General features: G+C 52.7%; 13 protein-coding genes across 30 annotated transcripts; 6 read left to right on the top strand and 7 right to left on the bottom strand.

Moving 5' to 3' along the window:
- Positions 1–924: 924 nt before the first annotated feature.
- DENND6B (DENN domain containing 6B) lies at positions 925–14,067 on the bottom strand. Of its 2 annotated transcripts, XM_081248261.1 has the most exons (20): positions 13,852–14,067; positions 8,844–8,882; positions 8,730–8,772; positions 8,010–8,122; positions 7,488–7,568; positions 6,819–6,924; positions 6,618–6,697; positions 6,469–6,531; positions 6,145–6,200; positions 5,441–5,563; positions 5,263–5,358; positions 5,065–5,159; positions 4,886–4,951; positions 4,688–4,752; positions 4,504–4,593; positions 4,357–4,410; positions 3,914–4,023; positions 3,706–3,808; positions 3,488–3,562; positions 925–3,406 (listed from the first exon to the last, which is right to left on the bottom strand). In XM_081248261.1, exons 1-20 carry the CDS (start codon positions 14,011–14,013, stop codon positions 3,284–3,286), a joined length of 1,743 nt encoding a protein of 580 aa, XP_081104387.1. In that variant the 5' UTR covers positions 14,014–14,067; the 3' UTR covers positions 925–3,283. The 2 variants fall into 2 exon arrangements, with proteins under 2 accessions (XP_081104387.1, XP_081104388.1); XM_081248262.1 differs by lacking the exon at positions 8,730–8,772 and having other exon boundaries at positions 7,488–7,530.
- Positions 14,068–25,371: 11,304 nt separating this feature from the next.
- On the top strand, positions 25,372–110,390 carry PPP6R2 (protein phosphatase 6 regulatory subunit 2). Of its 9 annotated transcripts, none has more exons than XM_081247939.1 (25): positions 25,372–25,583; positions 42,068–42,194; positions 69,497–69,604; positions 70,714–70,956; positions 78,182–78,368; positions 83,468–83,605; positions 84,797–84,862; positions 86,569–86,681; positions 86,991–87,104; positions 88,196–88,322; positions 89,186–89,338; positions 100,390–100,593; positions 101,936–102,000; positions 103,595–103,710; positions 105,128–105,213; positions 105,410–105,490; positions 105,831–105,928; positions 106,264–106,321; positions 106,394–106,509; positions 106,626–106,687; positions 107,128–107,296; positions 107,383–107,471; positions 108,072–108,234; positions 109,905–110,141; positions 110,214–110,390. In XM_081247939.1, exons 3-25 carry the CDS (start codon positions 69,540–69,542, stop codon positions 110,263–110,265), a joined length of 2,802 nt encoding a protein of 933 aa, XP_081104065.1. In that variant the 5' UTR covers positions 25,372–25,583; positions 42,068–42,194; positions 69,497–69,539; the 3' UTR covers positions 110,266–110,390. The 9 variants fall into 9 exon arrangements, with proteins under 9 accessions (XP_081104065.1, XP_081104064.1, XP_081104061.1 ...); XM_081247938.1 differs by having other exon boundaries at positions 107,125–107,296; XM_081247935.1 differs by having other exon boundaries at positions 106,626–106,789; positions 107,125–107,269.
- Positions 32,835–33,848, bottom strand: LOC308625425 (ATP synthase subunit g, mitochondrial-like). The gene has a single exon (XM_081249555.1). It carries the CDS (start codon positions 33,822–33,824, stop codon positions 33,513–33,515), a length of 312 nt encoding a protein of 103 aa, XP_081105681.1. The 5' UTR covers positions 33,825–33,848; the 3' UTR covers positions 32,835–33,512.
- Positions 110,391–111,898: 1,508 nt separating the features above from the next.
- SBF1 (SET binding factor 1) lies at positions 111,899–140,193 on the bottom strand. 3 transcript variants are annotated; one of them, XM_081247930.1, is made up of 41 exons: positions 139,987–140,193; positions 133,142–133,227; positions 132,577–132,714; positions 132,197–132,355; positions 132,001–132,111; positions 131,267–131,372; positions 131,020–131,152; positions 130,822–130,930; positions 130,602–130,715; positions 130,394–130,471; positions 130,041–130,154; positions 129,840–129,968; positions 129,656–129,754; positions 129,352–129,556; positions 129,159–129,271; positions 128,157–128,306; positions 127,772–127,840; positions 127,538–127,696; positions 127,200–127,465; positions 126,942–127,114; positions 126,791–126,864; positions 126,521–126,716; positions 126,142–126,269; positions 125,339–125,517; positions 125,082–125,218; positions 124,765–124,972; positions 124,450–124,646; positions 124,198–124,335; positions 121,528–121,605; positions 121,103–121,275; positions 120,847–121,026; positions 120,229–120,330; positions 119,970–120,155; positions 119,774–119,900; positions 119,558–119,688; positions 119,258–119,488; positions 113,715–113,822; positions 113,408–113,619; positions 112,623–112,710; positions 112,420–112,551; positions 111,899–112,329 (listed from the first exon to the last, which is right to left on the bottom strand). In XM_081247930.1, the coding sequence occupies exons 1-41, from the start codon at positions 140,039–140,041 to the stop codon at positions 112,231–112,233; spliced, it is 5,670 nt and encodes a 1,889-aa protein (XP_081104056.1). In that variant the 5' UTR covers positions 140,042–140,193; the 3' UTR covers positions 111,899–112,230. The 3 variants fall into 3 exon arrangements, with proteins under 3 accessions (XP_081104056.1, XP_081104055.1, XP_081104057.1); XM_081247929.1 differs by having other exon boundaries at positions 127,200–127,696; XM_081247931.1 differs by lacking the exon at positions 121,528–121,605.
- Positions 140,194–144,592: 4,399 nt separating this feature from the next.
- ADM2 (adrenomedullin 2) lies at positions 144,593–148,596 on the top strand. Its single transcript, XM_081249595.1, has 2 exons — positions 144,593–144,901; positions 145,467–148,596. The coding sequence occupies exons 1-2, from the start codon at positions 144,792–144,794 to the stop codon at positions 145,783–145,785; spliced, it is 429 nt and encodes a 142-aa protein (XP_081105721.1). The 5' UTR covers positions 144,593–144,791; the 3' UTR covers positions 145,786–148,596.
- A 292-nt stretch (positions 148,597–148,888) lies between these two features.
- MIOX (myo-inositol oxygenase) lies at positions 148,889–151,334 on the top strand (the record flags this gene model as incomplete). Its single annotated transcript, XM_081249521.1, is given in 11 exon segments — positions 148,889–148,976; positions 148,979–149,019; positions 149,464–149,544; positions 149,753–149,833; positions 149,910–150,072; positions 150,225–150,292; positions 150,416–150,525; positions 150,603–150,670; positions 150,758–150,807; positions 150,922–151,034; positions 151,113–151,334. Coding segments are annotated over 11 exon segments (972 nt in total). The 3' UTR covers positions 151,222–151,334.
- A 9,374-nt stretch (positions 151,335–160,708) lies between these two features.
- On the bottom strand, positions 160,709–165,603 carry LMF2 (lipase maturation factor 2). Its single transcript, XM_081248036.1, has 14 exons — positions 165,441–165,603; positions 164,633–164,886; positions 164,451–164,479; positions 164,099–164,313; positions 163,846–164,024; positions 163,237–163,378; positions 162,938–163,072; positions 162,762–162,867; positions 162,592–162,688; positions 162,327–162,509; positions 162,023–162,191; positions 161,734–161,845; positions 161,566–161,662; positions 160,709–161,477 (listed from the first exon to the last, which is right to left on the bottom strand). The coding sequence occupies exons 1-14, from the start codon at positions 165,532–165,534 to the stop codon at positions 161,187–161,189; spliced, it is 2,103 nt and encodes a 700-aa protein (XP_081104162.1). The 5' UTR covers positions 165,535–165,603; the 3' UTR covers positions 160,709–161,186.
- Positions 165,604–165,720: 117 nt separating this feature from the next.
- Positions 165,721–175,510, top strand: NCAPH2 (non-SMC condensin II complex subunit H2). Of its 3 annotated transcripts, none has more exons than XM_081248038.1 (20): positions 165,721–165,960; positions 168,596–168,697; positions 171,005–171,060; positions 171,143–171,227; positions 171,305–171,373; positions 171,473–171,552; positions 171,634–171,767; positions 171,853–171,936; positions 172,411–172,541; positions 173,305–173,376; positions 173,578–173,644; positions 173,787–173,894; positions 173,986–174,039; positions 174,190–174,264; positions 174,345–174,434; positions 174,524–174,592; positions 174,690–174,745; positions 174,824–174,925; positions 175,020–175,169; positions 175,235–175,510. In XM_081248038.1, exons 1-20 carry the CDS (start codon positions 165,853–165,855, stop codon positions 175,373–175,375), a joined length of 1,833 nt encoding a protein of 610 aa, XP_081104164.1. In that variant the 5' UTR covers positions 165,721–165,852; the 3' UTR covers positions 175,376–175,510. The 3 variants fall into 3 exon arrangements, with proteins under 3 accessions (XP_081104164.1, XP_081104163.1, XP_081104165.1); XM_081248037.1 differs by having other exon boundaries at positions 174,521–174,592; XM_081248039.1 differs by lacking the exons at positions 173,578–173,644; positions 174,524–174,592; positions 174,690–174,745; ... (1 more) ...; positions 175,020–175,169; positions 175,235–175,510.
- A 78-nt stretch (positions 175,511–175,588) lies between these two features.
- SCO2 (synthesis of cytochrome C oxidase 2) lies at positions 175,589–177,646 on the bottom strand. The gene is made up of 2 exons (XM_081248040.1): positions 177,297–177,646; positions 175,589–176,485 (listed from the first exon to the last, which is right to left on the bottom strand). Exon 2 carries the CDS (start codon positions 176,471–176,473, stop codon positions 175,673–175,675), a length of 801 nt encoding a protein of 266 aa, XP_081104166.1. The 5' UTR covers positions 176,474–176,485; positions 177,297–177,646; the 3' UTR covers positions 175,589–175,672.
- A 2,421-nt stretch (positions 177,647–180,067) lies between these two features.
- CIMAP1B (ciliary microtubule associated protein 1B) lies at positions 180,068–183,056 on the bottom strand. Of its 3 annotated transcripts, none has more exons than XM_081248939.1 (7): positions 182,959–183,056; positions 182,435–182,575; positions 182,150–182,353; positions 181,780–181,884; positions 181,573–181,694; positions 181,338–181,481; positions 180,068–181,195 (listed from the first exon to the last, which is right to left on the bottom strand). In XM_081248939.1, exons 1-7 carry the CDS (start codon positions 183,038–183,040, stop codon positions 181,115–181,117), a joined length of 879 nt encoding a protein of 292 aa, XP_081105065.1. In that variant the 5' UTR covers positions 183,041–183,056; the 3' UTR covers positions 180,068–181,114. The 3 variants fall into 3 exon arrangements, with proteins under 3 accessions (XP_081105065.1, XP_081105066.1, XP_081105064.1); XM_081248940.1 differs by having other exon boundaries at positions 181,578–181,694; XM_081248938.1 differs by having other exon boundaries at positions 182,150–182,575.
- A 4,932-nt stretch (positions 183,057–187,988) lies between these two features.
- On the top strand, positions 187,989–189,648 carry LOC308625744 (uncharacterized protein; the record flags this gene model as incomplete). Its single annotated transcript, XM_081250233.1, has 2 exons — positions 187,989–189,042; positions 189,494–189,648. The coding sequence occupies 2 exons, from the start codon at positions 187,989–187,991 to the stop codon at positions 189,646–189,648; spliced, it is 1,209 nt and encodes a 402-aa protein (XP_081106359.1).
- On the top strand, positions 189,593–191,635 carry KLHDC7B (kelch domain containing 7B). Its single transcript, XM_081248145.1, has one exon. It carries the CDS (start codon positions 189,759–189,761, stop codon positions 191,574–191,576), a length of 1,818 nt encoding a protein of 605 aa, XP_081104271.1. The 5' UTR covers positions 189,593–189,758; the 3' UTR covers positions 191,577–191,635.
- An 867-nt stretch (positions 191,636–192,502) lies between these two features.
- On the bottom strand, positions 192,503–217,204 carry SYCE3 (synaptonemal complex central element protein 3). Of its 3 annotated transcripts, none has more exons than XM_081248147.1 (3): positions 217,115–217,204; positions 210,330–210,438; positions 192,503–193,136 (listed from the first exon to the last, which is right to left on the bottom strand). In XM_081248147.1, the coding sequence occupies exons 2-3, from the start codon at positions 210,436–210,438 to the stop codon at positions 192,937–192,939; spliced, it is 309 nt and encodes a 102-aa protein (XP_081104273.1). In that variant the 5' UTR covers positions 217,115–217,204; the 3' UTR covers positions 192,503–192,936. The 3 variants fall into 3 exon arrangements, with proteins under 3 accessions (XP_081104273.1, XP_081104274.1, XP_081104272.1); XM_081248148.1 differs by lacking the exon at positions 217,115–217,204 and adding an exon at positions 216,510–216,629; XM_081248146.1 differs by lacking the exon at positions 217,115–217,204 and adding an exon at positions 214,357–214,443.
- Between the last annotated feature and the right edge of the window lie 1,356 nt (positions 217,205–218,560).

The following is a 218,560-nucleotide window of genomic DNA, read 5'->3' as shown; positions in this document are numbered from 1 at the left end:
GTTCGCGCCAGAGGAGCCCAAGTCTAGGCTCTAGGGGAGAACGCCTGCAAAGACCGAGGTCCCCGGCACCCCGACCCTCCGACTGGGGAACATGCCGGCCACACCCCTAGCCTTTGGGCGCTTGGTGGCTGCTGGGCCTTGTCCCCCAACCTCCAAGGGGAAGAGGACGACTGCCCTGAGTCCCCTTGCAACCCGTCCTTGGCCTCCAGCGCCCTCTTTCCCCCGCCTCCCTCCCACCTCCCTCCACCCACTCCCAGGACCCGTCAACCCCTGCTGAAGGGCTTGGAGGTGGGTGGTGAGACCGAGCCTCTCCCTGGGGCGTCCAGCTCTGGACTAGAGCTTGCCCCACTTCTGGCCGCTCCAGCCCCCATCAGCCCCTGGTCCTGATGCCCCTGGCCGCTCCCACCACAACTTGAGCAGAGTTGGGGACCCCTATGGGGCCAGCTCTCCTGTGGGTCCTGCTCCCCTCAGGACAGTCTGCAGTCACAAGCCCTGCTGTGCTGAGCAGCAGCTGGGGACCCAGGGAGGATGTGGGGCCATTCCCCAGCCCTAACCTGTACTCCCACACTGGGACCCCCCCTTCCTTGGGCACCTGCCCTCCACCCAGACGTTCCGTTCCCGGCAGATAGCCCACTCGCTCCTGCCCACCCCACCCAACCCAGGCCTGGGACCTGCCCCCGATGCTCAGGAACGCCCTGCTCAGATGAAGCCACTGGAGAGGGTCAACTCACTAGTTCTTTGTGCTACCCCCCCACCACCAAGCAGCCAGGCCACACCTTCACCCCTTTAGCCCTGAACCCATCCACAGCAAGGCCCACCCAACCTCCCACCAAGAGGACCCTAAAGTTACCAGGCTCTGATAGGGATGCCAACTTTTTATCAGAAAAGGAAGTTAAAAGATAAGTATTGTGTCACAGAAGGACATTTTAATACCAAAGATGTGGGAAGTCCACCATCGCAGACTAAAACGGAGTCTTTAAATAGAGTGCAGGAAGCTTGGGGGTAAAGACTGTCCTTCCTGTCCTTGCATCAGCCCACTGCCCTCCCACCCCATCCCAGCCACCACAGCAGGCCCACACACAATCCCCAAAAGCAGGCGGCTTCACATACTGGCCGCCGACCACAGCGCCCTCTTGGACCACTGGTTCCTGCCTGTCCAGGCCCTCCTGTCCACGGGGCTCTGGTCAGTGGTGGGTCTGCCTCTTTTGATCCTCCTGCCCCTTCCTCCCTCCTCACTGCCTGTCCCCAGCCTGGTGGGGGGACAGAGGCTCAGCCCAGCCGGAGCTGACCTGATCCTGAGAGGGAACCCGGGGGCTTATGGGGGAGACGATGGAGTTGGCAGGACTCCACCCCCAGCCCCCACCCGCAGGCTGCGCTGTGCTCAGAGGCCTTGTCTGGGCAGGGGGGTCAGGCTGTGAGGACGAGGCCCCTCCACACAGCCCCAGGCCCTCCAGGGGAGGGACCTCCTCCCACCTCTACCCTTCAGCTTTGGATTCCACCCTGGGCAGTGTGGCCCACTCTGCCAGGCGTCCCTCCCCCAACATCCCCCTGCACCAGTGTTCCTGAGGACAAGCCCCGCTGTGAGGGGCTGCGGCGTGGACTCAAGCAGAGACCTTGAGGGAGGATGCAAGGATTCAGGGGACTCTGGTTGTGCCTTCCTGGGTTGATGGAGGCAAAAGTCCCTGAGGGCTTTGCGGAGGCCCCCTTGCAGCTGCTCCCCTGCAGCCCTCCATCACCTGCAGTCACCCTCAGAAAGCCAAGGGAGGGGACTGTGCAATATGCTGAGGCACACCCCTCAAGGCCCGTGGGCCACCCCTCCAGGCCAGACAGCAGGGCAGGCTGTCCAAAGCGGCACTGGGGCCACAAAGTCCTTCCTCAGTTGAGGGCCTCCAGCTCGTCTCTCCCTCTGCTGCCTCGATTCTGTCCTCTGACTGCGGTCACACACCAGGCTGAGCTCAGCTGTCTGCAGGCTGGGGACGCGCCGGGCTGTCCTAGGCAGCGGTCAGGGCCGGACAAGTCGACACTGGCAGTTCTGAGGCCAGCGCCTGCTGTCATCTGGTGGCTCCACCGAACCCCACTTGGGAGGAGCGGCTGCGTCAGTGCTCCATCCCAGGGCACAGACTGCGGGGAATCAGGAGAGAAGGGAAAGCCCCCCCACTTGGCCTGCCTCCCGCACCATGTCGCTCAGCCAGGACTCAGCTCAGGTTGCCGCCAAGGCCCACGCGGGCATCTATGAAGCCTTGTGCCTCAGGTGAGGCATCTGGGGTTGGAGACGGTGAGACTCACCCAAAGGCCTGCAGCTCTGGGTCCGCGCCTCTCCCCCTGCCCTGCCCCCCACCAGCTGCCAGTGCTGCCACTCTGCGCTGAGCTGTGACGGTGCTGATGACAGCACCGCTGATTGCTTGGCCCGGTGCTCCAAGGTGTCACATGGGGGCGTGGATCCCTTCTGAGGGACTTTCACTCCTTGCCGAGGAGCTTGGTGCCCCAAGGCCGCAGTGGCTGTGAAGGGCTCTGGCTGCAGAGGCCTGGTCAGTCTAGAGTCCAAGCCCCTCGCTGCCTGTGGGGCTGCATGGACACATGGGCGACTCGAGGGCCTGCCAGCCGCCGAGCAGCAGCGCAGGGCAGAGTGAACGGAGAAGGTGCCCAGTGGGGTGTCCCTGGACTGGAACAAAGACAATGCCCTGGACCCGCCTGGCAGCCACGCGGGTCCTGGCGGCATCCCAGCGAACCACAGGGCATAGCTCTTCTCCGGGCAAAGCGGCTTCTCCCCTCCCAAGCGATGACCACAGGCGAGGTTCCCCCCTCAGCCCCCAGGCAAGACAGGCGGGGGGGCGGGCTGTGTGAAGAGAGGGGTCTGCCTGTCAGCCGCCTCCTTCCGTCCTGAGCTGGGCAGCCTGGTGGGTCTAAAGGATGCATCAGATGCAACGCCTGGGCCTGCAGGGCTTGGGCAGATGGGCTCCTGGAGGGGTGCATGGCCTTGGCCCAGATCAGATCAGCAGGGCTCACAGCCTGCCCCCCACCCCTGCCTAAGACCCTGGAGAGGGCAGGTGGGGCCCAGGGGGAGGGGAGGCTCTGCCAGCACGTGATCCGCCAACAGTCAGGGGCCAGGCTGTAGTTCCAAATGCCACCTTGTCTGCTGGGATGATGGTGGTGCCAGGTGGGGGGCCAGGGCCAGGGGCAGCCGGGAGCTTGGGTGGGGGAGCTCGTGCTTGACTCGGGGGTGGGAAGCTCGGCCAGACCCAGGCCCCGAGGGGCAGCCAGGCCCTGGGCCAGGGGCCCCGTCCTAGGGAGGGCACAGGACGACCTGCAGGTCCTTGGGCAGGGAGCCGATGACTGTCTCGATGTACAGCCGCGCCCGCTTCAGCGTCGCCTCCTTCACGGGGAGCTGGTGGCCCTGTGCCCGAACCTGCAGGGGCAGCAGTGGTCAGGGGCAGGCGACCTTCACATCTGGCTGGCCGAGGTGGGGCAGGGCTGGGAGGCATCTCACCAGCCTCTCCCGAAGTTTCAGGACCAGATCCACAACCTCCACCTCGGACTTGTCCTTCATCCAGATCTCGATGTTCTGTGGGGTCGAGATGAGGCCATCCATCGCCAAGGCCCTCGCCCAGCTCTGGGCCTGTGTCCGCCCCTCCCTGCACTCTCCTCCAGCCCCTGTTCGGGGCTTGCACCCCTGTGCGCTCTCCCACAGCCAAGCGCCCCCCTCACCGCCTCACAGATGGCCTCGAGGTGCAGGGCCTCCAGCTTCTGGGCCATCTCTTTGTGCCGCTGTCGGTACCAGCCATCAAAATGAGGGGACTTGAAAAACCGCCTGTGGGGGGCAAGGGGCAGCAGCTGTAGGCTGACCCTGTGTGTTGAGGGATGGGCACGGCCACCAGCAGCAGGAGCCCCAGGATCCTACCTACTGTCCACCTACCTGTAGAGGCCCAGCCAGTCGCCCTTGATGAGGCAGGTGAGCTGGGGCCCTGAGTGCTCCAGGCTACGCAGGAAGTCGTCCTGGCGGAAGGGGTGGATCTGGGGAGGGGTCTGAGACAGGGGCTGGGTGAGCCTGGGTGCTGGGTGGGGGGCATGGCCTCGCAGGCCCTGCACCTTGGCTGGTCAGGACCTTCCCCAGGGCACTTGGCAGATGGCCCCCTTGTGTGTCCCCCAGCCCCCACCCTGCAGTGACAGATCCCAGGGTGACCCTTCCCAGAGAAGAGGGCCTCGAACCCCTCCCCCATCTGTGTGGCCCGAATTTCTCTTCCCTGTGAGGGCCACCTGCAGGTGTGGGGACGGGCTGGCCCCAGGGGCTCCTGCACACACACGACACTGACACCCCCACCACCACCACCATCCTCCCAGGCCCTCCCTGGACCACACCTTCCAGGGCGTGATGCTCTTCTGCAGGGGCATGAGGCTGGCCATGTAGTGCTCCTGGGGAGGACGGGGAGTGAGTCTGGAGTCTGGGCCACAGCCTGCTGCCTGCCCCTCCAGTCTGGCCCCCTCCTCCCCGCCGCTGGGCCTCACCAGAGGGATGATGAAGCTCTGTGTGAGTTCCAGGAGGTGCCGCCTCAGCACTGCAGTCTGCATGTCCGACGGCCGCTTCTTCTGCAGGCCCTGGGGGGCGAGGGCTGAGCCACAGCAGGCCGGCTGCGCCCCCTTCACACACCGAGCCCAGCTTCTCTGCCCCCGGAGCACCCCCCAGCGGTACCTTAAGCAGTCGTCTGAGCAGGGCCTTGTCTCGGTGGAGGTAGGTCGTGTACGCAGTGTAGAGGCCTGGGGAGGGCAGAATGGCAGTGTGCTCCCCTCTGGGGCGGGGCACCCCCTTCAGCTGTGCCAGCACATCTGCCCGCCCCACCCCTCCCCAAGGCGTGTCTCTGGGTCCTGGGAGGAGAAGAGGGGCACAGACCTGGCTTGGTGTCCAGGGTCTTCAGCCTTGAGGGCTTTTTCAGTTTGACCTGCTTGGGAAGGTCCCCTACGAGACACGCCCCATGGCCGGGCCTCAGGGTCTCAGTTCTGCCTCTGCAGGCTCAGACCCGGCGAGACCCCGCATTCCCAGGACCCTTGGGCGGAGGCTGGGGGCCTCACCTGGCATCTTGGGCTCCCCGATGCGGAGGACGTGGGGCCAGTGCTGGAGTGTTTTGATAAAGAAAGGGTTTGTGACTCCCAGGACCACGCTTGGTCTAGAGAGAGAGAGAGAGAGAGGGAGGGAGGGAGGAGAGACAGACGCAGGCGGAGGGCGCAGGGCGGGCGGGCAGGCGGACAGGTGGGCCGGGCGGCACTTACGGGGCCTGCGTGCGCGTCGTGAACTCCTTGAACTCACTATCGTGGACGGTGAAGTAGGGGCGGTAGTCGCAGCAGAACTTGAGGGGCTGCAGGCAGCTGTGGGGAGGGATCCGCAGGGACAGTCAGTTCGCAGGGCTGGTCCAGGGCCCCCGGACCCTCGCGTTGCTGCCCCACCCACCTGGTCAAGGCCAGCACCATCTCTGAGGACACAGCGGGCGAGGGCGCCAGGACCAGCAGGGGCTCCCCGAGGAGCATGAGCTCCCACAGCAGCTGCACGTGGGCCAGCACGGGCCGGAAGCACCTGGGCCGGCGGGGGCATTGGGGAGGCCGGGTGGGAGGCTTCCCAGCCCTTGCCCACCTGCCCCCACCCAGGCCCAGGCAGGCCCTGTCTGGGTGAAGGCTGGGCCTCACTCCAGAGGGAAGCCAGCGGTGAGGCCTTGTGAAGACGCCGAGGACGTGTCCAGGGCACTCCCCCGCCTGCCCCGGTTCTCACCCTCCACCTGTGCTGCCTGGCCTCGCACCCCCGCCATGCCTGAAACCGGCAGCCCTGGCTCCCGCTGGGCCCAGCACAGGGCCAGAGGGTCTCCAAAGGTGGGGTCCTCTTCTGGCCCCCCAGAGAGGGCACCTCTGGCAGCATCTCCCACCACAGCTGCTCCCTTCCCTGCACCTGCCTGCCAGGACCTGACTTCCTGCCCACGGTGCTCACTTCCTCTGGGGGCAGACATCGGGGCACCGGGCTCCTCTTCTGTGTGACTCTCCCTCTCAGAATGGGCTGGGGGCTAACTCCTGATGGCCCCCAGCGCCCCCCGCCCCGATGGGCCTGAGCCCCGTGGGATCACTCATCACCTACCGGGGCAGCAGGTGGTGGCCTGCCGGGCTCACCTGAACAGGTCCAGCTCATGGACACTGGTGAGGATGACCGGGGCTGGTAGCAGGTTCTGAGAGGAAGGGTGGGTGGGGTCAGGCCGAGGGGGAGGATGGCGCCTCACAAGCCCCGAGCAGCACCGGTCGTCCCGGGAGAGTCCCGGGGGCCGCAGTCCCTACCCACATGCCTCCCTGCGCCCCACAGCCCTGCACGGAGACGCAGGCCCCTGTGTCTGGGGTCTGGCCAACCCCCAGGGCCCACAGCAGGGGAGACCCAGGCAGGTGGGAGGGTTGAGGATTGAGGCAGGTATGGGGCCACCAGCCTGGGAGCAGGGCGCCCACCTTGTGGCTGCACTGCTTTGGAGGACCGGATTCAGGCTTGTCTGCGCTGGATGGGATGTGCACCTATGGATGAAGGAAGCAGCTGCCAGTGGGTCAGGTGGCGTGTCGACATGCACTGGGGCCATCCCACCCCAGCCAGCCGCCCTCACCTGGAGGACGACTCCCATGACAGGCAGGTTCAAGGTCTGCCCCGGCACAGGGGCCGGCCACTGGTCAACCTCACTGCAGACTGCGAACACAGGTGGCCAGCGTCAGAAGCCTGTCCTGGAGGAAGCTGCCCACCGGAGCCACCAGGAGCTACAGCTGTGATGACGATGAGGCAGCTCTGGCAGCGCCTGCCGGCCACTCACCCGCTTCCAGGCAGGGCGCCAGCTTGTCGAAGTACTCGGGGGCGACCAGGCTCAGCAGCGCCTGGAACAGCCGGACGAAGGGCAGGCGGGACACCAGCACCAGAGACTGCAGGGCCCGGGGCCGGTGAGATGTCGCCCCAGCCCCTTGGGACCATGCGGGGGACCCCCTGAGGCCCGGCTCATCCAGGGTCGCCCAGGGCAGGGTGTCCCACCGACTTCCCAGGAATGGCCTGACGTGGGACTCCAGGCTATTAGAAAACCCCAGGTGCAGCAGGGCAGGGCTGGACCCCAGGCCTTCACAGGGAAATGCACGTGGCCAGGATCCTGGGATAGTCTCCCCGGGGCTCAAGCAGCTTTTGCTTTTGGTGTCTGAGTTCAAGACTGAAGTCGTCCTAATCTTGAAAGTGTGACGAGGGCCCCCCTCCTCCCTCAGCGAGGAGCAGGGAGGCCAGAGCCCGGCTGGACGAGGGAGGGGCAGCAGAGCCTGTTCCCCAGAGGCCGCCCCCGCCCCCAGGTGGCACGGTGGCCCCCGCCCAGGGCCAAGTGGCTAGGGCTACGGCGGGGTGGGTGCTCCTGGAGGCTCAGGACCCCCCCAGACCATCAGCCTCTCCCAATGGCTGCTGGCCCCCAACTCTCAGCGGGGCCACCCCAGAGCAACCAGCTGCTCACCTTCTGGAAGTAGCCCCTCTTCACAGAGCTGTCCTTCACCTGCCTGAAGTACACGTAGCCAAAGTAGTGTGCGGGCTCCCTCTGGAAGGAGGGGTATCGGCCAGGCCACGGCCACTGCTCACGCTCCCTCCCACCTCCTCGGACCCCCACGCAGGCTGCTGTGTGCTCTCCCCAGACCGGGGTCTGCCTGGGAGTCACAGCCCGGACGGCAGGCAACGGCTCTGCAGGGACGTCTCCGCAGACACAGTGGTGAGTGGTTCAGGGGCCCTAGAGCACCGGCCTCTGCACACCGAGCCACGCCCTGGCGCACACGTGGAGCACAGGAAAAGCCCCAGGGACCCTGGCAAGTGCTCAGAAGCGCTGGCCCACCCCCAGTCGAGGCTGGGGTGCCGGGCTTGGCCTGCGGCAGTTGGAGACCCTGCTGGCTGGGGCTGGCCAGGCGCCTTGAAGGGGCCGCTCACACCCGCCTGACCCTGGCCTGCAGGGGGAGGGGAGGAGCGGGGGAGAGGCAGCCCAGCTCACCTGCAGAGACACAGGGGCCCCACTGTCACAGTGCCTGTCATCCGTGTGCCAGGGGCGCCTCTGCCCTCCACACTGACGAATGCGGAAGCTGAACTGAGTATCCCCGAGGCAGCCTGGGGAACAGGTGGTCCCCTCACGCTGTGTCCAGGTTGGGCTGGAGCCTCTCCTGCCAGCATGTGGGGCGGGGGGCCAGGGAGGGGGCGAAGCCCCTGTCGGGCTGCAAATGCCTCAGAAAAGCCCAGCCCTCGGCTCTGTGTCTCCCGACAGAGGTCCCCGTGTCCTAGATTCCTGCACCTAAGGGTTTAAACTCAGCACACAGAGCACAGCCACAGCCCCGCAGCGTGTGCACTGTGGGCAAGCACAGGCTGGGGGTCGTGTGTGGCCCGGGCGTAGCTTGCCCGGGGTGGAAAACCAGGCCGACACGGACACCCGAGCCCTGGAGAGGAGCAGAGGCCAGGACCCAGCTCCTGGTGACCCCTCTGCTGGGGTGAAGGAGACCAGACCCCACTGCCCAGAGACTCCTCTTTCCGCGGGAACCGGGGAAACTGGCTGCTGCGGCCTGGGGCTCTGGCTGTCTCCCTGGAGCGGGAAGGGGGACCGGTGCTTACAGGCTGTGCAGGCCTGGCCGCAGGGGCTCCTGGGCAGCCTCATCTCCCTCCTTCTTCTTCTCCCCACAGCCCCAGAGAGACACCCAGACCGGGGCGAGGCGGGGTGGCCTACCTGAGTGGGAGTCGGGAAAGGACAGGTAGCAGATGCTGCTTTTCTGAAACACAGGAAAGCCAGTGAGGGCCTGCTCCCCGGGTGAGGTCTGCTCCTGAGAGGGCTGGGACCCACCTCCTTGTCCGTGAGCTGGAAGTCGCTGGGGTACACCAGCTGCGGGGGACACAGAGCACTCGGTGACATGGGCTTGGCAGGCTTGGTGCTGGGCTGCAGGTGTGCCCCCCCTCCACCCCAGCACTGTCAGACCCTCTGGCTCTCCCCCACCTCTGGCTCCCTGCTGACCCCTCCTCCTCTCTTCAGGGCTCCAGCCCTCTGCCCTGCTTCCCCAGGCCCCCCTCGGCCTGAGGCCACTCCTGGCCTCCATCCTTCCCTTTTCTCGCACAACCGGGTGAGCTCCTGGACTCCCTTCATCACACCCCTTGCCCTCAAGGCCACTCACCCAGACTGGGCCTCCCTGCCCCCATGTCCCGACAGTCTGTCCCCATAGCCTCCTCTCTCGCCTAGAGCGGCTGCAGGGCCCTGCCTGCTGGCCCCCACCTCCTGTACCCTCTCAGCGCTCCGAACCCAACCCCACCCAGCCAGAGGGTCTTAGGCTCTGCGGCTGCCCTGGGCCTGCTCTCCCAGACGGCCTGGCCAGCCTCCCCATCCCATCTTAACTCAGATGCTGCCTGACACTGGCACCCCTGCCTCTGAGCATCTTCACTCCAACCCCTGCTAGTCAGGGGTCCGGGAGCTTCTGGCCTGCTCGCCGCTTGGAGTGTGACCCCTGGAGTACCCGGGACCCTGGAGTGTACAGTGAGCGTGACCAGCTGGACAGGCTCTACCTGGGAGACAGGCCACACTCTGGGGGAGCCAGTAGCCCTGTACACAGGCAAATGGCTAGAATGGATTTCTTTGCAGGAAACGAAAAAGGCAGGGAACCTCCAGAGCCCTCACTCCCTGGAGGCCCCCAAGTGTTTCCTGGGGACCTGGTGCGCCTTGGGCATCGCTGCTGCCCTGGCCCGTGCTCAGATGCAGCAGGACGGCTCTCCCAGGAAGCGGCTATGCTGGGAGCCAGGAGATGAGGGCCTGCAGGCGTGGCCCCCTCCTTACTCTGTCGGCCAAACTCCCATGCGGAGGAGGACTTGGGTTTTGGCTGACATGAAGCTTCTTCTGAGGTGTGCCCTGAACCCCCAGATGGTAAGGTACTGTGCCCTGGGACTCGCACTACTGTAATAATGTAGCTTCTGTCTTGGTTTGCTCTGGGCCTATTCTGTCTCCACCGCTGCCACCAAGTGTCCTAAGGACAGGGACTGTGTCCCAGGTACTTCTGCCTCCCAGCCCCCGGCAGGGAGTAGACCCTCACCAAATAGTGTACAGTCACACCTCGTTTTATCACACTTTGCTTTATTGTGCTTCACGGATGTTGCATTTTTTACAAAATCAAGGTTTGTAGCAAGCCTATAGGTGCCATTTTTCCAACAACACTTGCTCACTTTGCATCTCTGCATCATATTCTCGTAATTTTCACAATATCTCAAACCTTTTCATTATTATATTTGTTACAAGGTATCTACATTGTTTTTTAAGATATAATGGTATTTCTTGCATACTTAATAGACTACAGTCGAGTGTAACCATAACTTTTATATGCACTGGGAAACCAACAAATCTGTGTGACTTGCTTTACTGCAGTGCTCTGGAACCGAACCTGCAACATCTCCAAGGTGTGCCTGTATTTGTGGAGTGTGTGAAAACATGTCTCCAAAGAATACTGGAACAGGTGGGGCATGTGGAAATCTCAAGATGTCAGCTAAGGAGGCACCAAGAAGGAAGGGCCAAGAGGAGGGAGGGGAGCCAGCCAAACAGTATTTGTCTGTGGGGCGGACCCACAGAGGTACCTTGAGATGGCTCCAAGAGAGGTGGGGCCACAGGACCACTCGGGCCCCTGCGTGTCCTTGTTGGGAAGGGCAGAGGAAAGGCGGGTGCCTGGCAGCTGGGGCAGGGCCACGATGGGCCCTCGGTGCTGAGGTCAGGGTTCTGAATCTGGCCTGCAGTCACAGGAGTTTTGTAGCATCTGAGCAGGCTCCACAGCCGTGCCCAGGGCTCCAAGCTCACTGTCCACAGGCTGGGAGCAGAGCCGGAGGGACGGCCCTGCCTGACTGAGGAGAGGAAGGGAGCCGACCCTCAGGGAGGGGCAGAGAGTGGGGGTCTGCCGCACGACGCACCCTGTCCCCTGGAACCACAGGGGGCTCGTCCTTTCCACGGGAGCCAGTCTGCAGGGGCTGCAGCTCCTGTAACCCAGTCGCCCCTGAGGAAGACAGATGCAGCGAGCCTTGCCTTGCTGGAGAAGGTACCTCTAGGAAAGTGCTTCTTGAAGGGTGGTGTGGGTACCCTAGGCTCCCAGAGGCCGAAGCTGCCTTTTTCACTCTCTTCTCACTGTGTGCAGTGTGGCTTCCAGAGGCTGTGACACAGGCCATAAAGGGGAACTGACTGAAGCTGACATGAAGATACAGCTGCCTTCTATTTGGCCTTTAAAAAGGGACGTAAAAGTGTCAAATAATGCCAATCTCCTCACTGAATTTGTTTTTGAAAATATGGTTGTTTTTGTGGAAATATATATATATGTATTTTTAAATAAATAAATAAATATTTATTTATTTATGGCTGCGTTGGGTCTTTGCTGCTGCGTGCGGGCTTTTCTCGAGTTGCGGCGAGTGGGGGCTACTCTTCGTTGCGGTGCACAGGCTTCTCATTGCGGTGGCTTCTCTTGTTTACACATGGTATCCGTTGTTTTTTAAAATGGATTAATAAGCATTTTTAATTTTTCTGTTTTAACTTCTAGTATAGGAAACCTCGATAGATACGACCCACATAAAAAGCCCCTTGGGGCCCTCAGTACTTTTGAAGACTAAAAGGGTCCTGAGACTGGGCAGTGCAGGAGCTGCAGCTGGGAGGACGCGGACACCTGGGGGAGGAGGGACCCTCTGGGCCCCGGGCCACGGTTCACTGCATGGGCTTCTCGGGTCAGCAGGGACGCCGAGAGGAGAGTTTCCAAGGGCTGAGGCAGCAGAGCCAGGCCCTTTGCTCAGCTGATGTGCACAGCCTTGCCCACTCTCCCCTCATGTCTGATCCCTGCCTCGCCTGCAGGCTCCAGTGCACCCATGTGGGTGGGACCCCCTCAACATACCCTATGCACTCTAGGGGGTCCTGAACCACTTACTCTCTGCGTCTCTAGCACAGAACGTGAACTCCTGGTGGGCAGAGCCCTGTCATCGCATTCAGCTCTGTGTCCATGTGTCCAGCACCAGTACCGTGGGGCCTGGCTGGTGGCAGTTGCCCAATACTTGATTTATTGAATGAGTGAATGGTTGGCTCCTTGCCTTTGCTTTCGCTGGCTTTTTGGGGGGAGGGGTTACCTGAAAGAGCCCCTTCTCCCCTGCCCGGGTGCCTCCTTCTCATCCTCCAAGATATGGCCAAACCCCCATTCCTTCCTCTGAGCTGCGTCTGTCCATGGAGTCTCCGTGATCCATGAGCTCCTGGAAGGCAGTCCCTGGATCTTCCATCATGTCCCAGTGCCAAGCACAGCGCCAGAGCCTCTGTGGTGCTCAGCCAGGCCAAGCCTGGAATAAGCGAGCGCAGGGCAGATGCTCCATGAGTGATTGTGGACTCAGCTGAAATGACCCCTGATCTTTCCCATGATTTCCAGGGGGGAGAAGAAAGATAAGATGCAAACCTGACGAGCGTCGTGTGGTTGCACTGCCTGATTCCTGCACAGACTTGATGATTAGGAGGGGCCGTGGGTCCCCCCAACACCCCCTCCCTGAGCTGTACAGCCTCAGCAAAGCTCAGAAGCCCAAGCACATGGAGCCTTTAACAGTTCTTGCCTGAATGGTTAAGTCCTAGAAAATTATACATGAGAATGCCTTAAGGAAACAGTAGCCTCTCTCGTGATTTTATTGGGAACAATTTGGGCACCAGCAGGAATGTGGGCTCTGTGACGTTAGGCAAATCACCTCACCTCTCTGTGCTCAGGTCCCTGCGTCAAGTTAATTTGGTGTGCCACGTGGGGACAGGTGTGGTGGAATGGGGTCTCCACAGTGAGCTGGGCAGTGTCAGCCCTTGCTGTTTGTTAGGACTTGGGCTTCCCACAGCCTCATGGAGTTCAGCAAGGCCTTGGAAAACACCCTCTCCCCCTGACGCTGGCTTTCCAACGATGGCTGATCAGCCTCATCTCAGCCAACTGCAGTCACGGATGCGCCACCTCCTGGGTTCTCAGAAAGTTCCTTCTGACAGAGTGCTGAAGCGTACCTCCCAGCCTCCCCTGCCCTGGTCAGCTCCATGGTCTACATCATGGCCTTCAGGGCCTGGAGAAGACCGTCCCCCGAGGCCTGCATTACTACAGAAGGCCTTCCTCCCTGAGTCTGTCATGTTTTCATCTACACCCACGCAGGTGGGGGTAGGGAAGAGCCTTGCAGGTAGTGGGGACACCCCAGGCTTGGGGGGCTGGGGGCAGTCCGTGAACAGAAAGATGGCTCTTGGGTCTGGTTGTGACCCGCAAGGGGTCTGGATCAGACTCTAAGTGAACAAGGAGGTTTCCAAAGATTTAAGCAAGAGAGCCACAAATATTGGACTTGGGGGTACAGTAGTAGTGGTAATGAATCTGACAGCCCTGCTGTAGGTGGAGCTGTCAGCCTTGTTCCCGGATGGGATGTGGGGTGGAGGGAGGGAAGGAGTCAAGGGTGACCCCTGGGATTCTGGCTGGACTAAATGAGGGGAGAAGGTATAATAGTGTGGGAAAGGCGGGGGCGAGGAAGGGAGAGGAGACAGCTTTTTACTGGGAGAAAAATCAAGAGTACCACTTTGGGTATCCGAGGTACAGGGCTCTTCGCTCCTCCACCCCAAAGGGCGGTCTTGGCAACTTAACTTTTTTTCTTCTGCTTGGGAGCGCACCTTTCAGGAAGTGACAGGTGCAGGGTTTCTGAGGAGGAAGAGGCCACCTGGGGGGGTCTGTCTGCCTGAGGGTACCTCACCTGCGGAGGGATTCCCGCCGCCCCTCGGCGATGCCTGAGCTACACTAGCCGGCGGCGACAGAGCAGGACCCGCCCTCCCCGGCCTCCCCCCGGCCCGCTGCCCCCCTCACCTCCAGCGCCTGGCCCAGCTCCAGGTCGAAGGTGACCACACACACGCACTCCAGCCAGGCCGAGAAGCGTGCCCAGGGTGCCCCCGGAGCCCGCGCTCCGCAGGACGGCGCTCCGAAGCGGCCGCGAGCCCGGTGGGGCCCGCCGCCCGACCCCTGGTCCATGGCCCCTGCTACTGAGAACGGCCGCGCGTTGCCGGGGGAACGGCCCGAGGCGTTGCCGGGGGAACGGACTGGAGGCGGTGGCCTGGGAGCGCCCGGACAGCTCCGCGGAGCAGTCGAGCGGCCGTCTCGGACCAGAACGGCCCGGACGCGGCCTCGCACGCCCCTGGCGGCCGGAGGACCGCCGTGCGGCGGAGCAGTGTCCAGCCCACCAAAGAGAAGGGACCGCGCGGGCCAGAGCGGCCCCAAGCCTGGAGGAGGGACTTCCAGCGGGGCGTGTGAGCCCGAGGGAAGACGGGTTAAGGCGGGGTCGCGGTTCCCGGGGACACGGTGAGGACGGGCGAAGTCGAGACTGGCGGGTATCTTACCCGGCCAGGTTTCCTAACCGGATTTCGTCGTTACGAGCTCCCATTCTACCAACTATCACACACAGATTCCAGCGATTCTGGGAGTCCCTTGAGTTTTCTCCTTGGGGTCGCCTCCGGGTATGGGGTCCTGCAGAGAGCTGTCACGTCCGGGGTTCGTGTCTGACCACTGGGGCATCTTTGTTTCCAATGGCCTGGTCGTCAGTGCGTGCAGACCCGCCCGCGCCAGTCCCCTCCTCGCCTCTTGCGTCCAGCGCTCTTCCAGATATTTCCGGGCCCCCTCTTGGGCTGCCTTGCACACTGTCCCAGACCTGTCTGTCGAAACCAGACACAGCGTGTAACACACATAATTCGAGCCACCTGTGCCGTTTTATTTTCTGCTGCGGCGGCGAAGTGTGGCGGGGGGGGGCAGCCCCTCTCCCTCTTTGACGTCGCATCTGCCTGCAGCATTCCTCTTGTCAGAGCCAGGCACCAGCCCTTGCTCCTCGAAACGTGGCCGCAGAGTCTCCCCCACCACCCAGCATCACACAGCCGATCATGGAAGGGCGACTTTGGAGCTGAGACAATAACTTAACTGACACGCTACATATATTTTACTTTTTTTTTTTTTAAACTAAAGCTCCCCACTCCAAAGTTAGGCTAGGGTAGGCTAGGTTGGAGTAACAACCCTCAAGTCTTAAGCAGGTTTTTCACTGTGCATGGACTGGTGGGAGAGTCAGGTGGCTCTCCTTGACTTACCTCTGGAACACATGGCCTCCTAGGTCATTGGCAGTGGAAAAGGGTTTAATGGAGGCCTGCTAGCTATTAATTGAGTTGGCCGACAAGTGATATCTACAGCATTTCTGCCTACAGTCCATAGGCCAAAATGAGTCAGAGAAGGCAATGTGATAAGGGAATAAGACAGAGAAACTGGTAGTTGCCACACTACTGGCTTTGAAGATGGAGGAAGGGACCATGAACCAAGGAATGCAGGCAGCCTCCAGAAGCTAGAACAGGCAAGGAAACGATTCTCCCCTAGAGCCTCCAGAAGGAATGCAGTTCTGCTGACACATTGATTTAAGCCCCATAAGACTCATTTCAGATTTCTGACTTCCAGAGCTGTAAGATAATAAGTGTGCATTGTTTTAAGCCATTAAGTTTGTGGTAATTGTTACAGCAGCCCTAGGACGCTAATACATACAATATGCTGCCTATTCTATCTGGTTTCTTGCACTTATCATAATATTTTTTTATTATTTTATTTATTTATTTATTTTGCGGTACGCGGGCCTCTCACTGCTGTGGCCTCTCCCGTTGCGGAGCACAGGCTCCAGACGCGCAGGCCCAGCGGCCATGGCTCACGGGCCCAGCTGCTCCGCGGCATGTGGGATCCTCCCAGACCAGGGCACGAACCCGTGTCCCCTGCACCGGCAGGCGGACTCTCAACCACTGTGCCACCAGGGAAGCCCCAGCATAATATTTTTGAAGTTTATCCATGTTGCTGTATGTATCAGTAGTTTGTTCCTTTATATGAATAGTAGTTCATTGTCTGGATACATGACATTTTCTTTAACCTTTCACAGTGGAATTATTTAAAGAAACCTCACTTGAAGATGGAGCCAGGACAGGTCGTTAGGGGGTTCTGTCATGCCCACCATGTCTCCTCAATGACCAGAAACAGGGAGACAGGTGGCTCTACTCTCTCTTCAACAGGAAGAAGAAATCCCTCCGGACCAAGGACATCCCAGCCAATCAGAGGCTGTCACAGCCCAAACAATGGGAAGCCTCCAGGCTCCTCCAGTGGACTCCAGTTAGCACAGTACCTCCCAACTGACCCCTTTTCCTTATAAAAGCAAACTCCCTTTTCGTGTTTTTTGGATTTACTTGCAGTCTGCCATAGTTTCCACATCATGAATTACAGTTCCTCTGGCTATTCCTGAATAAACTTGCTTTTGCTGGTGAAACAACTGGCTATTATGTTATTAGAGTCAACACACCAATTGATGTTTGGAACGTTTCCAGTTTTTGCCTGTAATAATGCTGCTATGTTCATTCCTGTACAAGTCTTTTTGTGGACACCTGTTTTAACTTCTCTTGGGTGAATACCTAGGAGTGAAAGTATTGGGCTGTATGTTCAATTTATGTTTAACTTTATAAGAAACTGTCAAACTATTTTCCAAAGTAGCTTTACAATTTGACGTTACCACCAGCAATGTATGAAGGTTCCAGTTTTTCCACATCCTCACCAGCATTTGAGGTTGTCAGCCTTTTTAATTGTAGCCATCCAAGGGGTTGTGTAGTGACATGTGGGTTAATTTAGAATTTCCCTAATGATGACTGATGTTGAGCATCTTTTTTAAAAAAAATATTAATTATTTGGCTGCACCAGGTCTTAGTTGCAGTACGCAGGATCTTTGTTGCGGCATGTGGGCTCTTAGTTGTGGCATGCGGGCTCTTAGTTGCGGCATGCGAACTCTTAGTTGCGGCATGCCTGTGGGATCTAGTTCCCTGACCAGGGATCAAACCCAGGCCCCCGGCATTGGCAACGCAGAGTGTTAACCACTGGACCACCAGAGAAGTCCCTTGAGCACTTTTCATGTGCCCATAAGTCATTTGTATTACCTTCTTTGGTGAAATGTTTATTTAAATCTTTTGCCTCTTTTTAAATTGGGTCGTTCATCTTGTGGGTTGTAAGGTTTTAAAAAATATATATATTCTAGAATCAAGTCCTTTATCAATATACGATTTAAAATTTTTTTCCTGGTTTGTGGCTTGTCTTCTATTTTTCTTAATGGCATCTTTTGAAGAGCAAAGGTTTTTTATTTTGATGAAGTCTAAGTTATGAATATTTTTCTTTTTGGTAGTATGTTTATGGTCTCATATCTATCGAATCTTTTCCTAACCCAAATAATTTCTCCTATGTTCTTTCTAGAAGTATTTCACCTCTCAGATTTAGGGCTGTGATCCATTTTGAACTAATTTTGGTGTATGGTGTGAAGTAAGGGTTTAACTTTTTTTTTTTTTTGGAATGTGGATAACCAATTTTTCCAGTATCATTTTTTAAAAAGATATTTCTTGGGGGAATTCCCTGGTGGTGCAGTGGTTAAGACTCCATGCTCCCAATGCAGGGGGGCCTGGTTCAATCTCCAGTCAGGGAACTAGATCCCACATGCATGCTGCAACTAAGAGTTCACATGCCACAACTAAGGAGCCCACCTGTCACAACTAAGACCCAGTGCAACCAAATAAATAAATAATTTTAAAAAATCGTTGTAAGTCAAAGACTGTCTCTTAAAAAAAAAAAAAGATACTGCTTGGGAGTTCCCTGGTGGACTAGTGGTTAGGAGTCTGGGCTTTCACTGCCGCAGTCTGGGTTCAATCCCTGTTCAGGGAAATGAGAATCCACAAGCCGTGCAGCGTGGTCAAAAAAAAAAAAAAAAAAAGATATTGCTTCCCTATTGAATTGACTTAGCACCTTTACAAAAAAACAATTGATCTTTTTTTTTTTTTTTTTTTTTTTTTTTTTGTGGTACGCAGGCGTCTCACTGCTGTGGCCTCTCCCGTTGCGGAGCACAGGCTCCCGGACGCGCAGGCCCAGCGGCCATGGCTCACGGGCCCAGCTGCTCCGCGGCATGTGGGATCCTCCCAGACCGGGGCACGAACCCGTGTCCCCTGCATCGGCAGGTGGACTCTCAACCACTGTGCCACCAGGGAAGCCCCAACTGATCATATTTTTGAGGTGTTTTTTTTTTGCTACTCTGTTCTATTGATATACATGCCTATCCTTATGCCAATTCTATTCTGTCTTGATTATTCTAGCTTTATAGTACATTTTGAATTCAAGAAGTGTGAGTCGGTCCTCGAGCCCCGCCCCCACGGGGCCGCCTGCCAGTTTGAACCGCAGCCTCGCCTGCGGAGGGCGATGAGGCTGGCGCCAAGGGCCGGCGATGCGCCGCAGGAGGTGGCGCGGTAGCGCGACATGGAGGGGCTGGCCTAGCTGGGGCCCGTGGCCCTGCATTGTCTGGCTGCAACGCGGGTCCTGCGCACGCTGCGGGGCCGCAGCCACCGGGCGGTGAGCGCCCGAGGGGCCGGGAGGCGAGCCGGGGCCCCCAGGCGGGTGTGGGCATCGTGTCCGCAGCAAGTGTCCCCGAGGCCGCGCTCGGGCCATGATCACTCGGTGAAGCTGCGCTGCGACACCACAGCCGACTTCTTCCCGCGCTCTGAGGACCTGTGCGCGCTGCAAGACTCAGTGCCTCTGCCCGCCTTCCGTGCTTCCCTGCGGGAGGGCCTGCTGGACTTAACGCCGACCGCCTCCGTGGGGTGGACTGGGCGCCGCACCTGAGCACCCTCTGCCCCTGATCTGTATCCAGAGCTTCTTCCAGCCACGGCTGGACGAGACAGGTTGTGACAGAAATAAAGTTTACAGGAGTCGTGTTCCTGCGATAAGAAATAAAGGGCTTCCCTGGTGGCCCAGTGGTTGAGAGTCCGCCTGCGGAGGCAGGGGATACGGGTTCGTGCCCCAGTCCGGGAAGATCCCACATGCCGCAGAGCGGCTGGGCCCGTGAGCCATGGACGCTGAGCCTGCACGTCCGGAGCCTGTGCTCCGCAACGGGAGAGGCCACAACAGTGAGAGGCCCACGTACCGCAAAAAAAAAAAAAAAAGAAAGAAAGAGGCGACCTTCTAGTTGTGTGAAGCTCTTAAATGCTGTGTAAGTGCGTCGGTGCGCTAAGGAACCTGGAGCTAAATGGGCTAGTTCTGAGAGAGAGAGAGACTTAACTATGTTAACAAAGGGATTGAATAAATCGTCCACTTTGGTGCACATGTATCTTGAGAATTGTCCACTTGGAGATGGAGGTTTAGAAATTATTTGTCAAGGTGTAAAGAACTCTATCACTCCTAAGACAGTAAACTTCACGGGATGTAATCTGACATGGCAGGGAGCAGATCACATGGCCAAGATCTTGAAGTATCAGACTACCAGAAGGCATGAAGAAACCTGGGCTGAGAGTCTTTGTTCCAGGAGTCCTGATCTTGACTGTATGGCTGGTTTGAGGGGCATCACTCTGAACTGCGACACGCTCATTGGTGACCTGGGTGCAAGTGCTTTTGCAGAATCTCTTAGTGAGGATTTGTGGCTTAGAGCACTTGACCTGCAGCAGTGTGGCCTCACCAGTGAAGGAGCAAAGGCTCTACTAAAGGCCCTTGAAACCAACAGAACTCTGCTTGTTCTGGATATAAGACAAAGTCCACTTGTACCAGTGGATAACTTCTCCATCAGTGAAGGAACCCTCCAAAGCTGCTAGACAGAAAAAGAGAAATATAATTTGGGGAAGTGGTCGAAAAGGAAAAGCTAATATTAGAATTGATGTCCGGTGGAGCCCCAGAATAGAAGCAAGATGAATATTCCATTCCACATTGGCAACACCAAAGTAGATGATGCTTTAGAAAAAAGATTTCTCAACAAAGCTCTTGAACTCAATACGATCTCCCTGAAAGGGCATAGAGAACAGCAAAACATCCACAGCTATGCCAAGCTGTTGAAACTTAACCTTAATTCTGACTTGAACTGGAAGCTTTTAAAAAATCTTCTCTTGCTTTTCTACCAAATTCTAGCTACTGTTGTCTTTGCTGCTACTTTTTCTGCCTAGATCTCATATTCAGAGCCGCCTGTGGGTTTAATTATATGCAAATGGAAGGTTATTGTTTTTAGAGACACACAGACACACAGCAGGGAGGGTGGGTGGGGCCCTCGAGGTGTTGAATTTTGATCCATTGCAAGATGACAGCAGTGGGGTCTTCTGAATTCTTTCTTTATACGGTTATTCTCATAAAGCGATAAAAGTGACTTACTATATGTTTATATAGCAAGGTCTGTTTTTAATACCAAATAGTTTATATCTCTATGCATTTATATCTCTGTGCCTTTATATTTCTAATAATACGGTTCTTTTTGGTGTATTTTGAGACTTTGAGAATTTGTTAGCATCCTTGACCTTGTGCATTAGAGTGTTACGTTCTCAACAGTTGTGTGCCTCCCCTTCCCCCTCCCCCTCACTTTTTAAGCTGCTTCACAAGATTTGGAAGCTCCCTGATTCACTTTTACTTTCCTTTCAGTGGGTAGAAGAACGGTTGGTTGGTTGGTTGGTTTTGTTTTTCAGTTATGCTGTTAAACTAAAAATCTGTGTTAAACTCCCTTACTGTTTCTTCACGTGACTGTTCTCTTTCTGGTGTTTGACCAGTGATGCTGTGAGTTCGGGAAGATCTTTGCTGAAGAGTCTCTTCCCCTATTGTTCATCCATTGTCAGTGTTTTATGTTGACCATGTGAAGGACATTAAAGTCCTAAAACATCTAAAAAAAAAAGTGTGAGTCCTCTAATTTTCAAAACTGTTTTGGCTACCTCAATCCCTTGCATTTCTGTGTAAATTTTAGTATTAGCTTGTCAGTTTCTATTAAAAAAAAAGACCACCTGTTGAAAAATTCACCGATATTGCACTGAATCTATTGATCAGGTTTGGGGAGAATTGCCATCTTGGCAATACTGAGTCTTTCTTTTTATTTTAAGGAATTTTTAAAAACTAAATTTATTTATTTATTTATTTATTTATTTATTATTTATTTATTTTTGGCTGCTTTGGGTCTTTGTTGCTGCGCGTGGGCTTTCTCTAGTTGCGGCGAGCGGGGCCTACTCTTTGTTGTGGTGCGTGGGCTTCTCATTGCAGTGGCTTCACTTGTTGCAGAGCACGGGCTCTCGGCGTGCAGGCTTCAGTAGCTGTAGCTCGTGGGCTCTAGAGCACAGGCTCAGTAGTTATGGCGCACGGGCTTAGTTGCTCCGCAGCATGTGGGTTCTTCTCGGACCAGGGCTCAAGTCCGTGTCCCCTGCATTGGCAGGCGGATTCTTGACCACTGTGCCACCAGGGAAGCCCAATATTGAGTCTTTTAATCCATGAACATAGCATGTCTCTCCATTTATTTAGGTCTTGTCTAATTCTTCTCAGCAGTGTTTTGTAGTTTTTATTGCATGGGAGTTGCAAGATCACCCCCAGATTTGATGATTTGTAGAAGGGCTCATAGGACTCAGCATAGAGTCATTTTCATGGCCATGATTTATTACAGGAAAAGGATACAAGGTAAAATCAGCAAAGGGAAAAGGCTCATGGGGCTAAGTTTGGGGGAGACCAGGTGCCAGCTACCACGGTCATCATGTAGCTACACAGGACAAACTTAATTGTCCCAGGGAGTTGTGACAATGGGTGTGAAATGTTGCCAACCAGATAAGTTCATCAGAAACTCAGCGCCCACAGTTTTATTGGGAACTTATATTTATTTCCTAAGGCTGCTGTAACAAACTGATACAAACCTGGAGACTTCAAACAACAGAAATTTGTTCTCTCACAGTTCAGGAGGCCAGAAGCCTGAAATCAAGGTGTCAGCCTGGTTGGTTCCTTACAGAGGCTCCAAGGGACAATCCATTTCAGGCCTCTATGCTACCTTCTGGTTGCTGCCAGCAATCCTTGTAGGTTTATCACTCCAATTTCTGTCTCTGTCTTTACATCGCTTTCTTCCCTGTGTCGTCTCTCCTTTTCTGAGAAGGATACTTGTCATTGGATTTAAGACCCACGCTGATCCAGGATGATCTGTCTTGAGATCTTAACTTAATAACATCTGCAAAGACCCTTTTTCCAATTCACAGGTTTGGGGTAGATGTATATCTTTCGGGTGGGGCCACTGTTCAGTCCAGTGCAGGGCTGGCCAGATAGGCAGTCTCTGTCTGGTGCCTAACAAAATTCCAGGCACCCGGAAAGAAAGCAGATTTCAACATAAGTCATATTGTCTGGCTCAAAGAGCCACTCTGATCATTTCCAGGGATGGTGGGAACCTTCCCAAAATCCAGGTTCTCAGATGCCAGTCAAGGGCTAACTGTGTAAGCAGGGGTTTTATTTGTTTGTTTGTTTTTGTTTTGTTTTTTGGTAACTTGTTAGCCTGCTGCACTGACTCTTTTCTGTATGCACTTCTTTTGTTATATTTATTCCTAAGTATTTTATTCATTTTGATGCAGTTGTAAATGGAATCTTTTTCTTTTCTTTTCCTTTCCTTTTGGCCACACCGTGTGGCACGTGGGACTTTAGTTCCCTGACCAGAGATTGAATCCAGGCCCTCGGCAGTGAAAGTGCCGAGTCCTAACCATTGGACGGCCAGGGAATTCCCTGGAATTTTTTTCTTAATTCCATTTTCAGATTGTTTGTTTCTAATTATAGAAATACAACTGTTGTTTGTATATCGATATTGTATCCTGTGACCTTGTTAAACTAGTTTATTGTTTCTAGCAGATTTTTTTGATAGATCCCTTAGGATTTTCTAAATAGATGATCATGTTATCTGTGAATAAAGACAATTTTGCTTCTTCCTTTTAATCTGTATGACTTTAATTTTTTTCTTGCCTTATTGCACTGACTAGAACCTTTAGTGCAATGTAGAATCATTTCAAATATTTCTTCCGTTTCTTTCTTCTTGTTCTGATATTCCCATTATGTGTATGTTACACCTTTTGTAGAACAAAAGTCCTTGGATGTTCTGTTTTTTTTCAGTCTTTGTTCTGTTTGCCTTTCAGTTTTTGAAGATTCTATTGCGATATCCTCCAGTTCAGAGATTCTTTCCTTAGTGTTATCCAGTCTGCTAATAAGCCCATCAAAGGCAGTCTTCATATCTGCTACGGCGTTTTTTATGTCTAGCATTTCTTTTTGGTTCTTTCTTAGCATTTCCATCTCTCCGCTTGCATTACCCATCTGTTCTTACATGTCGTCTACTTTATCCATGAGAGCCCTCAGCATATTAAACATAATGGTTTTAAATTCCCAGTCTGATAATTCCAACATCTCTGCCCTATCTGGTTCTGAACCTTGCTCTGTCTCTTCAAATTGTGTTTTTTACCCTTTAATTGTGTAATTTGCTTTGTAATTTTTTCCTGATAGCCAGACATGATGTACTGGGTGAAAGGAACTGCTATAAGTAGGTCTTAATAATGTGGAGGTGAGGTGTGGGAGAGGGGAAGCCTTCTATGGTCCTGTGATCAGGCCTCAGTTCTTTTACTCAGCCTGTGCCTCTGGACTGTGAACTTCACAAGTGTTTCTCAGTCATTTTTCTCCCCTTGGTTGGGACAGGCTGCCCAGAGGAGGCTGGAGCTGGGCATTTCCCTTCCCCTGGTCAGTTAGGCTCTGACAACACCCCAGCAGGTCAGGCTCTGGTTAACAAGTTTTCCTTGAGAGCAGCCTTGTTAAGGAGAGCAGAGTGCTCTGTCGCATTAGGAAATGGTTCCTTCCCTCCCCCTGCAGAAAGCTTGAGGGGACTTTGCTCTTATATTTACTTGGGAACCTGCTCATGTTCCAGGGGTAAATCTCACAGTATTGTGTGGGCTCCCTTATGACTGGGTCCCCCACAGTTTTTTTTTTTTTTTTTTTTTGGTACACGGGCCTCTCACTGCTGTGGCCTCTCCCACTGCGGAGCACAGGCTCCGGACGCGCAGGCCCAGCCGCTCCGCGGCATGTGGGATCCTCCTGGACCGAGGCACGAACCTGCGTCCCCTGCATCGGCAGGCGGACTCCCAACCACTGCGCCACCAGGGAAGCCCTAGACTTCTTTTCACTGGGTGCTCTGCTGACTGCAACAAGCTGGCCTCCAGCAAGTGTGGCAGGATAGAAGCCGGGAGCCTGCTGGGAGGCTGCTGCTGTGAGTCAGGTGAGAGAAACCTGGACCAGGGCTGCAGGAGGAGAGCTGGCTGTAGTTAGAAGTTGAGGGACGTGTGGATGAACCAAGGATGGGGTGGGAGAGGGGAGGAGCCCTGGCTGACCCCAGAAGAACATCACGATCAGGATGAGGGTTGCAGGCACGCACAGCCGGACAACCAGTGGGAGCATCTCAAGCACTGGGACTCCTAGCCCTGAGCCCCTGTTCTGCAGCTCTACCCACCGCACCTCCAGCCTTGGGGGTGGGGTCTGCGCTTGCAGGGCTTGTAATCTATTCGCGGTTGAGAGCTTGACGCTTTTTTAATTCCCACTTCCTGAAAGTTCATCCTACAGAACTTGCCAGAAACCTGCCCTGCCGTTTGCCTGGGGAAGACGTCCAGGGGAAGATGTCTCCGCAGGAGCCAGACGTGGGGAAGCGGGCGCCTGCCACCCGCTGAGCAGCTCCGGAGCAAACCTTCTCCCGCAATGTCTCCCGCTCCCTCTGCCGCCAAGGCTCAGCATGGCCAGGGGTCAGATCCGTTTCCGCCACGGACCACGTGCATTGGAAGCCGAGAGGCAGTAAGGGGATGACTGGCAAGAGCGTTAGATGTTCCTTACGTGTTCCATTTCTTTTTCCACGTCTCCCATGGTTCACGCTGCCACCTGAAATAACAATTCGCATTTTAGAGATCAGTTTGATTGAGTCAAACAACTTCGACAAATGCCAAATGCACATATTTTAATGTGCAAAATACTACGAGAACCTGGGGGGCACCTGGAAAAACCAGGGGTCTGGTGGCTGCTGCTCCGACGCTCCCAGTCCGGGTAGTAGTGAGGACGGAGAGCTGACCACTGCTCACTGTTGCTCTGGCCTTGTCCACGCCATGTGCCCAAGGAGTTCAGGAGACACCCAGCTGCCCCAGTCGCAGAGGCCTTCAGCCTTAGAGTAAGGCTCCCAGGGAGCAGGGATACCCCTGCCCCAGATGTGTGACCCTCAAATCGTTTCAGGCCTCCGGAGGGGTTGTTCTGTTGCTGACGTTGTGTTAGAAAATGTATCACCGCAAACGCATTATCCCATCAAAACTTACTTACGCTCTTGCAGAAATTTTGCGATACCTCAGAGGGACCAGCGGAGGAAGCCTCGCCCGCCCCACGCCGCGAGGCCCCGTCCAACAGAGGTCCCGCCCACCTAGAGGCCCCGCCACGCTGCGAGCGCGAGGCCCCGCACGAGGCCCCGCCCCCGCACGAGGCCCCGCCCCCGGCGTGCGCGCGCCCGGCCGCCGCCACCGCCATTTTGGAGTGACCGGAGCGCCGCCCGCGGCCCGAGCCGGTCCCGAGCCGCCGGCCCGCCGCGCTGAGTCTGTAGGCGCCGTGTCCGTGGGCGCCTCGCCCGGCCGGGCCCATGTGCGCGCGGCCCGCCCCAGGCCGCCCGGGCTTCGCCTCCGCCCGCGCCCTGGCCTCCACCCGGGCCTCCGAGGAGCCGCCGCGACGCCCGGCCCGCGGGGCAGGTGAGTGCGGCCGCGTCTCAGAGCCGGCGGTACTAGCTGGCCGGGCCCGGAGGGGCCACCCCGTCAGTGTCCTCATGTCGGCGTCCACCCGCTGCCTGTCGCTGCCCCCTCAGTGTCCACCCCTTTGTCAGCGTCCACGCCCCGCCCGTCGCTGCCGCCGTGATGCTCGCCTTGTCAGTGCCCACCCTTGTCAGCGTCCCCCAGGTTAGTGTCCACCAGATCAGTTTCCCCCATATCAGTGCCCGCCCCGTCAGTGTCCTCTACAACGGCGTCCACCCCTGACAGTGACGTCGTGTCAGTGTCCACCACCAGTGTCTCCCTTGACGGCCCACCCGCACCAGTGACCTCCCATCAGTGTCCACCGCACCACTCCGGTAGTGTCCCATGTCAGTGCCCTCCCGCCTCCTTTATCCCCTCAGAGTCCCCCAAAGCGGTGTTCACCCCCACCTGTGGTGCCCTTCCAGTCAGCGTCTCCCACATCAGTGACCCCCCAAGTGCCCTCCTCCCTGCCAGTAACCTCCCCCTAATGTCCTTCCTCCCCCTGTGCTGCCGATGCCCCCAACATCAGTGCCCCCCAGGCGAGATCCCCCATCAGTCCTCCCAAGATTGTCGGTGTCCCCACTCCCCTCCTCACTGCTTCCTCCCTCACACCGCTCTGTTAGGGACCCTTCCCGTCAGTGCCCTGACCCACCTGCCAGTGCTCCCCCTCGCAGTGCCCTCTCCAGGGCTGGTCTCCTGCCAGTCGATGTGGGACTCTACCCTCCCCACTGCCCGCTGTCATCAGTCCCCTTATCCACTCACTGGCTCCTCTCCCTGCTACTGTCCCCTTTCCATTACCATGTGGGCTCATGTGTCTCCAGTCACCTACCCCCATTCTGTCACCTCCTTACCCCTCGCAGCCCCATTTCTTCCTTCATCTCCATCACCTCTTCCCTTCACACCTGTCACCTTCCCCCATGTACTTTACGGGCCCATTGAATGTCCTCCCACCATCACTGTGACATCTTCCGCACACCCCCACTTCTGCTTTGTGTCCTTACAGCCTAACTACCTGCATCGTCCGCCCACTTGTTACTGACCGCTCCCACTTTGGTACTGATCCCCTGCCCTGTCACCACCAGCTCGTTCAGTCTGTCACTTCCGCTTAGTTCCTGCATTTCACTGTACCCCCTCCCCCATTTTGTCCCTGTACCCACCTGTCTTGTCCTTAGGGCCTTTTCCAGCCTCTTACTCTTTCACCCACCTGTCACCTCCCCCATGGCCTCTTCCTGCCATGCCCTTGGCCTCTCAGTGCCCAGGCCCTCACTGGCACTCTCAGCTGTTCACCTTTTCTTCATGTCCCTTCCTTTCTGGCTTCTCTTCCCTTTTGGCATCTCAAACTGTCACGTCAGCTAAGCTCTGGAAGGCAAGAAGCAGCTGGCTATGAGAAGAGTGGGGGACAGAGACTTCTAGACCGAGGGGGCAGCACATGCAAAGGCCCTGAGGTGGACCTCCAGGAACCTAGATAAGACTGATATGTGGCCAGGGTAACGGGGAGACACAAGAGCCTTGGTTAGGGCATTGGCCTTCCAGTCATGCTGTTCCTTGCAGGCTGTTGAGTCTGAGTTTGAGGGACCCAGGCTGGAGATTGAGCTGGGGAGGGCCATCAACACATGAATAAGAGGGGGAGAGACAAGGCATTGGGAGTGAGTGTGTTTGTGGTTTAGACCTTGGTGATGACTGAGGGAGTAATTTTGGAGGTAGAGCTATTGGGACGCGCTGATGGATTAGGAGAGGGGTGTGAGGGGAAGGGAGGACTCGGGATGATTTCTAGGCTTATTGATGGCATACATGGGTGGACTGGGGCACTTTGGATGGGTGGATGGGGAAGCTGGGGGGGGTGGTGGCAGTTGCAGGGGAGTTGTTTTAGGTTGGAGGCGGAAAGTAAGGCTTTCTTGTGGCTGAAAGTAGTGGGAGAAGTCTGACAAGTTAAAGGGTAGTTAGGGAGAAAGAATCTTGCAGAAGAATCTGGAGCCCAGAGGAGAGGTCAGGCTGCAGGTATATGACCTCAGCACAGGATAATGTTTGAAGCCTAGGAAATGGCTATTTATTTGCACACACACGCAGTAGAACACTTCGATCATTTATTGTGTGCTGCTGTCTTACATGCTTAATATGAATTATTTAATCCTCATAGGAACCCTAGGGTATAGGAACTATTATTTTCCTGTTTTATAGATGAAGAAACTAAGATATACAACAAACAGGTGATAGAGCCAGGATTTGCATCCCAGGCTGGCTGATTAAAGCCTCTCTTCCCCCCCTTTTTTTTTGGTTAAGGAAAAGGCTAACTTTTAAAGTACTGTTTTTACATTTTTGAATAATAACGGTAATCGATTATGTTTTAGGCACTTTGGTGTTCGTGCATGTATGTGTTCCAATAAAACTTCATTTAGAAAAACAAGCCCAGCCACTTTTTAAAGTACCTCATTAAAAAAAATAAAGTGCCTCATTTAATCTTTTTTACTTTTTTTTTTTTTTTTTCGGTATGCGGGCCTCTCACTGTTGTGGCCTCTCCCGTTGCAGAGCACAGGCTCCAGATGCGCAGGCTCAGCGGCCATGGCTCACAGGCCCAGCCGCTCCGCGGCATGTGGGATCTTCCCGGACCGGGGCATGAACCCGTGTCCCCTGCATCAGCAGGTGGACTCAACCACTGCGCCACCAGGGAAGTCCACTTTTTTTTTTTTTTTTTTTTGCTCGCACCGCGCCTTGTGGTATCTTAGTTCCCTGACCAGGGATTGAACCTGGGTCCACGGCAGTGAAAGTCCAAGTCTTAACCACCGGACAGCCAGGAAATTCCTGATTTTTTTTTTTTTTAACAAAATGCTTTACCTTTTGTTAGCTTTGTATTTTCATGAGACATAACATTTTGACATAAAGTGAGTACGTGACTTGTGCAGAATTTACTATAGACCAGAGAGTGAAAACCAGTGCTAAATTCTATATTTTGACATCTAACCCAGTAATCATTTAATTCTTTTTTTTTTTTTGGCCATGCCATGCGGCATGTGGGATCTTAGTTCCCCGACCAGGGATCGAACCTGTGCCTGCTGCATTGGAAGCCCGGAGCCTTAACCACTGGACCACCAGAGAAGTCCATTTAATTCGTAAAAACAAGTTAATGAGGTCGTTACTCTTAATATTCCTGTTAATATTCATGTGAGAACACTGAGGCACAAACAAGTAATGTACCCAAGGGTAGCGGTAAATAAATGAGAGAGCCAGGACTCAACTCATGTGGTCATACTCCAGTGGGTGGTTATGCACATGGTAATCTGAACTCAGCATAAAATTCAGAGGACACCAAAATGTGTATCATTCTCACCCTGTCCATCAGCTATCCTCTTCCTCTTGGAAATCATGTCATGTCCATATACAGCAAGCAGCTCTCTTTTTAACACAGAATGTGCAATCTTTTATTTCTTTAAAAATATTCCACCATTTAAAAATTATTGAAGAATATTTTACACCCAGTGCAAAGTACAGATCCTAAGTATATAAGTTTGATGAATTTTAACAAATGTATACACCCGTGTATCCATCACTCATGTAAAGATATAGAACATTTCTGTCATCCCTAAAAGTTTTTCTTTGTGTCCCTTTTCAGGTATTAAAGCTATCCTTCAAAATCGCAAGGCAACATTTGTTCTGATTTCTGTTTTTACAGATTAATTTTGCACATCCTTGAACGTCATGTAAATGGAGTCATAAAGTATATGCTCTTTTGTGTCTGTCTTCTTTTGCTCAGATAATGTTTTTGAAATTTATTGATTTTGATGCCTGTCTATAGTTTTATAGTTTGAGTAGTATTCCTTTGTGTGAAAATATTTTTCTTATTGGTAGACATTTGGGTTGCTTTCACTTTTTAGCTGTTGTGAGTAAAGTCACTGAGTTTATTGTACATTCTTTTGTGGACATGTGTTATATCTTTTGAGTGAATATCTAGGAGTGGAATTGCTGGGTCATAGTATAGATATATGTTTAATTTGTTTTTAGAAAATGCCAAACAGGGACTTCCCTGGTGGCACAGTGGTTAAGAATCTGCCTGCCAATGCAAGGGACATGGGTTCGAGCCCTGGTCTGGGAAGATTCCCACATGCCATGGAGCAACTAAGCCCGTGTGCCACTACTAAGCCTGCGCTCTAGAGCCCAAGAGCCACAGCTGCTGAGCCTGCGTGCCACAACTGCTGAAGCCTGCGCACTTAGAGCCCATGCTCCGCAACAAGAGAAGCCACCACAATGAGAAGCCTGCACACCGCAATGAAGAGTAGCCCCTGCTCACCGCAACTAGAGAAAGCCCATGCACAGCAACAGAGACCCAATGCAGCCAAATAAATTTAAAAAACAAAACAAAATAAAAAATGCTAAACAGTTTTCCAAACTGGTACCATTTCATACTCCCATCAGTAATGTTTGAGAGTTCTAGTTTCTCCACATGCATACCAACTCTTGATATTGTCAGTCTTTTTAACTTTAATTCAGGTGGTAGTGGTATTTCATTATGGTTTTAATAACAGTGGTGAGCAACTTTTCATATGCTTTTTGACCATCTGTGTATCTCTTGCGAAGTGTCAGGTCTTTTGTCCACTTTTTGTTGGATTGTCTTTATTATTCAGTTTTAGGAATTCAAAAAAATATTCTGTTGTAAGTCCTTTATGATATTTGTGTGTATGTATATACATATACAGTGAGGGAGTGGGAGGAGGAGAGGAAGTGAGGGGTGAATGTTGTTTCCTATTTTGTGGTTTGCCTATTTGTTTCTTAATGGTATCTTTTTTTTTAAATTTTATTTATTTTTGGCTGTGTTGGGTCTTTGTTGCCGCACACAGGCTTTCTCTAGTTGTGGCGAGTGGTGGCTACTTTTTGTTGCAGTGCATGGGCTTCTCATTGCCTCATTGAGGTGGCTTCTTTTGTTGCAGAGCACAGGACCTAGGCGTGCGGGCTTCAGTAGTTGCAGGATGCGGGCTCAGTAGTTGTGGCACGTGTGCCCTAGAGTGCATGAGCTTCAGTAGTTGTGGCACGTGGGTTCAGTAGTTGTGACTCACGGGCTCTAGTGTGTAGGCTCAGTAGTTGTGGCACATGGGCTTAGTTGCTCCACAGTATGTGGGATCTTTCTGGACCAGGGATCGAACCTGTGTGCCCAGCATTGGCAGGCAGATTCTTTTTTTTTTTTTTTTTTTTGTGGTACACGGGCCTCTCTCTGTTGTGGCCTCTCCCGTTGTGGAGTACAGGCTCCGGACGCGCAGGATTAGCGACCATGGCTCACGGGCTCAGCCGCTCTTCGGCATGTGGGATCTTCCCGGACCGGGGCACAAACCCGTGTCCCCTGCATCGGCAGGCGGACTCTCAACCACTGCGCCACCAGGGAAGCCTGGCAGGCAGATTCTTAACCACTGCACCAACAGGGAAGTCCCCCAATGGTATTTTTTTACGAGCAGAAAATTTTAATTTGGATGAAGTCAAAATTGCTCAGTATTTTATTTTTACGTTTTTTATGTGTTGTAAGACAGTTGTGCCTGTACCAGAATTGTGAAGACACTGTCCAGTGTTTTGTCTTTGTAGAAGCTTTATAGTGGTAGCTTCTGTATTCAGGTTTATGATTCCTCTTTTTCTTTTATTTTTTTTTAAAAAATATTTATTTACTTATTTATTTTTGTATTTATTTATTTGGCTGCACCGGGTCTTGTATTTATTTATTTATTTGGCTGCGGCATGTGGGCTCTTAGTTGCGGCACGCAGGATCTAGTTCCCCGATCAGGGATCAAACCCAGGCCCCCTGCATTGAGAGCATGGGGTCTTAACCACTGGACCACCAGGGAAGTCCCGCTCTTTTTCTTTTAAACAGCTTTATTGAGATACAAATGACATACAATAAACTACACATGTTTAAAGTGTAAAATTTGATAAGTTTTGACATATGTGTACACCTGTGAAATCATCACCACAGTCAAGATAGGGAATGTATCCATCATTTCTCAAATTTCCGACTGCCCCTTTGGATCCCTCCTTCCCACCCTTTTTTGCCCCTCCACGTCCAAGCAAATACTGATCTCCTTTATGAATGATCTGTCTTGCATGATTTTTTGTGTGAGGTGGAAAAGGGTACATTTTTTTCCCGTATGAGTTATACAATCATTCTAGCATCGTTTGTTGAGAACTCTTTTTCCTCCTTTAAATTGCATGGGATCCTTCATTGTAAATTAATTGAACATGTGTATGCAGGCTTATTTCTGGGCTTTTTGTTATGTTCCATTGGTCTATATTTCTATCCTGTGCCAACACCATGCTGTCTTTTTTTTTTTTTTTTTAATAATGATTTATTTATTTTTGGCTGCATTGGGTCTTCGTTGCTGCACACGGGCTTTCTCTCGTTGAAGCAAGCAGGGGCTACTCTTCGTTGCGGTGTGCGGGCTTCTCATTGCGGTGGCTTCTCATTGCAGAGCAGGGGCTCTAGGCGCGCGGGCTTCAGTAGTTGTGGCACACGGGCTCAGTAGTTGTGGCTCGCGGGCTCTAGCGCGCAGGCTCAGTAGTTGTGGTGCACGGGCTTAGTTGCTCCACGGCATGTGGGAACTTCCCGGACCAGGGCTCGAACCCGTGTCCCCTGCATTGGCAGGCGGATTCTTAACCACTGCGCCACCAGGGAAGCCCCATGCTGCCTTAATGTCTGTAATTTTATGGTCCGTCTGGAAATCAGGTAGTGTGAGACCTCCACCTTTATTCCTCTGCAAAATTCTCTTGCCAGTTTTAGAATAAGCTCTTCAATTTGGATAGGAATTTTTGCTGGGAGTTTTGTTGGGATTACTTTTTTTTTTTTTAACCAATCACTTGTATTTATTTCAGGACATAATATACTATTTTGACCCATGGACGCTACTAAACTATAATCCTGTTAAATATCTATAGGATATTTTATTTTTGTAAAGATAGGTCTTTAAAAAAAAGACAGATTAATAACATATCAAAATTAGATTGAAAACATAGGTCATTGCTTTCATTCTCTGTCCTAGTGTTAAAGATGTTACAAAGACACACAGAATATCACCCGGCTGGTCTCTTTTGGGGAAGCTATATTCAAATTGACAAAAAGTTCCCCTACATTTACAGACACAGCTGTTGTCCAAGGGGTCTTTCTCTGATTTTAGCAAAGAAAAACAGTCCAGGGGCTTCCCTGGTGGCGCAGTGGTTGAGAATCTGCCTGCCAATGCAGGGGACATGGGTTCGAGCCCTGGTCTGGGACAATCCCACATGCTGCGGAGCAGCTGGGCCCGTGAGCCACAATTACTGAGCCTGTGTGTCTGGAGCCTGTGCTCCGCAACAAGAGAGGCCGCAATAGTGAGAGGCCCGTGCACCGCGATGAAGAGTGGCCCCCGCTTGCCACAACTAGAGAAAGCCCTTGCACAGAAACGAAGACCCAACACAGCCATAAATAAATAAATAAAATTTAAAAACAAAAAAACAGTCCAAATTGTATTCTTCATACTAGGTGATTTAACTAGTATATACCATGTTTGGCACATGGTATTATTTTTCTCCTACTGGAACAAGTTCTTGTTTTCTCAAAGCCTTTCCCCAACTTTTCTAAAATTAAGCTTAAATATCATTTATTTCAGGCCTTCAAAGTAAAATGCTATCCTCATATACACATGTACCAGGTTGGTATATTCATATCTATCTTTTCCAATTGCAAGCTAAGCAAACACATGCATTTAGAGCTGTATTAATGTATTAAAGCAAAAGACAACCCAACTTAATATCAAGAGAAATTGTGACCTTCCATGTAGTGCTTGACAGAGAAAACACTGATTTTGGCACATTGTCTTATTTTATTCAAATAGCAGTCTGCTCACACATGGTCCAAGAACACCCAAATAACAAAGCAAAGATTGGTCTTCAAACATTATAGCCAATGATGCCACACTTGCCTATGATCTCGCCAACATAAAACCACATCCACACCTCAGTGGCCACCAAACCATTCAGTAGAGCTTCCTTAACTGTTAGCTGTTTGAAGCTACCAGTTTGAGCACTATTGATAATTTTTTTCAAGCTCTGAATAGCTGTAGGGATCTCAGCAGGGGTTGGAGGAACCAGCTCAACCTTGGCATAGTGCCAAAATGTGGCCAGTCGAGGCTTCGAGTAAGTCACAGCAGCGCTGACCAGCGCCAGGGCCTTCTCCGCGAGGTTACGGACAAACTGGGCCATGGTTCTAGGACGGAAAGTCCGTCGTGCCGACTGTGGTTGGGATTACATTGAATCTCTAGGTCAGTTTTAGAATTGAGTTATTAACTTTGAGTCTTCTGTGCAAATGGTATATCTCTTCATTTATTTAAATTTTCCTTAATTTTTCTCAGCAACATTTTGTAATTTTCAGTGTGAAAAGTACACTTTTTTCATTAAGTATGTTTGTAGGTATTTGATATTTTTGATGTTATTTAAAATATTTTTATATTGTTTTTCAACTACTTGTTTTTTTAATAAGTATTTTTTAATATATTTATTTATTTTATTTTGGCTGCACCGGGTCTTAATTGTGGCACATGGCATCTTAGTTGCGACATGCGGGATCTTTTAGTTGCAGCATGTGGGCTTCTTAGATGCGGCATGTGGATTCTTAGTTGTGGCATGTATGAGGGATCTAGTTCCCCGACCAGGGATCAAACCTGGGCCGCCTGCATTGGGAGCTCAGAGTCTTGCCCACTGGACCACCAGGGAAGTCCCTCAACTAGTTAATGTACAAAAACACAGTTGGTTTATGTATACTTACCATGTATCTTGCAACTTTGCTCAATTCATTTATCAGTTCTCATGGTAGGTTTGTATATTCCTTTGTGTTTTCTATCTATATAATCATATCATCTGTGAATAAAGACAGTTTTTTCCAATTATTATGCCTTTTATTTGTTTTTCTTTGTAGTACCAGCTAGAACCTCTAATATAATGTTGAATGGAAGTGGTGATAGTGGGTCTTCATTGGTTGGGGAGGTTGCTTTCTGGTTCTATTTTATGGAAAGTTTTTTTTTTTTTTTTAATTTCTTTTTTTTTTGGATGTGGGCGATTTTTTTAAAGTCTTTATTGAATTTGTTTACAATATTGCTTCTGTCTTATGTTTTGTTTTTTTGGCCACGAGGCATGCGGGATCTTAGCTCCCTGACCAGGGATTGAACCCATACCTCCTGCATTGGAAGGTGAAGTCTTAGCCACTGGACCACCAGGGAAGTCCCTATGGAAAGTTTTTACCATGAAGGGGTGTTGGAGTTTGTCAAATGCCTTTTCTACATTTGTTGGGATGATTATTTGGTTTCTGTCCTTTTTCCTATCAATATGATGTGTTGTATTAATTAATTTTCAGCTGTTAAAGCAACTTTGCATTCTTAGGATAAATCCCCTTAGTGTGGGGTGTATAATCCTTTTTAAATGTGGCTGGGGGGAATTCCCTGGCAGTCCAGTGTTTAGGGCTCCACGCTTCCTTTGCAGGGGGCACAGGTTCAATCCCTGGTCGGGGAACTAAGATCCCACATTGCTGTGTGGCACAGCCAAAAAACAAAACAAAAGAAAGTGGCTAGGGTTTCCCTGGTGGCGCAGTGGTTGAGAGTCCGCCTGCCGATGCAGGGGACACGGGTTCGTGCCCCGGTCCGGGAAGATCCCACATGCCGCAGAGCGGCTGGGCCCGTGAGCCATGGCCGCCGAGCCTGCGCTTCCGGAGCCTGTGCTCCGAAACGGGAGAGGCCACAACAGTGAGAGGCCCGCGTACCGCAAAAAAAAAAAAAAAAAAAGTGGATAGATTTGGTTTACTAGTGTTTTGTTAAGGATTTTTGCATATATCATATATATTCATGAGATATTTGTGTATGACCTTTTTTCCCCGTATGATATCTTTTTAAAAATTTTTTTTAAATTTATTTTTGGCCGTGTTGGGTCTTTGTTGCTGTGCACGGGCTTTCTCTAGTTGCGGCGAGTGGGGGCTACTCCTCGTTGGGCTGCGTGGGCTTCTCATTGCAGTCAGTGGCTTCTCTTGTTGTGGAACACAGCTCTAGGCACGTGGGCTTCAGTAGTTGTGGCACACGGGCTCAGTAGTTGCAGCTGGCGGGCTCTAGAGCGCAGGCTCAGTAGTTGTGGCGCTCGGGCTTAGCTGCTCCAGGGCATGTGGGATCTTCCCGGACTAGGGCCTGAACCTGTGTTGGCAGGTGGATTCTTAACCACTGTGCCACCAGGGAAGTCCCTCCTGTATGATATCTTTTGTTTTGGTATCAGGGTACTACCAGCCCCAGAGAGTGAGTTGGGAAGGTCTTCATTTCTTTTCATAGATTGAATTTCTGTATGGGATCATATTCCTTTGGCTTGAAGCACTTCCTTCAGTATTTTGCATGTTATGGGTATACTGGGGACAGAATCACTCAACTTTTGTTTGTCTGAAAAAGTCATTTACCCTTCAGGGTTTTTTTTTGTTTTTTTTTTTTTGCGGTACGCGGGCCTCTCACTGCTGTGGCCTCTCCTGTTACGGAGCACAGGCTTCGGACATGCAGGCTCAGCGGCCATGGTTCATGGGCCCAGCCGCTCTGCGGCATTTGGGATCTTCCCGGACCAGGGCACGAACCCGTGTCCCCTGCATCGGCAGGCGGACTCTCAACCACTGCGCCACCAGGGAAGCCCTAATCACCTGTATTTCTGTGTGTGTGTGTGGTACGCGGGCCTTTCACTGTTGTGGCCTCTCCCATTGCGGAGCACAGGCTCCGGACGCGCAGGCTCAGCGGCCATGGCTCCCAGGCTCAGCCGCTCCGCGGCATGTGGGATCTTCCCGGACCGGGGCATGAACCCGTGTCCCCTGCATCGGCAGGCGGACTCTCAACCACTGCACCACCAGGGAAGCTCAATCACCATATTCTTATATCCGATCCTCAGACCTTATTCATCTTATAGCTGAGTGTTTGCTCCCTTTTACCAACCTCTCCCTGCACCCCCCTGCCCCCTGGCCTCTTTTCTACTCTCTAGTTCTTTGAGTTCGACCTATTTTTCTGCTTGGTTTCTTGGTGTCTCATCCCACCACTTGCTGTTTAGGAGTCAGCCAAGGATTTGGGAGGAATTTAATGTAGGTTTGGGGGGGCTCCCCTTCTTTTCTGATTTTCCTATTTGATTTTCAGCCATGCTGGTAGTCCTGAACTCTGGCCTCTTTCCTCCTTGCTCTCCTTCTTCCAGTGATTGTGTTCCCTCTAGTTTCTGCATGTTCTTGATTCGTCTCCGGTACCTCCAAATACTTGTTTTTATTTTTTTAAATTAATTAATTAATTTATTTTGGCTGCGTTGGGTCTTCATTGCCACACATGGGCTTTCTCTAGTTGTGTCAAGCAGGGGCTACTCTTTGTTGCGGTGCACGGGCTTTTCATTGTGGTGGCTTCTCTTGTTGTGGAGCACGGGCTCTAGGCATATGGGCTTCAGTAGTTGTGGCATGCGGGCTCTGGAGCATAGGCTCAGTAGTTGTGGCGCACGGGCTTAGTTGCTCCGTGATGTGTGGGATCTTCCCGGACCAGGGCTCGAACCTGTGTGCTCTGCGTTGGCAGGTGGATTCTTAACCACTGTGCCACCAGGGAAGTCCTAAATATACTCTTAAAATAATGCATTACTTATAGTTATGTAAGTAGTAAAAGAATGAAGTTATGGATGCTGCAAATTAATGATTATCTCTGTGGATGAAGGGAGTTGAATAGGTTGTCAATTCCTCAGTGTGTTAGAAACTACTTTTTTTTAAAGTAGGTGTCATATGTGAGCAAATGTTAACATTTATTAAATCCCAATACATGGATATTCGTTATATTCTTCTCTGGACCTTTTTATATTTTAAATTTTTTCATAATTCAGAATAAATAGAAATATGTAAAACTAGGTAATTATAGTGTGTTGATTCTCTGGAAGTGCTCTTGTGAGAGCACTGAGGAAGGACTCAGTGACCTGACAGAAGTAGTTTTCGGTGCACTTCGGACTTGAGGAGCAGACAGGAATTTGCCAGGTAGGAAGGTGTGATGAAGGGTTTTCCAGGCAGAGGGGACCCAGGTGCCCTCTGTCAGCTGTGAGAGACTCGCAGCATATTTAAGAAGCAGTGGGTGCTGCTGTGGTTGGGGAGGTAGGTGGGGATGAGGAAAGAGAACCAAGACTGTGTCGAGTGGTGGCCCCACTTAACGTGGCCTGGTGTCGAGGCTGGCAATGTGCTCTCTGTTCCCTTTTCCTCTTTTTCTGCCTTTTTTTGGTATTAAGAGTATATTTATGATTCTGTTTGGGTCTTCGTGTATCTTTCATGTCTCTAACACGTCTAATATTTCCTCTAGGTTTTTGAACATATGGAATACGGTTACAACAACTGCTTAAATGTCCTTGTCTATTAATTTTATCATCTGTGTCATTTCTGGGTTGATTATGGTTTGTGTTTTCCTGCTTCCTTGCATGTCTGGTCATTTTTGATTGGATGCCAAGACACTGTGACTTTTATCTTGTTGGATGCTGGGTATTTTTGTATTTCTATAAATATTCTTGACCTTTGTTCTGGAATGTTGTTAAATTACTCAGAAACAGTTTGATTCTGTGGGTCTGGCTTTTAGGCTTTGTTAGGTGGGACCAGAGTAATGTTGAGTCCAGTGTTGAGTCACTTTGCCCCACCACTGAGGCAAAAGTCTTCTGAGTACTTTGTCCAATGCCCCGGAATTAGGAAATTTTCCACTGTGACTGGAAGAGTAACTCTCCTTGGCCCCGTGTGAACTTGGAGGGTGGTTCCCACTAATCCCTGGCTTGGATGCCTGTCTTATACACTTCCGTTGATCAGTACCTGGCTGGAGCCAGCAGATCTTCAGCGCTGTCTACGACTCTGTCCCATCCAGTGCTCTGCCTGTGGACTCTAGCGCCTTGGCCTTCCTGGACTCCCAGTGCTGTTTCTTCACCTCGGGGGACTGCTGGATCCCACCTGGTGTCTCTCCTGTTACCCAGAACTACTTGTCAGGCAGGAAGCTGGGCAGTTAAAGGGCTCCTCTTCTTTCCCTCCTGTCAGGGATCACTGTTCTTGACTGCAGGATAGTCAGTGTCTTGAAAACCATTTCATTTGTAAATCTCGTCCCTGTTATTTCGTCTTGGCCAGAAGCAAAAGTATCAAAAACAGGTATTTGAATGAAGGTATTAGGAAACATAGAAGATAGTGATGGGACCTATGAGAATGCTGACCCCTTTCTAGTTCGGGATGCCTGGGTGGGAGAGCAGTGGTGGCCTTACCTGGGTGGACATGAAGGGAATTCATGTGTTTAGGGAAGGAGGTGGGGATAGGGTTTGGGAGAAAGGTGTCACAGGAGAACCAGGCTACAGAATGAGATCCTGAGGGCCTGCTGAGAAGAAGAACCCGCTGGGTCTGGGCTGGAGGACACAGGTGACAGAATGCTCGTACCTGCAGTGGGAGGACGTGGGAGAGGGTGACGCTGCCAGGGAGTGCAAGCATGGGGAGGACGCTCAGGATTTGTGCCCGCTGAGGAGAAGGTGTCACTCATTCCCTGGCTGCATGTCCCCCGTGATGTCCCGGCTGTTTCGGGCTTCCTCCAGCTCAGACTAAGTAGAATTGGTCAAGAAGATGTATGTTATACAAGCACTGGTTCAAAGTCAGAATATAGAGGTCTTAGGGCCCTTACAGAGATACTTCCTTATTTTGAAACTGTGTATAAAGTGCTGAAAAGCCAATTTTGAATTATTTAGCTTAATAATTTTGAAATGTTAGATGTGCCAACTTTAAAAGTAAAACAGCCAGTTATTTTACCAGCAAAATGGGTTTCTTTGGGAATAACAGAGAGTTGCAATTCAGGACAAGCAAGCAATAGCAAAAACCATAGGCAAGTCTCACGAACAAAGCAGAGGAAGGTTACTTTGTAGAGAAAAAGGAGGAAGTTGGGAGGGGCTATTTTGAACAAAAGTCCATTGGAGGAAAGTGAGAGTTCAGGGTGGTGATGGTTTCTCACTGGCTGAGTTGCTGGGCAAACAGGAAACCTTCCTCCATGGGGGTCTGTGGTTGAGGCTGAGTAGCAGTGGGTGAGGGCTCCCCTTCTGGCCTCCTGACTCTTGTAAATGAAGTTTCCTTTGTTCTGTTTCACAGATGTAAAAAGATTTTCCTATTTTAGGAGATAACACTAACTTATTCCTGGCTTAGTAGCACAACTTCGAGTGCCTTTTTTTTGCTTGACTTTTATATGAAATTTAAAAATACACAAATGTACAGAAAACATAATGAACACCCATGTACTCATCTCCCAGCTTTATCAGTGATTGGTACTTTGCCAGTTATTATTATTATTATTTTAATCTGTCCCTTTTTCTCTCGCACTTCTTTTTAATGTTGTGAAATGTTTTTTTTTTTAAACATCATTATTGGAGTGTAATTGCTTTACAGTGTTGTGTTAGTTTCTGCTGTATAACAAAGTGAATCAGCTATATGCATACGTATATCCCCATATCCCCTCCCTCTTGCGTCTCCCTCCCATCCTCCTTATCCCACCCCTCTAGGTGGTCACAAAGCACCGAGCTTATCTCCCTGTGCCATGCAGCTGCTTCCCAGTAGCTATCTATTTTACATTTGGTAGTGTATATATGTCAGTGCCATTCTCTAACTTCGTCCCAGCTTACCCTTCCCCCTCCCTATGTCCTTAAGTCCATTCTCTACGTCTGTGTCTTTATTCCTGCCCTGCCCCTAGGTTCTTCAGAACCATTTTTCTTTTTAGATTCCATATATATGTGTTAGTATGCGGTATTTGTTTTTCTCTTTCTGACTTACTTCACTCTGTATGACAGACTCTGGGTCCATCCACTTCACTACAAATAACTCAATTTTGTTTCTTTTTATGGCTGAGTAATATCTCTCTCACACTTTTAAAATTTGTTTGGTTCTTGTGTTTCGGTGGAGTGTTTTAAAAGTAAATCCAAGAAATAATGTCATTTCACCCATGAATACTTCACTTTTTCTCTCTAACAGATAAGGGAAGTTTTTATTTTTAAAAACAGTGGTCATGTCACTTTTACAACTAAGAGATTTACAGTAATTCCTTAATATCATCTAATACCAGTCCATATTCAGATTTCCCCAATAGCTTCAAAAATATACTCTTCCAGTTGATTCGTTTTAATTGGACCCAAACAAGATCTAAATATTATATTTGATGATTAGGTCTCTTAGGGCTCTTATATTCTAGAACAGTCACCCCTCCTTATTGCTAAAGTATAATTTTCAAAAGGTAAAATCATTGGGCTTCCCTGGTGGCGCAGTGGTTAAGAATCCACCTGCCAGTGCAGGGGACATGGGTTCGAGCCCTGGTCCGGGAAGATCCCACATGCCGCGGAGCAACTAAGCCCATGCGCCGCAACTGCTGAGCCTGCACTCTAGAGCCTGCAAACCACAACTGCTGAAGCCTGTATGCCTAGAGCCCGTGCTGCGCAACGAGAAGCCACTGCAATGAGAAGCCCGCGCACCGCAACAAAGAGTAGCCCCCACTCGCCGCAACTAGAGAAAGCCCGTGCACAGCAACGAAGACCCAATGCAGCCAAAAAAATAAATTTTAAAGAAATTAATTAATTTTTTAGAAAAAGGTAAAATCATCACTTGCATGCATATACAGAACGAACAGTTCTGGGCTCTGCTGGTCTGTGTTGTTGTTGTTTTTTTAAATAAATTTATTTTATTGTTAAATTTTTTTGGCTGCATTGGGTATTTGTTGCTGCACGCAGGTTTTCTCTAGTTGTGGTGAGCTGGGGCTACTCTTCATTGCGGCACGTAGGCTTCTCATTGCAGTGGCTTCTCTTGTTGCAGAGCACAGGCTCTAGGTGCACGGGCTTCAGTAGTTGTGGCACACGGGCTTAGTTGCTCCGCGGCATGTGGGATCTTCCCAGGCCAGGGCTCAAACCCATGTCCCCTGCATTGGCAGGCGGATTCTTAACCACTGTGCCACCAGGGAAGCCCCCTGGTCTGTGTTTTTGTTGCATGCCTTGAAGTCAGTCTTTTTGCCAAGGAGCGCTAGTCACGTTATTTGGTAATGGTGTTAGGGATCACACCTGGAGCACTTTGGAGCACTTTTCTTCTAGAAGTTGTGATGGATCATCAGTGAGCTGTCCAGTCATCTTGTGACCAGGATATGTGTCTCTTGATAGTTATAGTGTGTAGGCATGAAAGTAGACAGCTTCACAGAGATCCTTCTCATGTCCTTAAATTCCAACCATTGAGTTAGTTAACCAGATTAAAATGGGTGTGTATCGTTGGTACCAATCTCTGTAGAACAAGCATGGACAAGGGAGTTTTTAGATCCTTAATCATGAAATGTTCTAATAATTTAAATACTGAGTAAAGCTAATGATTTTTGTTTTCCTTTTCCCTATCATTTTGGTGAGTTAACTTTACAGAAGTAGAACTTAAAATAAGTTTTTTTCCTCTTATTTTTCAGGTAAAGAGATTATAAGTCTACTGAATGAAAAAATTTTTCTTAAAGTTGCATATACTCCAAGAGAAAATCCCAAATGTTTTTATATTTTGCCTAAATACAAAATTTAAACAAGGAGTTTCCACAGAAGGTAAGATAATTGTTTTTGATTGTTTTATTGTGTAATTTATGCAAATATACTGTATAAGGGGACATTCGAAGATGGATGACAGCAAAAATTTTAGTTTTGAAGATGTGCATATAGTGTCCTGACTTTTAGGGATCCTTGACCCTCCTGTGTCTGGTTTTGAGATGCTGTGTTGTGGAAAAGTTACTTGGTCTCTCCAAGCCAAAGGGTAATCCAAATAAAACAGGGACAGTCATGCATATGTAGTGAGGAACATGCTATGTCTCACCCGTGGGGAATAGGTGAGATAGGCTTATATGTGTTATGGCTGCCATCAGAACACATTCCAAGTAGAAGCTGAAAAGGGGGGGAGGGGCTTGTACCTCCAGCTGTAGTACATGCCCCTAAAAGGTTTGCCCATTGCAATCTGATTAGATGCTGGATAAATTACAGTAGGTACAACTTCCCGGGAGCACTTCGGTGCTTAAAAATTAAGCTAACTCTTCAAAAGCCAAAATAGAAAAAGAAAAAAGAAACAGTGAGTATTATGATAGCACTCTTTTGCTCCTTGCTGAAGAGAAGATAAATCCTTTTCAGAGCAAAGCATACTCAGTGTAGGCCCTCGGGATTTCTGTAGATTACGTTTAAGCAAGCTTCATTCTATATTCAGGACACACACCATTGTGAGGAGTTGGCACAATTAGATGCCCCAAGGTCTGCAGGTATTGGATAATCAGATGCAGTATATATAATAATGTATGAAATTTTTGAAGAAATACAAAATAGAATAAAAATTAGTAACAAAAACCAAGGTATCAAAATGATTCCAAGTAGAACTTTCAGAAATGAAAAATAAGTTGAAATTAAAAACAATATATGTGAATTAAATAAATTAAACATGGCTGAAGGCAGAATTAGTGAACTGGAATATATACCTGAAGAAATTATCCAGTGTGCAGCATTGAGAGATGGGAGATGGAAAGTGAGACTAGAGAAGTGGAGGGTAGGATAAAAGTGTGCTGTGACTATGTAGTTGGAATCCCAGGATGGAAAAGTAGGGAGAAGGAGGAGAGGCGTTACTCAAAGTGTTAATAGCATTGACTTTTCAGAAACTAATGAGAGATAAATCTGTAGATTTAGGAAGCACACTATGTCCTAAACAGTATAAATAAAAGGAAACCCACACCCATACACTGAAATTGTATAGCAACAAAGACAAAAAGACCTTAAGCCAGAGGTAAAAGAGAGATTACCTACAAAGGAATGTCTGTTAGGTTGACAACGGATGTCTCATTAGCATGAATAGAGGCCACTAGAGAGTGGAGTAACTCCTCAAAGTGATGAGAGAATATAAATTTCAGTATAGAATTGTGTATCAGGTATATTTTACAGAAAAACTTCAGTGTTTTTATGTATTTGGTAATTGTTAGGCTAGATTATTTGGACTACCTGCTATCCTCCCATCCTCCACCCTATGGAAAACAATTAAAATTGTTGGATTAAAGAAAAAAATCAAGGGCTTCCCTGGTGGCGCAGTGGTTGGGAATCCACCTGCCAATGGAGGGGACACGGGTTCGAGCCCTTGTTTGGGAAGATTCCACATGCCATGGAGCAGCTGAGCCTGGGTGCCGCAACTACTGAGCCTGTGCTCTAGAGCCCATGAGCTACAACTACTGAAGCCCGAGCGGCTAGAGAGCCCGTGCTCCACAACAGAAGCCGCTGCAATAAAAAGCCCGTGCACTGCAATGAAGAGTAGCCCCTGCTCTCTGCAATTAGAGAAAAGCCTGCATGCAGTAACGAAGACCCACTGTAGCCAAAAAGAAAAAAAAAGAGAAGAAAAAAATCAGAAAGACTGACAATATTGCAAGGAAGTTTTAAACCAAAATATAACAAAGAAAGAACCCAGAAAGGTAATTTAAACACCATAGGATGGAATCTGCCTTTGCCTTAAGGACATTTGCTGATTTGGACAAAGTGGGGCTTTGATTTCTGAGTCCTTGCCGGCCTCTGAAGTGAAGATCTGCAGTCCTCTCAAGGTAGAGAACCTAAAAGGGGCCCTCCTCATATTAAATGGGCTCTGAAAGTCAGTGCCCTCAGAGGCAGGGTGAACTAGAAGCATACCTGCCTAACTCCATCTTTGCCCCAACTTTTTTACTAAATGTAGCAGGAAAAAAGGGGGAAAATTATGGCTGTGGATTGGCCTTTGGGAGGATTTGTAGCCCAGGTTCATATTACTTCGTAGCTCAGGGAAACGAAGCATGAATTTAAGGTTTTCCGGTTTGGTAATGCCTTCAGGCAGCAATGGGACCAAACATAAAACCTCTTTGGAGGAAGTTACCATCATCCTAAAATGCAAAAAACACCTATGACTATTTTTTAAGGATGTTGATTAGTACACAGACAAAACTGAACAAGCACACGAGGAAATAAGGCACCATGCATGAAAACCAGTAGGAACAACCCTCCGAGATTTTAGATTTGGGGATCATCAGAAACAGACTATTGGGACTTCCCCGGTGGTCCAGTGGTAGGACTCCACGCTCCCAGTGCAGGGGGCCCGGGTTCTGATCCCTCGTTGGGGAACTAGATCCCACATGCATGCCGCAACTAAGAAGTCTGCATGCTGCAACTAAATATCCCTCGTGCAGCAGCTAAGACCCGGCACAGCCAAAGATAAATAGTAAATAAATAAATTATTTTAAAAAAAGAAACAGACTATTAAATAAGCATACTCTTTATTTTTATTTACTTATTTTAAATAAATTTATTTATTTATTTTTGGCTGCACGGGTCTTCATTGCTGCACACGGGCTTTCTCTAGTTGCAGAGAGCGGGGGCTACTCTTCGTTGTGGTGTGCGGGCTTCTCATTGCAGTGGCTTCTCTTGTTGTGGAGCATGGGCTCTAGGTGCACAGGTATCAGTAGTTGTGGCACGTGGGCTCAGTAGTTGTGGCACGCGGACTTAGTTGCTCCGCCATGTCCCCTAGCAGGCGGATTCTTAACCACTGCGCCACCAGGGGCGTCCTGTGGCTATTCTTTTCACTTCTGATTTTAGATTTTTATTCACCTGTTCCTCCCACCCCACCCCCTTCTTTTTGGTCCCCCCACCCCCCCTGCCACCCCCAGTGGACTGTGCCCAGTATAGACATGGTCTTGTTTGTTGTTTGACTGATTGTGCAAGTAGCCACTGCTCTCCATGGATTCACATTGTCGCTTTTTTCCAGACCAATAGAATTCCAGTGGTGTGTTGGTAAATGTTTAATATCTGGCTCTCTGGGAGAGTCAAAAACCTCCTGGCCACGGGGCTTCCATGGTGGTGCAGTGGTTAAGAGTCCACCTGCCAGTGTGGGGGACACGGGTTTTAACCCTGGTCCAGGAAGATCCCACATGCCCCAGAGCAACTAAGCCCGTGAGCCACAGCTACTGAGCCTGCACTCTAGAGCCCGCGTGCCGCAATTACTGAAGCCCACATGCTCTAGGGCTCGAGTGCTGCAACTACTGAGCTCACGTGCTGCAACCACTGAAGCCCACGCGCCTAGAGCCCGTGCCGCACAACAAAAGAAACTACCAGGATGAGAAGCCTGCGCACCGCAATGAAGAGTAGCCCCCGCTAGCTGCAACTGGAGAAAGCCTGTGCACAGAAAGGAAGATCCAATGCAGCCAAAAATAAAAATAATAATAAAAATTTTTAAGTCAAAAACAAAAAACAAACAAAAGCACAAAAACCTCCTGGCTTGTAGCATTTGTCGATTTCCACAGTGCTAATGCTTCTGTCATGTCCACCGTGAGCTACCAGTGTCATGCCACTGGAAGGTGGCACCGGGAGAGGCTCACAGTCAGCTCCCGTGACCAAGTCATGCCTCCCCAGCCACTGCTGAGCCCATCCTCTGTGGCAAGGTGACCTTGTCTCTGTTTCCTTCTCTCCTTTGCGGTCAGGAGACTGAGGAGAAAGTGTGCCAGCCCCTGTTCTGGGCTCCTCATGGGGTAGCTCAGTTCAGCCTCACAGCAGCTCTACGTGGAGGGTGCTCCTTGTCCCCAGTTTACAGGTGAGGACACCAGGGCACAAGAGGTCAGGTCACAGCAGAGCCAGGACCTTGGTTGTGAAAGTTAAAAAGCGATTGGTCAGACAGGTATAGGGTGCATTTCAGATTCTCATTCTCTCTTAGCAACAGTCTCTACTGCAGAATGTTCTTTTCTGAAGGGCTCTGTTCAAGGAACTGCATGATCGTATGGGCAACACTCCTCTGGAAGCTGCCTTGTGTCTGATGGTTATACTAACCAGAAGAAGTAAATGAAAAAGTAGTTCAAGAGGAACTTGAAGTTCCTCTCATTTGGCTGTTGGATAAGAGTACAGAAGATGCTGCTAATACTTTGCTTGGCGTTCCAGACAGACCGTGGGGGCTGTTGTCAGGATGTGATGGGAATCCTTGTGCTGTGTTGCATCTCACATATAACCAGAGACGTCTCAAGTCAACATGCCAGTTCTGCGAGCCAGTAGCTTGTTCTAAAGATGTGCTGTCAGTGGCGGGCCTCTGGGTCATCTGGGGAAGGAAAATTAGCCTTCCAATTAAGAGGGTGCTAGCATCTCTTTGGAGGGTAGTGCATAGTTGTTGGGATACAAGAAACGTTCGGAAGGGACTTCCCTGGTGGTCCAGTGGTTAAGAATCCACCTTCCAATGCAGGGGACACGGGTTTGATCCCTGGTTGGGGAACTAAGATCCCACATGCTGTGGGGCAACTAAGCCCACACGCCACAACCAGAGTGTAGCCTGCTCGCCGCAACGAAAAGTCCTGAGTGCCACAACTAAGATCCAACGCAGCCAAAAATGAATGAATGAATGAATAAATAAATAAGTAAATATTAAAAAAGAAAGTAAAGTCATCTTGAAACGTTTGGAAAAGAAGTATGGAGTATTACCTTAGTAACAGTTCTAGAACCAGTTTAAACCAGTTCCTTAGGCAGTGAAATTAGTTGCGCCTAAACCAATACCATTGCTATGAACTCTTTAAGGGATGCCACTGATGAGATTACGTATTTCTTAAAATGCACGGAAGCACAGAAATGTTGCTACACAGAGATTTTTGGTTTAATGGCCTAGGTGTGAGCTAGTGAGGTACACAGTCAATCTAAGTGAATGACTTTGAGAGTAACCTATTTTTATTTCAGGTGTCAATGGTGATGTAAATAGAGCTTCTCAGATGCTGGTCTGTGTATAATATTGGTGAGATGAGCAAAGGTGAACTTTTCTTAAAACTGTATTTTTTTAAAGTAAGACATAATCCTCAGTCCTGATATTATGGCTTTCTTCTTTTGATATTGGAAAAGCCATTGTTGTCTGAATTGAAGGTGATTGTAGATGACAGTTTATCCTTTCCTCCTTTTTTAAAAATTTAATTTATTTTATTTATTTATTTTTGGGAAGCCCCTTTGTGTCTGCTTTTCTTTCTCTCTCTTTCCCTCCCTCCCTCCTCCTGGCTTGACAAAGTGAAAAAGTTGGCAACCCTGTTAGTTTTCTAAATTAAAAGAAAAGAACTTGGGACTTCCCCGGTGGCGCAGTGGTTAAGAATCCGCCTGCCAGTGCAAGAGACACGGATTTGATCCCTCGTCCGGGAAGATCCCACATGCCATGGAGCAGTTAAGCCCGTGTGCCACAACTATTGAAGCCCGCGCACCTAGAGCCCATGCTCCGCAACAAGAGAAGCCACCGCAATGAGAAGCCTGCACACTGCAACGAAGAGTAGCCCCTGCTCACCACAACAAGAGAAAGCCTGCAGGCAGCAACAAAGACCCAATGCAGCCAAAGATAAAATAAATAAATTTATTGGGGAAAAAAAAAAAGAAAAGAACTTAACCACCCTGTGATGTCCCCGTGTCTTGGAACGTTGAGCTGGGCTGACTTTAGCACACAGGCCCTGGGGTAGATAAGTTGGGGCACCAGATTCTGCAGATGGGATGGGTTCTCAGAGGCCCTTGAGTGTCTTACTCTTTTTTACAGGGTGGAAATCCCGCCTAGACTTTCTCTTTTATGATTTAGGGGTAAATAAGTAGATGTTAACTTGGTTTATTCTTTCAAACTATAAAAGGTATGAATAAGTGAGTAGCATGATGATGATTATTTGGGTGAAATTTTGGTTTTATTTGTTGGTCAAGATTTGTTCTGTGTGTGCTCCGGTGCTGTCTTGTGGAACACATAAGATGTATGACCATCCCCACCATGAAGGAACCTGCGGCCTGTGGGCTGGTGTGTGCAGACCCAGGCCTGGTGTGCAGTGCTGGCATCCCGTAGAGCAGCATAGTGTGGGCGCTCGGCGCGTTGAGGCCGCCTCTGTGCTGCTGCGGTGAAACCAACCAGACTCCATGGGGTCCTATCAGTACTTCATTCTTTCTTATTACTGAATAATATTCCATTGTATGGATAGACCACATTTTAAAAAAATTTATTTAATTTATTATTTTTTGTCTGTGTTGGGCCTTCGTTGCTGCGTGTGGGCTTTCTCTAGTTGCGGTGAGCGAGGGCCACTCTTTTGTTGCAGTGCGCGTGCTTCTCATTGCGGTGGCTTCTCTTGTGGAGCACGGGCTCTAGGCATGCAGGCTTCAGTAGTTGTGGCTCACGGGCTCAGTAGTTGTGGCTCGCAGGCTCTAGAGTGCAGGCTCAGTAGTTGTGGCACGTAGGCTTAGTTGCTCCGCGACATATGGGATCTTCCTGGACCAGGGATTGAACCTCTGTCCCCTGCATCGGCAGGTGGATTCTTAACCACTGCACCACCAGGGAAGTCCCTTCATTGTGGTTTTGACTTGCATTTCCCGGATGGCTAATGGTACCGAGCATTTTCTTGTGTGGTTTTTGTCCTTTTGGATATTTTCTTTGGAGAAATGTCTATTCAGATCCTTGACTCATTTTTTCCTTAATTAATTAATTAATTAATTAATTTTGGCTGTGTTGGGTCTTGGTTGCTGTGCGCGGGCTTTCTCCAGTTGTGGTGAGCGGGGGCTACTCTTTGTTGCAGTGCGCGGGCTTCTCATTGTCATGGCTTCTCTTGTTGTGGAGCACGGGCTCTAGGCACGCAGACTTCAGTAGTTGTGGCATGTGGACTCCGTAGTTGTGGCTTGCGGGCTCTAGAGCTCAGGCTCAGTACTTGTGGCGCACGGGTTTAGTTGCTCTGCGGCATGTGGGATCTTCCCAGACCAGGGCTCAAACCCGTGTCCCCTGCATTAGCAGGCGGATTCTTAACCACTGTGCCCCCAGGGAAGCCCAGATCCTTTACTCGTTCTAAAATTTGTCTTTTTATTATTGAGTTGTAAACGTTTTTTATATATTCTGGTTACAAGTCCTTTTTCAGATACATGATTTGCAAAAATTTTCTTTTGTGAAAATGTTCTCCCATTGTGTGGGTTGTCTTTACACTTTCTTAAAGGTGTCATTTGAAGCACAAAACTATTTTTGAGGAAGTCCAAGTTATATTTTCTATTGTTGCTTTTGGTATCATATCTAAGAAACCATCGGCAAATAATGATTTTTTCTTCTAAGAGTTTTATAGTTTTAGCACTTAAATTTAGGTCTTTGATCTATGTTGGTAAATCTTTGTAGGTAGTGCATAAGTAAGGGTCTGCATTTATTCTTTTGCATGCAGATATCTAGTTGTTCCAGCATCATATATTGAAAACACCGTTCTAACCCCCATTGAATTGTTTTTTCACTCTTGTCAAAAATCAGTTGACTGTATATGAGTGTTTATTTATTTATTTTTAAATTAATTAATTTTTTTTTGGTTGCGTTGGGTCTTCGTTGCTGCGCACGGGCTTTCTCTAGTTTTGGTGAGCGGGGGCTACTCTTCCTTGCGGTGTGCAGGCTTCTCATTGCGGCGGCTTCTCTTGTTTCAGAGCACAGGCTCTAGGGTGTGCAGGTTTCAATAGTTGTGGCTCACGGGCTCAGTAGTTGTGGCTCGTGGGCTCTAGAGCACAGGCTCAGTAGTTGTGACGCACGGGCTTAGTGGCTCCGTGGCATGTGGGATCTTCCTGGACCGGGGCTCGAACCCGTGTCTCCTGCATCGGCAGGCAGACTCTCAACCACTGCGCCACCAGGGAAGCCCACATTGTATTGTTTACTGGAACTTCGTAGTGAATTTTGAAATCAGGAAGAATGAGTCCTCCGGCATTGTTCCTCTTCAAGATTGTTTTGTGTGTTCTGGACCACTTGCATTTCCATATGGATTTTAGGATCAGCTTGTCACTGATTTTTAAAAACTATCCTTGATATATTAATTTCTATACTTTATTGTTTGGGGAACACAGTCTGCAACATAGTGGTCTTTTGGAGTCTATTGAGGCTTCCTTTATTGGTTTAATGTGTGGTTTATATTTGTAAATGTTACATGGTGTTTTCAAAAAGAATTTGTATTCTCTGTCCTTTGGGTGTAAAATTTTCTGTCTCTTTTATAGCTTGAGCTTATTAATAGTATTCACCTTTTTAACGTTGCAGCTATAAGAAATAATAGAGAGATATCCCTGGTACCCTTTGTCCAGTTTCCCCCAGTGGTAATATTTTGCAGAGTTATAGTAGAAAAATCACAACCAGGAATTGACATTGATACAGTCCACTGATTTTACTCATGCTTCCTGAGTTGTATTTGTATTGTGTGTGCAGGTGTTTAGTTCTATAGTTCGTCATCTGTGTGGCTGTGTATCCACCATCAAAGACAAAATGCTGAACAGTTCCAAAGCCACGAGGATTCTCTTGTTGTGCTTGTATGACCACACTAATTTCCCTCTCTCCACCTGCCTGCTCCTCATGCCTAACCACTGGCAACCACTAATTTGTCCTCCATTTCTAAAATTTTTCCTTTCAAAAATGTTATATATAAATGGAATCATACAGTATGTAACCTTTGGGGATTGGCTTTTTTTTTAAACAAATAATTTATTTATCTATTTTGGCTGTGCCGGGTCTTAGTTGTGACACAAGGGATCTTTGTTGCGGCATGTTTAGTTGCGGCAAGTGGGCTTCTTAGTTGCGGCATGCAGACTTCTTAGTTGCAGCATGCAGACTTCTCAGTTCCGGCGTGCATGCAGGATCTGGTTCCCTGACCAGGGATCAAGCCCATGCCCCCTGCATTGGGAGCGTGGAGTCTTACCCACTGGACCACCAGGGAAGTCCCCAGGATTGGCTTTTTTTTGCTCAGCAATACTTCTCTAGAGCAGGGGTCTCCAACCCCCGGGCTGCGGACCGGCACTGGTCCATGGCATGTTAGGAACCGGGCCGCACAGCAGGAGGTGAGCGGCAGCGGGCGAGTGAGCGAAGCTTCATCTGCTGTTTCCCGCCGCTCCCCATTGCTCGCATTACTGCCTGAACCAACACCCCCACAATCTGTGGAAAAATTGTCTTCCACGAAACTGGTTCCTGGTGCCAAAAAGGTTGGGGACTGCTGCCGTAGAGACTCATCCAAGTTGTTGCACGTATCAGTAGTTTGTTCCTTTTGGTTGCTGAGTTATATTCCATGGTATGGATGGACCACACTTTAGCGTTCATGTGTCAAGGACCATCTGGACCAATTCTAGTTTTTTTTTTTTTTTTTTTTTTTTTTTTTTGCAGTACGCGGGCCTCTCACTGCTGTGGCCTCTCCCGTCGCGGAGCACAGGCTCCGGACGCGCAGGCCCAGCGGCCACGGCTCACAGGCCAAGCCGCTCCGCGGCATGTGGGATCCTCCCAGACCGGGGCACGAACCCGCGTCCCCTGCATCGGCAGGCGGACTCTCAACCACTGCGCCACCAGGGAAGCCCTAGTTTTTTTTTTTTGCGATACGATACGCGGGCTTCTCACTGTTGTGGCCTCTCCCGTTGCGGAGCACAGGCTCCGTGATGCGCAGGCTCAGCGGCCATGGCTCACGGGCCCAGCCGTTCCACGGCATGTGGGATCCTCCCGGACCGGGGCAGGAACCCGTGTCCCCTGCATCGTCAGGCGGACTCTCAACCACTGTGCCACCAGGGAAGCCCCCCAATTCCAGTTTTTTTTTTTTTTAGATGTTGGGGGTAGGAGTTTATTAATTTATTTATTTTTGCTGTGTTGGGTCTTCGTTTCTGTGCGAGGGCTTTCTCTAGTTGTGGCAAGCGGGTGCCACTCTTCATCGCGGTGCGTGGGCCTCTCACTATCGCAGCCTCTCTTGTTGTGGGGCACAGGCTCCAGACGCGCAGGCTCAGCAGTTGTGGCTCACGAGCCCAGTTGCTCCGCGGCATGTGGGATCTTCCCAGACCAGGGCTCGAACCTGTGTCCCCTGCATTAGCAGGCAGATTCTCAACCACTGCGCCACCAGGGAAGCCCCCAATTCCAGTTTTTGACTTTTTATTTCTCTAGAATAAATGCCCAGGGCCAAGGCATTTTTCATCTATGGATTTCCCTCAGTTGCTGCAATAAAGTTTATAGAAGTTGAACAATACTATAAAATGCCTCTGTGTTTGTGATGGTTATATATTCTTGTCCTATTGTCCCTTTTACTTGTTTATAACATCCTTTGCATCTCATTTTATCTTAACTTTTAGTTTGTCAGACATAAAGGTTGCGGCTCAAATTTATTTTGGTTCACATTTGCCTTGTGTATGTTTTTCAGTCTTTTCATTTCTACCTTTTTCAGTTTTTTTAAAGTGTGTCTTTTGTTGCATATTGTTTTTTAAAAATTAAATCTGAGAAAACTCTTCTGCATTGATTAGTTTATCCCATATTCAATTGTTGAAATTATTATATTAGTACTAATTTCTTTTTTAAAATTTATTTTTATTGAAATATAGTTGATTTTCAGTGTTGTGTATTAGTACTATTTCTCCATTTTATTTCACATTTTCATTTACTAATACTTTTGCTTTTATCTCCTTGCCTGTTTTCCGTTGGATAAATTGTTTTGTTTTTGTTTTACTGCCGATTAAAATTACACATTCTAATTTTTTGTGTGTGTGCGTGACCTCCCTGAACTTAAGATCTTTTGTCATGGGTATTTCTTCTTCTCTTCTTTTTTTTAAAAATATGTATTTATTTATTTATTTTGGCTGCGCTGTGTCTTAGTTGTGGCACACGGGCACTTCGTTGCGGCATGCGGGATCTTTAGTTGCGGCATGCTGACTTCTTAGTTGTGGCATGCGAACTCTTTTTTTTTTAATTTTAATAATGGTTATTTATTTATTTATTTTTGTCTGCATTGGGTCTTTGTTGCTGTGCGTGGGCTTTCTCTAGTTGCAGCGAGCAGGGGCTACTCTTCGTTGCGGTGCGTGGGCTTCTCATTGCGGTGGCTTCTCTTGTTGCGGAGCACGGGCTCTAGGCATGCGGGCTTCAGTAGTTGTGGGTGCATGGGCTTAGTTGCTCTGCGGCATGCGGGATCTTCCCGGACCAGGGCTCAAACCCATATCCCCTGCATTGGCAGGCAGATTCTTAACCACTGCGCCACCAGGGAAGTTCCACATGCAAACTCTTAGTTGCGTCATGCATGCGGGATATAGTTCCCCAACCAGGGATCGAACCCAGGCTCCCTGCATTGGGAGTGCGGAGTCTTACCTACTGGACCACCAGGAAAGTCCCAGGTATTTCTTCTCTGACTTTTCAAGCTTAACAGTATCCCTGCTTTCCTTCAATAAGACAACTACATTAGCATGCTCCTCTCCTGACTGACATGCCACAGGATTCTGACCTTCATTCTATTTTATTTAAAAATTTGATTAGTGATTTAAGGATATTTTAGGACTCCTTTTCACATTACTAGATAACACAAAGCTTGTTAATAGCAATAGAACAAGGATTCTGGATGGGAGTGGTAAGGTGGAGGTTTGCTGCCACTGTGAGGAAAGCTGGTGGGATATGTGTGAAGACTGAGGTCAGGTTCCAGATGGAGAGGTGGAAGGGGGCACTGGGCCAGGCTGTTTTCTGTTTTGTTGTTGTTACTGAAATCCTATAGATTTTTAAATTGCAGATTATTTTATAATAAGCCTCTCCAATTTATGGATTCTTTCTGAATCTTGCACTTAGCTTCATAGCTTTTCATCAGTAATTATTTAGCCTTAATTATTTGTTTTACTGATTTCTTTCTCTCTGTTGTTGTATACAGTATGGGTTTTTTTTTGGTTTTTTTAATAAAGCTTTACTTTAAAATTTATTTATTTATTTATTTTATTTTTGGCTGCATTGGGTTTTCGTTCCTGCGCACAGGCTTTCTCTGGTTGCAGTGAGCGGGGGCCACTTTTCCTTGCAGTGTGCGTGCTTCTCATTGTAGTGGCTTCTCTTGTCACGGAACATGGGCTGTAGGCGCGTGGGCTTCAGTAGTTGCAGGACGCGGGCTCGGTAGTTGTGGCTCACAGGCTCTAGAGAGCAGGCTCAGTGGTTGTGGCACACGGGCTTAGTTGCTCCATTGCATGTGGGATCTTCCTGGACCAGGGCTCGAACCCGTGTCCCCTGCATTGGCAGGCGGACTCTTTTTTTGTTTGTTTTTGAGCTATTGTTTATTTTCTGGTTTGAATAATGCAAAATGTTTTTATTTTTAAAAATGGGCAAATTCTAAGCAGACAGAACCCCATAGCGTGAAATACATTAGTACATCTAAAGATTGTATTAAATATCTCTTTAAAAGGAGAATTAGCCCCGAATGTATGCACTATATATATCCTCAAAGCAAATTTCTTTTTGAATTTTATTTTTTTTTATACGGTAGGTTCTTATTAGTCATCCATTTCATACACATCGGTGTATACATGTCAATCCCAATCTCCCAATTCATCACACCACCACCACCACCCGCCTGCCGCTTTCCCCCCTTGGTGTCCATACGTTTATTCTCTACATCTGTGTCTCTGTTTCTGCCCTGCAGACTGGTTCATCTGTACCATTTTTCTAGGTTCCACATATATGCATTAATATACAGTATTTGTTTTTCCTCTTTCTGACTTAACTTCACTGTGTATGACAGTCTCTAGATTCATTCACATCTCTACAAATGACCCAATTTTGTTCCTTTTTATGGCTGAGTAATATTCCATTGCATATATGTACTACATTTTCTGTATCCATTCATCTGTCGATGGGCATTTAGGTTGCTTCTGTGACCTGGCTATTGTAAATAGTGCTGCAGTGAACATTGGGGTGCATGTGTCTTTTTGAATTATGGTTTTCTCAGGGTATATGCCCAGTAGTGGGATTGCTGGGTCATATGGTAATCCTGTTTTTAGTTTTTTAAGGAACCTCCATACTGTTCTCCATAGTGGCTGTATCAATTTACATTCCCACCAACAGTGGAAGAGGGTTCCCTTTTCTCCACACCCTCTCCAGCACTGGTTGTTTGTAGATTTTCTGATGATGCCCGTTCTAACTGGTGTGAGGTGATACCTCACTGTAGTTTTGATTTGCATTTCTCTAATAATTAGTGATGTTGAGCAGCTTTTCATGTGCTTCTTGGCCATCTGTATGTCCTCTTTGGAGAAATGTTTATTTAGGTCTTCTGCCCATTTTTGTTTTTTTTGGGGGTTTTTTGGGTTTTTAAAAAATTTATTTATTTTTGACTGCGTTGGGTCTTCGTTGCTGCATGCGGGCTTTCCCTAGTTGCAGTGAGCAGGGTCAACGATGCAGTGCACAGGCTTCTCACTGTGGTGGCTTCTCTTGTTGCAGAGCATGGGCTCTAGAGCGCAGGCCCAGTAGTTGTGGTGCACGGGCTTAGTTGCTCCGCGGCATGTGGGATCTTCCCGGACCAGGGCTTGAACCCGTGTCCCCTGCATTGGAAGGTGGATTCTTAACCACTGTGCCACTAGGGAAGTCCCTTCTGCCCATTTTTGGATTGGGTTGTTTGTTTTTTTAATATTGAGCTGCATGAGCTGTTTATATATTTTGGAGATTAATCCTTTGTCTGTTGATTTGTTTGCAAATATTTTTTCCCATTCTGAGGGTTGTTTTTTGGTATTGTTTGTAGTTTCCTTTGCTTTGCAAAAGCTTTTAAGTTTCATTAGGTCCCATTTGTTTATTTTTGTTTTTATTTCCATTCCTCTAGGTGGTGGATCAAAAAAGATCTTGCTGTGATTTATGTCAAACAGTGGTCTTCCTATGTTTTCCTTTAAGAGTTTTATACTGTCCGGTCTTACAGTTAGGTCTCTAATCCATTTTGAGTTTATTTTTGTGTGTGGTGTTAAGGAGTGTTCTAATTTCATTCTTTTACATGTAGCTGTCCAGCACTACTTTTTTTTTTTTTTTGAGGTACGCGGGCCTCTCACTGATGTGGCCTCTCCTGTTGCGGAGCACAGGCTCCAGACATGCAGGCCTAGCGGCCGTGGCTCACGGGCCTATCCACTCCACGGCATGTGGGATCTTCCCGGACTGGGGCAAGAACCTGTGTCCCCTGCATTGGCAGGCGGACTCTCAACCACTGCGCCACCAGGGAAGCCCCCAGCACTACTTATTGAAGAGACTGTCTTTTCTCCATTGTATATCCTTTCCTCCTTTGTCATAGGTTAGTTGACCATAGGTGTGTGGGTTTATCTCTGTTCCGTTGATCTATATTTCTGTTTTTGTGCCAGTACCATATTGTCTTGATTACTGTAGCTTTGTAGTATAGTCTGAAGTCAGGGAGTCTGTTTCCTCCAGCTCCGTTTTTTTCCCTCAAGACTGCTTTGGCTGTTCAGGATCTTTTGTGTCTCCATACAAATGTTAAGATTTTTTGTTCTAGTTATGTAAAAAATGCCATTGGTAATGTGATAGGGATTGCATTGAATCTGTAGATTGCTTTGGGTAGTGTAGTCATTTTCACAATATTGATTCTTCCAATCCAAGAACATGGAATATCTCTCCATCTGTTGGTATCATCTTTAATTTCTTTCATCAGTGTCTTATAGTTTTCTGCATACAGGTCTTTTGTCTCCCTAGGTAGGTTTATTCCTAGGTATTTTATTCTTTTTGTTGCAGTGGTAAATGGTAGTGTTTCCTTAATTTCTCTTTCAGATTTTTCATCATTAGCATATAGGAATGCAAGAGATTTCTGTGCATTAATTTTGTATCCTGCAACTTTACCAAATTCATTGATTAGCTGTAGTAGTTTTCTGGTGGCATCTGTAGGATTCTCTATGTATAGTATCATGTCATCTGAAAAGTGACAGTTTTACTTCTTTTCCAATTTGTATTCCTTTTATTTCTTTTTATTCTCTGATTGCCGTGGCTAGGACTTCCAAAACTATGTTGAATAATAGTGGTGAGAGTGGACATCCTTCTCTCGTTCCTGATCTTAGAGGAAATGCTTTCAGTTTTTCACCATTGAGAATGATGTTTGCTGTGGGTTTGTCGTATATGGCCCTTATGATGTTTAGGTAGGTTCCCTCTATGCCCACTTTCTGGAGAGTTTTTTTTATCAATGGGCATTAAATTTTGTCAAAAGCTTTTTCTTTCTCTATTGAGATGATCATATGGTTTTTATTCTTCAATTTGTTAATATGGTGTATCACGTTGATTGATTTGCGTATATATATATATTTGAATAAATTTATTAATTTATTTAATATTTGGCTGCATTGGGTCTTCGCTGCTGCACGTGGGCTTTCACTAGTTGCAGTGAGCGGGGGCTACTCTTTGTTGCAGTGCACAGGCTTCTCATTGTGGTGGCTTCTCTTATTGCAGAGCACAGGCTCTAGGCGTGTGGGCTTCAGTAGTTGTGGCACACGGGCTTCAGTAGTTGTGGCTCGCAGGCTCAAGAGCGCAGGCTCAGTAGTTGTGGCGCACGGGCTTAGTTGCTTCACGGCATCTTCCTGGACCAGGGCTCGAACCCGTGACCCTGCGTTGGCAGGCGGATTCTTAACCATTGCACCACCAGGGAAGCCCTGATTTGCGTATATTGAAGAATCCTTGCATCCCTGGGATAATCCCACTTGATCGTGCTGTATGATCCTTTTTAATGTGCTGTTGGATTCTGTTTGCTAGTATTTTTTTTTTTTTTTTTTTTTTTTTTTTTTTTTTTTTTTTTTTTTTGCGTTACGCGGGCTTCTCACTGCTGTGGCCTCTCCCGTTGCGGAGCACAGGCTCCGGATGCGCAGGCTCAGCGGCCATGGCGCACGGACCCAGCCGCTCCGCGGCATGTGGGATCCTCCCAGACCGGGGCACGAACCCATGTCCCCTGCATCGGCAGGCGGACTCCCAACCACCGCGCCACCAGGGAAGCCCCTGTTTGCTAGTATTTTGTTGAGGATTTTTGCATTTATATTCATCAGTGATATTGGCCTGTAATTTTCTTTTTTTGTAGTATCTTTGTCTGGTTTTGGTATCAGGGTGATGGTGGCCTCATAGAATGAGTTTGGGAGTGTTTCTTCCTTTGCAATTTTTTGGAAGAGTTTGAGAAGGTTGGGTGTTAGCTCTTCTCTAAATGTTTGTTAGAATTTACCTGTGAAGCCATCTGGTCCTGGACTTTTGTTTGTTGGAAGATTGTTTTTTAATTTTTTTAAAAAATTTTTGGCTGCGTTGAGTCTTCATTGCTGCACATGTGCTTTCTCTAGTTGAAGCGAGCAGGGGCTACTTTTCGTTGTGGTGTGCGGGCTTCTCATTGAGGTGGCTTCTCTTGTTGCGGAGCACAGGTTCTAGGTGCACAGGCTTAGTAGTTGTGGCTCACAGGCTCCAGAGTGCAGGCTCTGTAGTTGTGGCGCATGGTCTTAGTTGCTCTGCAGCATGTGGGATCTTCCCGGATCAGGGACTGAACCTGCATCCTCTGCATTGGCAGGCAGATACATAACCACTGCGCCACCAGCGAAGTCCCTGTTGGAAGATTTTTTTTTCTTTTTTTTCGGTATGCCGGTCTCTCACTGTTGTGGCCCCTCCCGTTGCGGAGCACAGGCTCCGGACGCACAGGCTCAGCGGCCATGGCTCACGGACCTAGCCGCTCCATGGCATGTGGGATCTTCCTGGACCGGGGCACGAACCCGTGTCCCCTGCATCGGCAGGCGGACTCTCAAACACTGCACCACCAGGGAAGCCCCCTGTTGGGAGATTTTTAATCACAGTTTCAATTTCATTACTTGTGATTGGTCGGTTCCTATTTTCTGTTTCTTCCTGGTTCAGTCTTGAAAGGTTATACCTTTCTAAGAATTTGTCCATTTCTTCCAGCTTGTCCATTTTATTGGCATACAGTTGTTTGTAGTAATCTCTTATAATCCTTTGAATTTCTGCAGTGTCAGTTGTGATTTCTCCTTTTTCATTTCTAATTTTATTGATTTGAGTCCTCTCCCTCTTTTTCTTGATGTATCTGGCTAATGGTTTATCAATCTTGTTTATCTTCTCAAAGAACCAGCTTTTAGTTTTATTGATCTTTGCTATTGTTTTCTTTGTTTTTATTTCATTTATTTCTGCTCTGACCTTTATGATTTCTTTCCTTCTGCTAACTTTGGGTTTTGTTTGTTCTTCTTTCTCTAGTTCCTTTAGGTGTAACGTTAGATGGTTTGAGATTTTTCTTGTTTCTTGAGGTAGGCTTGTATAGCTATAACCTTCCCTCGTAGAACCACTTTTGCTTCATCCCATAGGTTTTGGGTCGTCGTGTTTTCATTGTCATTTGTCTCTAGGTATTTTGTGATTTCCTTTTTGATTTCTCCAGTGATTTCTTGGTTATTTAGTAACATATTGTTTAGCCTGCACGTGTTTGTGTTTTTTATGTTTTTTTCCCTGTAATTGATTTCTAATCTATAGCGTTGTGGTCAGACAAGATGCTTGATATGATTTCAGTTTTCTTAAATTTACTGAGGCTTGATTTGTGACCCAAGATGTGATCTATTGAGAATGTTCCATGCACACTTGAGAAGAAAGTGTAATCTGTGGTTTTTGGGTGGGATGTCCTATAAATATCAATTAAATCTATCTGGTCTGTTGTGTCATTTAAAGCTTGTGTCTCCTTATTCATTTTCTGTTTGGATGATCTGTCCATTGGTGTAAGTGAGGTGTTAAAGTCCCCCACTATTATTTTGTTACTGTCGATTTCCTCTTTTAGAGCTGTTAACAATTGGCTTATGTATTGAGGTGCTCCTATGTTGGGTGCACATATATTTATAATTGTTATATCTTCTTCTTGGATTGATTCTTTGATCATTATGTAGTGGCCTTCCTTGTCTCTTGTACCATTCTTTATTTTAAAGTCTATTTTATCTGATATGAGTATTGCTACTCCCGCTTTCTTTTGATTTCCATTTGCATGGAATATCTTTTTCCGTCCCCTCACTTTCAGTCTGAATGTGTCCCTGGGTCTGAAGTGGGTCTCTTGTAGAAAGCATATATATGGGTCTTGTTTTTGTATGCATTCAGCAAGCCTGTGTCTTTTGGTTGGAGCATTTAATCCATTCGCGTTTAAGGTACTTATCGATATGTATGTTCCTATTACCATTTTCTTAATTGTTTTGGGTTTGTTTTTGTAGGTCCTTTTCTTCTCTTGTGTTTCCCACTTAGAGAAGTTCCTTTAGCATTTGTTGTAGAGCTGGTTTGGTGGTGCTGAATTCTCTTAGTTTTTGCTTGTCTGTAAAGCTTTTGATTTCTCCATCGAATCTGAATGAAATCCTAGCCGGGTAGAGTGATCTTGGTTGTAGGTTCTTCCCTTTCATCACTTTAAGTATATCATGCCACTCTCTTCTGGCTTGTAGAATTTCTGCTGAGAAATCAGCTGTTAACCTTATGGGAGTCCCCTTGTATGTTATTTGTCATTTTTCCCTTGCTGCTTTCAATAGTTTTTCTTTGTCTTTAATTTTTGCCAATTTGATTACTATGTGTCTCGGCATGTTTCTCCTTGGGTTTATCCTGTGTGGGACTCTTTGTGCTTCCTGGACTTGGGTGGCTATTTCCTTTCCCATGTTAGGGAAGTTTTCGACTAAAATCTCTTCAGATATTTTCTTGGGTCCTTTCTCTCTCTCTTCTCCTTCTGGGACCCCTATAATGAGAATGTTGTTGCACTTAATGTTGTCCCAGAGATCTCTTAGGCTGTCTTCATTTCTTTTCATTCTTTTTTCTTTATTCTGTTCCATGGCAGTGAATTCCACCATTCTGTCTTCCAGCTCACTTATCCATTTTTCTGCCTCAGTTATTCTGCTATTGATTCCTTCTAGTGTATTTTTCATTTTAGTTATTGTGTTGTTCATCTGTTTGTTTGTTCTTTAATTTTCCTACATCTTTGTTAAACATTTCTTGCATCTTCTCAATCTTTGCCTCCATTCTTTTTCCGAGGTCCTGGATCATCTTCACTATCATTATTCTGAATTCTTTTTCTGGAAGGTTGCCTATCTCCACTTCATTTAGTTGTTTTTCTGGGGTTTTATCTTGTTCCTTCATCTGGTACATAGCCCTCTGCCTTTTCATCTTGTCTGTGTTTCTGTGAATGTGGTTTTTGTTCACAGGCTCCAGGATTGTAGTTCTTCTTGCTTCTGCTGTCTGCCCTCTGGTGGATGAAGCTATCTGAGAGGCTGGTGCAAGTTTCCTGATGGGAGGGACTGTGGTGGTGGGTAGAGCTGGCTGTTGCTTTGGTGGGCAGAGCTCATTAAAACTTTAATCCACTTGTCTGCTGATGGGTGGGGCTGGGTTCCCTCCCTGTTGGTTGTTTGGCCTGAGGCGACCCAACACTGGAGCCCACCCGGGCTCTTTGGTGGGGCTAATGTCAGACTCTGGGAGGTCTCATGCCAAGGAGTACTTCCCAGAACTTCTGCTGCCAGTGTCCTTGTCCCCCCCGGTGAGCCACAGCCACCCCCTGCCTCTGCAGGAGACCCTCCAACACTAGCAGGTAGGTCTGGTTCAGTCTTCCCTGGGGTCACTGCTCCTTCCCCTGGGTCCCGATGCGCACACTACTTTGTGTGTGCCCTCCAAGAGTGAAGTCTCTGTTTCCCCCAGTCCTGTCGAAGTCCTGCAGTCAAATCCCACTAGCCTTGAAAGTCTGATTCTCTAGGAATGCCGCCTCCCGTTGCCGGACCCCCACATTGGGAAGCCTGACGTGTGGCTCAGGACCTTCACTCCAGTGGGTGGGCTTCTGTGGTATAAGTGTTCTCCAGTTTGTGAGTCACCCACCGAGCAGTTATGGGATTTGATTTTATTGTGATTGTGCCCCTCCTACCATCTCATTGTGGCTTCTCCTTTGTCTTTGGATGTGGGGTATCTTTTTTGGTGAGTTCCAGTGTCTTCCTGTCGATGATTGTTCAGCAGTTAGTTGTGATTCTGGTGCTCTTGTAAGAGAGAGTGAGCGCATGTCCTTCTACTCTGCCATCTTGAACCAATCTCTGGCAGGCGGACTCTTAATCAGCGCGCCACCAGGGAAGCCCTACAGTATGTTTTTAAAACAGTAATATTGAGGGACTTCCCTGGCAGTCCAGTGGTTAAGACTCTGCGCTTCCACTGCAGAAGGCACGGGTTCAATCCCTGGTGGGGGTACTAAGATTCCCGCATGCTGTGCGGCAAGAAAAAAAATTAATAATAATAATAATATTGAGGTGTAGTTTATGTACAATAAATGGACCCATTTTATATTTGTGGTTCTGTGTATTTTGACAAATATACCACCACAGTCAAGATTTAGAGCATTTGTATCACCCCCAAAACTCCCTCCTGTCACTCCCTCCTGCTGCAGCCCTTGATCCTAAGCAACCACTAGTCTCTTTGTCACCATGGGTTCATTTTGCTTTGTTTAAAATTGCATATAAATGGAATCTTCTGGTTTTACTTTTTTGTGTCCAGCTTCTTTTACTTACCACGTTTATTAGATTCATCTGTGTTTACAGATGTGCTTGTTCCTTTTTGCTGAGTAGTATTCCATTGTAGGTATACCATCCTTTGTTTATCCTTTCACCTGTTGATAGATATTTGAGCTGTTTCCAGTGTTTGACTATTATGAATAAGGCAGCTATGAACATTCATTTACAAGGAGTCTTTGTTTAGATTTATGATTTCATTACTCTAGGGTAATACCTCGGATCGGAATTACTGGATCACACGGTAAGTATATGCTTAACTTTATAACAAGCTGGCGAAGTGTTTTCCATCATGGTCATGCCATTTTATGGTCCTACTCACAGTGTATGGGTGTTTCAGTTCAGCATCCTCATCAACACAGGGTATTGATAGCTTTTTAATTTTAGCCCTTCTAGTGGTACCTTATTGTGGTTCTGATTTGCATTTCCTCGATAGCAGTGTTGGTCATCTTTTCATGTGCTTATTGGCTATTTGTATATCTTCTTTTACAAAGTGTCTGTCCAAATTTTTTGTCCATTTTGTTTAGTTGAGTATTTTTTTTTATCATTGCTTTGTAAAAGTTCATTACACGTTCTTGATAAGAATGCTTTGTCAGGGCTTCCCTGGTGGCTCAGTGGTTGGGAGTCTGCCTGCCGATGCAGGGGACACGGGTTCATGCCCCGGTCAGGGAAGATCCCACATGCTGTGGAGCGGTTGGGCCCGTGAGCCATGGCCATTGAGCCTGCATGTCTGGAGCCTGTGCTCCGCAACGGGAGAGGCCACAACAGTGAGAGGCCCACATACCGCAAAAGAACAACAATAACAACAAAAAAAACAAAACAAACAAAAAAAAAGAATGCTTTGTCAGATATAGACAGCAAATACTTTTCTCCTGGTCTGTGACTTATCTGTTTATTTTCTTAATGGTATCATTCAAAATTGAAGTTTTCAATTTTGATGAAATCCTGTTTATCAGTTTTTTTTTTAATTTTTATTGGGCTATAGGGGATGGATTGGGAAATATCTCTGCAAGTTATGCCCCACTAGGGAAATGTCCCTTCTAGTTTTCCTGGGATAGCTTTCGGAGCTTTTTCGTTTTCTTGGAGCCGCTGCTCTTGCTGGCAGCAGCCTCTTCAGGCCCTCTTTTTCTTGGGGACAGTCTTGTTTCCTGGCTCTTCAGGGTCACTTATGGTTCCTCTTTGGGGAAAGATTTCTTCCTTTTGGGAGGACTTCCACTGTCAGCTGTCTCTTTAAGATCACTACTAACCAGCTCCTCTGTGGAAGAAGATTTCTTTTTCTTGGGTTTGGAGAAGGAGACAGATGGGTCTTCCATTCCATTCTCCTGAGGAGCCTCCTGGGGCTTTTGCTTTTGCTTCCTTTTGGGTCTTTCACTTGTCTCTTCACATTCCTCTGGGGTCTTACTGCTGTTCTCTGAAGACGCCAGGGCAATCGCAGCCAACTGTTTGTTTTCCTTCTTCAAGCATTTCTTCTCCTGTTTCTCCAGCTTCCTTAGTAATCTTGGCAGCTGCTTCCTCTGCCTGAACGCCTCCTTCATGATATGCAGATTGTTTCGTGGAATCTCTCCAGTCTCATAGAAGGACAGCCACTCCTCAACTTGTTCTCGAAGCTTCTTCTCCCCAAATACACTGGTGGGTACCTCAGAGAAGCAATCAGTTTGTGAGGCAATACTGCATTTGCTTGCCAGGTATTAGGAGATGCGGCCAATGAAGGTAGAGTGGAAAATGAGTCCATATTTTGGGGTGTTAACCCTTGTCTTCAGGCTCTGGAAGCTTGCTCCCTTTGCTGGGCCCAGAGAATCCCTCAGACACCAGGACTGGCTGTTTATAAGTTTTTTTTCTTTAATTTGTCTTTTCTTGTATCTTATCTACCGCAAGTTCACAAATCTTATTTTTAATTAAATTAATTAATTTATCTTTTTTTTTATGGCTACGTCGGGTCTTAGTTGTGGCACGTGGGATCTTCGTTGAGGCATGTGGGATCTTTCCATTTTTATTCATTTATTTATTTATTTATTTATTTATTTATTTATGCGTTGAGTCTTCGTTTCTGTGCGAGGGCTTTCTCTAGTTGTGGCAAGCGGGGGCCACTCTTCATCGCAGTGCACGGGCCTCTCACTATCACCGCCTCTCTTGTTGCGGAGCACAGGCTGCAGACGCGCAGGCTCAGTAATTGTGGCTCACGGGCCTAGCTGCTCTGCAGCACGTGGGATCTTCCCAGACCAGGGCTCGAACCCGTGTCCCCTGTATTGGCAAGCAGATTCTCAACCACTGCGCCACCAGGGAAGCCCGGGATCTTTCATTGAGGTGCGCGAACCCAGTAGTTGTGGTGCGTGGGCTTAGTTGCCCCGTGGCATGTGGGATCTTAGTTCCCTGACCAGGGATCAAACCTGTGTCCCCTGCATTGGAAGGTGGGTTCTTTACCCCTGGACTGCCAGGTAAGTCCCCCCAAATATTTTTTTCTTAAGTTTTCTTCTAAAAATTTTAGTGTCAGCTTTTATGGTTAAGCCTGTGATCCGTGTATGATGTGAGGTAAGGGTTGAGGTCATTTTACATATAGATATTCAGTTTTTCAGAATCATTTGTTGAAAAGGATTATACTTTCCCCATCAAATTGCTTTAGTACATTTATTGAAAGTCACTTGACCATATGTGTGTTCATCTGTTTCTGGACTTTTCTACTTTGTTCTGTTGAACCACTAGAACCACACTGTCTTGATTAATCTCACCTTATAGTAAGTCTTGAAATAGGTGGTGTTAGTACTCCAAGTTTGTTCTTCCTTTTCAAAATTGCTTTGGCTATTCTAGGTCTTTTTCCATATACATTTTAGTATCAAGTTATCAATTTCTGTTTTTAAAAACCTGCTAGGTATTATTTGGGGTTGCACTGACTCAGTAGACCAGTTTAAGGAAAACTGACATCTTAACAATATTGCATTTTCTCATCCATGAACATAGTATATCCCTCCATTAAGTTTTCTTTAATTTCTCTCAGCAGCGTTTTGTAGTTTTCAGTGTGCAGATCTTTTTTTAAAAATAAATTTATTTATTTATTTTTGGCTGTGTTGGGTCTTTGTTTCTGTGCTTGGGCTTTTTCTAGTTGTGGTGAGTGAGGGCCACTCTTTGTTGCTGCGTGGGGGCTTCTCACTGTGGTGGCTTCTCTTGTTGGTGGAGCACGGGCTCTAGAGGTATGCGGGCTTTAGTAGTTGTGGCACGCAGGCTGAGTAGTTGTGGCTTGTGGGCTCTAGAGCACAGGCTCAGTAGTTGTGGCACACAGGCTTAGTTGCTCCGCGGCATGTGGGATCTTCCCAGGCCAGGTATTGAACTCATGTCCCCTGCATTGGCAGGTGGATTCTTAACCAGTGCGCCACCAGGAAAGTCCCTCAGTGTGCAGATCTTGCACATGTTTTATTAAATTATCCTGAAGTATTTCACGTTTTTGAATGTCGTTAGCAGAAGTTAAATATTTTTTATTTACCAATTTTTATTGCTAGTATATAGTGATACAATTACTTTTTGGATATTGACCTTGTAACTGGTAAGCTAGCTGTTCACTCTCATTAATTCTTGTAGCTCTTTTCCTTATAGATTTCTTAGGCATTTCTGCTTACACAATCATATTATTTGTTAGTAAAGAAAATTTTACTTATTCTTTTTCAATCTGTATGTGTTTTATTTCTTTTTCTTGTCTTATAGTACTACCTAGGACCTTCGCTGCAATCTTGTATATAAGTGGTTAGAGTTTGTTGTTCCAGTCTTAGGAGGAAAGCATTCAGTCTTTTCACCATTAAGTGTGCTGATAGCTGTAGGTTTTTTAGTAGATGCCCTTTATCAGGTTCAGGAAGTTCCCTTCTATTCCTCATTTATTGAGAGTGTCATGCAAGTGTGTTGTATTTTTTTTCAAATTACTCAAACCCAACCATATTACATGTAAATGACCTAAATATTTTAATTAAAAGACAGAGAATAACAGACGGAATAACAAAGCAAGACCTTATCAATCAGTCTTTGCTGTTTAAAAAGAAACACTTTATTTTTTTATTTTTATTTTTTTAATTAAGAACTTTATTGAAGTATCATTGACAAATAAAAATTGTACATATTTAAGGTGTACAATGTGATGCTTTGATATATGTATACATCATGAAATAATTACCACCATTAAGCTAATTAGCATACTGTCTTGATTTTCATTCTATTTATCTGGCTATTCTTAGTCTGTATTCTTTGCTCAGGACCATTATTAGGCCTTAAAATATTTTAGCTTCACAGATGCTATTTTCTTCTCATCCTGTATCTTTTTCTTTTTTTTCTTTTTTTTTTTTTTTGCGGTACGCGGGCCTCTCACTGTTGTGGCCTCTCCCGTTGCGGAGCACAGGCTCCGGACACACAGGCTCAATGGCCATGGCTCATGGGCCCAGCCGCTCCGTGGCATGTGGGATCCTCCCAGACCGGGGCACGAACCCGTGTCCCCTGCATCGGCAGACGAGCTCTCAACCACTGCACCTCCAGGGAAGCCCTCATGCTATATCTTTTCTCTACAATCTCATGGCTTCATTTATTCTCTGTGGCTTCATTTATTTCTCCACCTCAAACTGTTTACCTGAGTTTACCATGCATACATCCAATTGCCTACATGCCAGATTTTCTTAGATCTTTCAAATGAATATCAAGCTTGTGTACAAAGCCAAAGAAGTTAATGATTTTCACTGCAAACATGTGAAACATGCCTTGTGAAATTGTGCAATGTAATGATCTTTTAAGATTCCTATATCTGTGAACGTCTCCAGCTATGTATGCAGTCGAGAACCAAGATTAATCCTTGACCTTTTTTCTCCCACATCCAGTTAGTCATTGAGTTCTGCCCCTGTATCATGTATTTACATAGCTCTCTATACCTGTTGTACCTAAAATTTTAAATATTGTATAACTGATTATATATTTGCATGATTATATAATCATTACAAAACTTCCCTAGTAGGCTGAACTTTCTGTGAAGTCATAGACTGTATTTGTTTTGCTCACTGTTATAACCCCTATATATAATGCAGTTCTGGCTTATAATAGGTGCTAAATATGTACTTTTCAATGAATTAACAAAGCATATGAGTAAAATTAAATAGTTTATAAAATATTGTCTCAAGTCTTTTTTAGAATTATATGACTCTTGAGGATCATACTTTTTTTTAAATTGAATTTTATTTATTTTTTTTATACAGCAGGTTCTTATTAGTCATCCACATTATACGCATCATTGTATACATGTCGATCCGAATCTCCCAATTCATCACACCACTTTAAATATAAAAATACAGGGGGCTTCCCAGGTGGCGCAGTGGTTGAGAGTCCGCCTGCCGATGCAGGGACCATGGGTTCATGCCCCGGTCTGGGAAGATCCCCCATGCCGCCGAGCGGCTGGGCCCGTGAGCCACGGCCGCTGAGCCTGCGCGTCTGGAGCCTGTGCTCCGCAACGGGAGAGGCCACAACAGTGAGAGGCCCGCGTACCGCCAAAAAAAAAAAAAAAATATATATATATATATATATATATATATATATATATATATATATAAATACAAATAGGTTGACAGTAAAAGGATGTTAAAGGATATAGCAAATATAAACCACAAGAATGGTATGCTGTAATAGTGTCAGACAAGGCAGACTTCAAGATACCCTATATTCACTTCAAGACACTCACCCACTCTCGCTGAAAACAGGACGCATAGAAGCCACCTCTAGCTGCCATGTCTGGCAAGTTCTTGTTTGGAAACAAAGCCTTGCCTAGGTGGGGGTCCTCCCTCTGGTTCCCCTCTTTCCCTGGATTGTATGTTATCCAAGCACATGAGTCATTCTGTAGGGCCTTAGAGAGGGCACCTGATGTGTGTGTGGGGACATCCATCTTTTCCTGAAGGTACATCTAGTAATCATTATTTCTGGTCCCCCAGAGTCTGTAACTAACACTGACAAATACCCATCTGCACTCCTCACGAGAGAAATAAGGAAGATATTAGGACCTAGATGGAAACTGAGTGCAGGTCAGCGTGTGGAGTCCCTTGCGCTGCAAGTCCAAGAGACCCCACCTCTGAGTCTGGCGAGGCAGGTGGGATTTTGTCAGTGAAGGGACTGAGCACAGGAGTGTGCGCAGAAGGGCAAAGGCAGAGAGTGCGGTGTGTTTGGGAAGAGAGACACGGCATCCTTGGGGTCGGGGAGGCAGCGGGAAGTGCCCAGAGGACCTGGAGGCACGTTGGGAGAGGCGGCCTGGTGAGCGGTGGGTATTTGGGGTCAGCACAGGCTTTAAACCACCGTGAGAGGGACGTGAAGACGTGTGTCTGTGTTTTGGGAAAGTGAGTTTGACGCAGCAAAGACAAGAGGCTGTGGAGGGTGTGGCTGTACAGCTGAGGGGCCTGTGTCCGGGACTCCTGGGCAGCTGGGCGTCATGCACAGACACACTGGGGCTCACGTCACGTGGGAAGTCCTTTTCTCTTTTAAGTAAAGCGATTAGGTAAGTCCCGTCTACTGTCAGCATGGTTTTGCACGTAGCGATCTGTGTAACACTGAAAAGGTGATCTCAAGATACAGGTGTAACTTTGTTGAAGATGCAGGCTTCATGTTTTTCATTTTGTATCCAACAGCGAAAACTTTGTTGCAAACCAACCTAGGCCCACAGACTGACATATGAGACTCACTGAGTGCTGCAGACCTTGTAGAGTCCAGGCAAAGACAGCAGGAGCCCGCAGAGGGTGATGTGGGGTGCAGGGGAAGGGGTGGGTGGATCGAGAGTCCTTAGGTGGCGTGACAGGACCTAGGACTCGGTGTGTGCACGTGAGGGAGGTGGGGGCCTCAGGAACAGCCCTGGCTTACTCAGCAAGGTGACGCAAGGAAACAAGGGGCCGAGTAGGTTGGGATGGCAGAGGGGCAGAGGGTCGAGCAGAGGGAGCTGTCCTGAGCGTGGCCTGCTGAGGTTTGTGCTGGGAGCTGTTCTGTGTCCTGTAAGGAAGGGATGGCCAGGCGGGTACGGCCACGAGGGGAGGCGTCGGAGGGACAGGGAAGCAGAGCTCGTTACACTGCTGGGTCCTGGAGGCCGGAGGTACCGACCTCACGCGGGCCACATGCAGGAAGCCCAAGGGGGGCCGGAGGCAGAAGTGGGAGGAGCCAGGGCGGAGCCGAGGCTGCAGCTTTTATTGGGGTTTCCACGCGGAAGGCAAGGCTGGACAGGGTGAACAGTTTCGGGTCAGCTTGCTTGGATGATTTCGGCGGGCTCTCAGCTACATGGGTGGCTCCTGGTTGCCTGGCCCCTGGCCCTGGGATAATGACGGCAGTGGAACGTAGTCCCCTGGGTGTGTGTGGGCCCACAGAGGAGGAGGGCCCCGGGGGGTCAGCCTTCAGGTCACAGGAGTGCTCCTGGGAGCCCTTTGCCATCTCTAGGAGTTGGCCGCCCAGGAGGGGCAGTGTCTTCTCAATCAGAAAGTTTTTTAAAGATGTCAAAACATAATATACAGAGACTTTAAAATATATACGATACAGAGACGTCTGGGGAGAGATGTCCAGTGCTCGCTGAGGAGGGGCTGGACCCTGGGGAGGAGGGTTGTGAGTCTCGCTGTTTGGGTGGAGGGGCGTCCCCCGTCGGACGTGTGGGAGGCCGGCACGTGTTGGCCTCGGAGCCCAGGGGGGCTGGTGGTGGGAGCCCCGGGGGCCCCCCGGGAGGGCAGGAGGCTGAGCTGTCCTGCCGTACATGGGGGAGTGCCCCCTGCAGCCCAGGCCCCGTTGTGGGTGGACTTCGGGACCTGGGTGCGGGGGTTGCTGAGGCGGGTTCGCACCTGGTGGCAGTGACCCTCTTGTCTGCTCGCAGCTCTGTGGGCGTCACCATGTTCTGGAAGTTTGACTTGAACACCACATCCCACGTCGACAAGCTGCTGGATAAGGAGGACGTGACGCTGCGAGAGTTAATGGATGAAGATGACATCTTGCAGGAGTGCAAGGCCCAGAACCGGAAGCTGCTGGACTTCCTGTGCAGGCAGCAGAGCATGGAGGAGCTGGTGAGCCTCGTCACACAGGACCCGGCCCTGGACGTGGAAGAGAAGGTCCGCTTCAAGTATGTACCGCGGCGCTGAGCGGCCTGGAGCTGGGCAGCGCACAGGGTGGCAGCGGGCGGGGCTTGAGGACGGTCAGAGCCGGGCTTTCTGACGGAGTGGCTGACCGTACACGTTTGCCCCGCCTGACACGTGAGAAGGCCCCTCCGGTGGGCTTTGCTTCTGTGATGTTGAAGGTTTGGGGATCTCCTGTGTGTGGTTCCTCACTCTGGGTTATAGCAAGCTGCGCTGTGTTGGAGCGTTTTGGGTGAATATGTGCTGAAGAAAGGCTGAGCCCTGACAGGCCGATGGGTGCAGCCTTGGCCTGACTGGTGAAACAGCCAGTCCCCAGAGACAAGCGGCATCTGACTGCTCGACCATGGGGTCTTGGGCCTGGAGGACATATTTTGTGTCATTAGTGATCCTGACCGTTCTCAGAGTTTTTCCTAAAATGTTCCATTCAACAGTCGGCTGGGATGTTAGGGGACGACAAAAGGGACAGGGCAAGGACTTAGGACAAGGGTTGGAGTGAGGACAGAGTGTGAATGGGTGGGGCCTCAGGTGACAGGAAGGACAGCAGAGCCGGCCTCTGGCTCTGAGGGTGCCTCTCTGGGCCCGAGCAGGCTCTGGGAAGCGGGGGAGCTGGGGCTAGTGATGCAGAGGGATTCAGGGCAGACAGGGTGCCCTCAGCTGCTCACGTGTCCCACAGGGAGTCGGCGTGTGGTGGTAAAGTCTTAGTTGGGAAACTACGGCCTGAGGTCAGATTCTGTTTTTGTGAGGCCTGCAAGCTGAGAATGGTTTTACATTTTTAAATGGTTGGAAAAAATAGAAAAATAATAATATCACATGAAAATGACAAAATTCACATTTCCTTGTCCGTCATTTTCATTGTAAAGTTTTGTTGGACACATCCATGACCCGTTGGCCATGACAACATAGACGTTCTAAAATATTGACTCTCTGGCCCTTTACTTTTTACAGAAAGTCTTTGATGACTTAGGAGGCAAATAAAGAAGGATGGGGTGATGGGGAGTAGTGCTGCGGTCGTGGTAGTCTACCGCGCCCCTCTGACAGGGAGTCAGCTGGCGCTGGAAGAGGAGAGCTCTGGAAGGAGGCGGGGGCTTGCTTGTGGAGGAGCCAGGGGCTTGGGGCCATGGTGATCACCTGCGATAGATCAGAGGCCATCGTCCCTGAGATGTGCCTGGTCAGCGCCTCTTACCTCAGCATCGCTGTTAGTGGGCCCCATTCCTTTCACTCTCTCACCCCCAAATGTGTCCTGTTGCTGACCCGTCGAGGGTCTCCCTGTCTGGAGGGTGTTGGCGACAGTGTGACGGGGAGAAGGGCTGGGGCAGCATGTTGTGGTTCTGGGTGGAGGGGTCCCAGCGTGGCATCAGTGAGCCAGGACAGAGTTTGGGAGAGGTTAGCAGTGGGTGAGTACAAACAAAGCAAACAGGGCAGTGAGAAAACCTTTAACTCTGAGGGAAGGATGCGTGTAAGTAAGCAAATAGAACAGTGTTTGCATGTTCATGCAGAGGGCAACACTGGACATGGATTTAACTAAAAATTGTGCTATAATTTTATAGAGGTAGGGAAGGGACAGTGGGGTGGCAGGGCAGGGTGACGTGAGACGTGAGAGCTACATCTTCGTCTTCCACCCTAGGAGGTCAATTTGTAATACCTCAAATTGCTAGATGAAGAAGTGTACTTGTATTTTATTTGGAAACATGGACGTCAGTAATACAAAAAATGCCAGGAGACTGTGGTGACTGTCTCAGGAGTGGGATGTGGGAGTGGGAAAGGAGGGGGCTGCTGTTCCTCACGAGCCCCGTCATACAGTCTTAAAAGCATTTGTGCGTATCACCTGTTTTTGGTTTTTGGTTTTTAAAAATATTTATTTATTTACTTGGTTGCTCTGAGTCTTAGTTGTGGCACACAGGATCTAGTTCCCTGACCAGGGATTGAACCCAGGCCCCCCCTGCATTGGGAGTGTGGAGTCTTAACCACTGGGCCACCAGGGAAATCCCCATATCACCTGTTAAAAAAAGTAAAAAGCTTTTAATTTAAAAAGTAATTTTAAAATTAACTTGCTTTTATTAAAAATTTATTTGCTTTTCATTAAAATTAAATCAAAATGTCCTTTTTGAGAAGAGGAATAGGCTGGGTAGATGGATGAGGTAGTAGCTGAAGGAAGAAGTGGGGTCAAGATCATTTTTTAAAGATGCCGAAGATACAGATAGGCCCTGTTTCAGGCTTTGAACCGTAGGTCTCTGTCGAGCTGCTCAGCTCGGCCCTCGGAGCGTGCGGCAGCAGCAGGTGACACGGCGGAGAGCGCCGAGCCAGTGCCTGTGCTGCTCGGCCTCTAGATGGTCACCCCAGGCCGCCTGGGCAGGGCGGCAGCTCCTCCTCCAGCCGCCTTTGTGCCTCTGCAGCCCAGCTGGTGTGGCTTCACCCTTGTGGCTGCAGGCTGGTTACGGCGAGACCCTTCCCGAGAGCAGGGAGTGTGCCCGAGCCACACGGGTCCAGAGGAGCGGCCCTGAGTGGTTAGCTGTTCTGCTAAAGCCAGAGCCTGCTCCATGCAGGTGAGACCTCTGTGGAGCAGCCCTGGGCTGGGAGCTGGCCACCTGGTCCAGCCTGAGAACCCTGCGGACGCTTCTGGCCTTTTTCTTGAGATTCCTGTGCACTTTGCAGAGCTGAACCATTTGAGAAATCAGACAGAAAAGCCAGCAGATGGACGCCAAGTTACCACTTCTGTTCCTCATGCGGTGGTGGTGGGGGGATGTTGTCTTAGCTCTGAATGGAGGGCTTCCTCTTTCCAAATCAGAGTTAGAACTGCTCGCCCAGGGGAAGCAGGGCTGGGTCAGGGCAGGACCCCAGGAAGGACCCCACCCCCACCCCCACCAAATAACCCTGCCTGCCGCACTAAGGGGCAGAGCAGAGAGGACGGCTGAGCCCAGTTGCCCAGCTGAGCCCCTGGGGAGCAGCAGGGCAGGGCCCAGAGGGAGGCGTGAAGTGGGGAGAGGGAATGAATCCCCGCCTTTATGGTTCCTGGACTCGCTCTGATAATTCCTGAGTCCACCTTCCGTGCTCCAGGATTTCGTCTTCCTCTTTTTTGTCTCCTTCCCCTGGCAAATCCTATTCCCTGGCAGCTTCCTGAGGAGGTCTGCGTGGGTGGCAAGGTTGGGGCGCAGCCTGAGTGCATGATTCTCCTTCCTGCTGGCTCTAAGCTCCCTCTGGTTTCCAGTCCAGACTGGACATGCGTCTCCTGAAATTTTGAAGACTCTATAGGTGTCTTCGTCAACTGAAAAAAAAAAACGTACAGCCTAAAAGCTGAGAATTATGTTTTATTTGGCGGAATTTCTAAGGACTTCAAGCCCTGGAGCCAGGACTCTCAGATCGCTCTGAGGGACAGCTCTAAAGGGTGAGGGAGGGGCCAGGATATATAGGAGTTTTTGCAACAAAGACCAGGTAGTTGGGACTTCAAAAGCTTACTGTTCATTAAAGAAAACCAGACATCTTAAGTTAAGGAATTTAGCACTTTTCTGTGTATGGAAAGATGCAAGAGTCTGGGCTCAGGACTTCCCTGGTTGGTGGTGCAGTGGTTAAGAATCCGCCTGCCAATGTAGGGGACACTGGTTTGAGCCCTGGTCCGGGAAGATCCCACATGCCGCAGAGCAACTAAGCCCATGTGCCACAACTACTGAGCCTGCGCTCTAGGGCCCGCGAGTCACCACTACTGAGCCTACACGCCTAGAGCCCGTGCTCCGCAACAAGAGAAGCCACCGCAATGAGAAGCCCGTGCACTGCAACAAAGAGTAGCCCCGCTCGCCGCAACTAGAGAAAGCCTGCGTGCAGCAATGAAGACCCAACGCAGCCAAAAAAAAAAAAAAAAAGAGTCTGGGCTCATTGAAATCATTCCTTTGATCTGCACCTCAGCTGTCTAGGGCCAGGATCCTGTGCTTTTCCCATCCTTGAGGGTGGCTGCTGTGGCTGAGCCGCTTTTCTCTCTCCCGAGTTCTCTCAGGGCTCACGGGGCAGGGCGGCCGGGAGGCTCTAGTGGCTTGATGGCTGCAGCACCCTTTGTTTACTGACAGGGCAGCATTTTTCATTCACATCTTCTAGTTCCTAGTTCCAGCCCTGCTGCTGACAAGTCTGATGCTTTCCTTAGGGGCATTTTAGGGCCTTTTCTAATCCTGTTGCTCTGGAATTTCCCAGTAATGTAACTTTATCCCCTGGGTTAAGATAGGGGAATCTCAGAAGCAGCACTAATAATCCAGGAGAGTTTTATAGTCAAAGAGTTTGGGAGAAATTAGTAGTAAATAAGTATAAAACTATAAGCAAACAAAACAAGGAGGAGGGGCTGGGAGCCTCACTGCACTGACCCTCCACCTGCCTGTGGACGCTGTCTCCATCCAGGCCTCTCTGAGTGTTACAGAATGCAAGTGTGTGTGCCCAAAGCACAGTGAGGCCAAACAAACTGAAATGTCAGAGTTTGGAGCAGAGAAAGGTTTTTTATTGCAGGGCCCTGCAGGGAGAATGGGTGGTTCATGCTCAAAAACCCCAAACACCCCGATTTCAAGGGAGAAGTTTTATAGGGAAAATTTGGGGTGAGGGCTGCGGAGTATGTGGCTTTCTTCTCATTGGTTGGTAGTCAGGTAACAGAGCAATGCTCCAGGAATCTTGGGCTCAGCCTCAAGTTACTGTCCTCCTCCTGGATGTAGGCCTTAGTTCTGCTGAAGAGCTCAAGGATACTGTTATGTGTATCCCTTGAGGAGGAACCAGGGCCTGCTCCATTGGTTCTTGACTGCCCCTCCCTTCCCTGATTAGCAACTGTCTGAACCTGCCCTTTGGAACGTGTGGAATGTCAGGGAGGCTGAATGAAGCCTGTTTCCTACGAACAAGAAATGGTGGACACAGAAAGGCTTTTGTGCCCTGGAGGACTCCACAGCGTCCTTCTCGGTTTCATGAGCTGTGTCTCTGGTTGTCCACCCTCCTCCCCCAGGACCCTGAGACACAGACCTGCCTCGTGCGCCTGGCCTGCTTCCCTGGCCGCCCACCCTCTAGGTTCATTCCGCGTAGTTTCTACCTCTCTCGTCTTTCCTTCTTTGCATTATGGCCACAGACGTCTATGTTCCATCTGCCGTGTTTAACTGGAATGGCTATTCCCTGCATAAATTATATAAATTATTAGAGCAGTACCTGTTTTTCTGAAGAATAATTATAAACTACTGATAGAGATCTCAGCCCCTCCACCTCGATGCAACCTTGTCTAATAAGTACAACAGCACCTTGTGGCTCAGCTCGCCACACACGTGCACAATCCGTGTGTGTGCGCGTGCACACACGCAGAGACTGCATGGGAGCCTTTCCGTGTGCTCTGGAGAAGCTTCCGTGCCTTTCTCTGGGGCGTGCTTCTCCCTTGTTGCTCGGCGAGTCTTGTTGTTTGGAGTCTGGTGGGCACCTCTCCGCCCGTGTCCTGTGGGGCCTCGTGCCGCCCTTGGGTGCTGCACTCTGGGCAGGCTCTCTGGCCTCTGCCCCTGGCGGCCCTGCACTGTCTGCTGTGCTGGTCACCGTGGGGCACGTCCACGGTACGGAGCTGCCCCATCTCATCCTCATCACGACCCCATGAGCTGGGCGCTGGCCACACCTCGTCTGGGCCCCTCTGTGTGGATCGGGCGTTCCCTCATACCCGGCTGCCCGCTTGGCTTCAGAAGGCCCTCTTCTCTGGGTGACGGGGAGCACCCACCCCACAGCCAGGCTGAGATCCTGTCCCCTCCCCTCCACGCTGGGCCGGCCGCGCGCTCCACCAGCTGTTTTCTCTAGACTCTCAAACCCAGGCCCTAGCTGACCACAGTGACCACCTGGGGTTAGGCCCTTGCTGGGGCCGTGTGGGTGGCTACCAGGAGCCGTAGGGTCATAGTGGCTGACCTTGATCCCAGGCTTACTGTGTGCCAGGCGCTGCTGCTCTGCTTTATATACAGCCTCGTGGGGAAGGTGGACACTCAGACCTCCATGTTCAGATAAAGCAGCCTAGACACAGAAGCGTTAGGTAAGGTGCCTGAGGCTGCACAGCATGTCCCATGTAGCTTGGTGCCAGGTGTGCTCCGGGGCAGTCAGCCCCACAGGATGCTCCTGCCAGGTTCCTGCCTGCTCTGGCCCTGGGCACCCTCACCTGTGTTCCCAGATGTGCTGAGTGTGGCACCAGGCATTGCCACTGCACTGCTGTGGTGGGCTCTGTCCTGGATGCAGCAGGACATTGGGTAGGCCTGTCCCAGGACCACAGCAGTGACCCCATGTCTGTCAGAGGGCCAGGCAGGGAGCACAGTGGTATGGGATTACACGTAATGGGATTAGGATTATTTTGTGTCTGATCTTTTTTTTTTAAAGTAAATAAATTTATTCATTTATTTATTTATTATTTTTGGCTGCATTGGGTCTTAGTTGCTGCGCGTGGGCTTTCTTTCATTTGTGGCGAGCGGGGACTACTCTTCGTTGCAGTGCGTGGGCTTCTCATTGCGGTGGCTTCTCTTGTTGCCGAGCACAGGCTCTAGGTGCGCGGGCTTCAGTAGTTGTGGTGCGCGGGCTTCAGTAGTTGTGGTGCACGGGCTTAGTTGCTCTGCGGCATGTGGGATCTTCCCGGACCAGGGCTCGAACCCGTGTTCCCTTCATTGGCAGGTGGATTCTTAACCACTGCACCACCAGGGAAGCCCCTGTCTGATCATTTTTATCAAATGAATAGTACATCGTTTACATATATTGGTATTTCTTAATAATAATTTGCCTGCATAATACTTCAGAACTGGTACTGCATTGTAAACTGCTGATGAAGCATCTCTTCAGTCTGGGAACAAGCTGGATCTGTGCTTGTTGACATGTGGGGTCAGGAAAGGCATGGAGAGGGGAGGATGAACCTGATGGAGGTGAGAGACATGGCAGGTGAGTACGAGGGCAGAGGAGAAGCCAAAAGACTAGGAAAGGTTCCGTAGAGAATGGGAATAGAGTCAGAAAATGTGGGATGTCAGAGTTTAGGGTATGAGGAGCCAGAAAAAGGTATGATGAAAACATTGAGGTTCTAGTAGTCAAAAATGCCAGTTGGTCACAGAATAATCACATTTTTATTCTGTTCCAAGGTCTAGCCATGTTTGGTTTTTGCCTGTGGATCTGCTTCCTAAGAGGCGGATTATTCAAGTAGCTTTCTGAGCGGTGGGGAAGTCTCATTCACCTCCAGTTGCTTGCACTGTGCCCCTTCAGGTACCCAAACACAGCCTGTGAGCTGCTGACGTGTGACGTGCCGCAGATCAGCGACAGGCTGGGAGGGGACGAGACTTTGCTCAACCTCCTTTACGACTTCTTGAACCGTGAGCCGCCTCTCAATCCTCTCCTCGCCAGTTTTTTCAGCAAGACCATAGGCAGTCTCATTGCAAGAAGAACTGAACAGGTACTCATCCGCCAAGCCCGCGAGATGTGGGAGGGAGGCGTGGCTGACGCCGTCGCATCTTGCCCTCAGCCACTGCTGTGTGACCCGTGCATCAGGCTGTGGGGGGCAGGCTTCTGACTGTTCTGTGGGACCCACGTGGAGCAGTGTGGGCCGCTGCTGTGGGAGCTGGGATCTGATTAAGAAAGTGGCTTCCCAAGAGAGACTTCCTCTGGCCGGCTCTGAAATAAGCAGCACCTCTGCCACCCCTGGGAGCTGCGCAGGGCCCCAAACCAGGCCAGCTCGTCCTGTCACTGACCAGTCATGGGTGTGAGATCCAGGACATGCCTGCATCATGGCAGGACATTAGGGTGTCTGCTGCTGCATCTGTGTGGGTGGCGGGTGCCTGTATGTCTAGGGCACTTATTGTTTCAAAGCAAATAAAAGGCAATGCCTAGGACTTCCCTGGCCGTCCAGCAGTTAGTATTTAGTGCTTCCACTGCAGGAGGTATGGGTTTGATCCCTGGTTGGGGAACTAAGATCCCACAAGCCGCGCGGTGCAGCCAAAAAAAGGAAATGCCTAGTAATAGGTTTCTGTAAAGCAGGGAGTGAACTCGTTTCATTCAGCTGGAGCGTGGGCCTCCTGGAGGCCATGTTTGCTCCACGGTTGCTCCTGCCTTGCATCTGCCCTTGCAGGTGCGTGCTTCAGCACCACACACCGTAGATGGCACAGAAGGGGCATGAGGTTTGCTGGCACCTGTGCCTGTTACCTGCTTCAGGAGTCGGCCTTGTCAGTCTTCTTTCACCTTTCTCCCTGCTCGCCATCCCCCAGGCACTATTTCAAAACAAACCCCAGATGGCACGTCATTTCTTTTGTCAGTATTTCAGTGTGTATCTCTAAAATATAAGGACTTCCTTTTCTCCAGGCATTGCGCCACATGGTCGTAACTAGGATGTATGTGTGGTCAGCTTGAATGGCTGAAGTGAGAGTGGTTGAGCCAGTTTGCAGTCCCAGCAGCAGAGCATGGCAGTTCCTGCTCTTCCACTTCCTCTCCAGCCCTGACTAATATTATCACTTGGTTTATCTTATCTCTGCTGATGGTGTATATAACAGCATTGTGCTTTTAGTTTGCATCTCCCTGGTGACTAGTGAGGATGAGAACCTTTTCATATATTAATTGGCCATTTAGATGTTTTTTGTGTGAAGTCTCTTGCCCATTTTCTATCAGGCTGTCTCTTCTTTTTTCATTTGTAGGAATTCTCTCTATTTTGGGGATACAAGTCCTTTGTTGATTTCTTTTTTGGGGGGGGTGCGGCGTGCCACGCAGCTTGCAGAATCTTAGTTCCCTGACCAGGTATTGAACCCACGCCCTCAGTAGCGAAAGCCAAGAGTCCCACCCACTGGACTGCCAGGGAATTCCCCCTTTGTTGATTTTGTGTTGCAAACATCTTTTCCCACTCTGCTTGCTGGGTTTGGTTTTGTTTTTTACTCTCTTAATGGTATCTTTTAATGAGCAGAGATCCTGATTTTCATATAGTCCAAGTCATAACTCTTTTTATTTGTTTGGTTTTTTGTTGTTGTTGTTGTTTTGTTAAGAAGCTTCTGCCGACTTCGAAATCATAAAGATAATTCTCTTACTACTCTTCTGTGTTATCTTTTAGAAGCTTTATTGTTTTACCTTTCATATTTCTACCTACAGTCTACCTGGAATTGATTCTTGTAAATGGTGTAAGATTGAAGTATTTCTTTTAATATGGTAATCCAGTTGACCCAGCACTGTATTGATAAGGCCGTTCTTTCTCAATTGCTTTACAGTGTCCCTCTTGTCATAAATCAAGCAATCACGTGTGTATATGTTTCTGATCTACTGTCCTGTTTGTAATTATGAACACAGCACTATTTAACGACTGTAGCTTTTTAAGTTTTGATGTTTGATAGAATTAGTCCTCTCACTTTGTTTTTCTTCAAGGTTATTTTTAGTATTCTTTGCCTTTTGCATTATTTTAGGATGAACAAATTTTAGAGTGAGTTTGTCAGTTTCCACATTCTCCCCTGTTCCCCAGAAAAACCTGCTGAAATTTTGATTAGGCTTGCATTTCCTATAGATTGGGGTTGGCTAATTATGGCCCACAGGCCAAAACCAGCCTGCCCCTATTTTGTAAAAGAAACTTTACTGAAACACAGCTACTCCCGTTTGTTTACATATTATCTATGGCTGCTTTTGTGCTGTAGCAAAAAGCTGAGTAGTTAGGGCTTCTTTAATTTCTCTCAGTAACCAAGTTCTCTGGGTAGCGGTCTTACATATTTTTCGTTATGTTTATCCTTAGGTACTTGATATTTTCACGTTATTCTAAACAGTGTCTTTTTTATTGAAAATTTTTATTGAGATAATTGTAGATTCACATGCAGTTTTATGAAATAATATAAAGCTATCTTTTGTACACTTTGCCTGGTTTCCTTCAGTGGTGACATTTTGTAAAATACTAGCAGAAGATCACAACCAGGACATTGACATTTCACTTGTAGTCATTTGTGTGTGTATATGTATTAAGTTCAATACAATTTATAACTTGTGTAGGTTCGTGTCTCCACCATCAGCCAAGATACTGAACAGTTCTTAAACCATAAGGATCCTGTGTGTTGCCCTTTTATAACTACTCCCACCTTCCTCTGGCCTCTATCCCTTCACCCATCCCTAACCTCTGGCAACCACTCATCTGTTTCATTTCAGAAATTTTGTTTTTTCAAACTTATTTAAATTAAATCATATAACATATAGCCTTATGGCTTTTTTTTCTAGCATACATCCCTGAAGAGTCATCCAAGTTGTTGTATGTATCAGTACTACATTCCCTTTTATTGCAGAATAGTGTTCCATGGTGTGGATGGAACACAGTGTGTTAAACCATTCACATGTTGAAGGACATCTGGGCTGATTCCAGTTTTTGGAAATTATCAATAAAGCTGCTGTTCTAATAATTTATATTCTTTTTACATTTTTTTTAATTTTTATTTTTGACCACACTGCACGGCATGCGGGATCTTAGTTCCCCACCAGGGATCAAACCCATGCCCCCTGCAGTGGAAGCATGGAGTCGTAACCACTGGACTGCCAGGGAATTCCTTATATTCTTTTTTTAAATCTGTGTATAAGATCATACCATCTGTGATTAATGACAATTTTATTTTGTCCTTTATAAATCTTACACTTTTAGTCTCTTTTTCTTGCCTTGTTGCATTGTCTGGAACCTTTAATACACTGTTGAATTGAAGTGGTGATAGTGGGCCTCTGTTTTATTTATTGCCTCTGAGGAAAAGCTTTCACTGTTTTACAATTAAGTATGTTGTTTGTTGTGGAGTTTTTGTAGATTTTTTTATAAGACTATTCCTAGTCTTATTAGTTTATAACATGAATGTTGAAATGTGTGAAATGTTTTTACCGTATCTATTGAGTTCATCATATGATTTTTCTTTTCTATTCTGTTAATAGGTAAATTCCACTGATTAGTTTTCTAATGTTAAACCAACCTTGATTTCCTGGAATATATCCAACTTGATTGTGATATATTATGCTTTTTTTCATATTGCTTCCTTTTTAAGAATTTTTGTATCTGTGGCCATCAGTGAGATTGGCTTATAATTTCCTTTCCTTTTCTTTTTTGTTTTTAATTTTTATTGGGGTATAATTGATTTACAATGTTGTGTTAGTTTCAAGTGTACAGCAAAGTGAATCTATTATACATATACACATATCCACTCTTTTTTAGATTCTTTTCCCTTATAGGCCATTATAGAGTATTGAGTAGAGTTCCCTGTGCTATACAGTAGGTCCTTATATAATTTCCTTTTCTTAAAGTGCCCACATCAAGTTTTTGGAATCAAGGTTTTATGTCCTCATACAATGATATGGGGCATCTTCTCTCATTTTATGTTCCCTGGAAGAGTCCTGCATAAGATTGGGGTTATTTTTCTTTGAATGTTTGATAGAATTCACTAGTAAAGCCTTTAGAGCCTGGAGTCTTCTGTATGGGGAGGCTTTTAATTAGAGATTTTGTTTCTTTTGACGCTCTAGAACTCCAGATTTTCTCTTTCTTCTTGTCAGTTTACGTAAGTGAGTTTTTCAAAGAAGTTTTTCATTTTTCCAAATTTACAGAAATTGGCATAAACTTGTTCGGGATAACCTCTTATAATAGTGTTTATATCTGTAGGGTGTGTAGGGATGTTCCCTGGAGCCTTCTCTGCTGTTTTCAGTCTTTCTCTCTAGGAGTTTAATCACGCTTTTCAAAGAACCCCCGCCCCCGCCCCCCCACCCCTATTGCCTCTCTTCTCTCTCTTCCTCCTCCTTCCCCTCCTCCCCTTCACTTCTGGCATGAGGATTCTGGCATGAGGATGGTTGGGATCCCTTGCCTCTTCCGTGTCCCCGTTGCCCCCAGTAGAGTCCTGGGTCTGTGCAGTGGCCTGGACTCGCAGGCACCTCGTCTCTGTGGCCAACTGAGCCGAGCTTGCCAACACGTGGCCAAGAAGGCCTCTGCCTGGGCTTCTCCCATCTCTCTGCGCTCAGGCACCACACCCTGTGACTGCACACTGAGCCAGCCAGCTGCGTCGTGTCTTGTCGGCTCTGGTCACCAGCCAGCCGCACCCCTCTGCCTCTGCTTTTCTGAAACCTCAGTCCTTTCCCTTCAGCCACCTGTGGGGCCTGTCAGCTTTCTGGGTTTGTGTCCCCTGTCCGGGAGCTGTCAGTGATGGCCACCCCAGGCTCAGCTCTGTCTGCACTGGTCATTTCTGCTGGGAAGACTTGAGCTGGTGCATGTGGAGTGGTTGCTGTGCCATCTCACTCGGGTGCTGGGGCTGCACTGGTGCCCAGTCTCGGTGTGTGGCAAACTCCACCAGCCCGGGGTCCTCTCAGGCCCCCACCGCCTCGTGGACTCGCTTGTGTTCAGGGCCCTGCCTGTCATTGCTGGGGAGCGGCGGAGGGGGCTTTCTTACAACTCTTTCTACGTCTTTCCATTATTTCTGCTCACTGTTGTTGAAAATGAATCTTTCCCATGGCAGTTCTTGGGGGCAGCTTCTCCTGGTGGTCAGGGTCTGCCCTGCTCACCTCTCAGGGGCTGTCTGGTTGCAGGTGATTGTGTTCTTGAGGAAGAAGGACAAGTTCATCAGCCTGCTGTTGAAGCACATTGGCACCTCGGCCCTCATGGACCTGCTGCTGCGCCTGGTCAGCTGCGTAGAGCCCGCCGGGCTCCGGCAGGAGGTCCTGCATGTGAGTGTGTGGGCCCCCTCCTCCCTGGAGCCCCTCCCCGTCTGCGCGGGTTCTGCACATTCTCCGAGTGTGGAGTAAGTGCCTGGTATAAGGAGGCTGGAGCTGGTGAAGCAGCACCAGGGTGCCCAGCACCCCAGCTTTCCACCCAGCAGGACCTTCCCCTCCGGAGGAGAACCCCTCAGGGGTTCTCGTCAAGGCTTGTATTTGAGACTGGGTCTGGCGTCTGCACCTTTTCTCTTGTCCTGCCTCAGTCCATTCATTAGCAGAGAGCAGAAGTGGGCTTCCTCACTTGTGCCCCACCCCCGGGGCTGCTAGGTCTCCACTGGGCGCTGGTCCTGTGCCCGAGAAGAAACAGTCGCCAAAGAGGATTCCATGCAGGGAAGTTTCGAAGACCAGAGTTGGCCTGTTGTTTGTCCTGGAGCGTGTGCCTGTGTCTGTCCTGACAGTTTTCACAGCGAGAGGGCCACCCATAGCTCCCTGAGGGCTTTCCCAGAAAAGGGGAGGATGCTCAACCCAGAGAAGCCCAGGAAATGAGTGCTGGACACACAGTTTGCTGCTGTTTGGCAGGTTTTGTTTGTAATGCAGCTTAAAATAGAATAAGTAAACCATTGGTCCTTCTTGACAGTTTTCCAGCTCCTGGAATTAGGTGGCAGTTGTCACTCTTAGATTCATAACTCGCTCCATTGTGGAGCAGCTTCCCACTAAGAATTCATCGTAGCGGCTGGTGTGGCACAGTGGGAGCAGCGAGAACGCCAGCCGTTGTCGAGCGTCAGTGGGAAGCCGGCCCTTACGGCACTGAGCCCGCTTGTGGGTGAGGAAGTGCGTGGGGGAGCCGGACTGACCTGGAAAGGCCCGGGCGCTGCAGGGAGCAGCTGGCTGTGTGCTGGGAGAGCCCCACCGGCGCGGGTGGCTCCCGGCTCCGCTTCGGAGACGTCCTAAAAACAGAGCTCGCGTGTGTTTAAGAGTCTGAGCCATTAGGGCATGTGGAAGGGGATTCCCTCCTTTATAGTCTTCGGGCCACTCCAGAATTCGGCCACTGCTTGTGCTTTCTGGGTCTGGGTGGACGCACGTGTTGGGTGAAGTATCTCTGTGCCAGAACCTGGCGCATGGATTTCTGTTGCACTGAAGGACTTTCCTTCCATTTCGTCAGGTGTGAGCGGAGTCACTTACGGGCCTCATTTTCCCTTTCAGTGGCTTAATGAAGAGAAGATCATCCAGAGACTCGTGGAGTTGATCCATCCGAGTCAGGATGAAGATGTGAGTACGGGGCTCGTGGACCCCACCTTTGAGCAGGAGCCCCTCGCTTAGGGCTGGCGGAGCGCGCTCTCCACTGCTGTCTGAGGGGGCAAGTCACTCCTTTCCTCAGATGCTCTTCTTCCTTTAATCAAGCACTGACTTGTAGACTTTTTTTTTCTAAAATATAATACATACATATTATAAAAGAACAATCTGAATAGAATTGTATTAGTTATCTATGGCTGAGTAACAGATGACCCCAAAACTTAGTTGCTTATAACAGTAAGTATTTTTTATCTCAGTTTTTATGGGCCAGGGGTCACAGGTCCTCTGCCCAGGGTCTCTCACAAGACTATGGTCACCTCAGGGCTCAACGAGGGGAGGGTCCACCCCCAGGGTCACCTGTGGCTCTGCAGGACTCAGTTCCTTATTTTATTTATTTATTTGTTTGTTTGTTTATTTTTATTTCTTGGCTGTGTGGCATGTGGGATCTTAGTTCCCTGACCAGGGATCGAACCCACGCCCCCTACCCATACCCCTTGCATTGGAAACACAGAGTCTTAACCACTGGACCACCAGGGAAGTGCCAGGACTCAGCTTCCTGAGGGCTGCTGGCTGAGGCTGCCCTTGGCCCATGCCCCCCGGGCCTCTCCGCAGGGCAGCTCGCAGCCTGCTGCTGGTCCTCTGGGGCAGGCACCTGACCTACAGGTGACAGTCCTCGCTGGCCTGCCACCCCCGTGAGTGCTGGTTCTAGCCTGTGCTCGAGGAGATGGGGTCTACAGGGGCGTGAGCTCCGGAGGGAGCGTGTGGGGTGGCAGTGGGGCTCCTTCTCTCAGCCCCTGCCCACTCCTTGCGGTATCACAGTTGAGAGTGTGGGGTATATCCCGATAGGCCTTTTCCTACACGTGACAACTGCACGCAACTGCACACGCATGGTCTCCTTAGCACTTTGGAGAACGGTGGTGCTGACTCATGTCTGAGCCTTTGCTGCTGCCTGGCTGTGCTGTTTGGGGCTCTTTTGGCCCATGGGCCTGGCCAGGCAGCCGGGCAAGGGTGTCTGTGCTCCAGATCGGGGAAGGGAGATGCCCCTCCACCAGTGTGAACGCTGTGAGCTGACTGGCCCCTTCCCAGTCCCCGAGGCAGCTGGGAGGCCGCGGAGGCAACCTGGCTGCTTTCAGTCTTGCCTAAAACAGTCATGAAGCACTTCCTTCAGCTCGGTTTCCCGTGGCGTGCACGTCAGGGCTGCTTGTTAGGTGCTCCCTGCGCCGCGCCGGCGGCTGAGTTTCTCTCCGACCCTGTTCATCTGCTCCACAGACTCATGACCACATGGCTGGCAAAGGCACTGAATCAGAGGTTCTGAATTTTTATGGGCTTAATGTTTCTCTAGAAAAGTTGAGTCCTTTATTTTCTCTGTAGCAACTGTCCTGTTTTCATGAGCTCACAGGACCCACCCTGTGTATTAATAGCCACTTGTGTCAGTACCACGGGCACACTCACGGTGTCTGTCAGAGGGTATAGAGCGATGTCTGCGTGGCGTGCTCGACCGTCGAGGCCCCGTGGGAGCTCTTGGGCGGTGGCCAGATCTGCGCCCTGCGGTGAGAGGCAGGCCAGGTGTCCCTGAGACGAACCGACTTCGAGTCCAGCGCCTCAGCGGACCCGCCACAGGAGCCGCTCTGACCGTGCGGCAGGCTGGCCCTGAAGGCAGCTCTTCGCCCCCGTCTTTGCAGAGGCAGTCCAACGCTTCTCAGACGCTCTGCGACATCGTCAGGCTGGGCAGGGAGCAGGGCAGCCAGCTGCAGGAGGCTCCAGAGCCAGACCCCCTCCTCACGGTGCTGGAGTCGTGAGTGTGGCCCGCGGCGCTGGGGGGCCTGGGCTGGGGGCCAGGGACCCCGCCACCTCCTCTGATCGTTTCTGAGGAACTCGCCCCGATCCAGAGTTAACTTGATGGGCCTCTTTCTCACGGGAGGTGTCTCCTGGCAGGTTCAGAGAGTGCGGGCCCCCGGGGCAGCCGTGTCCTAAAAACCCTGGGTGCGTGGCCTGAGCCCCGAGCGGGGCCTCTCCGGGATTCAGGGCGCTGCTCCTTCGGCGGGGGTGGGGGCGGGGTCTGTGCATCCCCCTGCCAGGCGGTGACCTTGCGCGTGTCTGACAGGCAGGACTGCGTGGAACGGCTGCTGAGGAACATGTTTGACGGAGCCCAGACCGAGCTCTGCCTCGTCAGCGGGACCCAGGTGTTGCTGACCTTGCTTGAGCCCCGGCGGGCGGGGTGAGTGTCCCCCGGGAGGGAGGGTGCTGCCACTTCAGTGACGCGAGGCCCAGGGGCGTGGCCGGGGGTGCTGTGTGTGCTTTTAATGTTTCTAACAATGCAGGTGATCGTGGGGATGGACTCTCCTTGTTGAAAAGATAAACTTTATGGCTGTAAAGTCCCCTTTGACCTTTGCCATCAATCACATTCCCACCTCAGCCCAAAGGCACCCCCTGTCGCCAGTTTGCAAAGTGTTTGTAGACGTGTGTGCAGAATCGGCATGGCCAGTGGGCCCCAAGGACTGTCCCGATGAGTACCCCCAGCACGTGTGTGTGTGTGTATATGTATGTATGTGTGTTTATATGTGTGTATATGTACGTGTGTTTGCGTGTGCACTTCTGTCTGCTCTGTCCTGTCACATGCCGTGCTGGTGGTCTGATTCCCAAGAAGACTGCAGTTCCCTCGTGTCCTCGCTCTGGAAGGAGCTTCGCTGTAGCCCCCAGCACTGATAGCCTGTGCTGTTTTTTTAAAGAAAAAGAACAACCAGAAAATAACAAGAAATTGACTTAATCTCAATGGTGAGATTATTAGCAGTTTCTTTCTCTCACTCTGGTACCCAATACATGTTTATTAGTTTATTACCTAAAAACAGAATTATGATGTTACCATCGTTTTCTCTAGTTAGAAACCAGAATATTGCTTATTCATCTTTATGAGCCCAGGAAGGCTGGGCCCTTCCCGCAGGAAGTGGGGACTCTGGTGAGGGCCTCGCCTGCGATGCAGGGACAGCATGACAATGCAGAAAACAGATGATCCAGTTCATTCTCTTTGCTTTTTTATCTTTTTATGTGGCCTTTTTTATCCTTTTATGGCCAGTCCTGTCTGTTTCTCAGCCGAGGAGCGGGGTCGACAGTGAAGGTTTTCAAGGTGGGAGGAGGGAACAGAGCTGGTTCGGGGGTGTGACGCCCACAGCCCGTCAGGGCCATCACCTGGGCACGGCCCCCACCCCCATACGGTCAGCAGCCTCCCTGGAGACGACAGGTGGGCACGTCGGTAGGGGGTGTGGTGTGATGGGACCAGTGTCCCTGTGTCCAGCTGCCTCTGGTCCACAGGATGGAGGGCTTGCTGGACTCCTGCTCTCAGGGACTGGACAGGCTGTGTGCCGTCAGCTCCGGCGTCCTGCGCGGCATCGAGCCTCGGCTGAAGGACTTCCACCAGCTTCTGCTCAGCCCGCCAAAGGTAAGTGCCCTGAGCAAAGGTCGGGGGCTCTGGAGACCTCGTGGGCTGGGTCGCTTGCAAGGCAAGGACCCCACTCGCCGCCCAGGATGACAAGCGCACTCAGACCGCATCTGCCGAGTGTCCATCTTCTCTTTGGAGAGTTGGATGGTTCGCCACCCCCCCTGGCAACTCCTGCCTTCTGACGGGGGGTGGTCCGAGAGCCCGAGTGCCTCTTGAGTTGGGGGCACCCAGCCAAGGGGTCAGGGGGTCCCAGGGGAGACCCTTTGCTCAGCTGAGCAGCGGTGGTCATGGTGAGGAAGACCCAGTCCCTCTCCACCTCAGTGCCCCAGGCACAGCCCCTTCGCCTCTCCTGGTGCCTCTCTTTGGCACCCGCCGTGGTCTACCATACTGTTTCTTACATTTATCAGTTTGCTTGTGGTCTCCCTTCCCCACTAGAAAGGAGGACTCATGAAGTCAGGGATTCTGGAACATTCTAATGAAAAGGTAGATGCACTGTGCTCCGTGTGTGGGATCACCTCGTCTCACGAGGCCAGCCTTTTCGTCAGTCTCCTCTGTCTTACATGCGGAGGTCACATCCCTTCGGCTGGCAGGCTGAGACCAGAGTGCCCTAGGCACCCAGGAGCAGCGGCCCACCCTCACTCAGTCTTGTGAGCCCTGAGGGGAGCGGTGGGGCTCTTAACCCGACTGACCCCTTGTTTCCTCCTGCAGACCACGTTGCCTTGAGGACCCCTCCCCGGCTGGGCCACATCATGCAGCAGCGGCCCTGGCCCTTCGACCAGGGTCAGGTCAAAGAGAAGCCCACACGTGGGTGGTGATCACACTGGTCACAAGGCTCTAACTGGGCAGTCCTTTTGTGTTTGCAGAAAGCGGCGATCCTGACCACCATTGGCGTGCTAGAGGAGCCCCTGGGTAACGCCCGCCTGCACGGAGCTCGCCTCGTGGCCGCCCTGCTGCACACGAACACGCCCAGCATCAACCAGGAGCTCTGCCGGCTCAACACCATGGGCCTGCTGCTGGTGAGCGGACACCTGCACAGCCTGGGGCCTCGGGGCTGGACAGCCAGACCTCAGCATCCAGGTGAAGGCCTGCCCGAAGGGAGGCTCTGGTTCGGTCCTGGGACAGGCACAGTCTGTGCAGAGACCGCATCCTGCCCCCCAGGCTTGACGCCAGGTCGCTGGTGAGGTGCACTGAGCGACGCTGGGACCCGCCTCCGTGTAGGCTCATACGGGGCTGCCCTGGAAGCAGAGGGAGCGGGTAATATGGTCCCTCCCCTTTCTGATTTCTGCCTTAATAGAGAACTTAGTAGCTCTTCAGCCTAAAACGCCCTAAAGAGCTGCTCCTCATCCCCACAGTAAAGGCAGAGCCTGTGGGGAGCTCCTCTGGTGAGCACGCCCTGGGCGTCTGAGGGAGGGTCTGCAGGCAGTGACCACAGGGCGGTGCTGACAGGGAGGGGACCTCGCCCAAGCTGTACAGCCGGCTGATGCATCCCCAGCCTTCTCCTCAGCCTTGCCCTTGGGCCTCTGCTCCCAGGAAGCTGAAATATCCTTAAATTTAAATCTCAATCCCAGGAGGAGCTGCCTTGGACCTGGGCCTGAAGGACTGCCTGCCTCAGGCGTCCTTCCAGCGTTTGGGAGTCACTGGGCTCTGCTATGACTGTAGAGCCTGGATGTGGGTCAGAGGGCGACTAGGAAAGACCTCACTCATTTCCTTTCCTCTCCTCCGAGAAAGTTCTCTCTCTCCCACTCCCCCTTTCTACTTTTCATTTATTGTGGCAAAATATATTAACATGAAACACACCATTTGAATAACTTTCAAGCATATGGTTCAACGTTCACGTTGTTGTATAACCATTACCACTATTTCCAGGACTTTCTCATCTTCTCCAGCTCTGAGCATTAAACACTCGGTCCTCATCCCCCCGCCAGTCCCCAGCCCTGGCACCCACCCTTCTACTTTCTATCCCTATGGATCCGACTATTACAGGGATTCCTATGTAAGTGGAATCAAACAGTATTTGGCCTTTTCTGTCTGGCTTATTTCACTTAGTATAATGTTCATCCATGTGGTAGCACGTGTCGCAGTTTCTTTCCTTTTTAAGGCTGAATGATATTTCATTGTATGGGTATACTACGTTTTGCTTATCCATTCATACATTGGTGGACAGTGGGTTGCTTCCACATTTTGGCTATTTTTAGTAATGCTGCTATAAACATGGATGTACAAATATCTATTTCAGCCCCTGCTTTCACTTCTTCTGACTACATACCTAGAAGTGGAATTGATGGGTCATATAGTAATTCTATGTTCAACTTTTTGAAGCACCCACACACTGTTTTCCCCAGTGGGTACACTGTTTTACATTCGCACCAGCAATGTATGAGGGTTCCAAATTCTTCACTAACACGTGTTTTCCATTTTTTTGATAATAGCCATCCAGATGGGTTTGAGGTGGTATCTCACTGTGTTTTGATTTGCGTTTCCTTAATGATTAGTGATGCCGAGCATTTTTTCATGTGCTTTTGCTGGCCATTTGTGTATCTTCTTTGGAGAACTGTCTGTTCAAGCCCTCTGCCCATTTTTGAATTGGGTTCTTTGTTTTTTTGTTGTTGCTGAATTGAAGGAGTTCTTTATATATTCTGGATATTAAGCACTTAGATACATGATTTGCAAATATTTTCTCCCATTCTGTGAGTTGTCTTTTTACTCCCTTGATGGTGTCCTCTGACGCACAAAAGGTTTTCATTTTGATGAAGTCCAGTTTATCTGTTTTTTTCAATTAATTATTTTATTTATTTTTGGCTGCCTTGGGTCTTTGTTGCTGTGCGTGGGCTTTCTCTAGTAGCAGTGAGTGGGGGGCTGCTCTTCGTTGTGGTACATGGGCTTCTCATTGTGGTGGCTTCTCTTGTTGTGGAGCACAGGCTCTAGGCATGCAGGCTTCAGTAGTTGTGGCTCGTGGGCTCTAGAGCGCAGGCTCAGTAGTTGTGGCTCATGGACTTAGTTGCTCTGCGGCATGTGGGATCTTCCCGGACCAGGGCTCAAACCCTTGTCCCCTGCATTGGCAGGCGGATTCTTAACCACTGCGCCACCAGGGAAGTCGCAAGTTTATCTGTTTTTTTCTTTTGTTGCTTGTGCATTTGGTGTCATACCTATACCTAAGAAATCATTGCCAAATCCACTGTCACGCAGCTTTCCCCCTGTGTTTTCTTCTAAGTACTTTATAGTTTTAGCTCTTTCAGGTCTTTGGTCCATTTTGAGTTTGTATATGTATGCAGTGTAAGATAAGTGTCCAACTTCATTCTTTTGCATGTGGATATCACAGCACCATTTGTTTTGTTTCGTTTTTTGAATGTAAGTTTCATGTGTAGGTTATATTTCTACTTCTTTATACCCTATTGCATGCTCACCACCAAAGATTTAGTTTCCATCTGTCACCATACAGCTGATCCCCTTTACCCATTTCGTCCTCCTCCCTACCCCACCCCTTACCACTGGTAACCACTACTCTGTATCTACATGTTTGTTTTTGTTTGGTTTGTTTCTTTTGTTTGTTTTTCATTGATGAAATTATACGGTATTTGTCTTTCTCCATCTGACCTACTTCATTTAGCATAATACCCTGTAGGTCCATCCATGTTGCTGCAAATGGCATTATATCATTCTTTTTTATGGCTGAGTGATACTCCATTGTATATATGTACCACATCTCCTTTATCCATTCATCTGTTTATGGACATTTAGGTCATTTCCATATCTTGGTTATTGTAAATAATTCTGCAGTGAACATGGAGGGGCATATATCTTTTCAAATTAGTGTTTTTGTATTCTCTGGGTAAATACTCAGGAATGGAATTGTTGGATCATATGATTGTTCTATTTTTAATTTTTTGAGGAACGTCCACACTGTGTTCCACAGTGGTTGCACCAGTTTACATTCCCACCACCAGTGCACATTCCCACCACCAGTGCACAAGGTCCTCTCTTCTCCCCATCCTCGCCAACACTTGGTATTTCTTTCAGCACCTTTTGTTGAAAACACCATCCTTTTCCCACTGAATGGTCTTGGCACCCTTGTTGAAAATAAATTGACCACATGTGTGAAGATTTAGTTCTTTGGATTGTTTATCGTTAGTGGGAAAAAATGCAACAGAGTTTTGTGTGTTGATCGTGTATACTGGAACCTCGCTGAATTTGTTTATTAGCTCTAACAGTTTATGTGGAATTTGTACAATTTTCTGTATATAAGATTGTATCATCTGTGAACAGAGATAATTTTATTTCTTCCTTTTCAATTTAGATGCCTTTTATTTTTATTTAGTTTTAATATTTTTTCATTTTTAATTTTATTTTTATAAGCAGATTCTTATTAGTTATCCATTTTATACACATCAGTGTATACATGTCAATCCCAACCTCACAATTCATCCCACCCCCACACCCACGCCCCGCCGCTTTCCCCACTTGGTGTCCATACGCTTGTTCTCTACATCTGTGTCTCTATTTCTGCCCTGCAAACTGGTTCCTCTGTACCATTTTTCTAGGTTCCACATATATGCATTAATATACAATATTTGTTTTTCTGTTTCTGACTTACTTCACTCTCTATGACAGTCTCTAGATTCATCCATGTCTCTGCAAAGGACCCAGCTTCGTTCCTTTTTATGGCTGAGTAATATTCCATTGAATATATGTACCACATCTTCTTTATCCATTCGTCTGTCAACGGGCATTTAGGTTGCTTCCGTGACCTGGCAATTGTAAATAGTGCTGCAGTGAACATTGGGGTGCATGTGTCTTTTTGAATTATGGTTTTCTCAGGGTATATGCCCAGTAGTGGGATTGCTGGGTCATATGGTAATCCTGTTTTTAGTTTTTTAAGGAACCTCCATACTGTTCTCCATAGTGGCTGTATCAATTTACATTCCCACCAACAGTGGAAGAGGGTTCCCTTTTCTCCACACCCTCTCCAGCATTGGTTGTTTGTAGATTTTCTGATGATGCCTGTTCCAACTGGTGTGAGGTGATACCTCATTGTAGTTTTGATTTGCATTTCTCTAATAATTAGTGATGTTGAGCAGCTTTTCATGTGCTTCTTGGCCATCTGTATGTCCTCTTTGGAGAAATGTCTATTTAGGTCTTCTGCCCATTTTTGGATTGGGTTCTTTGTTATTTTAATATTGAGCTGCATAAGCTGTTTATATATTTTGGAGATTAACCTTTGGTCCGTTGATTCGTTTGCAAATATTTTCTCCCATTCTGAGGGTTGTTTTTTCGTCTTGTTTGTAGTTTCCTTTGCTTTGCAAAAGCTTTTAAGTTTCGTTAGGTCCCATTTGTTTATTTTTGTTTTTATTTCCATTACTCTAGGAGGTGGATCAAGAAAGATCTTGCTGTAATTTATGTTAAAGTGTTCTTCCTATGTTTCCCTCTTAGAGTTTTATAGTGTCCGGTCTTACATTTAGGTCTCTAATCCATTTTGAGTTTATTTTTGTGTATGGTGTTAGGGAGTGTACTAATTTCAGTCTTTTACATGTAGTTTCCAGTTTTGCCAGCACCACTTATTGAAGAGACTGTCTTTTCTCCATTGTATATCCTTTCCTCCTTTGTCATAGGTTAGTTGACCATAGGTGTGTGGGTTTATCTCTGGGCTTTCTATCCTGTTCCATTGATCTGTATTTCTGTTTTTGTGCCAGTACCACACTGTCTTGATTACTGTAGCTTTGTAGTATAGTCTGAAGTCAGGGAGTCTGATTCCTCTGCTCCATTTTTTTCCCTCAAGACTGCTTTGGCTATTCGGGGTCTTTTGTGTCTCCATACAAATTTTAAGACTTTTTGTTCTAGTTCCATAAAAAATGCCATTGGTAATTTGATAGGGATTGCATTGAATCTGTAGACTGCTTTGGGTAGTATGGTCATTTTCACAGTATTGATTCTTCCAATCCAAGAACATGGTATATCTCTCCATCAGTTAGTGTCATCTTTGATTTCTTTCACCATTGTCTTATAGTTTTCTGAGTACAGGTCTTTTACCTCCTCACATAGGTTTATTCCTAGGTATTTTATTCTTTTTGTTGCAGTGGTGAATGGGATTGTTCCTTAATTTCTCTTTCTGATCTTTTGTTGTTAGTGTATAGGGATGCAAGAGATTTCTGTGCATTAATTTTGTATCTTGCAACTTTACCCAATTCATTGATTAGCTCTAGTAGTTTTCTGGTGGCATCTTTAGGATTCTGTATGTATAGCATCATGTCATCTGCAAACAGTGACAGTTTTACTTCTTCTTTCTAATTTGCATTCCTTTTCTTTTTCTTCTCTGATTGCCATGGCTAGGACTTCCAAAACTATGTTGAGTAATAGTGGTGAGAGTGGACATCCTTGTCTTGTTCCTGATCTTAGAGGAAATGCTTTCAGTTTTTCACCATTGAGAATGACTTTTGCTGTGGGGGTTTGTCGTGTGTGGCCTTTATTATGTTGAGGTAGGTTCCCTCTCTGCCCACTTTCTGGAGAGTTTTTATCATAAATGGGTGTTGAATTTTGTCAAAGCTTTTTCTGCATCTGTTGAGATGATCATATGCTTTTTATTCTTCAGTTTGTTAATATGGTGTATCACATTGATTAAGTGCGTATATTGAAGAATCCTTGCATCCCTGGGATAAATCCCACTTGATCATGGTGTATGATCCTTTTTTTTTTTTTTTTTTTTTTTTTTTTTTTTTTTTTGCGGTATGCGGGCCTCTCACTGTTGTGGCCTCTCCCGTTGCGGAGCACAGGCTCCGGATGCGCAGGCTCAGCGGCCATGGCTCACGGGCCCAGCCGCTCCGCGGCACATGGGATCCTCCCGGACCGGGGCACGAACCCGTATCCCCTGCATCGGCAGGCGGACTCTCAACCACTGCGCCACCAGGGAGGCCCAATGATCCTTTTAATGTGTGGTTGGATTCTGTTTGCTAGTATTTTGTTGAGGAGTTTTGCGTCTATATTCATCAGTGATATTGGTCTGTAATTTTCTTTTTTTGTAGTATCTTTGTCTGGTTTTGGTATCAGGGTGATGGTGGCCTCATAGAATGAGTTTGGGAGTGTTCCTTCCTTTGCAGTTTTTTTGGAACAGTTTGAGAAGGATGGGTGTTAGCTCCTCTCTGAATGTTTGATAGAATTTACCTGTGAAGCCATCTGGTCCTGGACTTTTGTTTGTTGGAAGATTTTAAATCACAGTTTCAATTTCACTACTTGAAACTGAAAGTAATTCTGTTCATATTTTCTATTTCTTCCTGGTTCAGTCTTGGAAGGTTATACCTTTCTAAGAATTTGTCAGTTTCTTCCAGGTTGTCCATTTTACTGGCATAGAGTTGCTTGTAGTAGTCTCTGAGGATGCTTTGTATTTCTGCGGTGTCCGTTGTAACTTCTCCTTTTTCATTTCTAATTTTATTGATTTGAGTCCTCTATCTCTTTTTCTTGATCAGTCTGGCTAAAGGTTTATTAATTCTGTTTATCTTCTCAAAGAACCAGCTTTTAGTTTTATTGATCTTTACTATTGTTTTCCTTGTTTCTATTTCTTTTATTTCTGCTCTGATCTTTATGATTGCTTTCCTTCTACCAACTTTGGATTTTGTTTGTTCTTCTTTCTCTAGTTCTTTTAGGTGTAAGGTTAGATTGTTTATTTGAGATTTTTCTTGTTTCTTGAGGTAGGCTTGTATTGCTATAAACTTCCCTCTTAGAACTGTTTTTGCTGCATCCCATAGGATTTGGATCGTGATGTTTTCATTGTAATTTGTCTCTAGGTATTTTTTATTTCCTTTCTGATTTCTTCAGTGATCTCTTGGTTATTTAGTAACGTGTTGTTTAACCTCAATGTGTTTGTGTTTTTTACGTTTTTTTCCCTGTAATTCATGTCTAATCTTTATAGTGTTGTGGCCGGAAAAGATGCTTGATATGATTTCAGTTTTCTTAAATTTACTGAGGCTTGATTTCTGACCCAAGATGTGATCTATCCTGGAGAATGTTCCGTGTGCACTTGAGAAGAAAGTGTGATCTGCTGTTTTTGGGTGGAATGTCCTATAAATATCAATTAAATCTATCTGGTCTGTTGTGTCATTTAAAGCTTGTGTTTCCCTGTTAATTTTCTGTCTGGATGATCTGTCCATTGGTGTAAGTGAGGTGTTAAAGTCCCCCACTGTTACCGTGTTACCGTCGATTTCCTCTTTTACAGCTGTTAGCAGTTTCCTTACGTATTTAGGTGCTCCTGTGTTGGGTGCATATATATTTATAATTGTTATATTCTCTCCTTGGATTGATCCCTTGATCATTATGTGGTGTCCTTCCTTGTCTCTTGTACCATTCTTTATTTTAAAGTCTGTTTTATCTGATATGAGTATTACTACTCCAGCTTTCTTTTGATTTCCATTTGCATGGGATATCTTTTTCCATCCCCTCACTTTCAGTCTGTATGTGTCTCAAGGTCTGAAGTGGGTCTCTTGTAGACAGCATATATATGGGTCTTGTTTTTGTATGCATTCAGCAAGCCTGTGTCTTTTGGTTGGAGCATTTAATCCATTCACGTTTAAGGTACTTATCGATATGTATGTTCCTATTACCATTTTCTTAATTGTTCTGGGTTTGTTTTTGTAGGTCCTTTTCTTGTCTTGTGTTTCCCACTTACAGCAGTTCCTTTATCATTTGTTGTAGAACTGGTTGGTGGTGCTGAATTCTCTTAGCTTTTGCTTTTCTGTAAAGCTTTTGATTTCTCCATCGAATCTGAATGAGATCCTTGCCAGGTAATCTTGATTGTAGGTTCTTCCCTTTCATCACTTTAAATATATCGTGCCACTCCCTTCTGGCTTTTAGAGCTTCTAAAAAAAAATCAGCTGTTAACAGCTGAGAAATCAGCTGTTAACCTTATGGGAGTTCCCTTGTATGTTATTTGTTGTTTTTCCCTTGTTGCTTTCAACAATTTTTCTTTGTCTTTAATTTTTGCCAATTTGATTACTGTGTGTCTCGGAGTGTTTCTCCTTGTGTTTATCCTGTATGGGACTCTCTGCGCTTCCTGGACTTGGGTGGCTATTTCCTTTCCCATGTTAGGGAAGTTTTTGACTAAAATCCTTTCAGATATTTTCTTGGGTCCTTTCTCTCTCTCTTCTCCTTCTGGGACCCCTATAATGCGAATGTTGTTGTGTTTAATGTTGTCCCAGAGGTCTCTTAGGCTGTCTTCATTTCTTTTCATTCTTTTTTCTTTATTCTGTTCCACGGCAGTGAATTCCACCATTCTGTCTTCCAGCTCAGTTATCCGTTTTTCTGCCTCAGTTATTCTGCTATTGATTCCTTCTAGTGTAGTTTTCATTTCAGTTATTGTGTTGTTCATCTGTTTGTTTGTTCTTTAGTTCTTCTGGGTCTTTGTTAAACATTTCTTGCATCTTCTTGATCTTTGCCTCCATTCTTTTTCTGAGGTCCTGGATCATCTTCACTGTCATTATTCTGAATTCTTTTTCTGGAAGGTTGCCTATCTCCACTTCATTTAGTTGTTTTTCTGGGGTTTTATCTTGTTCCTTCCTCTGGTACAAAGTCATCTGCCTTTTCATTTTGTCTTTCTGTGAATGTGGTTTTTGTTCACAGGCTGCAGAATTGTAGTCCTTCTTGCTTCTGCTGTCTGCCCACTGGAGGATGAGGCTATCTAAGAGGATTGTGCAAGCTTCCTGCTGGAGGGACTGGTGGTGGGTAGAGCTGGCTGTTGCTCTGGTGGGCAGAGCTCATTAAAACTTTAATCCACTTGTCTGCTGATGGGTGGGGCTGGGTTCCCTCCCTGTTGGTTGTTTGGCTTGACCCAGCACTGGAGCCTACCCGGGCTCTTTGGTGGGGCTAATGGACTCTGGGAGGTCTCATGCCAAGGAGTACTTCCCAGAACTTCTGCTGCCAGTGTCCTTGTCCCCCACAGTGAGCCACAACCACCCCTACCTCTGCAGGAGACCCTCCAACACTAGCAGGTAGGTCTGATTCAGTCTCCCCTTGGGTCACTGCTCCTTCCCCTGGGTCCCAATGGGCACACTACTTTGTGTGTGCCCTCCAAGAGTGAAGTCTCTGTTTCTCCCAGTCCTGTTGAAGTCCTGCAGTCAAATCCCACTAGCCTTGAAAGTCTGATTCTCTAGGAATTCCTCCTCCCGTTGCCGGACCCCCACGTTGGGAAGCCTGATGTGGGGCTCAGAACCTTCACACCAGTGGGTGGACTTCTATGGCATAAGTGTTCTCCAGTCTGTGAGTCACTCACCCAGCAGTTATGGGATGTGATTTTACTGTGATTGAGCCCCTCCTACCATCTCATTGTGGCTTCTCCTTTGTCTTTGGATGTGGGGTATCTTTTTTTGGTGAGCTTCATTGTCTTCCTGTCGATGATTGTTCAGCAGTTGTGATTCTGGTGTTCTCGCAAGAGGGAGTGAGCGCACGTCCTTCTGCTCTGCCATCTTGAACCAATCTCTGCGGTGGCTTCTCTTGTTGTTTTGATGCCTTTTAGTTCTTTTTATTGCCTAATTGCCCTTGCTAGAACTTCGAGTGCAGTGCTGAATACAAGTGGCAAAAGGGGCATCCTTTCTTTGTTTTTGGTCTTAGAGGAAAAGCTTTCAGTCTCTCACCACTGAATATGATGTTTGCTGTGCTCTCGTCATAGATGCCCTTCACCATGTTGAGGAAGTTTCCTTTATTCCTAGTTTATTAAGTGTTTTTATCAAGAAAATGTGTTGAATTTTGTCAAATGATTTTTCAGTATCAGTTGAGATGACTGTGGTTTTTTTCCTTCATTCTTCTAATGTGGTGTATTACATTGAAGGATTTTCATATGTTGAACCATCCTTGCGTTCTGGGAAGAAATCCCACTTGGTCATAGTGTATAATTTTCTTTTAATATGCTGCTGAATTCAGTTTGTTAGTATTTTGTGGAGAATTTTTGCATCAGTGTTCTTAAGGGATGTTGGTCTGTAATTTTCTTTTCTTGTGATGTTTTTGGTGTCAGGGCAGTGCTGGCCTCACAGACTGAATTTGGTAGAAAGTGCTCCCTTTAGTTTTTTGGGGAGACTTTGAGAAGGATTGGTGTTGTTAATTCTTCTTTAAATGTTTGGTAGAATTCCAGTGAAGCCATCTGGTATGGGCTTTTCTTTATTGGGAGGTGGGTCTGACTGTTGAAGACGAGGCAGCGTGGATGAAGCCACCTCCAGTGTCACCCAAAGTCACACAGGCAGAGAAGGTGAAGCCGAGACTGGAGACTGTGTTTCTGTGGGGAGGAGAGCTGTGTCAGGCAGACGGGCCTCCTTTCTTATCCAACTCCCCACTCCCTGGTGGGAAAGAAGGGTCCAGACTTATATCCTGGGCTGGAGTCTACACCCCTTTCCCCAGCCCTGTCTCCCCATCCTGCGCACCCCGCTTCCTTCCGTGTAGGCAGCAGACGGTGTGGGGTGCAGGCAGCTGTGGCCCCTGCTGGGTGTGAGGTGGCCATGTGGACGTGGCAGGTGTGCCTGTCTCGCCTCCCTGCTGGTGCCGCCCTGCTCGCCTCAGGGGCAGGTCTGGAAAAGGCCGTGGGAGAGGGGATGCAGCTGCCCATTCAGCCTCCTCAGGGGCATCCGCCTGGGAGCTTCTGTTTGGGCCCCTTGGGGCTCCCTTGGGGAGTGTCCACGTGTGCACCTCCTGATTTCATGGCCCTCCTGGATAGGATCCCCAGGGGTCGGAGAATTGAATACACTTCCAGTAACTTGTGGGTCAAAGATAAAATCATAAAGGAAAGACGATAAAAATACTACATGGCAAAATGTGTAGAGTGTAGCTGCGGTGGATTTTACAGGGAGACGTACAGCCTTGTCAAGATGCACTGGAGAAGGAGGGAGGTTGAGGGTCTGCGGGTGAAGCTTGTAACCTAGGACAGAGGATAAAGAAACCACAGGAAGCGGCCACACAAGCAGAGATTACGGAGCTGGATGGAGATGGAAGGCCCGTGGCCGCCCGGATGTCAGGATACAGCATGGGGAGGTGTGCAGGGCAGCAGGGCCCCTCACGTTCGGCCTGCAGGACACGGGGCTTCCCTCACCCTCTGTCTCCCCAGGACCTGTTTGTTAAGTACGCCTGGAATAACTTCCTGCACTTCCAAGTGGAGCTGTGCATAGCCGCCATCCTGTCCCACTCTGCCCGGGAGGACAGGGCCGTGGCCAGTGGACCTGAGGGCGGGGTGGAGCCTCCGCCCTCCAGCGGGGACCCTGAGACCCCCCAGCCTGCCGCCAGCCGCCCTGAGAGCACGATGGTGACCCACGTAGGTCCCGGCAGTGTCACGCGTGTAGCTGTGTCCTGCGTGTCCTGTGTGTCACTGCGTGTGTTGCATGTCCTGTGTGTCACTGCATGTCCTGCGTGTGCTGAACCCCACCCAGACCATGTGGACACTAACGCTGCTTTGGGCCCTCGTGCGCTTTCCCCTCTAATCCTCCCGTGACGCAGGTGTGCTGCTCTCCTTTCACCCGTGAGATGGCAAATCCCAAAGAAGGGGCCCGTGTTTGCCAGGGCCTAGAGCCAGTGGAGGGGAGGGCCCCGGAGGGGTGTAGAAGAAGCCCCGTGGCTGCCCCCGGGTTGGCTCCTCCAGGCCGTGAGGGCGAGCAGCCCCGTCACGGTGTGAAGGCCGTGCCGGGAAGGTGCCAGGGGAGGAGTGAACATGTCCAGTTCTCACAAGAAGACTTTCTGGGATTTTGAGCCTCTGGAAAGTGTGGATGCTCTGCGCGGCCCGCCTCTTCCCTGACGCTTTCCTGCTCATCCGAGCACACTGTGCGGAGCCCCCCGGGGCTGCCCTTCCCGGGGCCGCGAGCAAGAGCATCCTGAGCGGCCGCGCGGGGCCTGCAGGGAGTCGGCCTTAGTGGGTGTTTGCTAAGGAAGGAAGAAGGAAGCAGCACGTGGGTGGAGCACGTGGCACAGCGGTCCCCAAGCCAAAGAGCCCACCTATGCATGCGGGGCCCTGGGGGTCTGCTCTGCCCCCCACCCCCAGGTGGCTGCAAGGCTCAGACAGGAGGGGCTTGGCAACGGGGCCCCTAGGTCTCTGGTCAGAGGCCTGGGAGAGGGTCGTGAAGGGCCGCACCTGCAGGCCTGAGCAGGACACAGCCAAGGGGGTAAATAGCCAGGAGCGGGCGGTTTCAGCGATGAGAGCCACAGGGGGTGGATGTGTGCAGCGGCCATGCAGGCCAGCGAGGGACCCTCACCCAGATAGGCCACATGCGGGGTGGGCGTGCGATTTGGGGCCCGGAACAAACATTCCAGTTACGGGAAGCTGCCTGTGTGAGGGCCTGGAAGCAAGTGAGCCCTGGGGCCGCCGGCCTTCCTCCTGGACAGAGAAGGCAGGAGAGTGGCCCGAGGGGGAGTACACGACTGGCCAGGAGACTGAGGGGAACGAGAATGTCCTGATTCGACCCCCGTCGCCACGTGGACGACCCTGAGCAGCGCCTGCCTGGGTGTCGGACGGGGACCACAGGGCTGGGCTGTAATGCTGTCACTGCCCACAGCGAACTTGGGGCTGATGTGTGCTTGCTGGCTGCTAAGCCCACTCAGTCCAGGGGTGGGTGGAGGGGAGTGTGCAGCCCTGCTGGCCCTGACCCGTGCCGCCTGTCTGCCAGCTGTTCCAGAAGTGTTGCCTGGTCCAGAGGATCCTGGAGGCCTGGGAAGCCAATGACCACACACAGTAAGGACCACTGGGGCTCGGCGTGGTGCTCCAGGGCTGCCATGGAGGGTTTGTTTTCAAGGAAGGGTCCCACCGCTGTGGGAGCAGCTGCAGTGCTGCTGGCTGGGCCGGGGCGCCGGGCAGGGTAACGCGGCCTGGGCTGTGGTCCTGGTCCTGCTCCTTGCGGCCTGCACACCCCGGCCCCTGGCTCCATGGGCCCCTCACCCTCTTCCTCCCTTGCCCGTCCATTAGCAGAGACGCCAATTCTGTGCCTGCACTGTGTCCCGAATCCTCCCACGTCCCCATCCCAGCCTCCAGCCACTTCTCTTACTGAAGCTTCAAACCCTTGAAAGAGCATCCGGGCCACTTTCTGCTTCCTTCTTGCCCCATCTGCCCTCTTGTTGCGTGATAAGCTGGGATCTTTCTGAAACCAGCAGGTGGTGTCACCTGCTTGAAAGTCTTGACTGCCCAGGTCCCTGGTGTGACTGCAGGGTCCGGTGGGCAGCCCTGGCCCCCCTGTGCTCCTACTCTGCCCTGCCGGGGGCTGCTCTGGGCAGGTGGGGAGAGCTCTGCGACCACACCTAGTTCATCCCTTCTGTCCTGCTGTTACTGAACCCGGAAATCTGTGTCCGCTCCCAAGTAGCAACAAGCAAGATGGGGCCGCTCCGCCTTCCGCTGGACCCAGTGTGCATAGTGCCCAGGGAGGCCTGTGCTGAGTCTGCTCCTGTATGTTTTGCGTGTTGGTGCACATGTGTGTGCCTGTGTGAGGGGAGGGCTCACTGCTGTCACCGAGGGGTCCCTGGGCCATAGTAAGCCGTGGACGGGCATGTGAGCCTGGATCCTTGCAGGCTGCGGCCTCGGCAAAGTTCTCCTGCGACCTGGACAGCTGCTCACAGGCCTCCACCCTCAGCCCAGCTTCATGTCTGGGCCAGTTCCACCCAGTCTCTCCTGACCCCCTTCCTCTTCCGGGTGGGCCCACCGATTGAGGACCACCTTCGCTTCGTCTCTGGTTGTCGTCAGGCTCTGAAGAGAAAGAATACTGTTGAAAGCAAGCGCTGTCCACTCTGGGACCCAAGGGCTGTGTTTCTGTAACGGACGCGCCAGAGTCTCACATCTGATGCTCTTCCTACTGTGTCGGAGATCTGAAGACTTGCTGCTCTGTTGGGTCCCGTGTGGGAGAGATGAGAAGTGGGGGGAGAGCCGTGTGTTTGCGGCCTTGCGGGATGTGCAGGTGGACGGGAGCCAGGCCGCTGCCCCTGCTGCTCTGCCCGCTCCTGGGTCCTGGGTCCATCCTCGGTCTTCTCTGGGGGCTCGGGACGCGCTTGGTCAACACTCACAGCCCAAACCGGGCGCGGGTCTGCAGGCCTGTGGTCTGCGCAGAGTGAGAGCGGCGAATGCCCACCTCACTTGTAGGCGGGGAGCGGAGCGACGCGGGTGTGGAGCAGGTGCTCTGAAAGTAAGCAGCCTGCAGGCGAGGCCACGAGACAGCTTCGCAGGGCAGTGGGGCCCGCGGGGAGGAGGCTCGCAGGGAGGAGGCCGCAGAGCCGAGGACGGGCCGGGTGGCAGCACCGTGGAGGAGGGCTGGCGGCAGCCCTGATGCCACCCTCTCTTTCAGGGCAGCGGGTGGCATGAGGCGCGGGAACATGGGCCATCTCACCCGGATCGCCAACGCAGTGGTGCAGAGCCTGGAGGGGGGCCCCGTGCAGACCCAGGTCAGCGAGGTCCTCCGAGGTGAGCGCCTCCAGGCCCAGGTGTTGCTGCCCGAGGTGCCCCGCCCCTGCCCTTGGGCCCCTCTGTGGACGGGACCAGCACTGGTGCCAGACACTTGGCCCACCTTGCCACGGGGGCTGTCCTGTCAGCTGGGCCTGGGCCTGGGCGGCAGCTTCTTCTGCGCCCTGGGCCACCCGCGCCGGCCCGAACGCCTGCACTCCTGCTCCGCCGTCCGGCTCTTCTCTGAGCTCGTGGCTCATCTGGAGAGCCTGGCGAGGGGGCCTCTGTGGCCTAAGAGCGGCCTCAGGGCCTGAGCAGAGGCCACCCTGGCCAGGCCTTCTCTCCCTCATACCCCACGGGCCCCCTCGTCGTGATCCGGGGCCCCGACCGAGGGTCCGCCGCCCATGCCTCTTCCCAGCCCTCGCACATTCTGGGCGCCCAGTCTGCAGCTCCCAGGCACTGGGCTTCTGGCCTGAGCTGGGGAGAGCCCAAGGGGTCTCGGTTCAGATGGGAGAAGGCGGGCAGCTTAGAAGGGCCTGTGTGGCCTCTTGGGGAGGAGGATGCCAGACCAGCCCGAGCAGCACGTGCTAGGGTGACAGGAGGGGCATGCGCTTGGGGTGGCCTGAGGGTGATGGACAGTGACGACCCACAGAGGCTGGGACCCTGAGGGCACTTGGGGGCTTGTGCTGGTTTCACAGCCAAGACAGTTTGTCCCCCGCACTGTGGGGGGCGCCTGAGGACAGGGCTGGCCAGCGGGGAGGGGGACGCGTGTGCTCAGTGAACAGCAAACGGGAGTGAGCACCGTCTGAGGGGCCCCTGAGTGCTGTGTGTGTTGTTGGGGTGGAGTGATCCCCATCCCTTCTGGGGGCCGTGGTGCCCTGAGCCCGGGGCAGGCAGGGGAGGTGCTGGGTTTGTCCCTGTCCTGGGCTGGGGAAGCTGCCCCGCAGATGTCCAGTTGGTCATGCAGTGGGCATGCCCTCCACGGCCCCCCGCCTGTGCCCTTGCCTAGTTGCCCCCATGGTGACCTTGGCCGTGGCCCCCTGTGGTCCCGGGGCAGCTGTGAGCCAGGAGGCTCAGGGGGGCGGGGCCCTCTGACATGAGCGGGGTGCTCTCGGTCGGTGGTATCTGGGCTGGGGTCCGGCCCCCAGCCCATGGGCACCTGTGTCGAGCGTGTGCACCCAGGACGGCCCGGTGTGGGGTTGGGGGCGAGCGTGAAGCTCTCTCTTTCTGGACTGTGAATGTCTCTGGGCCCCAACCTCCCCAGAAAAACAGACACACCCAGGCCTGCTGGGTTGGGCCTGTGAGGCCAAGAGGGACGTGACTGTGCCCCGTGGTTCCTGTGTCCCCGGGGCTCCCCGGTCGGCCTGTGAGCCCTCGCGGGACCAGGATGCAGCTGCTGGCTCCATCCCAAGGGCTCACCAGGCAGCCTTCCCCGCAGGGCTCCCCTCGGATTGCCGTGGGCGCTGGGAGAGCTTTGTGGAGGAGACGCTGATGGAGGCCAACCGTAGGAACGCGGTGGACCTGGTGAGCAGGCCCCAGGCCAGCCAAGGGTGGGGGGCCCTCGTGGCCCTCTGGGCAGAGCGCTGTCCTCCCCCTGGTCCCTGCCCGACCTGGGCTCGTGGGACTCCTGGTGCCTGAGGCCTGGTGCGCCCTGCACAGGGAGGGTGGGTCGGCACGGCCCCGGACGCCGTCTCATGCCCGCCCACCCTGGCCGTTGCAGGTTAGCACCCACCATCTCCACCCCTCGAGTGAGGACGAGGACATGGAGGGCGTTTTCCCTAATGAGCTGTCCCTTCAGCAGGTGCGTGAGGCCGGGCCCCCTCATCCCCACATTCTGGGCAGCGCTTAGGCCTCAAGAGGGGCCTGCACGCGTCACCAGAGCCTCGGGCGGGACCGGGGGAGGTGCTCATCCCCCCGCTTCTGCAGGGGGTGCAGCCTCACCCTCCTCTACTTAGGGGGTGCCCCCAGGGCCACTTGACATTGATGAGACCCTTGGGGACGTGGTGGGCGAATGGAAAGTCAGAGTCACAGGCTGTTTGGACGTGGCTGCCTGTGGGTGCCCAGCCGAGAGGGCAGGGCCTGGGAGAAGCCACTGAAGTACCAGGGGGTTTCCTGAGAGCGGCCACGGTCCTGTCGCCCAGGCTTTCTCCGAGTACCAGGTCCAGCAGATGACGGCCACCTTCGTGGACCAGTTTGGCTTCAGCGACGAGGAGTTTGCTGAGCAGGACGACAGCGTCAAGTGAGCCCAGTGGGACGTGCCCACCTGCCCCACCCTCGTGCCTTTGGGAGGGAGCTGGGCTCTGCTCCGTGTGACCAGGTCCCTGGCCTGTGGCTCAGCCCTGCTGGCCTTCGGGGCCATCACACCACTTCCTCAGCTGGAAGCCACATGTGACCCCACGGCCTGGAGACACCCTCTGGGGAGGCAGAGCAGCTGGGTGGGAGTCACCCCTGGCCGCCCATCCAGAGGTGGGAGGGGAGCCCGTGCACCCACCGGGCTTGGCCTGCAGCCCTGGCCCCCGCCCCTGCCTTTGCCTCCCTTGGTGGGACTTGACGGCGTCCCTGTTGTCCTCGCAGCGCCCCATTTGACAGGATCGCGGAGATCAACTTCAGCGTCGACGCTGACGAGGACAGCGTGAGTCCCGTGGGTGCCCTTGGGGGTGGCCGGGCGTGGGGGGCCACGTGGCCCACATGTGCTCTCCTGCAGCCCGGTGCCGCTCTGTTTGAGGCCTGCTGCAGTGACCACATCCAGCCCTTTGACGAGGACGACGACCTCTGGGAGGACGGGGAGACACACTGTGTGGCCCGCGTGACCAGAGCCAGGTGGGCCTGGTGGGCCAGGTGGACCTGGGCGCCACACGGCACCAGCCCTGTTTCAGCCGTGCTGTGGCGCCCTGGGCGGGCGGGAAGGGCTGCTCTGACCGTGGGTCTCCCCCCAGGTTCGGGGGCCCTCACACTTCAGAGAGCTGCCAGAAGGACGGCCTGGAGCGCCGAGGCCAAGGTGGGGAGGAGAGCTCGGAAGCAGACGGGGACGGGGCTCGGGCGGGCGCCCCTCAGGCTACCGTCCAGAAGGAAGGTCCTCGTGTTGAGGGTGGCTCAGAAGGTAGATGATGGGGCCACGGGGTGCGGGCCGGGCAAGGGGCTTGGGCGGGAACATGGGGGACAGAGGATTTGGTGTCCTGGCCTGTGGGCCTGTGTATGTGCGTGGCTGGGCTGCTGTGGGCCTGATGCCCACTGACCCCCCCCTGCACACACTTTCAAACACGCTCCTATGCCCTTGGTCTCCCGCCCCGTCACAGTCACTCTTGGCCACGCTGTCACGGCTAGAGGCGGGTGTCCCCCAGTACCGTGGGGGAAGGCACACCCGCACCACTGCTGTGGGGCCTCCACCGCCGGTCACGTGCTGGTCAAGGGGCCTGGACACCGCATCTCCCCCAGCAGGCGCCCCGTGGACGATGTCTGATGAGCTGGTGAATTCCACGGCCTCGGGCCTGGCCCCGGCAGTGGCGATGGACGTGGGTTCCAGTGTGTGGGCGGCCAGCGCGCCCAGCGCCTCGGCTGCAGAGGAGAGAGGCTGGGCCAGGTTCGCCGACTTCCAGCCTTTCTGCTGGTGAGGCGGGGCGGGGGCAGGGGCGGCCGCGGCTGCCTGGGGGCCGGGTCTCCTGCGCGTGGGCTGAGAGTGGGCCTTGTCTGCAGCTCTGAGTCGGGGCCCAGGTGCAGCTCCCCCGTGGACAGAGGTCACGGCGATGCCCAGGGTGGCCTGAACCGGGGCCCAGAGAGAACCCGTGAGTAGGGGCGGCCCCAGGGGCAGGGGGGCGGGAGGGGGAGGCCAAGACCTCGGGGCCGCCGTCGTGCCCTGGTGATGTTGGGGTTTGCGCCACGTGTGGGGACTGGAGTGGGTGTGTGGAGGGGTCAGGGCCCCGACTCCAGGCACAGGACGGCCAGTGAGGCCCTCGGGCTGGCCTCAGCGCACAAGTCCGACCAGCCCAAACCCGTCTGTGTTGCCAGGACCCCAGGCAGAGCCTGTCTCCCCAGGCCCGGCCGCCTTCTAGGTGTGGATCACACGTGTGCGCCGCGCCACCCCAGTGCTTGTCCTAGGACCTGGCCCTGAGCTCCCTGTCAGATGGGCTTGGAAGCCGCCGCCCAGGGTATCGGCCACACGGGGAGGGACTTGGAAGCCACAAGGCTGAGTGGTGGCCCCCTCCTGCAGGGAGAACCGTTCCTCCTCAAGTTCCTGTGAATTCACAGACGCACGTGTGCACATCACACGCACGCAGCAGTGGGTGTGGGGCACAGGCCTGTCGCCAGTTGCAGGCTGAAGTTCTCGCGTGCGCTGTACTGGTCCCTCTGTTCTCACCTGGTGTCGCTGGCTCCCTGTGTTGCAGCTGGCCCGGCCACTCTGGGTGCCTGGAACGCATGTGTTGCCAGGAAGGCGCCCCTGGTGGCCTCCAGCAGCCGTGAGGACAAGCAGAAGGTGGCTGTTGCCTCGGAGGCTGTTAGGATGGGTCCCGGTCGGGAGGTCCCCCCACCGCCTGTGTTAGTCCCCAGGTGAGGAGGACAGGCTAGGTGGGAGGCCCCCGGGTGCACATGGAGGTCTGGCTGTCCCCAGCATTCCGCTGGCCTGGCGGCAGGCCGACCCTCCTGTCCTGATGGCCCCGTGACTCCTTGGAGGCCAGCTTTGGACAGGAGGGACACCGCTTCGCCCAGGTGGAAGCTGGGGTGGCCATTGAGACAGCATGGGGCTAGCCCGCCTCAGGCCGCGTCGGAGAGAATGGCCAGGCTTTTGGGGCTCCGGGTGGGCTCTGGAGCTGCCGCTCTCCTGGGGTGGGTGCCTAGTTCCAGACTTGCGCCCACCTCAGCCGGGCACTTCGGACACACATGTCCATCACGCTGGACCAGTAGGACGGGGGTGTCTCGGGACTTCGCTTGGGGCCCTGACCTGGGTCGTCCTCCCTGCAGGCTTGGCCCGTGCACCCCACCCCTGCGCACAGGGGGAAGGTCCAGGCCTCTGGGGTCGGCTGGTGGACACATGCCTCCTGACTGGGCGGGTGGGCAGCATGAGGAACCACGTGTGGTGAAGACGGAACGGTGCAGGAGGGCTGGTGGGACGTGAGGGAGTAGGTGGTGCTGGGGTCAAGGCCTGAAGGGGCTGTGGGGGGCTGTGGGGGGCCGGGGGCCAGGCCAGACCCCCACGAGGGGACGAGGAGCAGAGACTGACAGTGTTGCTCCCGTGAGGTCCCCACCCAGTGACCCTGGAGCGTCCCTGCTGACGCTGGGGGTCCAGTCTAGCTCCCAGGACCCCAGGGCACGCCCATCCCCATTGGCGCCCTGCGCTGGGGCTCGGGCCAGTGGGCACAGCCTGGAGGGAGCAGGGTCAAGCTGCGCAGTGTGTGTCGGGGGAGGGGCGGTGCACGCGGCCGCTGTAGGGTGGGGGGCGAGCTTGACGCCTGGGCCCAGGGAAAACCTCAGCGCTGAGGTAAAGGTGCACACGCGGCTCCCAAATGGTTCGATTCCTTCTTGAAGCTTAGTCATCGAAATTCTTAAAACCTTTTCCTCTTACTAACTCCCCGTTCCCCCAAAAACCCACCCGGCTCCAAGAAGCAGTTGGTGTTCTGAAAGCAAGCCGTCTGGTTCTCGGGGCAGTCTTCGCGAGCCTTGGGCCATTGTGGGGGGACACGCGGGGCTTGTCTCCAGGCTCTGCCCTCACTGGTTCGCGAGGGTCAGTGCCAGGCTGGAGGAGATGTCACACAGCAGAAGTAGGCGCTGGGCAGGTGTGGGCTGGTGGGGGGACCGTGGGCTTGCTCTCTGGGCCCCCAGACCAGAGCTGAGTGCCAGGGCTGGGTGTCCCAAGGCCGCCTGCCTCCTGCTCTCAGCCTTCCTAGGTGTGGGCGGGAGTGTTGTGGACAGACGTGGCCTGAGAGGTGTTCCAGGGAAGGTCCCTGGGCCTGTGTGGTCCACAGAGTGGTGAGGGTTGCTGGGAGCACCTAAGGGGCATGTTCCAGACTGGGGTTGGGGTGTGGCGAGGGCCGTCGGGAGGGGGCCGAGGGGGACGGGATGCCCGGGATGAGTGCTGCTGGGAAGGAGGCTCAACGCTTTGGTGGACTGACAGATGGTCTCTGGCGTGTTTGGAACTTGGGGTGGCAGAGGGGCCTGGGCCACCCTGCAGGGTGGAGCCCCAGCGGGGGTGGTTCAGTAACCGGAGCCTGTCTGCCACGCAGGGCTGAGCGCGCCACCAGCACGCCTCCAGACCTGGCCTCCCTTGCGCCTGTGGAAGTGACCTCTGCCCCAGTCGAGGCTGTCCTCCCCGAGGCTGCCGTGGTGGCCACCACAGTACCGAGCAACGCTGGCCCCGCCCCGGCCACCCCTGCAGTCTCTCCTGTGCTGGCCGCGGCCGTCATCCCTGCAGCCCCAGCTGTCTCCACAGCGGCCACCCTGGGGACGGTGACAAAGGACAGGTGAGCAGGTCGGGCCAGGGGAGGGGCTGGGTGGGGACCCTTGCCCTGAGCGACTCCTACCCACCCCCGCAGGCAGACTGACGGGCCACCGCCCACGGGAGCCGCCTTAAATGGCCTCGTGTGATCCTGCCGCTGCCCAGCCTTGGCGCCCCAACCAAGAAAACTACCTGGTGACGCAGTTTGTCTTTTTTAATTTAACTTAATTTAATTTTAAAATAAATGCTGCATTGGTAAAGCTGGCAATTGGAACCAGTCAGACGGCCCAGCCTGCATTTCTCCTGCCTGACTCCGGGTGGGCCTTGAGGGTCCAGCCCCACACACAGCAATAAGGCCTCAGACAGGGGCTCTGCCTGTGCCACAGGCTCTGAGCCTGTTTTTATCCATTTTTTAACAAACGCAGAGAGAGCCACGTGTTTGCACTTTTTAATCTAGCGCAGGAGAGGGTCTCCGAGGCTCTGGGGACAAATGTGGGTCTGGAACTGGGCTGGCCAGACGGGGTTTTAGCTGCCCGGTGGCCCTGGGAGCTGGCCTTGAGCCAGGCTGCAAACTTGACTGCCTTAAAAAAAAAAAAAGCCCCCTGCAGCCTGGCAGGCTGTCCGCAGTCGGGGGGTGCCTGGCAGGAGCTGGCTGCGGGCGTGCAGGACGGGGTGCGGAGGGCCCAGCAGTGCCCGTGCCTGGGGGGCTACCCTGCACCTGCCGGGGAGGGCGGGGTATCCCATGTTACTGTTCTGATGATCTGACAGGGCGCCCGGACCCCACGACTGCCAATAAAAGTTGTTATTCTCACCGACAGAGCCGCGTATTGTTACGCTGCGGGCCCTGGAGCCCCAACCTGGCTGGCGGCCGGGGTCGTCTGCTGCTCCCGGGCCCGTCTTTGAGTCAGCTCCTGAGTAAAGACTGAGCTCTTTTTTCTCTGTGAAACAAGCTCTGCCTGGAGGTTGAGTCTCGGGCAGGGACCCCAGACCCACAGGTTCCTGGGCAACAGGAACATCAGCCCGACAGCTGTCCGTGGGCCCAGGGAGGACCTGAGTGAGCCCCCCCTTAGCTCCCACTGACAGGTGCCGCTGCCGGCCAGGCCCCCGCACCACCAGCCCCCCTGACCAGGAGCTGTGGCCATCACCCTGACCACCCTGGGATGTTCTCCCAGCCTCCGCGGTGCCACATTCTGCCCCCACACCCCACCTGCTGCCCACCCAGCCCTGCCCTGCCCCTGGTTGGCACCCGTTGCGAGTAAGGCCCTAGCCTGCATGGGACTCACGTCTGAATGGGAGAGTGACCCGCATTACAGCCAAGACTGGGGCGGGGTGAGGATGGTCAGGACCCCAGGGGAGAGGCAGACAGAGGCATTTGGAGCAAAGTGCCCATAACGGAGGCCGTCGGGTCCCTGTGTCCCACCTCCCCATACATAAGCCCCCCAAGTCAAGTCCTCAAGCACCCTTGCTCTCCAGAGAGCCCACCCTCTTTGGTGTCTCCCCCTCCTCAGGCCCCGTCCCACTCTTCCATCCATCCCATCGACTGACTCTCATCTGACCAGGGAGGGGCCAGCAAGTCTGGACTCCAGACAGCTTCCTGGGGGCCACCTCCCCTGTACCCCCTTCTTCACAACACACACACCTCTGGGGGTCCCTTCTGCGCCAGCCCCAGGATCGCCTCTGAGGCCTGGAGGGATGGGTGGCCGGGCACCAAGCAAAAGCCTGGTGATGCTGGCCCCCGCCGCCCACCCCGGCCCCAGGACACGGAGGAGACGCAGGCGTGCGGTGTGTCATTAGCGCTCTTTATAGACTCTGGTTCTAGGAACAGGTTGTCTGCGGCTGGCCGGCCGGGGCCAGCATGCTGACAGGGCGGGAGGGGAGATATTTACAGGCCCACCGCGAGGGCTGTACCGTGGCTGCTCCCGGCGGGTGCTCAGCCAGGGCTCCAAAATAAGTTAGAGCTGGCTGGGCGGGGCGGGGGTGGGGGGGCTGTACACACATCTGGGGGTGGGGCCTCAATACTGTCAAGGGCGGGGGCTGTAAACATGGCCGGGGGGCCCTGCCCACCCCTAGTGGTCTGTAACGACTGGACGCAGAGCCGCCAAGCAGGGCCGGGCTCAGGCGTCCGACAGGCAGCTCTGGATCTGGTCCACCCACTGCTGGGCTGACGGCACGTCCTGGGCACAGAAGTTGTAAACACGACGCGTCGTCTTCACCTGGGGACGCGGGACACTGACTCCATGGCCCCACGTGGGCCGCCCCACCCCCCGCACCCCCGGTCCCCCCGCACCCCAGCCGCAGCTCACGTCAAAGAAGGCCTTCTCGTCCACGGTCTTGGGGGCACCCAGAGTGGGAGTGCCAGGCGCCACAGCCTCCACCTCCGCCAGGTCGATGAAGCCCTTGCACTCCGTGTCCACTCGGTGGTCATAGTAGCGCAGCTGAGCAGGAGCAGGAGGTCACGGCAGGGCTCCCTCAACTCCCTACCCCAGCCAGCCCACTGACCACTCACCTGGTGCTTAGTCTTGTCCAGCACAAACCAGCGGGCCTTCCAGGGCTTCATGAAGGCCCCCTTCTTGTACAGGGTGCCCTCGTAGGACCTGCGTTTGCAGAAGAACCGGCCAGAACAGCCATCAGGGCCCGACAACGGTCCCGCCTCCCCGCCCCCGCCAGCCCCAGCAGCAAGACCGAGGCCCCTGTCCCCAAACCGACCCAAGCCCGGAGCACTGGGCAAGGGAACACGAAGAAGCCTGGGGTTGTCCCCAGAAAGGACCCCCTCATGCCCATCACAGCACACGCGGGAGGGTCCCACACCAGAGCCTCAGGGTCTCAGGGAAACAGCCCTACATGCAGAGCAGGGGCCCCTGACACGGAGCAGGCAGGTCTGGGGAGGCGACTGCGGCAATGTGGCCCCTACAGGCCCAGAGGGTAGGATGCAGCCTGCCGGGCCCCAGCCTCTGCTGGAAGCTGCCTCAACCTCACTGGGCACTTGGCCCACTCGCACAGGTATCCCATGGTCCCTGTCCCTCTCCTCCTCCGCAGCCACCGTGGCCTGGCTGTGGTCGCCAGTTCTATATCCCAAACCCCTTCCAAGCCCACCTGCTTCTCCCCAGCAACGGTCACAGCTTAGGCCACCATCATGGCTTCCCTGGCAAATCAGTCCACCTAAGAAGTAACTAGAAGCTCCCCAAAGGCACCTGCCCCCCAGCCATCTGAGAATTGCCTGGGACCCCAGTTGAGCCCCCCCTCTCCTCAGCTCAGAGGTGTCCGTGGTGCAAGGAGAGCTGCTTCCCACACCTGTTCTCACTCTCAGCTGTCTGGAACTGGCTGTACAGGGTGCTGGTGCTGCGGCGGGCTGCCTGGCGGGAGCCGGACGCAGTTGAGCCGCTGCTCTGGTCGCTGTCCAGGCTGAGGCTCAGGGTGGAGCCCACGGGTCCCTCCTGCAGGTACACACCCAGCGAGCGGCGGTGGTGGGGCACACTGGACACCAACAGGGAGCTGGGGGTGCCCTGGGGGCAGGAGGATGGGCCCGTGTCAGGGGGGTGGCCTCCACCGCCTCCTGGCAGCAAGCCCACCCCAGCCCCCCACACCCACCCCTGCTCACACGTTCGTCTTGCCGGCCTTCAAGGCGCTGCGCAGCTTTCACCCGATCCCAGGCGTCCTTCCAACGCTCAGGGGGTCGGCCCAGCTCTGTCTCCAGCCGCTGCAGCTCCTGGAGGAGAATCAGTGAGAGATTACGCAGAAGAAAGTATCCAGACTAGAACACGATAGGACAAGAGGATGGAAGACGTAGGAAAGGAGACAGGGAAAAAGATCTAACGACTGTGTAACTGTCGTCCGGAGGAAGAGGAGGAGAAGGCAAGGGGGAGGGATTGGGCAGAATCAGTATTTGGAGACAACAGTTGAAGAGACATCAGAAATATACTCAAGGGGCTTCCCTGCTGGCACAGTGGTTAAGAACCCGCCTGCCAGTGCAGGGGACACGGGTTCGAGCCCTGGTCCGGGAAGATCCCACATGCCGCGGAGCAACTAAGCCTGTGCACCGCAACTACTGAGCCTGCACTCCAGAGCCCGCGAGGCACAACTACGGAGCCCGTGCGCCTAGAGCCCGTGCTCCGCAACAAGAGAAGCCACCGCAATGAGAAGCCCGCGCACCGTGACGAAGAGTAGCCCCTGCTCGCCGCAACTAGAGAAAGCCTGTGCGCAGCAACAAAGACCCAACACAGCCCAAAATAAATAAATTTAATAAATTAAAAAAAATTATTAGACAAGCAGAACGGCAGAAAAATAAGCATCCTCAGGGGAAAAGTTAAAAGAAACAGATCCAGAAATGAACTAGACACTCAACTAGCATACAAGAAGTTCAAAACAGTTATAAATACATTTAAGATTTAAAGATGGACATAATGGTTGAGCAGATGGGGAATCTCTACAGAAAAGAAAAACTATAAAGAAAAATGGAAACACTAGAGCTGAAAAATACAATATCTAAAGTGGAAAATTCATTAAACAGGTTTAAGAGCACATTAAACAAGAAAGAAAAGAGCAGTAGAGTTGAAAACAATGTAATAGGAATCATAAAAATGAACTGCAGACAGGAAAGATTGGAGGAAAAAACCAAATACAGCCTCAGTGGCCTATCAGGCAAAAAAGTCCCAGAGGAAATGAGGGACAAGATCATGCAGAAAAACCTTTTTAAAGACATAATGGCCTAGGGACTTCCTTGGCGGTCCAGTGGTTGGGACTCTGCGTTTCCAACACAGGGGGCGCGGGTTCAATCCCTGGTCGGGGAACTACGATCCCGCATGCCGCGGGGCACAGACAAAAAAAATAGAAAGAAAGAATGGCCTAAAATGTACTAAGTTTGATTAAAACTATCATCCCATACATCTAAGAAGCTTAAAGGGAGAGGCCACAACAGTGAAAGGCCCGCGTACCACAAAAAAAAAAAAAAAAAAAGGTAAACTGCCAAGTACAAAAATCTGTCAACCTAACATTCTATATCCAAAGAAAACACCCTTTAAAAAATAAAGGCATAGATGCGGAGCAACTAAGCTTGTGTGCCACAACTACTGAGCCTATGCTCCTAGAGCCCACGAGCCACAACTACTGAAACCCGTGCACCTAGAGCCCACGCTCCACAGCAAGAGAAGCCACCGCAATGAGAAGCCCATGCACGGCATCAAAGAGTAGCCCCCGCTCACCGCAACTAAAGAAAGCCCGAGTGCAGCAATGAAGACCCAACGTGGCAATAAATAAATAAATAAATAAATAAATAAATATTCCTTTAAAAAATAAAGGCATAGAAAGAGAAATTAAAGAAACAATCCCATTTACCATTGCATCAGAAAGAATCAAATACCTAGGAATAAACCTAAGGCAGCAAAAGACCTGTACTCCAAAAACTATAAGATGCTGATGAACAAAACTAAAGATGACACAAACAGATGGAAAGATATACTGTGTTCTTGGATTGGAAGAATCAATGCTGTTTAAATGACCACACTACCCAAGACAATCAACAGATTCAATGCAATTCCTATTAAATTACAAATGGCCTTTTTCACAGAACTAGAACAAAAAAATTTTAAACTTATATGGAAACACAAAAGACCCCAAATAGCCAAAACAATCTTGAGAAAGAACAGAGCTGGAGGAATCATGTGCCCTGATTTCAGAATATACTACAAAGCTACAGTAATCAAAACAGTGTGGTACTGGCACAAAAACAGACACAGATCAATAGAACAGGATAGAGAGCCCAGAAATAAACCCATGAACCTATGGTCAATTAAACTACAACAAAGGAGGCAAGAATATACAATGGAGAAAAAACAGCTTCTTCAGTAAGTGGTGCTACATGCTAAAGAATGAAATCAGAACATTCTCTAACACCATATACAAAAATAAACTCAAAATGGATTAAAGGGAATCCCCTGGCAGTCCAGTGCTTAGGACTCCACACTTCCACTGCAGGGGGCACAGGTCTGATCCCTGATAAGGGAACTAAGATCCCACAAGCTGCATGGCACCACCAAAAAAAACAAAAGGATTAAAGATCTAAATGTAAGACCAGATACTATAAAACTCCCAGAGGGAAACATAGGCAGAACACTCTTTAACATAAAGCACAGCAATATTTTTTTGGATCCATCTCCTAGAGTAACAAATAATAACAAAAGTAAACAAATGGGACCTAATTAAACTTAAAAACTTTTGCACAGCAGAGGAAACCATAAACAAAATGAAAAGACAGCCTATGGACTGGGAGAAAATATTTGCAAACAATGCTATGGACAAGAGATTAATTTCCAAAATATACAAACAGCTCACACAGCTTAATATCAAAGAAACAAACAACCCAATCAAAAAATGAGAAGACCTAAATAGACATTTCTCCAAAGAAAACATACAGATGGCTAACAGGCACATGAAAAGATGCTCAATATACCTCACACCAGTGAGAAAGTCCATCATTAAAAAGTCTACAGGGGAGGGACTTCCCTGGTGGCAGTGTAAGAATCCGCCTGCCAACACAGAGGACAAGGGTTCGATCCCTGGCCCGGGAAGATCCCACATGCCACGGAGCAACTAAGCCCGTGCACCACAACTACTGAGCCTGCGCTCTAGAGCCCGTGAGCCACAACTACTGAAGCCCGCGCACCACAACTACTGAAGCCCATGCGCTCTACGTAGAGCCCGTGCTCCGCAACGAGAAGCCACCGCAATGAGAAGCCCGTGCACACTAACAAAGAGTAGCCCCCGCTCGCTCCAACTAGAGAAAGCCCATGCACAGCAACAAAGACCCAATGCTGCCAAAAATAATAAATAAATAAATAAACGTATATAAAAAAAATGTCTACAAATAATAAATGCTGAGAGGGAGTGGAGAAAAGGGAACCCTCCTACACTGCTGGTGGGAAGGTAAATTGGTGCAGCCACTATGGAAAACAGTATGGAGGTTCCTCAGAAAACTAAAAATAGAACTACCATATGACCCAGCAATTCCACTCCTGGGCATATATCCAGAAAACGCAAAATCTCTAATTCAAAAAGATACATGCACCCCCCCACAATGTTCAAGGCAGCAATATTCACAAAAGCCAAGACACAGAAGCAACAGATGAATGGATAAAGAAGATGTGGAATATTTATACAATGGAATACTACTCAGCCATAAAAAGAATGAAATAATGCCATGTGCAGCAACGTGGATGGACCTAGAGATTATCATACTAAGTAAGTCAGACAGAAAAAGACAAATATCATATGATATCACGTATGTGGAATCTAAAAATATGATATAAATGAACTTATTTACAATACAGAAATAGACTCACAGACATAGAAAACAAACTTATGGGGGCTTCCCTCGTGGTCCAGTGGTTAAGAATCCGCCTTCCAATGCAGGGAGCGCAGGTTCGACCCCTGGTCAGGCAACTAAGCCCATGGGCCACAATTAAAGAACCCACATGCTCCGGATCCCATGTGCTCTGGAGCCCGTGCACCACAACTAGAGAGAAGCCGGCGGGCCACAACTAAGACCCGATGCAGCAAATAAATAAATAAATAAATAAATAAATAAAAACTTATGGTTACCAAAGGGGATGGCGGGAGGGATAAATTAGGAGTTCAGGATGAACATAGACACACTACTATATATAAAACAGATAATCAGCAAGGATCTACTGAATAGCACAGGGAACCACAGTTAACATCTTGTAATAATCTATAATGGAAAAGACTCTATAAAAGGATATATATATATATCTGAGTCACTTCGCTATACACCTGAAACTAACACAACATTGTAAATTAACTATACAATAAGAACAGAAATGGTGAAAATAAAAAAAAAAGAAAATGAAGACATTTTCAGGTAAAAAAAAAAAGCTGAGAGAATTTGTCACTAGCAGATTTGGATTACAAGAAACATTAAAAGTTCTTCAAGCTAAAAGAAAATGATACAATACCAGATCTACACTGAGAATGAAGAATACTGGGCACAGCAAACAGAAGGCTTTTTCCTTGTTTCCTAATTTTTTTAAAACAAAGTTGACCATTTAAAACAACCATAATCCATGCTCTGTGCTGATGTCACAGGTAAAAGTAAAAGGGGTGATGACAAAGGCAGGACAGGAGTGGGCAGCTCCCGTGGGGGTGTGCAATTCAATCCCAGATGGGCTGGGACTGCAGTCACTGACAACCACTAAAAATAACACAAAGATACAGCTCAAAAGCCACACAAAGTAGATAACATGGAAAAGTAATACTCAACTGTCAGGAAAAATAACAAAAGGAAGAAAGCAGCAAAAAAACAAAAAAAGTCCAATGAAAGACAGAAATGGGTAAGAAGAGGACCTAACCACATGCTGAGTACCAACCAGAGACTCACCGTAACTGTAAAGACACAGACCAGCCAGAAGCGAAAGCACTACAGACAATATCACGCCACACAGACGCTGGCCTAGGGACACCGACTCCAAGACCACGAGTAGTACCAGAGAGGACGGTCCTCTGCTCTCTGTGCTTGTGGATCCCCTTCACCCACAAAACCATGACCCAGGCTCCCCCATACACTGTGTGGCCAGTGCCTTCAGCCCGGGCCACTGCTGGGTTGTCAAAACCTTTTCACCTGCTTGTTTACACCTCACCACCACCCTGAGAGGCAAGAATCTGCCTCCCCACTTTCCCCGCAAGGAAGCAGAAGCTCAGGATACTTAGATACCCCTCCAAAGGCACCCGGCCGAGGGGTGGGGAGGGGCATGCAAACCTTCCTGTGGTCCAGACCTGAGGCCCCGGGGGAGAGCTCCGGCCACTGGACAGCCACCCTCTATGCCATCCCAGCCTCCCCACCAAACCCCAACCCCAAGGGGCTCTCTTCTCTCTTCCGGGGGCCTGTGTCCTATTGAATCCTGATTGCTGAGGCTAAGCAGACACGCCCACTAAGTCTGGCAGAGGGAGAGTGAGAGAAGCCTGAACGTCAACCCCAAGCTTCCAGGCCCATCTCTCTCTGAAGGGGGCACCACCAGGCAGGAGGGAACCCAGCAGAGCACCATCCCCATCGGGGGGTGGGGGTCCGGGACAGGGCCACTGGACTGACGTGTGCTAGGACCCCCCTCTCCCCTTCTCAGGGGCCACACGCACCTCCAGCAGCTGGGAGATGGCGTCGGGCTGGGCTCGGGGGCAGCTGTCGTAGCAGGGCCACACCACCCGGCGCCTGCTCTGGGGGGCACTCCCATCGGGCCGCTCCTCCTCTGGGGGTTCGGGGGGCCCCTGCGCCAGCTCCCAGTCATAGGGGGGGCCCTCGGCCAGCGTCTCCTCGGTGTAGAAGTCCCACACCTTCAGGTTGGACACGTTGCTGTACGGCCGGAGGACCTGGGGGCGGGCCTGGCGTGAGCACCGGGGCGCGGAGGGGCCCGCCCGCCCTGACCAGGCCCCGCTCACCTCCGCGTCCTCGGGCGCGTACAGGTAGTTGTAGAACACCGGCGTCCTCTTGCTCAGCCGCTCCACATACTCCCACACCGAGCGGCAGGCTGGCTGGCCCCGGCGCTCCCCCTTCTCCTCATACAGCAGCCCTGCAGGGGGCAGCGCTGAGCCCGGCCCCACCCCGGCTGCTGACCGCGCCCGTGCCCACCTTCACCGCCCCCGCCCCCGCTGTACCCAGCTCGATGCGTTCGTAGTCCGAGTCCAGCAGGAAGGTCCGGAAGCGATGGGACGCGTGATGGTAGCCGAGGAACTTGAGGTAGAATGGGCTGAACTCGAACTCCATGGGGAATTGCAGGTGGACCTGTGGGGCGTCGGGAGTCAGCGGCCAGCGGTCAGCATGCACAGCCCCCCACCACAGCAGCCCGCTCACCTGGTGCACGCAGTCCAGGAACTGCAGAAAGACTGGCGTGAAGCCACTACTTTGCCCGGCCAGGGTGTGGGCCCCGCGGTGGCTGAAGCGATGGCCAAAGGACAGCCACTCCTTCTCCACCAGCAGACGGAAGCCCTCCAGCGTGCGGTAGAAGGGGTCCGAGAGCAGCTGCACCAGGGACACCACCTGCCAGCAGCGCCGTGGGTCAGCAGGGCGTGGGGACCGGGCCCAACCCCTCCCGACCCCGGCCACTGCGCACCTGAGTAGTGATGTCCCAGCCGTCCTCCAGGCTCACCAGGACAGAGGAGCCCGAGTCCAGGAGCTCCACCACCAGCACCGACACCTGCAGCAGCTTGTGGATCTGCAGTGACCCGCAGCCCCTCAGCACCTCCTAGAGCCCGTGGCCTAAGACTCCGGCACCCAGCCAGGCCCCCAGGACCCACACATCCACAGGAGCAGTGGCTGCGCAGGCCCACGCCAGGGGACACCCCGCGAGGCAGCACAGCCTGGATGGACCCGAAATGCTCTGGCGTGCTTCCTCCCACCCGGCCGCCCACCCACCCATCAGTGTCTTCTGGGCCTGAAGAGGCACCCCCCTCTCCTTGATGTGCGCAGCCACACCCTGACAGAGAGCAGAGGGCTACGACACAGCTGGGCCCTGGCCTCCCTCCCGTCCATGTACCACCACTGGGAAGTGGCCATCATCCCCACCCGAAGCCCAACGCTATCAAAAGAGCAAGCCGAGACCCCGTCCACCCACAGCTGTAGGTAAGTGGGGGGCCCCAGCACCCAGGCGGGCACCAGACAGCCCCTGCCCATCGCATCCCCTCCCCCCGGATAGCCCTCCATCACGGTGGGGCAGGGGCAGTGGAGAGACCTGGATCAGCCACTCTGAGTCTTCCAGCGAGCACAGGAAGGAGGCTGAACCGGGCTCGGTGGCAGGATAGCCAGGGACACACGCCTTCAGCAGCTTCTTGAAGCTGCCTTTCACCTGCCGTGTCTCGAACACCTCGATGGGCACCAGCTCCCACTGCTGCAGGGGATCTGGCCGTACACCCTGGAGGAAGCCGGCCGTGGTGAGACGCGCCCAGGCCCCGTGCCCCCACCTGGCCCCAGGACCCTGTCCCAGTCACCTTGAGCTGGGCTTTGTCTCCAATGATGTAGAGGGCTGCACGCTGGGGTCGGAGAAAGGCTGGGTCGGGAGGGGCCCCGTTGGCCTGGGGGGGACCCATGCCTGCTAGCCGGGTGCCTACGTCAGTGCTGAGCCCACCGCTGCGCCCGCTGGCCCGGACACTGCCCCATTTACCTGCACAGAGAAACCAGGTGAGCACCAAAGCAGGGCCAGGGTACCACTTACCTGGGGCAGAGCTCCCAGGGAGGGCAAGGGCGGGACTCGGGGCGTCAGGCTGTTAGTGCCCGGGGCTGTGGGGAGGGCTGGGTTATGCTGGTCACACGGGGCCGTTAGTGCCAGGTGTGGGGGACGTTAGTGCCCATGAGCAGTCACACGGGGCCATCAGTGCCAGGAGTAGGGAGCCAGCCTGCACGGTCAGTACGGTACCTCGGGGCGCAGTCCGTCTGGAGGCCAAGGCCGCCATGGGGTTGGACAGCGTGGTGACCCTGGCTCTGGGGCTGGGCACTGGGGGCACAGCAGAGAGAAGGCTCAGGCTTGGCCCCAGGCCCGGGGGTGCGCCCAGCAAGGGGGGAGCTGTGGCCCAAAGAGACTGGGTACAGGGCTGGGTCACCACCGAACCCCCCGGGGGCCCCAGAGACAGTGAGGATCAGCGCCAAGGTCCTCTGGGCCCCCAGGGCAAACTAGGGAGCAGAGGCCCCGGTGGTGGGTAGGAAGGGTCAGGGGGCAGGCAGGCCCCTGGGCCGCCGCCTCTGCACCCGCAGCCCCGTGGACACTGCCTAAGCTGCTCATGACAACAGCCACCAAGCGGCCTCTGCCCAGCACACAGCAGCAGCAGGAGGTGCCCATGAGGCGCAGCCCGGAGAAGAGGAGGCCCAGCCTGGGAGCTCCCAGCCTGGAACCTCGGAGGGTGGTTCAGTCCAGGACACAGGCAGGACCAAGCCCCAGCACAGAGCCACCTGTGAGGACCAGGCCCGAGGCTTAACGGACTGGGACGGCCCAGCTGGGAGGCACAGAAGCCCGCAGGGGGAGGCCTCTGGATGCCAAAGCCTGCATGTGGCTCTGAGCCAGGCCCACTCGCCTCTAAAGAGAGGGCACAGGGCACCAGAGGCCAGCACTACGCCAGCCCACTACGCTGCAGGCCGAAGCATAGTCACCCACAGTGAGGACAGTGTGTCCTCGTGACACAGTCTGGACCGGAACCGGTGTACGGCTGAGGTGAGCCGAGACCCTGTATGCCCCCAGGCAATGAGGGGGAAGGCCCGTGCCCAGAACTCGGGGGACACCAAGAAGCAGCACCAGTGGGCTGTGGGGACAGTCAGAGATGCCCAAGCAACACCAGGGAAGACACAGGCACTAGGAGACGAAAGATCCTGTGGGGAGGGTGCTGCCTGCAGGGGCCACTCAGAACCTCTGAGGGGGCAGAAGGCAGGAAGACAGTGTAACCGTGAAACATACTTAATGATGGACTCTGATGTTTGGAAAACTAAAAGCCACTCAAACTAGAGAGCGGTATTCCCAGTAGAGGACCAAGAGGAGTAAGGCCTGTGCCGCTTCAGAAGGTGGCACCGAGTCTAGCGCTTCCTAGGGCAGCATCCCCATTAACTACCGTGAGGACAGCCTGGCCACCCTGTTCCCAGCCCCCTTGGCCCCAGTGCCCAGCAAGTGGTAACAACAGCTACAGACAGAGCACTGAACTACAGGCGGCACGGGGACTGGGGGGCTGGTGTGCGCCAGCAGCAGCGGAGGTGCCTGCGGTTGGGGTGCTCCCCAGGCCTCACTTGGGAGGGGTGAAGGCCCTCCAGCTACAGGAACAAGTGGCGGCTGCACCAGGAGGCCCTGTGCCATGGGCAGGAGCAGCCTGGGCCAGCGTGGGGGCAGCTGGCCATGGGGATGGCTGCAGACTCGGGTGGTGAGCTCACAGGACTCAGGGTGGGCAGAGAGGGAAGAATCAAGGACAATGCCCGGGCTTCTGGAAGGCTCAGCCCCACAGGTGGTCTGCTAGCCCCCAAGCCCACCTGAGAGCTAGAGCAATGCATCTGGGAGCCAGTGCATCTGGAACCTAGAGCAGCAGCAGAGAAAAACGCAGACAAGTGTGAGGGGAGGGAGGGAATCAGGAAGGCCTGAGCGACAAGTGACCCCTGGTGTGATGTCTGCACAAGCCAGGGTGGGGTAAGGGTCTCACAGAGAGAAGTGACCCTCGTGTGACATCTGCCGATTCTGCACACACAACCGCCAGGACGGCTTCAGGTGTGTACAGATCCCTGGTAGACACTGTCACCACATCTGCTGAGGTACAGGCAGGGGTTGGCTCAGGCCAGCATCTGGGCAATGGTCAGGCCCAGTGCGGGCAGCCTCCCAGCCCTCATGCCTCCAGCGGGGTGATGAGACCTCCAAGCACGGACTGAGAGGCAGCTCGCTGATCGCCAACATGAGGACCAACATGGGCTAGATGGCAGCTTCGAGGAGGCCCAGCAGCTTTCAGGAGGGCCAAGAGGATGAACCAGAAGGGACCAGAAGATCAGTGAGGGAGGGTCCAGGAGGGGAGATGGGGGGAGACAGAGGCAGGTAGGGGAGAGGCTGTCACGGGCGGGAGATGGGGGAGATGCGGGGGCAGGATGGGGTCAGGTGGAGGGTAAGCGGGGTGCAGAAGCGATTGCCTTGGAGCAAGACCCTGGGGTGAGGCTGCCCATCCTGACATAAACCCTCCCCTGCCTGCACGCCCTGGGGCCCTCCTGGGTGTCTTCTGTCTAAAACCCTCTCCCAGCGCCAGGCATCCACATGGCTCACCCTGCCACAGCAGGGTCCCCGCCTGTCACCCCAGGAGACCAGACCACCGCTTGTGGACTGCATGCTCTTCTAAGGGTCGCCCTGCACCAGTACCCCGACGGCAAGGGGTAGGGCCCAGGATGGCCCCTGGGCACACGCCCCGAATTCCGGGGCCTGCTGCCTCCGTTGTAAACCCCCCGAGGAGTGGTCAGAGCTGGGCCTCAGGACACTCACCTGCTCCCGCACCCCAAACACTCTGCCCCCTTGTTGGCCTGCTCTCCATAAATGCCATCACAAACCCCCAGGTCCTCCGGCCCCGAGCACCCTCACCGTGACTGCCCATATGGGCCGAGGAGAAGCCGCTGAGGGTGTTGCGACCGGACGCATCAGCATAGCGCGGCATGGAGCTGACCACGGCCTGCAGGTACTTCTCCTGCTCCAGGCTGCTGGAGTCGGCCTGGGACTGGCCTGCGGGAGGAAGTGGAGCTGGGGGCGGGGCGCCGGGGGCGGGGCGCCAGGGGCGGAGGGCCGGGGGCGGGGCGCCGGGGGCGGGGCGGGCTGTAGCGTGAGCAGGGAGCCTACCCGGAGAAGGCGCGTTCTGGGCCTTGAAGAGGCCGACGACCCCCTTGCCGTGCAGACCCCCTGAGCGCAGCAGCACGGCCTTGGAGCGCCCGCTGCGCCAACAGACCACCGGGAAGCGGTTCTGGCGGTAGCAGCGGGAAACGCGCTGCAGGGCGTTGTCCTGGACGCTCTGGGGGACGATTAGCAGCCCCGGGTAGCTGCGAGGAGGCGGACATGAGGGGAAAAGCAGGCCAAAGGCACTCTGGACCCACAGCCAGGCGCCCCTGGGCCTTCGGCCTCCTGGAGGCCCCCAAACCTGCCGCACTCACTGCTCACCTGCGGCAGATGGCATACATGCGGTTGACCGGGGAGATCCGGAAGGGCTCGGATTTCGCGCGGCTCAGGCTGCTGCTCAGGGTGCCCAGCCCCAGGCGCTGGTAGTCCCGGCAGCACGCCCGCTCCACCAGGCTACTCATGGTCATGCGGTCCGAGGGCTTCAGGGCCAAGGAAGGGGTCAGCGTGCTGGGCTCCAGCTCCTCTGACACTGGGGCAGGCCAGGCACACGGGGGTCATTACCCACAGGCTGCCCGGGTCCCTTACCCCTCCACATGAGGGTCTTCACCCAGACCGCCCATGGCCCCCCACACCCCCACCTGAGATCTCGTCCTCCTGGTCCTCAGGGGATGGCCGGCCCCGGTGCTCCCAGCTGGGGGGGTTGTACTTCTTCCGAGTGACGTACTGCCGCCCAATGGTCCTCTTAGCGTTCTTCATCAAGTTCCGGGACAGGGTCCTGGGGGGGCGTGAGGAGTCCAGTTGCAGGGTCAGCAGAGGTGAGGAGATGGACAAGGGGACACACACACAGTAGTTCTGCGAAGGGAAGGTGTTCTGGCCTTGGGGCCCAGCTCCCTACCTGAAGGAAGGACCCTTGTCCTTGGTGGCACGGGGCGGCCGGCCGGGTGTGTGGGCAGAACCCAGGGTGAGTGCAAAGGTGCCCCTGATATCTGGCGGATACCGCAGCTTGTGCAGCTGCTTGCGGAAGAGCTCAGCGCTGTCAGACCCCACCTCCTCGTCAAAGACCATCTTCAGCAGCTGTGTCAGACATGAGGCCCTCAGAGGCTGGGAGGCCCGTGGGCCTGAGCCCCGGCCACAAAGGCGGACAGGCCTACGGGACGCCCCGTGCTGCACCACTGCAACTCGGCTGTTTCTAACAGGATGGACGGGTGAGGGCCCTGGGACCAGGCGGCCCTGAGAAAGGCGGCTAGGTCTACCGTGGGACCATGAAGGGCCAGTCTCGCCTCTCCATCCGGTGATGGACACGTCCTCAAGGAGCGCCCCAGGGACAGAGGGTTAGCGGAGGGCCTGCTCCCCAGACTGCACGTAGCCGGAGACTCAGGAACCCAGTCTTTGTGTTTCATCTAATCTGTGTAGGTTTCAGCTGGGCTGGGCTCATGCAGCACACTCCAGACACGGTCTCTAGGGTTCGGGCCTTGCAAGGGAAACGGGAGAGCCCTAAAGACTGGCACACGGCGCAGGCAGAGGACACCAAGCTAAGGCACAGCGACTTCCCCGTAAACTCAGGAATCACAAAGGGCTCAGTGCTGGCTCAACACCCGCTCATGAGAACAAGACTAGGGCTCAGATGCTGCATCCCGGAGAGGGCCGCGACTCAGGGGCCCACAGACCCCACCCAACACAGCCCACGCCCCAGCCGACCTGGAAGGTGCAGGAGCGCAGCTGCAGCCCGTCTGGCAGGTACTGGTCACTGGGGGTCTGGATATTGATGCGCTCCTCCTTGGTCAGCGCAGCCACCGGGAAGGAGCGGACCACCACCTGTTCCCCCACTTATAACAAGCCGGGTGCAGAGTCAGGGGGATGGGAGGGGTCAAGGGTCACAGAGTCTCAGGGTCCCAGAGCTATGGGGTAGACCGGGAGGGTGGGGAGGAAAGACAACAGCCTATCTCCCACAGAGACCCTAAATCCCGGAGAAGGGGAGAAGGAGAGGCAGAAGAAGTCCCACTAGCCCGAAGACCCGGGGGGGGGGGTGCGGGGGGAGGGGCAGGGGGAGCGGGGGCAGAGGGGTCCAAAGGCTCACCCAGGGGGTCGGTGGGCATCCCCGTGAAGATGACCCGGTACGTGGTGAGGAAGACAGCACCCTCAGCCGGGAGCAGTGCGGGGCCGCCCCTGCTACCCCCGGCACCCTCCTCACGCCCATCCGGCAGGAGGTAGACACGCAGGCCATCCAGCACACACTCCTCACCGGGCAGCAGGCGTGGCCGAAGCAGTTTGGGCTGTTTGGGGACAGGAGCAGTGCCTCAGAACATAGCCCAGTCCTGGTGCCCGCCACCCCCCGGCTCCTACTCACCTTCTGGATTGGGGGCAGCCTCTTGCTCTCTCTCTGCACGGCCTCCAGGGTCTCAATGTGCATCTGGACGATGTCTGGGGGACAGCAGTTCTCATGCCCTGGCCTGCACCCACCCATCCAAGGGGAGTGTTTCCAGGCCCAGACCCCATACCTGGCACCATGACATGCAGCCCCTTGAGGTGGTCGCTGGTGACCCCACTCTCTGTGCAGACCTTGTCCACGAAGCGGTTGATGAAGCGGACCACGGCCCCGGGCACGTCACAGGTCTCTGCGTCCTCGAAGCCGCTCTCTGTGTCATAGCTCTCTGCCACACTGCCTGCCATGCTGGGCCGGGGAGGGGCACAGTGGGCACAGGCCACCCAACCCAAGGCCTGTACTGCTCAGGTCCTGCCCCCAGGCCACAGCCCACCTGTTGGTGACCAGGCTGTTGCTGGCGCTCTCCAGGTCGCCCAGCCCCGCGCGCTCCCGGAGCAGCCGGCTCTTGCTGCTGTCCAGGGGCAGGAGCAGGTAGCTCATGCGGTTGGCGTAGTGGATGGCCTGGCTGAACACAGTGCTCTCCTCCTTCTGCACCAGCTCCTGCTGCTTCTCGCGGCTCAGGGTGGGCCACAGGCGCCTCTGCTCAGAGGCCACGTCCAGGGCAGAGCGCTCGTCCTCCTGTGTGGGTGCCTCCCCGGCCTGCCACAGGGGCCGCGTGTGAGCCAGAGCCAGGCCAGCCCCATCCCGCGGGCCCAGGGGGTCCCCACGCACCTGGGAAGGGTCTCGGTCCTCAGCAGGCTCCAGGTAGAGGGCCCGGATGTGGGTCTGCACATCCCCGTAGAACATGGCCTCCCAGAACTGCGGCGTGCTCCACACTACGTGCTCCTGCACGCAGCTGTACGCAAACTGCGTCACCCCTGGGCTCAGCTTCTGCAGAAGCCAAGAGGGAGTCAGCGGGTGCAGCCGGGAGGAGGTTGGGGAGACTCTGTCTACCCCAGCACTCACCCGGCAGAAGGCAGTGACCAGGGGCAGCAGAGCAGCTGCGATGCCGTGCTCATCCAGGGAGGTGCAGTCCTGCGGTAGGGCCGGGGGCGTCGGATCCCGGCCCCGTGCCATTCTCACCCCCACCAGCACCGCCGACAGAGCAGCACCTCCCGTCAGTCCCTGAACCGTCTGCACCAGCTCCCCAGGGCTGCTCGGAGGTTGAGGGCAGGAGGCCCCTGCACCAGCCTCCCACAAGGATTCTCCCAACGCCACCCTCACCGGCAGACCGGGGTCTCCCCAGTTGTCGGCACCACCAGAAGATGCACCCTTATGGGTAGGCCGGGGAAACCCTGCCCGGCCCCACCCTGTGGCCATAGCGCCAGCAGGGTGTGAGGCCCGGCCTCACCTGCAGACAGCAGTTCATCATGCGGACCACGAAGTCGAACTGCTGGTGGTCAAGGACCGCCCGGTTCTGCTGCACGTGCAGGTGCAGCTCCTGGGCAAGGCAGCGGCGGGCCGCACGCCCCTTCAGGGCCCTCAGCACAGCTGGAAGCAGCTGCGGAGGGGGAAACAAGGGGATGAGGGCACGAGCCTATGTGGACCCAACCGTGCCCTGATGCACAGGGAAGGCCTGGCCCAGACGTGGGGGCCAGAGCCCGGGCTCTCAGCACAGAGGAGACCGGAAGCCATCCGGTCAGGTGTGCCCAGACTTGGGGCTTCACTGCCCAAGACAGACCAACGCTCTAGTGGAGCCAGCCCCCCGACACGAACCTCACGACACTGCCAGTGCTCTGAGCGAGGCCCCACGGCCAGCCAGGGCCCCAGCGCCTAGAACGCACAAGCCTAACGCAGAGCCAGCACCCGGCTCAGCACTGGGTGGGCCACAGAAAGGGCTGCACTCGTCCTGTTGATACTACCGCACACTGTGAAACAACCAGGAACCCGATAAAGGGCTGGTTTAAGAATTAGGTGCTTCACAGAGAACCACGCAGCTGTGAAACACAAGACAGACTCAAACTGGCTGTCCTAAGAGACCCAAAGTGTCAGTGGACATCACAGAGGGCAGAATGCTAAATGAGCTCCACTTTCTGCAAGTAAAAAAAAAAAAAGACACGTGTGAGTCTACACTAGTTTTCGTGAGAGATAAAGAAGAGACTTAACAGTAGGAACTTTTAGAGCATTCTGACGACTAAAAGTTGAAGAAAATCCCTCCCGCTGAGCCTCCCCAGCAGGCTGCACCCAGCTGTTCTGAGGTGGACCTGGCGTCCACCTGCCCTTCTTGCCAGCCCAGCTCCCTCCAGCCGCCTGCAGGAGAACGAGGGCCAGGGCTCCTCTGAGAGCCGCTGCCCTGGCCCAGGCCGCCCCCACCCAGAGCCCCCAGCGCTCCCTGTGCCCGGGTTACCCTCACCTTCTTGGCCTCAAGCATCTTCCCCTCGAACACGTAGGAGATGCAGTTCCGGACTACCTCCAGCCGGCGCGCGCTGTTGCCGTGGAGCCCACTGCTCCGCTCCAGTATGGCGGCTGGGGAGCAGAGAACGTGCTCACTTCTGACCTCATGTCCACCCTCGGCCACACTCAGGCTCCCCGTCCCGGTTACGCACTCATGGGGGGTCCTGAGGGCACGGTGGTCCTCTTCTCGGCCTTCACGGCTGGGGGTGCGCCCTGCATCTTGGCTGTGGCCTGATCCACGATCCACTGCACCATGCCCTCGTCTAGCCGGGGGAAGGGCCGGGGCGCCCGCCGCAGGTGACTGGCCTCCCCTGGTCTCTGCACCTTGTGCATAGCCACGGCAGGGTACGGGTTCTCCTGGCGGGGGGGACACAGGCAGGATGGGCAAGCAGCCCAGGCCAGGGCAGTACAGTGACCTCACCAGGCCAGCCCGCCCCCTCGTGCTGCCTGCCTTACGTTCTTGTAGAGCTGCTCTGCCAGTTCCTTGACATGACGCAGGACACGCTGGGGGTGGCTGTCATCCGCCCGCATCCGTGCCACCTCGTGGGCCACCAGCTGGGGGAGGAAGCAGGGTCAGGCGGGCTGGCTGGGGCGGAGTTGGGGGTGACGGCGGCTCCTCCCAGGTGGGGTCGGGGCGCACCTCATCAAATAGGTCCGTAGGACGGTAGGGGACCCCACGCTCCGACACAAAGCCTGCAAAGGCCATGCCCTCCAACACCTTCATCAGGAAATCATCCTCCACCAGCCCACGCTGGCCCAGGAAGGCTGCCTGCGGTGAACAAAGAGGTCAGCCCCTCAGGCACTCACCTTCTGCCCAGCCCTGCCCCCGCCTGGCGCCCACCTTATGGAAGCGGATGACAGGCTCCGGGTGGATGCGGACCATGTGCAGACACCAGCGGTAGCCTTGCAGGAGCTGAGCAAAGAGCCGCAGAAAGACGGCGCGCAGCTCCTTATCCTGGGGCACACGTGAGGGCAGGTGAGTGCCAGGCCCTAAGCCTTCAGGCACCTCGCCCTCCTGATCCTCCAACCTTCCTCCACACAAGCCACAGTGCCTCCTCTAAGACTCAGTGCCGACGGTCACTGCTGTGCAGGACCCCCCGAGGCTCACACCCACCCCACTCGGCCCTGGCGACCCCCTGGAGGAGCGCTCAGCACCGGGTGGGCCTGGGCCCCCAGAGGGGCAGCGACCCCCACCTGCATCTTCAGGGAGGAAGTGGACGTCGTAGGTGGAGGGAAGGCAAGATCTGCCAGCTCCAGCTCTGGATCCAGGACCTGTGGAAGCAGCGGGGAGCAGGGTCAGCTGCACACCAGCCCCAGGCTCTGGGTTCCCCTGGCCACCAAGTGACCCCACCCCAGCCTGCCCGAGGCACCAGCCTCCCCAAGGCCCCTGGTCCTGCCTCACCATGCTCAGAATACTGTGCGTCTGGCTCTGCAGTGGCTCTGGCAGGGGCGGAATGTGCACACACTCGGGCACAGTCACCGTCCCGCCATCGAGATCAGCAACAATCACATCCAGCTGTGGACCAAAGGGAGCAAGAGGTCAGGGAGCCGCGGGCTGGTCAGCAGGGCCTGGGGTCAGCGCAGCCTGGAGCAGCGAGGCAGACACCAAGCAGGGCCCTCACCAGCTCCTGGGCCTCTGCCTGGAAGGCAGCGTTGACTCCGATGATGAAGGGTGTGGGCGTGCTGAGCACCTCCAGGAGCTGCGCCGGCAGGATGGGCACGTAGGTGAAACTGCAACAGGCCAAGGCTCAGCGCGACAGCCCGAGGGCTGGGGCGGAGCGGAGGGACTGCGGGGCAGTGGGCAACAGTAAGGTAAGCACCTGTATCTGAGAGGGAAGAGCAGCGCCAGGAGTCCCCGGCAGGCGTCCGAGAGCCGCTGGTAGCTCCGGGACAGGAAGAGCACCTTGTGCTCCGTGAGCGCCGCGCAGAACAGAGACAGCACGTTGGTGATGCCTGAGGAGGAGGACAGGCGCCCGCCCTGCAGTGAAACCTCGGTGTCTGTCCACCAGCACCGGGAGGGGAGAGGAAGGACTGTGCGGGGGCTGGGGCTGGGGGCACCAGGCTCACCCAGCTGGCGGAAAAGCAGGGCCACACTGCAGCGGCTAATGGGCAGCGAGTCGGTGAGTGGGGTCTGGATGACCTGCCGGTCCCCAGCCCCCAAGGAGATGGTTCTCTGTGGAGAGAGAGGGACCAGTGCTCAGCAGCTCCACCCAGACCTGGGTCATCCCCAGCTTCACAGCCTCAGGCAGGCCTGGGGGAATGACAGAGCCTGAGGTGGGACTGGCCAGGACGGGCAGCACGGCACAAGGGAAAGGCCACGCCCAGCCTCTGTCGGCCCAAGCAGTGCTGCAGAGAAAACTCTGGGCCTCTGACCTGGGGTGGGGACGGGGCCTGGGTGGGCAGAAGAAACAAAGAATCCGTACCACTCCGTCCTCAACAGAGTCCAGCTGCACGGGACAGACAGGCAGAGAGACACAGTTAGACACACCCACACGCGGGGACACAGACGGGGGGTGGACAGATAAGCCAATACTGACACCCAGAGACAGGCACACCCAAGGAGGGAGAGGACAGAGGAGCCAAAGGGTGCCAGGTGGAGAGCCAGGCGCGAGAGGGGACACGAGACAGGCAGGGCTAAGCAAAGAGGACAGGCGGCGGTACCAAGACGCAGGACAGGGTCGGGGGATGGGGCCACGCTCTGCCCAGGCCGGACTCCGAACGCCTACCAGCCCCCACCCCGTGGCCTCAGGCACCAGCGGGTCCTGTGGCTGCAGGTGGACAGCAGCTGCCTCCTGACCCACCTGTGAGCCCCCGGCCAGAGGGATGATGCACGTCAGCAGGTTCCCAACCACGTTCTCCAGGCCCACGTTCAGGCCCTCCACATGGATGGTGTAGATGAGACCCAGGCTGTTCTGCAAGGACCACAGATCGGGGAATGATGGCCCAGCCAGCGGGAGCACCCCGCATCCTGCCCTGTGCCCTGGCTGCCCGCCTCACCCTGAACACCTCCACATGGTCCAGTCGAGACACCAGCACCAGCGTCTTTGGAGCAAACAGCTGACTGGGCGGGCCAGGAGTTGCGGGTGACAGTCCCACTGGGCCTCCCTCACCTGCCTCCTCTTCCCTCTCGGCAGTGTCCTCGGTGCACAGCCCTTCCTGTGGACAGAAGCCCCATGTGCCAGGCTCTCAGGCAGGTCTCCTGAGGCCTGGCGGGGGGTGGTGGGGGACACGGGACACAGGTGACTCAAGACAGGACTAGCCCTCTGGAAACTTCAGCCTCTGTGGGGTTGGGTCGCCAGGACCAGACACACACAGGGAGACACACACAGGACAGAGGGAGTCGGCCACAGCCAGAGGCTCGGCCCCTGAAGGGTCACCTGTGTGGGCTCCACGGGCTCCCAGAACGTCAAGCATGCGCAGTAGTGCCGCTCGGAGTTGATATCGGTGAGGACAGCAACAAAGAAGGTCGGCGGGTTCCTCTCGGGACACAGCTGCCACCCACTGGGCTGGCAAAACTACAGGGAGGACGGGGACAGGGGTCAGCAGTCAGTTCCCTCTAGCCCACTGCCTGCGAGGGACTGCACAGCCAGGGCCTGGAGGCCGGGTTCCAGTGCAGCCAGCAGCACCCTGCTCTGCGACCCACGTGCCTTGCCTCCTGGACCTCAGCCTTCTCACCCACAAAAGGGAGTAAGAGCCTCCGGCCTCACTGTGCAGGGCGAGAACCCTGTGACGCAGGGCACGGTCCCCACCATCACGAGGGAGGGACAACAGGACGTGATGTGGGCACCAAGCGCCCAACCAGTCAAGGCTGCACCCGCGCCCTACGTTCTCCAATGCAGTTGATGTCTCCTTGTACCCAGTGGGGTCCTCACGGTGCCTGCCCCCCACCGTCTCAGCACCCCAGCCCTCGGCTCCAGGCCCTGGGGGAGCACCCACACTCACCAGCTCGATGCCCTGGGGGAACGGGTTGTCCTCCCAGTCCTTCTCTGGGAAGCGCTGCAGGATCTGGCCCTGGCCTTCCCCACTCCCTGAGGACAGGAACAGGGGTCAGAGCACCTACCACCTCCCACACCCGCACCCGGTCAGGAGCCTCGAGGGTCTGAGTGGAAACATCTCACCCATCCTGGCCCTCATGTGGCACCAGACCAGCCCCAGCTCCCAAACCTATGGTTTCCCTAAAGACAGTCCTGTGAGGAGGGGCCACTAGGCAGCCACAGACCCCAGGACCACCAGAGGGCATAGAGAGAAGCCCCTGCTGTGGGGTCGGGGTCCCTGCAAGCCTCTGGCTGGGCCAGGCACCAAGAGCACAGGAGGCCCATCACAGATGCAGAAAACAAACTTATGGTTACGGTGGGGGGGAAGGGGGGGATAAATTGGGAGATTGGGACTGACATATACATATTGGGACTGACATATGCCCACTGTATATAAAACAGATAACTAATAAGGACCTACTGTATAACACAGGGACCTCTACTCAGTACTCTGCAATGAACTTAACGGGAAAAGAATCTAAAAAAGTGGATATACGTATATGTATAACTGGTTCACTTTGCTGTACAGCAGAAACTAACACAACATTACAAATCAACTATACTCCAATAGAAAAAAATTTTTAAATGACCTGGAAATTTTAAAAAATAAAGTAAAATAAAATAAACTGTGAGAGCCTCAAAAAAAAAAAAAAAAAAAGGGCACAGGAGCCCCAGCCCAGGGGAGTAGGGGGAGATACTCCCACCCCCACTAGCCCCCTCCTGGGTCCCGCCCACTGTGTCAACACCCCCAGCCAGAACCCACACCCAGCCTGCCACGTGCCAGCGTGCCCGCCCAACTGCATAGCACCTGCCCCTGCAGCAAGGGGAGAACTGTTCCCGACTGTTCCACAGCCAGCGCCCAGCTTAGGCACTTGGCCCACAGCCCTGCTCCCTGCCTCCGCCTCACCTGCCAGCCCTGGGCCCAACTGAGAGGTGCAGAGGTCTCACACCTGCCACCTGTGCCGGCGGAAGGACCACCTGTGCCTACAGCCTCGAACTGCTGCTTGTCCCCGCTGCCTCAAGAGGCAGAGGTGACAAGCAAAGGTCCCAGAAGACAGCCAGAGATGGGGTGGGGCTGGCAGGGAAGCCAGGAGTGCTCTCCTGAGCCCTGTGGATGCTGGCACACAGGCCTGCTCCCTGCCTGCAAAGGCCACCTTGCACACAGCCACAGACCAGGTCGCCATGTGCAGCCCTGAGGGTCCTCTAGACCAGGGAGAAGGGCATGTCCCTGCACCCAGCCTGCTAGCTCCCCATGTGTTCCCCAGAGACCCCCCTCCACTCCCAAAACCACTTGGTCCGCTAAGCCCCCTCGGGTCTGCTTCCCCCACTTCATGCCCAGGGCAGTGCTCCCAGGTCCAGTCCACACTGGCAGGGCCAGCTGGAGGCCCCTGCCTCTTGCCCACCCTTTGTGGAGACAAACCTGGAGGCATGACGAGGGTCAAGGCGGGGAAGCACTCGCCCGGGCGTCGTGGACGAAGGACGCGGGTCCCTGCTCTGCCCCCAGCTCCCACCCAGCGTGGCAGCAGCTTGAAGCAGGAAAGAGCTCTCCACCTTCACCTCCCACACTCGACAAGCAGGTGCAGCCCTCTGCTCAGACCAGCCTCAACGCTGCTGCCCACACCAGCAGAAGAGCAGTGGCGCATAGGGAAGGCCCAGAAAGCCACCGTGTGCAGCCTCTGAGGACCTGTGAGATGCAGCCCCACGTCCAGCCTGTCTGGTCCACCTGTGACCTGAGTGGGCACAGGAGCCTCAGACCAAGCAGGGGGCCTGGGCACAGGCCTGGACCCAAGGGCACTGGCAAACGGACCGCAGCAGCCCAAGAGCACACACTCCCCAGGCCCCCAGAGGCAGAGAAGCTGGGCTGCAATCTTAGGAACCCGCCACCCTCCAGGATCACGGAGGCAATGCCAAAAAGGCCAGCAGCAGGCAGGTTGCTGCTGGCTGGGGGAGCAGGGGTAGTGAGGGGCTGTGCCTCTGACTCACCAAACCTCAGCTTCCTGCTCCCCTCCCCCTCCCACACTGACACTGAGAGGAGGTGGCAGACAAGACAGGGTGGGGGAGGACAGGTGTCTGCTGGTGACACACACACACACACACACACACACACACACACACACACACACACACACACACACACACACACACACACACACACACACACACACACACACACACACACACACACACACACACACACACACACACACACACACACACACACACACACACCCGGGTCCATCCAGGCCCACTCCCAAGGGCCCCCCCTCAAATCACCCTGAACTGTGGCTCCTCCCCCAGGGCCAACTTGTGTGCAACCCCAAACCACCATCTGGGCTCAGCCCTGGCTGGCACCCAGGGCTCACCCAGTCCCTGCCACGAGGCAGCAGCAGGAGGAAGGAAGGGGGTGTGTGCGGATGGGGACGGTAGCCTCTGCCCCATCTCCCTCCCAAAGCCAGTGGGCAGGTGGCCTTCAGGGGGCTGCTCTCCACAGCCTCTCCCCAGGGAAGTGGGCAGAGTGGCTGGCCACTGGCCACTGCCCACCCTCCCTACCCCATTCATCGTATGGAACGTCTACTCCCACGTGCAGGGCTCCACCCTCCAAAGAACTGAGCGCAGGCTTTCCTGGAGGTGTCCAGGCCACCTACAGGGTTGGTGGGGGGAGGGCACTAGGCAGGTGAGCATCCCCCCGCCAGCTCCTCCTCTGGGCCATCATGGTCCCAAACTTGGCCCTCAGGTCTCAGCCCAAAGAGAGTCACCTCCTCTAGCCAGCTCTCTGCACCCTGCCCAAGTCTGGGGCCTGCAGTGGGACCCCAAGAACCTCCCACCCTCTGCCACAGCCTTCTGGGATTCCTGGTGCACCTGTTGGCCAGCTGAGCCAGACAGGAGCTCCATGAGCAAGAAGCTACATCTCCGCGTCCAGCGCTGCACAGCCCTCGGCCTAATTAGGGCTTGCTGATCACAGACAGCCGCTGCACCACCCTCCCCCCATGATCAGCCCCGCTCACACCCCACAGGCAAACAGGTTCCTCAGTAGGAAGTCCAGGGCAGCTTCCGGAGCCCCAAGGCACACCAGCGCTCGCCGGCCCTCCCTGGAAGGGCACACCGTGGATATGTCCTGACTCCCTCACCCTTCTCAAGAGACCCCAGCCCATGCCTCAGCTCTGTGCCAACAGGGGCCGGGCTGCAATCTGCCTGCTGGCCTGAATCCTGGGGGTGGGGGTAGGGCTCTGCCACATCTCCCAGTGTCCCCCACCCAGTAGAGCTCTTGAGGCCGTGAAGGGGACCTACAGCAGCTGAGTCCCCTGCCCCACCAGAGGTGCCCCACCTTGGGGTAGACAAGAGAGAGGACACCTCCACCCCATGGTGACAGGACTAATCCAACCAGCACAGCCGTGCGTCACAGGGCGGGACTCGGGGGGCCCTAGGAGGAAGGGCACAGAGGTCCCCTGAGACACAGACGGGGACAAGAGCTGTGTCCCCACAGCCAGCCCCAGGGCGGGGAACACAGAGCTCACGTCCGTCATCTGCTGGCAACGCCGTCACCAGTGCCAGGCTCCGATGCCTGGGCCGGCCCAGGCCAGCATGTGCTGTGGGCAGAGGCGAGGGAGGATGGCAGCCTCCTCTGCCCGCCCCTCCCCACACCCAGCACACACGCCCTGAGACTAGCTGGGCCGGGACCGTAGGAAGGACGGCACCGTCCTGCTGCAAACTCAACCTCCCACCTCAACACAAACCTCAACACACGACAAGTGCAGAGGGGCTGCAACCTCTCCAACCTCCTCAGTCAGACCCGACTGGCTCTGACCCAAGGACTTGGACCCTTGGGCTCCCAGGGTGGGGCTGGGAGCCAGCCAAGGCCATCCCAAACAGCCCCAACCTGCTCCAGAGAGAGGGCAGGAACATGGGTGGGGAGAGTAGATGGGGCTGAGGAATGTGGCCAGCTCAACATGGTCAGGACCAAAAGAGGCCAGGCCAGGGGTGGAAAGTCTTCTTCTCAGATGTTTGGGGGTGGAAACCTCAGCACCAGAAGAGGGGTCCAGCCCCTCCTCCCTGGCAGATATGCACTCGGCCATCTGGTCAGATCAAAGACACACTCTGGCACTGGTCACACCGTGTAAGATCAGCTGACCACCATCAGGGCACTCCCAGGCCAGGAACTGGGCAAGGCAGTCTCTCTGGCCCCCACGATGTCCCCAGGGCTGGGCCAGGGTGCAATACAGGCTAAACCCATGTCCCTAGTGAAGGAGCTCCCCCAGCTCACCAAGGGAGGAGCCTACACCTTCTGAGATGAATGAAAGGGAACCACCCAAGCTCCTCCCTGCCCTCCTGCCTGGAGCGGTCTGCCAGGTAGTAACTGTGAAACCAGGGTACTTCCTCAGTTAGGACTCTGGGACTCAGCATCCAGAAGCTCCAGACCGGATGTCCAGATCCAGGCCAAGGACAAGCCTTCTACCACTCTTGCACTCTCCACTGAACCCTAAAGACCCTATGTCTTGCCCTAGTGTCCTAGGCTTGACAGCACGCACGGGTGCCCACTGTCTGTGCCAAGTGGTGTCCACACACTGGCTGCTCAGCATTAACAAGACACCCATCACCTCCTGGAGCCTCTGCGTGAACAGCCCCATGTGTGTATGTCCACCTTGTGCTCACAGCAGCCTGGGAGGTCTGTGTCACTCACCCTACCCCCAGAGGAGGAAGGTGAGGTGCGGAGGGCCGAAAGGCTGGTCCAAGGTCACAGAGGTATCACACGGCAAAGCGGGGACCACTGAGCCTCGTGCGGTGCTCCTCTGCTTCAGACTTCCCCACCACCCCGCTCTGCCCGCAGTCCCACAGCCGCGATTCCAGCTCGTGGGCTTGTTTCTCACAGGGATGGACCAGTATGCCAAGGGAGGCCCTGAGGCTGGGTAGCCAGCCAGCAGCTGACCAGCTCCAACCCCGGAAGACAGTGGTTAGGGGGCTCCATGGCCCCCCAGCCCTACTGAAGAGGACATCTTGAGAATCACTCCTTCCAGTCACTTGGGGTGAGCAGGTGGGGTGAGCAGGCACTGTGGCCGCCAGCCTTCTCCCCTGCTCTGCTCAGAGGCCACACACACCTGGGGTGCCCACCGCCCGTGTGGCTCCAGCCAGCTTGTCACGGAGCCCACCCATGCCTCCTCTCACCTCCCTCACATTCACTCCAGCTGCCACCACCATCAGCATGCCTCCCACACTGCCCTCAGCGTCCTCAGCCTCCAAGCTCACTCTGCTCATGCAGCCCCTGCCCTGGCACGCAGCCTGGGGGCCCTCACGCTGGGGCAGCACCTTGGCCAGCCTTGTCTCCCTGGATCCAGTGCACCCTGCTGCTGCAGTTGGCATGTCCTCCTCACTGCCCCCTCCTCACATGCCCTGGAGTAGACGGCTCTCCCTCTGGGCCTGTTCAACACTGACAGTGAGCCTGCCACGTGCAGACTGCAGGACGAGGACAACTGGTCCTTGCCCACAAGAACGCCCTCCCTGAAGGGAGAGACATGCTCATGACTGAGGGTGTCGGGATGGATACGACAGGAGGAGCGGAGAGGAGGAGTGAGTGTTGAGAGAAAGGGCATGAGGAGGGTCTGGAGAGTGTGGAGTCCAGCAGGTACAGGCTCAGCAAGAAGAAAAGCAAAGAGGAGCGCAAGTCCGGGTCCTGGATGGTGACAGAGGCAGCTGGGGTGACAAGAAGCAGGGTAGACTGGGGGTCTCGACCCCACTCTCAGGCTCAAGGTTCAGCCCCAGACTGACCACACAGCCACCCCACCCCACCAATGACACGCGTGCCCTCCTGCAGTTTAGGATCTGAGACCCCAGCTTAGCTCTGGGGTAGCCTGGGTGCGAGTCCCAGCCCCTCTGGGGGCTCAGACCAGGCACTCAACCTCTCTGCCCTGACTGCACTCTACACATGGGGGCAATGACAGGAAAACCTCGGTGGGCTGCTGGGAGGAAGAAGTGAGATCACGCACACAAAGGGCTGTGCAGGGCCTGGCACGCTGAGTGCACACCCCAACGCCGCTGTCTCCACGGCTGTTGCTGATGTCACTGTCAGGCTGTTTTCTCCTACCCCCTGGGCTGAAGCGCTCTCAGACACGGGCGCTGACCCTAGACACGGACCTCCTGGCCATCGGCACCAGTCACCACACCACTCTCCCACCCAGGGCTTGGCTGCAGGCGTGAAGTCGGCAGGCGCTCCTCCAGGAACACTCCTCTCTCCTCTCCACAGCTCCTCCTGAAGTCCTCCGAGTTCCAACTCAAACACCACCTCTTCGAGCAGTAGTCCCTGAATCCCACCCCTTTTCTGCATGCTCCCCAGCCTCCAGTACCTGAGACACGGCCCGGAGGCTCCAGACCAGAGGCACTGGGGGTCAGAGGAGGGGCTAGCAAGTGAGCGTTCCGTGCCCCTGGAAGCAGAGCCGCCCGGCAGTCCGCCAAGGCTGAGAGAGCCCATCCCACCCAACTGGGAGTCGGGAGGCCGAGCCGCCCCAGGGCCCTCCCACCTCCGGGGCGACGCCGAGGCGCTGTCGGCCCGGCTCTGCGCTGACTGGGGTGGGCAATCTCGGCCCGCCCCGTCTCGCCGCGCTGCCCACCTCGGGGAGGTCGGCCCGCCGTGACCCCCGACCCCGGACCCCGAACCAGGGCGGCAGGTGCCCGGCTGACCCTGGGGCTGCCCCGCCGCCCCGGCTGACCCTTCCCGGCTCCCGGTCCCCGGCCCTCAGCCCTCGGCCGCGCGCCGGCACTCACCGCGCGGGTGCGGCCCGAACGCCACCAGCACGAAGTAGTCCGCGAGCCGCGCCATGGCGAGGGGCGCGGGCGGGCTCCGCGGCTCGGGGACGCGAGGACGGCGCTCTCATGGCCCGGCCCCGGCCCTGGCCCGCGCACCCGGGACGCCTCGGGCCCGCTCCACGGCGGCGGCCAGGGCTCCAGCCGCCATCTTCCCAGCCAGCCGGCCCGCCCGGCCGCGCCGTGCGCCTGCGCTGCCTCGCCCCGCCCCCCCTGTGGGCGGGGTCCGGAGCGAAGCTCCCTCATTGGACCAGCGGCGCGGGCTCGGTTCCCGGGGGCGGGATTCAGCCGCTCACCACCCTCAAGCGGTGACAGCGACGGAGGCTCGGGCGGGTCAGCGGCATGCGCGGGCCGGGTCAGAGCGCGCCTCGCCGTCGCGGCTCCCACGCAGGGCGGAGAGGGGTCGGGCTCCGCCTCTGGGAGCTCTGTCTGGGGTCCGCGCGGCTCCCGGGGCTCTCTCCCCCGGCGCTGTCAGTCTGCAGGAAGGCCGGAAGGCCCGGCCCTACCCACAGGTCTCCCAAACTGGGGCCCTAAGCCATCCCCTGGGGCTGCCAGCCTGGTGATAGGGGGGAGTACCCACCCAGGCCCTACCCTTGGGGTTCCCAGCCTGAGGAGGGCTCTGGCCCCACTTGGAAGCCCAGTCTAAGTGAGGTGAAACGCTTAACACATGTACTTTTACTATTTTAATTTCTATTTATTTATTTATTCGTTCATTCATTCATTCATTTATTTATTTTTAGCACATGTACTTTTTTTTTTTTTTTTTTTTTTTTTTTTTTTGGCGGTACGCGGGCCTCTCACTGTTGTGGCCTCTCCCGTTGCGGAGCACAGGCTCCGGACGCGCAGGCTCAGCGGCCATGGCTCACGGGCCCAGCCACTCTGCAGCATGTGCGATCTTCCCGGACCGGGGCACGAACCCATGTCCCCTGCATCGGCAGGCAGACTCTCAACCACTGTGCCACCAGGGAAGCCCAACACATGTACTTTTTAAAAGGCGCGCTGCACGCCCTGCTGTATGTAAAGAGCCGCGTACTAGGCCGTGAGGCGCCAGGGCCCGGGTGCGCTGCTTGGGAGAAGGCTGCACCACTCAGGGTCCCTGACAGTGCCCACCACCCTCAGGGCCGGGGCCGGCCAGGGCCTCCTCCGCAGTGACACAGGGATGGGCAAGGGGGACACAGAGTCCAGGGCAGAACACGCTAGGAGAGGAGATGGGGGTGGGGGGAGGGGGAGCCTCAGGGCTGCTCGCTGACAGGCTGGGAGGGGAAGGCAGGGTTGAACTTGTTTTGGGGTGACTTTGGCTGCTTCAAGAACCCACGAAGGAACAAACTGCTGGCGTTCCTCCTCCACCCCCTCGCAGGGGCCCGCCTGGAGCATGAGTGGAACACAACCCAGAGACAAGAGCTGAGGGGGAAGACCACCAGGCTCCCCTCCCTGCCCCTGGGTACATGCCCAGCCACAGCCTCCTCTGCTTCTGTACGGTACTGGGTAGATAGGCTGAGAACCCCTCCTTTTTGCCCCAGCTGTCTTGAGTTGGCTTTTGTCACTTACACCCAAAAAGGTCCTCACCGCCACATTACCACACCACTGAGCTTGTGCATGGGCAGGCAGTGTGCCAGGGAAGGCCTCTGGCCCAGCACATGAGCCCAGGACTGACTCTTCCACAGAGATGGTGGGGACCCTGCACTCCATTTTCTTCCACCCTCATGCCCTCCTTGCAAGGAGCCCATTTCTTGAGCACCTTGGGTCAAGGGTAGGTTTGGGGTCACTTCTAGACCGTGATAGTCCCTCTCAAGTTCCTTGCTACCACACTGTCCATGTTACCCTCAGAGGCACTTGCTGCTGCCCGCTTCCTCCCAGTGTGGCTCCAGTCACCTGTCATGCTGCCAACATCGTCGCCCCCCGCAACGGTTTTCATTGTCCTCACCTGGCAAACCCCAGCCCCGCACAGTCCCGCCCATCCGTCTCCTCGAGGCCTGCAGCGCCAGCTGGTGCAGAGTAGCCACAGTGACCCCGCGGCCCCAGCTGTGGATGCACTCTCGCCACTGCCCAGCCTGCTGACATCTGGTCAGCTCTGTTCTCTCTGCAGTCTCCTCTGATCCCCTTCCCGTGTCTCAGAAATGACCCCACTGCCCTCCTTCACAGAGAAAACAGACTTGCATCACCCCAAGTCTGCTCCCCTCACCCCCGCCTCCCCCTCCACAGCGACCACAGAGGCTCTGCCCCTCCTGCCCCCTCCCCACCTCTGGCTGTTTGCTAGGTGCCCCCATCCTCAATCTTCCTCTCTATGGATCCTCGCCATCGGGATTAAACTCAGTCTCTCCCACCTTAAAACACTCAAGCAAAACCTCCCTAGATGTTGTCTGCCCAGCCAATTGCCACCCTCGCTTTTCCTGCTCCACGATGATTTCTCTCTAAAGCATTCCTCCAGGGGAACCTCTGGAGGTTCTGTGTGCTTCTTGTGTGTTTCCATGGGTGAGCGGTGCTCTGGGTGGCTCCGCAGAAGCGGATCCTCCACCGAGGACCAGTGGGGGAAGTCCGTGGATTTCCCCTTGGGGGGCACATGGACAGTTACAGACCACAAGTGCCACGAGCTGTGCTGTGCAGGGGCTGTGGGATCACAGGGGGTCTCTGATCCAGTCAAGGGGGATAGGGGTGAAGTAAGCTCCCAGGCTGAGGCCTGAGGCCAGAGGACACCCTGCCTGTGGGCTGTCGGGGAAATGAGACCCTAGGCCTGTGGTGGCAGCCAGTGTTCTGAAAGAAAGAGTGCAGTGGCCGAGGGCCTAAGAGACTGCAAATTTTTTTCTCTTTCTTCTTTATTGGTGGGGTGAGTGATACGGTCCCATGTGTTTTGGAAAGACGGTACTGGCAGCGCTGTGGAAGGCAGATTGAGGAGGATGGGGGTGCTGGTGGGAGAAGCAGTAGCTGCAGAACCGGGCCACCCCTGGGGTCCCTTGCCTGCCCCTCTTCCCACGCTGTCCTCTCTCTTCACTCTCTGTGGTGATGCCCACACACCTCTCACCTCTCAGAGCCTTGCCAGCTCCAAAGCTCCCAGACTGTGTGCCAGGGCTGCCTTCTTTTCAGCCCCAGGCCCAAGACGCTGGAGGCCAGCAAGACATCCCTGCCAGGCTGTCCCCCATGTAGCTAACCCCTCCCCCCACTCTCCCTGCCTCAGCAAACAGATGGGTGGGCTGACCCTCCTCATCAGCCCCCCTGCTCTGCTCTGTTTCTCTGACCCATCCTCTCTGTCCCCACTGCACCCTTCCTGCCAGCCCTTCAGCACCCACCTGCCTGCTGAATTCCACTTTTCTAATATAAATGTGATCACATCACCCACCCTCTTTCCGGTAAAAATAAATAAATAGAAACGAGAATACCTGCTGATGCTTCCCTACCGCTCTTTAACATGGCAGGTGGTCACCACTTGTTGATTTATTCATCCAGCTAATGTTTGTTGAGCTCCCACGGGGTGTGCAGAAGGAGGGACGGAGAGTGACCAGGTCACTTGTGATCACCCGATAGAGGGAGCAAGACTGGGGCAGGGAAGACAGAAGAGGAAATACAAATGGATGCAGAGATGCTCAGATGATCAGAAATGTCTGAGTGTGTGATGGGATAATTGTCCCCTCTCAGAGGGACAAAGGGATGAAGAACCCTGGCACCAAGTCCGTTATCGGTTGACAGTGCATCAGCTTTGTGGAGAGCAGTTTGGCTCCATCTGTCAACACAAACACGGGCTCACCTTCAGCCAGAATTCCCATGTCTACGATAGTATCCTATAGAGACACATCCATGAGCTCATGAAGAAGGGTTCTTGCTCTTGGAAAGCTTGGAAATCACCTAATTGCTTCCCAATAAAGGATCAATTAAGTCACAGGACACCTACATTTTAGTGTAGGATCAACCATAAGAAAGAATGGCAGTCTCTATGTTTACATATATTTTTACCTATATGTGCATATGTGTCTGTATATAGTGCACACACACAGGATGCAACCCCCCGTCAACAAAATGCACACAAGAGAAAGTCAAGAACGGGGCGCCCATCCGGACCTGGGAGAGGAATCCACCGGATGGCAGTGAGAGGTTCTCACTTTCTACTTATTTAAATTTCTTACAAAAACCAGTTAATACTTCAGTAATGGTGCGGGGTGGGGGGTAGAGTTTTTAGGAATAGAGCTGCTAGGACCTCTTGAGGAGGGGTCTCAAAATCGCCTCTGGCCAGGCCCCTGCCACTCACTGGCGCGGATATTTGGGAGGCGAGGCCCAGGGACCTAGAGGTGGTGGGCGGGACCCAGCCCCGCCGATCGCACGCCGCAGCACCCAGTTCTTTACCCCTCCAGGCTCAGGGACAGTGTCCCCCACCAGAAGGTGGCAGAGGTGAGGCTGGCCCGCCGGGGTCTCTGACTAGCCGCCCGTGCTCCCTACGGCCGCCGCCCTCTCTCGGGCGGCGGGCGGAGTTGGGGTCCGGGCGGGAGCACCCCGCCCCGCCCCGCCGGCGCGTCCGGCTCCGCCTCCTTGGAAGACTATTTAGCCCCGAGGCGCTGAGGCTCCGGCCCTAGCAGGGCCCCGGCCGCCAGCTGACCCAGGAGGTTCACGCACCACCTGCAGGAGACTCGCCCGCCCGCTTCGTGTCGCTTCGTGTTGGAGACCCTCGCCGACCTACCGGCGCCAGCCCGCGCGCCCCGAGGTGCGGGCGGAAGCGGTGGCTCAACCTAGGGCCGCCCCCAACACCTGCCCGGCTCACTGCCCCCTCCGGCCCCGCCCTCATGGCCCGGCTCTTGACGGTCACCCTCGGTTGCATCAGCTTCCTCTACCTGCAGCTCCCAGGCGCGCTGTCCCTCGGCCTGGCCCGGAGCCGGCCGCCCACGCGAGCCAGGTGAGCAGGTCTCAGACCACCCTGGCTGTCGGGGCAGGAAACCAGAGTGCTCGGGGGAGGCCTCCCTCCGACCCCGACCCCTCCCCAGGCCCTCTAGCCCCTGGTTGGGGAAACCCCCCACCTGCTGCTGGGGCTCACCCCCTAGATCAAGGGCCAGCCCCAGGCCTTAAGCAACCCCCGAGCAGGGCAAGAGGCTCCTCTTTCTCTGCTTCTCCTCCTAAGGCATGCCCACTCCTCCACTGGCAGAGCAGACCCCTCAAAAGAAAAGGTCAGCTGTGGGAGGGAAGGCTGGAGGGGCCCTCAGGCCTGCCCCCCCCAAGGGAAGGGCTGAGAGGGAGTCACCTGAGTCCTGAGCTTAGTGGCCCACAGAGGCCAGGGCCGCCCCTTGCCCAGGGAGGAGCAGGTAAATGGGCTACTGAGTGGCTGAGGGCCAGGCCCTGAGCCCTGAGCTCAGTGGGCTTCCCCTGCCAGTGACCCCAGGCCTGTGTGGAAGGGAAAGTGGGTGGGTTTATGGGTCCCTGAAAGGCTGGCCCGCCGGGCTTACTTCCTCCATCTCCCTCTGCAGGGAGCCCCCAGCCCGGACTCCTTCCAGTGGCTTGCAGTCCCGGCACCCTGCAGCCCGGCCTGTGTCCTGGAAGCTGCACCAGGCCCTCCAGCCCCAAAGGAGTGCCAGCATGGCCCGTGCTATGGGTCAGCCTCTCCGGAATGGCCCCCGCCGACACTTGGGTCCCCGCAGGCCCCGAGCCCAGCTCCTGCGTGTGGGCTGTATGCTGGGCACCTGCCAGGTGCAGAACCTCAGCCACCGCCTATGGCAGCTCGTCGGCTCAGCCAGCCCACACGACTCAGCCCCTGTGGACCCCAGCAGCCCTCACAGCTACGGCTGAGGCGCGGCAGGCCATACCCCTACCTGTCCCAGCTGGGATGCTGCGCCCTAATCCCAGAGCTGAAGCTGAGCCCCCAGCCCAGAACCAGCCCCGAAGCTCCTGCAAAGAGCAGTCACTGGAACAGCGGAGCAGGCTCCTGAGGACACCCCCGCCCCACCCTACCCCCACCAGGTTCTGCAGCAGCCAACCTCGAATGACCGTGGACACAGAAGCCAGTGCACGTGTGTGGACCCAGCAGACCCCAAGGGGCTCTGCCCCTGGGGAGTGTAACACTTGGAGGCGGTTGGCAGCATTAGAGGACAGGGTCTGCCCAAGGACGTAGGGCAGATGCCAGGGACCTGAACACCCTGGGCCACCTCTGGGCAAGCAGGAGAGAGGAGGGGCCCAGAGTTGGCCCAGCATGGCCTCTTCCCTGCTGGTCCTGACATGGTAGGATTAAGGCTGGACTGCCCTGTTCCAGCTGGGCCCAAGGTCACAATGGAGACTCCCTGCCTGGGTGCCCTGAGGGCAGCTGGGGAAAGGGTGTAGGGGTTCTGGGGCAGAGCAGGGCAGAACACCCTTCCCACTCTCTAGGGCAGGGTGGGAGTAGGGTGGGGCAAATCTCCTAGCCCAAATCTCTCAGTTAAGGCAGAAGCACCACCACCTCAAGGTGGGTAGGGATGGCCGAACAAGGGTTGGGGTCCCGCGGGCCACAGGGGCTCCCTGAGCCCCATCCTGCCCGGTGTGGGGACAACAGGAGGCTGGAGCAGGCTTGCCAGGAGCCTGGGGGAGGGGACTGGCCTCAAATTATCAGAAGAACAAGTCCACAGCCAGAGGGCGGAGTTCTTAGTGTGTGTCTGCCCCCGCTCCCCGCCCCGCCACGGGGTGGGGGGGAGGGAGGGGGCGGGGCTTTAAGTGCTGTGACACCAGAGCCTTTTGCTAGTCCTGTAGTACTGGCGCCTTATGCCTCACGGGTTCAGAAATGTGGTTTCCGTTATTTAACAAATGTTCATACAGCACTTAATTTGTCAACGTTTGCCATGTCACCCTCTCAGCCACCCTGTGAAGAGAGCATGCCTTTATACCCAGCTTTTCAGCCAGAGATCAGGGAGGTGCCTGCGGTCCCTGCAGTGCCCACCCACAGAGCCCATACCCTGGGTCGCTGGCAGGCCTGCCCCTCAGACCCCCGGGGGCCCCCTAAGGGCGGGAGGCTCCTGGAAGCCATCTGGCCTCCCACCCTTGCGCTTGCTCTTCCAGCTCAGGGCTCACCTTCCTTCCAGCAGGCCCCGTGGGAATAGTTCAGGCTGGTCCCTGCCCTGCTGGGGAGATGAACTGAGGACGGCAGGGGCCCCGGGGGAGGAGCCGAGAGCACCCAGGCCCTGAGCCCAGGGGAGGCGTAGATGTTGGGGGGAGGCTGGAACAGGTGTGTGCGTGGGGGCTGGATGGGCGGCAGGCTGGGCCTCAGAGCTTGGAGCCTGTGGCCACCGAGGGGTGTCGGTAGAGCAGGCAGGGAGGGTGGGCTATGGCACAGGGCCAGGGGGACTGGGGGATAAGGAAGAGGAGGGCTCCGGGAGGGCCGAGTCAGGGAGAGTCAGGAGCTCAGCTCGGCCAAGACCCTCCCTGGCTCTGGCCCTGGGGCAAAGTCCCTTGCGGTCCAGTTCTCCATGCCGGATGCTCCCCCTGCCAGAACACCACCCCACACTGCACCCTCCTTGTGGCAACACAGACTGCCAGGAGGCCCCCAGGATTGCACCACCTGGTGCCCTTGCCGAGGTGCTGCCTGAGCCTTGGGCTGTTTTTCCTTAGGGTCACCTGCCATGGTCACAGCATCGCACTGTGGTCCACATGGCCCCTGAGCTCCAGACCGTGTCCTGGCTGCCTATCTGGCGCCCCACTTGGGGGCCTGGTGGCAGCCCCCCAGCCCCCCCAGCTCCCCCACCCGCTGCCCTCCCACTGCTGCTGCTCCCCTCCCTCCTCATCTGGATCCCTTGGCCGGCCCTTTGTCCCTTTTCTTGGTCCAAGCCACCACCTGCTTTGGGGTGATGGTTCTAGTCCCCATCCTACCTCCCCAGGCCCCTCTCCATCCTTGCAGCCAATATTTTCTGAGCACTTGTGGAAACAGCGAATAAACCCTGCCCCCCACCCCCAGGGACTGAGATTCCAGTGGGAGGAGGCAGAGGAAACCAACCTCAAAAGTACGGTGCGTGAGGGATGTACATGCACCTGGGAAGCTGGAGGCGCTATGGGCTCACAGGGGCTGAGAGCACTTTGCTGTTTTAAGTGGGGCCCGGTTGATTCTCAGCGTGGGCAGGAGGCACCTCACGGAGTGCCCAGCACCTCGCCCACTGCCCTCTCCCGTCCCACTCACCCTGATTGCACTCGGTGCCCGTCCTTCGCCAGAGCGCCGGCCTCTTTCCAGTGACGGGACCGTCAGCTCCAGGCGGTGCGGTCCCTGCTGTGTCCTCACTGCCTAACTCAGCCCACACATGACCAGTGCTGTGAATTCATCTCTGCCCTGACTCGAGATGGAGCCCCTCGCTCCAAGAGCCTGACAAAGACCCCCTGGACCAAACGTGAGCCCAAGGCTCCAGCCTCGCCCAGTATTAGCAAAAATCAGGCCCTTGACAGAATCCTGGGGTTTAGCAAGAGTGCCCCCACCCTTGATGTCTCCTCTGGCTATTTTCCCTCCTGACCCCTGCCCACCCAGCCCACCCCAGGCCCCCACCTTGCCTGGTGGCTGTAAATCCCCAGCTGACTGTGTGCTGGGGATTTACTCTGTGTTCAGAGTGGAGCCCGACCTCTCCCTTCTAGGAAAACGTGAATAAAGTCTTCTATCCCATTTTAACAAGTGTCAAAATGATTTTCTGAAATAAGCCCCGCCCCGCCCCACCCCAAATCCCAGGTGCCTGGGGATGATAGGGTGTTGGGAGGGGCCTACCGCCTGGGGCATGGAGGTGTTTAAAGCTTGGGAAGCAGGAGTGGGAGTCTGGCTACAGAGCAGCCTCGACCTCCCAGGCAGGTCAGTTGCTCCAGGGACGCTGAGGTTGGCTGGGGGGGGGGGGGGCGGCCACTGGGACTGCTCCTGTGCTGACACATTAACTCTCAGAGGCCAGGAGGAGGGTGGATGGTCACTCATTACCGAGGGCCAAGGCCAAGGGGCTGGGTGGTGTCCGGTCACTTATGTAACCTGTGGGCATATATACGGGCACCCGGGTCTGTGGAGCTCTGCCCCCTCTCAGGATGAAGGTGGCTGTGGTGAGTACCCCAGACCCCGCACAGGCTGCTCCCTCGGGGAAAGGGCAGCAGCACCATGCCCTCTCCCAGCGGGTTTCTGCCGGCCCGCTCATCTGGGTCAAAGGTCTCCCTCCTTCCTGTCGTGGTCTAGCTGGGGCAAGGGTCATCGGCCCAACCCCTGGGCTCCCTGCGGACCCAGGTCTTGAGGAGGAGATGCTGGGTAGGGGTGCTACCAGAGCCGTGCATCACTGGGGAAGCAGTCATCCTCGGCATCCACCCTGCAGCTAAGGACACCAGGAGCCTGGAGTAGCCACCGTGCCTGTGCTGGGAGGGGCTGTGCCCTGGGGCGCCCACTGCATCGCGGCTGCTCCACCTCTGACAAGTCTCGTGCCCCCTTGGGGATGTCCTCACTCCCTCATGGAGCTGGCATTGTGGTGAAATGGGTTCACTCCCCCACCCAACCAGGACCCAGACCCTTCCCTGGTCTACCAGCCTGATATGGAGCCAGAGGCGGCCAAAGACAAAGGCAGCTTCCGAAACTACACGGTGAGCACCTGCGGCCGCCGCCCCCTGCGCCCCTGCTTTTCCCGCCCCTGGGAAGGGCAGCACCTGTCCCCTTGCACAGCTCCAGGGGCCACCCTGGGGATACCCCGTTCACATCTTGTGGGGCCAGGCCTGGGAGAGGGAGGCAGTGGCCCCCTGGGTGTGAAGGGCAGGGGTTGGCGAGCTGCCTGGCTGACCCTCTGTCCTGCAGTCCGGCCCTCTCCTGGACCGTGTCTTCACCACCTACAAGCTTATGCACACATGGCAGACCGTGGACTTCGTCAGGAGGAAGGTAGCTGGAAGACTCCTAACCCGAACCCCCCAGGGCCGACCCTGGGGCTATGCTGACCTCTCCCTTACTGGCCCAGCATGCCCAGTTTGGGAGCTTCTCCTATAAGAGAATGACTGTCATGGAGGCTGTGGACATGCTGGATGCGCTGGTGGACGAGTCGGACCCCGACGTGGACTTCCCCAACTCCTTCCATGCCTTCCAGACGGCCGAGGGCATCCGGAAGGCCCATCCCGACAAGGGTGTGCTCCCCACCCGCCCCGGCTGGTGGTGGGGGAGGGTGGAGGTCCGGCCCTCTCCCAGCAGGCCCTGCCCCCACCCCGGCCCCAAGGCTGTCCCTCTGCCCTGGCCCCTGCACCCCCTCTAGCCTGCCCTGCCCCTCTCTCTCCCCCAGACTGGTTCCACCTCGCCGGGCTCCTGCACGACCTGGGGAAGGTCCTGGCTCTGGCAGGGGAGCCCCAGGTGAGGAGAGGGGTGGAGAGGGTGGGCAGGGCGGGGCCCAGGGCAGCCTCGGCTCTGGGCTCTGGACATCCACTTGGTGGGCAGGCCAGTCAGGCCCACCCACCGCTGCCTGTCCCTCCCCAGTGGGCAGTCGTTGGAGACACCTTCCCAGTTGGCTGCCGTCCCCAAGGCTCTGTGCTTTTCTGTGACTCTACCTTCCAGGACAACCCTGACCTCCAGGATCCTCTGTACAGGTATGCCTCCCTCGCTGTTGGGCCTCCCCTCTGCAGGGTGCTCCTGAGCCCCCCTCACCCTCTGTCTCTCCCTGCAGCACAGAGCTTGGCATGTACCAGCCCCACTGTGGGCTCGAGAACGTCCTCATGTCCTGGGGCCATGACGGTGAGGCCAGTTAGAGACAGGAACAGTGGGGACTGAGGTGGGGGCCGCGCCTCTGGGTGCCTGGGAGTGACACCCTCTCTCCCCCAGAGTACATGTACCAGATGATGAAGTTCAACAAATTCTCCCTCCCACCGGAGGTAGGTGTGGGGGAGGAACCAAACCAAGAACCCCACCCAGCCTAGCCCAGTCCATCCCAGTTCATCCCAGTCCATCCCAGCCTGGAGCGTGGGGTGTGGTTCCTCCTGCCCCAGGCCTTCTACATCATCCGGTTCCACTCCTTCTACCCGTGGCACACGGGCGGCGACTACCAGCAGCTGTGCAACGAGCAGGACTTGGCCATGCTGCCCTGGGTGCAGGAGTTCAAGTACGGTCATGCCCGTGGGGGGGGGGGGCGGGGGAGGGGACCCGGGGCTTCACGAGGCACTGTCCCTCTGCGCTGCAGCAAGTTTGATCTCTACACCAAGAACTCTGACCTGCCAGACGTGGACAAGCTGCGGCCCTATTACCAGGGGCTCATTGACAAGTACTGCCCTGGTGTCCTCCGCTGGTGACCGGCCTGCCCACCCTGCCCACACCTGGCTGGGTGCCCTGGGGTGACAGGCACTGTCAGGCACAGTGACGACCCACCCTGGCCTTTCTAGGGGACCCCACATACCCACCTGCATTCCCTGCCCTGTTGGCCCCTCTCCCCGGTTGCAATAAAGACTTTAAAGCAGCTCGTGAGTCTGACCCTCAAACCCTCATTGAGACTGAGGCGTGTCGTGGCAGGGCAGTCACTTGAGGGGGCGGGGGGTGGGAGGGGCAAGTCTGCGATCTCGTGGACACGCGTGCCCGGCCATTCCTGCTGCCATAAACATCTTGCTCGTCCTCCCAGCTCTGGTGTCAGGACCTGGGGTCACCCTGCCCACCTCCACATTCTGAAAACAGCCACCTCTGAGCCCAGTCCTCTGGGCTCAGTCCCCTTAAAGAAAACAATACAAAATACCTGATAGCTAGAAGAACGCACTACAGGAAACGTCATGATAAATGCTCAGGTTAACTGCCATGAACACGACCCACGAAAACACGCCAAGAAACCCTCCGTGGGCCCCAGGGTGCAGCCCTCACCTTGGCCGACAATCACCTTCTTTTCCTTGTGGTTTCGTCCCCCAAGTGTGCACCCCTCATGCTGCAGCTCAGCGTCAGCCTTCCCTCTACTAGAGGTTTATTCCTTTGAAGAAAGTGGCTCATGTGTCTAGGGACTTCCTATTGGGATTTGCTGGTTGCGTCCCCATGGTATCTATTAGTAGACTTTCCTCGGTCTTTCTTGCTAACTGGTAAATAAATTTAGAGGCTTAGTAGGATTCAGGTTTGACTTGAGGGCAGGGGTGCCCTAGAGGCAGGGGGCTGTGCTCTATCAGGAAGCCCCGCTGTTTCCTGTGTTGTCAGAAGCTGCTGTGCGGCAGTTTCGGGTCTAAGAACACCCTCCACTGGATAGAGTGAGAACAGCAAGGCTCCATTTCCATCCTCGCTCACCTGGTAGAACCCGGCAGTAAAGAGCCGCTCCCCTGGTGCTGTTTGCTTCCTGTTTATGGAGGAAAGGGAAGTAAATGCTCCTGTCTTCTCTCTTAATGTACCATTTTGCAACAGCTGGTTCCCTAGCATCCTTCAAACATGATCAAGTTGTCTGCTTTTGAATAAAGAACGCATAGATTTCAGCATATTTGCGCCTCAGTGAGTTATTCTTACTGGTGCTCAGACAGGGTTGGGGAGGGTCTTTCCTGTGGGCCCCTGTCTCCTTCTGACCATCGCAAGGGTCTCTGGGATGTCTTGCCATCTGGTGTAACAAGATGCCCGACTGTTTGTTTCCTGTGTCTGCTGTAACAAATTACCACAAGCTTGGTGACTTAAAACAACAGAAGTTTATTCTCTCAAGTGCTGGAAGGAAGCCAGAAGTCTGAGATCAGTGTGTCAGCAGTGCCCCCGCCGGAGGCTCCGGGAAGATCCAGACTCAGGTGACAGCCAGCACACCCTGGCTGGTGGATGCCTGTCTCTCCTCTGCCTTCACACAGCTCCTTCTCTGTGTGTCTGTCTCCCTCTGCCCCTCTTATAAAGACACTTGTGATGGCATTTAGTGCCCACCCAAACTATCCAGGATGACCTTCTCATCTCAAGGTCCATAATTATATCTGCAAGATGCTTTTTCCAAATAAGGTTACACTCACAAGTTCCAGGGATCGGATGTGGACATCTTTGGGGGCCATTTTCCAGTTTACCACAGAGGCTGCCCTAGACGTAGAATTGGCCCTTTCTCCAAGGAACCTTGGTTTTGCTGAGTGGGAGGTGGTATTACAAATCCACGTGCTGGGGCTGAAGACCCAATCACTTCTTGAATGTCCACTGGTTGTAGCCATGAAAGGTGGCGTTGCCCGCTGCCCTCCCTGCCTTGCCCAGGCTGCTGCATGGTCAGACCCTCCTGTTCCGCTCAAACCCCACCCCGGCCCTCCCTGTGTACCCCAGCCCCTCTGGGCGCTGGTGTCAGGAGAGGACAGGCTCGAGTGTGTCAAGAGGCTTTGCCCAAGCTCTTCTCCACTCGCTGTGCTTCCTTCTGGAGAATTCCTGCCTGCCTTGGGCTCCCTCGCACCGTCCCTGGGCAGCCTTCCCAGCCGCGGCCCCCTCTCAGCCTTTGAGCTCAGGCAGGGCAGGTGCGGGGCGCCAAGGGGGTCCCTCCCTAAAGTTGCTTGTGGGGTGCAGGGGGCTCTGAGCCTGGACTGGGTGTGGGCAACGGGGCCTCTCAGCCTTCCTGAGAGCAGGGACGAGGCTGGGGTGGGGAAGAGAAACATGAGCCCCGGAGCTGGGGCAGGGGGATGTTTGACAGACTGCCCCTCTGGGCCCGAAGTTATCACCCTGAAACCCCCCCGCGGGAGCCTCCCCAGTGCAGAGCAGGAGTGGTCACCTCTGCCCCTGCCCCTGGGTCCTCAGGCCTCTCTGTGGCCCTGCAGACCCTAACCTGGCCATCTCCAAAAAGGCCCCAGTGTGGGGGAAGGGCAGCGGGGGCCAGGGCTCCCATATTTCTGTCTACCAGGGCCCCACTGGGAGCCTCAGGGCACTGGGGCAGCTGAGGAGCCCGCAGAGAGGAGGAGGGGCTTGGTCCTCCCTCCAGCCTGCTCTGCTTTCCACCACCGGACCCGCTGCCTCACTGCACCCGCCCCTCCTGCGGCCCGCCGACGCCCACGGCCTGGGTCAGGCCTTCCAGCACCCTTCTAACTAGCCACGTTTCTCTGTCAAGGAGCCAGTTTCTTCTAAGAGAGTGGTAGCAAGCCACAGAGTCTTAGAGGAATGTAGAATTTCTTTTTTTTTTTTTTTTTGCGGTAGGCGGGCCTCTCACTGTTGTGGCCTCTCCCCCTGCAGAGCACAGGCTCCGGACGCGCAGGCTCAGCAGCCATGGCTCACGGGCCCAGCCGCTCCGCGGCATGTGGGATCTTCCCAGACCGGGGCACGAACCCGCGTCCCCTGCATCGGCAGGCGGACTCTCAACCACTGCGCCACCAGGGAAGCCCTAGAATTTCTTATGAGGCCCGTTTGGGGCTGAAAGTTGGCAACGCCTGCTGGTAATGAAAATCTGGCGGGTTCATGGCCTGCAGGAGCTTAGTGGCTGATTATGGCCTTTGTTACTCTGGCCAGGCCGAGGGGACTGTGACCAGGCACTAGAGGAAGGTGGCTGCTTCCAAGGGCACTGATGGCCTAAGAAAATACAACAATAAGTTCAAACCCCTAAATTTCAGGCGCAAGCCTGGACTGAAAGAGAAACAGTCTGTGACTATACCTAGACCGCAGCCCTTAGGGTTTGGTTGGCAGCTGCCTGGCTGCCCCCGAAACTCTAGGCTGTCAGGGGCCCGTGAGGTCACTGCTATTTTCACCCAGAGACGTCATTGCCTTTTCACTGAGCTTACATTCCTATGGTGACAGAATGTCACAATGGGGGCAACGGTCGTGGCCTGGCCATGTCCCTCTAGTCCTCACTCTTGCAGTTTAAAAAAAGGTAAGTTTTGGGCTTCCCTGGTGGTGCAGTGGTTGAGATTCCGCCTGCCGATGCAGGGAACATGGGTTCGTGCCCTGGTCCGGGAAGATCCCACATGCCGCGGAGCGGCTGGGCCCGTGAGCCATGGCTGCTAAGCCTGCGCGTCCGAAGCCTGTGCTCCGCAACGGGAGAGGCCACAACAGTGAGAGGCCCGCGTACCGCAAAAAGAAAAAAAAAAAGAAAGAAAAAGGTAAGTTTTACTTAAGAATGTCTTTTTTAATCTTTTGGGCCACGCCATGTGGCTTGTGGGATCTTAGTTCCCCAACCAGGGATTGAACCCAGGCCCTCAGCAGTGAAAATGCCGAGTCCTAACCACTGGACAGCCAGGGAATTCCCAAAAATGTCTTTGATGAAGTAGTAAAAGCTATTGATACTGTTAAGTCTCCTCCTTGAGTGCAGCTCTTTTTTAAGCTGGGGGGGGACAGGAAGCTCTGTGCGGGCATCAGCAGGACGGCTGCCTAGGGAGAGCAGGTGTGGCCCCAGCTGCCAGCTCAGCGCATCAGTCTTACTCGGGAGAACAACTGACAAACACATGAGTCACTCAGCCTTGGGGATTTGGTGATCATTTCCTCAAAAATGGACAAAGTGAGGGCTTCCCTGGTGGTGCAGTGGTTAAGAATCCACCTGCCAATGCAGGGGACATGGGTTCGAGCCCTGGTCCGGGAAGATCCCACATGCTGCGGAGCAACTAAGCCCGTGAGCCACAACTACTGAAGCCTGCGTGCCGCATCGAAGAGTAGCCCCCGCTTGCTGCAACTAGAGAAAGCCCCCGCGCAGCAATGAAGACCCAACACAGCCATAAATAAATAAATAAATAAATAAGTTTATTGTTTAAAAAAATGGACAAAGGAAAACGATGACAGCATTTATTGCCAGTGATAACAATTTAGCTTTCAAGAAAAAACTGGGATTTGGGAAAACTTGTGTCCACCACTGTGAACTTGACAGCTTCCTCATACTTAAAGATTTGTTAAAGATTTGTCTGATAAGGTGGATGGTGAAATTAATGAGTGGGATTTTTTTAGACTGTATGATGGAATGTGTCAACATCTGGAAGATTTGCATAACTCACTGAGATTTTCCAAATGACCAATATGTGACCCACCAAAATCTCTCCTGAGTAAAAATATCCATTCAGAGGGAAAGATGCACACATGGATTTTCACGTGGTAGAGGACAGAAAGCTCACTGGTAAGGTTTCAGATTCCAAATTGCAGTAAACCCCCAAGAAACTACCACTCACACCCCACGACCCCAAATCAATGATCTGATGGAATGGTGCAGCCACCAGTCGAAGCCCCAGCCGTGGTGCCAGCTTGGAGACGGTGCCTCTGGGAGTCAGGCTGTGGAAAATGCCCTGTGTCTGGGAGCCATCTGGTGCATGTGGGCAAGTGGCTCTCACTCCTGGACCCGCGACCCCTGGAGAAGCTGTTGCTGCCTGCCCCAGTGACCGGGTGATGCTGCATGTGGAATGCACTTCTCAGGGAAGCAGTGCTTCCTCCCACAGACAGCCCTCTGAGCTGGGCAAGGCCAGCCACGTGGCTCTTCTGAGCACCTCGACCACTGAATGAGCAGGCAGCTGAGGGGCGCGACCAGTGCTGACCTCCACTGGGAAAAGGCTGCTGGTGCAGGACTGAGAGGCCAGGAGGACTGGGAACAAGCTCCTGGAGACCCATAGATGTGCAGTGCTGAATCCAGCAGCCAGTTTAGTGGAAGACGGCAGCGCCCTCTGCAGACAGGCCCGAGGGCTCAGATGCCTCAAGATGGTGGGCGTGGAGGCCCGACCAGCCCTATCTCGTGATTGTTGCAGGACCAAGCACAAACTGTATTTTTTCCTTGCTGTCCTTCAAACATCTTCTGGTGGCTAACTTCACTGTTCAATGAGATGTGAGATGTAGAATTTTGAGATGCGACGGTACTGAGCTCAGGGGTGGGTGTCCAGCTGGAGCCTGGAAGTGATGTGGGTGCCTCCCCACCTGGCATGAGCGAGGGGTTTCGAGTGAGATGTAGAGTGGCTGCCTTGCGTTAGTGGAACGTTGAGTGGGTGTGGGGAGGGAGTGTGAATCAGAAAGATGGACTCATCAGGGGCCTGGGCACCTAAGGGGGTGGGTGTCGGAACTCTTCCTGTGGACGGAGGCTCTGCCTTTCCACGAGTCTGGGTGGGAGGCTGGGCTGCACTTCCTCTCCCACCTTTCCTTTTGGAAGCCAAGAAGGGGAGAAAGTTGGTGCTCGCCCAGGAGCCATGGGGCCCACATCCCAGCCCCACTGGACTCCGGAGTCAGCTCTGGGTCCCGGCACTCTGTGTCCTCACCAGGCCAGGCTATGGTAAGGTTTTGCCTCTGGTCAATCTTAGTAAGTTTATTCTTGGTAAAGGGAGGTTCAAGTGAATTACTGGCTCATTGCATTTGTATGTTTATTCATTTATGGGTTTTTTTTTTGAAGCTTGGGAAGATTGTGTTGCATCAGATGACTGAACAGTTAAAAAATAAATTAAATTTGTAAAGCACCTAGAATATTTTAGGCATTTAAAATTTATAAATGGAACCCTTCAGAGTTATTGCTAAAACCTGCTAGAGTTAAATAGAAGAGAGAAAATGAAAGTACATGGATTGGGAGGCTCACTATTGTTAAGACAATACAGTTAACCCTTGAACAACTCCGGTTTGAACGGCACAGTCCACTTGTATGTGGAGTTTTTTTACTAAATACATATTACAGCACCACATGACCCTCGGTAGGTTGAATCTGTGGATTTGGAACCTCGGATATGAACGGCAAACTGTAAGGTTATCCTCGGATTTTCGACTGGTTAGGGTCGGCGTTCCTAACCTCAGTGCTGTTTAAGGGTCAAACTGTACTATCAAAGTGATCTACAGATTCCATGCAATCTCTATCAAAATTCCAATGGCACTTTTTTCTTGCAGAAAAATCCATTCTAAAATTTCAAGGGATCCCAAATAGCCAAAAAATCTTGAAAAACAATAAAGCTGAAGGACTCACACTTCCCAATTTCAAAACTCACTATAAACCTACAGTAATCAAAACGGTGTGAGGGACTTCCCTGGCAGTCCAGTGGTTAAAACTCCACACTTCCACTGCAGGGGGAGTGGGTTTGATCCCTGATCTGGGAATAATGATCCAGCGCACCACGTGGCGAGGCCAAAAAAGAAAAGGGGGGGGCAAAGGACTTGGATAGACAGTTCTCCAAAGGAGATATACAAATGGCCAATAAGCACATGAAAATATGCTCAACATCATTAGCCATTGGGCAAATGCAAATCAAAACCACTTTGAGGACTTCCCTGGTGGTGCAGTGGTTAAGAATCCACCTGCCAATGCAGGGGACACGGGTTCAAGCCCTGGTCCAGGAAGATCCCACATGCTGCGGAGCACCTAAGCCTGTGCGCCACAACTACTGAGCCTGCGCTATACAGCCTGCGAGCCACAACTACTGAGCCCACGTGCCACAACTACTGAAGCCCGCGCGCCTAGAGCCCGCGCTCGGCAACAAGAGAGGCCACAACAATGAGAAGTCCGCACACCACAACGAAGAGTAGCCCCCACTTGCCGCAACTAGAGAAAACCCGTGCGCAGCCACGAAGACCCAACACAGCCAAAAATAAATAAATTAAAACAAAACAAAAACAAACCACTTTGAGATACTATTTCTTACCCATGAGGATGGCTTTTATCAAAAACGGGAAAATAACAAGTGTTAGTGAGGATGTGAAGAAACGGGAACCTTGGTACACTGCTGGAGGGAATGTAAAATTTAAAAGATGCAGCTGCTGTGATAAAGTTTGGTGGCTCCTCAAAAAGTTAAATGTAAAATTGCGATACGATCCTGCAATTCTACTTCTAGGTATACACCCAAAAGAACTGAAAGCAGGGACTCAAACAGATACTTGTGCACCCACGTTCACAGCAACATAATTCACAACAGCCAAAATGTGAGAATAACCCAAATGTCTAGTGATGGATCAATGGACAAAATGTGGCATAAACGTACAATGGAATATTATTCAGCCATGAAAAGGAATGAAGTTCTGACACAGGCTACTGCACAGATATACCTTGAAAATATTATGCTAAGTGAAAGAAGCCAGACATAAAAGGGCACAAATTGTATGATTCTATTTACATGAAGTGTCCAGAATAGCTAACTCCACGAAGACAAAAAGTAGATTAGTGGTTGCTGAGGTCATGGGAAGGAGGGGTTGGAAGATGCCAGCTAGGCAGAACAGGGTTTCTTCTTGAGATGATAAAAAGGTTTTAAAATTGACTATGGTGATTGATGCACAACTCTGTGAATCTACTGAGAGCCACTGAACTGTGTCCTTTAAGTGGGTGAGTTGTATGGCACGTGAATTACATCTCAAAGCTGTTATGGAAAACAAAACACCTCCCCCACCCCGCTCCAAAAGAGATTCATACACTGAGCTTAAAAGCCTAAGAAAAAGAACAGATTTTTAAATTTTAAATATATTAGTTTAAATATATATATAGTTTAAACTGTTATATTACAGTTGTCCCTCCATATCCAAGGGGGATTGGTTCCAGGAATCCCCCCAGATACCAAAATCCACAGATGCTCAAGTTCCCTTACATAAAATGGTGTAGTGTTTGCGTATACCTACACACACCCTCCATACACCCTAGTCTCTAGATTACTTATAATACCTAATACAAGGGAAATGCTATATAAATAATTGTTGATTGTGTAACCAATTCAAGTTTTGTTTTTTGGAACTTTCCGGAATTGTTTTCGATTATTTTCAACACGAGGGTGGGTCAGTCCGTGGATGCGGAAGCTGAGGATACAGAGGGCCAACTGTACTGTCTTTGTTTTGTTTTGTTTTGTTCATTGCTTTCTATTCCGTTGATTTTTGCTCGTTTTAAAAAATATTTTTTATGGCTGTGTCGGGTCTTAGTTGTGGCATGTGGGATCTTTTGTTGTAGCATACAGGCTCTCTAGTTGCGGTGCGCAGGCTTAGTTGCCTCGTGGCATGTGGGATCTTAGTGTCTGGACCAGGGGTTGAACCCGAATCCCCTGCGTTGGAAGGCGGATTCTCAACTATCTGACCACCAGGGAAGTCCGCGGGCTGCTATGTACTGTCTTAAGCCAAAGGTCAACTTACAGATCGTTTAATTGTGTCTAAGAGCATCCGAAGGCTCAGGTCACAGGTCCCCTTGAGCCACGTGTGACAGTGGGCACGGGCTGAGCATGGAGCACTGTCTACTTGGGTCAGTCGGGGGGGCTCAGTGACTTGGGGGGAGGGGTTGGGCACACTGGGGGGCTCTCCAGGGGTCTGTGAGGTGAGAGCATGAGGGGTAGGGGCTGAGGGCAGAGCCAGACACAGGGGAGGCAGTGACTTCCTGATTGACAACCGATCTCCAAACCGAAACCTGGACAGTGTCTTCAACTGCTGCTCCCAGGAACTGGTCAGAGCACAGGTGGTCATACGTGTCCTCCCTCTTCCGCCCCCAGTCCAGGGCCTCTGTCCCTCCATACTCTCCCAACCCACACCCCATTCCGCTGTCATGGGCCTGACGAGTTCCCTCCCCCATCTCTCCTCCATCCCTGCCTAGGCAAGGGCCAGTGTGCTGACCCTTCAGTTCTGCCCTGAGATGAGGAAGCAGGGAGCAGGAGAGTAGGAAGGGGCTGTGTTCTGGTGAATTCTCCAGCCCTCAAGATGGTTTCAGGCCCCACATTCCAGCACCAACCTCGCGGCCTTGATGTGTAGAGCTGACAGGCCGGCCAGGCTGTGCGGCACTGAGGCTCAGGGCCTCAGGCAGCACCAGCTCAGACCCTTGCGTCCATTTTATAAACGAGAATGTTGAGGACTGCACAGCGAAGGCACCCAGGAAGACTGGTCAGCGATCAGCCGGACAGTATCTGGGCTGTGTCCACCGTCAAAGGCAGGGACGGCCCACTGCCCTCAGGCCTCCCCAGTGGGAAGGAAATGGCAGGCACAGGATCAAGCATGAACTGGCTTTATTCGTTCACGGATCCGAATGACAGGACAGGCTGCTGTGGAGATGACCTCAGGGTCGTCTTTCCTCCTCTCCCGCAGCAGGTCAGCCTCATCCCTTCCTGTGCAGGAGCTCGCGTCAGGGGCATCAGGCTTGGACCCCTACGGTGGGAGCAAAAGGGAAGGACCTCCCACAGCCCTGATTACAATGCCCTGGGAAGGACCCTGGGCCAAGTAACACACGGGCCTCCTGGGCCATCCATCAGGCCAGAGAATGCCCTGGGACGGGACGTGGTTAGCGTGGGTGGATGAGTGGGCCCTCGAAGCAAAAGGGCAACCAGTGCCTGCCCCACAGGGCAGCACCCCAACCTGCGTCTGCGTGGCAGCTGGCTAAGGCACAGTGGCTGGGCCACGTCCTGCTGCAGAAGGCCAGAGACGAGCCGGGACCCTGACCCTCTCCGGACATGTGGCTGACAGAATGGGGCTACTTCTTCCGCCGAGGGGTCTGGGAACCGCTGCTTACGTCGGTGGCTGGAGAAGTTTGTTTGCTGGTGGCCACTGAGTCCTCCGGCGGGGCTAGCCTGTGCTTCTCCCCCTTGGCCCGAGGGGAGGACTGGGGGCCCAGTAGGGCCTGCATGACCCTAATGGCCCCCACGGTTCCAAGGAGCCCCCAGAGCAGGGCAGGGGCCTCCAGGGGAGACAGCTGTTTCCGCATCCAGCGGAGCGCCTGAGCCAGGGTGCTGCTGGAGCTGCGGGCCCGGGGCGGGCTCTTGTCCTGGGGGGTGGGGGGGTGGAGTAAGGCCTGGGCCCACCCCTGCCGCCCACCCCTGCCGCCCACCCCAGGCTGGCTAACGCCTTCCCACCTGAAGGCCAAACTGCCCGAGCAGCGTGTCCAGCGTCGGGTCCCCCAAGGACACGGACGGGAAAAATTCCTCCACCCACTGGCGTCGCCACCACTGGCTGCAACAGCACGGGGAACTTAGGCGGCGCCAGCGCACAGGCCCCGCACCCCGCCTGGCGCCCGGCCTTACCCCTGCTCCCCGGGCTTCGAGAACCGGTACTTGTAGCGCTGGGCCCGCACGTAAGTGGGCGGCTGCTTGTGGAAGGGGTACCTGGGCGTATGGTTCTGGATGAGGCGGATCACTGCGAGGGGCGGGGAGCTAGCTCAGCACCCGGCAGCTCCCTCAGCCTGGCCCCCCCCCGCGGCCCTGCCCCCTAGCCCCCCCCAGGCCCCTCCCCTCCCCGCGACACCTCCAGCAGCCCTGCCCCCGCAGGTCCCCCAGACCTGCCTATAGGCTCCGCCCCACAGCCCAGCCTCACCAGGCTCTTTGCCCTGCAGCAGGCGGAGGACCAAGCTTGTGAACCAGGGACTATGCGTGTGCGGGCCCAGGGCCGCGAACCACATCTGCCAATCCAGGCGCGGCTGGTGGGGCGCCACGATGGGGGGCGCCCGGCTCACGTTACCGGGCTTGTACATGAACTCGATTTCCTGCTGGGCAGAGTTAGGGTTAGCACTGCCAGCAGGACCTGGTTCCCAGCTCTTCCCCCCAACCCCATGCCTGTGGCTCCCCAGCCCCGTGGAGCCCGCCAGGCGCCCCAGGCAGGGGCCCCAGGGAGCTCTCACCGTCCAGTGATGCCCGTCATAGCTGCCCTCGAGCACCACCTCGGGCCGTCCACCCAGACCAGTCATCCGGCGGAAGAGGCCATAGGAGTGGGCCAGCTGCAGGTGCTCCACGGTGCCAAACAGGCGGTGGGCCCCAGTCCAGAGGCGCCCATGGGTCGAGGGCTCCATGTAGGAGTATGGCACCTAGACACAGGTAAGCAGAGGCTCAGCAATGACCTTCCAGCCCTCTCCCGACCCCCTACCCCGGCCGCAAGGGACTACTCACCAGGCTGATCATGAACAGAGCCACCGTGGCAGTGCCAAAGATGGACAGCTGGACTGCAGCACAGAACTTCTGCAGCCACCCTCGCACTTGGGTCCACCTGGGGGGCAGGGGACCGAAACGCAGTCAGGCCTGCTCTGCACAGCCCTACCCCACCCCCGTAGACTATGTACCTCCAGAGGGCGGTCAGCAGTTCCCAGGCAAGGGAGGCTGCACCCAGCCACATGGTGGGTAGGGTCACCATCTTCAGCCACTGGGAGAACTGGTGGAAGGTGAAGGCTGTGGAAGGAAGGGGGTGTGAGGAGGGATGGTCCAGCCTCTGCCCTCTGAGCCCCCAGCTGGCACTCACTGGTTTTGGAGTGAACAGTGTGCTGCTCCCAGTCCACCTCCAGGCCAAAGCAGTGCACCACGCCATAGGCCAGCAGCCCATAGACGGCCAATTCCAGCAGCAGGGCCAGCAGGGCCAGCAGAGCCTTGGGCCAGGCTGCAGGGCAAGAAGGTCATGGGTCGGTTGGGAACAGGGCTGGAGGGTCTACGGCCAGGGGGCTGGGGCGGAGCTAGAGCAGGGTCACTTGGGGGGTGCTGGCAACACTCTGGCGGGCAGCAGGGGTGAGGATGGCTGTCTGTCCGGGACAGGCTGACACTCACAGGTGGGCGTCTTCTTGCGGCGGCTGTTGCCAGGCTCAGCAGCCAGGTGTGCGTCATCCAGGAGGGCAGTGGTGAGCACCAGGGTGAGCAAGTTGAAGAAGTTATAATTGCCAGTGACAATAATCAGGACTTGCAGCAAGACCTGGGAGGATCTGGACTCAGCGCTTGCAGCAACCGCCCCTTCCCGGGCCCGTCAGAGCCCACTTCCAGGCCCCTCTGCACCATCCCCCCCTGCCCCACCTAGATCTCTCCTCCAGGCCCCTGTGCCCTCCTCGTCACTGCATGCAGGCCTCTGTTTTCCCACTCCACCTGTCCTCCCCCTGGGCTCACACCTTCCATGGCTCCCCACCACCACCTGGACAAAACCCGAGCTCAGCACGCCTCACGCGGCGCCCTTTCCCCACCTGCCCCTGCTGACCCAAGATGGACATCCTCCAGCGAGGCTGCAGCCCTGCCCCATAGGCACACCTTCAACCTCAGGCTGACTTACTCCTCTGCCCATGAGGCCTTTCTGACCGCTGGCAGCAGACACCCCATCCCCAGTGGGACCCTCTGGGCAGTGCAGTGCACGTCCTGCCTGTCTTCCTGATGGCTAAGGACCCCACCCACCTGGGAGTAGAAGGCAGCCAAGCGCAGGCGGCGAACAGGAGCGAAGAACAGAGGGGGCACTGCAATCTCGATGAGGAAAGTGGCCACCACGCCGAGCTTGTGCAGCCAGACGGGCAGATGGTGGGCAAACCAGGAGGCGGGCGTGGGCAAGCACTGAGTCTCGAAGTGATAGGTGAGGGCTGCGGGTGACAGGTGGGTGGTCAGGGCTGGGCAGAGCCCCCAAGACTGCCCCACGTCCAGACAGGGACCTCACCGGTGAGCCCCCACCACGCGGGGCAACGGCTGGTCAGCTTGACCACACCCGAGGCAAACATGAGACGAAACAGCAGCCAGCGCACGAGCCAGAAGGGGAGGTCTTCGTGGGGCAACACCCCCGCCAGCCTGCCCTGGGCCTGCTTGTGGCGCGGGGGCAGCCTCAGAGGGGCCACCAACAAGGCCAGGAAGCCAGTCTCCAGCAGAAGGGAATCCCTGTGGGGAGAAAAAATAGCACAAAGGACCTCCTCCCCATCAAGGCTGCTCCCCTAAGGGGTCCTCCCGGGAGAGACAAACACACCCCACCCCATCCCACCCAGCCTCCTGCAGCCCCACACCCAATAGTCACTCACCACTGGAAATAAAGAAACACCTGGCCCACCTGCAGGGAGAAGGGCTGTCAGGGAACAGGGGGTGTGTGTCTGCAAAGGCAGGCAAGGCAGAGGCAGGGGTGGGGTGGAGAGCGCATGGGCCTGGAGTGAGCTGGAGATAAGGGTCCCAGTGGTGTAGGGGGTAGCAGGCAGCCCTCACTTGCCTGGTAGGCAGACAGGTAGGCAGCCCAGAGCAGCAGGTAGACAAGGAGGTGGCGCAGCTGGTGCAGCAGCAGGGCTCCCAGGGCCAGCAGGGTGCCCAGCAGGCTCAGCAGCTCCAGGCCCTGCGCTGTGTCCAGCCCCAGTAGCGGAGTCTCCCACAGCAGTGTTGGGGTCTCCCACAGCTGCGGCCAGCGTCCCTTTCCCTGCGGCCGCAGTGTCCTCCGTGCAGGCAGGATGCCCTCAGGGCCGTACAGGCCTGTGAGAGGGCACGTCAGGGCCAGGCACTGGACACTGCCCTCCAAGGATTGACTCCTCCCACCAGTCAGGGCCTTCAGACCCGCCTCCCCAGGTCAAGCCCTGCAGACCCCCCCCCCCAAATCTAGGTCAGGACCTGCTGACTCTACCCGCTCACAGGTCAAGGCCTGCAGACCCTCCAGACACCCCCACCCAGGTCAGGCCCCAGGCCTACCCGACGCCCCCAAGTCAGGATCTTCCACCCGGCAGGGCCCTGTTCCCCCTTCCTCCACGCCAGAGCCTGTTCTTTTACCTTCCCACCAGGTCTGGGCCCACCCCCCTCAGGGCTCTGACCCCCGCCCCAGGTCAGAACGCAGAACCCTACTGAAAAGGGACCCTTGCACGCCTTCCCACTGCCCACACCCCCGCGGCCCGCAGGACACAAACCACAGCCCCCTACCCCGTGCATCAAGGCCTGGACCTCACTCCCGCCCCCAGGCAGCGGAGTGTCGGGTGGGGAGATGAGGGGTCACAGGGCGCGGGTTGGCGGGGGGATCCCGCCCTCGGCGCCCTCACCCGGGATCTGCATGTAGAGGGAAGCGAAGGCGAACATGAAGACGGCGGCCACGCCCTGGAGAAAGAGCTGCCGCGGGAGCCGGGAGCCAGCCATAACCGCTACGCTGCTGCGGGATGGAGTGGATCCCAGGGTCCGGTCCGCCCCGCCCCACCCCACCCCACACCACCCCACCCCACCCCACCCCACGCAGACGCAGGCCCCGTCCCCACGCATGCCCCGCCTCCGGCGCGTCCTGAGACCCTTCCGGCGCGATCCGGCAGCTCACGTCAGAGATGTGCGCGCGTCGCTGCGCGCTACGTATTTTCCTGGGCGGGAACAGTAAAATGGCGCCAGAACTAGTGGTGGGCTGAGCACACTGGGACACTCGAAGCTGGCCCTGCGGTCCCCGGGCCGACCCGGCCCCTCCCGGACATGGAGGACGTGGAGGCGCGCTTCGCTCACCTCCTGCAGCCCATCCGCGACCTCACCAAGAACTGGGAGGTGGATGTGGCGGCCCAGCTGGGCGAATATCTTGAGGAGGTGAGGGCGGCCCCCGGGGAGTGGCGGGGGGCGGGGGCTGCCGGGGGCCCCGCCGCCTCCTTGTGTGTGTCCATCTGGCGCTCTGATCGCACTCATCATCAGGGTCGTTTCTTTTTTCCCAGCCCCGTCTCTGCCCCTCGAAATCATCCTTTATTAGATTAACCTGGAGCTGTCCTTACAGCACCTGTAACTACCCGTTAGGCAGCCTTGAAATCGACTTAGTGAGTGGCGACCAGCATTTTTCTCTGATAGAGTAGAATACGATTTGTGTGCATGTGTGGGTGTGTGAGAGGTCTGGATCACGATGTAAGAGGGATATCTTATGCTAGATTTTCAAACCAGTTTCAAGCGACTGCCATGTTCCATCTCGTCAGCATTTAACCTTTTTTCCGTATTTGACAGCTGTGTCTAGACGTCGTTAAGGAGCTGTCCGCTCCATTTCTGCACTTCATTTTCACTCCTCAGACCGCTTGGACTGCTCTTGTCTTGATCAATAATGATATCCCTCTTACCAAATCCTAGGGTCACCAGAAGTGTCATCTTATTCAACTCAGCAGCATTTGGTGGGTTGACCACATCCTCTTTTTTTTTTTTTTTTTTTTTTTTTTGCGGTACGCGGGCCTCTCACTGTTGTGGCCTCTCCCGTTGCGGAGCACAGACTCAGCGGCCATGGCTCAAGGGCCCAGCCGCTCTGCGGCATGTGGGATCCTCCCGGACCGGGGCACGAACCCGCGTCCCCTGCATCGGCAGGCGGACTCCCAACCACTGCGCCACCAGGGAAGCCCTGCCTAGTTCTTTTTATGACTAATTCTTTCACATCCTGTATCTCTCAGTTGAAATATCAGCTGATCACCATGTCTAAAACAGTTCTCTGTCATAGTACCTTCTGTGTTTTAGAGTGTTCATCATAAGCTATTCTCTAACTTGTTTATGGTCTGTTTCCACCCTAGAATGTAAGTTCTGTGAGGGCAGGGACTATGTTCATGCTCTCTCCCCTTTGCTTAATAGAATGCCTGACACATAGTAGGTGCAGAATAAATGTTTGTGAAATGGACACTTGATCTGACAATTGACCTCTGCTTGGACATAGAGTCTCCTGAGAACATGCAGAGAACTATGCTAGGTGGGGCTGCTGTGGATTCAGGCTTCCGCATTGAGCAGGGTGCTTGTGGATGCCTGGTAAACCTACTTGCTTGGTCAGCTCCCCTCCTGCTTCATGTGTCTACTTTTCCAAACCTTCTCTGGCCCCTGAAGTTCTGATTTCTCTTCCTCTAGTTTTGTCTTTCTCCTTTCATTTTCCACATAGCTACCAAAACATTCTTTCTTTCTTTTTAAACACATTTTATGTTGCTGTCCTCTTCACAGACTTCCTCTGTCTTTCAGGAATTAGCAGAAGCGGTGCCATGGTGGCTCCTCTCAGACTCTCCCCCTTTGTTGTGCCGCCATAGTATCTAGTATCTCGCCTTATTCCCCAGCACACCCTCTGCTTTGGACATGTTTGCATAGTACTCATTTACCTAAATCGTTGAAACCTGTGTCTGCTAACTGCCTCTGTGTGGGTGCCTTTGCTCTTCCTAAAATGCCGTTCCCTTGATCTGTCTGTGGAGCATCGATCTGTCTTCAGGCGTAGCTCCGCTGTCACCACCTTGCTCATCAGACATTTACTGAACACCGGTGTCGGGCACTGAGCTGAAGGCTGGAATCACCCTAACGTTGCTCACAGTCCACTGGGGAAGGAGAGCCTCGGTGTGACAAGACCACCCTAGCGGTGGTGAGGCCCAAGGCATGTCCTAGGGAGACTGCTGAAGGGGTCAGTCTGAGCACGCTGGGGCTGGACGTTCCAGGCAGATGGAAAGCAAAGGCAAAGAGCTTGAAAACCATGTGGAGGCTTCAGAGTACGGTTCCCTGAGAGGAGCAGGGAGGCACCGGGTTGTGGGGAAGGTCCTGAGTTAAGTGGACATAGAGTTTGGGGACTTTGGATGTCTTGGTGGACACACCTAGTGGGCAGCTATAAACACAGTTCTGCAGCTTAGGAGAGAGAGCTGGTCTAGATGGGTTTGGGGACTGTTGGCATATGGTTGGTGGACACAGATTTAAGGGGTGGTAGGAATTGGGGCTCATGAGAGGCTGTGGAGTTGGTGGTTGCAGAGGAAGGAGGAGGATGTACTTGGAAGTGTTTCCTGACTTTCCTGCTCAAAGGATTGAGACCCCAGCATTTTGTCTCTGTCTCCCCCACCCCTGAGGGTCCTCAGTCCTTCTCTCGGGGTGGGCGTCTTCCTGCTGGAGTCTGGCTGAGTAGGCCCCGACTAGGATGGGTGAGGTGTGAGCACCTCTGGAGAGGAGGTGGTGTGTAGCTCTGGCCGTTCGTGGACAATACTCTCTAGGGGCCTCCCGCTTCCAAAACACTAGGTCTTAGTGGTTACCGGAAGTAGGGAAAATCACAAAGACCTGTCTTTTGCCTCTAAAAAAATGCACAACCGGTGAGCCCTAAGCAGAGCCAGAGCTGTCGTTCTGAGGGGCTGCTTGTGGTGATGGGTATTTTGGGCCAGTGGCACTGGGAGAAGGTGGGGTGGCAGGTGGGCTGCCGGCGAGAAGGGTGCATAGACTTCCCACTGCCCTGCGTCGTGTCTTGCAGCTGGACCAGATCTGCATTTCTTTTGACGAAGGCAAAACCACAATGAACTTCATTGAGGCAGCACTACTGATCCAGGGCTCCGCTTGTGTCTACAGTAAGAAGGTGGGCCCCTCCTGGCTACTGGTCTTGGTGTTGTAGTGTCTCGTGAGACCGAGGTCTGCTGTCCTGCCGGGGCAGGTGGCAGGCTCACCAGCGCCTCCCACCTCCTCCCCGAATTCCTCGCCACCTTTTAACACCGAAGAACAAACTTGGATTTAATAATTGCAGGGTTGGGACTTCCCTGGCCGTCCTGTGGTTAGGACTCCACGCTTCCAGGGGGCATGGGTTTGATTCCTGGTTGGGGAACTAAGATCCCACATGCCGTGCAATGTGGCCAAAAAAAAAAAAAAAAAAAAAAGAAGAAGAAGAAAAAGAAAGAAAGACATTTTATTGTAAAGGGAAGGAAAGAGATTGGGCAAATACTAAATCGGTGGCTCTCAACCCAGGATACACTCCAATTAATCACCAGTGCCTTGGCCTAACCCAGACTGATTAAATCAGGATCCCCGGGTGGTGGGGTGGAGGGGCAGGCAGGTCGCAGGATTTTCTGAACTACCCTCTGACAACCAGAATTGAAAACCACGGAACTGGGGTGGCCAGCCGGGTGTGGGGAGGGGAAAGGGGAGCTGGGAGAGGAAAATGGATGAAACAAAGAACCAGAAGAAATAGGTAAGGAATGGTTCAGAAACATGGGCTGACGGGCTTGCCTTGAAAAAAAGAAAAGACAACTCATCTCAGGAGACTGCAGGGAGAAACGCTGATGCAGAGAAGGTGGGCCCAACAGTTTGCAGAGTTCACACCTAAGGCCCCAGTTTTCACAATGGAGCATGTAAGTCAGCTACTGAGAATCAGCTACTGGATAGGAAATTTGGAGAGTGAGGTTTGGCGAAAGTTCAAAATATTTGCTGAGGGGAATGCAAAATAAAAGATTAATTGAAAGCATTGGTAGTCTAGTGAAGATTAAATGCTGGAAATCCTCCAGCAGCAGTAGCTGTCCCCTAGTGGAGGAGCGTGGAAAAGCGGACCGCAGCACTGATCCCAAATTGGTGGTTTAGTGGGAGGGGGGAAAATAAAAAGTGCACAGGAGGTAAGAGTTCAGAAGAAGTGTGTTGAGGAGATCAGAAATGGGGTCCCAGCCAGACAGAGGAGGGGGAGTAACCTACATGCAGGTTAACGGGCGCAGGGCACAGCGGACCTACCTCTGCACACTGTAAGTTATTAAGATGGTCTGAGATTTCATTGGTTTTTGTTCTAGATGATCCAACTAAATTGGATTCTTTTGTCCTGCATTTGTCCTAAGAAGGAATATCTGCAACTAACTTTGAAAGCACAAAACCTAAGGTGAACCGATAGACAAATATGTAGCCGGGTAGATATGTGATAAAGCAGGTGTAACAATGTTAGCATGAAGTCTGGAAGGTGTGAGGGGAGCGTTGGCTGTAGTCAGCGCCGTCCAGCCGGACCTTCCGAGGTGATGGGAACGTTCTATGATCTGTGCTGTCCAATACATGCGGCTCCTGAGCCCTTGAAATGTGGCAGGCGTGACTGAGGCATCTTGCATTTTATTAACTTTTAATTACATTTAAGTTGATTGCGCCACCTGTGGCTCATGGCTGCTGTATTAGATGGTGCACTGGATTTCTACATCCCGGGTGCAAGTCCTGGACCCACTACTGACTGAGGTTACTTTGACTCTCTGAGTCTCAGTTTATCTCGTATACAATGAGAATAGTGATGGCACTTAATTCAGACAGAGTAAATGAGATGAAGCATGAAGCACAGTCCTGTGTATGTGACAAACACTTAAGAAAGTTAATGTTTATTATTCCTGGTGAGTGGGATCCATGCGATCAGGGGCCACCATCTGTTTTGCTCACCACTGTCTTCTATCGGGCGCTGTCACCCCAGAGGAAATGGCCCAGGGGCAGCGTGTGTATGTACCCTCCTGGTGGGTGCTTTGTGGTATCTGGAAGATCCCAACCCTCACCCTAACAGTGGGGCCCCACAGGTTGTGGCTGGAGCTGTGGCGGGCTGGCAGAGACCCCCTGGGTGCTGCTGCAGGCAGGCTGGTTGGTGTGCCAGCAGTGAAGGCAGACAGGGCTGCGTGGAGCACAGGGCGGGGTGCCACAGTGTGGAGGCGGCCACACCTGCTGCGGCGTGGTGTGAGGACGCAGAGCAGCGGTTAGGTAATTCTGGGGAAACATACCAGTTTGATTGGACAAGTATTTCTGGCAGCCACGTTGGCAGGAATTGTGCTGGGGGTTTTGGAGAGGACACCTGGGCTTCTCCGTGTACTCGGACAACTGGTTGGAAAGGCTCTGGGGAGGGCCCCTCCTCTCTGCATCCTCACTGCCCGCTTCTGGTTGCCAGGTGGAATATCTCTACTCGCTGGTCTACCAGGCTCTTGATTTCATCTCTGGCAAGAAGTGAGTACTGGAGGTGGGGCCTGCATGCAGCTCGGGAGGCCCCGCGGCCTCCTGTGATGCCCTTGCACTGATTCTCTCTCAGGCGGGCCAAGCAGCTCTCCTGTGAGCAGGAAGACGGGCCCATTGGGGACGCCGGCTCCAGGGCCCCCCAGGAAGTGGAGTATGAGGTGAGGTTTCCTGGGTGCCTGGCATTGCCCCCTGTGCTTGCCAGGCACCCCCCTCTGAGCTCTCCATTCCCCCGCAGTTCCTGTCGTTGGATGACCTCTCTGATTCCCGTGCTAACGTGGATCTGAGGAGTGACCAGGCCCCCAGTGTGAGTGCCCCTCTCCCGCGTTTAGCTGATGGGGGTGTTGGAAGGTGGTGTCATGCCACGTGGGTTCTCATGGTTCACCCACTCTTGGCCTCTGTTCAGGAGACCCTCATCGTCCCCCTCCTGCCCATGGCCCTGGTAGCCCCTGATGAGATGGAGAAGAATAATAACCCCCTGTACAGGTGCGGGCCTGAGCCTGGTGGGTGGAGGGTGGGCTGTGCTGGGGAAGGGTCACTGTAGCACGTGTGTTTGTGCCAGCACAGCTGTCGGGGGGAGGTCCTGACCAGCCGGAAGGATTTTAGGATGAATACGTGCACCCCCCACCCCAGAGGAGCCTTCATGTTGGAGCCGATGGGCATGTCCCCCATGGGGGCACTGCTGCCGAGGAACCAGAAGGGTGAGGGCTCGGATGTTGGTGGGAAGGAAGGGGCCTTCTGAGGGGTAAGCGGGGCTGACCCCGTTCAATCCCCCATCTCTCCCAGAGGCTGGGAGGGCTGAGGAGCAGCCAGTGGAAGCCTCTGCGTGCAGGAGCCCAGTCCCGGTGCTCAGCATCTCCCAGGAGCCAGGTGAGGAGAGAGCTGCTGGGTGGAGCTGCAGGGGGGGTGGGGGGATGGGGCCCTGCACTCCTCCACCCCAGCCTGCCCACCGCTGTACAGCCTGTGGAGGGGTGAGGCGTGGGGAGCAGGCCTCTGTGCTCAGGGCCCACCTTGGCCAGCCGTGCTGTCTTGGTTCAGTGACCACCCCCTGACCATTCTGGGGCTCTGAGGTTTGGGCCCACCCCCTCCTCTCTGGGCAGACAGAGGTGGCAGCATTTAAAGAGAAGAATTTTACTAAGAAATAAAATGAACCAAACAAAGCAGCAGTATGATGAGAGTGTAAAACGCCCTGCTGCATTGTCTGGTTGTAACAAACGAAGCTGAGAGGAATGGCCTCTCAGGTTCTCCTTGGAGTTGGCCCCTCATCCCAGAGGGGCAGCCCCCCTTCTGCTGTCTGGTCTTCAGGCTCCTTGGGGCTGACTGGTCTCTTCCTTCCCTGCCCAGGCACCACTACAGAAGGCCCAGTGCCCGGAGGTGGGGGTGAGGAAGAGGATACAGAGGGGGCAGCAGAGCCCCCCGAGGCCTCAGCCCCTGAGGTCCCGATGGAGCTGCAGGAGCCCAGGAGCCCAGAGCAGGTGGGACCCACAGTCCGGCCTGCAAAGCTCTAGCCCTCAGCCCTGGCGGGGAGAGTCTCGCTTACACAGGGAAGGCAGTCCCCTGGTCTTTGCTCCCAGGCCCGCTGGTCTCTGCCCCCTCTCTGGTCCTTGCACACCAGGGCAGTGGGTGCATCCCCCAGCCAGCCCTAGACCTGGCCCTGCACCCTGCCCTTTTGGGCAGCAGCTTTCATGTCTCTCCCCTCTCCGAGCAGAGCAGCTGCTGCTCTCAGAGGGGGGCGGCTGGTGTCCAAGGGTCCAAGGCCCACGGTGCTCAGGGTTACTACCCAGAATGGCAGCTGGTCTCCAGAGCTGACTCTCCCAAGGCCAGGCTGGCAGGAGTGGACAGGCCGGCCTCCCTCACCCCCGACGGTCAGCTCTGTGCTCCAGCCCAGAACTAAGAAATCTTTTTTATAAGAAAAAATCCTGACACATATAGGAAAAAATGTTAACATTTGTCAATATTGGCTGGTAGATACATGGATATCATATCGTTCTATTCTTTTTTCTCTTTTTTAAAGAAGAAAAAGTACCCCGTGACCACTAGTTTACTGATTTGTATGTTCTCCTAAAGTTTTTCCTAGAACTTTTGTTTTACTTTTTAGTCATTAAACTATTTGAACTTCCTGCCCCCAGAGAAGGTCCCTGCAGGGTTCTTGGTGTCTGGCCCCAGAGCAGGGCTGCTGGGGTGCCTGGAGCCTTGGGTGGAGGAGGAGAGGGGAACCCTCGGCGTTTTTTTTTGCAGAGTGCGGCCCAGCCCAGGAGGTGTGCACTACGGGAGCAAAGGGAGGCCCTGGAGCCTGCGTCCCGGCTGAAGGTGAGGGCTGGTGGGGCCTGGACCCCCAGCAGGGAGGGTATGCTTGAGGCCTCTCTGCAGTGGCTGTCTTTCGAGCAATCTTCTTCCCCAGAATTAGACCTCTCTCCTGCAGCCCCAGGGCACTTCCCTCCCTATGTCTCTCGACTGGGGGGAGGGTGCATGTCCTCCACTCTCCTGTGTCTGCTTGTGCTCTGTGCTCAGGAGACCCCAGACCCCTGGCAGGGCCTGGACCCCTTCGACTCCCTGGACTCTAAGCCCTTCAGGAAAGGTAACTGGGGGAGAGGCACTGCCCCTGGGCACCTGGGGCTGGGCTCACGTGGCTTGAGTGGAGGCTGGGGCTCCAGGGCCTGTGGGCATGGTGATCTGCTCTGGGCCATGGTTGTGCTCCGAGACGGTCTGTTTGCCCCCAGGTAGGCCCTACTCTGTGCCCCCCTGTGTGGAGGAGGCTCCAGGACAGAAGCGTAAGAGGAAGGGTGCTGTCAAGCTGCAGGACTTCCACCAGTGGTACCTGGCTGCCTGTGCGTGGGCCTGGGGGCTGGGCCAGGGCCAGAGGGCCCGGGTGTGGCTGTGGGACTTGGCTAGGCGCCTGCTGACCCAGTCCTCTTGCAGATGCTGACCACGCTGACAGCAGGAGGCCCCGGCGAAAGGGCCCTTCCTTTGCAGGTGAGGCCGGGGCCTTGTGGGCTCTTCTGCGGGATGATGGCACCATGCTCTGCCACCTCTCCTCAGCCTGGGGACACCTAAGGCCCTGGGTGGATTCGGGTGGACCTGGGCAGGATGAGGGGGCCCTTCTCACAAGGCTTTCGTGTGCAGACATGGAGGTCCTGTACTGGAGACACGTGAGGGAGCAGCTGGAGACCCTCCGGAAGCTGCAGAGGAGGGAGGCAAGTACCGGCCACCACCTGGACCCCACTTGGCCCCTGGTGGGAGGCGGCAGTGCCCCTCAGTTGCTCTCTTTGCGCAGGCAGCTGAGCGGTGGCTGCCGAGGGCTCAGGAGGAAGCGTGGCCTGCGGAGGAGGATCGGCTGGAGGACTCCCTGGAGGACCTGGGAACGGCAGGTGGGTGCCTACTGGGGGCAGGCTGGGTCGGGGCTCAGCGCCGGCTGTGGGCTAACCTGCCTTCTGCTCGGGTCCTCCCCTCCCAGCAGGTGACTTTCTAGAGCCCGAGGAGTACGCAGAGCCTGAAGGGGCCGAGCCTGGGGAAGACGCAGACCTGGGTAGGTCTGGGAGTGGGCTGCCGGCCAGGGGACCCTGAGGGGAGGAAGGAGAAGGTGAGGCTCACGGCCGGAGCACCTCATGGCTGCCCTTTTCCAGAAGCAGAAGCCATGCCGGCGTCCCTAAGCTACGAGGAGCTGGTCCGAAGGAATGTGGTAGGCCCAGGTCAGAGCGGGTGGGGGAGCCGGGCGGTGGGCGCTGCACGGAGGTGACAGCCCCTGCTCCTCCCGCAGGAGCTCTTCATCGCCACCTCGCAGAAATTCGTCCAGGAGACAGAGCTGAGCCAGCGCGTCAGGGACTGGGAGGACGTCATCCAGCCCCTGCTCCAGGAGCAGGTGAGGTGGGCTGGGCCAGGGCCTCTGGTGGACAGCTGGAGCCTCCTGCTGCCTGCCTTGGGCCAGCCCCAGGACCTGCCCCTCCCCTTTGCAGGAGCAGCATGTGCCCTTTGACATCCACACTTACGGGGACCAGGTAGTCTCAAGGTTCAGCCAACTCAACCAGTGGTGTCCCTTTGCGGAGTTGGTGGCTGGCCAGCCTGCCTTTGAGGTGTGTCGTTCCATGCTGGCCTCCCTGCAGCTGGTAAGTGGCCTGGGAGCCTGAGAGGGAGGCGGTCCCTGGTCTCTGCTGATAATCTGTCTCTACAGGCTAATGACTACACAGTGGAGATCACCCAGCAGCCTGGGCTAGAGGCGGCGGTGGATACCATGTCCCTGAGACTGCTCACGTACCAGCGGGCCCACAAGCGCTTCCAGACCTATGCTGCCCCCTCCATGGTCCAGCCCTGAGTGGGGAGCACTGAGACCGGGGTTGGGCCCTGAAGCCCTGTCCCCCGCAGGTGCTGGGCATGCGTCTGCTCACTCCACTTTGCTTCCCGGCTCGCCCAGCTCAATAAAGTGTTGTCATTCCGCCAATCCCTTTAAAAAACCTTCACAAAACCGTTCCGTGTGGAGGAAAGGGCTGTCTGTCCTCTGCACCCCAGGAAGCTACCATGTCTCCAGACCCTTTCCTGCCGTGGCCTCCAGGGGCTGCTGGTACAGATCTCAGGCACACACAGCTCCACCACATCCTTTTAATGACCCGGCTCAGTGCAGGACGCTGCGGAAGGCAGCCATATGGCGCCGCACGCTGTCTGCGACCTGCTCGGCCGACCTGGCCCTGCCGTAGTAGTCTGTGAAGAGGCCGTCAGGGCTGAGCAGGTAGATGGCGATGGAATGGTCCACGATATAATCCTGGTCCTCGTCCTTGGGGCCGGCGCTGTAGTACACGCGGTAGCTGCGGCTCACCTGGGCAACCTGCTCAGCAGAGCCGGTCAGGCCCAACAGCCTGGGGTGGAAGTCCTGCACATAGCGGGCCATGGCCGCCACATCATCCCGCTCGGGGTCCACGGTAATGAAGATGGGCTGCACGGGGGGCAGGCCAGGCTCCGCCTCCAGCTGCCGCACCACCTGCACCAGCTTCTCCAGTTCCTCGGGGCAGATGTCAGGGCAGTGAGTGAAGCCGAAGTACATCAGCACCCACTGGCCCCGGAAGTCAGCTTTGCAGCGAGCCTGGCCCCGGTGATCCAGCAGGCTGAAGTCACCCTGGCCCACGGCAGCTTGGCGCAGGGCCTCTGTCCGTCGTTGCTGCTGCCACTGCTCCTTCTCAGCTCTCATGGCCAGCCAGACCCCACCCAGCCCAGCCCCAATCAAGGCTGTGATCAGCAACCTAGTTCGTAGCCCAGGGCCCTGGGGCTGGTCCTGCCTTCCCGTCTCTGCAGGGCCCTGCCTTGATAGGAGCCGGCACCTCACATGCTGGGCCTCTCCTCCTGGGGTCCTAGGGAGGGCTGGAGGCTTGAGCTGAAAGAGCCTGTGCCAAGCCTTGGGTGCCTGAGCCAGCAACAGCATGGCCTAACGCTCCTGGAAAAGAGCAAGGGTGTCAGGAGCCAGAAGGTGCCTCGGCCTACTGGGTCATACCCCATCACTCTGGAGATGCTTGCTGCCATCTGAAGGACCAGCCCTACACAGGGTCTGCTATCAGCAGCTGCTCACCTGGGGTCAGAACTGCTTCACCTCTGAAACCTCAAACTCCAGCTTAGGTGTCATCAAGCGTCCACCCTTGTCCCTCCTGTCCTTTAGCCTGAGAGCCTCAGTCTATCGCATCCCACCCGGACCCTGCCCCCGGTCCTGTGCCTGCAGCTCTCTAACCAGCCCAGCCCTCGCCTGCACCACAGCGTCTGAGCTGACCAGGAGCATTCCAAGCGCATGCCTCGCCCGGATTCCTGAGCATATTTATCTGTTTGCAATAAACTCCCATTTCTTGAAAGGAGGTAGGTGAGTCTCTGGCCTCAACACCCCCCACCACCACCACCACCAAGACTGACTCCTCCGGCCCTTTTGCAGCCTCTCCCCTCTGAGGCCGCTTCAACCGTGGTGCTTTGGCCCCCAGCCCCGCGGAAATCCTGTGCCACCCGCACCGCAGCCTGCAGCGCCTTCCCCCCGAGCCCCTCGCACGTAGAAACTTCCGGCCGGCAGTCACCCTGGAAGAGAAACAAGGTTTCCACTTGCCTCGAGCCCACTCTCTTCACAGCCGGGTACCCGACAGCAGCTCAGAGCTCGTGGCCCACGCCCTGCTGTTGCTTCGGTGACCTCTGTGCCTTTCTCAGGGCCCTCTGGAGGTTTGCTAGGCGGAGGTCTTAGGACCCCGCCTCCACCCCAGCCCCCGCCTCACCTGTTCAGCTGCTGCTGGGAGGACCCTCTGGAAGACTCCTGGACGACCTTGGATACGCCCCTTAGCCTGTTCACATCAGCTTCCTCCTTTACAAAAGGTGTTCTAAGCGGTGCACGAGATGGACCTGCAAACGGAGGCAGCCTGCGAACGTTTCCAGGGCCCCTCTCCGGGAGGCCCCTTTCCTCCGGGATCCCCGTTCAGGGCGCCCTCCCGGAACGCGCCTCGCGGACCGGTCTTCCAGGTCCCCGGCGCCAGGGTCGGTGTCAGGAGTCTGGGGACGCGACCTGGGAAGCTGCAGAGACCATCCGTCTCGCACCACACCAGCGCGCATGCGTCAACGACGCCGCGCTCGCGCAGACTGGCCTGCAGCTGGCCGGCGCTCGGCCGTGCGCGTGCGCCGAAGGTGGTGGGTCCGCCAGAGGTCACGTGTTGGAGGCGGGGCTTCCCTGCGCCTCCGCCCGCCGCGGCGGCGGCTCCTTGTTCGGCGCTGTCTCTAGTCGCTGGCCCTACCCGCCCTCTCGCTTACGACTCCGGCGCACCAGGTACCCGCACGGCTGCGCGCCGCTCGGGCTTCGTTGCTGCGTGTCGGCCTGCGCGCGTGGTGGGACGGGGAGTGAGGAGCCGGGCTCAGGAGGGGAGGGGGTCTCTGGGCGTAGGGCTGAGCCAGAGCGGGTGCCCCTTTCCCTGTCCCCTCACCGAGCGTGGTGATGGGTGACGGGGTCCGCAGGCCCGGTGGCCCCAGGCCGTCCAAGCACAGCAGCGCTTCCTCCACTCCAAAACGTGGCCTACGGCGGGGTTGTCCCTGGCGGTCAGAGCGGCTGCCCCATGCCAACCTGCGGAGACACGGTTCAGCGTGGACCCACCCCGCGTCTCGCGTGCAAACTCCAGCCCCTGATGCACCCTTGGTTGCCAGTTCCCCTGGAGTGAGGGGGCGGGGGAGACGTGAAGTGTGCCTGACTTCAGAGGTGGGGGTCAGGAAGACCTTGTACCCGGCCTGGGCGGGAGGGCAGTGAGGGTTTCCCCAGACCCGAGGCCAGGTCAGCCTTGCTCGGATAAGGTCACTGGGTAGGAGTTGAAGAAGTGGGGCGGGGGGAACCTGCCAGCGGTGAGGCCGGTCCCGGCAGAAGCAGGGTGAGACAGGGCTGCTGAGGTACTTGAGAACCAAGGCTGCCGGAGTTATGAACGGGAGGTTGGGGCCACATAAGGAGATCCACGCCAACAGACATGCCACAGCCACATGGGGACCCCTATGGAGAAGCCACACAGGCTCCAGGTGCTCCGGGGCCTGTGCCTGGCTGGGAAGGACTGCGGCCTCTCTGAACTTCCTGCCTACCATCAGAGCAGACAGGCTGTCCGCTGCCTTCTTACTGAGGATGAAGGCTGTGTGGGGGAGGCTAAGGTGATGGAGATCCTGCAGCTTCCTGTGAGATGCAGGGGATGCTGACTCTCGGGTCAGTCATGAGGGGTCAGGGACCCTGAGCATGGAAGGTCAAGTCCCCTATGTGATGGGATGACCGGTGCATCAGTCAGGTCACCTTCTTGAGTGGGTGGTCAAGCATCTTGTGATGTGGGACACTGACCCTGGGTTTGGGTCAGATCACCTGTGGTTGTGTGTGTTCATAGGTCCGGGGTCTTTAACATGCAGGAGGTGGACCCCGGAGTCTGGGGTCAGGTCAACACATCATGAGTGGCAGGCTGTCGACAGTGGCCATCACATCTCTTGCTTCATGCAGGATTCCGTCTGCAGGAACAAGCTTCCTGCTCTGACCCACAATACAGTGGCCCACTTGCCCTGGCAGCCCTTGCATCTGGCCAACCTCCCCTGCATCAGGACTCCCAGTGACCCTCAGTGGCCTCTGATCAGTGATCGCATCACTGACCCTGACCAAGGACTCATCAGCAACCTTGACAAATGTCCAAAATAATGACCAGTGACGTGAACAATTCTGATAAGTCCTCACTAATGACCCATCAAAGATATGGATCAATGTCCTATGGCCCATTAATGATTGATCAGAAGCCCATCAGTTATTTTGACCAAGTCCCTATTAATGACTCCAATCAAATTTCCGTTGATGATCTTGACCAAAGTCCAATGACCCATAAATAACTGATCAGTATCCTCCCCAATGATCCTTCAGAGATTCTGGCCAATGTTTCTATCAATAACCCAGATCAATGACCAATCAGTGGCCGGCCTGTACATGCTCTGGGCTCTGGGTGACAGTGAATCCATGAATAGACTCCAGTTTACCCAAAGTGCCCCCCCACGTCCCCCAGACCACGTCTGCTGACTATTGGTACATGCTAGGCAAGGATGCTGTTCACCTGCACAGTCACCTCCCCACCCCCACATTTTTCCTCACCTTCCTTGGTTAGGACTCAGCTGGAGTTAAGTATTTACTGAGCAGTGTAGTGGGTGTCCAGCTGGAGAGGGAGTGGAAAATAAATTGTCCTTGTTTGGGATGGGGGGTGTCAATTGGGGGAGGAGGCTGGTGCCTACTGCTGGGGGTACAAGTGTGGGGGATGGAGGGAGAGCAGTACACAGCTCTTCCCTTGGGAACCGAAGGGGAAGGGGCAGCTGGATAATTTGGTCCTGTTATTGGGGGCTGACGGGAAGGGAGATCCAAGTTCTGTCCTGGGGCTGAGAAGCCTGGGTCCTGCCTTTGGGGGCTCTGTCTGGGTCAGGCGTGAGGTTAGGAGCTGCCTGTGGCTGCTGGCCTTTTTGAGGTCAGCGGTTCTGGTCTGGAGAGGAGGTGCCTTCTAACCTTGCAGCCACAGGCAGCCAGGGCAGGTGCCAGGACTCTGCCTTAGGGCATGTTTGTCCCCAAGGTATTGGCACCATGCTTGCGGCCACTCCAGCTGCTGCCCAGACTTGGCCAGGGCCGCGGTCTCCTCCAGATTCATGCTTCGCCAGATGGCCAAGAGCATGGCCTCTCGGCATGGGTAAGGTGGTGTAGACAGCACAAAGGGGGCGTTCCCACAGCAATGGGTTATCCTCAGTGTCAGTGACAGTGGTGGGGCGCTGTGGCATCCCTGGGGGCAGGTAGTCTCTGGGCCTGACCTCTGGGTCGGGGTCAGGGGCAGCCAGCCGTCCTCACGCACGGATGTGTGCGCCCTGCGCGTCCGGTCCAGCACAGCGCGCACGAAGCCTCTGATGTACCCTTGCTTCAGGCGGATCAGCCCCGGCAGCTGCTTGTGCTCTGGCTCCCGCCCGGAGAGAGATCAGCAGGTGCGACAGGGGTAGGTGGGGCCGCCACCACTCCGGGCTGCGACATACATCTGGAACCTGTCGCCTCCCTGTGTCCGTGTCACTGAGGCCAAGTGCCCTTGTCCCGACCCCGTTCTCGTTTCTCTCCCGTGTCCGCCCCTCAGTCCCGTGTCTGTGTCGCCCGTGTGCATGTCTCCGTGTCTGGCTCTCACGTCTCGGTCTCACAACTTGATCCGGGGCCGTACCTGTCCTGCACAGCGGCGCTCGCCGGTCCTTTTCGGATCCCAACCGGTTGCCGTCCCGTCTTGCGGGAGGCCACAGGGTGGGAACAGTGGGACTGCGCGCCTGGCCGGAGCCGCGGAGAGGCGGGGCCTCCCGACAGGCAGGGTTTTAGGCCAATCGCCGCCTCGGAGGGGCAGGACGACCCGGCTCACTTCAGTCCTGGCCAGTCACGAGGGCCTGCGGGAACTTGAGAAGTCCGGGACTTCGCGGGCCCGCCCACCTGTCCGTTTTGCCCGCCCGCCTCGCCGCAAGCACAGAGAGGCCGACAGGCTGCTGGCTCCAGAGGTTTTAAGAAACATTCGTGGGGCCGCGCCCACCCGGCTGGTCAGTCATCCACGTCGATCACCATCGGGGCCAGGTAGTCCGAGTGCCGGATCCCGAAGCTCCAGCCGCGAGGCTTCCGGTGCTGCGGACCCAGGAGACGTCGCTGGCCTGGCGCGGCCGGCCGGCCCAGGGCTCCCGGGTCCCAACCTCACACCTCAGCCCCTCGATCCAGACCCGGACCCCTTTACCCCGCCTCTGACCCTTGACCCTGAACTGCAGAGCACCTGGTCCACGTTGTAGGCTGCAGGCCCGGGATTCAGGCTGTTGTTGCCTTGGGGGAGCGAAGTCCGCCCCAGCATCGAGAACTGGGGGGCCCGGGGCTTGTAGATACCAGGGCTCACCACATGGTAGGCGCAGGGCCCGGGGGTCTGCGGGAGGGCGGGAGGGGCGCTGTGTCCGGCTTCTCGGACCGTCGACCGCTGACCCCTCGCCGCGCGGTTTGGGCAGCCCCTTCCCCACCTTACTGAGGTCCTCGCAGAAGCTGCCCACCGCGCTGCGGCCGTAGATGGAGTAAATCGGGGCCGAGACTTTACCGACGACGCGCGGGCCCAGGAGCGAGGGCACAGTGTAGGTCCCGGGGCCTGGGGGAGCCAGCGAGGGTGGGTCTTTGAGGACCGGCCAGTCTCCCCGCCTCAGCCAGTGTAGGGTGGGCCTTCCTGGGCTCACCTGGGGTCTGCGACTCCGCGCGGAGGCCCCAGTTTCGGGGAGCGATGGTGTGCCGAGGCGCGCTGGGGTACGCCGCGTTCCCCGCTCGCTCCGGGAAGTACCTGCCTACGGGGCGGACCGGGGTGTGGGCCGGAACTGCATTGGGGGCCTGGTGAGTGCCCAGGCTGGAGTCCAGGGATTAGGGGGAATTCGAATCACGATTTGTCAAAGCCCGGTGAGGCTTGGAGCTCTTTTGAGATCCGGAGATGGGGGGACCGAATTTGGAGTGTTAGGGTGCCCGAGGGGGACTCGGGCTCAGTGGGGGGGTTCCCGAGTGGGCGTCCCTGGAGGCGGCTCGGCGTTGGGGAGGCCGGGGTTCCAGGGTCCTGACCCGGTCCGGGAGTGAGGAAGGGCGCTGCGTGGCGCGGGCGGCCGAAGATGGAGTAGGCGGGGGCGCCGTCGCGGCCGCGCACGGTCATGCGAGCGGGCACCAGGTGACCTGGCCCGGGGCCGCGCGAAGTCTGCTGCGTGGGGAGGCGTGCGCCGAAGGTGAAGGCGGGGGCGCGGGGCCGCGATGGGTCGTGCAGGATGTAACCTGCGGGGCGCCCCAGCATCACCAGGGTTAGGGTTAGGGTTAGCCCCTGCCGGCCCGCCTCCCCCGGCCCGCCGCTGGTACCGGTGCTGGCTGGCAGCTTGTACTTGGGCCCCGGGCCGCTGTAGAGCGCTGCGATGGGGCCGCGGGGCTGGTGCGGCCGCCACGGGCCGACCCAGACTTCCGAGCCCATGGTACGGTGGGAGCGCTTGCTGCCGGCAACACCTGCGGACACAAGGTGGCGGCCCCGGCCCCTCCACCCTGACTCGCGAGGCCGCACTCCCTATCCCCTCCAGACGGGCCGGACTCCGGGGCGGGGCCCGCGCCTATCCCAAGTACCAGGGAAACAAACGGTAGCTTTCCCAGCTCCAGAGGGGCGCGGGGCAGGGACAGAGCTTCGAGGCCGTCTCTCGTCCCCCACCCCCAAAATGAGTTCAGTGGAGGTGTATGTGCGCGCTCCAAGTTTGGACTCAACCCTGCGGGAGAGGAACTCCCCGGGGTTCTGGAGAACTGGGATATTTTAGGGACATTGGGGGAGGATACCGAGGCGAGGGAGCGGCGTGGGGGACCTGGTGCCGGAGGGGGGCCCCCGAAGTTGATGCACTGACCTGCTCCCGTGTCTCCTGGCTGGGAAGGCAGGGTGGGGTGTCTGGATTTCTGCCCCTGCCCGGCCCAGCTCCCAGACCCCATTGTGTCCAGGTCGCGCCTCCAGGAAACCAGACGGACCGTCCCACCTGGCTCCGCCCCTCCCCTCCTCCGCCTCTCCTCCTTGGAGTCCATGGCAATGGTAGGCGTCCCGCAGGCTGTGCCACAGACCAGAACTCTGTCCTCACCCTTCCCCAGGCTTCAATACACCCATTCCAGAAATGGACAGATATGCCGACAAAAAACAAGTGCGAGAATAAAGAAATCAAGCTTAATTTAATTGTTATGTGTAGGGAGAGAACTTTGCATCTATTTAAACCCATGGAATATTTGCAGAAAATAATCATGTACTGGGCCACAAAAACGTCCATACAATTAGCAGATGTAAACTATTATATATAGGATGGATAAACAACAAGGTCCTACTGTAGAGCACAGGGAACTACATTCAATATCCTGTGATAAACCATAATGGAAAAGAATATGAAAAAAAGTGTCTCTGTGTATAACTGAGTCACTGCTGCACAGCAGAGATTGAGACAACATTGTAACTCAACTCTACTTCAATTAAGAAAAAAACCCATACGAGTTGAATAAAGAGATATAATAGGACACATGATTGATCACAATTCAAAATAATTCTTAGCAAACAGTAAAATGTTTTTTTTTAATTTTATTTATTTTTGTATACAGCAGGTTCTTATTAGTCATCCATTTTATACACGTCAGTGTATACATGTCAATCCCAATCTCCCGATTCATCCCACCACCACCCCACCGCACCGCCGCTTTCCCCCCTTGGTGTCCATACGTTTGTTCTCTACATCTGTGCCTCTATTTCTGCCCTGCAAACCGGTTCATCTGTACCATTTTTCTAGTTCCACATATATGCGTTAATATACGATATTTGATTTTCTCTTTCTGATTTACTTCACTATGTATGACAGTCTCTAGATTCATCCACGTCTCTACAAATGACCCAATTTTGTTCCTTTTTATGGCTGAGTAATATTCCATTGTATATATGTATCACATCTTTATCCATTCGTCTGTTGGTGAGCATTTAGGTTGCTTCCATGACCTGTCTATTGTAAATAGTGCTGCAGTGAACATTGGGGTGCATGTGTCTTTTTGAATTATGGTTTTCTCAGGGTATATGCCCAGTAGTGGGATTGCTGGGTCATATGGTAATTCTACTTTTAGTTTTTTAAGGAGCCTCCGTACTGTTCTCCATAGTGGCTGTACTAATTTACCTTCCCACCAACAGTGGAAGAGGGTTCCCTTTTCTCCACACCCTCTCCAGCATTTATTACTTGTAGACTTTTTGATGATGGCCATCCTGACCAGTGTCTGTTGCACTTCTATGCACTAACAACGAACTATCAGAAAGAGAAATTAAGGAAACAGTCTCATTTACCATTGCATCGAAGAGAATAAAATACCTAGGAATAAACCTCCCTAAGGAGGCAAAAGACTGTACTCTGAAAACTATAAGACACTGATGAAAGAAACTGAAGTTGACAGAAACAGACGGAAACATATACTGTGTTCTTGGATTGGAAGAATTAATATTGTTAAAATGACCACACTACCCAAGGCAATCTACAGATTCAATGCAATCCCTATCAAATTACCAATGGCATTTTTTTTTGCAGAACTAGAACAAAAAAATTTTAAATTTGTGTGGAAACACGTTCTCTTCATCATTCCCATATTGTTGAATGCTTATGTGTTTTAATTTTTTCCATTATAAATCACATTGTATTGTTTGTCTTTTTATTTATTTATTTATTTATTTATTTATTTATTTATGGCTGCGTTGGGTCTTTGTTGCTAAGCCCGGGCTTTCTCTAGTTGCGGTGAGCGGGGGCTACTCTTCATTGCAGTGCGTGGGCTTCTCATTGCAGTGGCTTCTCTTGTTGCAGGGCACAGGCTTTAGGTGCATGGGCTTCAGTAGTTGCGGCATGTGGGCTCAGCAGTTGTGGCTCACGGGCTCTAGAGTGCAGGCTCAGTAGTTGTGGCTCACGGGCTTAGTTGCTCCGCGGCATGTGGGATCTTCCCGGACCAGGGATCGAACCCGTGTCCCCTGCGTTGGCAGGCAGATTCTCAACCACTGTGCCACCAGGGAAGCCCTGTTTGTCTTTTTTAAATAACTTTTTTCTGCATAAACCTTTCCCCACCTCAGATGGATTCCTTAAAAGGTATCCCCCGTTGGGTATAACTATATAACTATTAAATCTGAGATTTATATTTTCTAAGCCTTAAACATTATTCTAGATTTATTTATACATATATAAAAGTACATATATACTTTTAACATAAACATGATTATATAATATAATATTCTTTGTTTTATATCATTTCTGATTATGAAATCTTTCTTCCAATAATAGAAAAACCCCACATGTTGTGGCGTCTGCAGCTCTCTATCACCTTATTTATATTAGCTGTCCATTTGTATTTAGCTCTCCATGTGGAATCATGTCTTCATCACACTAGGCTTTTCCTCCACCAAATGTTTCAGAAAGGCGCCATGGGAGCTAGCGTAGTTGGGGCTTGGTGACCAGTTAGTGGGGGTCTTCCTGTGGGTGCTGCAGTGGATCAGCTCATGTGGATGGATTTCCCCACCTGCCGGGCCCCCAGCTCCATTGGTCACGGTTGCTGGCAAGCAGGTGACTGCCTCCATTCCTGTTTTGCTTGTGTTGTCTCCGAAGAAACAGGATCTCTGGGTCCATAAGCCCAAGTCCCTCTATTCCTTGGAGGGACTGGGACAGGGGTCCTGCCTCAGCAGGCAACTGGAAATGGAGCTCTGAGGAGGCTGCTACAGGTCAGACTTTCCCGGGACCCATATTTTTGATCTTTATTTTGACCTCAATGGGAATCTGTGATATTTATGCCATCATAGCACAACCAGAACCATTACTTATGTTTCACCATTTCTGTGGGTGATCCTGTGTGCTTCTGAAGTTCTGTCACCTTTGCAGCAGTGCCACATTTTTACTCTCTATGGAAAGAGGGCAAAACTCCCACTATTTTGGGCGGTAACATGTCTCCAGTCACCTTCCCTGTAGGGAGCTGCTCCACGAAGGGCAGGGTTTGCCCTTGACAAAAAGTCAGGTGTTTCCTTTCCACAGAGGAGGGGACTAGACCCTTCCTTGGTCACCTGTGTGTCTCTAGGACCTGTCACGGTCCTCAGCACCTTGTGAAGTTGGTGTCCTAAGGTATCCCTAGTGGACACTTGTTCTCTGGCCACAGCCTGGTGCTCAGACCGACGACAGGGGTCTTCAGGTACTGGGTGGAGATGCGTGGTGGACACCACGTGGCCAATACAGAGGTGCAGAAAATGGTGTCATCTCCATCCTCTCAAGGTTGTTGGACCCCAAACTTAACCAAGAGGCAGAGCCTGGGACCAGGACAGAGAATAAGGGCGGCATCCAGGAAGCCCGCCACCAGCGTGAGGTCCACCTTAAGGCAGGGCCCCCTCCCATCCTTCCTCTTACTATCACTTGATACGCTCTGGGAGGGGGGAGGCTGGGAGGGGACAGGTGGGTGAGATACCTGAGGCTCAGCAGAACCCAGGCTGGGTGCCAGGGACATGCCTTGGCCATCTCGCTGCCTGAGTCAGGGAGAGTCCTCTGTCCCTGAAGAAGGAACAAGTACATGTCGTGGGGGCCTGCCTTTGTCCCAGGAGCTCCAGGCTCTTTTTCATGTCTGGGTCCCACATGGCACCTGTCCTGACACTTACTCCTCGGCCTAAGTGAGAAGCAGATGGAGGAGACAAGGCTTGTCCCCTGAGAAGCCAAGCACTGCAGGGCACCTACACGCTGGCCTGTGAGGGGCCTGAGTCCTGGCGAGGAGGGAGGGGGTGGACGAGGGAAGGCTGAGGCCTGAGATGAGGCACCAGAAGTCAGACTGATAGAGCCCCGGGGCCAGAGGAGGGTTTGTGAAGTCTCCCAGGGCTGAGTGGTGGCAGGAGATGGAGCTGGCAGGGGCTCAGGGTTCTCCACTGCGTGAGAGTGGCGTGTGGCAGTCAAGATGGCCCAGAGGGAGGCCCGAGGGCTCTAGAAGGTTGTGATAAACCAGGCCAATAAAGAGGAAAACACAACTTTTGGATTTTCTTTACTTTGTTCACTCTTTATTAGTGATAGCTTAAAAATTCCTTTTGACAACCATCCCATCTCTGCTGAACTGAAGGTACGGAGAGTCCAGAAGCTGCTGGAGGAGGGGAAGGGAGAGTCGGCCTTGGCCCCCCCAAGCACCTGTGTGTCTGAGAGGGAGAAGCGCCAGCCTCTGCTTCACACCTGTGCACCTTCCTGGCAGCCCATCTGTGTGCTGGGCAGTGCTTAGGGTCAGGACCCCCGCCCCCGTGGTCCCCCTCCTCAGGGAGACCCCCCCACCCTGGCCGAGAGTGGAATAGTCTTCTCCGGTTTCTGGTAATTTCATCAGGGCCTCATCGTGTTGCCGCAGCTACAGATAACATCTTCCTGTGGGTAACTCTTCCCCGCCAGAGCCCCCTGAGGCTGGCCCCGAGCTCAGAGGAGGGACGCGGGGGTGTGGGATGAATTTGGGGGTGTGAGGGTCTCTTAGGCAGAAGTGGGTCGGCTGGGATGCCAGAACAGTGCTGAGGAACACTGCCATTTGCCATTGGAACCTATGGAAAAAGGGAAGGGGCAGGAGCTGGGCAGGGGCCTGGGGAGGCCCCTGAGCTCCTGGAGCTGCTGTGGGTTATGCTGTCTCCTGATACCTCCAACCAGGCCCTCCTAACAACACCCAAACCCCGGTGCAGACACAGAGACCCACCCCTCCCAGGTTGGGCGGCGCACTGGCCCCAGCACAGGGCCACCTTAACTGGGCAGCCCTCTGGGCGGGGCACGTCACGGATGCCATCTGCACGACACCAGGTGGCACCCAGGCCTGAAGCAGGACCTGGTGTGCGCAGCACATAGCTCCCAGCCTGCTGCCCAGCTCCTCACGCTGGGTCTCCGCCCAGACCATGACCCAGGGCGTCTCGGAGGCTGACGGCCCCGGCTGGGGCTGGGACGGGGATGGGGACGAAGACTGGGATGGCGTCGTGCTGACCCTGCTGGCGCTGGCTGTGGTGGCCGCCACGGCGCTAGCTTTGCACTGGTTTGGCTCTGGGCAGGACCAGGAGGCGGCAGGTCCAGCATCCACAGCCTCTCGACCTTCACAGGTGGGAGGACCTGGGCCAGCCCTGCCCCCGAAATCCAAGGTTAGTGGTGGTGTCGAGGGACACAGCCCAGGGCAGGAGAAGCCATACCCTCCAGGACGCGGCCAGGGGAGTCCAGCTGCAGCAGGGGCCCAGGATCAGGAGCCCCCGCGAGGTGAAGGTCTGGCTGCTACAGCTACACCTCCACTCAAGACACCTGGTGAGGTGGCCAGCGGAGGGGCCTTGGGACAGCAGCAGGGTAATGCCACTCCAGAAGCCCCCCGAGGAAAAGGAAGGGAGCCTCGCAGGCCAGGTGCTGCCCTCCTGGGTCAGAGCAAAACAGAGGGGACATCTGCCCCCCTCCTGATACACTTCACCCCCCGGAGTCCTGGCGGAGAAGTGGAGGTGCAGGTAGAAGCAGGAGGCGTCCAAGCCAAGGCACCAGCTCACCAGGCCCTCGTCCACATGGTGGAACGGGACACCAGCCCCTGGCAGCAAGGTGTGGCGTCACCTGGCTCACTGGGGAGGGGCCCAGGCAGCCGCCGATGGCAGGTGGACCGCAGCTCAGGAGAGAGAACCTGCCGCTCCCCAAGGCTGGACCCCCTGTCCCTGGGCACTGTGGTGAGTGTGTGGGATTCTGTGGGTGCGGCCAGCAGCCTCCCCGCGGGCTCCCAGGGGCTCCCTTTGCCCCAGGAGCTGCCCCCATCGTACACCCTGAAGACTAGTCCCCCGATGGATGTCTCAGAGAGGGGGCGTGGGAAGAGAAGCCCCCAACCAGCCCCAGCCCTAGCTCTGGACTCTGGAGCCAAAGCTACTGAGAGCAGGGAGGCTGGGACCCTGGCCCCCAGGGAGTCTCAGAGGTCCCCAGCCTCCATGGAAGGTTGGCCCTGGGTGAGGAGGGAGGTCCTTATCACTGGGAGCTTCAGCCAGGCCCCAGGCTCCATGGGCCTATCACAAGAGGGGCCACAGGGGGGACACCCACTCTTGTCCCAAGGGGAGGGGACCACAGAGGCCAGCACTGTGGGTGAGGCTGGGGCTAACGGCTCTGGAGACCACCCTTTCTTCAGTTCAGGCCCTGAAGGGACAAAGGAGCAAGGGGGCCACAGTGTTAGAGAAGGGGGAGGATCCCTGCAAGGCCAGGTGGCTAGTGGCTCTGACAGAGGGAAGCGAGCTGCAGAGGTTGGCAGCTGCATGCCCTCCCTGAGCCCCTCCCTCACATCCTCTCCACGCACCCCTAAACCCCTCCCGCCCACAGCACATCCCCATCCAGGTCTCTTACCTGCAGCCCCAACTCTTCTGAACTCCTCTCTGTCAGTCTCTTTGCCCCCCAGAGTTGGCCAGGGTCCTGCTGAGGATGAAAATCTCAAAGCAGCACCATCCCCTGCCCCAGGCCCATCCCCTGTCACAGCTTCAGCCCCTGCCCCTGTCACAGCTGCAGCCCCTGCCCCTGTCACAGCTGCAGCCCCTGCCCCTGTTACAGCTGTAGCCCCTGGGCCTGCTAGTGGGTCAAGGCTTGCCTCTCAGAAGCCCAGTGTGGTTCTCTGCAAGGGCAGTCAGGAGGGGCAGTTCTCAACTAGCTGGGGAAACCTTATTTCGATGGTTCTTAGGAGTCACCCCTTCCCCAGGCGAGAGAGGCCCCAAGGGACAGTCCCAAGGGCAGCTCCGGAGAGCCCCAGAGAGCCCAGCACTTCCACACCCTCTGAGAACAGAGAGTCTGGCTCTTCCCCTGAAGAGGCTGTCCCCAGCCGTGAGGACAGGCATGGCTCGGCTGGACTGGTCACAGGGGCAGGCACAGGGGGCCTGGCTGAGGCTGGAGCTCAGCCACAGCAGGGCAGCACCGTGACCAACGAGGCTCCCACCGCAGGCCCTCCCTCAGGCCCAAGAGGGGAGAGGATTGAGGAGAAACATCCAGACTCGCTGCCACCTGGAGCTGCAGAACCCAGGGCCCCCTCACGGCCACCGGAGCAGACCCAGCCTGGCTCTGCACCCTCCCCAGTTACAAGGCAGGACTCACAGCCTGTCCCCCGGCCACGGAAACGCAGCTTGTGCGAAATATCCCAGAGCTCTGAGCGTGAGGCCAGCCCAGCGGCCCCAGGGCAGCGCCGAGGACAGGAGCCCGGGGAGGGGCCCAGCCCTGCAGGCAGCAGGCAGGTCCTCACTGAGAAACAGAAGGAGGCCCGAAAACTCATGGTGTTTCTGCAGAGGCCGGGGGGCTGGGGGGTGGTGGAGGGGCCCCAGAAGCCCATGTCCTCGGCGGCAGCAGCTCTGCAGCGATGGCTGGACCTGGGCAGCTGCCTGGAGGCACTGGCCTTTGCCCAGCAGCACGGGGACCACCGCCTGGCCCAGGAGACCTATGCCTGGATGAGTGACAATCTGCTACACGTGCTGGGAGACCCGAGCCTCTACCGGCAGCTGAGTGGGGCTGACCGGGAGCGCATCCTGAGCCTTCGGACCAGCCGGGGCCAGGCGGTGCTGGGGGTTCTCGTGCTGCCCAGCCTCTACCGGGTGAGCCGCTCAGGGCTCACAAGGGACCCTCGTGGGGTGGAAGAAACTCCCGCGGTGCGGCCCGCGCCCCCGCCTCCCCGCACGTACCTGCACGTGTTCCACCCCCGGGAGAACACGTGGCGGCCCCTGACCCAGGTGCCCCAGGAGGCCCCGCTCCGGGGCTGCGGTCTCTGCACCCTGCACAACTACCTGTTCCTGGCGGGGGGCATCCGTGGATCCGGTGCCGAGGCTGTCTGCTCCAACGAGGTCTTCTGCTACAACCCTCTGACCAACATCTGGAGCCAGGTGCGGCCCATGCAGCAGGCGCGCGCCCAGCTCAAACTGGTGGCGCTGGACGGGCTACTCTACGCCATTGGGGGCGAGTGTCTGTACAGCATGGAGCGCTACGACCCGCGCACGGATGCCTGGACCTCCCGTGCGCCCCTCCCTGCAGGCACCTTCCCCGTGGCTCACGAAGCTGTGGCCTGCCGGGGGGACATTTATGTTACCGGCGGCCACCTCTTCTATCGCCTGCTCAGGTACAGCCCCGCGAAGGACGCGTGGGACGAGTGTCCCTACAGTGCCAGCCATCGGCGGTCCAGCGACATTGTGGCTCTGGGGGGCTTCCTGTACCGCTTCGACCTGCTGCGGGGCGTGGGCGCCGCGGTGATGCGCTACAACACCGTGACCAGCTCCTGGAGCCGGGCCGCCTCCCTGCCCCTGCCCGACCCCGCCCCGCTCCGCTGCGCCGTGCTGGGCAACACCATTTACTGCCTCAACCACCAGGTCACAGCCACCTTCACGGTCTCCGAGGGAACCGCCCAGTTCCAGGCCAAGGAGCTACAGCCTTTTCCCCCGGGGGCCAAAGGGGTCCTCTGCCCATTCATCCTGACGCTGCCCCCCGTGGACCCGCTGCAGACTGCCCTCTGAGTGGCTGCTGGAACACCAGGGACTTCAGCGCTGCTCTCCGGGGAGGCCCTGGGGCGGAGTCTGAGGGCAGGAGGGGCACAGGGAAGAGGCTGTGATCCAGAACTTTCTGCTGTTGTTCCCGGGACAACTTTCCTTTTCTGTTCTAATAAGCCTCCTGACTCCGCCTTCCACCCGCTCCCCTCCCCTAAGCCTCTCCCCTCAGAGCCCAGGCTCCCCGCACCTGGGAGCTGGTCGCTGGGTGTCCCTAGCCTGGTATCCTACCTCCCACCACACCCAAGCTGCTTCCTTCCTCTAGTACTTAATTCCTTCTCTGGTTACCCAGCGCCTCTGCTGGCTCACCCACCCTCCTCCAGACAGAGATCCTCTCTCACAGCACCACCCCACTGCCTGGGAATTACCTGCCCATGGGACTCCCTGGGCTCCGAGAGCCTGACATGTCCCTGGGCACCAGGACTTGGCCCACTGAGGCGCCTGGCAACCCCTGAGCCGAGGAAGGAGATGGCTGGGAACACATTCTGCTTACTAGGGTCTGTCCCTGGGGTTCCAGGCCAGGCAAGGAGCCCTCAAGGGGGTGGAAAGGGGGACCAGGGAGCAAACAAGTCCCCAGGAAAACATCCTTGCCTCTGGGACGTTCTACCTGTCCTGAGGCCTCTGGGAGCCTGGCTGGCTCTCCCCTGGAACAGCTCTGAAGCCCTCTTTTGTCTGACTGACCTCAAGGGCCTAGAACCCTTGTCTGTGAAAGCGCCCTGCTGGCTCTAGCCCCTGCCCAGACCCCAGCCCAGGCCGTGCAGGACCACTCAGCTCATACCCCTCTGCAGCCTGGTGGGGTCTCTCCTGCCGGCTCAGCCCCTCCAGGAGCCCGCCCCACTTCCCGCCAGCCCCCTTCCTAGGTGAGGCCTGGGTTTCACCCTCGTTCTGCCCCTTATTAGCTGTGTGGATTGGAAGAGACGTCTAACATTGCTTTTCTTGTCTGAAACGGGGCTGTGAGAACATAAGGACACACCCGAGAGTGCCCAGCCTGGTGCCCCAAATACACAACCGAGTAACTAATGTTCCCCCTTATTCGCTTAGGAACTCACTGTAGGAAGGTAAATAAATCTGACTGAATACTGCTGCCTGTCCCACCCTCTGACCTGGTTTGTCCCCGTCTGGCTCCCTTTTTGTTTTTTTATTCTAAGTTCGGCGCCACTGGCACTGAGTACGTCTACTTCATCGAGAGCCTCTGCACCTCGCCCTTCTCACGTGCTGTCCACAAGGTTTGATATGCAGCTGGGTGGGACAGAAAGGGTCCTTAGGCTGTGCTTGGAAAGAAGTTTACTGAGAAACAAGCTCTGGGCACAGCCCTGCTCCGGGGCCGCTGCTACTCTGCCAAGCCTGCTCGGACTGCGCAGGGCGGGTGGGCCTCCTGCGTGCGCTTGGCCTCGTCCAGCAGCTCCTGCCAGTTCTTCTCCACCTCCTCCTTGCAGCTGAGGAAGGCGTCCTCCAGCCGCCGCATGGACTCCGCCAGTGTGGGGTTGGTGCGCATCACCACCATGTCGTAGGCCATCCACGTGGCCTGCACTGCAACAACCAGACAGGCCCTGGTCAGGCCACAGGGGGCGCCTCCCCTCATGCCCAGCATCCTGGGGACAGGACGTGCTGAGTCACCCAATTACTCGAAGGAGAGAAAGCGGGTCGGCCATGCGTTACAGGGCTCATGACAACCCTATTAAAACTCCTCTCTGCACAGAGCAGTCATGAACCTTCCCTAATCTCACACAAGTCTTAACTTCTGGATACACCAGCCCACGACACTAAGAGGCTGGAGGCCAATCTGACATGAAATGTTAGGAAAAATGAGAGTAAACACAGGTCCTCACCTATCTGCAGTTCACAGCTAGTGGTTGCCGGGTGACCCCCAAGAAGTCATAACCCCGCCCAAGCTCACATACTCAGGTAGGGCTGACGGCTCCCACTCCTCCAAGGCTAGAGCCTCAGGTTATCTCATGCTCATTGGCCTGGGATGCCTGCCTACCTCCACCTTGGCACCTCTCTGCTTTCAATAAGGCCAGTCCAGGGGCTCCTCCTCCTGGGAAGGTTTGCCGAGTTCCATGTCAGGTGTCCTTTGGCGCTCACCACTGCACTGACCACCCTTCTTGCTCTTTCCCTTTGAGAGCAACTTGAGGGCCGCATCCCCTGGGCCTATAGGTGAACATGTGATTCCTGTACAAATCCAATGGTGTGTGCAGAAGCCCCACCTCTACCCCTTCCCTCTGCAGCACCTGCCCCCCACTGGTGTGGTTCTCCCCTTTAGAACGAAGAACAGGGTTGTCTCTCTGTGCAGTAAATACATCTCCTTAGAACTTCTCCTGTCTGGGTTAAAAAATGCTGGAGACTCTGGGAAACTATGTCCTTCAGGAAATTAACCAAAGAAGAGATAGGCAGGGAATTCCCTGGCAGTCCAGTGGTTAGGACTCCACACTTTCACCGCTGAGGCCGTGGGTTAAATCCCTGATCAGGGAACTAAGATCCCGCAAGCAGAATGAAAAAAAAAAAAGAGATAGGCAGAATGATTAATAACAAATGCACATGCATGTCTACACACAACCGAGGTCAGCAGTGTGGCAGACTTGAAGTTTTATAGAAAGTGGCATCTGTATGTTTAGGGAAAAATTGTTAGAAAGATACGTGCAGTACACCTCAACAGACAGAGGGCATATGATATATAGCTAGCACAGGGATTCTCAATCTTCTGGAAGTATGAGAGTCACTTGGGACACCTGTTAAAATGTAGACCACTGGCCCCTCTCAGAACTCAAAGAAGGTTCTTGTGTAGCAAGTTGGGAATGGTGCCCAGGAACCTTCATCTTGACAAGCATCCTGGGTAATTCTGGTGCAGGAAGCCTGTAGACCACCATGTGAGGCCACCTGAGCAGCAGGTGGAGCATGGACTTGAAGCCAGGGCAGAGTCTGCTTCCCAGCTCTCCACTCACTGGCTGCGTGACCTGGAGTAAATGATTTAAACTTACTAACCTCATCTCCTCTTATGTGAAGGACGGAAAACGTCCAGATCTCATGGCTTTGCTGTGAAGATTAAACCGATGATGTATGTAACCTGTCTCCAACATATTAGGTGCTCAAGAAAGGAGAAACTCTTACTATAAAATAAATAATTCAGGTATTCAGGACAAAGAACTAGGGTGGGTAAACAAAACAAAACAAAACAGCTCACAGAAATGAACCTCATATAGTCCTACATAGCAGCTGAAATTCTAGTCCTGAGTTTCCTGAGGTCAAAGCAGAGAAGGAAACATGCTCGGTTATAAGATTCAGTGACCATAAAATAAAAACAAACCCATTGTTTAAGACACTTTTACCCTAAGAAAGAATTCCCTTATAGGTATATTTCATGAGAGGTGTGTAACATAATGGAAAATGTCCTTGACAACATCCCTACTTTAAAGCATTTTATAGAAAGACATTCTTCTATGTCTACAGCTGTAGGCACTGGTAAAAGAAAGCTGGTGGCACAGTACCAAAGCACACTTCAGAAAGAGCAATTCAGTGAGACACTAAAACACTATATCAAGTGCATAGCCCTCTTATGGTTTGATCCAAGGGGGAAAAAAAAAGAAAATATAGAATAGGAAGGACTCACAATCATCTGAAAATCCTTTGGAAATATATGTCGCCTGAGTTTTTCATTCATTCAATGTTTATTGTGCACCTGCTCTGTGTCGGCGTTTTGCTAAGGCAGCCCTGATGATACAGCTGTCTACTACAGGATAGACACATCCCTGCCCTCGTGAGCTTCTATACTAGTTGCAGTGGGAGGAGACAGATAATAAACATATAAGACAACTACACATTGTGAAAGGAGCTGCGAAGCAACGTGTATTGTGACAGAGAAATGGGACAGGAAGAGTCTTATTTTAGACCAGGTAGTGAGGGCAGGCCTTCTCAGGGGGCTTTTGGTAAGGCCTATGCAGTAGCAAAGCCAAGGTCCTAATCTCTGGAGGGGCCTGAACAGCAGCTATTCTGAGAGGCTAGTTAGGACTCGCCTCACAAACTCTGATAACCTGCTGGGTAGGGCCAGGTCCTCACACAGAAATTTAAAAAATGGTCAAGATGTGCACTAGATGCAGGGTTCAGTAAAGGATGAGGATAAAGTGTTCCAAAAATCTGTGTAGGAGAGGGAGGACTAACGAGGGATGCAGCGAGTAGGTTTATTCTGACAGTAGAAGAGGTAGAAGCAGAGAACAGGAATGTCAAGGCTAATTGAGCCAGGCATAAAGGGATGAAGATAAGCCTGGAGTTTACAGCCCACAGGCTAATTCACACCACTGGCAAAATAGAAGAATCAACATTTTAAAATGTAAATGGTGAAGGTCTACCTCCTCAAATCTCAGGTCCCAAATGGTTTTAAAGATGAGTTCCACCTAACTGTGGAAGAACAGTTAATTCTTATCTAACGTAAGTGATTCCAGAAATTAGAAAAAGAGGGAAGACTGATAAGCTGACTGTATGGACTGGTGTTAACTTTTTAAATTTTTTATTTTATTATTATTATTATTTTTTAATTTTTTGGCTGCACCACGTGGCATGTGGGATCCTAGTTTCCCAACCAGGGGTCGAACCTGCGCCCCCTGCACTGGAAGCTCGGAGTCTTAACCACTGAACTGCTAAGGAAGTCCCCTGGTGTAACTTTTTAAGAAAAGCATTTTATAGAAGTATTCCATTTACACTGTAGAAAATTTGAGAATAGAGATAAGTAAAAATAAAAACATAATTTTCCCTAAGCTGGTTTATTTTAAAACCAGACAAAGATTATATAAAAAAAATTATAGGTCTGTCTCACATGAAAATAGATGTAAAATCCTAATGTAATATGACCTAACCAAACCTAACAATGTGTTAAAATAATATGTTATGATCAAGTAGAGTTTGTAAAAGAAATTCAAGGATAGTTGAGTATCAGAAAATCAATCAGCATAATTAACCACATTAATAAAAGGGGGAAATCATAGTAATATCTCAGTTAATGCAAAAAAAAGCAGTTAATAAAGTTTAATACTTATTTGTGATTTCAGAAGATCAAAACTAACAAATTAGGAATAGAAGGAGACATTTTAACCTAGCAAAGGTGATACACCAAAAACTTACAGCAAACATTATACTTAATGGAGAAACTGTGGATAAATTCCTTTGGGAATCAAACAAGGATGCCTCTAATAATGTTATGGGTATTGAAGATGTTGGTAAATGGAATTTAAACATTTAAAAGAAATAAGAGGTATAAGGTAAGAGATAAAACTAACAGTATTTGTAAATTATAAAAGTGTATATGAAAGAAAAGAGGTCCAATAGTCAAGTCAATCTTAAAAAAATAACAGCTAAAAGGGGGAATATACTCTATTAGATATCAAGACATCCTATAAAGCCCTGTTTTATTTATTTAGCCACACTGAGTGGCTTGTGGGATCTTAGTTCCCTGACCAGGGATTGAACCTGTGCCCTCAGCAGTGAAAGTGCAGAGTCCTAACCACTAGACCGCCAGGGAATTCCCTAAAGCCCTTTTTAAAAAAAATAGTGTGATGCAGACAAACAGACCAATGAAAGAAAATAGTATGCTCGGAGACAGACCTAAGTGTATATGGAATTTAGTATATGATGAAAGTAACACTAAAAAATCCTTCAGAAATATACGTCTCCTGAAAAAAGGAGAAAAAAAGGACAGTATACTCCAGATGGATTAAAGACATAAATATGAAAGATAAAATAACATTTATAGATCAAAATTTAGCAGAATACCTGTGATCTAGGGACTTCTTAAAAACCACAAACCATAAGGCAAAATACTGGTGAATTTCTTTTTATCAAAAATTTTTTTTCTACTAAGGACAACATGGACAAAATTTTCATACAAATGATAGAAGAAATTTACAATCTTAAAACTGATAATGGGTTAATATCTAGAATATACAAGAAATTACTTCAAATCAATAAAAGAAATTCAGTAACAACAAAATAAAACCCTGGAAAATAACAAGTGTTGGTGAGGATGTGGAGAAATTGGAACGCTTGTACATTGCTGGTGGGGTTGTAAAATGATGCACCATTGTGTAAAACAGTTTGACATTCTTCAGAAAGCTAAATATAGAATTACCATATGACCTAGCAATTCTACTCCTAGATAGTGTCCCAAACAATAAAGAATGGGCACTCAAACAAATATTCGTATACAAATGTTCATGGTGGCACTATTCACAATAGTTAAATATTGGGACACAACCCAAATATCCATCAGTGGATGAATACACGGAACATTATTTAGCCATATAAAGGAATAAAGTACTCATAATATGCTACAGTATTCAAGTGAAACTTGAAAATACTATGTTAGGTGAAAGAAGCCAGAAACAAAATGTCACATATTATATGATTCTCTTATATGAAATATCCAGAATAGGTAAATCCATAGAGACTGGAAACAGATTGGTGGTTGCCAGGGGTTGGGAATAGAGGTATGGGAGTGACTGCTTAATGGGTACAAAGTGTCTTTTTTGGGTGATGAAAATGTTGCGGAACTTGACAGAGTTGGTGGCTGCACAAAATTATGAATGTATTAAATGCCACTGAATGTATACTCTAAAATAGTTAATTTTATGTGAATTCACTTTGGTAACAATTTATTTAAATATAAGATGTAGATATTATAATTATCTTCATTTTTCAAAAGTGGAAATGGACAGAGAGGTTAAGCAGCTTGCCCAAGTCATACAGCTAATAAGTAGCACAGGCAGGATTTTACCCAAGTAATCAAGCACCTGTGTGCATGTTTTTAGCTGCTTATGGTCCACTGCTTCCACTGCTTCTTACATTCCCTAAGAAGAAACCCAAAAGACTAACAAGCATTTGAAGAGAATCTGGAATTCATTAGAGAAGTAAAAACTAAAACAATCAGATATCACTTTACTCCTATTAGACTGGCAAAATTAGAAAGCTGGATAATATCAAGTGTCTGTGAGCTCGTGGGATCTAAGAACCCCCAGGCACTGCTGGTTGGAACAGAGTCTGACTCAGTCGTTCTGTGAGGTCATCTGGTAACCCCTAAAATGATTACACAGGTCCTTGAGCATAGATGTGTGAAGATGTTCATTGTAGCATTGTTTTTGTGATGAAGAGTTGTAGGCAATCTAGGTGTCCATCACTGGGAAGAATGGAGAAGCAAAAAGTAGTGGCTCACCATGGAATAAATACTATATTGCAGTTAAAAGTAATAGATAACATGTACACATGGCTACTCAAATAGGTCTTCATAACATAGTCTTGAGTTTAAAAAGTAAGATACAAGCTGGAGATATAAAACAAAAAGTATGAATTTTACAGAAACACATAAAAAGGGATATACCAAAAAAAGGAATAAAAAAAAGAGCATAAATAAACAAATAAGTGAGGATTGTTACATGGGCCAGTGACGCTAACACGCTATGAACTGAGAAATATGGTGTCAACCTTTCTGCCAGAGAACCATAAAGAGAAACAAACTAACAAATAAACCAGACTCATTAGGAAATAACAAATGGGGATCCACTATGGCAGACAGACATGGAAGAGAACAAAGTCAATCACAAATATAGAAAACATACTATATTCTCTTCACTGTGCCAGGCAAGTGGGTACCAAGGGAAACAAGCACATTCCAAATACGATTTCACTGTTAGCATTGAACTACGCAAGGGAGATGCCAGGAGGCTTAAGACACAAGCTTTCTCAAAATGCATAAAAAGTCAGGGAGTTAAGACACATCATTCAACTGAAAAAATATCTATCAAGCACCTAGTATGGGTCAGCACCTGTTTAAGTTCTGGGGACAGAGCAATGAGAAAAAATGTCAAAAAGTCTTGCTCTCATGACCATTATATACTAAATAACAAACTTACATAGTGCCTATAGTAAACTTATACAGTGTGTTAGAAGGTAACAGGTGCTAAGGAGAAAAATAAAGCAGTGAAGGAGGGTTGAGGATGCTAGGAAAAAAGGATCTGCAATTTCAAGAAGGGTGCTTGGGAAAGACTTCACTGAGGAAGTGACCTTTAAATTAACTTTTGATGAATAGAAGTTCTTAACATTAGTGTAGTTCAATTTCTCAATCTTTTATTCTGTATTTAGCACTTTTTGCCTTTTGTTTAGAAAATTCTACCCAACCTTCAAAGTTGCAAAGATATTCTCCCTTATTTTCTTCCCAAACGTTAAAATTTATTTTTGATAATTAAGTTCTCATTACTCTGAAGCTACTGTGTGTTTGTGTGTGTGCAGGGATCCGTTTTAAATTTTTATTCTTATTCACAACCAATTCTTCCAGCTTACCTGTCAAATAGTCCCTTCTTTCCTCCACTGATCTTCCATGTCACCTGTGTTATGTAGAAAACTCTGTGTGTGTGTCTATCTGTTTCTGGGCTCTCTGTTGTACTCCGATGCTCAACTTGTCTATTCCTAAGCCAATATGACACTATCAATTATATAGTTTTATAATAAACTTTGCTAATTGTAGGGTGAATCCCCTGTCCTTGTCTTTCTCAGAAGTATCTTAGCTACTTTTGGCTCTTAAGTCTCCAATAAATGTTTTATTTATTTATTTCTAACTAATTAATTTATTTATTTTTGGCTGTATTGTGTCTTCGTTGCTGTGCACGGGCTCTCTCCAGCTGCCGCAAGTGGGGGCTACTCTTTGTTGCAGTGCGCGGGCTTCTCACTGCGGTGGCTTCTCTTGTCGCAGAGCACCGGCTCCAGGCGCGCGGGCCTCAGCAGTTGTGGCACGTGGGCTCCAGAGCACAGGCTCAGTAGTTGTGGCACACAGGCTTAGTTGCTCCGTCGCACGTGGGATCCCCCTGGACCGGGGCTCGAACCCGTGTCCCCTGCATTGGCAGGCGGACTCCCAACCACTGCAATACCAGGGAAGCCCAAGTCTCCAATAAATGTTTTAGAATCAACCTGTCAAGTTCCATGAAAAACCCTATTAGGATTTTTATTAGAACTACTTTGAAGCCTTGGATGGAATTTGGGGAGAATGAACACATTTATTATATTTTCTTTCTACTCATGAAGGTAGCTATAGCTCCATTTATTTTGGTCTTTAATATCTGTTAGTCAAGTTTTGTAACTTTCTGCATATAGGCCTTGCATATTTCTTGTTAAACTTCTTCCAAGGTAATTCATAGATGTACGTGTTTGTGTTACTGTTATTGTTGCTATTATAAACCGTGCCTTAAAAAAAGTATGTTCTAATTCTTTGCTGCAGGTATATAAAAATGCAATTAACTTTTGTACATTGATTTTATATGCAGCCACCTTGCTAAGCTTTACTATTTCCAATAATATGTGTTTTATGTTCTACATAATAAATTCGGTAATTAGCTCCACGTTGGCCCCAGGAGTCCCACCCTTCTGGTAGCCGCACCCTTCTGTAGTTCTCTCACATTGTGCCAGAGTTGATCCATGTGACCAACAGATTATGGCAGAAGTGATGGTATGTCACTTCCAAGATTAGATGATAAAAGACTGTATCTTCTGTCTTGGGTTCTCTCTCTATTATATATATAAATATTTCTTGGATCACTTGCTCTGAGGGAAGTTATTACATGACCAGCCCTGTGGAGAGGTTACATAGAAAGCCTCCTGCCAACAGCTACGTGAGCTTGGAAGGAGACTCTCCAGCATGCAGTCAAGTATCCAGAGATTGAAGCCATGACCTAGAACTTGACTGCAAACTCATGAAAACCACATCCAGAACCACGCAGCTAAGCCATTCTCAGATTCCTGACCCTCAGAAACTGTGATAATCAATGTTTCTTGTTTTAAGCTGCTAAGTTTGGGTTAATTTGTAATGCAGCAAAGAGATAACTAATACAGATTTTGGTACTGAGAGTATGGTGCTGCTGTAACAAAAACCTAAAATGTAAGAGTAGCTTTGGAATGGGACAGTTGTTGGAAGCTAGAAAACCTGTAAAGATTTTGAGGAGAGCATTAATGAAAGTTTAAAGTGCCTGAAACTCACTGTTCGTAGGATTTTGGATTTTGAGGAGGCTGCATCCGACATCATCTATAGTTCTTGGAGATGTAAATATGTTGACTCTTGTTTCTGTGGACTTTCACTAACAGTGGCTTATCATCTCATGTATTTATTGGTTAGGTCATTGATGAGCTAGCTCCCAATGTCCTTTACACTGCTACAGAATCTTTCTAAAACACTTATCTTTTCATGTCATTCCACTGCCTAACTTTCTTCAGTTATTCCTGTTGCCTGTAGGATGATTTCTTGGTGTGGCACACAAAATCTTTCATGATCTGACCCCAGAAGATTCATTTAGATTTACTCTCTATCACTTCCACTTGTAGTGTATTCAACAGTAATTGAACCCTAAGTCCAACCAGCTTTCTTATACTTTTGTTTCTTGGCACAAACTGTTCTTTTTGTCTGAAAGCCTTCCCTACCACCTGTCTATCTGGGGAACTCCTCACAATACTTCAGAGGAATGCTCCATACCTCCTCTTAAAAAATTCCACAATTTACTACACAGATTTCAGCCACTCATCCAAAATCTCACTGAAATTTTAATATCCTTTTATTATAGCAAATAACATAGTATGTTGCATTTATGGGTCTGTACATTTATTTCTCCATTAGATTATAAGCAACTTGAGCTCAGGGCTTGGCATAGGTAGTTATTTAGAAAGTGTTTGTTGGGACTTCCCTGGTGGCCCAGTGGGTAAGACTCCGTGCTCCCAGTGCAGGGGGCCCAGGTCTGATCCCTGGTCGGGAAACTAGATTCCACATGCATGCCACAACTAAGCGTCCACATGCTGCCACTAAGACCCAGCGCAGCCTAAATAAATTAATTAATAAATATATTTTAAAAATAGTGTTTGTTGAATGAATGAATGAATGAATGAACGGTGCTTTAACCCCTCAGTCTTTGAGCTCTGGGATTATATTTTTCCAGCTTTATTGAAGTATAATTGACAAATAAAAATTGTATATATTTAAGGTGTATGATGTGATCTTTTGATATTGTATGCATTGTGAAATGATTATCATCATCAAGCTAATTAACATTTCCAAAACCTCACAGTTATGTGGGTTTTTTTTTTTTTTTTTGGTATGGAGAGAACACTTAAGATCTACATTTATAGTAAATTTCAAGTATACAATATCATAGTAGCTGTAGTCATGATGCTGTACATTACGTCTCCAGAACGCATTCTTCTTGCATAATTTCCTGGATATATACCCAGAAGGGGAATTGCTGATCATGTGGTAGTTCTTTTTTCCTTTTTTTTTTTTTTGCGGTACACGGGCCTCTCACTGTTGTGGCCTCTCCCGTTGCGGAGCACAGGCTCCGGACGCACAGGCTCAGCGGCCATGGCTCACGGGCCCAGCCGCTCCGTGGCATGTGGGATCTTCCCGGACCGGGACACGAACCCATGTCCCCTGCATCAGCAGGCGGACTTTCAACCACTGCGCCACCAGGGAAGCCCCTAGGTAGTTCTATTTTTAATGTTTTGAGAAACCTCCATACTCTTTCCCATAACGGCTACACCAGTTTATATTGGTACATTATACCGTTTGCACTGGCTCTGTGATTATATTTTTGACAGTGTGTAGAATATCTCCACCTCTATATAAAACTGGCCCTGGGCTTCCCTGGTGGCGCAGTGGTTGAGAATCTGCCTGCCAATGCAGGGGAGAGGGGATCGAGCCCTGGTCTGGGAAGATCCCACATGCCGCGGAGCAACTAGGCCCGCGCACCACAACTACTGAGCCTGTGCTCTAGAGCCTGCAAGTCACAGCTACTGAGCCCGCGAGCCTAGAGCCTGTGTTCCACAACAAGAGAAGCCACCGCAATAAGAAACCTGCGCACCACAACGAAGAGCAGCCCCCGCTCACCGCAACTAGAGAAAGCCCGCGCACAGCAACGAAGACCCAACAGAGCCAAAAATAACTAAATAAAATAAATAAATAAAAAATACTCAAATCTACAGCTCTAGAGATCTAACATGTCCTAGGAAATATGTCAGAGGGTATTAACACCAATCTTATGCTGGTGAAGTATAGAACTCCAAGAATAAAGAATCTTACAGGCAGAAAAGTCACTTTTAAGAGGCAGAGTGTTTCACACATCTTCACAGTGTCACTAAATGCTGAAAACATATTTTACGTTATAAAGAAAATAATTATATACCTAACCAAGTTACCATCCAGTTATAAACACAGATATATTCTTAAGCATTTATGAATTCAAGGAATACAATGTCCAAAGCTATAGTTACTAGGTTTAACTCTTTGAATTATTTGAATACAGAATGTGTGAGTCTCAACAACCTTAGGAATTATGATTACAGAATAGAGTGTAAATGTTGTAAACGTTATTGTTAATGTAAACATTATTTGTACTTGATAATATACAAATACAGGTAATAGTATAACGAAGGACAGTTGTGCCTCAGTTTCTTTATTTGTAAATAGGGATAATAACAATCCCTATATGTCAAAAATTGTTGTGAGGATTAAATGAACAAATTCATATAGTGCTTAGTATAGGATCTAGCAATTAATAAGTAAGGCATAAATATTACTGATTAGTATTATTAGATCCTGAATAAAGATAAAAGATACAACTGAAGAAATAACACTAATTTCCTTAACGTTTCCCCACGAACTTTCTTAATTTTAGTATAGTTTTTATGGTGAAGAAATATTTATTTTAAGTAAAGGATTTCTTGAGTTTCACTTCAATTTAAATTCTTAAGTAAAATTAAAGGTAGTACTCTTTATTTTAAAAGTAGCTTGTATAGTATGATTCCATTTTCATTAAAGTGTATCTGTCAAAAAAAGATTCCTCTATGCATCCCATATTGGTCCATTATTCTGTTTTTGCATAGAGAGAGACTTGGAATCATGTTTGCCAGTGTTAACAGTAGTTAATTCTGAGTGGCTGGATTTTGCTGATTTTAAACTTTCCTTGTAATTTTCTATTTTAATTGAATTTACTTTGGATTTTAAAAACAATGTACATGCAACATTTCTTTTAAAAGTCATTGTTTATTTAATAATTATCAACTTACGAATTATTAATATTTATTAAATAATAAACATGATTATTCATTATAATCATCTAATAATAGTTATTTATTTTAAAATGCTAATAATGCTGTATATAGCAGTAATCTAATAAATTAGAAAATACTGATGAAATGGATGAAGTGGGAGGATAAATGAAATACACAAACTGACACAATCTTAAAGCATTAACCAAAGAAGAAATTGAAAAAGTTATCAGAAGTTATCTCTAGTAGTTTCACCATTAACTGTTCAATAAAGAGTTGTTTACAAATACTATATGTATAATTTCAGAATACAGAACAAGACAGAAGACTAGGCTGAGTAGAACTGGATATTACTACAGTTTGACCAAGTGCCTTTGAGCAAGTTATTTATTTATTTATTTATTTATTTATTTATTTTGGCCGTGTTGCACGGCCTGTGGGATCTTAGTTCCTTGACCAGGGATTGAACCCGGGCCCTGGCAGTGAAAACGCTGAATCCTAACCACGGGATCGCCAGGGAATTCCCTGAAAAAGTTATGTAAACTCTGTAAGCTCTAATTTCCTCCTCATATGTAAAGTGGAAATAATAATAGTGTCTCTCCCCCATAAACTTCTTAGGAAGAATAAATGAGATAATGTGTGTAAAGCATATGGTAAAGAGACCAATACATGGTAAACAATAAACATAAGCTATGAATAATAAAATTACTACTACTATTATTATTATTAGAATAATATAAAATATCCAAGAATCTACAGCCTTCCTATACACTAGTATTAATTATTTGGTAAATAAAATAGAAAAACACCCCATTTATAATAGGAACAGAAACACAGAAGTAAATGTACTGAAAAATCTGGAGAGTGCCCCCTTTGACGGCATATATACTAAAATTGGAATGATACGGAAAAGATTAGCACGGCCCCTGTGCAAGGATGACATGCAAATTTGTGAAGTATTTCACATTTTTATGTAATGAACAGCATGATGACTATAGTTAACCAACTGCATTGTATATTTGAAAGTTACTAAGGGAATAGTATCTTTAAAGTTTTCGTTGTAAGGGAAAAAATAACTTGTAACCATGTGAGGTGGTGGATATTAACTAAATGTATTAGGGTAATCATTTTGCAATATATACATATATCAAGTCATTATGTTATACAATCTAAACTTATACAATATTATATATCAATTATATCTCAATAAAACTGGAAAAAATAAAATAAAATTGAAGGCAAAAAAAATCTGGAGAAAAATATTGCAAAACCCTTTGAGACATGTTAAAGAACACTGCAATAATTGGAGAGAAATACCACATTCCTACCTGAGAATGCTTAATGTTAAAAATATATCATTCTTTCTATATTAACATATAGGTTTAACACAATTCCAAATAAAATATTAAATGAAGCTATTATTCATCTTGAGAATAAACATGTGAGAAAAGGTAAAAAAGAAAAAAGGAAAGAAAAAAGAATAATGAAGGGGAACTCACTGATTAATAATAATGAAACCAGTGTGATAAGCCATAAAACCTAACATATTATATAACAGGTTAGCTATCTCTGCTCTACTATATATAAAAACGTCATGAGTAATAAAGAAATGACTTCTAAACTAACAGGATAGGATGGGATGGATTTGGGGATGAGGGAAACCAAGTTAGAATCTCTCCTTCTACCTGAGAAATTTTACATTCTCAAGGCTCACCCCCATAAGGCGTTCTACAGCTAAATTTCTACTGTATCCTAGGTCATGAGTTGACTTAAGTTCAAGAGAACAGAAAGAGAAACTTTAAGCCTTGGAGTCAAGATGATTTGGCTTTTTAATATTGCTTAAGTTATGCATATATACTTAATAGTTTAAAATAAGCATATATATTTATATAAATACCTATAAATATGCACACTTACATTTATTTGCTGGTTGGTGCTTTTGATAGTTGATGACTGCTTGTTTGGTGATTTTCCTTGCCCTGTGTGGTCACTGGAAAAATTGGGCAAGAGCCTTCCCAGGGGCAACAGAGGCCAAGAACTTACGTGTTGGGCTTCACTTTAAATTTAAGCTAAAGGGTAAGGGTGTGAGATTCATCATGGCCCAAAATCATGCTACTTCTGTCAACAATATTTGTCCTAACTTGACCTAGGGACACTATGACAAAATAGTTCTGCTGCTTACACTTCAGGTAGAAAAATATTTTATTGTTCTCAACCGTTGGATTTGAGTCCGTGGACCCAAGAACGTATTGTTTACTTAAGAAATTACAAAAAAGGTGAATTTTACAAAACATTTTAATACTATTTAACCTGTGGTTGCTTATATGTTGATAAAAACATATATTTACCAGCTGATAAACTGCTAAAGAAAAATTTTGAAAGATGTATATTGCCCCCCAAATTAGACAACTGTGCAGAACATTTATATAAAAATAGAATAATAAAAAGAGGAAAATATGTGCAACTAAAATGAAGGAAAGAATAAGCTAAAGGGGAATTAATGGACCTTCCATCAACTCAAGGAATGTGATGTGGAAAAGCACCAAGGGGAGGGGATGTGGAATCATGCACAACAGAAGCCTCATTCATGCCAAGCAGATGCAGGCTACATTTGTTTTATTTCTGTGAGAAAGGAAGTACACAAGCCTTCCAGGATGTGCAGATGCTTAAATACAATAGTTGAATCTATCAATTTCAGGTTTACTTAGAAAACTTAAAAGACAAATTTTTAAAATTGTCAAAGCTAAGTCTTTTATGTGACTTGTTTCCATATAAACACCTGTCAACCTTGTCTCTAAGGTGAGAGAGCATTTTTTTACAACACTATTACCTTAGTAATATCATCTTAGCAATATTAACTTTTATTATTACTTAATAACTTACTTAACTATTACCTTAATTACTGTTGGAATTATTTGCCAAAAAGAGAGTCTCTAGTGAATCTAAATAAAAATGCAGTACACAGCCTGGTTCCTTTGGTACACCAGATAGTTTAGAATTAAATGTTTAAAAAAACAAACAGGGCTTCCCTGGTGGTGCAGTGGTTAAGAATCCGCTTGCCAATGCAGGGGACACGGGTTCGAGCCCTGGTCCGGGAAGATCCCACATACCGCGGAGCAACGAAGCATGTGCGCCACAACTACTGAGCCTCTGCTCTGTAGCCCGCGAGCCGTAACTACTGAGTCTGTGTGCCACAACTACTGAAGCCCACGCACCTAGAGCCTGTGCTCCGCAACAAGAGAAGCCACCGCAATGAGAAGCCTGCGCACTGCAACAAAGAGTAGCCCCCGCTCACCACAACTAGAGAAAGCCCGTGTGCAGCAAAGACGACCCAACACAGCCAAAAATAAATAAATAAATTTATTTTTAAAAAAAGAAAGAAAAAACAAACACAAAGTAGAAGAAAATATAAATGATTATTTCACTGATCTTGGATTAGGGAAAGATTTTCTAGGCATCACAGCAATGGGAATAAATCAGAAAGGAAAATATTGATACATTTTTACTACATATGACTTATGTTTACCAAAGCTTCATATACAAAATTAAAGGAAAATAACAAACTGGGAAAAATATTTACTACAATTTTGAACAAGTCTTAATACATAAAGAGCTCTTACAAATCAATAATAGATGCTATCACAGAAATCTGTTATTCTCTTATTGTTCTCAGTGCCACGCCTGAGGTAAGGCTAGCTCCTTTTTAGCCTTTAGTTCTGCAGAACATTCCTAATTGGCCTTCCTGCCTCTAGTCTTCCCCCTCCGAACCACCTCTCACACTGCTACCAGAGGTATCTTTTCAAAAGGCAAGTGTCTTCCCTGAAATCCCAAATGGCTCCCTATCACCTAAACAAGAAAGGTAAACCTCTTTAGCTTGGCACTGAAGACCCTTCTTCTCACCTTTTCAGCCTCTTCTTTCTTTGGCCTGCTTCCCTGTGAATCTCATGCACAAATATGACTTCTTGACTATGCCAGTCTTTCCCTCACGGGCACACAGCCTTGGCTATCTCCTCCTACCCACGGGCCCTACCCCATCTGTCCAATCCCTGCTGCTTCCCTAGTGCTCTGTTCTGTTCAAAGCCTCACTTGCTTCCCTAGGCAGTCAGACTCTCCTTCTTCTCTGCTCCCTCCCTGGACTTGGTATACTCCATTATTAGCATTTCCCAGGTTATAATTTTAACATAAATTTAAAATGTGATTTAATTTTAATTTATATATTTAAATTATAATTAGTCATCTTGATGTCTGTTTCTGGCCCCTGCCCACCTCTTCTAATGAAGGAGCATCTCTATTCAACTTTGTATTCTTAGAAAAGCACATAGTAGGTGCTTAGTAAATGATGTTAAATAAGAGACTATTTAATCAGATTGAAGGAATTAAATAACTTACAGTGAACCTTTTAGCAAGGTATATATGAGACTTTCAAGTATATGGGCACAAAATTGCAAACATTTCTAAGCAGAAACTTTCTGAAGACTGTTGTAATAAATGGAGATTATTTATAAACTAATAATGTCCTTAAAAATAATTTGTTTTCGTTTGAGTAGAGTATGCAGGCTTTCTAAAATTTGTTTTACATTATGATTTTCTCTAGCAAAACTTAGGCTCACACAATTATAAGAATTACACATATTCTGAACTAGTAAAGAACAAATTAAAGAACTTATAATGGTATCACTACCACTGCTAGTTACCGCTTAGTGGAAACATGTTGAATAAAATAACAGACAGGGCTTCCCTGGTGGCGCAGTGGTTGAGAGTCCGCCTGCCAATGCAGGGTGCGCGGGTTCGTGCCCCGGTCCGGGAAGATCCCACATGCCGTGGAGCGGCTGGGCCCGTGAGCCATGGCCGCTGAGCCTGCGTGTCCGGAGCCTGTGCTCCGCAACGGGAGAGGCCACAACAGTGGGAGGCCCACGTACCGCAAAAAAATAAAAATAAAAAAAAATAACAGACAAACAGTTTTTTCCCAAAATGGAGAAATTTGTTGAACTCTACTGCTGCTTCATTACACTGGCTGTACCTCCCATTTCAGCACCTCACCAGTCTTTGCACTATTACTCTGAACTCTTCTTATTTAAATAATTCACAGAAAGTATGTTCCAACTTTGTTCACAGGTGTTATATTAACATCATTTGCCATTTGCTGAGTACTTGAGCTTGGGTATGGTACTGTGTGCCCAGTTACAAAAGAAGAAGTCACTATTTCTGCCCTCAAAAAGATAACAGCCTGGGCTTCCCTGGTGGCGCAGTGGTTGAGAGTCCGCCTGCCGATGCAGGGGGCGTGGGTTCGTGCCCCGGTCTGGGAGGATCCCACATGCTGCGGAGCGGCTGGGCCCGTGAGCCATGGCTGCTGAGCCTGCGCGTCCGGAGCCTGTGCACTGTGCTCTCACAGCAGTGAGAGGCCAGTGTACCACACACAAAAAATAGATAACAGCCCATTTGCAGAAATAAGATGCAAACGCACACAAAATAATCAGAAAACGAGTCAAGGCAATATTCAGCGGTTACTGTAAAATCTTGTGGTACAGTAGTTATATGGTGTAGAAGTTGAAAAGTAGTCAGGGAAGACCTGGTTGAGAAGGCACTTGATTTGAGCTTAGGAGTGTAGGGAGGATTTGAGCTCTTGGAAAGAAGGGTGAAGGTACCCTGCCTGGGAAAACATCTTACCTGAGATTTTTTCCATCTCTTCCAATAGCTTTTCCAAGTCTTTATTCAGGTCTGACAGCATTTTCAGCATGTTGTCATAGTTTCTTTCACCAGGGTCAGAATCAGCCATCTAGGCAGTGCACAGAGAGAAGATGCAGTGAGACAGACCAGTGTTTCAATTCTAGCACCACTACTCACAGCTGGGTAGCCCAAGCCAGAAAACTTAGGTCATCTTTAACTCCTCTTATCTTCCTGACCTAAGGGGTCACTGAAACTCACCAATTTTATTTGTTTATGGAATAAACATTAAATCATCTATGGGTCAGGAAGGGCCAGTGCTTGAGAGCCACCAGTACACTGAATCCTGCCCTTGTGGAGATCGTAGCCTGGCCCAGTTCTTTAAAGTCTCTCCTATCACTGCCTTCCTCCCTCTCTCCAAGGTTGCTGCTTTAATTGAGGTCCATTCCATTATCCACCATTGATTACAGATTTACTGGGCATCTACTATATGCCAGACATCTACTATGGCTCTGGGGACACTGCAGTGTATCTGAGGATCCAAACAGACTGGATGCTGTCATGGAGCTTCCATTCCAGGGAGAGAGACTGATAATAGCCAAGTTAACAGTTTCATAAAGATACCTTCAGTTTGTGGTCACTGCTACAAAGAAAATAAAAAGGATGGTGTAATAAAGATTTTTCATGGGGAGAAATGCTTTGGCTTGTAAAGTTCAAGAAGTCCTTTCTAATGAAGGGACATTTGAACTGCCATTTGAATGACAAAAAGGTGTTGTCATGTGAAGATCTAAGGGAAGAGTTCTAGACAGAGGGAATGGCTCAAGAAAAAGTGGGAGTGTCCCTGGTGTGTTTTAAGGAATAGAGAATGGAGTTGAGGAGAAGAGTGATAGGACATGAGATCAACTAAGTAGGCAAGAACTTTGGTTTTATTTTGAGAGTGCGGGAAAAGCCACTGGAGGTTGAGAGAGCAGGGGATTATGTGATTATGTTTTAAGGTAACAGCAGACTTCAGCTGCTGTTTGGAAAATGGACTGCTGCAGAAGGTGGAGAGGAGGAAAGAGTGGGAAGACCAATTAGGCAGGAGAGCACTAAAGTGGTCTAGAGATGACAGTGGCTTGGACTTCAGTGATAATATGAATAGTGAGAAATGAAGTGTTCTGGTTATATTTTGGAAGATAAGCCAACAGAATTGGGTAGAGGACTTGTGTCAAGGTTTGCAGGGGCAAGTGATGGGAAGAGAGAAAATAAAATGACTTCTAATTTTGGTGAGAACAACTTAATGGATGGTGGTGTTATTAACCGAAATGGGGAAGAGTAGGACAGGAGCAGATTAGAAGGTAAACCAGGTGCTTTGCTTTTCTCTTTTTTTTTTTTTAGGCCATGCTGTGTGGTATGTGGAATCTTAGTTCCCGGACTAGGGATCAAACCCGTGTCCCCTGCAGTGGAAGCTCGGAGTCTTGACCACTGGACCGCCAGGGAATTCCCAGGTGCCCTATTTTGAACACGTTACTACTATGAGATGCCTATTAGGCCTCCAACTGGAGATACATATAGGCAGTTGAATACATGGGCCTGGAGTTCAGGAGATAGGTTGAAGCTAAAAATATAAAGTTTGGAACTAGTGGTACAGGCTCTATTCATCTTTCACTAGGACTATTGTCATAGACTCCTAACTGGTCTCCCTGCTTGTAACTTCCTCTTGTCCAATCTATTTTCCAGTTCACTCCCAGAGTGACCTTTCCTAACATACAAAACTAACCATGTCACACTGTTTGAAATCCTTCAATAGCTCCTATTTCTTTTTTTTTTTTTTTTTTTTTGCGGTATGCGGGCCTCTCACTGTTGTGGCCTCTCCCGTTGCGGAGCACAGGCTCCGGACGCGCAGGCTCAGCGGCCATGGCTCACAGGCCCAGCGGCTCCGCGGCACGTGGGATCTTCCTGGACCGGGGCACGAACCCGTGTTCCTTGCATCGGCAGGCAGACTCTCAACCACTGCGCCACCAGGGGAAGCCCGCTCCTATTTCTTTCAGGATAAAATACAACCTCTTTACTATGGATATAAGATCCTTCATAATCTAGCTCCCAACTGCCCCTGTTCTCATCTAGTTCCAAGATGTGACAAAATAGCTGAAAGCCTTAAGAGATCCAAAATGTAATGAGATATTATTAAATATAATAATAATCTCTTGCAAATAGAGATTATTATTTACAAGAGATGTAATGAAAAGATATCCATGAAAATAACACAAAACTCTGGAAAGTTAAAAATCTCTACAGTTTTCTTACCAAAGAGCTAAGGAAGTACAAAATGGAGTAAAATAATTCTATCATGTGGGTGGTTACAAAAATCTACGTGAAGGCAAAGAAGTAGGTAATTACATACTTCATATCTAAGTTGTGTGGACTGCTTGCTCAATTCATTATAAAGTTCCACTTATATTATTTTATCCATACATTCAACACTTATTTATTGAGTACTATTTTAGATCTGAAGATACAGCAGTGAACAAAACATTAAAATCCTTGAACAAGATTAATGAGTGAAATAAATATAAGGAGGGGATAAGTACTAAAGAAAAAAAGTCAACCGGAGGTGGAGGGTGGGAGAGAGTATGTACAGGGTAGTGGCTGTATTTCAGATAAGTGTGCAGCGAAAGCCTTGCTGAAGTGATTTTGACTAGAGAGCTGGAGGAAGTGAGAGAATGGTGAGCCATACAGATATGTTGGGAAAGTGCATTCCAGGCAGAGGAAATAGTAAGAACAAAGGCCCTGAGCTAGGAGCCTGCTGGATGAGCTGGAGGAAGAGCAATAAGGGTAGTATAGTTGGTATAGAGAGAGTGAAGTGAAGAGTAGTAGAAAATAAGGTCAAAACTTGGTGGGTGAAGTTGAGGTGGGCCTTAGAGACCACTGAAAAGACTTTGGTTTTTTTTTTGAGTGAGATGGAAGCCTGGAGGGTGATAATCTGATTTACATGTTAATAAATCACTAGATTGAGAATAGCGTATATGGACATGGGTGGAGGCAGGGAGACTAGTTAGGAGGAGGTCACTGGAATAATGCAGGTGAGAGATAGTAACAGCTCAGATCAGCATAGGACTGATGCAAGTAGTGTGAAGGAGGACCGTTCAGGGTATATTTTGAGGGCAGGGCTGACAAGATTTGCTGATGAGTCAACGTGAAGTCAGGGACAACGCTAGGGTATTTGACTGGGCAACCAGAAGTGGTGGTACAATTAACTGAGACGGAGGAAGACTGGAAGAAGATAGTTTGCATGGGAAAGAAATAACTCAGTTTTGAACATATTAAGATGCTTATGAGGCATCCAAGTGGGAATGTTGAGTAGGCAGCTGAATAAATTAATTCAGGGGAGAAGGTAGGCTAGAGATAGAAATTTGGGAGTCATCAGCATATAGGCGATATTTAAAGACATGAGAATGGGAGAGATCAAGGGAGAAAACACAGATGGAGAAGAGGCCCAACATCAAGACTGGGGAGCTGCAAAGGAACCAGCCAAAGAGATTGAGGAAGAGGGGCCAGAGAGGTAGAAGGAGAACCAGGAGGGTCATGTTTTGGAAGTCAAGTGCAGACTGTTACAGAGTCACTGAACCCCAGCCAATGTCCTCTGATCATTATGAAATCTCAGCAAGCTGAGAAGACAACTCTAAAAAGCACAAGACACTGGGAACTATACTCAATATTTTGTAATAACCGATAAGGAAAAGAATCTGAAAAAGAATGTAAATATACATACATAAAATTGAATCACTGTGCTGTATACCTGAAACTAACACGACGTTGTAAATCAACTATACCTCAATTTAAAAATAAATAAATAAAATAAAAAGTACAAGAGAAGGAAACTCTAAAAATCATATGGGTGAATAACATAATTCTGGGAAGGTAGGGAACTAAGATAGGAAATATTAAGAGCATAAAATCTAGAAGTACAGGTTTCCCCACTATGCAAAACTAGAGTGTTTGTATAAAACCTTTCATAAGCCAAAATGGCATAAGGCAAAGAAGCAATTACCTTAGGACACATCTTGCTAATGAACGCACAAAATAAACCAAGATAAAGCACAGATGCTCACAGACAAAGTTCAAAGCTGTGGCAGCCTGATGCTGAGATGCAGAGTGTAGTTCCCCGGGAAGGAGCTTGGCGGTGCTACTCTCAGTGCTGGGGTGCACACTGCCTCTATACAGCTCGCTGCAAAACAAATGCTGGACGCTATTTTCATTTTTTACATTCTTTTTTATAAAAGCCAAAATCCTCTTCATATTTCTTTTGGTTAGTGAAACAGGTACTAATGTAGGTTTTTCATAAAAGTGGAGTGGTGTAAAGTGAACTTTCACAAAGCAGGTGATACCTGTACTATGACTATCTGGTATTGAGAATTTTTTTTTTTTTTTTTGCGGTACGCAGGCCTCTCACTGACTATCTGGTATTATATGCATTTGAATGTTTAAGAGAATTTGGTCTACCAGAGCAGCAGCTCAGCTTTGTCATTGGAGTTTAAAATGTGAAATTGATTATGGGTTGTAATTTTAAGTCACAGTCTTAGTAAGTTTATAGCAGTTCTAGGACATTTAAGAGATCTTGAGGTTTACAATATTTATAAGTTTTACTTATGATTTTTATAAGAATTACATGGGACTTCCCTGGTGGCGCAGTGGTTAAGAATTTGCCTGCCAGCGCTGGGGACACGGGTTCGATCGCTGGTCCGGGAAGATCCCACATGCCGCGGAGCAACTAAGCCCATGCGCCACAACTACTGAAGCCCGCGAGCCTAGAGCCCGTGCTCCACAAGAGAAGCCCCCACTTGCCGCAACCAGAGAAAGTCCACGAGCAGCAATGAAGACCCAACGTAGCCAAAAAAACTTTTTCTTTTTAATTAAAAAAAAAAGAATTATATAAGAAGGTAGGATGGTTTGTTATTAAGACAATTGAGGTACTTAAAGAAGTAGAATACATTAAGTTTATAATTAAAAGTTTAAGTTTATAAATGGAACAAAAACATTGTTACTATTAAAAATATGCTAGACCTAGAATAAGATTAAAAGTTTAGAATAAGATAATCCTATTTAGGGACTTCCCTGGTGGCGCAGTGGTTAAGACTCCGCACTCCCAGTCTAGGGGGCCCGGGCTCCATCCCTGGTCAGGGAACTAGATCCCACATGCATGCCGCAACTAAGGAGCCGGTGAGCTGCAACTAAGAAGCCCACCTGCCACGGCTAAGACCGGCCACAACCAAATAAATAAATAAATATTTTTTTAAAAAAGAACTAATGGATCACTAGACAAAACAGATAGGGCATGCAGACTTAGATGAGGAGGGTAGAAAAAAACAGGAGATAGTGAGAAGGTGGTACACAGTGAAAGTTTTTTGTTTTTTAAATTAACAAAGGCAGAGACTTGCCTGTCTTTGTTCTGTGTGGAAAGGATTAGCTGTACAGAAAAGGCTGAAGAATCAGGAGAAAGGGTTGCTGATGGTGCAGGGACTGGTCTCAGACAGGAGAATGGTCACCTTACCCTATGAAGGGAAGGGAAGGTAAAGAGGTATGGGTGGAGTCAGGTAGGTAAAGGTCCAGGCGAGTCCCTGTTCCAAGTCTGAGGTCTCCAGCTTGCCTACGAACGGCAATGAAAAGGTTTTTTCCTGAGAACAGACGTTCGACAGAGAGCTGCAGCAGAGAAGCAGGGGTAGTGTGGCTGAGGCCACATGGCTGCACGGTATTCTCAGGACCCTGGGGTGGCACACAGAACATGGACGGAGTGTAACTGGCCTGGGAACTGAAATGTGTACGCGGTGGAGGCACGACGAAGGCGTGTGTAAGATGAGAGGTGGATACAAAGCGGAGGCCTCGAGGGACATGGAGCTGAGGGGCGGGTAGGCTGGGGGATGGAGCACGAGACACCTAGAAGGATGGAGGCCGTGGTAAGGTACCCCTAGATCTCAGAGGAAGGGTGGGCCTGGAAAGCAGATCCAGGGAAGGGGTGTGAGCTGGAGTGAAGGAGGAAGACCATGGCATTAAGGTCCATGGCACTCTTTCCTGGTGAGGCTGCCGAGGCTGACCGCAGGGTTAGGATGGAGAGGAGGCCCGGGCCAGCGCCAGAGCCAAGGGAATGAGGGTAATGTCTGACTGTGGGGTGAGGTGGGCAAGGGAAAGTGGGGGTGAGGGGGTCACCTTAGGGTGTGAAGGTTTGAGGTGCTGGCGACTGAGGAATTCAGAGGCATGAGAAAGGCAAGGGCCTGGGGCCCTCTCTGTGGTCTGAGGGTCTCGCTCGCCCAGCACAAAGAGCTGTCATGGAGGCTGGGATCCTTCCTGGGGTGAGAAATGTGAGAGGATGAGAGGGGAGCCTGGACTGGCGAGTCTGCGAGGCGTGTGCGTGGTGTGAACAGCATGGGAACAGAATGTGTGGGGGATGCTTGGGGTGGTGGTCCTGCAGTTGAGCGGTGTGAGTCTGGGACCACGCCTACCGGTGTGCAGATGGGAGGGAATTTGACGTGTGTGATGTGAGTCCAGGTGGGGCGTGAGGCTGAGAGGTTCAGGTGTACAGAGCTCAGAATGTGCGGTGTGGGGGGTCTGGAGGACGTGTGGGTGAGGAGCCGGGGGTGCGGCGTGAGGAGAACGGCGTGACGGGACCGGGTTGAGGGCCGGGTGGGTGAGGAAGCGGTAGGCGCCCCACCGGTCTGGCGTGAGGCGGTCGGCACCGCCTGGGGACGCCGTGACTCGGGGGTCGAGGCGCCAAGGGAGGGTCCGGGACCCCCAGGCGGGCTGGCCTCGCTCACCTCCAGCTCTCCGACGCTCGGGTTCCCGCTCGGCTGCCCTCCTCAGCAGCCTGAGACTTGAGGCGGCTCCTCAGAATGACGCCCCTCCCCTTTCCGTTACCAGACCCGCCCCCGGAGCTGGCCTCTGGCCCTCATTGGCTGGTCTCCTGGAGCGGAAGGGGCGGTGCTGCAAGCACCTGACTACGCCCACCTCACGCTGGTCCCAAGTCCCGGCCTTGAGGTCTCATTGGCTGGTCGCCTGGAGCGGAAAGGGCGGGGTTGTCCCGGCTGGTCCCATGTGGTCCCGCACTTGGGTTTCTCCGTCTCAGTGGACCGAGTGCCTGGATTGAAGAGTGATTGAGGTTGAGGGATGGTAGAGCTGAAATGAGGCGGGACACCCCCGTCCTTATGGGAGTGTTCTCCCCCTTGCACCTGGAGCGTAAATCCGTGCACGGCGGGGGTGGGGGTGGGGGCGGGGCGTCTGCTTGACCGCTGTGTCTCCAGTATACGTCAGCAAGTGCTAGTAACCTTGTTGAGTGAGTAGCTGAATGCCCAAGTATTTTGTCTCCCAGCTACCGTGGGTGGCCGACATTGTTGCAGCTGTCTCACAGAAGAGGACGCTGAGGCCCAAGGAGATGAGGCAGGGGCCCAGGTCCATGCACCCGGGAGGTGCGGGCCTTGGTTACAGCCGAGGTCTGCCAGGCGTTCTGGCCTCCAGGCAGTAAAGCACAGATCACCAAGCAAGGCCAGGTGAGCGTGCTGATCAACCCTTAGGCTGCACGTAAAACTCTGGCCAAGAGGAGGCTAAAGAGACCACTCTGGCCTCCATAGGTCAGTCCAGGGAGCTCGGTCTTTATTTGGAGGGCGATGGGCACCTTAGAAGGTTGGTAAGCAGAGGAGGGGCATGGCGAAGCAGTCTCTCTTGCCGGAGGGAGAGTAGAAATGGGGCTGTTGTTCGTTTTTGGGTGAATGATGGTGGAGGTGGGGACAGGGAGGCAGTGGTCGTGGCGGAGGGAAGTACACGGAGTCAGAAGCCATTTAGAAGGTCGCCTTGACAAAGCTTCGTAATGTGGGAAGGGAGGGAGAAAGAAGGAATGTCTGAGTCGCTGGAGGGTAACACCACCGGCTGAGATGGGGAAGAGTGGCAAAGAAGCCAGTTTGGGAGGTTGTTAACTTCGGTTTTGAATACCTTGAACTCTTTGAGATTCCTGACAAACCTGGGACCCACTGCATTTTCCCTCAGGGATTCCGATCCTTAGCAAACTGATCGCAGAGGAGGAAACACAGCTGGAGCTGAGCCAGACAGTTCTGGGCATAGAGCGCTGACTCGTCTCTCTCTTGAGGAGTCTGCTGTCTGGGCCATGCCCTCTCCAAGCTGCCAGGCTCCTTCCCCTTCTGAATCTGGTTCTCCAGCTGTTGCTTCCTACCTGTGAGGCACCTGCACACTTCGAATCATTCCACCATTTG

This window comes from Mesoplodon bidens, assembly GCF_964165515.1.
Source record: "Mesoplodon bidens genome assembly, chromosome: 11".
NCBI classification, from domain to species: Eukaryota; Metazoa; Chordata; class Mammalia; order Artiodactyla; family Ziphiidae; genus Mesoplodon; species Mesoplodon bidens.
This window is presented reverse-complemented; position numbering and strand designations above follow the sequence as displayed.

Bases quoted from the DNA above. Each gene is read 5' to 3' on its own strand.
- DENND6B (XM_081248261.1), bottom strand. From the start codon at position 14,013: ATGGACCAGGGGTCGGGCGGCGGGCCCCACCGGGCTCGCGGCCGCTTC. The intron at 6,698-6,818 runs GTGAGTGGCCGG...CTGTGTTCGCAG, and splicing joins GGCGCCCTGCCTGGAAGCGG to TCTGCAGTGAGGTTGACCAG. The intron at 4,411-4,503 runs GTGAGGCCCAGC...CGTCCTCCCCAG, and splicing joins AGAGCTTCATCATCCCTCTG to GAGCACTACATGGCCAGCCT.
- LOC308625425 (XM_081249555.1), bottom strand. From the start codon at position 33,824: ATGGCCCAGTTTGTCCGTAACCTCGCGGAGAAGGCCCTGGCGCTGGTC.
- PPP6R2 (XM_081247932.1), top strand. From the start codon at position 69,540: ATGAGACTCACTGAGTGCTGCAGACCTTGTAGAGTCCAGGCAAAGACA. The intron at 84,863-86,568 runs GTGAGTACGGGG...CCGTCTTTGCAG, and splicing joins ATCCGAGTCAGGATGAAGAT to AGGCAGTCCAACGCTTCTCA. The intron at 105,929-106,263 runs GTGAGCCCAGTG...TTGTCCTCGCAG, and splicing joins GAGCAGGACGACAGCGTCAA to CGCCCCATTTGACAGGATCG.
- SBF1 (XM_081247929.1), bottom strand. From the start codon at position 140,041: ATGGCGCGGCTCGCGGACTACTTCGTGCTGGTGGCGTTCGGGCCGCAC. The intron at 131,153-131,266 runs GTGAGCCTGGTG...CCTCCTCCTCAG, and splicing joins CCTGCTTTTCCGCCAGCTGG to GCATCACCAACGTGCTGTCT. The intron at 126,865-126,941 runs GTATGGGGTCTG...GCTGTCCCCCAG, and splicing joins GCTGCATGTCATGGTGCCAG to ACATCGTCCAGATGCACATT.
- ADM2 (XM_081249595.1), top strand. From the start codon at position 144,792: ATGGCCCGGCTCTTGACGGTCACCCTCGGTTGCATCAGCTTCCTCTAC. The intron at 144,902-145,466 runs GTGAGCAGGTCT...CTCCCTCTGCAG, and splicing joins CGGCCGCCCACGCGAGCCAG to GGAGCCCCCAGCCCGGACTC.
- LMF2 (XM_081248036.1), bottom strand. From the start codon at position 165,534: ATGGCTGGCTCCCGGCTCCCGCGGCAGCTCTTTCTCCAGGGCGTGGCC. The intron at 162,868-162,937 runs GTGAGTGCCAGC...TTCCTTCCACAG, and splicing joins CACTGTTCACTCCAAAACCA to CCTTCACCTTCCACCAGTTC. The intron at 162,689-162,761 runs GTACATAGTCTA...CCTGCCCCCCAG, and splicing joins CTGCTGACCGCCCTCTGGAG to GTGGACCCAAGTGCGAGGGT.
- NCAPH2 (XM_081248037.1), top strand. From the start codon at position 165,853: ATGGAGGACGTGGAGGCGCGCTTCGCTCACCTCCTGCAGCCCATCCGC. The intron at 171,374-171,472 runs GTGAGTGCCCCT...GCCTCTGTTCAG, and splicing joins GGAGTGACCAGGCCCCCAGT to GAGACCCTCATCGTCCCCCT. The intron at 171,768-171,852 runs GTGAGGGCTCGG...CATCTCTCCCAG, and splicing joins GCTGCCGAGGAACCAGAAGG to AGGCTGGGAGGGCTGAGGAG.
- SCO2 (XM_081248040.1), bottom strand. From the start codon at position 176,473: ATGCTGTTGCTGGCTCAGGCACCCAAGGCTTGGCACAGGCTCTTTCAG.
- CIMAP1B (XM_081248938.1), bottom strand. From the start codon at position 183,040: ATGGGGTCTGGGAGCTGGGCCGGGCAGGGGCAGAAATCCAGACACCCC. The intron at 182,576-182,958 runs GTCAGTGCATCA...TTGTGTCCGCAG, and splicing joins GCCAGGAGACACGGGAGCAG to GTGTTGCCGGCAGCAAGCGC. The intron at 181,482-181,572 runs GTGGGGAAGGGG...GCCCTCCCGCAG, and splicing joins TCTGCGAGGACCTCAGTAAG to ACCCCCGGGCCCTGCGCCTA.
- KLHDC7B (XM_081248145.1), top strand. From the start codon at position 189,759: ATGGTTCTTAGGAGTCACCCCTTCCCCAGGCGAGAGAGGCCCCAAGGG.
- SYCE3 (XM_081248146.1), bottom strand. The intron at 193,137-210,329 runs GTAAGATGTTTT...TGGTTGTTGCAG, and splicing joins AGAGATGGAAAAAATCTCAG to TGCAGGCCACGTGGATGGCC.